This window comes from Chiloscyllium plagiosum, unplaced genomic scaffold, assembly GCF_037043375.1.
Source record: "Chiloscyllium plagiosum isolate Xiang-an unplaced genomic scaffold, Cpla_swu_hap1 HiC_scaffold_23, whole genome shotgun sequence".
NCBI lineage: Eukaryota > Metazoa > Chordata > Chondrichthyes > Orectolobiformes > Hemiscylliidae > Chiloscyllium > Chiloscyllium plagiosum.
This window is the reverse complement of record NW_028270161.1, coordinates 31,735,297-32,019,482: the sequence shown is the minus strand read 5'-3', so window position 1 is coordinate 32,019,482 and position 284,186 is coordinate 31,735,297. Positions and strand designations below refer to the sequence as shown.

The following is a 284,186-nucleotide window of genomic DNA, read 5'->3' as shown; positions in this document are numbered from 1 at the left end:
CCAGGTGAGCTTGCTGTATGCCTGGCAGATGTCCGCAGCTCATGGATTTTATGAACCTTGAGGATCGATTTTGAGAGATTGCCTTAATCTGTTTGGGTGCATGTTCCAGTTGTACTACCCACTGCCCTCCAATCAATCTCTTCCGCAATGTATTAATAAGAAACATTTGTAAATGCATACGATAAAACGTGTTTTCATTTTTTAATTAATGAAATACTAAATAACCTTTAATTCATGAGTACCATGATAAGTTTTCTTTGCATGATTCAATTCACTATTGGACTTTTTAGGCACATTATGATTCAATCAGCGTTGATTCCTTCAAGTATCAAGAAATGAAATTTGCCAATCATTCTTTATTCTGGTTCTGGTGAAAGGTAAATATCAATCCAAAACATTGGTAGGCATCTTCCCAGCCCCTGACTGATGTCGGCCATTGTGAGAAAGTTGCGAAAAATCATGAGAGATAGCAAGGAAGAAGCTTTTCGATGTTAAAAGTCCCATTTTCCAAACAACTGTTGAATGACAAGACAAGATTCTCACTAGAGAGCAGGGAGAAACCTATTTGCATCCTTAGTGTGCATTAACATCTCATTGTAATTAATCTCTCCTCATTAATAAGCAGTTTCCCATTTCAGATCTGTCAGACAGAAACGGTGGCTCAGTTGTTCGCGGTGCTGCCTCATAGCGCCAGGGACCCAGGTTCAATTCCAGCCTCAAGCGACTGTCTGTATGATGTTTGCACATTCTCACCGTGTCTGCATGGGTTTCCTCCGGGTGCTCCAGTTTTTTCCCACAACCCAAAGATGTGCAGGTTAGGTGAATTGGCTGTGCTGAATTGCCCATAGTGATCAGGGATGTGTAGGTTAGGTGCATTAGTCAGGGGTAAATGTAGAGTAATAGGGTAGGGGAATGGATATGGGTGGGTTACTCTTCGAAAGGTTAGTGTGGACTTGTTGGCCAAAGGGCCTGTTTCCACATTGTAGGGATTCTATATAATTCCCAACATGAAAGGCCAAGTGATAACTTGGCAACACCAGCTCATTGTTTCTTCTACAGACCTCTGTCTTGGATATCAATCATGACCGTCCCAAGATACACTCCATGGACAGTGACAACATGCACCTCACACCCACAAATCTTGGCATATGATATGTGCCAATCTCACTGCATCATCATGGCACATATCTAATCCACTCATAGTTAGGTCCTGCACATTGGAATGCATTTGTATCTGTCATTGCAATACTGCTGCAAGGATACTTTGTGCACAATAAAAAGGCACACATCTCATGGATTGGGTCAGGCTGCATCTCAGGAATCCTCACTTGTTCATTCACTTTGCTCCTATGTTGATGCTCACAACATTCCTATCTTAACTTGCCTTTTGGCACTTTACCCCCTCAGCTGCAGCTTATGGGCTCACAGTACTTCTGTCTTGCTCTGTTGCTCAGCACAGCCACAGTGCAGGCAATTTGGCATGTTTGACAGCTGTCATTAGTCATTGGTTGGCATCATGCTGTATGGCACCTTGCCATGTCAATATCATAATGACAGTATGCACCAGCAGTCTGCACGGCTAGTGTACTGCATATACTTCTACCAAATGTCCATCCTCAGTCAGGACGGAGAGGGAGAGGGTTGGGGCTGCAGTCAAGTAGGAATTCCAATTAGCAACTCTCAGTAAACTAAGTCAAGGACATCAAGCAATTACAATCCAGAGGCTTGGGAAGTGGTCAGTCATTTACTTGGGACAGTCACTGTCAGGGAGTCCATTTCAGTATAGAGCGGACAAGGATGGAAAAGTGGGGACATTTGACATATAATGAAGACAATAGTGCATGGGAGAACAATGGATACTGTCAGGTCGGAGTTTTATCAGTGGTCACCACCATTGTGGCCATGACGGGGCTTCTGCGGAGCGTGATGTTTGGCAGGATCAAATTAAAGAGATGGGCTCTGGGATAAGGACGACAGTTGCAAGTGCAATTACTGGTTATGGGTGGGAATATGTTGGGGGTCAGTACTGATGAGCTGTCCAGGAATGAGAGGGTCGTGGAAGCATGGTAGGGGTTTGCTGATTACCAGGCTTAGCCAACATCTCACAGTGCCAATCTTGACCTGCATTGCTTTCCATATTCTCTCCATTCCTAAATGCAACCTTCAAATGTAAAATGGCTGCAACCATACCCAGAGTAGACAGAGTCAGTGTTTTTTTTCTGTCCCAATACATTGGCTCCATTTCTGAGCAATCAGATGCCATCGTAGAGAGCCCATTATATTCTAGTAGTGGTGAGGGACTTCTGCGCACAGTGAGTGGGAGAATCCGAGAAGCAGAGCAACATAATGGCATGGTGCATGGTTAATGAGGTGAATCTGGGACAAAAGCCTAAGAAACCTTACTAGGCATCTCAAAGACTGATAGATAGCCAATTTCAGGTAAGATTCAGCCCATTTACTCATTTCTCTCTACAGATATCACCTGACCGATTGTGAATGTCCAGCACATTTTTGGTTTGATTTCAGATTTTCAGTAATTCCAGTATTTTGCTTTGCCAAAAATTTTTACTTGATATCAAGGATTTTTTTTTTTAAATGCAAACACTATGCACACAACAAAATATCTATTGGTGCATTTGTGAGAGAAGGTCTGGAATTTCCTTCTTTGGTGTAATCCAAGGACCACAAAATATGCTCAATATAGCCCTTACTTTTCCAATGTTAGGTTATATCCAAGTATCTTCCCAAACATAGTAGAACAGACCTGCAGTTAAAATAGGGAGATGTAGGCTTAAATAAGCACAAATGATCAGTGCCCAAGAAAATGACAAACGCAAAAGAATGTGTCATCATTGAGCTTTAAAATATAAGTTCAATTATTGTTCATGAAGAGCAGGCAGAGCAAGTTAAGCAGAGCAAGTTAAGAAGAGCAGGCAGAGCCATTATTCATGAAGAGCAGGAAGAGCAAGTTAAGAACCTGCAATAAAGAGCTTTTCAACTTATAATGTAAAAATATGGCTTAGAAATGCATTCATTGAAACAGAACAGGGCTCAGTGCAGGTCTGTCTTTTAAAGCACTCAAAAAATCTTCAACTTCAAAACAAATATTAGATTACTTACAGTGTGGAAATAGGCCCCTCCACCCAACAAGTCCACACTGACCCTCCAAAGAGCAACCCACCCCACTACACCTAACACTACAGGAAATTTAGCATGGCCAATTCACCTAACTTACACATTTTTGGACTGTGGGAGGAAACCAGAGCAAACCCACACAGACACGGGGAGAATGTGCAAACTTCACAGAGGCAGTTGCCCGAGGTGGGAATTGAACCCGGGTCCCTGGTACTGTAAAGCAGCAGTGCTAACCACTGTGTCACGGTGCCTTCAGAATATGATTATTTTGTTTCCTATTCCACCTGAAAACCTGGTTGCTATGCTGTGAGTTCCTCCTGAACAAGGGCAATCAGATGATGGTCACATTTACAACTTGAGGGAAATGTCAGTTTTATGGCTGAGATTTGGATTGACAGAGGAGTGGAAGGATGGACGTAAAAATATTGACATTTGTGTGTGCCCTATTTACCTGACTAATTTCTTACATCCAAAATTCCCAGACCTTTTAAGACACTTAATTGATTTGCACACAGTTTATAGGAATATTTATAAAATATGTATGTGTAAACTGACTAATGTTTACTTAAAGGCAATCTATGATATCGGAGTAAATTATAATAAATAATTTATCATTAGTATTAGAATTAAAGTATTAAACCTGCCTGCTCATTTTGACAAGGTATCAATTTAATAGACAAAAGGAAACTAATTGTGTTGATGTAAAGACTTGTTGCACATCTCAATTCGTACAGAGACTGATTTGATAAATGGAGTAAATCATTTTTCAATTGACTCTTAAACTGGCTGTAGATTTTCTTTCATAGACTACATAGATTTCTTCCATAAATTTTATTCAGGTAGCATACAAATGGTAAAGAGTGGGCAGTGATTGACAATAAGCAGCATCTTGAAGAAGAATCCAAAATATGTTTGCTATTTATGATACAAATATAACAGATTTTTTTTATCCAGTAATATTTTCAAGGTATTTAAATCATACTTGACAGCACAGGAAATAAAACTATTTTGCTGCAGCAGCTCATGTATATATTTTACACGAGTATAAAGTAGGAGCCACATTTTCTTCAAACTGTATCCTTTTCATTCATTAGTTACATATTATTCCCATGTGCATTTCTATTCCTTAGCACTGTCAATTATTTTTATTTATCAAGTTTGTATATTTGTCCGTTGACTCCTTGTCTTTCATAAATCTCTTTACAACATCTCTTGAGCGAATCACAGGAAAGAATTCATCATAAAATGGAAGTCATGAAAGAGATTTGTGGCTGATAAACATTTGGTCACCAAAGGAGACAACGTTTTTAAAACTTCTTCTAAATTACAGAAGCATATTAACTCCCAGTAACAGAAGATAGCAACTGATTATCTTTTGCTAGCATAGCAATGACCTAGCAAAGTTAAGACAGAATTGAGACAATAGCATGGAAAGAAAACAAAGTTCGGACAATACTTTCCACTTATATTCAGCTCGCTAATAAATATCAATGCCTCAGTCGTAACAGAAATAGCGGTCACAATATTTTTTCCAAATAAAATTTAGTTAAAGGTCCATTAGATTTCTACATTTCGCATTTTTATGAAATAGGCCACAGAAAACAATGTTGCATTTGATCATCTCAAGTAAGAGCGTTGTATGTTTGGCTTACTTGTATACTGCTCTGAAGTCAATTAAATTTCTGTAGTCCTGAAAAAATTGATGTAAAACACACTAAACTAAAAGTTTGAGATCAGGGACATCCTCAGCAAGTTTAAAGAAAGTCTGTTCCAAAAAGGTCAACAATGAATAATGTGACTATAAGATTCAGTTAATTAATTGTAAATCATCAAAAGAAAAATACAGACATAGCTACAGTAATTAAAGTGATGACTAAGCTGCTGACCAAACTTTTAAAAACACTGAACATAAATGCAAAACTCCCATTTTAGATGGCACTTGAGAACATTGAAAAGATGAAGCTTAAAGAAAGCCTTTTATTTTCAAGATAAATAATGAATTAAACAAAGTTGTAAACTAGAAGCAAACAATACTCAATAAGTTTAACAATACATACAACATGGAAATTCTTTGAGAAATGTGATACTGCAACTTAATAAAAAGATAAATCATAAACTATACAATGAACATTTACTAACAAAACAAGACTTTTGCAACAAAGATACCAATTGACATCAAGTTTTATACTGAAATGCGAAACAAACTACTCAAACAAATTAGAACTAGTACATTAAACAAATAAATGGACTGAGCTTTTCATTATAAAAGAGTATCATTATTAATGAGATTATTATCACTAACTGCTGCAATAGGCCAGATTTAAGCTCTGTAAGTGAATGTGGTTTTGAGTGAGTTAAACTCACTTCCGTCACAATCTCAGACATGTAATTAAATAACAGATTTCCTCCCAAAATTGCCACGCTAATGAGTTAAACCCTGAGCAACCTTGTTTCAACTTTATTGAAGTTAATCTGAACATGACAGATGCAGAATACATATAGGAATTTGGGCCTAATTTGATAGTAATAAAAATAAATGGTTGTCCAGAAGACTACAGAAGTGGCCTTACCAACCTAAGGCTGAAAGCAACTATTCCTATTTATTTTTGTAAATCACAAGAATTAGGTCCCCATTATAATGTGTTTAATGAAGTGAAAGTTGCTGTCTTACCTTTATAGAGATTTTGGTCTGTACCCTGTGACAATGGTTCTAGAGATCCTTCCAGTACTGCTTGTTATTTGCCTATCCAGTTAAGTTCAGCAACAGATAATGAAATGGTAACTATTATTCAACAAACAATAATTTTTCAGTTTTACACAGTTGGTATTTTATGAAAGAAAATAATAATAACAGAAAGTTGCGTATAGGTATGTGTTTAATGGTCACCATTGTAAGCTATTCAATGATTGTGCACTTAAAATTGCACTGATATGAAAATAAGGTGGAATGTAAGTTAATCTATTGCATTAACTATCTGTACTTTGTCTTAAATTAGGAACCATTATTAATTCTCAATGTTTATTATTAGCTAAATCTAATTACAAAAATAATAATATTTCTTTACATACATAGACTGTAATTTATTGCCATTTGTATTGGTAAATGTGTCATATCTTATTCTTGGGCCCTTTGAATGTCGATACTGAAACTGTAATATCTATGTGTCAGATTATGTTATTTTGCAGCAATGATAGGCTCTGGCTTTTGCTGAAGGAAACTATATGTAGAGTTTATCAATGCAACAGAGCTAATTCAGGTCATTCTCAACACATGTTTGAGAGTAACAATTTAAGGAAAATATATATGGTTTTCTTTGTTTTTAATTTCCAGTGAATGTGATTAGAAATGTTATACAACTTGAATTAACCAATCAGTAAATAATTTGTATATGTAGATAACAGTTTAGTTATCAACATAATTATAACTTCAGTCGCATGTTAATTAGTATTTACAAATTGCTGATCACGAGTATCAAATGAAGATCACATAAATTTGCTTCGCATCTATATTTTGTCACAAGCCCAGATTAAAATTCTAGAATAGGTGATTTCTGATGAATCTTCTCACATTCCAAAACAAAAATCTCAGCATCAGTACTTTCTTTGACCCTAAACCTTGTTTGCTGCAGTGAAATTATTCTGGTATTGCCAGGAAATGTGTTAATTGGAATCTCCTCTTCCCTATAATGTAACTATATCAATTTTAAATTCTTTGATACTTGATTTCCCAAATAAACGTTGGCCCAAGTTGCAATTGTTTAACCAATGAGATGAAACTTTTTTTTCAGCTTTTCTCATCTTTAAAATACATCATTAGTGAGAAAAGCAAAAGCAGCAAATTATTTGAAATAGAAGTATACTATAGGGAGGATATTAAAATAGGTGACAGAGGTTGTGATTGGAAAATTTAAATTGAAGTTCAAAGGTTTAGCAAAGAATAAGGGAACAGAAAGAATTATGGGATAAAAAAGGTAAAATTGCCATCGTCCTACCAGAATATATGGCTAGTCTCCCATTACAGAGAGAGGTAGTGAGTTTAACCTGAGGGTCACCATGCTTTGAGTGAGGAAAGAGGTTAAGAAGGAGGGTCCTTCATGGCAGCCTCAGCTGGTGTAGATATTAAACCCATGCTCTTGTTGTTAAATCTGCATTGCATTCCAGCGCTCCAGCCAACTGAGCTAACCAACTCCCTCTGAGGGCATGAAGCATGAAGTTAAACTTCAATTTAATATTAGTAGACTTGCCTCAGTATGACAATAATAAAATTATTCCACATCACCTTCTTGTTATAATATTAATGTTAGTGGCCCCGCAGAATAGGAGTTGAAAATTTACTAAATCATATGGCCAGACTGTAGAGTTAAAAACTAACCAGGTACATGGTATTACAATAAACTTCTTTTAATCACATTCCTCTTTGTTACTGGAATACTGTTCTCTTAAGTGGTATTAATAGAGATTCCAGTGGTGATTGATTCCTTAAAATGAAAATCAAAGGACTTTTCTTTCTTAACAAGATGCTTTTCTGTAACTTTTCTAATATACCCTCCACAACTGGATTGATTTTAAATACATTTCAACTTCAGTTTAACCATAACTGATTTGTAGAGATTAAAGCAACCTGAAACAAATCATAGGTATATAAATATATAGAAATCACAAAGCTAAAAGTTTTCTGGACTTCAAAAGCCTTAGTTAAGGCTACGGAAAATGCTTTAGAATTTAGTGCACTGCAGGTTACTGTGAAACTTACTCCATGCTTACATGTTGGGCCAGTGCCTAGCATATGATGTCTGCTGTCTGAGAATGTTTAATTATGTAGCAGAGTTTTTTGACTCCCAACAACGAGAGTATTAATTCAAAGTAAATTGAAAAAAATACTTTGATTAGGCAAAATGTTCCAAATTGCATGAGCAAAAAGCAAAACTACTGAATGACATTAAGAAGAAAGAAAACACCTAATTGGACATCTTACAAACCCATTTTGCACCTTTAACAGTGTGCATGGTTAACAGAAAAAAGGGAAGTTGCTGACTGTCATATCTGCATGATTGGCATAATCTTCTTTCTGCATTCTACCATACTGTAACCTCTAGGACTATTATGCCAAACATCATCATAACCAGTAGAGTTAAAATTAAAGAAGCCAGAAAAAAATTGCAAATAGCTTGAGCATCTAATACTATGAAAAAGCTGTAAAGTTTATATCTTAATATTTTATGCTACCTCTGCTGACCAGTTTAGACAGGAAATGTCTTATAAAGCTTGCAGATTAAATAAAGGTGCATGTCTTCATGTACTTACACTGAACTATAAATACATAAGTGTCATTAATGAATGTCGGAATACAAAAATAATAGTATGGAATTTTAAATAAATATATTATATCAATGTATTAGCACTTTTCAAACTACACATATGTGGAATCACCTTGTCACTAAGGAAAATAATATACATTATTAATACTATAGCATATTATTTTAGTAAAATAATGACCTGCTATGATGCCTTTTAAAAGAATAAACAAAAGATTAAAAAGAAACTGTTTTTTTCTTGTTTAGCGTAATTAATTTAAATAGGTTGCATTTATTTGGTGTGAAATTGCTGACTACGTCATCTGATTTAAGATTTCAGGCTTCAAAACCAGGAGGAATATAATTAAATCCCAAGTAGACTAATTCTCCTATGAACCGAAACCTGCTCCCAGTATTCTACAATGAGTAGAATACTGTTCTGCATAATCTCCAAAGCAGCATAGGTTATCAACAAATATAATTTTTAATCCCAAGACATGCTATTCCATTCACGGACTGCTTGAAGCAAAGCTTTACTTTCATCAAAACCCAAAACTGCTTCTAAAAACTGTCAATGTGCCCTGAGACTAAAATAAGAATGAGCAGAGGAAAACCAGAAATTAGCACCAGCTCGCACAGTTCAACCTTGCACTTGGTTAAGTATCCCTAATTATGGAGGATTGATAGAATATCTTTGTTTGCTAGTTAAAGTGATGGCCAGAAGGAGGCAACTGGTTTGCAAAAGACACCTTCCTGTGCAATTTAGATTGTGCTCTTAGCAGATAACAGCTTGGACTTTTTGATGCCCTTAATAATCTAAGCTAGAACATTCAGTGAACAAAGGAATCTTCTCAGTTCTGATGAAGGATCTCTGGCCTCAAAATGTCAACTCTGCTTTCTCTCCACAGATGCTGCCAGACCTGCTGAATTGCTCCAACTATTTCAGTTTTTGTTTCAATCTTGCCAGCATCAAGGCAAACATTAACAACTCAAACAAAAAGAAACTGCTCATTAGTCACATTGGTGTTTGTGGTTTGGGCTGCAATAATTGTGACCTCTCCCCTCTGGCCTGAAGAACAATGATAACTCCTGACGTTGTTCCTGTACCACCCACTACCTGTTTACATTCCTCTTGATATCCAATGTAGCTCTACTGTTAAGGTGCAGTTAACTTAGTTGACTGTATAGCTGGTTTATAATGCACAGTGATGCTGACATTATGGGCTCAATTCCTATACAGGCTGAAGTTACAAAGAACAAAGACAAAGAAAATGTACAGCCCAGGAACAGGCACTTCAGCCCTCCAAGCCTGAGCCGATCCAAATGTACTGTCTAAATCTGTCGGTCAATTCCTAAGCATCTGTATCCCTCTACTCCCCACCTACTCATTTCTCCAGACGCATCTTAAATGAATCTACTGTGCCTGCCTTGACCACCTCTGCTATGCAACGCATTCCAAATGCCCACCATCCTCTGTGTGAAGTACTTGCCGCAGGTATCCCTCTTAAACTTTCCACCTCTCACCTTGAAAGCGTGACCTCTTGTTATTGTTATTTCCTTCACCCTGGGAAAAAGCTTGTCTCTATTCACCTTGTCTATACACTTCATGATTTTGTAAACCTCAATCAGGTCCCCCCTCAATCTCCTTTTTTCTAGTGAAAATAAACTTAACCTACTCAACCTCTCTTCATAGCTAGCACCCTCCATACCAGGCTACATGAGGGATTCACCTTCACAACCTCTCCTCTCATGTCAGGTATGGTCACCCCCAGGTTAAACTCATCCCTCTCAATTTTACATTAATTCTAATGTTATCTTTGGATGTATATCTGAGCAAGCTAGTTCATTTATCATTTTAAATGCTTTAATTGTTTCCCTGAAGTCTTTGCTTTTTCAAAATAAAGCTCTAAACAGCCATCCTTCAAAATGCTCTTCAACTTGAAATGATTTTAAAGGAGGGTTTGTGAGTTACTAAGCAAAATGGACAATGGATATAAGTGAAGGTACCAGTCCTAGAGGACCATGCTCCCATTAGAGTGAGATGACTAGTGGTGAGTTAAACCTGAGGGTCTGTACACCTCAGGCAAGGGATTAGGTTGAGAAGACAGGAATTGAACACATGCTGTTGACAGTACTCTGTGTCACAAACCAACCATCCATCCAACAGAAAGTCACGGTATCTGCCACTCCAACTACATTTTTTACTTTATTCATTCATGGGATGTAGGTATCCCTGACTAAGCCCATTGCTACTTACCCTGGAGAAGGTGGTGGTGAGTTGTATTTCTGCAGTCCTTTGGTGTTGGCACACCCAGAGTGTATTAGGGAGGGATTTCCAGGATTAATCCAGCAACACAGGAGAAACAGCAGCATAATTCCAAATCAGGATGAGGTCCTTCCTGCTCTCCAGCAGTTACCACACAATACACTTTCCCCACCCCAAGTAGCAGCTGGAATTGTAGCACTCCTTTGAGCCCAGCCAGCAATAGAGGCAAGCCAATGAAACTCCATCTGGACTGGAGCAGCCACACCCTTTGCCCATCCCCTCACTCTGAGTCCAGAAAAGCCCCAGCAGCTCCACTACCCTGCCCACCAACTATGACACAAGCCTAGCTACAATCCCACAGCTTGTTTGCCACCAGGTGGGGAGGAAGACCAAGGCTCCGCAGCCAGTTAAAAGGTGTAGCCCCACCATGTGATGTCCGAGTAGACCCTGGAGGTGAAGATGGCACCAAGAAGATGTCACCAGACAGCAGCCATGAAATAACCATAGACAAGCGATAATTCAGCAGGTGTCCTGGAGCCCAATGAGCAAAATGCCCCAAACCCCCAGTGCAAACCTTGGGCAACATCCCCCATTCTCCATACTTGGAAGGTCCACTATATGAGGTCCAGTAGTAGGACATCATATTTTTGTTTAATGTTTTGAAGTAAAGTGAATTATAGAAATTTGAATACACATGTGGGCACATTCAAGAACAGCTTCTTCTCCCTATTTTCAGACTTTTGAACATTTAATGCTAATCTCTCTCTCTGTCTCTCTCTCTCTCTCTCTCTCTCTCTCTCTCTCTCTCTCTCTGCACCTTCTTTCTGGCTGTAAGACTGTGTTCTACACTCTGTTCTGCTACCCTGATGTATTTGTATGATACGATCTGCCTGCATAGCATACAAAAAAATACTTTTCATTGTATCTCGGTACAGGTGACAAAAATAAATCAAACTCAAACAAACTTAAACACTTACTTCATTTACCAATGTAGAAATGTAACCATTTAAAGTACTGTGCTATAACTTACACCTGTCATCTCAACCTGTTGCAACATGGGATTTTTTGAATTTAAATGCATACCAGGATATACTACAAAGAAAATATAGAATAAGCAGTTTAATTTTAGTGCTTTATAAATCTTAAACCAAGTACATATACTTACTTATTTGTCCTTTACTCACCAATTCTCAGTAACTGCACATTATCTGCTAGTGCCTTGGAAGCCTAGCTTGTGGTTTGAGTGTGCTAGTTGTATACAGTGCATCAGATGGGTTTCTAAGAGGTGGGTGTGATACTTGGACTTGATAGTCATCATTTGGGAGAATGCTATCACACAGAGATGTGTGGTGCCAAAGCAAGTTTTTACTTAATGATAAAAGAAAGTATTTTTCTCTATTTGTGAATCCTCAGAAATCAATGTCTCTTGATTTGACTTCTGGCACAATATCATTTTGCATAGTAACTATCTCCGTATCAACTCCACTGCTTTGTAAATCAATCTCCTGATGGAATTTCCAACCCACCAATGTCTCCTTGAAGGAATGGATTTGAGAAAAACAGATTTATTCCATTAATCTAATTCCTGAAGTTGCCTGTTGAATTCCTCTGCTAACTTCCTGAGGTATGCACAGAAGTTTTCTGGGTAGAACCATCTCTCTTTGTCTTTGCTTCATTTTCTAGTATTTTCTCCAAACTCAAAAAGTGTTATACCATTTTACCTTTTGATTGAAAGGATAACGAACCCAGTTTCACTTTGAATGCATTCATGGCATTGACCATTTGTGCTAAGTCACTATCATTTCCTTGCAGTTCACAGTTCAACTCTTACAGTTTTAACTTTATGTCTATAAGGAACCTAAAGTGAAACAATGACACATTGTCTGACAGCTTACTGCACACTTCAGTCATTGATTTAAGAGAAGTAAGGATGTCCAGCATCAGCAGGACTTTCCCTCAAGTTAGCCACTTCAGATTAGAATGAAGGATTAGTTCACTGTAGATAGCATCAATTTAATTGAGTAAGGATTTAAACAATAATGCTGAAGAGATCTTGCTTGAATTGAGATTACAGTCTTACCAATAACTTTCATTACAAGAGGAAAGTCCGTCATTAATATTTGGTGGTGAATTATACAGTAGTTATTAACAAAAGAGGGGAAATCAGGATTAGTTCTGCAAACTCCAACAAAGTCCAATTTTGTACCAAGCATGGTTGGTGCACCACCAGTTCTGATGGAAACCAGTTTCGAATTGGAATTTTGCTTCTAATAAATGGATTTTTAATTTGTTGAATATATATTCACTCCTTATTCTCTCTTTAAGGAGCAAAAGGATGAGAAGATCATCTTCAGTTGTTGTGTCTTTAAAAACAATGTACACAAAAACAATCAACTATATTTGTCATGTCGATGGATTCATCAAACCACAGTGGGAAGCATTCACAGTCCTTCAGGACCTGCTACAGTTGTCGATAGACAACCTTGGACAAAGATTCCATTCATCTTGCTACTGTACGAAGCATCAAGTGACATGATCTGATTCCCATTATGATTTCTCCTTTGTTCTTAAAGTCTTTGAATACAATCATCTGCAAAATGTCATCAGCAAAAATTTCCATATGCCCTGGATCATGTGACTTGCCAAAGATAATTGTTCATTCTTTCTCATGCAGCAATTCCTATGTTCAGGAACAAACTGGATTTAAAATTGAACTTTATAAGTTTTGTAAATTATTCAAATTATTATTGCACCATCAGCCTCAGTAAAACAAATGAGCTGGAATTAACAGATTGGGATACGTCCTGTATTAAATTACTAACTTTAAAAGATGGCTTGTATCAGCAAGAATCTGCACAGATGCCTTGATCCTCTCATTCAAATGATTCACTGAACACAGGCTATGTTATTAGAGGTAACAGTCCGTTCCATTTGCCACAGATTAATACAGAGTACTTCCACTAAAATAAAAGAGAATAGCATTTCAGATAAACAGATTTACGGTGCATAATTGTTCTGCAATAACTTTTGACTGTGAGTTCATGGGGTCAAAATCTGCCTGTTTTAGTTTAGAATTACTTTAAGACCATAAGGAGAATTTAACATTAAATACAAAATTTACAGTTCAGTAGTACCAGTACCTATACAACCTCAGATGTATTAAGGAGACTTTACAGATCATCAAGGGATGGGTTGATGACAATTGTCGATCCAAAGTCTGTTAGGCCACTGGCACCCTCCAGAGTGAGGTTGTTAATGTTGATGGAACGTGGAATCTCTATATCCTGGTTGATAACTTTGACCGTCCTGATACAGATTGTCAATCCAAATTCTTTGCAGACCCAAAAGAATCAATCTGCAAGTTGCTGTGAGTGAACATCAGGGTGGGATGCTGCCTGGAAGCATCAGTAAACAGTAGCTCACAGACTAGGATATTATCTACTTGGACCCTAGTGTGCAGCCTTATCAAGTTGAACAGCTTGCAATCAGCTCTGGCATGCAAGTAGACACCTCAATCTTAGTCACCAAAAATGTTCGAGAGGATTGTGGAGAAAGAATATGCAAGCGAGACGCCTTTACCTTAAGTCAACAATTACCAGCAATCTGTCAGCATAGAGCCTGAAATCAGCATGAAGATTGCCAAGTCTGCATCTGTCATGTCAAGTTTGGATCAACAGTAAATTAGCTTCCTAAACTAAGTCTCCATGTGTATCAGACTTGTATTCTTATCATCATCTTTTGTTGTAATGAAGCATGATCAAGAGAAACAACTGATCTGCTTCCACCTCCACTGCCTTAGATGAATATCAGACATCTCCTTGCAGGATAAAGTGCTAAACACAGGTGCATGCCTGTGTGCAGGGATCCCCAGCCTGTAGGCTCCCTTGACGTAGCAGTGACTCTGTTGCTGGGTCATGTGAGCCAACTGGATGATGGCTACGACCCATGGACATGCTGCACTTGGTGCTTGCTCTGTGCATGAGGCCAAATGGTCCTCCACTCACCGAGACAAGGATGCACATCGGTGAGACAAGAATGTCTATGCGTGAGACCTCAAATTGACAGGCACTGGAGCTGACCAATGTACCTGGAAACAAGCAGCTAGGAATGGTGTGGACAAAGCAGAGAACAGTCAAATGACCATACATGGAAAAGAGAGCCCAATAGAAGGGACCATTGACTTTAGGCCAAAGCTATTCATTTGGTCTAACTGCAGAGGAGATTGTCAGTCAATATCAGCCACAATAAATGATGTTCAATTCAAAAGTAATATACAACTGATGGAGTATAATTTATATATATGTGGGGTGTTGCATTTTAGAAAGGCAAATCAAAGTAGGACTTATTCACTTAGTGGTAAGGTCCTGGGGAGTGTTGCTGAACAAGGAGAACTTGGAGTGCAGGTTCATAGTTCGTTGAAAGCAGAGTCGCAGGGAGATAGAATAGTGAAGAGGCATTTGGTGTGCTTTCCTTTATTGGTCAGAGCATTGAATATAGGATTTGGATGGTCATTTTGCAGCTGTACAGGACATTGGTTAGGCCATTTTGGAATATTATATGTAATTCTAGTCTCCCTCCTATCGGAACAATGTTGTGAATCTTAAAAGGATTCAGAAAAGATTTACAAGGATGTTACCAGGGTTAGAGGATTTGAACTATAGGGAGAGACTGAATAGGCTGGCGCTGTTTTCCTTGGAGTGTCAGAGGCTGAGGGGTGACTCTATAGTGGTTCATAAAATCATGAGGGGCATGAATAGGGCAAATAAACAAGATATTTTCTCTGGAGTGGGGGAATGCAGAACTAAAGGGCAAAGGTTTAGTGTGAGAGGGGAAACATTTAAAAGAGACCTAAGGGGCAACGCTTTCACACAGAGTGTGGTGCGTGTATGGAATGGGCTGCCAGTGCAAGTTATAGAACCCTACAGTGTAGAAACAGGCCCAACAAATCCATACCAACCCATTCCTCTACCCTAATGCTCTGCATTTCCACTGACTAATACGCCTAACCTAGACATAGCTAAAAGCTATGAACAATTTAGCATGGTCAATTCACCTAACCTGCACATCTTTGGACTATGGGAGGAAACCGGAACATCCAGAGGAAACCCATGCAGACACGGGAAGAATGTATAAACTCCACAGACAGGCACCCGAAGCTGTAATCAAACCCAGTTACCTGGTACTGTGAGGCAGCAGTACTGACCTCTGAGCCACCATGCTGCACTCCACTAAGCCACTGTGGTAGCTGCTGGTAAAATTACAACATTTAAAAGGCATCTGGATGGATATATGAATAGGAAGGATTTAGAGGGATATGGGCCAATTGCTGGCAAGTGGGACTAGATTAGGTTAGGATATGTGGTTGACACGGACAAGTTGGACTAAAGGGTTTGTTTCCATGCTGTACATCGTTATGTCACAATGGCTCTATAAGTGACGGTCCATCCTCTCTGGAGACTGATAGATGCAATCATCTCTATATAAATAACAAGTAACTTATTAGAACTCAGCTATTTTTATAACATGCTTTTTTCATTGTAAGCTTTATATGTCATTGAAAAACATTATAATAGAAGACATCATACTATAGTCAATGTTTTTAAACATTAACTTTAGCTCCTGATAAATAAAAGTTTCTGACAGGATTTTATTTCAACCAAGTGTAGTTGAACTTATTGAAACAACCACCAGAGGGCAATAAAGGCCAAACATCTTTCTGCATTTTATCCATTTGAATGCATCACACATAACTAACAATTACATGTACTGTTAATCGTTTAAAGATTATCACAATCTATACTGGTTATTCTTTGTTAGTATTTAATCAATGTGAGTAAGAAATCTAATAGCATTTTCCATTTTAATTAAGATATTCAGCATCTGAAGTATTTCACTTTTACAATAATTTGAGTTCCTGTCTAAGCAAACACTCCCATGACACTTTCATTTCGATGACCAGAGATTTCTCTCAGTGTCCTTACTAATTTTTAATTCTGAACAAACACCTTAAATGTGCTCTGCACGGTCACGTAACTACTGCCAGTGAGATCTTTCTGTGCGTCACCATTGTGTACATGAAACAACGTTTTGAAAATAATATCAAGGCTAATCAAGGACTTTGTGATATCCACAGTATGGGAAATATATAATGGCAACAATTCCACCTCAGAGATGGTGAGGACAGTGGTGAGCATGTTGGTGAGGATGGTGGTGAGCATGTTGGTGAGGACAGTGGTGAGGATGGTGGTGAGCATTATGGTGAAGATGGTGGTGAGCATGTTGGTGAGGACAGTGGTGAGGATGGTGGTGAGCATTATGGTGAAGATGGTGGTGAGCATGTTGGTGAGGACGATGATGAGCATGTTGGTGAGGATGGTGGTGAGTATGTTGGTGAGGACAGTGGTGAGCATGTTGGTGAGGACAGCGGTGAGCATGTTGGTAAGGATGATGGTGAGCATGTTGGTGAGGATGAAGGTGACAATGTTGGTGAGGAAGATTATGGTGAGCATGTTGGTGAGGATGGTGGTGAGCAGGTTGGTGACGGTGGCGGTGAGCACGTTGGTGAGGACAGACTTGAGCCTGTTAGTGAGGATGGTGGTGAGCATGTTGGTGAGGATGGTGGTGAGACTGTTGGTTAGGACAGTGGTGAGCATGTTGGTGAGAATGGCGGTGAGTATTTTCGTGAGGATGATGATGAGCATGTTAGTGAGGAGAGTGGTGAGCATGTTGGTGAGGGTGGTGGTGAGCATGTTGGTGAGGATTGCAGTGAGCATGGTGGTGAGGATGGTGGTGAGCACATTGGTAAGGATGGTGCATATACGTGAGGATGGTGGTGTGCATGGTGAGGACAGTGGTGAGCATGTTGGTGAGGATGGTGGTGAGCGTGTTGGTGAGGACAGGGGTGAACATCTTGGTAAGGACGATGGTGAGTATGTTGGTGAGGATGGTGGTGAGCATGTTGGTGAGGATGATGGTGAGCATGTAGGTGAGGATGGTGGTGAGGATGTTGGTGAGGATGATGGAGAGCATTTTGGTGAAGATGATGGCGAGCTTGTTGGTGAGGACAGTTGTGAGCATGTTGGTGAGGATGGTGGTGAGCATTTTTGTGAGGATATTGGTGAGCATTTTGGTGAGGATGGTGGTGAGCATGTTGATGAGGACAGTGGTGAGCATGTTGATGAGGATGGTGGTGTGCATGTTGGAGAGGGTGGTGGTGAGCATGTTGGTGAGGGTGGTGAGCATGTTGGTGAGGATGGTGGTGAGCATGTTGGTGAATACAGTGATGAACATGTTGGTGAGGACGGTGGTGAGCATGTTGGTGAGGATGGTGGTGTGCATGTTGGTGGGGATGGTGGTGAGTATGTTGGTGAGGATGGTATTGAGCATGTTGGTGAAAATGGTGGTGAGCATGTTGGTGAGAATGGTGCTGAGCATGTTGGTGAGGATGGTTGTGAGCATGTTGATGAAGATGGTGGTGAGCATTTTGGTGAGGACAGTGGTGAACATGTTGGTGCGGATGGTGGTGAACATGGTGGGGATAGTGGTGAGCATGATGGTGAGGATGGTGGTAAGCATGTTGGTGGGGATCGTGGTCAGCATGTTGGTGAAGATGGTGGCGAGCATGTTGGTGAGGACAGTGGGGAGCATGTTGGTGAGGATGGTGGTGAGCATGTTCGTGAGGACATTGTTGAGCATGTTGGTGAGGATGGTGGTGAGCATGGTGGGGATGGTGGTGAGCATGCTGGTGACGATGGTGGTGAGCGTGTTGGTGAGGACAGGGGTGAACATGTTGGTAAGGACGATGGTGAGTATGTTGGTGAGGATGGTGGTGAGCATGTTGGTGAGGATGATGGTGAGCATGTAGGTGAGGATGGTGGTGAGGATGTTGGTGAGGATGATGGAGAGCATTTTGGTGAAGATGATGGTGAGCTTGTTGGTGAGGACAGTTGTGAGCATGTTGGTGAGGATGGTGGTGAGCATTTTTGTGAGGATATTGGTGAGCATTTTGGTGAGGATGGTGGTGAGCATGTTGGTGAGGACAGTGGTGAGCATGTTGATGAGGATGGTGGTGTGCATGTTGGAGAGGGTGGTGGTGAGCATGTTGGTGAAGGTGGTGAGCATGTTGGTGAGGATGGTGGTGAGCATGTTGGTGAAGACAGTGATGAACATGTTGGTGAGGACAGTGGTGAGCATGTTGGTGAGGATGGTGGTGTGCATGTTGGTGGGGATGGTGGTGAGTATGTTGGTGAGGATGGTATTGAACATGTTGGTGAAAATGGTGGTGAGCATGTTGGTGAGAATGGTGCTGAGCATGTTGGTGAGGCTGGTGGTGAGCATGTTGATGAAGATGGTGGTGTGCATGTTGGAGAGGGTGGTGGTGAGCATGTTGGTGAGGGTGGTGAGCATGTTGGTGAGGATGGTGGTGAGCATGTTGGTGAAGACAGTGATGAACATGTTGGTGAGGACGGTGGTGAGCATGTTGGTGAGGATGGTGGTGTGCATGTTGGTGGGGATGGTGGTGAGTATGATGGTGAGGATGGTGGTAAGCATGTTGGTGGGGATGGTGGTGAGCATGTTGGTGAAGATGGTGGCGAGCATGTTGGTGAGGACAATGGGGAGCATGTTGGTGAGGATGGTGGCGAGCATGTTGGTGAGGACAGTGGGGAGCAACTTGGTGAGGATGGTGGTGAGCATGTTCGTGAGGACAGTGTTGAGCATGTTGGTGAGGATGGTGGTGAACATGGTGGGGATGGTGGTGAGCGAGATGGTGAGGATGGTGGTAAGCATGTTGGTGGGGATGGTGGTGAGCATGTTGGTGAAGATGGTGGTAAGCATGTTGGTGAGGACAGTGGGGAGCATGTTGGTGAGGATGGTGGTGAGCATGTTCGTGAGGACAGTGTTGAGCATGTTGGTGAGGATGGTGGTGAGCATGGTGGGGATGGTGGTGAGCATGTTGGTGAGGATGGTGGTGAGCATGTTGGTGGGGATGGTGGTGAACATGTTGGTGAAGATGTTGGTGAGCATGTTGGTGAGGACAGTGGTGAGCATGTTGGTGGGAACAGTGGTGAGCATGTTGGCGAGGATGGTGGTGAGCATGTTGGTGACGGTAGTGGTGAGCATGTTGGTGAGAACAGTGGTGACCATGAAGGTGAGGCTGGTGGTGTGCATGTTGGTGAAGATGGTGGTGAGCATGTTGGTGAGGACAGTGGTGAGCATGTTGGTGAGGATGGTGGTGAGCATGTTGGTGAGAATGGTGGTGAGCATGTTGGTGAGAATGGTGATGAGCATGATGGTGAGGATGGTGGTGAGCATGTTGGTGAGGACAGTGGTGAGCATGTTGGTGAGGATGGTGGTGAGCAAGGTGAGGACAGTGGTGAGCATGTTGGTGAGGATGGTGCTGAGCATGTTGGTGAGAACAGTGGCGAGCATGTTGATGAGGATGGTGGTGAGCATGTTGGTGACGGTAGTGGTGAGCATGTTGGTGAGAACAGTGGTGACCATGAAGGTGAGGCTGGTGGTGAGCATGTTGGTGAAGATGGTGGTGGGCATGTTGGTGAGGACAGTGGTGAGCATGTTGGTGAGAACAGTGGTGAGCATGTTGATGAGGATGGTGGTGAGCATGTTGCTGACGGTAGTGGTGAGCATGTTGGTGAGAACAGTGGTGACCATGAAGGTGAGGCTGGTGGTGAGCATGTTGGTGAAGATGGTGGTGAGCATGTTGGTGAGGACAGTGGTGAGCATGTTGGTGAGGATGGTGCTGAGCATGTTGGTGAGAATGGTGCTGAGCATGTTGATGAGGACGGTGGTGAGCATATTGGTGACGGTGGCGCTGAGCATGTTGGTGAGGGCAGAATTGAGCCTGTCAGTGAGGATGGTAGTGAGCATGTTGGTGAGAATGGTGCTTAGCATGTTGGTGAGGACGCTGGTGACCATGTTGGTGACGGTGTCAGTGAGCATGTTGGTGAGGATAGAAGTGAGCCTGTTAGTGGGGCGGATGGTGAGCATGTTGTTGAGAATGGTGGTGAGAATATTCATGAGGATCGTGGTGAGTATGTTGGTGAGGACAATGGTGAGCATTTTGGTTAGGACAGTGGTGTGAATGTTGGTGAGGATGGTGGTGAGCACATTGGAAAGGATGGTGGTGAGGATGTTGGTGAGGTCAGTGGTGAGCATATTGGTGAGGATGGTGGTAAGCATATTGGCGAGGATGGTGGTGAGCATGTTGGTGAGAATGATGGTAGTGAGCATGTAGGTGAGAACAGTGGTGAGCATGTTGGTGAGGATTGTGGTGAGCATGTTGGTGAGGATGGTAGTGAGCACGTTGGTAAGGATGGTGGTGGGCACGCTGGTGAGGACTGTGCTGAGCATGCTGGTGAGGATGGTGGTGAGCATGTTGGTGAGGATGGTGATGAGCATGATGGTGAGGATGGTGGTGAGCATGTTGGTGAGGACAGTGGTGAGCATGTTGGTGAAGATGATGGTGAGCAAGGTGAGGACAGTGGTGAGCATGTTGGTGAGGATGGTGCTGAGCATGTTGGTGAGGACAGGGGTGAACATGTTGGTGAGGATGGTGTTGAGCATGATGTTGAAGATGGTGGTGAGCATGTTGGTGAGGGTGGTGGTGAGCATGTTGGTGAGGACAGTTGTGAGGATGTTGGTGAGGACAGTTGTGAGCATGTTGGTGAGGATGGTGGTGAGAAAGTTGGTGAGGGTGGTGGTGAGAATATTGGTGAGGGTGTTGGTGAGGATGGTGGTGAGCATGTTGGTGAGGACAGTGGTGAGCATGTTGGTGAGGATGATGGTGAGCATATTCGTTAGGCTGCTGGTGAGCCTGTTGGTGAGGATAATGTGAGCATGTTGGTGAGGAAGATGTGAGCATGTTGGTTAGGACAGTGGTGAGCATGTTGGTGAGGATGGCGAGACTGTTAGTTACGACAGTTGTGAGCATGTTGGTGAGGATAGTGGTGAGCATGTTGGTGAGGACGATGGTGAGCATTTTGGTGAGGACAGTGGCTAGCATTTTGGTGAGGACAGTGGTGAGCATGTTGGTTGGGATGGTGGTGAGCATTTTGGTGAGGATGGTAGTGAGCATATTTGGGAGGATGTTGGTGAGAATCTTGGTGAGGATGGTGGTGAGAATGTTGGTGAATATGGTGGTGAGCATGTTGGTGAGGATGGAGGAGAGCATGTTGGTGAGGACAGTGGTGAGCATGTTGGTGAGGATGGTGGTGAGCATGTTAGTGAGGACAGTGGTGAGCATGTTGGTGAGAACAGTGGGGACCATGAAGGTGAGGCTGGTGGTGAGCATGTTGGTGAAGATGGTGGTGAGCATGTTGGTGAGGATAAGTGGTGAGCATGTTGGTGAGAACAGTGGTGAGCATGTTGATGAGGATGGTGGTGAGCATGTTGCTGATGGTAGTGGTGAGCATGTTGGTGAGAACAGTGGTGACCATGAAGGTGAGGCTGGTGTTGAGCATGTTGGTGAAGATGGTGGTGAGCATGTTGGTGAGGATGGTGGTGAGCATGTTGGTGAGAATGGTGCTGAGCATGTTGATGAGGACGGTGGTGAGCATATTGGTGACGGTGGCGCTGAGCATGTTGGTGAGGGCAGAATTGAGCCTGTCAGTGAGGATGGTTGTGAGCATGTTGGTGAGAATGGTGCTTAGCATGTTGGTGAGGACGCTGGTGACCATGTTTGTGACGGTGTCAGTGAGCATGTTGGTGAGGATAGAAGTGAGCCTGTTGGTGGGTCGGATGGTGAGCATGTTGTTGAGAATGGTGGTGAGAATATTCATGAGGATCGTGGTGAGTATGTTGGTGAGGACAATGGTGAGCATTTTGGTTAGGACAGTGGTGCGAATGTTGGTGAGGATGGTGGTGAGCACATTGGTGAGGATGTTGGTGAGGTCAGTGGTGAGCATATTGGTGAGGATGGTGGTGAGCATATTGGTGAGGATGGTGGTGAGCACGTTGGTGAGAATGATGGTAGTTAGCATGTTGGTGAGAACAGTGGTGAGCATGTTGGTGAGAATTGTGGTGAGCATGTTGGTGAGGATGGTGGTGAGCATTGTTGGTAAGGATGGTGGTGAGCATGCTGGTGAGGATGATGGTGAGCATGTTGGTGAGGATGGTGATGAGCATGATGGTGAGGATGGTGGTGAGCATGTTGGTGAGGACAGTGGTGAGCATGTTGGTGAGGATGGTGGTGAGCAAGGTGAGGACATTGGTGAGCATGTTGGTGAGGATGGTGCTGAGCATGTTGGTGAGAACAGTGGCGAGCATGTTGATGAGGATGGTGGTGAGCATGTTGGTGACGGTAGTGGTGAGCATGTTGGTGAGAACAGTGGTGACCATGAAGGTGAGGCTGGTGGTGAGCATGTTGGTGAAGATGGTGGTGGGCATGTTGGTGAGGACAGTGGTGAGCATGTTGGTGAGAACAGTGGTGAGCATGTTGATGAGGATGGTGGTGAGCATGTTGCTGACGGTAGTGGTGAGCATGTTGGTGAGAACAGTGGTGACCATGAAGGTGAGGCTGGTGGTGAGCATGTTGGTGAAGATGGTGGTGAGCATGTTGGTGAGGACAGTGGTGAGCATGTTGGTGAGGATGGTGCTGAGCATGTTGGTGAGAATGGTGCTGTGCATGTTGGTGAGGGCAGAATTGAGCCTGTCAGTGAGGATGGTAGTGAGCATGTTGGTGAGAATGGTGCTTAGCATGTTGGTGAGGACGCTGGTGACCATGTTGGTGACGGTGTCAGTGAGCATGTTGGTGAGGATAGAAGTGAGCCTGTTAGTGGGGCGGATGGTGAGCATGTTGTTGAGAATGGTGGTGAGAATATTCATGAGGATCGTGGTGAGTATGTTGGTGAGGACAATGGTGAGCATTTTGGTAAGGACAGTGATGCGAATGTTGGTGAGGATGGTGGTGAGCACATTGGAAAGGATGGTGGTGAGGATGTTGGTGAGGTCAGTGGTGAGCATATTGGTGAGGATGGTGGTAAGCATATTGGCGAGGATGGTGGTGAGCATGTTGGTGAGAATGATGGTAGTGAGCATGTAGGTGAGAACAGTGGTGAGCATGTTGGTGAGGATTGTGGTGAGCATGTTGGTGAGGATGGTAGTGAGCACGTTGGTAAGGATGGTGGTGGGCACGCTGGTGAGGACTGTGCTGAGCATGCTGGTGAGGATGGTGGTGAGCATGTTGGTGAGGATGGTGATGAGCATGATGGTGAGGATGGTGGTGAGCATGTTGGTGAGGACAGTGGTGAGCATGTTGGTGAAGATGATGGTGAGCAAGGTGAGGACAGTGGTGAGCATGTTGGTGAGGATGGTGCTGAGCATGTTGGTGAGGACAGGGGTGAACATGTTGGTGAGGATGGTGTTGAGCATGATGTTGAGGATGGTGGTGAGCATGTTGGTGAGGGTGGTGGTGAGCATGTTGGTGAGGACAGTTGTGAGCATGTTGGTGAGGACAGTTGTGAGCATGTTGGTGAGGATGGTGGTGAGAAAGTTGGTGAGGGTGGTGGTGAGAATATTGGTGAGGGTGTTGGTGAGCATGTTGGTGAGGACGGTGGTGAGCATGTTGGTGAGGATGGTGGTGAGCATGTTGGTGAGGACAGTGGTGAGCATGTTGGTGAGGATGGTGCTGAGCATGTTGGTGAGGACAGGGGTGAACATGTTGGTGAGGATGGTGTTGAGCATGATGTTGAGGATGGTGGTGAGCATGTTGGTGAGGGTGGTGGTGAGCATGTTGGTGAGGACAGTTGTGAGCATGTTGGTGAGGACAGTTGTGAGCATGTTGTTGAGGATGGTGGTGAGAAAGTTGGTGAGGGTGGTGGTGAGAATATTGGTGAGGGTGTTGGTGAGCATGTTGGTGAGGACGGTGGTGAGCATGTTGGTGAGGATGGTGGTGAGCATGTTGGTGAGGACAGTGGTGAGCATGTTGGTGAGGATGATGGTGAGCATATTCGTTAGGCTGCTGGTGAGCCTGTTGGTGAGGATAATGTGAGCATGTTGGTGAGGAAGATGTGAGCATGTTGGTTAGGACAGTGGTGAGCATGTTGGTGAGGATGGCGAGACTGTTAGTTACGACAGTTGTGAGCATGTTGGTGAGGATAGTGGTGAGCATGTTGGTGAGGACGATGGTGAGCATTTTGGTGAGGACAGTGGCTAGCATTTTGGTGAGGACAGTGGTGAGCATGTTGGTTGGGATGGTGGTGAGCATTTTGGTGAGGATGGTAGTGAGCATATTTGGGAGGATGATGGTGAGAATCTTGGTGAGGATGGTGGTGAGAATGTTGGTGAATATGGTGGTGAGCATGTTGGTGAGGATGGAGGAGAGCATGTTGGTGAGGACAGTGGTGAGCATGTTGGTGAGGATGGTGGTGAGCATGTTAGTGAGGACAGTGGTGAGCATGTTGGTGAGAACAGTGGGGACCATGAAGGTGAGGCTGGTGGTGAGCATGTTGGTGAAGATGGTGGTGAGCATGTTGGTGAATATAAGTGGTGAGCATGTTGGTGAGAACAGTGGTGAGCATGTTGATGAGGATGGTGGTGAGCATGTTGCTGATGGTAGTGGTTAGCATGTTGGTGAGAACAGTGGTGACCATGAAGGTGAGGCTGGTGTTGAGCATGTTGGTGAAGATGGTGGTGAGCATGTTGGTGAGGACAGTGGTGAGCATGTTGGTGAGGATGGTGCTGAGCATGTTGGTGAGAATGGTGCTGAGCATGTTGATGAGGACGGTGGTGAGCATATTGGTGACGGTGGCGCTGAGCATGTTGGTGAGGGCAGAATTGAGCCTGTCAGTGAGGATGGTTGTGAGCATGTTGGTGAGAATGGTGCTTAGCATGTTGGTGAGGACGCTGGTGACCATGTTGGTGACGGTGTCAGTGAGCATGTTGGTGAGGATAGAAGTGAGCCTGTTGGTGGGGCGGATGGTGAGCATGTTGTTGAGAATGGTGGTGAGAATATTCATGAGGATCGTGGTGAGTATGTTGGTGAGGACAATGGTGAGCATTTTGGTTAGGACAGTGGTGCGAATGTTGGTGAGGATGGTGGTGAGCACATTGGTAAGGATGGTGGTGAGGATGTTGGTGAGGTCAGTGGTGAGCATATTGGTGAGGATGGTGGTGAGCATATTGGCGAGGATGGTGGTGAGCATGTTGGTGAGAATGATGGTAGTGAGCATGTAGGTGAGAACAGTGGTGAGCATGTTGGTGACGATTGTGGTGAGCATGTTGGTGAGGATGGTGGTGAGCACGTTGGTAAGGATGGTGGTGAGCATGCTGGTGAGGACTGTGCTGAGCATGCTGGTGAGGATGGTGGTGAGCATGTTGGTGAGGATGGTGATGAGCATGATGGTGAGGATGGTGGTGAGCATGTTGGTGAGGACAGTGGTGAGCATGTTGGTGAAGATGATGGTGAGCAAGGTGAGGACAGTGGTGAGCATGTTGGTGAGGATGGTGCTGAGCATGTTGGTGAGGACAGGGGTGAACATGTTGGTGAGGATGGTGTTGAGCATGATGTTGAGGATGGTGGTGAGCATGTTGGTGAGGGTGGTGGTGAGCATGTTGGTGAGGACAGTTGTGAGCATGTTGGTGAGGACAGTTGTGAGCATGTTGGTGAGAAAGTTGGTGAGGGTGGTGGTGAGAATATTGGTGAGGGTGTTGGTGAGGATGGTGGTGAGCATGTTGGTGAGGACAGTGGTGAGCATGTTGGTGAGGATGATGGTGAGCATATTCGTTAGGCTGCTGGTGAGCCTGTTGGTGAGGATAATGTGAGCATGTTGGTGAGGAAGATGTGAGCATGTTGGTTAGGACAGTGGTGAGCATGTTGGCGAGGATGGTGGCGAGACTGTTGGTTACGACAGCTGTGAGCATGTTGGTGAGGATAGTGGTGAGCATATTGGTGAGGATGATGGTGAGCATGTTGGTGAGGACGATGGTGAGCATTTTGGTGAGGACAGTGGCGAGCATTTTGGTGAGGACAGTGGTGAGCATGTTGGTTGGGATGTTGGTGAGCATTTTGGTGAGGATGGTAGTGAGCATATTTGTGAGGATGATGGTGAGAATCTTGGTGAGGATGGTGGTGAGAATGTTGGTGAATATGGTAGTGAGCATGTTGGTGAGGATGGAGGAGAGCATGTTGGTGAGGACAGTGGTGAGCATGTTGGTGAGGATGGTGGTGAGCATGTTCGTGAGGACAGTGGTGAGCATGTTGGTTCGGACAGTGGTGAGCATGTTGGTGGGAATTGTGTTGAGAATATTGGTGAGGATGGTGGTGTGCATGTTGGTGAGGATGATGGTGAGCATGTTGATGAGGGTGGTGGTGACCATGTTGGTGAGGATGGTGATGAGCATGCTGGTGAGGACGGTGGTGAGCATGTTGGTGAGGACAGTGGTGAGCATGTTGTTGAGGACAGTGGTGAGCACGTTGCTGGGCATGGTGGTGAGCAAGTTGGTGAGGACAGTGGTGAGCAAGTTAGTGAGGATGGTGGTTAGCATGTTGGTGGGATGGTGGTGAGCATGTTGGTGAGGACGATGGTGAGCATGTTGGTGAGGACAGTGGTGAGCATGTTGGTAAGAATGGTGGTGAGCATGTTGGTGAGGACAGTGATGAGCATGTTGGTGAGAATGGTGGTGAGCATGTTGGTGAGGATAGTGGTGAGTATTTTGGTGAGGATGGTAGTGAGCATATTTGTGAGGATGATGGTGAGAATCTTGGTGAGAATGGTGGTGAGCATGTTGGTGAGGATGGTGGTGAGCATGCTGGTGAGAATGGAGGAGAGCGTGTTGGTGAGGACAGTGGTGAGCATGTTGGTTCAGACGGTGGTGAGCATGTTGGTGAGAATGGTGGTGAGGATGTTGGTGAGGGTGGTGGTGAGCATGGTGATAAGAACGGGGGTTAGCATGTTAATGACGATGGTGGTGAGCATGTTGGTGAGGACAGTGGTGCGCATGTTCGTGAGGATGCTGGTGAGCATGCTGGTGAGGACAGTAGTGAGAATGATGGTGAGGATGGTGGTGAGCATGTTGGTAAGGATGGTAGTGAGCATGTTGTTGAGGAGAGTGGTGAGCAAGTTGTTGAGAATGGTGGTTAGCATGTTGGTGAAGACAGTGGTGTGCATGTTGGTGAGGATGGTGATGAGCATGTTAGTGAGGATGGTGGTGAGGATGTTGGTGAGGTCACTGGTTAGCAAGTTGGTGAGGATGTTGACGACCATGTTGTTGAGGATGGTGGTGAGCACATTGGTAAGGACAGTGGTGAGCCTGTTGGTGAGGATAGTGGTGAGCATGTTGGTGAGGACAGTGGTGAGCATGCTGGTCAGGACAGTGGTGAGCATGTTGAGGATGGTGGTGAGCATATTCATGAGGATGGTGGTGAGCAAGTTGGTGAGTACAGAGGTGAGCATGTTGGTGACGGTGGTGTTGAGCATGTTGGTGAGGACATTGGTGAGTATGTTGGTGAGGATGGTGGTGAGCATGATGTTGAGGATGGTGGTGAGCATGTTGGTGAGGGTGGTGGTGAGCATGTTGGTGAGGACAGTTGTGAGCATGTTGGTGAGGACAGTTGTGAGCATGTTGGTGAGGATGGTGGTGAGAAAGTTGGTGAGGGTGGTGGTGAGAATATTGGTGAGGGTGTTGGTGAGCATGTTGGTGAGGACGGTGGTGAGCATGTTGGTGAGGATGGTGGTGAGCATGTTGGTGAGGACAGTGGTGAGCATGTTGGTGAGGATGATGGTGAGCATATTCGTTAGGCTGCTGGTGAGCAAGGTGAGGACAGTGGTGAGCATGTTGGTGAGGATGGTGCTGAGCATGTTGGTGAGGACAGGGGTGAACATGTTGGTGAGGATGGTGTTGAGCATGATGTTGAGGATGGTGGTGAGCATGTTGGTGAGGGTGGTGGTGAGCATGTTGGTGAGGACAGTTGTGAGCATGTTGGTGAGGACAGTTGTGAGCATGTTGTTGAGGATGGTGGTGAGAAAGTTGGTGAGGGTGGTGGTGAGAATATTGGTGAGGGTGTTGGTGAGCATGTTGGTGAGGACGGTGGTGAGCATGTTGGTGAGGATGGTGGTGAGCATGTTGGTGAGGACAGTGGTGAGCATGTTGGTGAGGATGATGGTGAGCATATTCGTTAGGCTGCTGGTGAGCCTGTTGGTGAGGATAATGTGAGCATGTTGGTGAGGAAGATGTGAGCATGTTGGTTAGGACAGTGGTGAGCATGTTGGTGAGGATGGCGAGACTGTTAGTTACGACAGTTGTGAGCATGTTGGTGAGGATAGTGGTGAGCATGTTGGTGAGGACGATGGTGAGCATTTTGGTGAGGACAGTGGCTAGCATTTTGGTGAGGACAGTGGTGAGCATGTTGGTTGGGATGGTGGTGAGCATTTTGGTGAGGATGGTAGTGAGCATATTTGGGAGGATGATGGTGAGAATCTTGGTGAGGATGGTGGTGAGAATGTTGGTGAATATGGTAGTGAGCATGTTGGTGAGGATGGAGGAGAGCATGTTGGTGAGGACAGTGGTGAGCATGTTGGTGAGGATGGTGGTGAGCATGTTGGTGAGGACAGTGGTGAGCATGTTGGTGAGGATGATGGTGAGCATATTCGTTAGGCTGCTGGTGAGCCTGTTGGTGAGGATAATGTGAGCATGTTGGTGAGGAAGATGTGAGCATGTTGGTTAGGACAGTGGTGAGCATGTTGGTGAGGATGGCGAGACTGTTAGTTACGACAGTTGTGAGCATGTTGGTGAGGATAGTGGTGAGCATGTTGGTGAGGACGATGGTGAGCATTTTGGTGAGGACAGTGGCTAGCATTTTGGTGAGGACAGTGGTGAGCATGTTGGTTGGGATGGTGGTGAGCATTTTGGTGAGGATGGTAGTGAGCATATTTGGGAGGATGATGGTGAGAATCTTGGTGAGGATGGTGGTGAGAATGTTGGTGAATATGGTGGTGAGCATGTTGGTGAGGATGGAGGAGAGCATGTTGGTGAGGACAGTGGTGAGCATGTTGGTGAGGATGGTGGTGAGCATGTTGGTGAGAATGGTGTTGAGCATGTTGGTGAGGACAGTGGTGAGCATGTTGGTGAGGATGGTTATGAGCATGTTGGTGAGGACAGTGGTGAGCATGTTGGTGAGGATGGTTATGAGCATGTCGGTGAGGATTGAGATGAGCATGTCGGTGAGGATGGAGGTGAGCATGTTGGTGAGGATGGTTATGAGCATGTCGGTGAGGATGCAGGTGAGCATGTCGGTGAGGATGATGGTGAGCATGTTGGTGAGAATGGTGGTGAGCATGTTGGTGAGGACAGTGGTGAGCATGTTGGTTGGGATGGTGGTGAGCATTTTGGTGAGGATGGTAGCGAGCATTTTGGTGAGGATGGTAGCGAGCATATTTGTGACGATGATGGTGAGAATCTTAGTGAGGATGGTGGTGAGCATGTTGGTGAAGATGGCGGTGAGCATGTTGGTGAGGATGGAGGAGAGCCTGTTGGTGAGGACAGTGGTGAGCATGTTGGTGAGGATGGTGGTGAGCATGTTGGTGAGGACAGTGGTGAGCATGTTGGTGAAGATGGTGGTGAGCATATTCATGAGGATGGTGATGAGCATGTTGGTGAGGATGGTGGTGAGCATTTTGGTGAGGACAGAAGTTAGCATGTTGGTAAGGACAATGGTGAGCATTTTGGTGGGGTTGTTGGCGAGCCTGTTGGTTAGGACAGTAATGAGAATGTTGGTGAGGATGGTGCTGAGCATATTCGTGAGGTTGGTGGTGAGCATGTTGGTAAGGACAGTGGTGAGCATTGTGCTGGGGATGGTGGTGAGCCTGTTGGTAAGGACAGTGGTGAGCATGTTGGTGAGGATGTTGCTGAGCATGTTGGTTAGGACAGTGGTGAGGATGTTGGTGAGGATGGTGGTGAGCATGTTGTTGAGGATGACGGTGAGCATGTTGGTGAGGACTGTAGTGAGCATGCTGGTGAGGATGGTGGTGAGTATGTTGGTGAGAATGGTGGTGAGCATGTTGTTGAGGATGCTGGTGAGCATGTTGGTGAAGACAGTGGTGAGCATTATGGTGATAATGGTGAGCCTGTTGGGGAGCATGGTGCTGAGAATGTTGGAGAGGACAGTGTGAGCATGTTGGTGGGGATGGTGGTGAGCATATTCGTGAGGATGCTGGTGATCATGTTGGTGAGGATAATATGAGCATGTTGGTGAGGAAGATGTGAGCATGTTGGTTAGGACAATGGTGAGCATGTTGGTGAGGATGGTGGTGAGACTGTTGGTTAGGACAGTGGTGAGCATGTTCATGAGGATGGTGGTGAGCAATTTGGTGAGGACAGTGGTGAGCATGTTGCTTAGGACAGTGGTGAGCCTGTTGGTGAGGACAATGGTGAGCATGGTGGTGAGGATGTTGCTGAGCATGTTGGTTAGGACAGTGGTGAGGATGTTGGTGAGGATAGTGGTGAGCATGTTGTTGAGGATGACGGTGAGCATGTTGGTGAGGATGGTGGTGAACATGTTGGTGAGGACTGTGGTGAGCATGTTGGTGAGGATGTTGCTGAGCATGATGGTTCGGACAGTGGTGAGCATGTTGGTGAGGATGGGGGTGAGCATGTTGTTGAGGATGACGGTGAGCATGTTGGTGAGGATGGTGGTGAGCATGTTGGTGAGGACTGTGGTGAGCATGCTGGTGAGGATGGTGGTGAGTATGTTGGTGAGGACAATGGTGAGCATATTCATGAGGATGGTGGTGAGCATGCTGGTGAGGACAGTGGTGAGCATGTTGCTAAGGACAGTGGTGAGCATGTTGGTGAGGATGGTGGAGAGCCTGTTGCTGGGGATGGTGCTGAGCATGTTGGTGTGAACAGTGATGTGCATGTTGGTGAGGATGGTGATGAGCTTGTTGGTGAGAATGGTGGTGAGCATGTTGGTGAGGACAATGGTGAGCATGTTGGTGAGAATGGTGGTGAGCATGTTGGTGAGGAAGGTGGTGAGCATGCTGGTGAGGATGGTGGTGGGCATGTTGGTGAGAATGGTGGTGAGCATGCTGGTGAGGACAGTGGTGAGCATGTTGGTTGGGATGGTGGTGAGCATTTTGGTGAGGATGGTGGTGAGCATGGTGGTGAGCATGTTGGTGAGGATGGTGGTGAGCATGTTGGTGAGGACAGTGGTGAGCATGTTGGTTGGGATGGTGGTGAGCATTTTGGTGAGGATGGTAGTGAGCATATTTGTGATGATGATGGTGAGAATCTTGGTGAGGATGGTGGTGAGCATGTTGGTGAAGATGGTGGTGAGCATGTTGGTGAGGATGGAGGAGAGCCTGTTGGTGAGGACAGTGGTGAGCATGTTGGTGAGGATGGTGGTGAGCATGTTGGTGAGGACAGTGGTGAGCATCTTGGTTCGGACAGTGGTAAGCATGTTGTTGAGAATGGTGGTGAGGATGTTGGTAAGGGTGTACTTGAGCATATTGATGAGAACAGGGGTGAGCATGTTGATGACGATGGTGGTGAGCATGCTGGTGAGGACAGTGGTGAGCATGTTGGTGAGGGTGCTAGTGAGCATGTTGGTGAGGACAGTGGTGAGAATGATGGTGAGGATGGTGGTGAGCATGTTAGTGAGGATGGTGGTCAGCATGTTGGTGAGGATGGTGTTGAGCATGTTGATGAGGACGGAGGTGTGTATGCTGGTGAGGGTGGTGGTGAACATGTTGGTAAGGACGGTGGTGACCTTTTTGGTGGGGATGGTGTTGAGCATGATGTTGAGGATGATGGTGAGCATGTTGGTGAGGGTGATGGTGAGCATGTTGGTGAGGGTGATGGTGAGCGTGTTGGTGAGGACGGTGGAAGCATGTTGGTGAGGATGGTGGTGAGCATGTTGGTGAGGATGGTGGTGAGCATGTTGGTGAGGATGATGGTGAGCATATTGGTGAGGATGGTGGTGAGCCTGTTGGTGAGGACGGTGGTGAGCATGTTGGTGAGGATGGTGGTGAGCATGTTGGTGAGGATGGTGGTGAGCATGTTGGTGAGGATGGTGGTGAGCATGTTGGTGAGGACGGTGGTGAGCATGTTGGTGAGGACGGTGGAAGCATGTTGGTGAGGATGGTGGTGAGCATATTTGTGAGGATGCTGGTGAGCATGTTGGTGAGGATAATGTGAGCATGTTGGAAAGGACAGTGGTGAGCATGTTGGTGAGGATGGTGGTGAGACTGTTGGTTAGGACAGCTGTGAGCATGTTAGTAAGGATGGTGGTTAGCATGTTGGTGTGGATGGTGGTGAGCATGTTGGTGAGGATGATGGTGAGCATATTGGTGAGGACGACGGTGAGCATGTTGGTGAGGACAGTGGTGAGCATGTTGGTGAGAATGGTGGTGAACATTTTGGTGAGAACTGTGGCGAGCATTTTGGTGAGGACAGTGGTGAGCATGTTGGTTGGGATGGTGGTGAGCATCTTGGTCATGATGGTAGTGAGCATATTTGTGAGGATGATGGTGAGAATCTTGGTGAGGATGATGGTGAGAATGTTGGTGAAGATGGTGGTGAGCATGTTGGTGAGGATGGAGGAGAGCATGTTGGTGAGAACAGTGGTGAGCATGTTGGTGAGGGTGATGGTGAGCATGTTGGTTCGGACAGTGGTGAGCATGTTGGTGAGAATGGTGGTGAGCATGTTGGTGATGGTGGTGTTGAGAACATTGGTGAGGGTGTTGGTGAGCATGTTGGTGAGGATGGTGGTGTGGATGTTGGTGAGGAGAGCGGTGAGCATGTTGGTGAGGACAGTGGTGAGCATGTTGGTGAGGACTGTGGTGAGCATGTTGGTAAGGATGGTGGTGAGCATGTTGGTAAGGATGGTGGTGAGCATGTTGTTGAGGATGGTGGTGAGAATGTTGTTGAGGACAGTGTTGAGCATGTTGGTCAGGACTGTGGTGAGCATGTTGGTGAGGATGGTGGCGAGCATGTTGGTGAGGACAGTGGTGAGCCTGTTGGTGAGGACTGTGGTGAGCATGTTGGTGAGGATGGTGGCGAGCATGTTGGTGAGGATGTTGGTGAGCATGTTGGTGAGGATGGTGGTGAGCATGTTGATGAGAGCAGTGGTGAGCATTTTGGTGAGGATGGTGCTGAGCATGTTGGTGAGGACAGTGGTGAGGACGGTGGTGAGGATGGTGGTGAGCATGTTGTTAAGGATGGTGGTGAGCATGTTGTTGAGGTCAGTGCTGAGCATGTTGGTGAGGATGGTGGTGAGCATTTTGGTAAGGACAGTGGTGAGAATGATGGTGACAATGGTGAGCCTGTTGGGGAGCATGGTGCTGAGCATGTTGGTGAGGACAGTGGTGAGCATGTTGGTAAGGATAGTGGTGAGCATATTCGTGAGCATGCTGGTGAGCATGTTGGTGAGGATGGTGGTGAGCATGTTGGTGAGGACAGTGGTGTGCATGTTGGTTAGGACAATGGTGAGCATGTTGGTGAGGATGGTGGTGAGACTGTTGGTTAGGACAATGGTCAGCATATTCGTGAGGATGGCGGTGAGCAAGTTGGTGAGGACAGTGGTGAGCATGTTGCTTAGGGCAGTGGTGAGGACAATGGTGAGCATATTCATGAGGATGGTGGTTAGATTGTTAGTTAGGACAGTGGTGAGCATGTTGCTAAGAACAGTGGTGAGCATGTTGGTGAGGATGGAGTTGAGCCTGTTGCTGGGGATGGTGCTGAGCATGTTGGTGAGAACAGTGGTGTGCATGTTGGCGAGGACAGTGATGAGCATGTTGGTGAGGTTGGTGGTGAGCAAGTTGGTGAGGACAGTGGTGAACATGGTGGTGAGGATGGTTGTGAGCATGTTGGTGAGAGCAGTGGTGAGCATGTTGGAGAGGATGATGGTCAGCCTGTTGGTGAGGATGGTGCTGAGCATGTTGGTGAGGATGGTGGTGACGATGTTGGGGAGGTTAGTGGTGAGCATGTTGTTGAGGATGATGGTGAGCATGTTGGTGAGGATGGTGGTGAACATGTAAGAACAGTGGTGAGCATGTTGGTGAGGGTGCTGCTGAGCATGTTGGTAAAGATGGTGGTGAGACTGTTGGTGAGGATTGTGTTGAGCATGTTGGTGAGGATACTGGTGAGCATGTTGGTGAGGACGGTGGTGAGCATGTTGGTGAGGTCAGTGGTGAGCATGTTGGGGAGGATGGTGATGAGCATGTTGGTGAGGCTGGTGGTGAGCATATTCATGAGGATGGTGGTGACCATGTTCGTGAGGACAGTGGTGGGCATGTTGTTGAGGATGGTGGTGAGCATGTTGGTTAGGACACTGGTGAGCATGTTGGTGAGGATAGTGGTGAGCCTGTTGATGAGGATGGTGGTGAGCATGTTGGTGAGGATGGTGGTGAGCATGTTGGTTAGGACACTGGTGAGCATGTTGGTGAGGATAGTGGTGAGCCTGTTGATGAGGATGGTGGTGAGCATGTTGTTGAGGATGGTGGTGAGCATGTTGGTTAGGACAGTGGTGAGCATGTTGGTGAGGATGGTGGTGAGCCTGTTGATGAGGATGGTGGTGAGCATGTTGTTGAGGATGGTGATGCGCATGGTGTTGAGGATGGTGCTGTGCATGTTGGTGAGGAGGGTGGTGTGCATGTTGGCGTAGTATGGTGGTTGAGCATGTTGGTGAAGATGGTAGTGAGCATTTTGGCAAGGGCAGTGGTGACCATGTTTGTGAGGTAGGTGGTGAGCATGTTGGTGAGGATGATGATGAGCATGTTGGTGAGGACAGTGGTGAGCATGTTGGTGAGGATTGTGGTGAGCATGTTGGTGAGGATATTGTTGAGCATGTTGGTGAGGACAGTGAGAGTGTGTTGGGGTGAATGGTGATGAGCATGTTTGTGAGGATGGTGGTGCGCATATTCATGAGGATGGTGGTGAGCATGTTGGTTAGGACAATGATGAGCATATTGGTGAGGATGGTGGTAAGCCTGTTGATGAGGATGGTGGTGAGCATGTTGGTGAGGCTGGTGGTGAGCATATTCATGAGGATGGTGGTGACCATGTTCGTGAGGACGGTGGTGGGCATGTTGTTGAGGATGGTGGTGAGCATGTTGGTTAGGACACTGGTGAGCATGTTGGTGAGGATAGTGGTGAGCCTGTTGATGAGGATGGTGGTGAGCATGTTGGTTAGGACACTGGTGAGCATGTTGGTGAGGATAGTGGTGAGCCTGTTGATAAAGATGGTGGTGAGCATGTTGTTGAGAATGGTGGTGAGCATGTTGGTTAGGACAGTGGTGAGCATGTTGGTGAGGATGGTGGTGAGCCTGTTGATGAGGACAGTGGTGAGCATGTTGTTGAGGATGGTGATGCGCATGGTGGTGAGGATGGTGCTGTGCATGTTGGTGAGGAGGGTGGTGTGCATGTTGGCGTAGTATGGTGGTTGAGCATGTTGGTGAAGATGGTGGTGAGCATTTTGGCAAGGGCAGTGGTGACCATGTTTGTGAGGTAGGTGGTGAGCATGTTGGTGAGGATGATGGTGAGCATGTTGGTGAGGACAGTGGTGAGCATGTTGGTGAGGATTGTGGTGAGCATGTTGGTGAGGATATTGTTGAGCATGTTGGTGAGGACAGTGGTAAGCGTGTTGGGGTGAATGGTGATGAGCATGTTGGTGAGGATGGTGGTGCGCATATTCATGAGGATGGTGGTGAGCATGTTGGTTAGGACAGTGATGAGCATATTGGTGAGGATGGTGGTGAGCCTGTTGATGAGGATGGTGATGAGGATGGTGATGTGCATGTTGGTGAGGATTGTGGTGAGCGTGTTGGTGAGAATTGTGGTGAGCATGTTGGTGAGGATTGTGTTGAGCATGTTGGTGAGCATGTTGGAGTAGTATGGTGGTTGAGCATGTTGGTGAGGACAGTGGTGAGCATGTTGGTGAGGATGGTGGTGAGCATGTTGGCGAGAGCAGTGGTGAGCATGTTGATGCAGTTGGTGGTGAGCATGTTGGTGAGGGTGGTGGTGAGCATGTTGGTGTGGTTGGTGGTGAGCATGTTGGTGAGGATATTGTTGAGCATGTTGGTGAGGACAGTGGTAAGCGTGTTGGGGTGAATGGTGATGAGCATGTTGGTGAGGATGGTGGTGAGCATGTTGGTGAGGGTGGTGGTGAGCATGTTGGTGAGGATCGGGGTGAACATGTTGGTGAGGACAGTAGTGATCATGTTGGTGGGGATTGTGGTGAGCATGTTGGTGAGGACTGTGGTGAGCATGTTGGTGAGGACTTTGGTGAGCATGTTGGTAAGGACAGTGGTGCGCATGTTGGTGAGATGGTGGTGAGCATATTCGTGAGGATGCTGATGACCAAGGTGGTGGTGGTGGTGAATTAGGCAGCAACTGGGATCCTAAGACCAGGGCTCATACATTCTGTCCGATTTTGTTCCTTCTTTTTCTTTTCTCCTTCTTCCTCTCTCTTTTATTTTAAGATGTTTTTTAGTGTTTTTGAAAAACTCACCTTGGAGCAGCGATGCAGAACGGGGTGGAGGCCTGGAGTGGAGTGGGGCTGGAGGCTTGAACAGAGCAGAGACAGACAGTGGGGCTGGAGGTCCGGGGGAGTGGGAATGGACAGTGGGGCTGGAGACCTGGGGTAGCAGGTATGGACAGTGGGGCTGGTGGCCCAGGCAGAGCAGGAATGGACAATGGGGCTGGTGGCCCAAGCAGAGCAGGAGTGGGCAGTGGGGCTGGTGGCTCAGGCGAAGCGAGAATGGGCAATGGATTCTGGTGGCCCAGGCGAAGCAGGAATGGACAATGGGGCTGATGGCCCAGGCAGAGCAGGAATGGACAATGGGGCTGATGGCCCAGGCAGAGCAGGAATGGACAATGGGGCTGATGGCCCAAGCAGAGCAGGAGTGGGCAGTGGTGCTGGTGGCTCAGGCAGAGCAGGAGTGGGCAGTGGGGCTGGTGGCTCAGGCAGAGCAGGAGTGGGCAGTGGGGCTGGTGGCCCAGGCAGGCCGGAGTGGGCATTGGGGCTGGTGGCCCAGGCAGAGCAAGAGTGGGCAGTGGAGCTGGTAGCCCAGGCGAAGCGAGAATGGACAGTGGGGCTGATGGCCCAGGCAAAGCGGGACTGGGCAGTGGAGCTGGTGTCCCGAGGGAGCAAGAGTGGGCTGGAAGCCCAGGGGAAATGGACAGTGGGCTGGAGGCACAGGCAGAGCTGGAATGGACCATGGGGCTGGAGGCCCGGGAGAGCAGGAATGGACCGTGGGGCTGGAGGCCCGAGGGAGCGGGAACGAAACGTGGGGCTGGAGGCACAGGGGAGCGGGAATGGACAGTGGGGCTGGTGGCCCGAGGGAGCAGGAACGAACCGTGGGGCTGGAGGCACAGGGGAGCGGGAATGGACAGTGGGGCTGGTAGCCCAGGCAGAGCAGGAATGGGCAGTGAGCTGGTGGCTCAGGCGAAGAGAGAATGGGCAATGGGTTCTGGTGGCCCAGGCAAGTGGGAATAGGCAGTGGGGCTGGTGGCCCAGGCAGAGCAGGAATGGACAATGGGGCTGGTGGCCCAGGCAGAGCAGGAATGGACAGTGGGACTGGTGGCCCAGGCAGAGCGGGAAGGGACAGGGGGGCTGGTGGCCTGGGGGAGCAGGAAGGGACAAGGGGGCTGGTGGCCCGAGGGAGCAGGAATGAACAGTGGGGCTAATGGCCTGGGGGAGCAGGAATGGACAGTGGGGCTGGTGGCCCGAGGGAGCAGGAATGAATAGTGGGGCTGATGGCCTGGGGGAGCAGGAATGGACAGTGGGGCTGGTGGCCCGAGGGAGCAGGAATGGACAGTGGGACTGGAGGCATGGGGGAGCGGGAATGGACAGTGGGGCTGGAGGCCCAGGGGATCAGGAATGGACAGTGGGGCTGGAGGCCCGAGGGAGCGGGAATGGACAGTGGGGCTGGAGGCATGGGGGACCGGGAATGGACAGTGGGGCTGGAGGCATGGGGGAGCGGGAATGGACAGTGGGGCTGGAGGCATGGGGGAGCGGGAATGGACAGTGGGGCTGGAGGCATGGGGGAGCGGGAATGGACAGTGGGACTGGAGGCATGGGGGAGCGGGAATGGACAGTGGGGCTGGAGGCCCAGGGGATCAGGAATGGACAGTGGGACTGGAGGCCCAGGGGATCAGGAATGGACAGTGGGACTGGAGGCCCAAGGGAGCGGGAATGGACAGTGGGACTGGAGGCCCAAGGGAGCAGGAATGGACAGTGGGACTGGTGGCTGGGAGGAGCGGGAATGGGCGGTGGGGCTGGTGGCTGGGAGGTGCGGGAATGGGCGGTGGGGCTGGTGGCTGGGAGGAGCGGGAATGGGTGGTGGGGCTGGTGGCTGGGAGGAGCGGGAATGGGTGGTGGGGCTGGTGGCTGGGAGGAGCGGGAATGGGTGGTGGGGCTGGTGGCTGGGAGGAGCGGGAATGGGCGGTGGGGCTGGTGGCTGGGAGGAGCGGGAATGGGCGGTGGGGCTGGTAGCCTGGGGGAGCGGGAATGGACAGTGGGGTTGGTGGCCCGGGGAAGCAGGAGTTGAACTGGGGACTGGGGACAGGCAGTCAGTGGTTTGTAAGCCCAGTCAGACCACATGTGGAAGCCACCAGCACTGATCTACTGCAAACCCTTTGTAGAAGGACTATAATATTTATCTCTTTTAACTTTATTTCTTAGTTTTCTAACTTATACTATGAATAACTATAAGGTAGGGTAACATTTTTGCTTTTTTTTCCCTTTATTTCTCCATTTTGTATCTAAGATCTGTACCTAAGATGGTGTCATGTGGGGGCGGCATTGTAAACCTTTCACTGTACTCTTGTACTTCTGTACTTGAGTATACGTGATAATAAAGGATATTCTATTCTAGTCACTAGGTACCTACTTTGATTTCCATCTCACTTGTTTGGCACATTTAGGAAGCTGAATATTAATGAGATGAGGTGTGTCATTAAAAAGGTATTTAACAAGTTTTTTTTTAATTGGCAACCCACCACTACCTCGCAAGAAATTTGGAAAGCCATTCAGCATGGCATAAAAGATAGAGTAGGATGCACTCAGTATCAAGATAGGCCTGACTGGACTCCTTGTTCAATTCTGTCACAAATCTCACTGTAGCCCACATTGCTCAAGCCCCTCAAAGATTTTGGAGTCAATTGCGAAGAAAAATGTTAATATACATCAACTCTGAGAAAACAAACAATGAAATGCAGCATGCAACGTACCCAAAAACATAGATATGAAGTTTAAAAACCTTCTGGTTTAGAACAATAGGGAAGTTTTAAAAATGCTGAAAATGTGTTGCTGGAAAAGCGCAGCAGGTCAGGCAGCATCCAGGGAACAGGAGAATCGACGTTTCGGGCATAAGCCCTTCCTGAAGAAGGGCTTATGCCCGAAACGTCGATTCTCCTGTTCCCTGGATGCTGCCTGACCTGCTGCGCTTTTCCAGCAACACATTTTCAGCTCTGATCTCCAGCATCTGCAGACCTCACTTTCTCCTGAAAGTTTTAAAAATGCACTATTAAAAATATTTGGAGTCTTTGAAGTGTTATACTTGAACCTGAGACCATGACTGTTTAGTTGATGTTATGTATTCTCATTAGCAGTGAAATAGAACATAGAATAGTACAGCACAGTACAGGCCCTTCAGCCCACAATGTTGTGTCGAGCACTTAATTTAAGATCAAACTAACCTACACACCCCTCAATTTCCTGCGGTCCATGTGCTTGTCCAGCAGTTGCTTAAATGTCCCTTATGTCTCTAACTCTGCTACCACTGCTGACAGTACATTCCACACACCCAGCACTCCTCTGAAATCTCCCCTATACTTTCCTTCAATCACTTTAAAATTATGACCCCTCATGACAGCCATTTCTGCCCTGGGGAAAAGTCTCTGGTTATCTACAGAGGAACCACGATTATCTGAATGTGATGAGCGGGCACTATTTCGTTCGGATAATCGATTATTCGGTTAATCGATTAAATGCCTTTCCTCTGGGACTCGGAGTTTTTAAGTCTGCTCCCCGTTCAGGAGACAAGGCAGCAGCACACCGCAAGTGGAACCCATGTTCCCCTCCCCCCCCATCCAACACTGCCACCACCCACCCCCCTACCCTCGTCCAACTCTGCCCCTGCCTGCCCCCTACTCCCATCCAACTCTGCCCCACTCACCCCCAAACCTGTCCATTACCATTCCTTCCCTGTCCAACACCGCCCCCTGCCCTCAACCCCACCCCAGCCAACACCGTCACCCCCACCCGCCCACCCACCCTGTCCAACACTGCTCCCCTCCCATCACCACCCCTCACCCTGTAGGCACCCACCCCCTGTCTGCCCTTGCCCCCTCTCTGGGGCAGCGGACTGGACACCAACAACAAGACTGCTGCTGCTGCCTTCATGCACATGCACGCGCACACACACACACACTTGTGTGTCAAGTGGCCAACTAAGGGCTCAGCAGCCATCTTGTGTGTCCATGTGCCGAATGTCATCCTGACCTGGGCTATCTCCCACGTCACTGTATGTCCAAATCGTCGATTTTCCTACTCCTCGGATGCTGCCTGACTTCTGTGCTTTCCCAGCGCTACCCTAATCTTGACTGGAATCTGCTTCACAGCTCCTCGTGCCCTTGGTGCCTCAATTCCCACTTCAAATCCCAACCTTCGCGTGGGGGCTACCCCTCTTAACAACAGGTTTAGGGCAGGGTCTTTGAGACAGGCACTACCTTGTCCTCTGGCTGTTTCAGCACAAGCAGCAGGTTCTTACAACAGTTAGTACAGTTAACACTTATTCTCCACAGACAAGCACTTAAAAATTTTTTAACTCAGTAGTTTAGCATTTTGACATTATAATCAGTATACCTTTTAAACTGTGTCTTTAGCCCATAGCTTAAAAATGTGTTGCTGGAAAAGCGCAGCAGGTCAGGCAGCATCCAAGGAGCAGGAGAATCGACGTTTCGGGCATAAGCCCTTCTTCAGGAATGAGGAGGGTGTGCCAAGCAGGCTAAGATAAAAGGTCGGGAGGAGGGATTTGGGGGAGAGGCGTTGGGAATGCAATAGGTGGAAGGAGGTTAAGGTGAGGGTGATAGGCCGGAGAGGGGGTGGCGGAGGAGAGGTCAGGAAGAAGATTTCAGGTCAAGAAGGCGGTGCTGTGTCTGAGGGCTGGGACTGAGAAAAGGTGGGGGGGAGGGGAAATGAGGAAACTGAAGAAATCCGCATTCATCCCCTGTGGCTGGAGGGTTCCTAGGCGGAAGATGAGTCGCTCTTCCTCCAGGCGTCGTGTCGCCATGGTCTGGCGATGGAGGAGGCCAAGGACCTGCATGTCCTTGGCAGAGTGGGAGGGGGAGTTAAAGTGTTCAGCCACGGGGTGGTTGGGTTGGTTGGTGTGGGTGACCCAGAGGTGTTCTCTGAAACGTTCCGCAAGTAGGCGGCCTGTCTCCCCAATATAGAGGAGGCCACATCGGGTTCAGCGGATGCAGTAAATGATGTGTGTGGAGGTGCAGGTGAATTTGTGGCGGATATTGAAGGATCCGTTGGGGCCTTGGAGGGAAATGAGGGGGGAGGTGTGGGCGCAAGTTTTGCATTTTTTGCGGTTGCAGGGGAAGTTGCCGGGAGTGGAGGTTGGGTTGGTGGGGGGTGTGGATCTGACAAGGGAGTCGCGGAGGGAGTGATCTTTCCGGAACGCTGATAGGGGTGGGGAGGGAAATATATCCTTGGTGGTATCCAGCAACACATTTTTAAGCTCTGATCTCCAGCATCTGCAGTCCTCACTTTCTCCTGTGTCTTTAGCCCAGTCTGACTCTTCCCGTTTGCAGGTACAAATTGCTCCCTGATAGTGGCCTTCGACCAAGGCACCAGGAATAAGAACCATGCTCGCCACGCCAATTGTTGTGGGGAAAGACACCAGCCTCAGAGTCAGGGTCGGGGTTCAACGACAGAGTTTATTGTACAAGGAAATACCGGACACCAACAGTACACTGGTCAGCTGCGGTTCTTCTCTCAACCTGGAGCACATGTCAAGATACTTTTATACATGTTGTGATATAATAGGTCAGTAATGAGATTATTGCCTTTATAACATAGTTTGTTTGTTGTAAACATTGCAGAATCATTGATAGTTTTGATACAGTCATTGTCAGTTCCAATGTAGCCTTTGTTAATTTTGGCGTGGTCATTGTCAGTTTCAGCGCAGACATCATTAGTTTCAATGTCTGCCCAGAAGTCCATTGCTGTAGTAATGGGCGCTAATCGCTCTTCCTGAGAAGGACATTTACTGCAGCCCTGGCTATTAGCACTTTGTATTGAGTCCGTATCAAACTGTTAGCATTTCTATCAAAGGTGTTGGCTGGATCCAGACCTCTCGGCGGGCAGTATATGCTACTTATGTGTATTCTCAGGTTGTGAGTGCAGTGTGCTGGCATTCTGGTGGCTCGAGGCAACATCTGTGTTTGCTCTGCTATCTCTCTCCACATTATGGTCTGGTGGCCATCTTGTGTGTCAAATGGCCAACTAAGGGCTCAGCGGCCATCTTGTGAGCCCGTGTGCCTCGTGTCACCCTGCACTGTGCCATCTCCCACTTCAGAAATGCCTCACTATCCTTTACTTTCATTGGATCAGATTCTTTAACTCACTTCCTAGCAGCACTGTGTGCGTACCTACACTTGGTAGGTTGCAGCAGTTCAAGAAGGCAGCTCACCATCACATTCATAAGGACAATTAGGAATGGGCAGAAAATGCAGGACTTGCCACCAGTACCCACTTCTCATGACAGAATTTGAAAAGTAAGGTGGACAATAGCATGAGTAGCTGACAATGTGTAGTAGCCTAAATTATAATAGCCATATTAGTCAGAGTTCCAAATATATCCACCACTCTGAATCAACATCTAGGCATGTATAAAAAGGGATGTGCAATCCATATAATGATGATTTATCTTCTTTCCATTCCCTCCTTGCAGAGTGCCTTAGATTGCTGTCTCACACCCCACTCAACTTAGCTAAGATCAGTAACTGCATTTCACAAGAAGGAAGAAATGTACATATATAATCATTCTCCATCATAGTTCAGGAATGATTTACAGCCATCAGGCCACAAATCTGTCCAGAATATTTTCAATGTTGTGACTCAATTCTTAATCAAAGAATTTACATTAATTAAAATAATTCAAAACAATCAAACATTTATTTTGATTAAATTTAGGATCAGCAAAATTTTACATGCTGTTAAAAAATGGATGCATTACAGCATAAAGTAGAGTGAAAAGAAACCATATTACAGAACCCAGAATCACATGGGAATAAAAATTGCAGATAATCACAGTCTTACATCTCATATTTGAATAACACTTGTTTCCATAGTGGAAATGAATTATAAACAAGAATAGAAATCACTAGAAAAGCTCAGCTTCTGAGGAAGGGTCACTGGACCTGAAACATTAACTCTGATTTCTCTCCACAGATGCTGTCATACCTGATGAGCTTTTCCAGCAATTTCTGTTTTTGTTTCTGATTTCCAGCATTTGCAGTTCTTTTGATTTTTCCAAGTACTCATAAGTCACAGTAGCAATTTCTCTACCTAACTACCCACATTTCTCATCATGCATGGTTAGAAGTTGAAATTTCTTACTGCTAAATAACTGAATAATTTTAACATTGGTCCATCACTAAATTTCCCTGTCTAACACATGGTACAGCATCATATTGAAATTTGTGGAACTTTTCTTAGAAAAGTATGTATTATGTTGTAGGAAAGAAATGAAATTCATATTTCCATGCTTTTTGTTTTCCAGTCACTGCCCCAGTGACAAATTAGGTTCTGATGAAACAGAATAAAGTCCTATTCCACTTCAACATTATAAACTAGAGTGATAAATCAGTAATTTGCTTTAAAGCAAAGGATTTTGCAATCAAAAAGTCAGCATCGGTCTTATGGTTCACAAAGTTATACAGTTACAGTGAACATTGTTAAAATAAATCAATCATCTATGTTTAATAAAATAACCAAAGCAATGTTTGTGCTATTTTGTAATAAAAGATCATCTTCAGGCCATATATGGTAACAATAAAAGCCACCTGCAAAGCCCTTGTAGACAGAGAAGGATTTGGCAACCTGTAAATGAGAAGAGCAACCATTAGATAGAGTTGAGAATGATACAGACACAAGACTGGAATTTACATTTTTATCTTTATGATGAATTGGCTTTTGTTTATGCTTTGGGAAGATTCTGATTTGGGCTCAATTGGTAACCTGAGGAAAATTGTGCTCAGAACAGTTTTTCAAAATTAATTTGTTGCTCAAATTTCCAGGTCTGTTCATTTATCATCAACAAACGATTCGGGCGGTGGTTTAGGATGCAACCAACAAAAATTAAAACATTCGTTGATGTATTTAAGGTAACCTAGTGTGATTTCATAAGACAGATTTTGCATGTTGTAATAATGGTGAAACTGTGAATGTTCATCATTACCACATCTGTGAAATTGCACTGTCCAATGTGCACAGTAAAATTGGAAATCAAAAAAATTACTATTAGCGGTTCCCTGTTCCTCCACAGGAAATACTATAAAGCCTCTGTAAACAACAACCTTTAGAAACCATTAACTGACAATGATTATCTTACATTGAAAAGGAAAAACAGCTTCATATGGCTACTCCTGCAAGGAAGATATGAAATTCACACTTCTATAAATGTTTAGATTACAACCATTGCCTCAGTGTAAATTAAATGCTGACCAAACAAGAGAAAAGTCACATTCACTTTAGCATAATGAACTAGACTAACAAAACAGTAACTAAACTCCATACAAAGAATTACATTCTAAAATAATGCATCACTTTCATGATTAGATTACTTACAGTGTGGAAACAGGCCCTTCAGCCCAACAAGTCCACACCGACCCTCCGAAGAGCAACCCACCCAGACCCATTCCCATACACCTAACACTAAGGGCAATTTAGTGTGGCCAGTTCACCTAACCTGCACATTTTTGAACTGTGTAAGGAAACCGGAGCACGCAGAGGAAACCCACGCAGACACTGGGAGAATGTGCAAACTCCATACAGATAGTTGCCTGAGGCGGGAATTGAACCAGGGTCTCTGGCATTGTGAGGCAGCAGTGCTAACCACTGTGCCACCGTGCCATCAAAAGGTGATCCATTTGCAATAAATTATGTCAAAAAAAATCAATTATTCATACTTAAGCAAACAATCAAATCAATTTTTATGCTATGTTCCTCTGTAATATCACTGTTGAAAATCCCTGAAAATGTTATGCATTGCTAATGATATATAATTGAGTTTTAATGATATACTAAGGCATTATCACTGCTGAACTACACCCCAATACATAAAAACTGATGTTATATTTTCAAAATGTTTCATTATAATACAAAAGTCATAGTCTGTTATTATATCATTTTTACGAAAATAAAACTTTCTTAGAAATCTTTATGTCACTCTTTATACAGTTCATAAAACATGGAAGCTAATGCAATTTGCTGTCTGATCTACAGTCTATGAGCATTCTTCAATGTAATTGGCTGTTTAGCCTGTCTGATGATATCACTGTTGCTGGATGTTTGGAGATCCCCTTGACTTGGCACCAGATTCAATTTAACTTTGGGGAAGTGAAATGGGCAGTTTTCTTCAAGGTTGGTTGGAGCACCAGTGCTGACTGGAAAGTCCTGTGAGTAACCCAATCTTAAAGAACTGAACATGACTTTAAAAATCATTACAGAACTACTGGTTGATTCTCTAAAAAGCTATGTTTCCCAAACATTTTCCCTCTGTGACACCATTTTGGAAAGTATTGTGACCCCTCAATGAGAACTGTTAAAGCAGGAGTACAGAGCAATATTTGGTTAGAGTTCCGTGATGGTTATTACTGCCTCAGAGCTCATCACCTCTCACTTTCAGAAGCATTACCATTAAGTATTCTTATTACTTTTTTTGTCGATTGAAATTATAAGATTTTTTTAAAGACTTTTAGTTCCCCTGCAACTAACAACACAGCTTAATTTTATTTTATTGATATTGTGCTTCTTTGCAGGGCACATTTAGAAGAAACTCACAAAAGTCTTTAATCGGATTTAAGTGTCTTGACCAATTTTATGAATGGGAGACGTTTTCTCAATGGTGTGGCTTCGCAATGGTGTGTAATATCTTTTAAGTCAGTGCAATGCATCATTAACTTCATTAAAGATAGTTTTATTCCATTTTCTGACCAACAGTTCAGCTAACAGAGATAGAGATCACCAGGTACACGCTATACCAATTGAAAGGTTCAGGGATTTGTTGTTGGGAAGAAGAGGGGTGTACCATGGAATGCAGCAACAAGGAGGGAGGAACAATTTGTGGGGGTACGGAGATGTTATAATGAGGTAGGGATGAGTTCATTAGAAAGCTTAGGGGAGAACTCATAGTAGGTGAGCACAGGGGAGAGACCATACTTGGAGAGTTTGGATTGCAAGACAGAGATCAAATCATGGAGAGAGAGAGATTGGACTGCAGAACAGAGGTCATGGGAATACGATCAAATTGCAGCAGAAGATAGCAAGAGAGGAAAACAGAATATGGGAGAGAGGTCATAGGGAGAAATCAGATCACAGAGGTGATTGAGGGGGTATTATCAGATTCTGTTGAGAGATTGCAGGGGAGATATCACAATGGGAAAGATTGTGGGAAGACAGGTTGGATTGTGCTGAGGGAAAATCACATTGCAGGAAGAAGATTTTTCCAGGGATAGGGATTATTGCAGGTTAACCTGAAGACCCTGGGATCAAATACTCCTGTTCTTTTGAAACTACATGCAGTGCTGTAAAATCATTTACCTGCTGGATCTGGCTAATACTGTCTCTCTTTAGCTGCTAAACCTTCTAAACCCTGGAAAACCTGTCTTACAGGCATTCAATCGAAATAACAAGTTTTGAGAAGATTTGTAGCTCAGGTTGAGGTAGGTTTGCTCACTGAGCTGGAAGGTTCATTTTCAGACATTTCATCACCATACTAGGTAACATCTTCAGTGAGCCTCTGGATGAAGCACTGGTGGTATAGCCCACTTTCCATTTGTGTGTTTGGGTTTCCTTGGGTTGGTGGTGTCATTTCCTCTGGTTACATCATTTCCTCTGGTGATGTTATTTCCTGTTTTTTTTCTCAGGGGGTGGTAAATGGGACCCCCAAACCTTCCAGCTCATTGAGCAAACCTACATCCATTCAATTGAAATGGTTCCCAGAGTCTTAGGAACAGATTCTCAATAACATATTAATCACTAGTCTGCTAGTCCTTTGGGTTTCATCCTGAAGTAAGTACATTTACAACACAGTTGAGTCTGTTCTCACACTTGGACCAATCTAATCCAATACCCCTTGAGCCAGCCTACTCCTGGCTGGTGTTAGAGAGGGCTGGCAGTAGTAAGGTGTGGTTACAGTTCCTCTCAAGATTCAATGAGAAAGTAAGTGCATGGTTTGCATAATGATCTCCAATTTTTATATTTTCAGACAGTTAAGCAGTTGTTTTTCCAAACTTCCTGACATGAACATCCGAATAACATCCATTCAATATCACCCAGTGTGACATCAAATAGCCAGGCCATTCTGTGACTCAGGCCTCATTAAGGTGGGTTGCAAGCAACAAAGTAACGGGCTGGCTTCTAAAATGAGCCATTCGGCAGCGTGGGCATGGGAAAGTGGACAGGGGAGAAATTCCAGTCTCTGGAGCATCCTTCGGGTTGGTGTAGGACATTTTGTTCCTCCTAAACAAGTTAGAAATGAAAATGAAAGTTTCCTGAGCCTTAATTTTGAGCATATTTCATCAGACCTCTCAAGGCTGCTCAATGCCTGGTGCAAATGACAAGATGGCCAGGGCACAGAAGTCTCAAACTGGTATCCGAAAATTGCATTCTGGGCTCTTGCAATTTACACTGGACTCATTTTTACTTATTTGAACAGTCTCACCCATTTCAGGTGAGCAGAAAGCTTGCCTTCTAGCAGGCCTGCCGAAACACTGCGCCAAGATTGCCTCAGATGTTCATGAGGCAAGTGAAGTGTTTCCCCAAGTACCTGACGGCCCTCTCCCCCACCATAGCCCATATTCTTTAGTTTGTAGCTGCCTCCTTTTTTTAAATGAGAAACTGGTGGTCAATATTTGAAAATCAGTCTCTACAATTTACAGAACATAACGTCTCTATTGTTGTAAGCAGTTTTATTTGTCTCCAGTTAGAAGGGTTCTAAGTGAGTATGTATAGTAATACTAGGGGGAAATCAACCTGATAGCAACTAGTAGCAGAACACAAGCCTGAAGGTAGGTTTCCCACTCAACTTCGTGGTGCACAGGATATGAAGAAAAGAGAAAGATAATTGACAAATAATATAAAAATGAAACATGGAATAATAAATAAGAAAATTTAAACTACAAAAATTCAGAGAACAGAAGTGCAAAATATGTTACCGGAGAAATTCCTGAGTGTTACATTGCTTGTTCCAGTTCTTCTTAATTCCAGCCACATGGCCAATTCCAACCACTCCGACCACAACTGATGGTATAACCTTCTGAGCGTCAGCTGTTAACAGGAACGGTAAGAAAGTTCTTCAATAATTGAAAAGTTTTTTTTTAAAGTAGAGTTTGGTCAATTTACTTCAAAGAATGTACATGTGATGTTCTCAAACCTATACACTAAATGTGACAAGTGTTTTAATAGCACAATCATAGAATCTTAGAATCATTACATTGTGGAAGCAAGCTATTCAGTCCATCGAGTGCACACCAACCCTCCAAATAGTATCGCATCCAGACTTATCACATCCAGACTCCAAATAGTATCGCATCTACCCTATCCCAAAATAATGCTGCATTCCCATGGCCAATCCACCTGACCTACACATCTTTGGACAGTGGGAGGAAACCAGAGTACCCAAAGGAAACCCACACAGACATGGGGAGAATGTGCAATGTCAATTAGTTAAAGTAGGTTTTGTGGTGTCAATGAATAAAAGCACCCACAGAACTGAATCTAGTTTAGTTATCCAGATGACATGGATAGTTTGGACGTTCAAGCTAAAAGATGTAGAGAAGGAGGCGTACAATTGTGTGGAGCCTTCTAAGGGAAACAATGAAGTGTATAGGAGATAGGATGTTAGTGTCACCTTTACGCATACATTAAATTATAATACAGAAGAAAAAATAAAATCCAGAAGAAAAATGAATAATAACTATCATGATCAAGTGCTTTTGATCATAGAAATTCATTCATGGGTTTCTTAAACAATGCATAGCTTCCTCCTTCATATATGGTTTGCCATTTCAATGTATTTTTCACAGGGAAATGCATGCTTTTCTTTCAGTTTAACTTATTAAGGAGGTAGTCTGCTGTTTCTTTTCATATTTGGCTTTCCCCATCGCAGTAAGAAAAGAGTATGCTTGAATTAGACATTTACTTGTGATTCTTTATCATCCAGAGAGACAATAGCATAAGGAATGAATGTCCAAATGAAACACCATTCACATCAAATAATGGGCATGATAGCTGAATGGGAATTAGGAGTTCTTTTGGAGCCAATAGAAAGGACAAAAAATACTATAACTTGATTAATGTATAAGGCCCCGACTTTCGTACATGTCCTTTGAGGCAATTAAAAATCAATGTTTTTAATATAGTAGGTCTGTTGCCCAATTTGCCAAATTTCCTGACAGCTGGGTCCACTGTGAGTCACAGTTCACCCAACAATAACATGTTGCCATATTGTTACTGATTTCCTCCACACAATTGAGCCTTGTCCTAATGGAGGTCCTTCTCAATCAATTGACTTTCAGTTTCCTGTAATTCCAATACTGCACAACAAGATAAACAGTTTTAGAAATTATTTTATGACTTAAGAGGTTCTTTAATATGTTGAGAGATGTATAGAATACAATGAATAACATCTTAGGCAAGTCACGCTCAGACAAGTTTCTGGTCCAGACGTAAATTAGACTCTGTTGAATGATCAGGCCAGTTCAAATCAATGCCATTGAAATTATAAGGGAGATGACTTGTGCCAAAGAAGGATCAAATGTTATCATTGTTTTGCTAGTAACTTAATGGTTTTATATTCAAACTCATAGAGTCAGAGCCTAATGATGAAGAACCAAAATATTCCATAAACTTACATCGTAAAATTTTAGGTAGTACTATAGGCTTTGCTGCTTGCTTCAGTGACTGTGTTAAATAGGCATCCCGTTCTGTTATAAAAACACGATACAACCCAGGAACTTCCTTCATTGTAATTTGGAGTTCTTCCTCCAGCCTATCGTTTTGTTTCAGCTCCTTCATAATTATTTTGCTAAAATACAGGAGCACCTGCAGTTAAAACTTGATTAAATTATAGTTTAATGAAAATGTTACAAAAATAAACAAAGATTTCTTCAAAAATCACCCAGAAAAGATGTTATATATTATAAAGCAACAAATACAATCTATTTCAGACATTCATTGGCTTGGCTTGGCTTGGTTCTTTTTGGATTATGAAATTATATTTGAAAATTATAAGGAATATCTAAATATAAATATCATAGATTAGACTGATGTGTAGTTTGATTATAGGAAATGTCACATTATCAGATTCCTCCAATGAACACTGCATTCATTCATCTCAACACAGTGAACATGTTTAAGAGGCCACAACCAAGACATAGCACTTTTGTATACTTTGCTATTGACATCATTAAGATCACTGATTGTCAGACTGATCACCTGTATTGTTAAATAAATCTTTGTCATATTTGTGACTAATAATGACTGAAATTGTTTTTTTTTCAAAAGCAATTTGTCTTATAAATTGTGCAGGTTTGTAAGTTATTAAAACATAACTCTATCTGGATTCTGAGATTTTATTTTAAAAATTTCTTCCCATTTAAAATTAAGTTCCAGAATGGCTATATGTGACATTGTCCTATTTATCATGGATGTCGTGTTCAATAATTCAATGATAATGCATGTGTAAGCTACCCCCTCCAGAAGAAAATATGTTGTTTACACTCAGGGACAAAGTTCACATGTAAATCACAGAACATTGGAAGAAAACTAGACCCCATCAAACTACATCCGAGCAAGAGGGGACATCTTCAGTTAGGAAGGGAAGAGAAGGGATCAGAAGTGAAAAATTTGGCAATGGTTAAAATGCTTTGAAATCAATTTTTAGAGATTACGTAAATAAGCAATTGACTCTAATGTCCAAGTACTTAGATAGTAAATAAAGATTTTTTATCTTTTTTGTCGCTGGCTCAAAATCATGCTTTATTGTTTATGATATTAATACATGATGTAAATGAGAATGTGCAGGGATGATAAATTTGCAGATGACACAAAGATTGGCTGGGTGGTTGACAGTGAGGAGGAAGGTCTTGGGGTACAGGAGGATATGAATGTATTGGTCAGATGGACAGAACTGTGGCAGATGAAATTTAATGTGAGGTGATGCACTTTGGAAGAAAGAACATGACAGAAGCAAGAATGCTTCCTTTCAATCTATACTGAATGGGAAACAAGATGCTAACTCCTGACAGTAAGTTCAAAAGTTTTACTTGATTTTATTCTAAATATATGCGGAGTGTTGAAATTGCTATTGTCGGTTTTAGGCAGCCAACCTCTTTAGATAACAATGTTTTTTCAATGTTGAGGTGGTGCCGGTGTTGGACTGGGGTGTACAAAGCTAAAAATCACACAACACCACGTTATAATCCAACAGGTTTATTTGGAAGTATTAGCCTTTGGTGTGCTGCTCTTTCATCAGGTAGCAGTGGTCCGAAGGCTAGTACTTCCAAATATACCTGTTGGACTATAATCTGGTGTTGTGTGATTTTTAACTTTTTTTCAATGTGACAGTGTTCCAACAACTAGCTGTAAATAATGTCATTAAAGCTACAGTAACGATTTAATGAAGCAAAGATTTATTCATACCCAACTGGAACAGTATTGTATTTGATGTAAACAAAGCCTATAAATGCCTTCACCAGGTCCCAGAAGGAAAGCACAGCAGCAAGTCTTCGGAAAGTAATGAAGATTGACTGGTCCCCCAAATAAACCTCACAAAATGGTATTTTCTGAGCCTAGACGAGAATATTAAAAATATATGACAGCAATAGCATGGTATTTATTTATTCACTATACAATTAGGTTACAATAAATTTTCTTTGGGATTTTTAACTTTTGATCTTTGGCTGCTAGTTATTGTCTATGAACTTGGGCTGAATTTTCCATTTGGAGATAATGTTCTGACCAATGAGATTGCATGAGATACCATGAATGATATTTCTCATGCAATCTTCTGCTCTTCATCTCTTTAATGATCTTATCTGAGCTCAATGGTGCTCTTCTCACAGAATTGCATTGAAAATTGATGGAGTGAAAGATTTTTCCGTTGACAATCTCTGCAGGTTAGTAATAGGGTCCTCTCAAAAGCAACATGGGTGAAGTCTATAACATCCCGTATTTGGAAGGAGCTAGCAATGGTGGAAAATCCATTGCCTAAGCTACTTGGTTCCTTTTGTCACTGGGAGCAGATATGAACAGATGTGATTTACGGTAAATAGCATCAAATTTCAGGACAGATGTAACCTTGAGAGCCACCAGGATGGGAATGCCATTCACTGCTGACATGACAAAGAGACAATTAGTGCAAATAACATAATGGCCTCGATTGCTTGAAGCCACAATTTGTACTGTGCTTTCTTGGACAATGAATCATATGCCAATGAGTGTAATTTCACAGAATCACAAAATTGTTCTAATACAGACGGAAACCATTAGACTCATCATATTGGCATTGGCTGTCTGAATGGACATTTTGATTTTGTGCCATTCTCCTGCCTTTTCCCCATAACCCTGAATATTATTCCTGTTTCTATCCTTATGGGAGATTTTCTTGAAAAGGTGTAGAATTTAAGTTATAGAGTTAATGGTAAAAGTTAGCGATTCATATTACTTTTGTGTTATTGGTTAAAAAAAAAATAATTATAATTAATAGTGATTTTTCTATTCCTGATAAAAAGCCTGGTGTGCAATTCTTGTAAATTGAATTAAACAGTTAGGTAACATTGGACAACTTTATTTTGTAACATTTTCATAATTGTGATGGTTCTTGGAATAGTAGGGCTTAACTTCTAGTGTACGACTAGGGAACTGTGACACCATGTCGAGACCAAAGTGATCATGACTTGAGAGAAACTCCAGAATCTACAGCCTCCCTTTCCCTCCTATGCACTCTGAAATCCTGCTCTTCTGAATTGAATTGCTCTCTTTTACAATCATTATTCTTTTTAGAACACTGTGCAATGAACCCCAATCCAGACTTGAGCTTCCCACTTTCCCAAGGACTGTGCAGACTAGCCCCCTGATAAACCACTGATCATGAATGCCCCCAGGGCAGACCATGACCAACCCCCAGACTGAATGGGAAAGACTATGCCAGAGTTGCAAACTGGGCAGTAAACTTTACCAACACAGTTGGCTTCCTCAGGTGCAGGATACTGCAGACTGCACAAATTGCATTAACAGCACCATACCATAACATGGCTGACTTCATCAACAGAAAAGGGTTCCATTCCATCACTGAAGAAGATGTCTATGAGCACCAGTATCACATCGTAGAAGACTACTGATACCCTCGAAGCTGTCATGATATCTATGTCCTTGACATCTCCTATGTTCCTCTTTATTGCAAGGGCTGGATGCCATGCAAAATTGATTACTAGGATCAAGGGTTTCCTTCCTCAATCATTATTGCTATTGCGTTATTTATTCCCTGACTGAGGCTAAGCAAAGATACAATGCAATATATTCTTCCACTATGGCCATTGTGGAGCAGTTGATAGGCCTCCTGAAGAGAAGGTTCTTTTGTTTGGATCTGTCTGGAGGGGTTTTGCGGTACCCACTCCAGACAGAATGAGATGAATAATTCATGCTTGCTGTGCCCTCCATAACTGTAGCAGGCAGAGACAGCATGTGATGGATGATGAAAAGCTGGAAAAGAAATAGCACTCTTCTGAGGAGGAAGATGTAAACGTTTTGCAGGAGGAACATCAGTTACTGTGTGATAGCATACATCAGCAATGTACATGACAAGCGTAGGCTTGGGCCAGTACAGCAACTCAGTGGTAAGCACTGCTGCACCGCAGCACCAGGGACCAAGGTTTGATTCCGCCCTGGGGGATCTATTGCGCATTCTCCCCATGTCTGCGTGAGTTTCCTTCGGGTGCTCCAATTTCTTCCCACAGACCAAAGTTATGCAAGTTCAGTGGACTTGCCATACTAAATTACCCATAGTGTCCAGGGGTGTTTAGGTTAGGTGGATTAGCCATGAGGAATGAGGGTTGATAGGGAAAGGATATGGTTTGTGTCTGGGTGGAATGCTCTTCAGAGGGTTGCTATGAAATCAATGGGCTGAATAGACTGCTTCCACACTGTAGGGATTCTACGAAACTGAACAGGCATTAATTGCCACCTGGTTCCAATCAATGTGAATTGGGTGTAGAGTTTTTTAATGACTATAAATTTGTGGTTACTCAAAAGCAAGCAGCACCATTTATTCACAGAAGCAAATGCAGTTTTGTTTCATTTATGTTTTTTTCTTTGCATTGCCTTTTGTTCAATAAAAACTAACATTTTCAATTGCTTGAAGGTTCTCCAACATGTAATACTCTCACATTGAACCACGACAAAATGTTGTGTTGCGTTGGGAGTTAAGGTAAGAATAGCACTCCCTTTCTCAGGATTCGAACATGGTACAGTGTTAAGGACAGGTTACCTGTCCAACTTGATTCTTGTAGCTTTAGTTACAATGACAGTCAGTCAGACAGGTGTTGGTGTAAAATAGCAATACTTTTTTTAGATTAGATTCCCTGCAGTGTAGAAACAAGCCATTTGGCCCAACAAGTCCACATCAAATTCATGAATATGAACTTTTATTTGCAATGCACCATTGCCTCCTAAATGTTGCAGAAACAAGTTCTTTATCATTTCCTTCCACGAGATATACTGAGAAGGACTATTTGTGATTGGCTGCAATTAACCTGCTGTGCAGCCTTGTGTTGCTGGAGGCAGAAAGTCTAGAAGATCCAGACAGTGTCGAGCACTTTTGCCACTGGTTTGCAGACAATAGCGTGAGTGTGACACCATAGAAGTGCGAGGCACACATCATGAGTGGATCAGCACAAAATTGCATGAAATAATTCACTAGAGTTCTTGCTGGAATCCTCCATGAAACTCCCAGAAATCAACACAGCCATTTTTTGCTCAACTTCAGTTCAGTATTTGACAACTGCTTTGAGTGCCATAAATTAGTTGAACATTTATATCATTAATACATAATAAGACATTCAGTAATTGTTGGTATATATACATTTAGCACTCTGATGGATTTGGTTTCGATTTTATCTCAAGTGATTTAATTTTCTGGGATATCACCAATGGCATAATTTCAAGTGCCAACAACATCAGAATTTGTAACAATTAAAATGGAGCATATGTTAAAAACTAGCATTGCAATTTTAATAACCTCGATCAGCTTTGTAATCAGGTTGAAGCAAATATTTTGGTGAAGCCAACTTGTAAGTTATCTACACTTGCAATTTAAAAAAATCAATATTACAGCAGAGTAATGTTGGAATTCTTACCTCTCTGAAAGCTTTCCTGAATTCCCCACCTGGGGCCATGCCTAGCTCCTCAATCAGATAAGCTGAAATTCTCAGAAACAGCATTGACCACAATGTCTGCATCAATCCAAACTACAAGAAGAAAGATACAGATTAGCATCAGACACTGAGGATAACCTTATAGACATTTTTAAATAATGAGGGGGCATGAATAGGGTAAATAGGCAAGGTCTTTTCCCTGGGATGGGGGAGTTCAGAACTAAACGACATAGATTTAGGGTGAGAAGGGAAAGTTTTAAAAGGGATCTAAGGGGCAACATTTTCATTCAAAGGGTGGTGCATATATGGAATGAGCTGCCAGAAGAAGTGATAGAGGCTGGTACAATTACAACATTTAAAAGTCATCTGGATGGGTATTTGGATAGGAAGGGTTAAGAGGGATATGCCAAGTGGTGGCAATGGGACTACATTAATTTAGGAAATCTGGTAGGCATGGACAAGTTGGACTGAAGGGTCTGTTTCTGTGCTGTACATCTCTATGACTCTATGACCAGTTTGAGTGCCGGGAAAAGCAATATAATTGCCTTAAAAAATTAATGATTCCTGTCTAAAATCAGATTCCAAAAAGAAAAGAAATAGAAAAGAGACAGAGACAAGGGCTGGATTTTGGCTTTGGATGTTGGAAACAGGAGTTGGGATTGCTTCTAGCTCCAGAACCCACCACCTCAGGGAAAGAAGCGATTTGAAATAATTCTTCAGATGGTGGTATTTCATCTCCTGACACCTTTTATTTACAAATGCATAGCCTTTGACAATAACACTGACTCTCACTGAGTCAGACATACAGCGTCTCAACCTTCCTGACATTCTTCCTTTGATATCAGACAGGCCTCCCTGGTTGGACCAGATTAACAGCTCCAGTCAGGGAACTCATATTCTATGAGGTCCAAGCTGGCTGACCTTGTTACAATCAGTACAGACTGACCTGGAGTTGAAGCCAATGCACTGATCCAGCTGGCATGAACCAGTTTTTTTGTCCATATAATGAGCAGTGGGTAGGCTCTTAAAGCTGGATGACATATCAGAGACCTTTTGCTTCAGAGGAGCACTCAGCTCCTGCGCAATGTAAGTAAGGGGTGGCATGGTGACTCAGTGGTTAGCACTGCTGCCTCACAGCACCAGGGTCCCAAGTTCGATTCCAACCTCGGGAGACTGCCTGTGTGGAGTTTGCACATTCTCCCCGTGTCTGCGTGGGTTTCCTCCCACAGTCCAAAGATGTGCAGGTCAGGTGAATTGGCCATGCTAAATTGCCCATAATCATAGATGCATTAGTCAGAGGGAAATGAGTCTGGGTGGGTTACTCTTCGGAGGGTCAGTGTGGACTTGTTGGGCTGAAGGGCCTGTTTCCACACTGTAGGGAGTCTAAAAGTGCAGTGCACTGCAACAAAAAGGTACCCTTCTCACCATTTATTTTAAAATATTACAGAAAGCAGCCAGGTTATTACTGCACTCTGATCCAGCCAGGAAGGGAGGGCATCCAAGTCTGTCTTGAGGATTGGCCTGCCATCCTAGCACCAGATGCCATCCTCCAAACAAGTAAATTGCCCCGTCACATCAAGGAAGTAAAAGATGACCAGAAAGTCCAAAGTGGCCTTCTTAAAATTACCCTTAATAAAGGCTCTTAATGCTAGAGCCTGAACCCACATCACCTGAAATATATGTATGATATATTCATGCACATGAATGTAGTGCTACTATTGTCTGCCCATTGCAATTTTTAATGATTAAAAAAACTTTGTTGAGTGGCAAGAGAAACAAAAATAAATGTGGTTTAATTGAGATCAGCAACAAAATGGGGTAAATTAGGTAGGGAAAAGATGAGCATAAGAATAAAATTGAAGAAAAACAGTAAGGATCAGAAATGAGAAAAAAGAAAAAGATAGCAAGAGTATCTACTTAGATATGCTATTGTGACCTACGGACATTATCACTTAAATCAAAATCATTTCTACATACATGAAATAAGGATAAAAAAAACCTTATGTCAGAAATGTCAGGAAGAGCTTCACCAGAAATCTGACGAAAGCCTAATTTAGCCACATCAATGTTACAACTGCAGATACAACCGTAGAGCAGGAGCAAGTTTGAGTAAATTCCCAGCTTTCATTGGGGAAGAGACATATTCAATTTGAAATGTTATTTGTCTGTCCACAGATGCTGTCAGACTAGTTGAATACTTCCAGCACTTTGTTTTCATTTTCAGATTTTCAGCATCTGCAGAATTTTGCTCTTATTTCAAAACACTCTGTTTAACTTTCTTATCATTGATTGTATGTAATATTGAAACCTGGATTTATTACTGGGACTTTCCAACAGGTGATTGGTGAAATCCCCTGAGAAATTCCATTAATGATTCAATATGTCACTTCTCTGGAACTTAAGTTAATATCCTTTTGAAGTTGTGCCAGGTCGTTGACAGAACTGTGGAGATTTAAGCCCTCTGTCTTTTTAACATCAGGGCGGTATGATGACTCAGTGGTCAGCATCGCTGCGTCACAACATCAGAGACCTGGGTTTGATTCCACCCTTGGGTGACTGTGTGGAGTTTGCACATTCTCCTCATGTCTGTGCGTGTTTCCTCTGGGTGGTCCAGTTTCCTCTCACAGTTCAAAGATGTGCAGGTTAGGTAGATTGCCAATGCTAAATTGCCCATTATGTCTAGGGATGTGCAGGCCTGATGGATTAGCCATGGGAAATGCAGGGTTACAAGGATAGGGGAGGGGGTACCTCTGGGTGTGATGCTGTTTAAAGGGTCAGTATGGATCTGATAGGCCAAATGGCCTGCTGCCACACTGTAGGAATTCTATGATGATAAGGAATTGTAATACCAACCCCCTTATCTCCTATAATTAAAAACATAGCTGCCAGGACAGCAGAACTCTAAACACAGGAGTAAACACACTTGCGCTGATTTCTTTTCTGTCAGTAGAGTCTGAGATCCAAGGGGCACAGATAGCAATATAACACAAGCTCTTCGCATTCTATAGTCACAGAGCAATGTTGCAATGTTTTAATGCTCAATTTCTAGAATTCAGTTGTAAAACGTCCAGGCCAGCTGATATCTAGGAACTGAAAATAATGGAAGATTTATTGCAAAAATAACATGGCTATTGCACACATGTATTATTGGTATTATATAATTCCAACTAAAATCACACATTCATAATTTGTATTCTCTGCTATAAAATAAAGCTTGAGTAAAAAAAATCAGAAGACCATAACATATGCAATGCCTACATGTCTGTATCCCATTTTAACGTGTTAGGAAGGAACTTAAACAATGAAAGCAAAATAAGCATTAATGTAACATTAATTAACAACTTAGTTAAAATAACAGTACCTGCTTCATTGATTGCAGCATTGTGCATGTGTCAAATGCTTTGCTTCCATTTAATAATGACTGTTCATCTAGTGTTAAAAGTTGTTCTCTATATTGGCAAACTTCCAACACCACAGCATCTGGTTGCACTTCCTGGATAATCTAGAAAAAAAAACACTCATCATATCAGTTCAACAAACTCTGAAACATTGTGTTATATAGATTCAGACTTGGAGTCAATCACAGCGATATCATTCAAATAAATTTTTAATTGAAACTTACAATGAAATGTTAGACTATACATTTATCACTTTCTTGGTACCATTTGGTCCCCATTTATTAATAGATTTTCAGAAGTTTAGATTCTTGCTTGAAAGATTCTCTCGGATTCTGTTCAGAACTCTTCACCAAACTTTACAGCATTTAATGACAAAATCATTAATCTAAGGGTGGAACTTTAGTATTTCCTTGCGGCCTGAAGTAGAAAGGATGGTTTTTGCACATGAGCTCCTCCAATACTTTTGGAAAGAATAAGAAAGCACTTGCTAAGTTGGGGTCATATCTAATGCATGCAAACACTTACACAATGCTAAACAATTTAACAGTCCATTACCTGTCGGGGTCAGAGACCAACATCAATCACTGTATTGAAAACATATAAAACAAAATTGTACACTTTAATGATATTTGAGGTAGGCAAGTCCTTTAAACTTATGTGTCAAAGGGCTTTTGACTCCACAGTAGGCTTCCCCCAAGATTCACAAACTGACTTACCCATATCTTCAGGAACCTGAACACCTTAAATACCAATGCTATGGAAAATTGGATTTAAATTGCAGCCTCAAGTCACCAGAAGGGGTGATCACTGCTGGGACTGCACCCAGTCTCTATTGAGGATCATTGTTGGAGCCCAGGGGAGAGGTGAGTTGGGCTTAATTCCACAACACCAGGAGAGAAAGGCCTAGTGAAGGGAATGAGGATATGGGGGGGACTTAATGGTCCAAGATGGGGAAGGGAAAATATAGAGCAGCCAGACATTTGGAGGGATCCCTGATGAGCGCAGAGTGCCTGTAAAGGAGATACCTGCCCTTCTCTGCCTACACACACAGGAGTACAACAGGGCTCCAACCAGCCAATCTCCTCTTCCAACCTCATGAAAAAATTACAACAGGGCATAAAAGATCCATGAGTCCATTAATTAGCCTCAATTAGATGAAGGGGTGGTAGGCTGCCAAACACCATTCCCTCTTGAATAAAATTGCAGTGTAGTTGGCTGGGAGGGTGGCACCTCCTGGGAATGGCTGTCACGGCATCATGCGGAATTTTTCAACTCCCTTCCCCTCCTTACCCAGTCTGTCCACCAACCATCCCAATGGGAGTGTAAATTCAGCTCTAAATATTGCAGCTGATTTTGGATTTTCCTCAGATCTTTTGGAAGTGTATTCATCTGTACTGTAAAGCACATTCAACCAGTAGTGTCAGAATGTTTTAACTAGGTCTTCCCAACCTAATCAAATTGTGTTTGTTGCAATTCATGAGCAGAAGTTACCGTTACATCTTCACTCATGTAGGGGACAGCAAAGTAACAACGTTCCTGGAAACTTCCACCCACTTGTCAAAAAGTTAAAATAGTATCATTCAAAAAATAACCCAATGAGATTTTATTTTGTCCAAGATAATGTACTATCATAGAAACATGCTTTCTAAATGAAATTCTGTTTTTTATTTTGCTTTTAATTGGTTTATTTTAAATGTGTTTATCTGTACCATGCAGTACCTTCAACCAGCAGTGGCAGAAAAACTTCACTCAGGCCTTAACAATTCCAACAAGTTAACTTCATGAGTGCAACAAGTTCAATGGGATCCATGCACAATAGAACCATGTGGTACAGCTGCCTGAAGCCCTTACTTCAAAAACCATAACTAATGAGTGAATTTATTTCATAAGGATTTAATTCAGGAACCATTGGTCTCCATTATATGTGTTTGTTTTTCTAATAATGCTTAGAGAGAATTTGTTGTTAATATTAGTTTTACATGTAATACTTTTCTTTGTTGTAAAAGTTGAAGGCAGGAAATACTTCACAGAATATTAGATCATATGAAAAATATGTGTTTGTTGCAGTTTATGAATAGATGTTACCTTTGCATCTTCACTGATGCAGAGGAGCAGCAGACCAGTATTTTAAATTCACCACAGAATTTCTCTATGTCATTTTCATTTTACCTGTTGTACATCTTTGATGCTTTGCTTACTGAAGTGAGTTGTGCCAACCAGGTAGACTTTGCAGCCATCTTCAGTGACAAGCTCACTTATGTTGCTTTTCATTTCTGGGTTCTTCTGACGCTTTGCAATCTTTGACATCAGAGTCATAGTCATTTCTTCGTAAGCTGAAGGTAAATATATTGCAAATAACTTAACAATTTCAAATATATGGAAGACTTATACAATACTTGCTCTATAACAGATGAAATAATAAATGAATTTGATTATTTATTAATGTTTTATCAGCAAAATAGAAATATGCTTCAAAATGAAAAGTCCTCAATAATCAATTTAAAATTCTAAATTATGAACAAGTATGATTAACAAATAATATATCATGGTCTACAATAAGACAATTCTCTTTGAAACAGTTATGAAAGAAGCAAAATTTAAGATTGGGATAGCTCTGAGGTTAGTTAGGACTTCATCTGTACATTGATGGTATCAAAGGGGAAGTCAACCAATGCAAAACAGAGCTATAGGAGGCGAGGTACAAGACACTACATAATTAATGTTATAAAAGGGGATTAATCTTGATGAAAAGGATGTCAGACAAATGTTCTATTAATTATTTATAAACATTTAGTCTAACAACGTGAATCGCTGCATGAATGCATCAGATCACTTGTACACAACATAATCATAATGGAAACAGATGTATTAATGTATTGATACTTTCATTCGGGCTCTCTCTTTTACACCCTTTGCTGTTTCACCAACTCTCCATCTCTATCACCTTTCCCATTCAGCCTGAACGAACAGCTTCCACACACTTTACAAAATAATGATTGGTCCTTTAATTTTTTTTAAACTGTTTTAATTAAAGCTAACAATGAATTAAAGAAAGCATTTTAAGCGATGCCCAGAAATATTTCAAAAAGGGATAAATACTTCTGAAAGTGGGACTCATGGATAATTCATTCAAAATGTGAATTTTCAAAATAGAAAGTGGCAAAGTTAACTGTGAATTATGAGTATATTTAATTAAATGCTCCACTATTCTCCGAAGAGTTTAAGTTGCACATGATACAGATTGTGTTTTGTTCTATTATGACAAAGAAAATGTAATTAAATTTATTTCAGCTTGTGGAATTTAATCAGGGATTATATGAATGCAAAAGTATAAATTAAACAAAGCCTATCTTTCTTTTTGTTGAAGAAAGCTCTCAAGACTCGGACCTTGCGAACTGATTAGTTTATTGCACGATATATCATGGGGAATTCACCATCCTAACTGTGGCTCGATGTTATTCCGAAGTACATCAGGATACTACAGGACTATATAGAGAAAGCAGATAGGAGCTGATTGTTAATTATACAGTTTGGCATGCTTACAAGTTGGTACTAAATTAGGTTAGTCATTAAGTTCAAAACTAAAGCACTATTATGCATTCTACAAGTGGACAGATCAAATGGTATCACCACCTGCTCTAGTTACACAGATTGCTAATACTAAGCAGAGATATCCCTAATTGGCTGAATGACTGTGAAGAGGCAATAACCAGAGACGGAATGGGGACTAATTGGAAAGTCTATGTCAGCTTGACTGGTTCTACAGCCTGCGCTGATCATTCAGCAAAGGGAGGAGACACTATCTTGAGAAGGAAGTTAAGGACAACCTTTCACATTACCTCATAGTAAGGAATGCATAGCCAGCAAAGTTCTGGCTGGGGACACAAAATGGAACTTTCAGCCGAATCAGGAAAATGGCTTCCAGGAAAATAATGTTAACTTTTCCCCAACACTTTTCCACAAGACCTACACCAAATCTTTCCCCAACTTCCTCTTCTCTAAGGAGCAGACCTCCACCCTATATAGTATATCCATACAACTGAAGCCCCTCGTTCTGAGAACCAATTTCGTAAATCTTTTCTGCATCCTTTGTCTATTCTTCACATCGTTCCCAAACTGTAATGCCCTGAATGGACACAATTCTCTTGTTGAACTCAAACCATTGTTTTAAAACAAATTCTTCTTTATTGTACTCAATGTCTCTATTGATAAAGGGCAATTTCCTGTTTGGCCTTTTAACCGCTTTGTCAATCTGCTCTTCACTTACAACAATCTGTATATATATGTGTTCAAGTCATTCTATTTTATCAACTCCTTTATATTTGTGCCTTTTATTTTGCATTGTCACTTTCATTCCTCCTATCAGGATTCATCACATCAAATTTCACCATATTAATTTTCATCTGCCACCGTGTCGTCCCATTCCACCAACTTGTCCATATCTGTTTGAAATCTATCACGATCCTCTTCATAGTTCACAATTCCATGATTTGTGTCATCTGCAAGTTTTGAAATTGTGCCCTGTGCAACCAACTGTTGGTCAGAAATATGTTACAAGAAAAAAAGTGATACTAATACCAGTCCCTCTACATTTATATAGAACTCACATATACTCGACCAATCAAATTTCAGCATCTTTCCAACAAGCGCCTGTAAAAGCAGATACATTTATATTAATATTAAATAACTACTCCCACATATCAATCATTAATAGCACCAAACCTCATTTAACTAGTCAATCAGTACGACTGACAGTACTTAGACTCATGATATCAAATTCCACAATTTTGCCAGAAAAATGAAATGTAATGTCACAACCAGGGAAACTAAGTATCTGGAATGGGAATGAACAAGGCAAGCAATTGTGTATATATTTAATCAATCAAATTGAAAGATTCTTAAATGAGCATCATAAGATCTGAACAAGGAAATATAAGATAGAAAAGTGAATTCACTATCAAAGCAGTACAGAAACAGAAATAGTAAGAGGAAAAGTTAAGATTAGCTAAAGAAACAGAGAAAAAGATTGAAAGAAATAAAAATGTTGAGATTTTTAAAAATCTCTAAACAATGACTAAAAGTGCTGAAGGAATGAGAGCTTAAACTTGTACTTTTTAGACCTTCCTGGGACACCAGGAAGTTGACTGTCAGGAATTAACAATAATCATATTGTTAAAGAATATTTAGAATTGAAATGACTTACCTTATTGTAGAAGGATTATTTTATATCTGCTATGCAAGTACAGGAACTTTATGCTGCTGAAAACATTTCAATAGGGAGCCAGAAAAATGATATTTTCACAAACACCAGAGTTATTCATCTCGAATACAGAAACTTTGTATTTTCACATTTGCTTTCACATCTGCACTGAACTGAAAGCTGATGCGGCATTTGAACTTAAATATCAACAAGGGCTACTAACTCACTGATATTTTGAAAGTAATTTGTCCTCACTTATGCCCTTAAACAGAAAACTTTAAGACACTTTAAAAGAATTTTGAAAAGACATAATAATTTCAAGTCTAAGTGGCCTGTTAATGAGAAGATAAGTGGTAACCACTTACAGCCAACCTCTTAAGCTCTGAAAGTGACCATTGTGCCTATGTTCTTTCTCCACTGCGTTGCAAATGTTTCCACTTCAGGTATTTATTCAATTCCCTTTACAAAGTTATTATTAAGTCCATTGCCACCACCATTTCAGGCAGTGCATTTCAGATTATAAAATCTTGGGCCTGAATTCTCCTCTCCTGATTTTAAGTCAACTCACATTGGGAGACCCAAAGTGGAGGCACTGTAATTTCATTCTTACCAGCTGATTCCCAGCAGACACTGACTTCCTCAGGGTTTGAAGTATAGCTACTTGCACTCCAGTAAAGGGATAACAGGTTTACAATTTCAATGGTTGCTGCAAATTCCATTTACCCTGGCAGTGGAGCTATCACGGTGGCGGGGGGGGGGTTTCTGAAGACTGAGGGTACCATGTCTAGTAAGCCGATACATAAACCCTGGAGAAGTCTACTGAAGAATTGGAAGTGTTTTGACAGTTCAGCTTAAAAGGTTTTGCTAGCTTTGAATGTCTTTGTAGAATGTCATGATTTAGCTATGTTTTCAACAAAGTGATTGATCATTGGAATTTGCCCTTAAAAGGAAAATGACCAATACAATGATCAGCAATGTGTAAGTGTTCACATGTTAGACTGCTTTATCTGGATATGGTTGACTTCTGTATTCAACATGTGATTTTGTCATCATCTGGAAACTGTGTTTTGAGTATTATAATGATTAAAGTCCAAGGATCTTTTCAAGCTTTGAGAAAAACTGAACAATTGCCAAACTTCTCAGATAGAAACTCCACTGAGCATTGGAAAAATCAGTGCAGATGGACTGAACTTCTGTAGGTTTTTTTTTATTCAACTTCATAGCAATTGCATTATGAATGTACCTAACTCCGATAATGGATATAGCACAGAGTTACTTACATGGCTGTGAGAGGATTGTTTATTTGATTGAAAGTTTTATAAGTAGTTAATAGAATTAAATGTTTCGAAGTGGCTTTCGAATGGCTATTTGTATGCTTTCACAGATTAATGAGCATGTGAGAAAAGATTACTTTTTCAAGAAGGTTTCAGTGGCTACATGTTTTGATTAATAATTGTATGAGCTTTTAGGAGGGATGATATTTCAAAAGAGGAAAAATTGCTGGGTGTCTTGAAACGGTTAAAAGTGGATAAATCCCCAGGATTTGATCAGGTGTACCCGAGAACTCTGTAGGAAGCTAGTGAAGTGATTGCTGGGCCTCTTGCTGAGATATTTGTATCATCGATAGTCACAGGTTCCTAGCTTGATGACAAAAATGGATTCTTTTAAATGTTTGAGAGATATGGGCTACAGTGAGATAAGTGGCACAATCACTCGAGAAGCTCTGCAAGGCCTATCTCAACATCAGAAGCATTGTGTTGTAACTCTTATGCATATATTTGGCACTAAGGATAAATTCTTGCTAGGTAGCAGAAATCTATCAATTAAAAGGATTATAGCTTGTTAATAGAGTTTGAAGCATAATGTTGGGACAATTGAGATCTATTGCCTTCAATGCTGATATTATGTGAGACCTCCTGGATATTCTTTGGTTCCAGTCACTTAAAGTGAGCTTGAGCAGCAGTTGCAATTCAATGTTATGAAGATAACAAAAAGATAAAACTGAAGGCCCCTTATCTGAATGCATGAAGCATTCATAATAAAGTAAAGAAATTGATAGTGCACATGGAAGTAAATAAATAGGATCTGATAACCTGTCATGGTTGTAGGATGACAAGGATTGGGTCTCAAGATTGAGGGGTATATTACATTCAAGAAAAGTAGGAGGTTAGGTAAGGGTCAAGGGGCAGCATATTGATCAAGGAAGGAATTTTTGCAATAGTTAGAGATGATCTTGCTTCAAGAAATCAGGCTGTACTATCAATTTGGATAGAGACGAATGGTAAGAAATCACTAGTGTGAGTGGCTTACATGCCTCCAATTAGTAACCACAATGTCAGGCAAAATATACAAGAAGAAACGTTGGGTTCTTGTGATAAGGGGATGGTAAGATTCCTGGATGACTTTAATGTGTATATAAACTGGAAAAATCAGATCAGCAGTAGTAGCCTGGATGAGAAGTTCAAAAAATGCTTTTGAGATTGTTTCCAAGAGTAACATTTCTGAGAATTTTGGAACCGACCTGAGAGCAAGATGTATTAGATTTGGTATTGTGCATTGAGATAGGATTAATTAAAGACCTTACACTGAAGGGAACTCTACATAGCAACGAATACAGCTTGATTGAATTTTACATCCATTTTGAAAGGGAGAACATTGGGTCTCAGACTATTATTTTAACCCTAAATGAGGACAAAGTGCGGATTTGAAAACTGAACTAGCTGAAATAATTGGGCATTTAAGGTAACAGGAAAAAATCGACAGAGGTAGACATTTAAGGGAACATTTCAGAATACACAAAATAAGGGAGGACGCACCATTCAAGGTTAACTGAAGAATTTAGGGAAACCATCAAATGTAAAAGAACATATAAGTAGAGAAAGATGAATGGTACATAGGATGATTGATAAAGAATGGTAGAAAATGACTGAAAGGTTAATTACGAGGAACAAATTGGAGCATGAGAGGAAACCAGCTAAAAATATTTTTAAAATTTTGTCAGAGTTTCCACAGGCATTTAAAAAAGATAAAGGTAAGTAGATTGAAGATTGATCTTCTCGAAAGTAAGAATGTGATTCAAAAAAAGACAATAAGGAGGTGGTGCATTAAGTGAACATATATTTTGTTATTGTCTACACTGGCGAGGATACAAAAACATTCCAGTAATAGCTGTAAATCAGAATGTGGAAATTTAGCAAAATTACAATCACAATGAAAGTGATACTAATGAACCTGATGGAGCTGTAGCCAGGTAAATCCCCAGGGCCAGATGGACTTCTTCCTCAGGTGGTAAATGAGGTAGTAGATCTGTGGGTGTTAAATTTCCAAAATTCCCTCTATTCTGGAGATTCCATCGGACTGGAAAATAGCAAACATAACCCCTCTTTTTAAGATGGGAGGGAGGCAGAAAGCAAGGAATTATTAGCTGTTTAGGTTGACATTTGTTGTGGAGAAGATGTCAGAAAAAAAAATATTCAAAAGATTATAGCTGCACACTTAGAAAAACTCAAGGTAATCAGGAAGAGTCAACCTGGTTTCAGCAAAGGGAAATCATGTTTAATTAATTTATTGGAATTCTTTAAAGGAGTAATATGTACTGTGGATAATGTGCCTGCAGGAGTATTGTGTTTGGATATCCACAAGTGATAAAGTTATTGCGGAAAATAAAAGCTCATGGTCTGGAAGATAATTGACTTTCATGCATAGAAGATTAGCTGGCTAACAGAAAACAGGGAGTATGCATATATGGATCTTTGCCTGGTTGGCAGGATGTAGCAAATGGAATCCCACAAGGATCTGTCATACATCTCTTTTTCTTTTCAATTTAGATCAGTGACCCAGATGAGGGGAATGAAGGCTATGATAGCTAAATTCAAGAACAGAAGAAGAAACAAGACATGAAAGTATGTCTTAGAACATTCCAGACAGATATAGATAGGTGAATAAGTGAGTGAGCAAAAACTCTGGTAGATGGAGCATAACTTATTAAAATGTGAAGTTTTTTTTCACTTTGGCAGGAAGAATAAAGAAAAACAGAATGTTACGTGAATGGAATACAATTGTGGAGCTCCTAATGCATGAGTCACAAAAAGTTAGCATGCAGATACAGCACTTAATCAGAAATGTTACGGCAATGTTATCCTTTAGTATGAGAAGAATTGAACATATAAAAGCAAAGATGTTGTGCTTCAATTATGCAGGGCATTGCGTCTCAATTACTGTGTATCGTTTTGGTCTTTGTATTTAAGGAAAGGTGTAAATTTGGAGGTGAGTCAGATGATGTTTACTAGATTGAAACCTAGAATGAGCATTTTTTTTAATGAGAAAATGTTGGAGAGATTGATCTTGATTCCACTGGAGTTTAGAATAGTGAAGAGTAATTTGATTGAAGTTTTTAAGATCCTGAATAGTCTTGACCAGGTAAATGTAGAAACAACATTTTCTATTTATGGGTTAGTCAAGAACTAGAGGGCACTGTTTTAAAATTAAGGATGGGCCTTTAGAAGAGTTATGAGGAGAATTTATTTCTGAGGGTTGTGTGACTTTGGAACTCTGTATCAGAAGCAGTGGAGACAGGGTTATTGCAGATTTTTAAGATAGATATGGACAGATTTTTGTTAGTCGGGGAATCAAGAGTTATCGGAGGTAAGTAGGAATTCAGAATTTGAAACACAAACAGATCTGCCATTGCAATGTTAATAACCTTCCATTGCAGTACAAACTCATCATAAGCAATAATCCACAAGACCCACATTGTGATCTAGTTGAACTTCAAAGTCAGTTAAAATTATGCAGAATTCTCAGTAGTTCTTTAAAACAAAACCTACTCCGAATTCAAGAGCTTTATCAGTTTTGAGAAAAAGACGAAGTTTAAAAATTAATCTGTGGGAACTCGTAGTCTTAATACTCATTGAACTGCTTAACACATAAACAGACTACAGCAATAATATAAAACAAAGCAGAACAAAGAACTACGAATACTGGAGAGCTGAAACAAAAACTGAAAGTGCTGGAGAGACTCAGCAGGTTTTCCAACATCTATGAGGAGAAAGCAGAGTTAAAGTTTCAAGTCCAGCACCTCTTCATCAGAAGCAACTGTTGATGTTCTGATGAAGTGTCACTGGCCTCGAAACTTTAACTTTGCTTTCGCCCCAAACAGGTTGCCAGATCTGCTGAATTTCTCCAACAATTTCTGTTGTGTACAAGATAATGTCCCATGTAAACAAATCTGTTAAATGAAGCTTGGCTGTCTGGTGTTGATATTTTCCTGTGCGAAGCAGCATGAGTCATATTTTCATTTAAATAATTTAAACCTCTACCCTTTTATATGCACCGCCCTGCTGCAGCTAGAAGATTCGGTTGACTAGATCAAGGCTCTAACATTGCTGATTTTGTTTTGCTATCTATGAGGAGAATAGCAACTCCACACTTTCCCCTTAATTTACACTCCTTTCATTTGTAGAGAAGCTGTCCTTGCATGTTTTGGTCTCTGACTGAACGCAAATGAGAAATGAACAGGATCTACTCCACTCAATTTGTGGAAGAAAAGTTCAATAATCCATTGTGCTTCACCATTTACATAATTTAGAATGTAAACCTCATAATTAAACACAAAATGTCTGCTTTGTTACAGTAAGCATTTAATAGTGAATTAAAATATATTCAAAGACAATGAACAGAAAATCAAGAATTTGCCAGCCTGTAAAAATAGATATTATAATATGGACAGAAAGAAAAGTAGGAAAAAAAGGGAAATAGAGTAAGTAAAATATTCAGAAAATATAATTAAAAAATACGTAAAGGATGGTGCAGGGACAGACTTGAATTGAGAATAATACTCCTGTGATAAACCAGCGGATTTCAAATTCAAGCTCTTATACTTTGGTAACTACATGATTCATTCGTAAAAGTTTCAATCCTGAAAAGTTTGTTAAAAAGATAAATGTTACTCACCATTGTCTTATCCTGAAAAATAGCAAATAAACGGAGCAACAAGTGATCCCTCTGTGACTCTGTACAAAGTGAAACTAAACAAAACGTCCCTTTAAATTTATTGCTTTTGCAGCTCCCTCAAACTTTCTTTCACTTTCAATATTTCCTACAGTACTTCCTTTCCAATGCATCTAACTAATCATTGGTTGGTTTGTTGTTTACTTAGTCTGTATATTGTTTCCTCAAGTTCCTATTGTGAAATTGTTCCCTACCAATTATTTACAAAATGCAGGAATTATTTTTAAGGCAGTTTGGATCCAATTTATTTTTCTTGTGAGCAAAATCCATCATGATGCAAATAGATCTATTGAAGATATTGTTCACATTAGTCTTCCACAACATTATGTTAATAAGGCCAGTGTTTCATAACTATATGGGGAGGTTTCCATGATTATTCTGTATAAGTAGCTTTATTTTCCATTTTTCGGTGAGTTTTTATTAGTTTAGTAACAACAAAATTGAAATTCTGTACCCTCTTTTTCTGTTAAACGTACAGGGGTTGGGAGGTCATGGTGGAGCTGCACAGGACATTGGTTAGGCCACTTTTGGAATACTGTGTGCAATTCTATCAGAAGGATGTTGTGAAACTTGAAAGGGTTCAGAAAAGAATTACAAGGATGTTACCAAGGTTGGAGGATTTGAACTATGGGGAGAAGTTGAATAGGCTGTGGCTGTTTTCTCTGGAGCGTCACAGGCTGAGGGGTGACCTTATAGAGGTTTACAAAATTATGAGGGGCATGGATAGGGTAAATAGGCAAAGTCTTTTCCCTGGGGTTGGGGAGTCCAGAACTAGAAGGCATAGGTTTAGGGTGAGAGGAGAAAGATATAAAAGAGACCTACGGGGCAACTTTTTCACACAGAGGTGGTACATGTATGGAATGAGCTGCCAGAGGAAGTGGTGGAGGCTAGCTGGATGGGTATATGAATAGGAAGGGTTTGGAGGGATATGGACCGGGTGCTGGCAAGTGGGACTAGATTAGGTTGGGATATCTGGTCGACATGGATAAGTTGGACCAAAGGGTCTGTTTCCGTGCTGTACATCTCTATGACTCTATGACATGTTAACAAAGGTATCCCATCATCTTTCATTCCTAACTGTCAAGCTGAAGTAATCGTTTAAGTGATTTACAAATGAAGCATTAGTGATGTGAGAAAAAACTTTCACATGCAACGAATAATTAAAGTATGGAATGCACTATCTGAAAATGTGGTGGAGGCATGTTCAGTTGAGGCATTCAAGAGCTCATTGTGTGATCATTTAGATAGAAATGGTGTGCTAGGATGTGGGAAAATCCAGGGCATTGGGACTAGGTATTATAATTGGTGCAGGCATAATGGACCAAATGACCTCTTTCTGTGCCATAACAATTCTGTGACTCTGGGGTGGCATGCTGGCTCAGTGGTTACACTTCTGCCTCACAGCAACAGGGACCTGGGTTCAATTCCACCCTCAGCCAACTGTCTGTGTGGAGTTTGCACATTCTCCCCATTTCTGCATGGGTTTCCTCCAGATGCTCTGGTTTCTTCCCACAGTCCAAAGATGTGCAGGTTAGGTGGATTCCCATAGTGTCCAGGAAAATGCTGGATTACAGAGATGGGGTAGGTCTGGGTGGGATGGTCTTTGGAGGGTCGATATGGCCTTCTTCCACATTGTAGGATCCTATGATTTCTATGAATATCTTAGCTGACCTTAAAAGTCTCCACACAAATCACAAAGACAAACTAAAATTTCATAGCTGATTCCCTCTCACTTGAACTATGGTGTTCATCAATATACTCATACTCAAGGTAGGAGCAAATTACAACAGATGCAGGAATCTAGAACTGAAAACAAAATATGTTGGAAATCATAATGGGTCAGGTGGCATCCGTGGAGAAATAGCAAGCAAACATTTCTCTGATGAGTCTTCATCAGAGCTGACTTGAAGTGTGGAGGGGGCAGTATTCATGCAATAGTATCGGGGCGGGGGGGGGGGGGGGGGGGGGCGGGGGGGGGGTGCTGGGGGAGAGAGGGTGCTGATCGTGCAGTTTAAGTGTTCAGCATTGCTCTTATGCTCAATGGTGTCTTCCATAGGTGAGGAGGTGAGCAAAGATGAGGGTTCAAGCTATTTGTAATCATATAGTATTGAAAATCTCACTATATTTGTGTGACATGGCTTGTGCAGCACATATCAGAATAGTAGGCTTCCCTATGTCAATGGTCAATGTGAGGTATTTCATGGCAATTCATGTCAGGGTCCTCCATGTCCCACTGTATTCAGGATTATGCTAAACCATCATTGTGAGTGATGCAACTGCTGGCTGCTCACATTGCTACGTAACTGATCTATTTCTGATTATCCCAAACCCAAATGTCATGCATGTGAAATAGCAACAAATCAAATCTAATGAGATTGCAGATGTACCAATATGCATTTAACAACTGAGAATGAAACTAAGTTAATAAAAAAAGCCTACCAATGAAAAATAAACAAACCGTAGCTGATGGTAAATAACAAATCCTTACTTTTTCAGTTATTGCCTTCGATTCTCAGTGAATTGAAGAACTGACTATCGAAAGAACAATTTAGAAAATTTAACAATTCCAAGATATAATGTTGACAATAAAATTATTAAATTTACAAGTTAACAGCATTTCATGTGTTTGAAATACTTTTAAAATGGTTCCTTTAGAATCTTGATCTTCTTTAAAAAGTCTAGAACCATTTTTTTGACATACTTTATAACCAAATTCTCATCTTCACACACAACATATTTGGGCTATGTACAAGCTAAAATATTCAATCAGATTTATTTGCAGGTTTTATGTTGACAGAGTCCAAATAAAAAAATTGTACAACATTCTACTGCACAGTAATGACAAAAATAGTTTGATATACCATTTTATAATGATTTCTTTGATCTGAGAGTCAGCATGACTTTGGATGAAAGAGGTTTGGTTCTTTGAAAATTCCAGGTTGAGATAATTCAGGCCATTTATATTACTTTCAATTTACTCAGAGAAGTTGGATGCAGTTGTCAGAGTTTATTGTCCCAATTTGTGATATATAGCTTGGGACATTTTTCATGTTATGGAACAGAATTACAAATTCATTGAAATGCTGACCAGAGAAATTCTTATGAGTACATTTACAAGATTACTACACATAGTAACTATAGCACACTGCATTACGTGGAAATCATGAGAGACATTGAAGCTCTTCATCAATCTTTGTCTCATCACACTAATTTGTGAACAAAAAGATTTTGAAAACTGTTCCTTTTATTTTGTGCCATACCAGTATTCAGGTTAACTATGTTCAGTGAATCATCATCATTAATCTGACTCTGGATTAGTGGTGCTGGAAGAGCACAGCAGTTCAGGCAGCATCCAAGGAGCTTCAAAATTGACGTTTCGGGCAAAAGCCCTTCATCAGGAATAAAGGCAGTGAGCCTGAAGCGTGGAGAGATAGGCGAGAGGAGGGTGGGGGTGGGAAGAAAGTAGCATAGAGTACAATGGGTGAGTGGGGGAGGGGATGAAAATGATAGGGTCAGGGAGGAGAGGATGGAGTGGATAGGTGGAAAAGGAGATAGGCAGGTAGGACAAGTCCGGACAAGTCATGGGGACAGTGCTGAGCTGGAAGTTTGGAACTACGGTGAGGTGGGGGAAGGGGAAATGAGGAAACTGTTGAAGTCCACATTGATGCCCTGGGGTTGAAGTTTTCCGAGGCGGAAGATGAGGCGTTCTTCCTCCAGGCGTCTGGTGGTGAGGGAGTGGCGGTGAAGGAGGCCCAGGACCTCCATGTCCTCGGCAGAGTGGGAGGGGGAGTTGAAATGTTGGGCCACGGGGCGGTGTGGTGGATTGGTGCGGGAGTCCCGGATATGTTTCCTAAAGCCCTCTTCTAGGAGGCGCCCAGTCTCCCCAATGTAGAGGAGACCGCATCGGGAGCAACGGATACAATAAATGATATTAGTGGATGTGCAAGTAAAACTTTGATGGATGTGGAAGGCTCCTTTAGGGCCTTGGATAGAGGTGAGGGAGGAGGTGTGAGCGCAGGTTTTACAGTTCCTGCGGTGGCAGGGGAAAGTGCCAGGCTGGGAGGGTGGGTTGTAGGGAGGGCGTGGACCTGACCATGTAGTCACGGAGGGAACGGTCTTTGCGGAAGGTGGAAAGGGGTGTGGAGGGAAATATATCCCTGGTGGTGGGGTCTGTTTGGAGGTGGTGGAAATGTCAGCGGATGATTTGGTTTATGCGAAGGTTGGTAGGGGGAAAGGTGAGCACCAGGGCCGTTCTGTCCTTGTTATGGTTTGAGGGGTGGGATCAACGTAGAGCAGTTGATCTTCCGTAATTACACCGGCACCACTCCCCACCTCTTCCTCCGCTACATTGATGACTGCATTGGCGCCACCTCGTGCTCCCGCGAGGAGGTTGAGCAATTCATCAACTTCACCAACACATTCCACCCTGACCTTAAATTTACCTGGACCATCTCTGACACCTCCCTCCCCTTCCTGGACCTCTCCATCTCCATTAATGACAACCGACTTGACACTGACATTTTTTACAAACCCACCGACTCCCACAGCTATCTGGATTACACCTCTTCCCACCCTAACTCTTGCAAAAATGCCATCCCGTATTCCCAATTCCTCCGCCTCTGCCGGATCTGCTCCCAGGAGGACCAGTTCCACCACAGAACACACCAGATGGCCTCCTTCTTTAGAGACCGCAATTTCCCTTCCCACGTGGTTAAAGATGCCCTCCAACGCATCTCATCTACATCCCGCACCTCCGCCCTCAGACCCCACCCCTCCAACCGTAACAAGGACAGAACGCCCCTTGTGCTCACCTTCCACCCTACCAACCTTCGCATAAACCAAATCATCCGCCGACATTTCCGCCACCTCCAAACAGACCCCACCACCAGGGATATATTTCCCTCCACACCCCTTTCCGCCTTCCGCAAAGACCGTTCCCTCCGTGACTACCTGGTCAGGTCCACGCCCCTCTACAACTCATCCTCCCAGCCTTGCACTTTCCCCTGCCACCGCAGGAACTGTAAAACCTGCGCCCACACCTCCTCCCTCACCTCTATCCAAGGACCGAAAGGAGCCTTCCACATCCATCAAAGTTTTACTTGCACATCCACTAATATCTTTTATTGTATCCGTTGCTCCCGATGCAGTCTCCTCTACATTGGGGAGACTGGGCGCCTCCTAGCAGAGGGCTTTAGGAAACATATCCGGGACACCCGCACCAATCAACCACACCGCCCCGTGGCCCAACATTTCAACTCCCCCTCCCACTCTGCCGAGGACATGGAGGTCCTGGGCCTCCTTCACCGCCGCTCCCTCACCACCAGACGCCTGGAGGAAGAACGCCTCATCTTCCGCCTCGGAACACTTCAACCCCAGGGCATCAATGTGGACTTCAACAGTTTCCTCATTTCCCCTTCCCCCACCTCACCGTAGTTCCAAACTTCCAGCTCAGCACTGTCCCCATGACTTGTCCGGACTTGTCCTCCTGCCTATCTCCTTTTCCACCTATCCACTCCACCCTCTCCTCCCTGACCTATCACCTTCATCCCCTCCCCCATTGTACTCTATGCTACTTTCCGCCCACCCCCACCCACTACCTTTATTCCTGATGAAGGGCTTTTGCCCGAAATGTCGATTTCGAAGCTCCTTGGATGCTTCCTGAACCGCTGTGCTCTTCCAGCACCACTAATCCAGAGTCTGGTTTCCAGCATCTGCAGTCATTATTTTTACATCATTAATCTGACCTCGGGTTTATACAACAAACATTAGAAGCAGAGCTCTGAGTGCAAATTAACATGTTGCCTCTAAAGATGTATATAATATTTTGTCTTCATTTTTGTTTAAGTATATTATTATTTTCTTTGTATCCATTTCTGTGTACTATTATTCTAGAAATATCAATATAAATGGTGAACAGAAATATATCACTAAAACATATTAAAAACTCATTGGAAAGTAATAGGAGTGAGATTTATGATCAACTACAGTAATTCCAACAGCAAATTCCTTTAAAGTTATTTATTTTATCATTTGTAGGGTAAAATGTGCAAATTCAATTAAATTCTTAATCCATAATAAATATCTATCCCTCCCAATACCAAGACTACACTAATAACGTGTGTTTGTGATATATTTATTGCCTGTTACATATATATGTGTCATTCTTTGATTAATAAAAATGGCCTCAAAATCAATTTGTGAAAAATAATCAAATTTTCTTTACTTTCTTTCAAAAATAGTTGAAACAATTTAACTTTTCAAACTTAACACAAAATACATTAGAAATCAAGTCTGTTTCATTTCAAATCAAGAACATATATTTACCATATTCAGCAAATTCATTTATAAGATGTTTTTTTAAAAATTGGTGGATCTCAATAAATATCCTACTGACAATACTTAGGACTCTAAACATAAATGCCTTTCTTGAAATATTCATTATACCATTGCAAGTGTGATTTTTCTCTGTAATTTCACTTCCATTTTGCAAAGATAACAAAATAAATTACATACATTCAAGTTGGATGGTCAATCTGAGGTTTTGGTGTGATCTTAAAAATGCAAATTAATTATTTATGAGATTTAATTTAAGAAGCATGGGGCTGGCTTATTTGATGGGTCAGTGTGCCACACTTTATGGAATAATCTATATAAAACTGGAAAGCCCCAATCTCCCTTCGTCACTTAATGAGGGCTGGAATGTCATTGCAGTAATTACAAATTAGATTCACTGGACCAGGAGGGAAACAAAGCAACTAGGAAACGACCTCCTTGTCACTATCTTATGAATCATGGTGGGAATTTTATATGGATGCAGATGAAGATGAGGACATGGTCTCATCTATGATTCAGTACCATGATTGAAGTTAATTGATTAAGCTCACACCTGAAGAATGATTACGTGGGATGGGTATTGGAAGTCTGCCATTGCTTTTAGAACAGGAATGAGAAAATAGGATACATGTGGAGACAAATTGTTGGGAATATTTGGAAAAAGATGTAAACAGATGGTGTTAACCAGTTGTCTCAATTGAAAAGGACGAAATATTGCATTGTTGAGTGGTACTACTATCATAACCTGAATGTTTCCTATTTTCTGGTAATTATGTAAAGGTAAATGGCACCAAGAGTCTATTTTACAAGTACGTATTATACAGTGGTGACTGTAGGAAGGTTGAATCTCTTGTGTTAAAAAAACACTTGTGTGACTAAAGACAATTTAGCTTTTGGATAATTATTAGAACTAATTCTGGCTTTGTGTGCTAATGTTAATTACTCCTTTAATTTTCACATTTGATGTTATCCTTTTACCTGCAGATGTCTCATTTTATTTACGTGACATGTATCAAATGGACTGCAGTATTTCAAGAAAGCAACTCACCACCATCTTCTCAAGGGTACCTATTCTCAAGGTCAATATTTGCAGGCCCAGATGGCAAAGCCACTTTCCATGAATGAATAAAAAAAATTACTCGTTGTTAATTGGCTGACAATATGTGGCTTTAAGATTCATGTTAAAAGTAGAGAAAATGTGCAGGAATTCTGGGAATGTCATAACGTTATATTAGAAAGTTTTTTGGCTCTATAAAATTACATAAGTGTATGATGTATAGCAATCATTATGTTTGAAACTACAATTTTCTTCTCCTAATATAATGACCTGCTTCTGACACAGTGAAGGATGTTTAGATTAATCTGAACTATGAACCAATTAGAAGTCTTAAAATAATTTCTGTAACTATCTATCATCTGCAAATCTATTTCCCGAAGTTATAAAATGGACAATATATTACAAATGCAACTGGACAGTTATATACTCCTGAAATATTAAATATTATTAGCCCCACTCTTATTGATTATGGTTGTTCCTGCATTGTGCCATATTTATTTTAATATTAAATTTTCACATTGTTACTATCTTGTGGCACAGAAAATATTTTACTTCATGATAATGTAACCTATGGACTCACTAAAGACCACTATTTGGGGTATCGTCGGTCTGCAATTTTTCAGTAGATAATAGAGAACTTTTTACAAGGTCTACCCCAGTCGATATTTATCTATATGATGTGTTAATAACAGGGAAGACCAATAAAGAGCACTTAGAGATCTTGAACATGCCCCTTAGATATTTCTCTCAGGCAAGTGTATGCCTTAGAAGGGAAAAATGTATGTTCCAGGCATCTCAAGTGACCTGCTTGGGCTATAGAATCAACAAGACTAGGTTATAGCATTTGGAAGACAAAGGGAGGACCATTAAAGATGATCCAGCTCCCATTTCTGTAACGGAGCTTAGACTTTTCCTTGGATTGGTGAATTAAATCAGAATGTTCATAACCTGGCCTCCATCCTGGCACCTTTGTATCAACTCCTAAAAAAGGTTCAACTTTGGAAATACTTACATAGATTTCAGGGAAGTGAACAAACAGCTCTCATCCTCTAAGATGTTGGCATTCTATGATCCCAAGCAAGATCTGCTTTTGACATACGATGCCATCTTGTATGGCATCAGGGTCATATTAGCCCAATGGAGAGAAACACCCAATGGCATATGCATCCATGACTTTGGCTAATGCAGAGCTTAAGTACACCCAGATAGAGAAGGAAGGTTTGACTGTCATATTGGAGTCAGTAAGTTACACTGATACCACTACAGATATAAATTTGTAATAATAATGGACCACAAATCCCAGCTAGGTCTACTTAAAGTGGAAAAGGCAGTGCCATCCATAGCTTCAGGCCAAATTCAGCTTTGGGCTCTAATACTAAGTGCATATAATTACGAATTGGAACATCATCTGAGAGGTCAGGTAGCAAATGCGTAGCACAGCCACTGGAAGAGTCCTGGCAAACCTGAAACAGATGGTGGTGATGGGGGAAACCAAAGGGCCTTCACAACCAGAATTGAAATATTTTGGACCCAGAGAGGTCAGATCACAGTTGTTATGACAGGGGTTAAACTCTCCTGCTTAATTTAAAACCAGCAACAGAGAAAAGATTTATCCTGTTCAGTAATCTATAAAAATTCGAATGGCTAAAACTATTTAAATTAAAAATTAACAACTTTATTTCTTAAAGAATAACAGAGAATAATTAACTAACAACTATTTACAATTCCTTACTCTAACCTATCTGATACCTTCCCTTCTATAAGACTAGTCTGATAAAACTCCTGATTATGATTTACAGGAAAGTTCCAAATTTTAAAACCAGCCAGCGGTCGAGTCTTCTCTTTATCTTCATCAGTAGATTGGCTCTCCAGGTCAGTGTGGAGGATTTTCTCTATGCAAACTCCTTCATTAAACAGGTATCTCTCAGACAGTTCTCACTAGCAGTCTACATCTGTTGGTCAGCTAGCAGTTCTCCTCCCAACTGTTCAATCTTCCTCAGTCTTATACCCCATGGCATCGGATTGTGTCATCGGCTTTTAAGATTGTCAATATACTCAATTCAAACTTGATTGGAATTTGGTGTTTTTCAGGGCATTATTTAAACTGATTGGCCGAATTCCAATCTGTATTGTTTTTACCCCAGTAGCAGGAACATATGTTACATTGCGTCTTATTGAGAACACTTGACGCTGTTGCTGCAAGCTTTTAACTCTCTTAAAGGTACAGTACACTCACATCTTCATAACACAGTAGAGGATGGCATATCATTATAGGGAGCAAGAGTGAGTTATCCAGAGCAAAAAGATCAGTGCCAGATACTGGCCAGTATTGAATGAAGACATAGCTGTGTTGGCCGGGCATTGCCCAGAGAGCCAACAAAGACATATATATCCTCTAGCAGCTACCCCACATTCGTGGGAATGGCCAGGTAAATTCTGGATTCACTTACATATTGACTATGCAGGTCCTTTCATCCGCTCAATGTTCTTTGTCATTGTGGACAACCAACCAAACTGGCTGGACATGCATAGAAATCATTCGTCAAACAGGGGGACGACAAAAGAAAGACTGCACGCATCCTTTGTAATACACGGACTCCAGGAATTGTTGGTCACAGATATCGGGTCATCATGTACCAGAAAGGAGTTTGAGTATTTCCTAAATTTGAACGGTATTCAACATATAAAGATAGATCCATAACATCCATTATCCAATGGTCTGGCAGAAAGAACAGTCCAAAGTTTAAAACCCGGCTTAAAAAGCAGTGTTCAGCTTCATTAGATACCAAACTGCTCTGGTTCCTCGGAAAAAGTGAGGACTGCAGATGCTAGAGACCAGAGTTGAAAAGTGTGGTGCTGGAAAAACACAGCAGGCCAGGCAGCATCCGAGGAGCAGGAGAATTGACGTTTCGGCCCCAAAATATTGATTGTCCTACTCCTCGGATTCTGCCTGGCCTGCTGTGTTTTTCCAGCACCACACTTTTCAACTCTGCTCTGGTTCCTTTTTGATTATCGACCACCCCTCACACAACTACAGAGATAGCTCCAGTAGAGTTGATAACAGGAAGTAGACTCTGCATCAGGTTAAAGCTGATCTTCTTGGACCTGGAAGAGAGGGTGAAATCACATTAGCAAAACCAATGCCAGGCATAAGACTCTGCTAAGTGAGAGAGACAGTTTACTTCAGGGGACAAAGTTTGGTCTAGAAATCATAGGAATGGCCCTGCATGGGTAAGAGGCAGGGTCAACACCAGGTCAGGTCCAGTCACATATAAAGTTCGGGTAGGTTGTGATAGACCTGAACAAGCACATGGACCACATGAAAGCTATAAACCTGCTAGTGGTGTAGAAGCAAAATATGCCCAGCTCCTTGATAGTCTTTCAGACTATCCTGGAACCTATAGGATCTCCCTGTCTGTCAGGCATTGAGAGTGCCTTGGAATTTGAGATGGACATGGCAGATGTCACTGACTTGACACCTTCGCAACCTGAAGAAGAGAAGGAATTTCTTTAGAGACACTGCAGACACAAGAGGTAAACTATCATGCATTACATGCTGCCTTTATCAGAGGCAGAGTTGGAGAGAACCTGGCCTGGTGATAAAATGCCCCAGGAGGAGTTACAAAAGAAAAAGAGGATGAGGCTGTAGTGATTGTAATGAGGTCAGTCAGGTGGACCATATCAGGGAGCCCTGGCTGACAGATAAAAACGGGGGTGTCAGACATGCTGTTCCCTCTGACGGTTGGCTCTGCGGGAGCTGGATCAGTCTCAAGGACATCTTCATGTATAAATAAAGGATGACTTGGTTGGTGGGATGCTGGCATCTTTGGAGTTATTTCAATACTAAGCCTATCAAAGATTTCTACTGCAAACTTTCAGGTCCAGCTTCAGATTTTGGTTCAAGTCCATCTGTTCATTTGTTCCTTCATTAAACAAGGAATTTGATATACTAGAATCAAATATTCAATATTTTTCCAAGGAGATCTAACAAATTATTTAGCTTAAATGTTTTATCACAGGATAAAACTTTAGAACATACATTTCTTACTAAATATAAATGTAAAACTCTTAATTCTTTAAATAAAGAACCATGGTTTTGTGTGCAATGTCTTTTTTTCTGAGATGTCAAAACAAAATTCAAAGGATGTAAGTCATAATTTGTGAGAGGAATAAGGGTACAGTTTTCAGCAACACCATTATTAAGGGATAAATCAAGAGCAAATTATTTGATCTGTATCTGTACAGTTAAACGCAAGAATTAGAATTTGCTGTCGGAAGTGTCCTTTTTATGATATTAATAAAATATGAACTATCAATATTTAACTTGTATCATCCAGTTTCAATACCCAGAAACTTCATGGACAAAAATGGATTTTAAAAAGGGAAAGAACACTGATTTAATAATGCTTCAACAGTCAGTTTGCAACATGCTGAACCAGTGTATAAAACCATCAACACGCAAGAACTAATCTGAACTGGTTTCTTTTTCAAAAGACTTGGAAATTCAGATCTACATTTCCTGCTTGATTGACATTTTATTGATAAACTTCATACATTGGGGAATGGAACACATACCTGCAAATTATCCAGCTTGGAAAAACAATGAAGTAGACACCAAAATAAACAAATGAACTGTATTTCAAACAGCTGCTCTGGCAAAGCAACAGAGAGAAAAATGGGTTTGTAACAGCATGACTGGAAGACTTTTTCTCTTTCTCTATTTTCTCTCAGAAAAAGATAATGCCCAGTGAGAAAGCAAGTTGAGAAACATCCATTGACCAAGAATTCAAGGATTCTACATGTTGCAACAACTAAGGAAACAAAACCTCAACAAGACAATTGTGAACTTATAACTTCTCAGGAACTCTAAGAACCTTTTCAACAATGTATTCTTTTCTTCCAAATGACACTGGACATTTTCCATCTTAATTTTTATATCTGTGTTCATGTGTTTGATATTGTATTTTACTTTTGAGGGAGTTAGTAAGGAATAAGGATTCTCTTTCACACAAACCTTGTAATTAGCTCCTTCACTCTGAACTAGTGAATTATGTTTTACTTGAAGTGTAATATAGCTGAGTGCTAAAAAGTAACTTTTTTGCTGCCAACTGTGGGGTTTAAAAAGAGGACAGCTCAATTCAACCCTCCTCATCTGATGATAACACCTTGCCGTTCCACAAGCTTTGCTACACCTTGCCAAATAGAGGCATAGATGCTCGTGAAGGGTATGAAACTGTGATACTTGCCCACTAGATTAGATTAGATTAGATTACTTACAGTGTGGAAACAGGCCCTTCGGCCCAACAAGTCCACACCGACCCGCCGAAGCGCAACCCACCCATACCCCTACATTACCCCTTATTACCTAACACTAAGGGCAATTTAGCATGGCCAATTCACCTAACCTGCACATCTTTGGACTGTGGGAGGAAACCGGAGCACCCGGAGGAAACCCACGCAGACACGGGGAGAACGTGCAAACTCCACACAGTCAGTCGCCTGAGTCGGGAATTGAACCCGGGTCTCTGGCGCTGTGAGGCAGTAGTGCTAACCACTGTGCCACCGTGCCGCCCACTACCACCGTGCCGCCCACAAAGTGTAATATAGCTGAGTGCTAAAACATACCAGATGTACCAAAACATAGATATGCATTAAACATACCAGAAATTGTTAGGGCATAGCTAATCAAGTGTAAATAAATTATTAACAGTGTTAACAAGTCTTAATTCTAAGTGACAGCTCTAGTACTGAAAATTTACTTTCACAAATATTGAGTTTCATTTCTTCAGAATAAAATTATTGGCTAAGATTTTAAAAATTAAAAGAATTTTTAAAAGTTAGTGTGCTAGCTATGGCTAGCTATGGCTCACTTCTGAATTCAGAAGTGAGCCATCACCTCTGATTCAAAAGTTTCTGGTTCTAGGAAGTTTCTGCATAAAGATTGACTGACACTCTAATGCAGCACTGAAACAGTGCTGAACAATCAGAGTTACTGTCTTGCGGTTTAGATGCTAAACCAAAGACCCATCAAGACCCAAAAAAATCCAAGGCACTATTTTGAAGAGCAGCAGGGGTGTTGTCCCCAGTGAAGAGATTGATAATTACTTCTCAATCAACATCACAAAGAGATTATCTGGTCATTAACTCATTGTTGTTTGTGGGAAATCGCTGTGTGAAGTTTGACTGCTGTAATTCCTACATTACAACAATGTGGTCTGGCAAAACCTTGTTCATCTTCAGAGCAAGGAGTTGACCCTGACCAATTGTTACAGAGTGGCACATTCCAAAATTCAGGACTATGTGCTGAGGGACGCACTACAGCTTGAGGCAGCTGCCGCCAAGGTGCAGTGGGGAAAGACTGCTAACTGAAATCTTTCTGCTGAAGTTAAGTGGGGTCTATTCAGGTGTCAGGAGAACGTGAGGACTGCAGATGCTGGAGATCAGAGTTGAGAGTGTGGTGCTGGAAATCCACCGCAGGTCAGGCAGGCAGCAACCAAGGTGCAGGAGAATTGATGTTTTGGGCAGATTCTTGATGAAGGGCTTATGTCCAAAATGTCGACTCTCCTGCTCCTCAGATACTGCATGACTGGCTCTACTTTTCCAGCACCACACTCTCAACTGTATTCAGCTGTCAGACCCTTTGAGTATTTCAATTATATGTAAATATAATCTTGTGCAAATAAGAGGTGCCTTTGGTTTGTTTATTGGATAGAGTCAAACTCCACTGTTTGTGTTTTTGCCATATGCAACTGTACAGAACCTGTACTGTACATTATGAACTACATATGTCTATATATTTTTTTATGAATAAAGTACTTTTTTTGAAATTTTAGAAATTACATTTTAAAAGCAATAAAGCACTTCGACACAGCAAGTGTCCAAATGTTTTATATAAATGTAATTCCTTCATTTTTCTTCCAGTCTCTTTTACTTTTCTCCATTTCAATATTTTCTTTGATCTCCCGCTCTTTTTACATTGAATTACATATTACATTGAATTACATATTATTATCAGGTTTAGATTCTATGTGCCACAAAAAGGAATTTTCAATCAAATTACTTGTTCAAAGAAATTTCATTTCAGTTCTGAAGACTGAACTGGACTTCAAATGTTAACTGTTTTATCTCCACCTCTGAGTTTCTCCAGTAAATTTTGTTTTGTTTCAGATTTAATGTCATTTTTATAGAATGCTGCACTGTTTAGATATCCCGATATCTGTAATCTGTCACTCAACAGTTCACAAAGTCTGTGGGTAGGTGTAAGTGTAATGAACTGCAAATGCTTGTTATATAATGTTAGCAAAGGGAAATAATTAGAATGCTTCCATTCTCAACTGACGTCAGTAGCGTTTTATGCAATTAAGATTTGAAACAAAATAAAACCACCAAGACGTTTTTCCTGCAATAACATATTTTTCAATATTTTAGTTACAATAGTTAAATTTTGCAATGGGTGAGTAACGTATGCAATACTTCTGTTCATCCAGACTACAATGACTTAACATCCATGATATCACGTTGCACATTTTATTTTATAAATCTGTGAAAAAAATAACACAACTTAATAATGATCCTTCACAGCTGATAGTATATTGTATGCATCCAATATTTTATACAGTTCTTCCCAAATATTTTCCCATTATGACCCAAATTTGATGCTCGAACCTCGTAAGGGGAAAGGATGTGAGGAGATCTTTACGAGCAAGAAGGCAGGCTTATAAGCGCGCCATTGTCTGATACAGCTGTTATAAGTCAGTCAGTACTCCACAGCCGCCATTTGAGCTCATGACCGCAACATTTAAATTCACAGCCGCACTTGGGGTATCGACCTTGGGAAGCTCTGATTTAATAGGATCTGATTAATTCCTCCCAACGCTACTTGTTGCACTCAGATAACTCACGTAACTTTTTTTTTGGTTGGAGACATGGAATTAAATGACAGGGTTTCGTTCAAACTCAAAATCTGAATGGAGCAATTCCCCTAAATAACGAAACGGCCAAAATAACTTACAGTGTGTGAGAGGTAATTTCGGTTTAAACTTTAAGATGTGCCTGCACCACAGACTGATCTATAATAAAAGACAAAACTTTTGTTTCTTTTCTAACAACCATTTTATATACTCAAAAGTAGAATAGTTTAAATTGTGCAGAATGCTGACAATTTGTGAGCGATAGTAAAAACAAGCAGGCTCTTGATTGATGAAGCCATTCACACAGCAGGGAAGGATAAGTCCTTGACTGATAAGACTGCTAGCACAGACAGAGAAGAATAAGTCTTTGACTGATAAGACTACAGGGTGAGAAAAACAACAACTTTAGAGACTCTGAAGACATTTGTTGCAGACTTTGTGATAAAAATAATGATGTTTTTAAGAATGTGAACCTCATGGCTTGTTGGAGCCAAGGAGAGGAGGGACTTGTGCTGTTTATAATGGGAGACTTTGTAAGCCTCAGCGCGCCTTTTCTTTAAGGGTGCCCGACTCTGCAGACTTGACTTGTTAATAAAACTTTGTTTTCCTGAATTTGTCTAGAGCAATTATTGAGAAGCGATTTTCGTTTCTAACACAGTGTAAACTGTAAAACAAGTGGAACTTTAATGTTAATAATTTTTAAATGGATTGCATATTAGGAATGTGTAATTACCTAGATAGTTAAGAGTTTTGCTTATTTGAGACGTCATACCTCTGTTACACCTTGGACGACTCATTAAATGAAAGGCGCTATATGAACGGATTTGTTTTTATGGTTGATGCTTTTGTTTTGGTGGCCCTGCCTTTTGATGTGGTTTTAACAGCTGACTTCCACTAGCCGTGCCTGAAAATAAGTTCTCGTTTTAAAATCATAGTTACTTTTGACTTTATAGTTTCTGTTCCCAGTTGAAAACTGATTATTTGATGTCCCTCCAAAGCCACACGCGGGAGATTTTGGGATGGTCGAATGTTGTACATTGGCCATGTTGTCGGATAATTGCTCACGACGCACAACCCCCTCCTGAATAAATTCCGTCTAATTTTTACCAAATTTTTACCTTTGGGAAACATTCCGACTTTCCAATAGATGGCTTGTTGCAGCCTTTAGTGTAGTGCAGCAAATTTTGTTGGTTAATTATGCAAAAAAAATTATTTTAAATCCTTAAAATATAGATTTTTAAGTACTGTTTAAACAACCCTCTATTTCTTAAGAAGTCCTGGGAACATTTAACATGAACACTTGAAACGCCGTACGTGACTGCTGGAAAATGGGAATAGAATCGATCTATGTTTGATGATGTGCTGTAACTGCATAACTCCACTTCATTGACGACATAGCCATCCAAGTTGCAAATTTCTAAAAGTTGGCAAAATATTCAGCTATGCTAATGATAGATTGTGCCCCAATTTCTTCAGAACAAGGGAGCTGTGGAAATCCTGCCCGGGGCTTTGTGAGCCACAGGCGACCTCTCAGAGCGGGGCACCTCTTGTTTTTATTGAAGTTCGGACTCAGGAATTCTTGAAGGCGATAGACAACACCACGCCGAGCACTTGGACAGCCGCCAGTCCCTAACGCCCCGGCCGGCCTCTGAAACACGGTGTCCGTGACAAAACCATGAATGGGCTTGAAGCAGCCGCCCTTAGAGATGCCCCGGGCGTGGACGGTGCTGGCGATCTCTCTGCACAGTGTAGCAGCTCGGGGGGGGGGGGGGGGGGCAGACTTATTGCTGAGCTGCTGCCCAGCCCAGGGCGAGTAGCGCCAGTTCCTTGTAACTCCTTCCCCCTCGGCTGGCCAGCAGCATGGGCTATAGCGGTTTGTGACCAGTGACGGCTTTTGCCCAGATGCCGAGTATGAACATGCTGAGGCCAGCCCCCCTGAGGATGAAGCTGAAAACCATCAGTGACATCGCTCCCCTCCCCCCCCCCTTGTTTTTTTTTTTAACATCTGACCTGCTCCCCACCCTTCTCCGGGTGGGGGGATCCTGCTCTTCCTCCCTGTCTCTGGACAAGAATCCCACTGGCTGGTCACTGGTTTCGCTGTAGTCTGGTAATCCACTCAATCTGTGGAGAGGGATAAAGCTTGGGATGTCACCCTGGGTTCTCCTGGAGGCGACAGTCTCCACAGCCCAGCTCCAGCGGATCCTGTATTCGTCGTTGGAGATGGATCAGTGCATGCTACACGCCGTCTAAATCATATTTCAAAATATTCATCACATACTTTCTGTATTCAGAGCAGTTATTGGAGTTCAGGTTGGATACACCTCGCGGTGAATAGCTGCCGCATGCTGATTCTGAAATAATTATTCATCACAGTGGTCCCCTCATCCAGCCTTTCCAAAATTCCTCATTCCCGAAAGATGCGCATGCGGGAATTAAGATAACCAAATCTCCAGGGCACCAGTCGGTGGTGTTGGCTTTGACAACCTAAACTGAAGTTAGTCAAATGTTAATCTGTAAATCAAACATACGCCCAGTAACATATATGATTTAAAACATTATGCATACTCGTAATAATAACCAAATAGTTTAGCAGAGATAAAAACAGAGGATAGTTTAAAATTCATAACATGATATAATGAGAGATTTAGGATCTAACAGGGAGGAATACAAACATTGATTAGATTCTTGGCTTTTTTTTTAGATTAGATTACTTACAGTGTGGAAACAGGCCCTTCGGCCCAACAAGTCCACACCGACCCGCCGAAGCGTATAGCACCCAGACCCATACTCCTACATTTACCTCTTCACCTAACACTACGGACAATTTAGCATGGTCAATTCACCTAACCTGCACATTTTTGGATTGTGGGAGGAAACCGGAGCACCCGGAGGAAACCCACGCAGACACAGGGAGAATGTGCAAACTCCACACAGAGAGTCGCCTGAGGCGGGAAGTGAACCCGGGTCTCTGGCGCTGTGAGGCAGCAGTGCTAACCACTGTGCCACCGTGCCGCCCACTTTTATATTAGAGTCATCAAGATCTACATCTTGGGAAAAAAAATCCCTTCAGCCACACCAGTCAAAAACAACCACCTAACTATTCTATTTCCATTTTCTGGCACTTGGCCCATAGCCTTAAACAAGGGCACATTCAATTTGTTCTGAAATATTATGAGGTTTTCTGCCTCTTTCACCCTTACAGACTGAATTCCAGAGTCCTGGAGATACTGAGGACTGCAGATGCTGGAAAGTCAGAGGCGATAAAGTGTGGAGCTGGAAAGAGCACAGTAGGTCAAACAGCATCAAAGGAGCAGGGGAGTTGATGTTTCAGGTCGGAACCTTTCACCAGGACTCGTGATGACAGGTTCTTACCTGAAACATCGACTCCCCTGCTCCTCCAATGCCGCCTGACCTGCTGTGCATTTGCAACCATCTTTAGCCAGAAGTGCTGAGTCGATGATCAATCTTGACCTCATCCTTAAATCCCCACCAGATGCCAGTCTTCACACAATTTGATTCAAGCCATGTGATAACAAAAAAATGGTTGAAGGTAGTAGATACTTTCAAGGCTGTACACCATGACAATTCTGGTATTGGTTATGAAGACATATGTTTCCAAAACTGCCACAGCTCAAAACCCAGCTATTCCAGTATGACTATGACACTGGCGCCTATGCAACAATTACTCAGGTATGCCACAAAAAGCCAATTGCCACCACATCAGTTTGTTTTTAACCATTGGAATCATGGAATTCTCACAATGCAGAAGGAGGCCATTTGGCCCATTGTGTCCATACCAACTCTCTGAGCATTTTAATCTTGTGCCAGTTTCCCTGCCATAATCTTGCATGTTGTTTCCATTTAAATAATACAAACAAAGGACATAATTAAAAGGTGAAATGCATGAGGGTTAGAAGTGATGAGGTAAAATACCTTTTCACACAGGGGTGGGGATCTGGAATGCACTGGAATGGAGGGTAATTAAGTTGGGAAACCCCACAAACTTTAAAAAGTGGTTGGATGAGTACCATAAGTATCATATATGGGTCAAGTGCTGGAAAGTGGGACTATTTTGCTGCGAGAAAGTAGTGAAATTTTGGCAGTACAGACTTGATGGGCCAAAAGGTTCTTCTAGGAGGAAATGAGGACTGCAGATGCCGGAGATCAGAGTCAAAGAGTGGGGTGCTGGAAGAGTACAGCCGGTCGGGCAGCATCCAAGGAACAGCAGAGTTGACGTTTCGGGCATAAGCCCTTCATCAGGAATGAGGCCTCATAATTCTATGAAATTTCTAGATCATTAATGTATTTGAACTAAGGATATTAAATCTTAACATAACATCTTGGAAGTATTCAATGGATCAGTGCCATCTGTGAAAAATAGCTAGAATTTCAAATTAATAGACTTGCATGAAAGGTGGAAAAAGTTTTAAGCAAGTGCAAAGAGTAAAAAAGGGTGGGAAGTGAAGCATTAAAAAATTAACACAAGGTTAACTTTTTACTTTAACTGTCTCTCTCACTAAATTATTCTCTTACACAGTGTTTTCAGCATATTCTGTTTAAAACTTTCATTCACTCATCCTGTTGCTGACTCAGCCAGGTTTTATTGCCTACCACCAGATCGTAGAATCCCTACAGTGTGGAAGAAGACCATTCAGCCCATTGCATCCACACCAACCCTTCAAAGAGCATTTCACTCAGACAGACCCTCTTATCCCTGAAACCCTGCATTTCCCATGGCCAATTTACCTAACCTACATGTCTTTGGACTATGGGAGGAAACCGGAGTACCCAGAGGGAATGGGGAGAACATGCAAACTCTACACAAGCAGTTACCCAAGGGTGGAGTTGAATCCAAGTCCCTGGTGCTATGAGGAGAAAGTGAGGTCTGCAGATGCTGGAGATCAAAGTTGAAACTTTATTGCTGGAACAGCACAGCAGGTCAGGCAGCATCCAGGGAACAGGAGATTCGACGTTTCGGGCACAGGCCCTTCCTGAAGAAGGGCCTGTGCCCGAAACGTCGAATCTCCTGTTCCCTGGATGCTGCCTGACCTGCTGTGCTGTTCCAGCAATAAAGTTTCAACTTTGATCTCCAGCATCTGCAGACCTCACTTTCTCCTGGTGCTATGAGGCAGCAGGTCTAACCACTAATATACAGGGCCGAACTTTAGAAGATGGTGGTAATGAGTTCCCTTCTTTGCCGTCTATTTGATGTAGGATTCCCACAAAACTTAGAGGGGAAAGATATAAAAGAGACCTACGGGGCAACTTTTTCACACAGAGAATGAAAATGTTCTCCTGTACATATTTTAGATAGTAGTGGTTATGCATTTGGGAGGTGTTATCAAAGGTGCTTGGGTGAATTTCTTCAGTGCATCATTTAGATGGTACAAATTGGTGCTGCTGAATGTCGGTTGTAGAGGAAGTAAATGTTCATGAATGTTGTGCCAAGCAAGTGTGCTGATTTGTCATGGATGATGTCAACCTTTTTGCTTAATTGGTCAGGTCAGATTTGTCCTTTTTTTTGTGTAAGGGACATACATGGATAATTTTTCATATTGTCGGGCAGGTGCCAAAGTTGTAGCTACACTGCAACATCTTGGCTAGGTGTACAGCAAGTTCTGAAGCACAAGGCATCAGTACTGGAATTTTGTCAGGACATCGAGCCCCAATGCCCTCCAACTGTTTCTTCGTGGAAACCAGCAGGAGATTTCATTGTCCATGTTTGACCTCATGTCATGAGGCTTCATTGGTATGGAGTCAATGTTGATGACTCCGAGGTCAACTCCCTGTTGCCTGGAAACCATTATGCTACTATGTCTGTTGGGTCCAACCTACCGATGCAGTGGTGATAGTGTTATCTAGAACATTGTCTGTAAGGTATGACCATGAGTATGACTACGTCAGACTATTTCTTGGCTCATCTGCAAATTTGGCTTCATTTCCCAGGTGTTTAATGAGAATGAATTAGGTGCATATGAGGGAGACATTGCTAAGGATGTCATTTTCAGTGCCTTAATGCCCAAAGTACCTTAATGTCCAGTTTCATTCCTTCTCTTAAACTTTCTAGAGTAGATGCAACTGAGCTTGTTAGCTGTTTCAAAGAGCAGATTCAAAGTAGACTGCAACTTTCTCTAATACTCCTGGCTCATGGATTCTTCATTGAATCAGGATTAATCATTGTTAAACCCCTGGCTTGATGCTAACGGTGGAGTGGGGGTGTACATATATCACTTTACCATCAATTGCAGATTTTCTTTGAATTGAAATTCCAACCTCTGCCATAGTAGAATTTGAACCCACACCCCCAGAACAACACAGCAGCCTCTGGATTACTCGTCCAAAAATATATCCACTAGGCAATCACCTCCCATTGCAGATTTAACATGAAAGCAGGAAAAAATGTAAACCCTCACCCAGTCAGACAGCATTCTCTGGAGACAGAAAAGGAGTAAAACATTTCAAGATTCTCAGAATAATATTTGATTACTGCTTATGTTGGCACAGTAAATAATTAATCCAACTCAAACGATTTGGATTAAATTACTTTTTCTAAAGAAAGATCCCAATCAGCCAGCTTGAGGTGAAACCTTGGCATTGGGGACTGGGAAAGCCAAGACCAACTTTCGTCGACAGCTGGGCTGTTTGTGGCTCTGGGTGACGTCACGGCCTAGCGGGTTCGCGCCGCGGCCAGCTGGCAGGGGGCGCGCTCCCGCTCTCGGACCCAACACTGTCACCGCCGTCGGACACCGGCATCAGCACTCTGCCCGGCGCCTGAGCTTCCATTGAGGATTTAATCGGTGGATGTTTGAGAGGTAAACTTCTCTCTTGATAGGTGTTTTCTCTCTCTCTCTCTGTCTCTGCAGATATACACAGAGATCTTTGTCGCGACGGGTGAAGCGGGACGGACGGAGGGAGGGATACTGAGGCCTAGGTTGACGGAGGTGAGCGCCAAGCATTGCGCATGTGCGGGGGCCGCAGTGCGGTCTGGGAGTTGTAGTCTCCATGACGTTAGTGACGATGGGTGACAGTTTGGGAAAGGGCGATTGAAACTCCATTTCCCAGGGTGCAGCGGTCGGCCGGACTCTCCGCCCATCATGGTCAGCACTGCTGGCTGGCCGGGTTGCAGTTGGAGTTTCTTTGTGACTCTGAGTCTTTTCAATCCGTTTGGGTATCCTAACAGGCGAGGGTGAGTTGCTGTTTGGGTTGGTTTATTGCCGTGATTTTTGTGGTGGAATCAATAAGTTCACCGTCAGTTTAGTTTACAAGGAGCATCCCTGCCATATGGTGGGAGGCAGTTTTGATTCAAGCCTCCGCTGCCACGAATTCCGTAAGTAACCGAACAATCTAAGTTTGTTTTATTGACTTAGGATGATGCTTCACCTTTTGTCGATAACTTGATGTGCCACCACATTTGTGAAACTTTTTAGCGAACTTTAAAAATATTTAAAATCGACGCAAGCCCAACAACATTAAGAGCTTATTGTCACAGCCGCAGGTAACGTTAAGCGCAGTTTTTCGGGTTAAGGTATATCATCTGTAACCAAAAGAGAAATGAGTTAAACATGTAGTGTTATTGCAAGGTTAAGTTCGTAATCCAGAAAATGTGTTTAGATCTTGATCCTGTGTGTTTTTTTTTCCACTCGTTATCTCTCTCACGTATGCAATGATCACAGCAAGTCAGTTTCATGAAAGTTCTCATAGTATTTACTAGGTAGAAATACTCGGTTATAATGATTTCTTATTCCAAAAACAAGTTTTTTTTTAATTTTACGTGCAATTAAGCTTATTGTGTTTCCTTGTATGATGCATTTTATTTTCTTTCAATGTGGCATTCTTGCGCCATAATTGATACACAACAGTCAACTTCTCAATTATAGAGCAAATTGTGCAATAAATATGTGACTTGTGCATAACAAACTTGTGAAACTGACTTGTATATAACAAACAGTCCAACTACCTAATATTTAAATCTTTTTATTATAATAATAAGAGCAGAACTTTAGAGAAATTGTACCTGCGTGCTTTGATCCAATACTTATCAGTACTCTGACAATTGTAAACAGGGTACAATCACTGGTATCCTCATTTCAATGGAACTATTTTTGTGATACATCTCTGGTATAAGTCAAATAAAACATCTCAGGAAGCCTGAATGCATGTATCCTATTTTAAGCAATTTGACTGGCTTGTGTCTGTAAAAGCTATTTCTATATCATTTATAGTACAAGTGAATAATCAAACAGACCCATACATTTCAAAAGCAAAATGTGCCACACTCTTTATTTTACCATTTCAGTAGGAGACCAGTATACAATAAATTGGTGATTGTGCATACATTTACTGAAATACATTTTTCTGGTGGGTATGATGCCTGACAGGAGCTAGTGAAATTCAAATAAAGATAAATAAGTTTGAGTCAATTTTTTTAAACGATTTTCCCATGACAGAATTTGGAATTGCCTTCATTCTGTCATGGGAAAATCAAAACATGGGGATTATAAAAAATAATCAAGTGCAGAGAATGACCCAGATTATTTGACTTGGCTTGGATTTTGACTCAGTGATAAATAAATGGCACTAGGTGTTCATTAGGTTTGCACTTGCTCAAATTCTTTTGTACTGGAACGTGTAGTGCTTAAAAATTCATTTCACCGTGGCACAGTCAACAGGTGATCTGGGACTTGTCCAAACAGGATAAGCAGATGTGATTGTTTAAAGACTATCACATTTGAAGAATTTTTAATGAATAGTGTAGATCTAATCCAGCAAATGTTAGGATAGTTAATTTTAATGTTTGACTAAGTATACAAAGAAAAATAAAAAGGGTTGGAAAAATTGAATGAAGCGAGACAGATAAAATGTTTTTAAAATTTATTTCCATTTAAAACCTTAAGAATATGATTGCACACTTCTAAAACTGAATATTCACTGCTAAAATACTTGTTTGTCAATAATTAATACTTATTGCATTGTTAAAGTTTGACCTACACTCGAGGGGATAAGTCAAAACCTTTTCTTGCAAAGTTACTCTATATCTTCATTGTAACTGCAATGTAGAGTCACAGAGGTGTACAGCATGGAAACAGACCCTTCAGTCCAACCTGTCCATGCCAACCAGATATCCCAATCCAATCTAGTCCCACCTGTCAGCACCCGGCCCATATCCCTCCAAACCCTTCCTGTTCATATACCCATCCAAATGCCTGTTAAATGTTGCAATTGTACCAGCCTCCACCACTTACTCTGGCAGCTCATTCCATACACTGAATGACTATGAAAACTGACATTCAACAAATATAAAATTATTCTTTCAGGGTCACTTTGGCAGTGATCACAATCGTTGGATACCGCTGAGAACTGATCACATCTCATTCACCAAGACGTAACATTTTCATTCTCTGTGTGAAAAAGTTGTCCCGTAGGTCTCTTTTATATCTTTCCCCTCTCATCCTAAACCCTTGCCCTCTAGTTCTGGACTCCCCGACCCCAGGGAAAAGACTTTGCCTATTTACCTTATGCATGCCCCTCATGATTTTGTAAACCTCTATAGGTCACTTCTCAGCCTCTAACGCTCCAAAGAAAACAGCCCCAGCCTGTTCACCTCTCCCTATAGCTCAAATCCTCCAACATCCTTGTAAATCTTTTCTGAACCCTTTCAAGTTTCACAACATCTTTCCGCTGGGAAGGAGACAAGAATTGCAAGCAATATTCCAACAGTGGCCTAACCAATGTACTGTACAGCCGCAACATGACCTCCCAACTCCTGTACTCAATACTCTGACCAATAAAGAAAAGCATACCAAACGCCTTCTTCACTATCCTATCTACCTGCGACTCCACTTTCAAGGAGCTATGAACCTGCACTCCAAGGTCTCTTTGTTTAGCAACACTCCCTTACCATTAAGTGTATAAGCTCTGCTAAGATTTGCTTTCCCAAATGCAGCACCTCGCATATATCTGAATTAAACTCCATCTGCCACTTCTCAGCCCATTGGCCCATCTGGTCAAGATCCTATTGTAATCTGAGGTAACCCTCTTTGCTGTCCACTACACCTCCAATTTTGGTGTAATCTGCCAACTTACTAACTGTACCTCTTATGCTTGCATTAAAATCATTTATGTAAATGACAAAAAGTAGAGGACCCAGCACTGATCCTTATGGCATTCCACTGGTCACAGGCCTCCAGTCTGAAAAACAACCCTTCACCACCACCCTCTGTCTTCTATCTTTGAGCCAGTTCTGTATCCAAATGGCTAGTTTTCCCTGTATTGCTAATCATTCTCCCATGGGGAACCTTGTTGAACGCCTTACTGAAGTCCATATAGATCACATCTACTGCTCTGCCCTCATCAATCCTCTTTGTAATTTCAAACTGCTCCAAATATTTAAATGGCAAAATTACAGTCAGCATTCGCCATTATAACTCCTCTGAAACTGGCAGCAAATTCATGTATCCCCTGTGTGTACGCAGTTAGATACGAAACCCAGATTAGATATGAAACCCAGAAGCTGTTATCAGTGATTCAACACTTGGATGCACAGTTGAGGTCTTCCCACGATGTCATTAATTATAAATCATTTATGAAGTGAGAGCTTCCGCTCTTAGGCTCGTAACCCTGCTGTAAAAAATACTTGAAAATATTGCATCTTGTTGAATGAGATGTGATTGGTTCTCAGGGGTATCCAAAGTTTGAGATCACTGTCAAAGTGACCCTGAAGGAGTAATTTAATATTTGTTGAATGTCGGTTTTCATCACTTTGATCAAATTTGTATTTTTTAAAGTCTTATATTTTCACCCCATTCATATATCCCAATCACTTATTTTGCCAGCTGTAACATGTAAGAATTAAAGGTGAAGTGTTTTTGCTTCTTGCTTTTCTATCTGTTGGAATACTTGTGTAAGACTGAACTCCTTGTTAATGCCATTGTGGCCAGACACCTGGAGCGTCCCATGATGGCACACAAGATTCAAACCGATGTTGGAAAATAAGAAATCTGCATCACAGAGATGGCTAAAGGTTTGGAAGTACCTTTCTTCAGAGATTAGAAATGATCATCATTGCTTTACCTCCACCTTTTGGAGCTGCTGAAGGAATAGAGCAACTCAAACTGCACCTTTTGGATTTCTGCATTTAATGGTGCATGTTTGGTCATCCTTTAAGTAGTGTAAAGTGCTGTCAGCATTGATAGCCTAAAACTTTAACTCAGAATATTCTTGTGTCTGGCCAGGTGTCTTAGAGTTGCTGAATCATTCATTTCTCTGACACAAACATCTTTTGGTATATTTGCATATTTGAGTTTGACAACTCATTGAAATATGTATTTAAATTTTGCTTGGCAGTCATTAAGATATTCCTGTTTTGTTCAAATTGGCTAATCTGTTTGATACTAATGGAGTGAGCTCAGATAGCATTCTGATGCTAACTCTTCAGAGTCTATGTAATGGTTGATGTTTGGATATCTTCTGTTCAGTTAAATTCTTCTGTGTACTCTTGAGTATAAAAAACTAAAAGTTTGCTATTGTGGAGCTAAGACTGTCATTTAGAATTCACTTTTAGTGCCAAAAGTGTCCTTGTGCTCAACACTTATCTCTCTTATTTTGGTGTCAATTGCAGTGCAATAGTAACATTCCTGTAAATAAGATAGATGATGAGAAGTCCAAGCTTCATTTGACAGTGTTGAACATGGTATCTAGACTAACATAAAAGCAGTTCTGAGGAAGTGCTACACTGTTAGAGTTGCCATATTTCATTTGTGATATTAAAATGAAATGGGTGTATGTATATAATGCCATTTAAGAAAGAGCAGTGACATTCACCCACAGGCTAAGCCAATACTAACCCTTCAGTTTATGTCACTGAGAGACATAAGCAATTATCTCATTGCATTTGTGAGATGTTGCTGGGAATAAATTGACTGCGATGTTTGCCCAATAACAATTGCCACTTCAAAAGTACTTCCATTAGTTTTGATTTGTTTTTAAACATCCTCAGTTTGGAAAAAGCAGTGTGCAAATGCGAGTTTGTTCTAGTATTTGGAGGCAACTTGCTCCATAGCATTCCTTTTATTTTGTGGGATAGTGAACCAGAGAAAACACATAGTAATTTTCAGATTGGATAGTGGGAGATTTCAAACACGTCTGTGAGCATTATACTTAATGGAAGTGAGTCGGCGGTCCTCTAAAGTAAAGTTGTTGTGAGCTTAAACAATAATCTTATTTATAAAGCTTGGAATTTTATTGAACTGTTTTATTTGCAGAATAACACTGATGGTGGTTCCCAAGGTGATGAAGCTCCAGCATCTCATTGCAATTGGTGTTTATCTTTTCCTGTGGCATCAGTGCAGCACCTGAAGAGGACCACGTGTTCTAGGAGCAGTATGTTGTATTTTCATAGATAATTTTACTTTTCTTACTAAATACCACTGACTGAAATGAATAGTTATAAATGTATAATAAGCTATTTACAGATCCAAGTGTCTGAACATTTTTTGCTTCGAAGAGTTTGAGCTTTGGAGTCTCTATTGTATAAAGCAATGAATAGCTGCAAACTTCAGTAAGTCTGCTGCAGAAATTTGATTAAAGCTTATTTGGCCTGAGTTCTGCAGGGAATATCTGAACGTCCATTTCCACATGTTTAGCTTTAGTACCCTGAACCTTTCTGTAAAGATTTAGTGTTGCTGCCTGCTTTGCATTCTCTTAAACTCAGAATGAATAATGTGCTCCATACTCATAGCTTATCTTAATATTTGCACAAAGCAAAACAGATATTCTACCACCTGTGATGGTAGAACTGAGCAATGCAGTCAATCATTGCTACTTGTTGCACAAACAAGCATCCTGACCCCAGACTTATTTTTTAGTACTGTCTGCTGCAAATCCTTCATCTTGTCTCTTGCACAAATCATTAATGTGAAGTGAAGACAAGCCTTTGAGTGAAGTTGCTTGCACCATTGTAGAAGCCTATTCCAGTCCTAGAATCATACAGCATAGAAATAGACCTTTTGGTCCAACACATCTGCACCGACCTGACATCGCATTTGTCAGAATGTGGCCCATATCCCTCTAAAGCCTTCCTACTCATAGGCAATCCTACTCAAAAGCCATCCAGATGCCTTTTAAATGTTGTAATTGTACCCACCTCTACCACTCACTGCAGTTCATTCCATACTTAAACTGACCTGCACGTGAAAATGTTACCCCTTAGATCTTCTTTTAAATCTTTTCCCTCTCACCTTAAACCTGTACCCTTTAGCTTTGGACTACCCACACCCTAGGGTTATTCGCCCTATCCATGCCCTTCAAGATTTTAATAAACCTCTATAAGGTCATGTCCTCAGCCTCTGATACTCCAAGAAAAAACGACCTCAGCCTATTCAGCCTCCCTCTGTAACTAGGATCCTGCAGTCCTGGCAACACCCTTGTAAACCTTTTCTGCACCCTCTCAAGTTTAACAACTATGTGGAGGTGCTGGTGTTGAACTGGGGTGGACAAAGATAAACATCACACAGCTTCCCTATTCAGCACTGTTGGCGCTTTATATGTTGGCTTGTTTTTTTTTATGGTTTTTGTTGTATATAATCTTTGACAGCTTTGCAAGTTTGTTAACTGTAGTGGTTTTAATTTATGTAGTTTTTATGTTCGATGGATCTTACAACACTAGTACTCAGCAATTTGTGTTTCGAGCTCCTCCTCTCTCGAATCTAAATGTTACTGCAGAACATTATGGCTAATGACTTAATTAAATGGTGTACCTGGAACATCAAGGCGAGTCAATCACCAATTAAGAGGAAGAAGGTACTTTCAAATCTTAGAACGGAAAAGGTGGATATGGCTTTGTTACAGGAGAGACACTCTTGGATGATAGAGAGCATTTGAAACTACAGCAGAATGTCTTTGATCGGGTTTACTTTTCATCTTTTAGAACCAGAAGGAGGGGAGTGGCTATATTGGTTAGGAGGAATCTCCCATTTAAGTTACTAGAGTTGTTGTGATTCCGTTTGCCGAGCTGGGAATTTGTGTTGCAGACGTTTCGTCCCCTGTCTAGGTGACATCTTCAGTGCTTGGGAGCCTCCTGTGAAGCGCTTCTGTGATGTTTCCTCCGGCATTTATAGTAATTTGTATCTGCCGCTTCCGGTTGTCAGTTCCAGCTGTCCGCTGCAGTGGCTGGTATATTGGGTCCCAATATACCAGCCACTGCAGCGGACAGTTGGAACTGACAACCGGAAGCGGCAGATACAAATTACTATAAATGCTGGAGGAAACATCACAGAAGCGCTTCACAGGAGGCTCCCAAGCACTGAAGATGTCACCTAGACAGGGGACGAAACGTCTGCAACACAAATTCCCAGCTCGGCGAACAGAACTACAACAACGAGCACCCGCGCTACAAATCTTCTCACAAACTTTGAAGTTACTAGAGTGTGTTAAAGACACACATGGGAGGTTTGTAATTCTCAGAGCCCCTGATAAACAGGGACGAATATGGTATTTTAAATGTTTATTGCCCTCCAGCCCATCCCCTCAAATTTATGATAGAAGCATTCTCTAAATTGATCAGTGTGTAGCCCCGGCATATCATTATAGGGGGAGATTTTAACTGTCTTATGGATCCCAAAGTAGATAAGTTGCCCAAAGGCTCCCCACCCCCTCCCGATACCCTCTGTACAAACTGAACAGTTAGTGGATGTGTGTGTGGAGTTAGGTTGGTGGACATCTGAGGGTGTCCACCCTACAGACAGGGATTGTACAATTTTTTCCAATCCACACAGATGTCACACCAGGATTGATTTTTTTTTTCTGACCCCTGTGGCAGTCCTGGACTTGGTGGCATCTTGTACGATTGGTAACATTACCATCTCCGATCACGCTCCAGTGTACCTATTGGTTAAGATTTAGGACATTACGGTGGTCCCGATGCAGTGGCGAATGGACCCCTTTATCCTTAAGGATAATTTTGTGGAGTACTTCTCTAGGGAATTTCGGGTATTCCTAGACATTAACTCAGGCTCGGTTAGTAGCCCATCTGTCCTTTGCGAAACTGCTAAAGCCTATGCCATGTTAGTTATTTCCTACTCTGCCAGAAGCGGCAGAAGGGCGAACAGCAACGTCTTGTCGAAGCACAGTTGAAGGCAGCCAAAAAGACTTATTTTGACAGGCCCTCAGTCAAGTTACAGAGGTTTACGGTGCTATGGTCTGCATTGAATTCCATGCTCTCGCAGACAGCAAAGAAGGAGCTTACTTTTGCAAAGCAAAGGTTATATGAGCATGGTGACAAGCCAGCCAAGTACCTAGCATATCTCGCCAAGAAAGGGAGCACCCTTCAAGCCATTATGTCGATTAGGGAAGAGTCTGGGAACCTAATGTGTTTCCAAAAAGATTAATGTGGCATTCCTGAGATTTTACTGATTTATACCAATCTGAGGGTTGTGAGGAGGGATGGGCCAAGATGGCCCACCCCTCCTCACAACCCTCAGATTGTTTTTTAACAATCTAGAGCTCCCAGGCATGATCCCAAACAATAGTCTTTTCTCAATGCCCCTTTATCAGAGCAAGAGGTTCAGGAGGCTGTGAAGCAACTTCAGAGTGGAAAGGGGCCCGGTACTGATGGACTTCCTAGCGAATTCTATAAAGAACTTATAAACATATTGTCAGGCCTGATGCTCAACATGTTCAATGACTCATACAGTCATGATCGTCTTCCACCATCTCTGAGAGAGGCCAGTATTTCGCTTATTCTTAAAAAAGGGAATGTCCTGGAGGACTGTGCTTCATACAGGGCCATTTCACTCTTAAATGTAGACTTCAAAATCCTCCCTAAGACTCTTGCATTAAGGCTGGAGACTGTGTTACCTTCTATTGTTAAGAGGACCAGATTGGCTTCAAAAGGGGCTACAGATCCTCCAATAATGTTAGGAGGCTGCTTTATGTAATTCAAGTGTGTCAACAACAGTCAATACAGGGATTGGTGATTTCTCTAGATGCAGAGAAGGCATTTGACTGATTTGAGTGGCCATACCTCTCTTATACTCTGGAGCAGTTTGACTTGGGCGAAACCTTTTAAGATGGGTAAAAGTTCTTTTTAGTGACTCTCTCGCTGCAGTCATCACCAATGGGGTACGATCAAACAATTTTAACATTTTTAGGGGCAGCAGCAGGGCTGTCCCTTTTGCCATTGCTTTTTACATTGGTGGTTGAACCATTGGCGGAGTCCATTCATAGAGATCCTAACATATCGGCTATAGAAGTGGGGTCAAAATTACTTAAGATTTTGTTGTACGCGGGCGATGTCCTAATTTGTTTGTCAAATCCAGCAGTTTCGGTGCCTCGCCTGATACAATGCATCAGCTCGTTTGGCACCTTTTTTGGTACAAGAGTAATCTTGCAAAATCAGAGACTATGCCTATGAGTGGTCTTACGAAGGTGCTAGGACTTGAAGGCGAATATCGATTCCCATTTAAGTGACCGCAGGGCGGTTTTGTGTACTTAGGCATATTCATCACTCAGTTCTTGATCAGTTGTTCAAAGCTAAGTTTTCTCATCTCTGCAGGGTGTGGGGGAGAGAGCTAGACGTTGAGGTCTCCTCAGAGGCATGGGAAGATATTTGGGAAAACGCAAGAAAGATATCAATTTGCAGTAGAACCCATGCTTTACAGTTGATTCTCCACAGAGTCCACTTGGCTCTGGATCACTTTTCAAAATTTAACCTAGGGGTATCTTCAACATGTCTCAAGTGTAAGGTTTGTATGGGCACTCTTGCCCATTGTCTTTGGTCCTGTCATTGGCTTCAAACATACTGAAGTGCTGTGGTGGGTGCAATGGAGGGGATTTTGGGTGTAAGGGTGAAGAAGGACCCGATCTCTCCTCCTCTTGGCCTGCCCAGTGTGTTTCCTCGAGATGCACATAAGAAAAAAACTTTTCAACGTCTTCACTTTCTGTGCAAGAAAGAATTTCATGTTAGGTTGGGTATCCAAAAATCCCCCGGGTTGGCGGAAGATTGTTATGGAGCATATCCCCTTGGATTTTCTTACAAATATGTTACACCACAAGATTGAGAATTTCTATAAGGTATGGCAGCTTTCTTTGGAATACCTGGACACAGATTTGTCTGCCACACTAATAAGGGCTTTTATATAGCCTTAACGATTGTGCTTTACAAGTCCAGTATCCAGAGAGGGGGAGCTGCAAATGTATGAATATGTGAAAATTAATGCTCTCGATATTCGAGAGTGAGTGTTTTGTTTGGCTGAGCTGAGGTATTATTATTTATTAGTTTGTTGGTTATTATTTATTTTGTTAAGTAGTTAGTTGGAGTTTTTTATATATATATTTTTCTATACATGTTTATACATTTGTACATGAGGGTGGTTTGGGTTTTTACATTTTTTTGGTGTTCTTTCTTTGTATTTTTAATTGTATTTTGTATTTGTTGTAATATTAAAAGATCTATTTTTCAATAAAAATATATTTACAAAAAAAATCACACAACACCAGGTTACAGTCCAACAGGTTTATTTGGAAGTACAAGCTTTCAGTGCGCTGCTGCTTCGTCAGGCAGCTAGTGGAGCATGATCATGGAACACAGAATTTATAGTAAAAGATCAAAATGTCATACAATTGATGAAATGTATTGAACAAACCGAGATTGCTGTTAAGTCTTTAATCAATTGGAATGGGGTTGCAGGTTTCAATTCATCAATATGTAAATCCCAGAACTTCATTCAAGTCATATCCCTGAGATAACTTAAGATTTTATATAAAAAATGGTGACTGAGTCTGTATACTATGATTCTACTCCACTAGTTACCTTACAACGGAGTAGCGCTCCAAAGGCTTGTACTTTCAAATAAACCTGTTGGACAATAACCTGGTATTGTGTAAATTTTTAAGTTTAACAACATCCTTCATATAGTTGTTATTTCACCAGACATGCTGTGAAAACCCCATTTACTTGTGTGCAGGATTTCCTCCTCACTTTGAGAAAGGTGATGCTGTTGAGGCATCCAAGAAAATTAATCCAAGAAAGTCCTCAACCTCTGAATTCCAATGATAAGATTGCACTTGATATTAAAAGCTCAAAGTGTAAGAGGACAGATTTTGAACAGCTAAAGTGCCAAAATTGTTGTTGCTGTAGCTATTTGTAGATGCTTTATAATCGGTCAGTTTAAGGGTGTTTTTACACATCTCTGGAGCAGATGGCACCTCAACCCCGATACTCCTAGCTCCAAGGTAGTGACACTATACTGCAACAAGACCATTTTTTAAAATCCACTGTACACTCAGGTTAATCATGCAATAATTATGTTTATTGCAGTGAGGGGAGCTGTTTAGGACACAAGCCTGTCAAATGTGACTCAGCAAAAATGACTGAATCTTCTCCTGTTCTGAGACCAAAGCCACGTTTTGTTAGAAATGCTTGTATATCGTAACTTCATTTTATAAACTTCAATCTAATGAATGTTTGGTAATAATTAATTACAGGTAGTTGTCAGTCCCAACCTTTTGCTTTCGATGTTTACAATTCTGTATAAATTTCTAAGTTGGGTTTTGTTGGTGGGTAAAGCATAGTCAGTCTTTCAAGACCAATGCAGTTGTGAATTTCCTGTAATTGATTAATAATGTTCTTATAATGTTTTATGATATTCAGTTCAAAGTTTCCTACTGGAATATTCATACTGGAATATTTTCACTTGTAAGGGTTTTATAAGGGTTCTCTTTAGATAGAATATCTGTTTTATTGCAGTAAGGAAATCAATGCTTAAACAGAAATTCTCTTTTATTATGAATACTGAGATACCAGTAAATAAATAGTCCAGTCATGAGAGTTCTGATGACTCTCACATCAAAGACTTGATTTTGCTGTTATGCCTTATTATCTTCTGTTATTTGGGAACTTTTGTATTCTGTTTGTGCTTTGTATTTGAATTTGAAGCACAAAACAGCACATCGAAGATAGAACTTGTAACATGTAGTATTTAAGCAATTTGTACTTTGGCTGTTTTAATTTTTATCACTTGCATTTAGGGATTTTATTTTCAAATGTAATCATATTTTAACAACAAAGTTCTTCTGTAAGAATTCCAATCCCTATTCAATACTTTATTCTTTTTTAGGATGGGTGAGTTCAGTGTGTTCCGGTTCCCTTCTAGCTATGTTGTTGTATCGTACTTAAGTTTAAGTGCCTAACTACTTTTAGTTGGATACCAGATAGCCAAATAAGTTTATTGGTGTTATACAATGAAAAGGTTTGATGTTTCAAAAACTACCAGTTACTTGTTCTGAATTGAAATAATAGAACATGTTTTTAAATTTCTTAATATTGAACATTTCCCAATATTTACAAGCAAAGTATTTGAAAAGCCAAATTTTCCTACATGATTGAATTAAATTATTGCAATTACACATATCAGTTGAAAAATTGTCTCTGAGATTTCCATAATGTTCAGCTACAAGGCTATTTCTCATGGCTTGAGAACTAAATGGCATGCTCTCAAGCTAGCACTGCCTTTTCAGACTGAAATGAGAAATATTTTTGCTGTGGCTTGTGAATCCATGAAATTCTCTGGCACAAAGAATGGTGGGTGTTTAGTCATTGAGTGTCCTCAAGGCTGTGATTAATAGATTTTTGAATTCTAGGAGAGTGCAGGGATCTGGGGATCAGGTGGGAAAGTAGTGGAGCAAATTCAAGGAGTTATATAACCCATTTCACATTCTATTTGTCAAGTTCTAATAAGCTATAACTACTTGACTTTTGTTGTCTCGACCAACAGATTCTTTGCTAACTGCCTTTGAAGAATAATTTGGGAATGGAGGAAGACCAAAGGGAGGTGAGTTGGTTGAATTTTGTGCTAGAATTTTTTTTTTCCATTATTCGTGGGATGTGGGCTTTGCTGGCTGGGTCAGTGTTTATTTTCTATCCCTAGTTGCCCTTGAGAAAGTGGTGGTGAACCATCTTCTTGAGCTGCAACAGACCATTTGGTTTAGGTACACCCACAATGCCGCTGGAGAAGGAGTTCCAGGATTAACAGAAATAAATAATTTTGCATAGAAGCTGGTTAATAATTTTAAGATACCTACCATCCAGGATTTCACAGGAACAGAAGTAAGCCATTCAGCCCCATGAGGGTGTTCTACTATTCGATTTACTTTTTAAATTAAAAAAAAATTCATTTGTGGGATGTGAGCTTCGCTGGCTGGCTGGCATTTGTTGCCTGTCCCGAATCACCCTTGAGAAGGTGGTAGTTAGCTTGAAACCATGTCTGATCTGTGCCTAAAACCATATACTGCCTTTGGCTCATATCCCTTAAAACCTTTGCTTAACACAAAGCTATCTATCTCAGATATAAAATTCAACAACTGATCCAGAATCCACTGCCATTTGTGGAAAAGTTCCAATCATCTACCATCGTTGGATTGTAGAAGTGCTTCCTATCATCTGAATGATCTGATTCTAATTCTCAGACTATACCTGCTAGTCCTAGAATCACAACCAGTGGAAATAATTTAAGTTTATCAATCCTATCTGCTCCTGTTCACATCTTAAAGACTTCCATCAGATCACTCCTTAACTTTCTAAATTCTACAGAGAAGAGGCCTAATTTGTGTAATCTGTCCTCCATAACAACCTAAAAAGCTCAGATATCATTCTTGTAAACCTATGTTTTACTTGCTTCAAGGCTAACTTATCTTTTTCAAGGTGTGGTGCCCAAATCTGTTCACAGTACTCCAAGTGGGGTCCAACCAGAGTTTTGCATAATTGCAGCATTTCTATGAAAGTTAGAACATTCACTAGGAAATTGGTATAGGACAGACAAAATGCAATGTTTCTTGATCATAATGGGGGAGAAGTGGATATATTGTTCTGTTATATCTTGTTTTGTGTTATAGTCACTGACGGCTGAAAGATTCCCTGTTACCAACTGAACCGTAGCATCCAGGACATTATCCTTTTTTTTATTAGTTGATCTCAGCCAAGCAGAGGCAGAGGTATTAAAGTTGACACTCAGCAAGTAGAAAATTAATGATAAGATAAAAAAGGAGCAGGAGTAGGCCATTTGTCCCATTAAGCCAGATCTGCTATTCAATAAGATCATGGCTGATCTGATTGTAGCTTTAAGATCACTCTCCTGATGTCCCATTTGCCACCACCAGACCTTCGATTCCATTGTAAGTCAAAGATCTGTCCAACTCTGCTTTGAATATATTCAGTGTCCCAGCCTCAATTAATTTGTAGTGAAATGGAATTCCAAAATAAAAACCCACCTCAGAAATTACATTCTTCATCAGCTGCATCTTCGTCAGCTGGGAGATCCTTTATTTTTAAACTGTGTCCTCCAGTTTCTAGATTTACCGTTAAGGATAAACAGCAAACCCCCTTCTAAGTTTCAGTAAGATCACCTCCATTCTTTTTAACAAATCGATAACTAAGAGAAAAGATAGGGCTGTATGTAGCCTTTCCATACCCCTGTGATGTTCAAACGTCTGTGGTGTCCATGTTGTTTTGACGCAGCAGTTGGAATCACAGTTTAAGGTTTTGAAGATATACCCCTCTGGTATGTTGTCCTATCTTGTGAGACATCATTGTGATTGTCAATGGATGCTATCAAAAGCTTCCTTGAAGTTCATGAAGTTGGTAACAAATGGCATCTGATACTCCAGACACTGCTGTATGATCTTGAGCATAAAGGCATGCTCACGGGATAGTCTGTCAGAAGCCAGACTTTTCTACACCGAGAGTACTGTCTACTTCTGATATCAATCTTTTGAGCGGTGCTATGCTGAAGACCTTCAGTACCAACTACATCTCTACAGTCTAGATCTTGTTGACTACCTCCACAAGTTCTCATACATTTCATCCCATTTTTCATAAGTTCCTTTGGCATCTTGTCTTGCCTTTCAGGCTTCTAATGGCTCTTTAGATCTCTGATCTTGCAGTTTCTCCCAGGTTGACATTCAGCTGTTGGCTCACAATGGTGTAATTGAGCTGAAGCCTTGAGCTTGACATCCTGGTGAAATACAGCAGATGAACCAAGGACAAATCAGCAGTGAAGGAACAATAATCCTGTACTTTGGGCAAAAAGTAAACACAGCCATGGAGTTAGCCTCATACTCAACAGATGTTTAGAACAAGTATTAATTGGGTGGAAGCCAGTAGACCATTACAGCATCGCTGTCACATTCCATACCAGACATATCAAAATCAATGTCCTGCAATTTTACCCATCAACATAAACCGACACAGGGAAGGAGAAAGATTAATTATTGTGCTGATTAGCAGGATATACTGAGAGAAATTCTGAGCTATGATATAAATTCACTGATATTATTGCGAAGCTTAGGAACAATCAGCTGACCAGTACTATTCAGCCCTGTGGGTCAACAAGCATGGTCAATGGAAGAGTGAGGGTCTCCTGATTTTCTGCAACAACAATGGGTTCAGTATTCGGTGTAACTTCTTCAAGAACAAGTATAAAGACATTGAGATCTCTAGATGCTAAAGTCTTGAATTAGATTGATTTATACGTGCATCAGCAGCAGATCGAGGATGATATGATAATGTATTGGGACTGTTGAGGTGCGGATATTCGATATGAACTTGTTTTGTGCACAATCCACTTGAAGCGACAGAAAGTAATAACCACTAAGTCACTACAGCCTTTGCAACAGTGAAACTAAAGAGCAAGAAACGTCAGACAATTTCCAGCTGGCCTCCTGACAAATTTGAAATACTAGTGAGTTTAGACAATGTTGAGAAGCAATGAAAGATCTTCAAAATAAAATAATGTATAGAAGATTTGGAGTAGGAGGAAAGCAAAAAAGAGTGATGGATCACAGACCTAATTGTGAAAATTGATTAAAGAAAGCTGGCAAATAGCAAGAAGGATGAGAAAGAGTATTAAGCAAAAACAAGAAGTAGAGAAGATAATGCAGTGACTGATGAATTTGAAATACATTTGAAATATGAATGACCTGGAAATGTTCAGAAATTGGATACTGCTGCCTTTGACATTGGGCTCAGTCATTTGTCAGTATTTAAATCAATACTAAAACAACAACAAAACATTGCAATTGCTAAGTCTAATATTGTTTGATTCTAGCATGGCGTTGATTTGAAAACATCTGTTGGATTCAACAAGACTGAAAGTTATGAACTGCTTTCAGAACTGTACAAAATTTAAAATAGCTTTGTTTTTGTCCTTAGGCAGTGGCAAGTCTGACACCTTTGGCAGTATCTGCTGATGATCCACAGAGCATGTCAGATGTTCAGCAAAACCTATGTAAGTCTTTCATATTTACTTACCAAACAATAAGTACAATAAAATTAAGGTAACAGCAATGTCACTTGGGTTAGTGTTTGGTCATTTCATCAATAGTACCATTTCCATGAGGATATTTCAGTGTCTTAAAAACAGTATGTTGTTAAATTATGCCCCTTTTTGTACTTCTGTTCCAGTTACTATTTCCATATTTACTTGAGCCCTTATAGTCTTTTCAATGTTGATGATTTCTATGGATTTTAGCCTTCACATGATGTTTCAATTTTGCATCTCTCTCTCTCTCTCACTCTCACTCTCACTCTCTCTCTCTCTCTCTCTCTCTCTCTGGCGGCGGCAGCAGCAGTCTTGTTGTTGACATTCAGTCCGGATGCCCCAGAGAGTGGGCGGGGGTGGCAGGGGGTTGAGTTCTGGGGTGGTGTTGGATGGGGATGGGGGGGGAGACTGCGTTGGAAGGGGTTGTGGGCGGATAGGGTGCGGTGTTGGATAGGGTTGGCAGGTGGGGGAGGAGGCAGACGGGGTGTGTGTTGGCTGGAGCTGGGATGGGCAGGGGTCAGGGCGGACGGTGGGGGCGTGTTGGATGGAGTTGGGGGCAGATGGGAGCGGTGTTGGACGGGTTTGGGGGCATGTTGGATGGGGTTGAGGGAGGGGAGGACGGAGGCTCATGCATGGTGTGCTGCTGCCTAGTTTCCTGAACAGGGAGTGGACGAAGCAGAAAACTCCAAGCCCTAGAGGAAATGCATTGAATCAATTAACCAAATAATCAATTATCCGAATGAAATAGTGCCTGCCCATCTCATTCGGATAATCGAGGTTCCTCTATACAACGGAAAAAATATTCCCTTTATTATCCCATTTTCTCTCTGGAGGTGAAAGGTGAATAGAATTTGAGATTTCTGTTTACGAGCAAATTTTAAATAACTACAATTGACTTGATAGTCTTTAAGTTTATTACATTTACCAGAAAGGTAATATTAAAATTTGGTGAGGAGTTACTCCGCTCTAGGACCCACTAGCAAGTACTTGATGAGATTTCCCTCTTCAGCATGCAAACTTTAACAGGAGAAATGAAGAAGTGCAATTAATAGTCACGTTAATTTACAAAGAAGTTGAAAAGATTTTTCTTAAATGGGTCCTTAAAGGGCATGGAAATTAAGGTTTGTGCAGAATTGTTCCAGTCATTAGTTCTTGTAGTGCCCATTGCAGCCAGTATAGTGGCTCCGTGGTTAGCATTGCTGCCTCTCAGTGCCAAGCAGCCAGGTTTGATCCAGCCTTAGGTGGCTACTGGGGTGCTCCATTTTCCTCCCACAGTTGAAAGATTAGGTGAATTGGCTAAGCTAAATTGGCCATAGGGTCCAGGGATGTGCAGACTAAGTGGATTAGCCATGGTAAATGTGGGGTTATGTGGATATGGTGAGGGTCTGGGTCTGCGTGGAATGTTCTTTAGGCGTTCAGTGCAGCCTTGATGGGCCGATGCTGAAAAATGTGTTCCTGGAAAAGCGCAGCAGGTCAGGCAGCATCCAAGGAGCAGGAGAATCGACGTTTTGGCATAAGCCCTTCTTCAGGAATGAGGAGGGTGTGCCAAGCAGGCTAAGATAATAGGTAGGGAGGAGGGACTTGGGGGAGGGGCGTTGGGAATGCGATAGGTGGAAGGAGGTTAAGGTGAGGGTGATAGGCTGGAGTGGGGGTGGGGGCAGAGAGGTCAGGAAGAAGATTGCAGGTCAAGAAGGCGGTGCTGAGTCCGAGGGTAGGGACTGAGATAAAGTGGGGGGAGGGGAAATGAAGCTGGAGAAATCTGCATTCATCCCTTGTGGCTGGAGAGTTCCTTGGCAGAAGATGAGGCACTCTTCCTCCAGGCGTCGTGTTATCATGGTCTGGCGATGGAGGAGGCCAAGGACCTGCATGTCTTTGGTGGAGTGGGAGGGGGAATTAAAGTGTTCAGCCACGGGGCGGTTGGGTTGGTTGGTACGGGTGTCCCAGAGGTGTTCTCTGAAATGTTCCGCAAGTGGGTGGCCTGTCTCCCCAATGTAGAGGAGGCCACATCGGGTGCAGCGGATGCAGTAAATGATGTGTGTGGAGGTGCAGGTGAATTTGTGATGGATATGGAAGGATCCCTTGGGGCCTTGAGGGAAGTGAGGGGGGAGGTGTGCGCGCAAGTTTTGCATTTCTTGCAGTTGCAGGGGAAGGTGCCGGGAGTGGAGGTTGGGTTGGTGGGGGTGTGGATCTGACGAGGGAGTCGCGGACGGAGTGGTCTTTCCAGAACGCTGGTAGGGGAGGGGAGGGAAATATATCCTTGGTGGTGGGGTCTGTTTGGAGGTAGCGGAAATGACGAAGGATGAAACGATGTATCTGGACGTTGGTGGGGTGGTAGGTGAGGACCGGTGGGGTTGTGTCCTGGTGGCGATTGGAGGGCCGGAGTTCAAGGGCGGAGTGGCGGGAAGTGGAGGAGATGCAGTGGAGAGCATCGTCAATCACGTCTGAGGGGAAATTGCAGTCTTTGAAGAAGGGGGCCATCTGGGTTGTTTGGTATTGGAATTGGTCCTCCTGGGAGCACATGCGGCGGAGGCGAAGGAATTGGGAATATGGGATGGCGTTTTTACAGGCGGCAGGGTGGGAGGAGTTGTAATTTAGGTAGCTGTTGGAGTCGGTCGGTCGGTTTATAGTAAATGCCCATGTTGAGTCGGTCGCCCAAGATAGAAATGGAGAGGTCTAGGAAGGGGACGGAGGAGTCTGAGACGGTCCAGGTAAATTTGAGGTGGGGTTGGAAGGTGTTAGTAAAGTGGATGAACTGTTCAACTTTCTCGTGGGAGCACAAGGTATCGCCGATACAGTCATCGATGTAGCGGAGGAAAAGGTGGGGGGGTGGTGCCAGTGTAGCTGCGGAAGATGGACTGTTCCACATATCCGACAAAGAGGCAGGCATAGCTGGGGCCCATGCGGGTGCCTATGGCTACTCCTTTGTATTGGAGGAAGTGGGAGGATTGAAAAGAGAAGTTGTTCAGAGTGAGGGCCAGTTCAGTCAGTGGAAGGGTACATAGAACATAGAACATAGAACAATACAGCACAGAACAGGCCCTTCGGCCCACGATGTTGTGCCGAACTTCTAACCTAGATTAAGTACCCATCCATGTACCTATCCAAATGCCGCTTAAAGGTCGCCAATGATTCCGACTCTACCACTCCCACGGGCAGCGCATTCCATGCCCCCACCACTCTCTGGGTAAAGAACCCACCCCTGACATCTCCCCTATACCTTCCACCCTTCACCTTAAATTTATGTCCCCTTGTAACACTCTGTTGTACCCGGGGAAAAAGTTTCTGACTGTCTACTCTATCTATTCCTCTGATCATCTTATAAGGGTACTGGTTGGGTAGGCGGGAAAGGAAGAAGCGGAAGGCTTTGAGGCCTTCGTGATGGGGGATGGAGGTGTACAGGGACTGGATGTCCGTGGTGAAGATAAGGCGTTGGGGGCTGGGGAAGTGAAAATTATGGAGGTAGAGGGCGTGGGTGGTGTCCCAAACGTATGTGAGGAGTTCTTGGACTAGTTGATGGGCCGATGGCCTCTTTCTGCACTGTAGGGATTCTATGATTCAATAAAATGTATTTTGGGTTATATTTCTATTTATTTCCGTATGCTCAGGAATGGTGTAAGCCAGGGAATTGTGCTTAGAGTTCCAATTGACACTTTGCAAATATGTAATGGAGAAAACTGAATTAATAAGCCACTTGAACATTGTATTGTATTGAAGTTTAGTGTCCTCTGTTGTGTTACTCATGTACCTCACATATGTCACAGTTGCTTGGATTTAAAACTTCTGTCTTAGACTAGCAAAAATTCCTTTCTTGGAAAAGTATTATTTTGATAACCTGTGTGTCATCATTTTTTTTTAGTGCAATGACTGGAATGCAAACACCTTAATTGGAAATTGTAAAAACTTTCTATGTCTCAAATATGTAGTTCTGAGTTTAATTAGTATATTAAACTGGATTTACTATATCATCAAGAGTTCATATGCTGCTGCTGAAAAAAATATTGCCTAGGTTTGTTACACGTGACAACAGATATCCCTTTCTATAAATGTGCTGTGGCTTTCAAGGTCAATTAATAATACATTGCAAAAATAACATATAAATGTGAAAAATTACTCAACTTTACACATTATTATGAACCTGGCTTCTAGTCCCAGGTGTGTCATTCTTTTTGTAGGAACGTTTTTAAGAAGACTTATACAGCTTCTGACAATTGGCAGTTTGAAGTTGCAGTACTTTTTAACGTGGATCCAAGCTACAATTTTGCTGTCATTTGGCAGTGTGATGGATAAATTACTTTAACATATTTGTTTATTTACAGCAGATGAAGATGCTTTTAAACTTCTGTGGGAGATGAAGATGCGAAAAAGACAAGGGAAACCAAATCTACCAGATACTGTTACTGAACTTGGCACAGAAGATGGCTGTAAAGTCTATCTAGTTGGCACAGCCCATTTCAGTGAGAGTAGCCGAAAAGATGTTGTGAAGGTAATAATGAGAAAAGTTTAATTTTTTTAAAAATATTGAATTTAAACAAAGCATAAATGCTGAAGCAATGGAATCTTGACCCTCGTAGGACCACAACATGCATTGTGAATGTTCAAATTTAATCTGAAATAAGGTTGATCCCCAAAGCCAGTGTTAAGATCAGGATTATTTTATTTGGGCTGGAGAGGTTGCAGTATGTTTCAGTACCCACATTCATCATTCCTCAGTGAAATTCCAGTTAGTGACATAAAAACCAAAAGAACTGCGGACACTGTAAATCAGGAACAAAAACAGAAGTTTCTGGAAATGCTCAGCAGGTCTGGCAGCATCTGTGAAGAAAAATCAGTTAACGTTTCAGGTCTGGTAACCCTTCCTCAGAACCAGACCTGAAATGTTAACTCTGATTTTTCTTCACAGATGCTGCCAGACCTACTGAGCTTTTCCAGCAAATTCTGTTTTTTTTGTCCCAGTTAGTGATGTAATTGATAAAATGTAACTTATTTGCAAAAAATTGCCATAGTTGGTTCAGAAATTTGGCCAAATCTTAAAATCCTTTCTTTGATATTGATGATTATTTCAGAAATATAATCTGTATGTCACTACAATATTTGTGACAACTTTTTAAAATGAATTCTTTGTAATGAAGAATCAATTAGGCCAGAAAGAGTGCAGTTTTATTAATGGTTTGTATACATGATTAATGCTTTTTTTATTTATTAAACTGAATGAAACCTATGTGCTCTTGTGGCTCACTGTGTTTTCCATACTATTACTGTAATTATTTTATCCTGTTGTACAGAGTACAACCTATAATTTAGTTTGTTAGTACTCTTGCATCAGAAATAGTACATTGATCAGAATGGCCCAAAGTTATTCGAGCAGTTATGTATTTTGACCATTTTGGATGAGTGGGATTCTGCTGTGTTTGTATTATCACTACACAAATCAACTTTTGTAAAATGTAATTTGAGAATACATCAACTAAATACTTCTGTTGAGTTAGTGATCTCAGCTGATGGAGTTTTGCACCATTAGACAGCTTCAGATAAAAAGTTGCACTTGTCCTTCTGAATAGAAGAAATACACAATGATGTAAGATAGGACAGGAAAAAGTCTGGATTCCTTGCTGTTTACTGTTGTGGAGCCACACCTGCATGAAGTAGAAGCTGGCTGAGTGCAGGATTAGGAATGCACAAAGATGGGAATGGGATTTTTACATTGAGCACCTGTAAGGATAAATCAAATTATTTTGAACATTTATATTACTACAATTGTGAGTTGTCCAGATATATAGATTGAGGTGCAATTGAGTGTAGTCCTAGTACAGGTTGCTGACTAAGCTGATACAGTGCTATCACCAGTAAGTATGTTATTTCTATGCAATGAGTTCACATTAGACAGTTTACAACACCTGATGATTAATGATGTTGCAAAAAATTGACAGGAACTGTATACGGATGTAAATTTCTTACTGTGAGTAGTCAATCAATCAGAATATCTGAGTATGTTACACACACTTTATCGTGACTGCTCATGTTGGCAAATTCATTAGCTGTTCCGTTAACTTCTTTCATGCAGAGGAGCTAATGGAATCCATTTGGATAACCTTCAAAATAGTGACCGCACATTAATAACCTCAACCTGATATAAGCACGTTTCTAATGGCATGTTGCATTTATCATTTTGTACTTTTGTTCCAGACTATTCAAGAGGTACAGCCAGATGTGGTGGTTGTGGAACTATGTCAGTACAGAGTCTCCATGCTCAAAATGGATGAAAAAACATTATTAAAGGAAGCCAGAGAAATCAATCTAGACAAGTTGCAACAAGCTATAAAACAGGTAGTCTGATTAGTCTGATTTATCTACTACGCTTAGTACATAAAAGGTTGGTTTGTAGCAATGTTGCTGTTCACTTTGGTGTTGAACATCAATGTTAGTTGTGTCGAAACTAGTAAACCATCACTACATCTCTGTAAAATTACACATTGGATGAGGTACCAAGCTATGATATAATATACTTTATCAGTGAACTCAATGCTTGGCTTGTTTGCCAACTCTAATAGTGAAATGTCTATTAAAATCGGTTTTTCATAATTTATCTTCATGCAATATCTTCCTTGGCCTGATATTTCTATGGCCCCTATTATCCAGCTGATGTTTGTTAGAGTGTTTGCTCATCTTTATTCCTTCTCATCCTAAATCTGTTTTTCAATCCTAACGAGATGTTTGTCCAGCTTTTTTAGAACGTACTTATGGGACAGTGTTTGAGGATAAGTAGTCCTTTCTGACTTCAAGTCTTGCCTAAAATGTGCCAAACATCCATATTATCCATTGTTCTCTATATTTTAATGATCTGGATCTTGTGTCTTGACTATCTTTACACAAATCATTTCAATCCCAATTTAAATATGTTCTAAATTCCAGATGTACTTTTCATATTTTTGCAGGTTAAAATATTTTCAAATCCTCAAATCTATATTTTTAAAAAATAAAGGTTCAATAGCATTTATTTGATTTTAACGTTATTATCTTTGCATTTTTTAAAAGTTAAATAATACCTCCGTTTGATAACATTTTCTTTTTCGAATTTCACTATGTGGTAATTGACTTAGCTATTTGATTCCTTTTGAAGATGAACATGCTGAAAGCAGGCAGTATCAAAATAATTTGTAAATAAGTTAAACTAATGATGTGACTTGTAGGTTTTAATTTTGAAATTGGACTTTATTGTCCTACTGGGTAATGCTTTTAATAAATCTACAGCATGCCACAGTGCAGTCTGAATTGTCATTTCATTGACTTAAGTACCAGACACACATGCCAGAAGTGTGCTGTGATAAATTGTCCATTCCCATCAATCCTTTGTCAAACCTATCTCCTTGATGACACACTGAGCTCTTGAATTGGAGGTTTGCAGGGTTTATGCCTCATTTCATCCTATGGGTACATAATCACTGTGTATACAGTTTAAGGTGTTTTCCTTTGGATGGAACAGGACATTCCTTAAAAGGTGCCTTTGCACTGTTAACAGAAGGGAAGGATATTTCACTCCAGGTCATATCAGTATTGCCAAAGCCAAGTTAACAGATTTTTCATTTTTTTGTTGTTTGTAGATTATGTTGCCTATGCACTTCAGACATTGTGACTATTTGAATGACGCTAAATACATCCTGTGTGTTTTTATTGAAGGCCCTCTCTCTCTCTCCACCGTGTATTTTCCTTTACCCTTTCTCTCTCTCTCCTTTCTCTCTATTGCCTCTTCCCAGTAAGCACTTAATGATACCTCTGTGCTTTTTAGATGCACAGATTTACTATCTTTCAATGCAGTTCCAATGACAATTTTTTCAAATAGCCCAGATATATTCCCCAGTAAACCTGTCAAAAAAATATCTTTTTCTTGTTGAATGAATAAATGAGTTCTTAAATAAAGATTTTACAAATTGTTCAAATGAGGACAGTTATCTATAGATCTTGGCATTATAAGCAATCTATATAAATAAATAAGCAAGGATCATTATCATACTATTTAACAACTTTTTACTGAGTCACGTGATTCTTTTGCTTTTGAATGTAGTTGTTTGTATCTGGAGCTTTTTTTCATGGTTTGATTAGCTTTTTTTATGCATCTTTGTTTTAATAGAATGGAGTAATGTCTGGATTAATGCAAATGCTGCTATTGAAGGTCTCTGCACACATCACTGAACAGCTGGGCATGGCCCCAGGTGGTGAATTCAGGGAGGCCTTTAAGGAGGTATGCTTTCAAATTGTCAGCTATTGTGTCCTTTGAAATTAGAAAGGACTCGTACACCCTGACTGTGCAATGACACTGAAATGGAATAAATTGACATTTACTTTGAGGAATATATTTTAACATTTATGATAAAATAACCTGTGTTTGAGATGAATATTAATTTCTTAGAAATGTGAGTTCTGTACATGGGGTGCCTATAATAAATATCCTGTAAGTCATACCTTGATGGTATATTTTGTGGGTGTTTAGTGAGTAAGAAAAACTTTGGGAGAATTCAGTGCTTTCCTTGAATACTGTATTGAATATTTTTAATTAATTCTTTGAATTTGAACATCACTGGCAAAATCAGTATTTCATGCTTCCTTAATTGGCCTGAAATAGCAGAGATATGTTCGCCTTTTTTTTAACTACTCCAATGTGATTTGAAAAAAGTGAATAGGCCTCTTTTGAGGGTGTGCTCAACACTGCTAATGTGAGTTCAGCCACATATATAGAACATACTGGACAAGGATAGTAGAATTAACTCCTTGAAAGGCATTAGATTTATGACAACAGTTTCTTGGCTATTTTCTCAATAAAAGTTTTCTATATGGGCGGCATGGTGGCACAGTGGTTAGCACTGCTGCCTCACAGCACCAGAGACCCGAGTTCAATTCCCACCTCCGGCAACTGTCTGTGTGGAGTTTGCACATTCTCCCCGTGTCTGGTGGGTTTCCTCCAGGTGCTCTGGTTTCCTACCGCAGTCACAAAGATGTGCAGGTTAGGTGAATTGGCCATGCTAAATTGCCCATAGTATTAGGTGAAGGGGTAAATGTAGGGGAATGGGTCTGGGTGGGTTGCGCTTCAGTGGGTCGGTGTGCACTTGTTGGGCCAAAGGGCCTGTTTCCACACTGTAAGTAATCTAATCAATCTAATATAATCATAATTTTTAAAGCAAATTCAAATTCTTGAGCTGCCACAATTAGATTTGAACTTGAATTCTCTGCCATTAGTCCAAGATTCTAGATTACTCTATATAACCTCTGTATCCCTACGTCAGTCCTCAACATCTCATATGAAAGATCAACACCTTCAACAATATTCCCTCCATGCTGTCATTGCCAGTCGAGATGATGTTCTCAAGTCCTGAGATGAAGCATGAACATTTTGAGTTGAAAATATTCTCATTGAACCAAACCTGCAAGAAAATGACTGGCATCCTTTTGATTATCATGTCTGTAATTGTAAGCCTCATTGAAAAGATTTTGTGTCAGCTTCGGAAAATATAATAATTTGAACATTTTAAGAGTTATTGCTGAAGTTGCATTTACACGACTATATGCACAGTATTCTAAGTAGATACATTGATTATGATTTTTAAAAAAAATTGATTTCTTGACCTATTTGAATTTTAACTTCTGAAAATTGCCAAAAATGCTGCATTATCAAATGGTATATGGTTGAATAAAGGTTTTTGGGTACAGGATGATATATTGAAATGCAAATATTCAAGAAGTGGGTGTTTTAAAAACCTGTTCAATCTTCTATGTTTCAGGCTGGAAAAGTGCCTTTTTGTAAGTTTCACCTTGGGGATAGGCCCATCCCCATCACTTTTAAAAGGGCCATTGCTGCACTTACCATCTGGCAAAAGGTTAAATTAGCCTGGGGTCTCTGTTTCCTCTCTGATCCTATCAGGTATGAATAAATACTTCATAATTTCATGGAACTGTAGGCTTCAATCCTGTTATTAATAACTAAATGGATATTATAAATTGTATTGTTCTACTGAAATATGAGGCATAATAATGTTTAATATCTGAAAAAAATGGTAAGCTTACGATATTCTGTAAACATCGATGGAGAGGTCTTTATTGGAAGTGGTCGAGTCATACTTTATATTTAGTGATTAACTTAACACATATTTTTATCCCTTGAATCAAATCATGGGATTAATTCCTGACATAACTGTGAGGTCGAGAGATTATTGGTGAATTCCATCTCCTCACAAATATATAGCAAAATAACATTACATCAGTGTTGTAAAGATAACTGTATTCTAGTTCAGTGATTTTTCGAATTTGGTAGGAAAATGTTCATAATTTTTTTTAACTAATCTACCTCTTTCAGTAAAGATGACGTAGAAAAGTGCAAGCAAAAAGATCTTCTCGAACAGATGATGTCAGAAATGATTGGAGAGTTTCCTGACCTTCATCGTACAATTGTTGCTGAACGGGATGTTTATCTAGCCTACATGCTGAAGCAAGCAGCAAAGCCATTAGAACTACCTCTGGCTTTAGGACGTAAGCCTATATTGAAACTTTATTACTTACTGTGAATGAGTACGGTCATTGTGATTTTGTTTAACACTTCACTGCCAAGGGGGAGATTTGTATATTTAGATGTGCTGCTAACGATTGCATTCCAAGAACATTCCATGTTTGATTTAGTTGATATTAGTCAAAGCAAGAGTAGAATACTAAACTTTGCTTCATCCAGGATTAGATTAGATTACTTAGTGTGGAAACAGGCCCTTCGGCCCAACAAGCCCACACCGACCCACCGAAGCGCAACCCACCCATACCCCTACATTTACCCCTTTAACCTAACACTATGGGCAATTTAGCATGGCCAATTCACCTGACCCGCACATCTTTGGACTGTGGGAGGAAACCGGAGCACCCGGAGGAAACCCACGCAGACACGGGGAGATGTGCAAACTCCACACAGTCAGTCGCCTGAGTCAGGCATTGAACCCGGGTCTCTGGCGCTGTGAGGCAGCAGTGCTAACCACTGTGCCACCGTGTCTCCCAAACAATTGTACGATCTCGTCTATTGATTAATTTAGTCACTTCCGCCAAAAGTACATATATGGACTGGAGAGAGGCAAATGTAATTCCTCTCTTCAAGAAAGGAAATAGGGAAATCCCCAGCAATTACAGACCAGTAAGTCTCACGTCTGCAAGGTGTTAGAAAGGATTCTGAGGGATAGGATTTATGACCATCTGGAAGAGCATGGCTTGATTAAATGCAGTCAACACGGCTTTGTGAGGGGCAGTTCATGCCTCACAAACCTTATCAAGTTCTTTGAGGATGTGACTAGAAAAGTTGATGAGGGTCGAGCTGTGGATGTGGTGTGTATGGACTTCAGCAAGGCATTTGATAAGGTTCCCCATGGTAGGCTCATTCAGAAGGTCAGGAGGAATGGGATACAGGGGAACTTAACTGTCTGGATACGGAATTGGCTGGCCAACAGAAGACAGCGAGTGGTAGTAGAAGGAAAATATTCTGTCTGGAAGTCAGTGGTGAGTGGTGTTCCACAGGGCTCTGTCCTTGGGCCTCTACTGTTTGTAATTTTTATTAATGACTTGGATGAGGGGATTGAAGGATGGGTCAGCAAGTTTGCAGATGACACTAAGGTTGGAGGTGTCGTTGACAGTATAGAGGGCTGTTATAGGCTGCAGCGGGACATTGACAGGATGCAGAGATGGGCTGAGAGGTGGCAGATGGAGTTCAACCTGGATAAATGCGAGGTGATGCATTTTGGAAGGTCAAATTTGAAAGCTGAGTACAGGATTAAGGATAGGATTCTTGGCAGTGTAGAGGAACAGAGGGATCTTGGTGTGCAGGTACATAGATCCCTTAAAATGACCACCCAAGTGGACAGGGTTGTTAAGAAAGCATATGGTGTTTTGGCTTTCATTAACAGGGGAATTGAGTTTAAGAGTCGTGAGATCTTGTTGCAGCTCTATAAAACTTTGGTTAGACCACACTTGGAATACTGCGTCCAGTTCTGGTCGCCCTATTATAGGAAAGATGTAGATGCTTTGGAGAGGGTTCAGAGGAGGTTTACCAGGATGCTGCCTGGATTGGAGGGCTTATCTTATGAAGAGAGGTTGACTGAGCTCGGAACTTTTTCATTGGAGAAAAGGAGGAGGAGAGGGGACCTAATTGAGGTATACGAGATAATCAGAGGCATAGATAGAGTCGATAGCCAGAGACTATTTCCCAGGGCAGAAATGGCTAACACGAGGGGTCATAGTTTTAAGCTGGTTGGAGAAAAATATAGAGGGGATGTCAGAGGCGGATTCTTTACAGAGTTGTGAGAGCATGGAATGTGTTGACAGCAGCAGTTGTGGAAGCAAGGTCATTGGGGACATTTAAGAGACTACTGGACATGCATTTGGTCACAGAAATTTGAGGGTGCATACTTGAGGATCAGTAGTCAGCACAACATTGTGGGCTGAAGGGCCTGTTCTGTGCTGTACTGTTCTATGTTCTATGTGAAGAGAGTGCTTGATGGTGATTCTTTTGCACTTAGTATGCTAATATTCAACTAAAGGTTAAAAAGAGTTGTTTGAGACTTGGACTAGAGATTAACTGATTGTTATTACCCAAAAAATTGTACTGAAGCACAAGTCCACATCTTTAGGGAAATAAGCACTGAAGAAATATTCTTAAATCTTCAAACTCCTAGGAAAGCTGTCAGATTATTCCACAGTTTTCAAATCTTGCTGAATAGCCGAAGCTGGTTTTCTCTTGCAATGTGCTGACATTTTTTTGTTCTCCCTAGTATATAGATCATGTAAAGTGGAATTGCTGATGGGGAGAGTTTGGGTGGCAAAGATGCTCAGTCCAAAAATAATACCGAAGTAATTCTCCCAGAATGTTTTTCAGTTGTTACAAAGAATGTAGGAAAACTTCAAGTATAAGAGTGAAAAACTTAGGGTACCTCCAATGAGTCCCAGATCAAGACCAAAATTCTCAACAAGCAATTATATTTTTCAAAGTCCCTTTGATGAAGTATTTCCACTTCAAAGAATAGGTTTGAGGGGCTGAATGACTTGCTCCTTTTGCTATCACCTGGCAGTAGTTGACATGAAGATAAAAACCCTAACATTTAGGCTGGGTAAAACCATCGCAAGTTGAACCATGTTAGCATAAATGTACTTATCAACATGTTTTTCATGTTTATCAAAATGCTAAGGCCACCTAGGGATGCTATTGTGACAGCTGTGTAAAACAGCAGATATAATTGTTAGAACTAAAGTGTATGCATTACAATTCTTATTGTGTAGTCTAAACTATGACTGGATGTCTAAATATATTATTTGTTACAGTCAGTATTTTTAATGGTATGTTCTACATGATCTTGTTAATCAAGTAATTTAATATAGTTTTCTATCATCTAGGATATACCTAAAGGATTGTATTATTGTACCACACTACAATTATCACTGTTGAACCTGATAATTATTTTTCTGCTCTTTCTGCAGCTGAACCCAGTCAGCAAATACCATCTGTTGTGGTAGGAGTCGTTGGAATGGGTCACATACCTGGAATTGAAAAGAACTGGAATAATCTACTAAATATTCAAGAATTGATGAGGTAATATTATCCATAACTTTTCAGAAGCAATTTTGTTTTAAATCTCTGTTGTACTGAAGCAAATTTATACTTACTGCACAGTAATAATTCACCAACTATGTTCATGTATTGCTTCTCTTTTTAACTCAAAACCTGATAGATGATTTGATGAGATGATTCTTTTCTCAAAGCAGAAATATTAATCAGGTCCATGATTGCAAAACATAAAATTCTGTTTGAAAGTTACCAATAATCAACTATTGTTTGTTCAATATATAATGAATATTTTACTGGAAAATCACATCTTGGAATTGAATACAGAAATGTTCTCAGAAAAGCTGATTTTTATTTTAAAAATGCATGTCTGTCTTGGTTTGTTGCTAATTATTAAGTTGCCCAAGGTGTTTTATGAAAAGTCCATTGGAGACCCAAATGCAGCAAGCCACATCACAAGACAGTGGTGGGGGGGACGCGGAAAACATGGAACTCAGAGCCAGCACAGACTGAATGACTGTTTACCAGGCAATGCATGTCAGTAGAGATGGTGAAATGAGTTCAAATCCACCATAACAGCTGGGAGAATTTCAATTCAATGAATAAAAATGAATGCTGCCATTCGCCAGTTTGTCGTTAAAGACCACTGGTTCCTTCACGTCATTTATATATGATTCACTCATTTGCATAAATTGTTTGAGGCATGATTAGTAAGTTTCGGATGACACAAAAATTGGCAGTAGTTAACCATGAAGAAGGTTATCTGAGCTTACAAAAGGATCTTGATCAATTGGGCCAACAGAATGGCAGATGGAGTTTAATTTGGATAATTGCATAAGACCATAAGACATAGGAGTGGCCCATCAAGTCCACTCCGCCATTGAATCATGGCTGATGGGCATTTTAACACCACTTCCCCACACTCTCCCTTTATCCCTTAATTCCTTGCGAGATTAAGAATTTATCAATCTCTGCCTTGAAGACATTTAACAGGCCTCCACTGCACTCCATGACAATGAATTCCACAGGCCCACCACTTTCTGGTTGAAGAAATGTCTCCTTATTCCCTTTTTAAAATGACCCCCTCTAATTCTAAGGCTGTGCCCACAGGTCCTAGTATCCCCACCTGACAGAAACAAATTCCCAGTGTCCACTGTTTCTATTTCTATTAGATCCCCCCGCAACCATCCAAACTGTAATGAATATGATCCTAGGATCCTCAGCTGTTCGTCAGAGGTTAGGCCTACCATTCCAGGGATCATCTGTGTGAATCTCCACTGGACAAGCTCCAGTGCCAGTATGTCCTCCCTGAGGTGTAGGGCCCAAAACTGGACAGAATATTCTAAATGGGGCCTAACCAGAGCTTTATAAAGTCTCAGTAGCACATCGCTGGTTTTACATTCTAACCCTCTTGAATTAAACGACAACAGTCTCATTTGCTTTCTTAACCATGGACTCAGCCTGCAAGCCAATCTTTAGAGAATCATGGTCTAGCACTCCGAGATCCCTTTGTACTTTGGCTTTATGAATTTTCTCACAGTTTAGAAAATAGTCCATGTCTGTGTTCTTTTTTTCCAAAGTGCAAGACCTCGCATTTGCTCACAATGTATTGCATTTTCGTAAAATGAACAAGGGCTGGACTTGTACAATTAATGGTCGTGCCCTGGTCACTTTTGTCAAACAGAGAAACCTAGGGGTTCAGATATATAGTTTTTGAAAGTTGTGTCATGGGTAGATCAGATGTTCAAGAAGGCATTTAGTATGTTTTCTTTCATTGCTCAGACCATTGTATACAGGAGTAGGGATGTCATGTTGAGGCTGTACAGGACATTAGTAAGGCCACTTTTGGAGCACTGTGAACTGTTCTGGTTGCCCTGCTATAGGAAGGATATTATTAAATTGGAGAGGGTTCAGAAAAAAAAATTACCAGGATGTTTCCAGGACTGGAACCCTTGAGTTATAAAGAGACACTAGATTGATTGGGGCAATTTTCACTGGAGCATAGAAGGTTGAGGGGTGACCTTCCAGAGGTTTACAAAACCATGATGGGCATAGATAAGGTGAATAGCCAAGATCTTTTCCCTAGGATGGGGAAGTTCAAAACTAGGGGACATATTCTTAAGGTGAGAGAAAAAAGATTGAAAAGAGACCTGAGGGCAACTTTTTCACACTATTTTTGGACAAGTCTGTTGTCAGGTATTGTGGTGGAAAGGCAGTACTTTTCAGTTTATTTAGTATACACATCTAATAATTAGGACGAAGGCCCAATAAAATTAATTTACTGTGCCACTATAAAGAAAAGAAAATTTCTGATTTAGCCAGGGTCATCTACTAACTGTAATTCTGGTTGATCTTGTCATCCTGTGAAACAGAAGCCCATAGTCTGCCTGTCACGTTTGTACTCTCTTTATGCAATGTACAGTTTATTAAACTGTACTTCTAAAGCAGTAAAATTCTTCTCAGCTCAGTTTCGAATTTGCAGTTTGACTTTTGTGATTTTCTTTGCTTCCCCAACTAACTATTTTGTCTTTGTTTTAACAGTGTTCCACCGCCATCATTAGCTACTAGAGTGATCAAGTTTGCTGTTAAAGCAAGTCTTATGGGACTCGTTGGTTATGGCTGCTACCGTGTAGGAAAAGGGACCATTCATTTAATATTGTCAAGGCCATTTATACAGAGTTACCTCCACAAATTTACAAATTAAATATTCTAACTGAGAGCAAAACAGTCGGAAGATGACCTTTTACTTGGTGATTAAAAGAAGTGCTGAAGGCAAATATGCAGGAGATTTTCCAATGTTTGTATTAATTCTTTGAAGTCAATAACGTGAATGATACATGACATGATGGATGAACTTTAGAAGCTGCACCATCTGGGACAAGATGTAATCAGTCAGAAAATTTATCAATGCCATTCTGCGTAAAAGCACCTCCGTTCTAACTTTGAGGACTCCTGTAACATGAATGGCTTTATTTCAGTCATCAAATTAATGTATTTTTAATTCCCATCAGTTTTGGGGGTGGTGGGGAAATTAACTTTGCCAATGTGCATATTTTGAAATATTGCAATAGTAATATCTATTTTAATTTAAAACAACATTAAGAGACCCATGGTTCAACTGTTGCTTTAAAATCATGTTCAATGCCACTGAGAAAATCATGTGATTATCTCAGATCTTCTTTATAAACCATTAACGTGGACAGAACTGTTTAGTAACTTTACAGACTTTGATACAAACATTTTGTCATAATGTCCATATAGTAATAGCTGTCTGGTTTACAACACAAGTTGTTTTTAGATCTCTTAAAATATTTGTTATTTTTTTCATTAGAATCTATTCGTTCACAAACCTTTTATTTGGATAGGTGATGGAATTCTATTAAAACAAATAACTATTTAAAATTATTTATGATTCACTTGTTGAAACTAACATGCATTCACAATCGTTGTTTGCCCTTTTTTCGTAAAATATTTCAAGCATGGCTAAAATTTGATTTTTTTTCCCTTGATAATCTATACCCTTCTCCCATCTCTTAATAGGCAGTGTTAAACAGGTGTTGGGTATCTCCAGTACATTAGTTAGTTTTCCACAATTCACATAGGATGAGTTGTAATGAGTTATTTCACAATGAGGGATATTGCAGACATACCATGGCCTTGTTAAATATGTATGTTTCCACTTGAGTATGATATTGTCTAGTGCATTGAGAAACTATTTCTGCTCCTCACCAAAATCACAACCAACTTGCTGAGCCATGAAATTAAAAAGATACATAGCAGCAAGAAGGTATGAACTGTGCTTTTGTAGCTTCTTTGCCCCACAAACTCCCATCCCTATCCCACCCTTAGCACGTAAAGTAATGCTTACAGGATTCATCATAGCCAAAAAATGCTGCCTATGAATAGAAAGCAACAACTGTGAGGCTTGTATCTGAAGCATAAGGTTTTAGGCTTTTGTGAATTCTATCATGTTATGCCATTTCTACTCATGCTACCACATAGTCATTTGCCATTGTCACGGTCTGTAAACTTTACTTAATCTTATAGGTTACTTTAATTCAGAATTTGTATCTGTGTTAAGTGTCTATTTTCAAGTCATCAAGGAATGTAGAAAGTGTTACCTAAACAATATAAACTATGTGCACTTTTTGTGAATCTGCATTGCCTTGATAGTGCTTGCTTGACTACTTATATTCTCTATTTGTAGGACCAGTGTTACCTTCAGCAAGGAAGCATTATCCTCAGGTTAAATTCTGTAATGCAGAATGTGCAGGAAAGTGTTGAGTAAAAAGCAGTAATTTATTACTTCATATTGGGGATTTAATTGCACATTTTTCATTTTGAATAGTAGAATTGTGTGTAACATATTTGTGTATGACCATACAATTCTCAAAGAGAAAAAGGGTCAATAATTAGTTTTCTGTTAGCTTTGGGTGTTAGGGAAACAAGAAATGCATCTTGGTGCCTTCTGTAGATGGGTGTGATGAGTACTACAAAGCATCTCCATTTGTATCTCTGGTGCAACTAAGTTTTAACTTCTTAATAAAATTATCATGGAAATGGGAGGGAGTGAAAAGGTGCAATGAAAAATAATGTTTGCATCAGGAAACTGTAATGTCTCCTGCATTAAACTACCAGAGTGCTACATTTACATTTCCTCTTTATTGATTTGAATCAGTTTCAAATATCTTTACTGAAGGGAGAAACTGCATGTTAAACAGTAACATATTAGATTTGGAGCCGAATGCAATGACCGATCCAAATGTAAAATTATGGATTACAAAAGCCTTTGAGATGGTATATATAGTTAGATTTCTAATATTTTAAGTATTTTGTGATTTTAGACACCACTTATGATTATTGTCATGCTAATGGAGTGAAGCTACATTCTCTAAGCTTTTGATAGCATTTTAGAGCAAGTGGAATAGTCTTTCCTTTTTGCTTTGCTCTGGTATTACAGTAAACTTTTTATTAACTGGCACTTATGAGATCAGGTGTGTTGTCAGTTGATGAAATATTCCGGATAATCAAGAGGTATGCATAACCGCAGTAGACACTGACCAAGCAAAGCTTCGAGACATCAATACCCCTCAAAAAAAAATCCATGTAAAAATACCACACACCTCCTAAAATAAACAAACATAAAGACACACAGTAAGTAATATAAATGTAATGCAGGGGTACATACATCACATGTATACATTTACAGCATAAAAACTCAAACATCAGAGCAGATTGCAGTAATTGAGTTATATAATTTCTGCTGGTTTAATCAACAGTGCCAGTTAAAGGAAAGTTTGCTGTGTTCAATTTTCTTAATACAATTAAACTCAGATAAATGGGATGTAATTTAAAATGGATAAATTGTCAATCCCACAAAAATGTCCTTGCTGTTCCAACTCCAGGTTCTACAGACTAAATTGTATGTTAAATGGCTGGCGACATAGCCATGCTGTGTTTTTCAATTTGTTTTCCCCATAAAGACAAAACATATCCATTGAATTCCTTCACAATTGAAATAATTTAAAATGAAATTAGATGTTTCGTAGTGCTTGTGGACTACAAATAATCACACCCTTCTGCTTTACATATAACTGCAAGGAAAATTTCCCATGGTAGTGTTTCTTAATAGAAACAGTTTGGGGTTTCCTTATTTTTGAAGCTTTTTACACACAATATACACTCTGTTTTTATTACAGTGTACTGCAATTCAGATTCACCCTGAAAACTTACAAACTCTGCCTTACATGAAAACTTGTTCAAATAAAACTATTACTGAGCATTTTTTTTGTGATAACATGAGTTGCACACATAAGTGTGAAAGTTTGAAAGGCACGTTATTAATTTAACACAAATTTGTGTATTACCTGTCATAGTAATCTTGTAAAACAATGTTTTCCAGTTAAAAATAAATCTGCATTTTATTAAATGAAATGTAAAGATAAAATGGGTTTATTAAGACTACTTATAATCATCCTCGGTTGTGACGAAGATCAGTGGATGTAGTCCATGTACGTAATATACGTGTGAGTTAATGAAATTCAAACCATATTTGGGGAATATCCAAATCGAACAAACACATGGATACAACAGTATTTTGGCCTGCACTTTCCAGAACATAAATGCTTAACACTACCTATGAATACCATATATACTCGTGTAAAAGTCGAATTTTTAAGACTTTAAGGTTAAAGTTATGGGGTTGACTATTACATGGATACTACTTTTGAGAGGCTGAAATTCTTGCTATAATCCAAAATTCTGTATCATTAGCGGAAGTCTAATTGATCTCTAAACAAAAAAAAATTATGGTAATTGCTGCTCCACAGTTATTCGTCGTCTTTGCAATTTCAACAATTTTCAGTTTAAATGCTGGTGTATTTCTTTTGCTTTTTCTGGAGGGCATTTTTACACAAAATGAAGAGATTTTAAAACCTCAACTGGGTATATGACTATATTCCATGAGTGTTACAAGGGAACTGAGCTCAGATGAGCTACACGCACCTGACTCTGACCTGATGCGTCTTAAAGTTTCCCACCAATTTCTTCCATTTCCCTCCGTTTTCTCTCGCCTGCAGTTGTTTTAGTTTTTCAAACTAACATTTTAAGCTTTATTTCTCATAAAAACGTTACCTGGTATTTGACTCTCATACAGTCTGACTGATTATTGTAGCTGTAACATTTATGTACAGGATATACATTGGCTCATAAATGTTGACCTGTTACCTGCAAAGAATTACGGTTGACTTTTACACGGGATATATGGAAAATTCCAGATTTTTTTGACCAAAAATGGGGGGTCAAATTTTACATGAGATCAACCTTTTCTTGAGTATGTACGATAATTGAAAATGTGGCGGTTTGATGAGGTACAGCAAATCATTGTTGAGATCTTAAGTTCTAGTGCAGCCATTCCTGTTTCTCAGACTGTTTGCTGAAATGCTTTTTGATTTTGAGGTTACATTCTCTGAAAAGGAGGCTGTTTTCAAAATTTGTACCAAAAATTGATAATTAAAGAGTGTTATCTACTGTATGATGCCTTGTTGGGCTTCAATTCAGCTTCTCAGGTACTGTATTTTCATTTTTAAAAATATCAGTGATTGCAACTTCTCCTTGGTTGGATCTTGAAATGTAAAAAGCCATGTTTTCCAGAGATCCTGCTGTGGGGTATGTTTTCTGTGTCATGTATCTCTCCTGTAATGTAGATATCAAAATTGAGCCTTTCTTCAGATTCTGTAGGATTGTGCCTTTTAACTGCAACATGTTCTGGGATATTGAAAATCATAATGAAAACACAAGTGTAGAAATAAAGTTTTACAGAGATTTTAAATGTTTGTTTTTAATTTTGTTAAATAGCCTGCATCTCACCAGATGTTTATAGAATCCTAATTCATTAAGGAAAAGTTTACAGATTTGCTGTAAGTTTGTTTCTTGCAATTCAAGTATTCTTGTTTGCAAAATAGCCTAGATACACACAAATATACTGCATTGTCACTTGATTATTTTTGCAATTTTAAGTATTTTGATTATTTTAGTTCTGGGAAGAGGGGAGATCTTTAAACAAAATTGTCACATATAAACACTGAAACCTGTCAAAAGCATTTCAGATCAACCCTAAATGTTTTGAAAACAATTCTCATAACTCCAGGCAGTTGATCACTCAGCATTGGGAAAGGTTTGGAATTTAACCTGCTAAAGTAGTGGTCTCAAAGGGATTGTGAAATTTGATGGTCTTGCTTTTAGTGATTTCAACCCTGATCTCTACAAGTTCCTAAAATTTTCTGCCTCCACCTACTTAGAAAAGCCTCATTAAAACTTATACATTCAAGCATGCATCTCATTGTCTCTCCAAACGTTCTTAACTAATGCCTGGTATCTATTTTCTTTTGTGAAGTGCTTTACATGTGTTTGTATTTTGCATTAAAAGTAGTTTAGCAATGCAAGGTGTTGAACATCAGAGTTCTTTTACAGCTGAAAACAGATTCTGATCGTATTGCAGATCAGGAAACATATTTGATTCAGTTATTTGTTGATATTAACCTGGAAATTAGGTACAAATTCACATATCAATCGCTTAATGTCCATTGTGATTTGAAGATGCAAGCAACTGCTACTAAAGTTCTTCCAATTTTTGGAAGCATTGTTTGATGGGATATAACATTGGTCTGTGATGTGGGCAGGAGGTTATGGCAATACATTCATATTTTATGCTGATTTTATAAAGATTTCCTATTTCCTGTATGTCTAACATGCTAAAAACATCCCTAACAGCTTTAATGAGCAATGTGTTCTCTTTGGGTCACCATAATTTGCATGTGATCTGCCTGCTGGGGAAACTCAATAAAGGCTTCAAAAATATTATCACACACTCACCTGTCCTACAAGCCTTATTCAAATTCCTTCAGCCTTTATTCCACCTTTTCCATAGAGCATAGGTGTTTTAGCACAATCAATAGTGACATACCTTACAACTACAGCATTCTTATGATTCTCAGCTTGCATCACTGCAAGCCTTATCACTAAGGGGTGGAATTCTTTCAAATCCACTCCCAATAACCCTATAAACAAATCACATTTGCTGGATGAGCAGTCAGTTTAGCAGAGCTTTGTGCCAGCAACTTACATGGTCCTGGTTGATTAAAATTCCAGAACTGAATAACACCTTGACTCATTGCATCAGTACATCAGATGTCTGGAGAAAAACGTTTGTCTCACTAGGGAAGAAATACATTCTCGTTACTGTGCAATAAGAAGTTCTACCTATTTGAAGTAACTTGGTTTGGCAACATGAGCATGGTATTGGGTTTTACCAAATGACTAAAAATGTAGAAGCTTTTGAAAGGAACAATAAGTTTTAGGCAGTTATATCCATAAAGTTTAATACTATCATCAGCTCAATAAAATGTTAACATGTTAACGTTAATATTTAAAGTAAGGGCAAGTCTTTATTTTTATTTTGTTTGTATGCATACTAAATATTGTAAACTCTTCAATCATCTCATATCAGTTTACTGAAAAGAATTTCTATTATTCACTAACTTCACTGTCAGCTATAAGTAGATGAGTTGAAGTTCAAATTTCATGTAAGATTTTAAGATTTATTTCACAATGAGAAAGTTGATGACACAACTAGCTTCGTTGCATTTTTTAGTTGAATTTAATAGTACCAACTATGTTTAAAGACTCCAAAATTCTACTTTTATCGAACACTCAGACATTTTTGTGAATTTCAGTAAGTTGTTCTTGCATAAATACTGCAAAATGCACTCCATTCACTAAATCCTTCAGTCTAAAAAATCTTCATCTGTTAAACCATAGTTCTTTTTATTCTTCTTAAATATTTAAGAATTTGTTCACATATCTGCTTTTCTCATAGAAGCCTACAGTGTGGAAACAGGCCACTTGGCCCAAGAAGTCCACACTGATCCTCCAAAGAGTATCCCACCCAGATCCATTCCCCTACCCTATAACTCTACATTTCCTATGACTAATGCACTTTACCTACACACCCCTGAACACTGGGCAATTTAGTATGGCCAATTCACTAATCTGCTCATTTTTGGACTCTGGGAGGAAAGCGGAGCACCCAGAGGAAACCCACGCAGACATGGGGAGAATGTGCAAACTCCATACAAACAGTCACCCGAGGCTGGAATCGAATGCAGGTCCCTGGCCCTGTGCAGCAGCAGTGCTAACCACTGAGCCACCATGCAGCCCTTTATAACTAGCTCTGTGTGACTAGTACTGAATTAATGGTTTCATGGCACTTGCAAACAAACCTTAGGCTTGTTTTAGACCAAATCACAAATTTGGAACATTCATCTACCTTGACTGACTTTACGGTGGCTGTCTCTAGGACAGTAGACAATAGGTGCAGGAGTAGGCCATTCTGCCCTTCGAGCCTGCACCACCATTCAATATGATCATGGCTGATCATCCTTAATCAGTATCTTGTTCCTGCCTTATCTCCATAACCCTTGATTCCACTATCCAACTCTTTCTTAAATGAATCCAGAGACTGGGCCTCCACTGCCCTCTGGGGCAGAGCATTCCAGACAGCCACCACTCTCTGGGTGAAGAAGTTTCTCCTCATCTCTGTCCTGAATGGTCTGCCCCATATTTTTAAGCTGTGTCCTCTGGTTCGGCACTCACCCATCAGCAGAAACATGTTTCCTACCTCCAGAGTGTCCAATCCTTTAAAAATCTTATATGTCTCAATCAGATCCCCTCTCAGTCTTCTAAACTCAAGGGTATGCAAGCCCAGTCGCTCCAGTCTTTCAGTGTAAGGTAGTCCCGCCATTCCAGGAATTGACCTTGTGAACCTATGCTGCACTCCCTAAATAGCCAAAATGTCTTTCCTCAAATTTGGAGACCAGAACTGCACACAATACTCCAGGTGTGGTCTCACCAGGGCCCTGTACAGCTGCAGAAGAACCTCTTTGCTTCTATACTCAATCCCTCTTGTTATGAAGGCCAGCATGCTATTAGCCTTCTTCACTACCTGCTGTACCTGCATGCTTACCTTCATTGACTGGTGTACAAGAACACCCAGATCTCTTTGTACTGCCCCTTTACCTAAATGGAATCAATTTAGGTAGTAATCTGCCTTCCTGTTCTTGCCACCAAAGTGGATAACCATACATTTATCCACATTAAACTGCATCTGCCATGCATCTGACCACTCACCTAACCTGTCCACCCTGTCACCCTGTAATCTCCTAACATCCTCCTCGCATTTCACCCTGCCACCCAGCTTACTATCATCAGCAAATTTGCTAATGTTATTACTAATACCATCTTCTATATCATTAATATATATTGTAAAAAGCTGCGGTGCCAGCACTGATCCCTGCGGTACCGCACTGGTCACTGCCTGCCATTCTGAAATTGAGCCATTTATCACTACTCTTTGTTTCCTGTCAGCCAACAACTTTCAATTCAAGTTAGTACTTTACCCCCAATACCATGCGCCCTAATTTTGCTTACTAACCTCCTAAGTGGGACTTTATCAAAAGCTTTCTGAAAGTCCAAGTACACTACATCTACTGGATCTCCCTCGTCCATCTTCAGAGTTACATCCTCAAAAAAATTCCAGAAGATTAGTCAAGCATGATTTCCCCTTCATAAATCCATGCTGACTCTGACCTATCCTGTTACTACTATCCAGATATGTCATAATTTCATCCTTTATAATAGACTCCAACATCATGGATACGTTGGTGATTATTTTCCAGAGTTCGATAGATTCGGGATCAGTTCCTGCGGATTGGAGGGTGGCTAATGTACCACTGAGGTCAGACTAACTGGTCTATAATTTCCTGCTTTCTCTCTCCCACCTTTCTTAAAAAGTGGTACAACATTAGCTACCCTCCAATCCGCAGGAACTGATCCCGAATCTATCGAACTCTCCAATCACCAACGCATCCATGATTTCTCGAGCCACCTCCTTCAGTACCCTGGGATGTAGACCATCAAGCCCCGGGGACTTATCAACCTTCAGACCTAACAGTCTCTCCAACACCAACTCCTGGTAAATATAAATTCCCTTATGTTCAGGTCCTTCAGCCACTGTTACTTCAGGGAGATTGCTTGTGTCTTCTCCAGTGAACACAGATCTGAAGTACCAATTCAATTCTTCTGCCATTTCTTTGTTCCCCGTAATATATTCCCCTGTTTCTGTCTTCAAGGTTTTCAAATGACTGTTTTTGTCCACAAACCAATGCCAGTGGAGATCAACTATTACACATGATCAAACAATAACACGTAGAGGACAGATGACTTACAATTTGATTCTGGTGATTGCTGAAGGCAGAGAAAGACTTTAACAAGTCATACTGGAGTCCCAGAAATAGGTTAAGATTACCAGGAAAGGATTTTTTACAAATAGAAATGTGGAACTTGGTCTCTGAGAAACTTCTAGGAGAAAGTGAGGACTGCAGATGCTGGAGATCAGAGCTGAAAATGTGTTGCTGGAAAAGCGCAGCAGGTCAGGCAGCATCCAAGGAGCAGGAGAATCGACGTTTCGGGCATGAGCCCCTCTTCAGGAAACCCTTCTTCCTGAAGAAGGGCTCGTGCCCGAAACGTCAGTTCTCCTGCTCCTTGGATGCTGCCTGACCTGCTGCACTTTTCCAGCAACACATTTTCAGCTCTGAGAACCTTGCTTTAAAGAATGATACTGTTACTGCTGACACTCCTGTGCTTTTTCACAGCCTTCTGAATGCAAAATGATGTTAGTAGATTCAGCCGTCTGGTTTCAGAAATCTCTTCTGGACAGCCAGCAATGGTTTTGACCTGGCGAATTCCTTGAGTAATTCATATGCCAGAAGGAAATAATCCTGTAGATGAATTAACTACTCTGAATAACCAACACAGTTTATGTTCTTAAAATATGGTCAAAGCTTCCTTTCAAAAGATGGATTTCCTTTCAAAAGATTGATAATTGTTAATCATGAAGAATAGGACCAAAAGCAAAATCTTACCATTGTTACCATTGTAGAATAAAGCAGAAGTTTGCTACCATGCTTCTCTTGTAGCTGTTTATGGTTTTTTAAAAAAGATTTTATGTCAAAAATGCTTCATGTTTTACATTTGTGTGACATCAATGAACAGTTAATCTGCCAGTGGTTTAGTGCCACACTACTTTAACCATTCTCAAATGGCTCAAAAGTTTAGGGAAGCCTGCAACCAGTTAACAAATTTCATCAGTTAAAATTTTTGCCCTAGATTTTTTTCTAATTCAACATGTTCAGACATTTTATTACACACTTCTGAAGCAGTTGTGATTTGAACCCAGGTCTCCTGGCTCAGAGACAGGGATATTAACATTGTACTACAATTGACTTCAATATCTTAGGGAGAATTGAAAAGTTACAGCAGTCCTCATTTCTAGCCAGTGATTTTGTTGTTTGAATTTGTCCTGCTAATTTTTGTTTTACATAGTAAGTTAGGAGGTGATGATTCTCAGAGCTCATAAGTTTAAGTTGCTATTTGAACAGGATATCATAGCACTGCTTGTGGAATTATGCCTTCTAAAAGTATGTAATCTTTTTATTTCTATGGGTTGTTGGTTAAGTGAGTTTTTTAAAGTAAGATTTTGTATTTCTAATTTGGGTTTATTCACTATTTTCTCCCTTATTACCATCAGGGTATGATAGTATATTAGTTAAAATAGATCCTATCTACAAACCATTGAGGGAAAAGCAAATATAAACTTAGTGATCAAGTGTTGATAGCAACTCTGTAAATGTCTATTTCTTTGTTGTATAAAGACAAATAGTGCAAAGTGGTTCATTATTGAATTAGGTGCATATAGGTATAGTAAAATCATATAACAATCATACTTCTCATTTGCTCATTTACTCCTAACCAGGCTTTACGAATAATTTATCAAACACCAAACTTATTCACGTATCTTTAGCAGAACACCAATCCCCGTCACAGACATACGCAGTTAAGGGATAAAGTGAAAATAAAGAATTGTGATTTGTCAGTTCAATGGTTTCACAATGGATAACAGGTCTTCAGAAATTCTTGAATGATGTGTTGTGTTCCAAGCACATCAGAATTCAAGCAAGATACAATCCTAAGTCACCAATTCATGAAAACAACTTTCACAGACCACTGCAGATGTTTACCTGGCTTACAGGTTGGGGTTCTGCCCTCAAAACTTTCAATGATGTTTTTAACTGTATAAAGTGAAGAGAGCAACTAAAACCTTAACTGCAGCTTTCATGCCGCACTGCCTTCTGCCAATAAAAGTCAAAACTAGTTCAGTCTTAAATTTATCTTTTGTTCAATGTTTTTTTTCTTTGACTAGCCATCACCAGCCTCTGTTTAATTGACCCTTTTAATATCTAAACATTTGCTGGTCCTTGAGCATAATACATTTCAGGGCCAAATTGCTTGTGGTGTTCTTAAATAATAATCAACCTGTGGATAACTTCCCACGTCAGTTCCTATAAACAAATGGCTGCTCACCATTCCAACCAAATTTTAGAAATGAAAAGAAAAGCAGTGATGGTCTCACCATTATTTTCTATCTGGTTAGAGTCAATCAATTGTGGATCTGAGGTCATGGGCAGGCTATGCCAGGTAAGGATGGCACATTTCCTCCCTTGATGTACTTTGGTGAATGAGATGGGTTTTTACAACATTTGATGGTGCTGACCAAAACAGATGCTTTGGTCCAACTCATCCATTATGACCAGATATCCTAAATTAATCTAGCCCCATTTGCCAGCACTTGACCCATATCCATCCAAACACTTCCTATTAATCTACCCACCCAGATGCCTTTTAAATGTTGTAATTGTACCAGTCTCCAATACTTCCTCTGGCAGCTCGTTCCATGCACGCACCATATTTTGCATGAAAATGCCCCTTAGGTCCCTTTTAAATCTTTCATCTCACACACATGGTTGCCATGAATCTAGCTTTTTATTGTTTTTAGTTTCAACTTTCACCAATAGACATGGTAGTGTTGACTCAAAGAAACTCTCAGACCACACAAAAATTTCAATATTAAAACTTACTTTATTTCAATTAAGCCAGTGAGAGACCAATAGTCTATAGTCCAGAGTATCAATCAAGATATCCCTGGAACTAATGAGAGATCTCTGATTTTTAGCAAAAAGGCAACATATTTTATAGCCCTTATACATGTTAAAAATTCATTTTTTTTTTCAGTTCCCCCAATATAATGTTTCCACCTCTAAGTTCCCATAATTAAAATTAGATGATCATATATTTTAGTCTTGTTCTTATAGATCAAAAACAAAGCTATCGATTTAAAATGTTTCTTCATCTTCTTGCGTCAAAGCAGATAAAGCTAAACATTTGCTTTGCCTGGGAAAGCAGAACTACAAAGTTATGCCAAGGGTCTCATATTCCTTATTTAATTTTCATGGTCACTGTGACTTCCACTTTAAACTTGTAAGACAAATTGTTATTGCAAGATGGAGATTTAAAATTAAGGTTTTCAATCGTTGATTCCCTAATACTTTGTCAGTCGGATTCAAACTCATGATAGCCTAGTCCATGACCACACACCACCACCTCTCCATGTTATAAACAAACCATACAATTGAATTAGTATCAATTGATTAGATTATTCAGAGAATTCTCTTCAGTTATAAAAATTGACAAACTTTTTGACTTAAGAACCATTACCCCCAACAAATTAAAAACAATTGCACTTAAGATGGTTTACTCAAAGACGAGGAGCTAATTTTTTTTTAATAGAGGGTGATTCATGTGCAGAATGAACTTTCTGAGGGATTGGTGGATGTCGTTTACAAGACTTAAATAAGTACATGAATTGGAAAGGTTTGGAGAGATATGGGCTGGACGTAGGCAGGCGCTCAAATTTATTTGGGGATTATGTTCGGCATGAACTAGTCTGACTAAGGAGTCTGTTTCCATGCTATGTGAGCAAATTGTCTAACTGAGTATTTTTTCAATGGTGACTGGCCTGCCTCAATGGCTCCTCTGTGTCTCAGAGCGAAGCAGGGATGGCCAACAACTCAGAACAAGGAAGGCAACTGCTTGGGAACCAGTGGAGCCCAGTCAGATTGTCTCGAAGTCTTCTAGAAAAACTTCAATGTCTATCTTTTTAGCTATTTATTTTCCTAATTTATACTTACACTATAATACAAATATATATAGTATAAGTTTTTTTCATTTTCTCTACTTTTGCACCTAAGATGGAGTCGTGTGTTTGTGACATTGTCATTTTCATTGTACTATTCTTTTGTGACTTGAGTACATGTGACAATAATTCTAATTCTGTGAGAAAGTGCAGGTGCTGGAGAGCAGCGTATAAAATTGTGGCGCTGGAAAAGCACAACAGGTCAGGCAGCATCCGAGGAGCAGGAGAGTCGACGTTTCGGGCATAACCCCTTCATTAGGAATGGCCATATCTGAAACGTCGACTCTCCTGCTCCGAGGATGCTGCCTGACCTGCTGTGCTTTTCCAGCGGCACACTTTTTGACTCTTAATTGTAATTCACACAGGTAGAAGAAAAGCCTGCAAAAACACACATCGTAAAAGTTTTGTATATTTTAAATATTGATTTCAAATGTTATTGCTTGCCACGCTGCACAAAAAATTGAATATACTCTGCAAAATACTCCAGTGTAATCGTGCTATACTGTCACATATGCTATCTCTCAAGTCGAAAGGTGTCATCAGTATAGTACAATACAGTACAGTATAGCGCATACAGTAGTAGATAATATATGGCACTATTTTGAAGTGAGTTATTCCCGTGTCCAAATTGTGTCACTTTGCTGTTTGTGGTAGCTTGGAAGTGTGCACATTAGTGGCTGCAACGTTTCAGAACAGTAACCGCACTTGAAAGTACTTCGTTGAAAAGTGCCACATAAATGCATGATTCGGAAATGCCGGTGTTGGACTGGGGTGTACAAAGTTAAAAATCACACAACACCAGGTTATAGTCCAACAGGTTTCATTGGAAGCACGCTAGCTTTCGGAGCGACGCTCCTTCATCAGGTGATTGTGGAGGGCTCGATCGTAACACAGAATTTATAGCAAAAATTTGCAGTGTGATGTAACTGAAATTATACATTGAAGAATTGATTGTCTGTTAAGCCATTCATCTGTTAGAATACAGTGATAGTTTCACTTTTTTCATGTGTAAATCACAAAACCCTTTTTTTTAAAAGTTGCATTCTCGGGTTAGCTGTTAACAATGGTGATAGCTAGACAATGTGTTGAAGGTGTTAGCCCCCTGTGTTCTCTATCTATGACCTGATGTTTAGATTGATTCCAATGTAAAAAGTGAAATAACAGAGTTTTACATAAATTCATGCAGTTTTTGAGCTCAGAGTTCGACATGAATCTATGTGGTTTTTGAGCAAAGTGCAATGTAACTTTGTACCAAAAAAAATCACCACACACAATATATATGTGTGCATGTGGGTCTTTGTCTGTCTGTCTGGGATGGGGGTTGTGAGTGTGAGAAAGTGTGTGTGTGTGGTGAGTGCAGAGTGTCAATTAAACCTGTTGGACTATAACCTGGTGTTGTGTGATTTTTTAACCACATAAATGCAAGCTTTCCTCCTCCTTCTCCCCTTCCCCCCACCTTGACTGAGTGGGAAACCTCAGCGAGAGGATTGTTTCTTTGGGAAGCGTGGGTTCAGTTGGGCGCAGAGAGCGCCAACTCCATTAATCAGGAACGAAGCGAAAAAAAAACAAATGGCTCAAAACTTCCCCCCAACGTGACGAAGCAGCACACTGATACAGAGCAACAGGGAAGGAGGAGCTGCTCCACCGCTTGGCGAGTTTGTAATAGTGCAGGAGTGAGGTTACCTCGGAAGGGAATGTATCCGGGGTTGTTTCTGATGGCATTAAGCCCAGCCCCGAGGTTACTTTGTTGCTGTGTATGGCAGGGAGTGTAACTCGCTGTCTCACTGTTACTGCTGGCCTTTCCTTTCAGTCTGCACAGCGCGGCAGGGGGCTGACAGTGGCGGCAGCCCAGGCTATGGCTCTGGGGGGCAGCGGCAGAGTGAGCCTGGGGAGCCTGCCTTTCGACAACCTGGCTCTGCGCTCGCTGCCCCTGGACCCGTCCCAGGAGGGCGGCTCCCGCCAGGTACCGGCCGCCTGCTTCTCCAGGGTCCGCCCGGCGCCCGTCCAGCGACCCCGGCTCGTCGCCTGCTCGCTGCCGGCCCTGGGGCTCCTGGGGCTGCAGGGGGACGAGCTGCAGAGCTCGGAGCAGGAGCAGGAGCTGGCCGACTACTTCAGCGGCAACCGGGAGCTGCCGGGCTCCGAGCCCGCCGCCCACTGCTACTGCGGCCACCAGTTCGGCAACTTCGCCGGGCAGCTGGGGGATGGAGCAGCGATGTACCTGGGCGAGGTGGTTAGCAGCCAAGGACAGAGGTGGGAGCTACAGATCAAAGGAGCTGGACCTACCCCTTACTCCAGGTCAGGAACACAAGCCGCCCGCCTGCTTCACAACCTGGAATCGCTCTGAAAGGCCGGCTCTGCTCTCTCTCAGGCCTTTTTACTGACTCTTGGAGGCCTATTGCAAAGATCTATTGGGGCTTGTAGCCCCCAGTGTAAGGAGCGACTCTGAGCTTCACTCAAAACTAAATTCCTTCCTTTTTCTTCCTCCATACCTATTTTCCACTTTTTTAAAAAAAAGTACAATACCAATTTTTTTTAATGCTTTGAATACTTTGTTAATGTTTGTGACACCCTGGTAAAATTTTAACTTCTCCTGGTGAGTAATTATCCTGCCGCATTCCTGATGAAGGGCTTTTGACCGAAAGGTCGATTTTCCTGCTCAGATGCTGCCTGACCTGCTGTGCTTTTCCAGCACCACACTCTTGACTCTAATCTCCAGCATCTGCAGTCCTCCCTTTCGCCTAGTAATTATCCTGTAGTCGAGTTTCTATTCCAGACAAGTGTACAGAGTTTAGGGCACAATGTATTATTCTACCGTTAAACCCTGACCACCCTGCGTTTCTGGGCCTTTAATTTAAAATGCTTGCTTTCCTTGCATTGGCATTACTGCTGCCTGCTCCAGCTCTATTGGGGAAGCCACAGGGGACTACACTGGTCTTTGAGCTAGAAGCTTCAGAGCTTGATGGCTGCCGGGAAGGTGCATTCATATTAATGAACCTAATCCTTCCAACACACACCAATGGGAGGAATTAAGAGCAGGAGTGATTCCAGGTTAACCCTGTTTTGGAAACAAAGTTGGAGCTTCTACCATCACCATCTATAGCTTCAGACTACAACATGCATGTAAAAGTGCACGGTGCAATAGAAATACAGAATCCATGAGTGATGTGTAATACCAAACCTGACAGCCCCTCTTCACCTTTCATCGTGAACGTGTTCTAGATTTTGGCAGAATTGCATCACCTCTCACCCCAGTAACATCACTTGTGTGTCTTCTGATGCCATTATGTTCCACCACCTAGCACTCTGGGATTCTGTGCTGAAGCACTTCAGCCTGTCCACTTCCTCTTCCATGAAAACCCACGGCATTAACTCAACTCTTGAACCAACCTTTAAAACATTGCCATTTGACTTCATTTAATTCGGGTTTTGTCCAGGTATGTTTTGCTTTGTTAAAATGATATATAAATCGTTGGCACACAATGCATTTGTTTAAAGCACAAACATATTATAAATTTGTGTGGCCATATGACACCATAATTACAATTTACATAGTAATTTTGCATTTGAATGTTGTGCAGTTCATTGTATGGATTATGTGCAAATTTATTTTTGACAGGCAATCAGATGGTCGAAAGGTGCTTCGCTCCAGTGTAAGAGAATTTCTTTGTAGTGAGGCCATGTTCCATCTGGGAATTCCAACAACACGAGGGGGAACTTGTGTTACATCAGATTCTAAAGTCGTCAGGGATGTGTTCTATGATGGACATCCAAAATATGAAAAATGCACTGTTGTTCTTCGTATTGCTCCTACATTTTTACGGTAATGGGGATTTTTGTTTTTGGTCTGATACATGTATATTAGAATCTGTCAAATATTAAAGTTTCTCTTGATTCCATAACTACAAGTAAATATATTTTGTTTACTCTTTAAAATCAGATTTGGATCCTTTGAGATCTTTAAGCCTACAGATGAGTATACAGGTAGAAAGGGACCTAGTTGTGGTAGAAATGATATTCGAATTCAAATGCTCGACTATGTCGTTGGGACGTTTTACCCAGAAATTCAGAGTGCGCATTTCCAAAACTCGGTGCTGCGAAATGCTGCTTTCTTCAGAGAGGTAAGAACATCTGAAACAAATAACTGGATGTTCACAAATTGCTTTTTACCACCGTGTATCATACTGCCAATTCGGTGCAAGCTACCGCTATCCAGAGTAGATCTGAATTTTTTTTTTACCCTTTTGTAGGTTTTGTTATTTCTAACTGTATATGAGTATGCACTATAATGCACATTGCAAATTGGAATTAAACGGTTCAGGAATGTTTCAAGTTTGATTGATGGTCTCGTTAGTTAACTGATCTCTCAGCTGGATATCATTATGGGAATGTCTGTGCCTTTGCATTAAGAAGGGCAACATCCATCCAGGTTCCATTCAATATGCGTGATATAAAGGTCAAAGGTTTCTGAAAAGACCAGAAAGAAGGAAAAAAATAACATTTAGGAAAGATAGAACAGTCAGCCCTGAATGTTTGTTTTTATTTCTGGAGGTGATCCAATAATGTAGAATTATGCATGTCATGACAGTTGAGCCTGAAATCTATAACACTACTTTGTCAATTCCAATCATTATTGCGCTAAATGAAAAGATAGCATATAATAATACTTGCCAATAACTAGTGCATTGATAAACCCAAATTCACGCCTCCATTGCAATGAAGATCAATTATTTTGTCTATAGCAGCAGCATCTTTCTATCTTGACAAACGTCTACACATCTAGAACACCACAATACACGTTCAAAATATTTCATACACGTCTTGAATGACCTTGATTCTTCCCTGCAAGTTACTTACTGCCAGGTCCTTCAATTTTATTGTTTTTTAAAGTATTTGTGGCTTCAATACTAATTAAAATTGCTTATATTTAGGATGCAATTATGATTTGAGTTCATCATTTATATCAATATAACATTTTAAATGTGCTAATGTAAAGCAATTAATGTAAACTCAAGGTGTCCCATTGTTACTTTGACCCTTCATTTTACACATGATTATTTCAGTTAAAATTGATTTTGCTAAGTATGAAACATTATTCATAGTGAATGAAAGCGAAAACAAATGTTGTCTTCGTTTGCTTTCCCAAGGTTTATGTTACATCTTGAACACAAACGGAAAATATAATTATGTTCATTGAATTTACAGAACTTGGGTACATTTAAAAATGTATTTATTATGCAACAACATATCTGAAAATCATTTTTATTCATCTAAAAGAGACACTTTTTTTATCAAACCTACAGCTAACCAAGAGGACAGCCAGACTAGTTGCTGAGTGGCAATGTGTTGGATTTTGTCATGGTGTACTAAATACAGACAACATGAGCGTTGTAGGGCTCACCATTGACTATGGTCCATTTGGCTTCATGGACAGGTATCTGGAGTTTGAATGCAACAAATCATTTATAATTTTACAGGGTTAAAACTTTGTCTCAAATAGAGTTGCCAAATAGATATTGTCAACAGACCTGGTAATGGTTCAGTGTTGTACAACGTGTCATGTTGGGGTAGCCCAGTGATTCTGTTGTAACCTTCAGAGGGGTGGTGTGGACTTGATGGGCCAAATGGCCTACATCCACACTGTAGGGGATTTTGTATTAACCTTGGCAATGAGTATTGCATTAGAAAATACTTTATTTTACAGTTCTTATCTTCTGTTTCTGCCTTTGTGCTGCACTGTCAGCTGAGATGAAAATGTTTCTGCTGTGGTCTCTTCTCGGCTGATGTTTGTGCTGTTAGTCAGACAGATTGATGGACATTTCGACACTGTTTACATATCTGTCTTTTTGTCTTTGTTTTGAAAAATCTTTTTCTTCCTTTGTGAATTTCAACATCTTGCGATTCGACACATGCCCACTCTAGACTGCGTCACCAGCTCATCACTTCAAGAATTTTACATAGGACTACAGAAAATACTAAATAGCTATCATTTACTTTGTTCCACTGAATCTGAATTCCTGTTGAGTATGACAATGTTAGGTATTGTATGTACCGGTTTTAGACCTAGTAAAAACGAAAACACTCAGACTTCCTTTGGACTTTCACAAAACTTTTATTAAACCGAGCTGCTCAACCTCTTTTTTTAAGAAAAAGAAAATAGTAGTTGGAGCATATTCACTTTGTAATGTTCATAGTAGCTCCTTATTTAAATGGTACAGTATATTGGAGTATCAATGTACAGTGTTATAGAAGACTGAACATAGGTACTATAACTCAGTCCATGTGTCCAGTACATAAGACAGTCTTCAGAAGCAATTGTGCATTTTCTATGAACAAAATTTCCATCTTCTGCATCAAGTATCTAGGCCTCCAGCCTAACAATTAACCATCTTGTCTTATTGAATTATGGACTATCGAGTGTGGAATTCCCTATGCATTGTTGAACTTCCAACTAATGGTTAGCACCACTCTGACAGGCAGTCATCTCTGATTAAAGCCCGAACATCAACTTAATTGGGCTGCCACAACAAGAAAAAAACACATTGAGATACATTGCAGGATTTTATTTATATTTAATAATCTATTTATCTGTTTTCAAAAAAATTCTCTCGTCAGTTGGACCAGTGCAGTTGTAATTATCAGTTTTGGTTTTGCTGAATTTGTGTGGACAATCATACCATTTCTCAGTAAATATAGCGGAACAGCAAAGAGTGAAAATATTGAAGAACTTGACAGCTAGGTGGAAATATAATTCCCTACCATTTTGTACTCTTATCTCATACTACTGAATGCCCTGTCTGTAACATGTTTATTTAGTACCCCTATTTCTTGGTTATGGACCTAGGGCACAATATTTCCCAAAGTTAGTACAGCTTCAGAGGAAGAAGTTTGTTATGGAGCTGTTTCTGTATTGAGGACATGGTCGAACTGCTAATTTACTATTTCACCTTGGTCTTTACAATAGAAAGTGAGGATTCTATTACAGGATTAGGAAATTGACTCATTGAATCTGTTCTTTTTCTCCATGTGCACCACATAACCTAGTTCAAATTTAGATTAGATTAGATTACTTACAGGGTGGAAACAGGCCCTTCGGCCCAACAAGTCCACACTGACCCGCCGAAGCGCAACCCACCCATACCCCTACCCCTACCCCTACATTTACCCCTTTAACCTAACACTATGGGCAATTTAGCGTGGCCAATTCACCTAACCCTGCACATCTTTGGACTGTGGGAGGAAACTGGAGCACCCGGAGGAAATTATCCTGTTCACTCTCTGCAATTTTTAATACTTTGTCTTAATGGTACTTCAGCAGTGGTATGTGGCAGTGTTGCACATTCTAATTGCATTCTTTTTGAGATCATGTAAAATTTGTATTCATTTGTTGCCATCTAAGTATCATCACTTACATTAAACTTAGTATTGTAAACTTTTATCAGATTGTCTATTGACCTCCTTTGCATTATTGAGAAAACAGTTCTAAGGTTTGTTTTCATAACTTGCTGCTTAGTTGGAGTAACTGAACCCAATTCCTGATAGACATGGGTCCTGTAATTTGACACTAAGTTGACGAGTTCATTCAATGAAGAAGGTAGGTAATAATTTTGGAAACATTGTATATCCTCATGTCAATGTCAACCCCAAGATTTTCAGCATAAAAAGTGTAATTTTACACATACCTTGTGGAAAAGTTGATCCTAGGTTTTCTGTAATCAAAACTCAAAAATTTCAGAACAAATGATTGAAATTTATTGTAGATGTATGGTACAAATGAAAATGAATACAAAAATGGCATACATTTGGTTGTTCAACATTCTTCTTCTCCTCTCTCTTCTCCTCTCTCTTCTCCTCTCTCTTCTCTTCTCTCTCTTCTCCTCTCTCTCTTTTTTTTCTCTCTCTCTCTCGCTCTCGCCCCTCCCTCTCTTATGGGGATTGTTGCAGGGATTTCAACCAGCATCATAACTTGCAATTGAGACAACTGGGTTTTTAAATACTCAACTTATTCCATATTCTGTTTTTACTGTTTCATTTCTTACAAATAAACTGTTTTGTTTAAAACAAAGTGATTGAGCCAGTTGCATCACTCCTAGAATATCCACTGTACACCTGCTTAAAACTACTAGTACAGTTAGGATCCGGGCTATATATCTTGAAATGTTTTGAGGGGGTCTGGCCTGGTCCATAACAATAGGCATTTGTGCATCTATTTAAAACTTTTTATACATGAAGCGTTATTACTTTTCAATGTGCAAGTTACCTTGGTATGTTAATAGTTTAATTTAGTGAAATATTGCACTCTCAGTTTAACATTAAATGCTCCCAACATTTCCTGTGTAACGACCCATTTCTCCTTCCAACCATTAAAGGTTTGATCCAGATTATATATGTAATGGTTCTGATAATAGAGGCCGTTATGCATACAACCGTCAACCTGAAATCTGTAAGTGGAATCTAAGTAAACTGGCTGAGGCTTTGGTTCCTGAGCTGCCCCTGGAGGACAGTCAGTCTATCATAGAAGAGGAATATAACATGGTGTTTGAGCAACACTATCTGCAAAAAATGAGAAAGAAATTGGGACTTCTGCGATGTGAGAAGGCAGAGGATAAAGAATTAGCTTCTGAGCTGTTGCATGTTTTCCAGACAACGGGTTAGTATGAAAGTTGGAAGCTTTCTCTGGTCTTTTTAAGAATTAACTATGCTCTAAGTTTTGGTATAATTTCAAATTTTGAAAGCATTACCACTAAGCCTATATCAAAATCATTCCTTATACACAAAATACTGTACTTGATACTCACTTTTCTCAATCTAAACAATTCTTAATCCAGTCTGTAATTTCAAAACATTATTGCAAACCCATCATTCTATCTTTAATAGTCTCCTACCTTGAAGGAGAACTGCAGAAAAATACAGAAAGGAGGCTTGAAATAATTCAAAACAGAGAGTGAGTGAATACAGAAACAGAATGCTTGGCATTCAGTCATAAGAGCCAGAAATTTCATGTCTTGTTTGTGCCATTGAGAAATCCTCCTCAATCCCTAATGCCACTATATATGATCATATGTAAATTGTCTGGTCTCCTAACTGTAACCAGGTTAATGTAATAATTGGATTTTTTTCACGTTTATTGTGATATTTGCATAGAGAATGAGAATTCAATGAACTAAAACCACACATTCAATGACTTAATTTCTTTCTGTTCAGGTGCCGATTTTACAAACACTTTCCGTTTGTTGAGTGAATTTCCAGTTCCTGGTGTTTCCACCCATTTTACGTTGGAAGAATTTCTTGAGAAGCTGATTGCTCAATGTGCGTCGCTGGAAGAGCTAAAACTGGCTTCCAAACCAAGAATGGATCCACGGTAAGAATATTTAATGCATTATTTAATGGGTGGTGGGTGTTTGGAACGCGTTGCCAGCAGAGGTGGTAGGGGAGGCACGGTAGATTCATTTAAGATGCGTCTGGACAGATTCATGAGTAGATGGGGAGCAGAGGAATACAGATGCTTAGGAATTAACCGACAGGTTTAGACAGTGTATTTGGATTGGCTCAGGCTTGGAGTGCCGAAGGGCCTGTTCCTGGGCTGTAAATTTTCTTTGTTCTATGTTTCAAAAACTAAACTATGAAATGAGCTTTAGATTTCTAGAAGGTTTATTTATAAAATGCTAATTTTAAAAACTCTTCCTATCTTAGTCATAAGTAGTTTGCAGATTAAAGCTATCTTGTGTCCCACAACTAAAGCAGATTCCATGAGTGAGTTTTGATGATGGTGAAGTTGGCAAATTAGTGACTTCATCCAATAGCACCTTTTTATTTTACCGCAGTGAATGAACATATCTTTCATAAGATGAAACAAGCTGCCATGTTTCCCCTCTGCTCGTCCTCCTAACTCATTGCTTTCCCCACCTTGCTACCACTTCGTCACACTCCTGCTGTGTAAGATAAGGTGGATAGGGTGTGGGTGATAAGTGAGTTGGGAAGTAGTTAGGTCACATTGGGAGGGTAGTCTGATTGGGTAGTAATCTGGTCTGGTCAGGTCCAGCCGGGCAGTGGGATCACTCAGGAGTCTGATTGGTGGGGGAGCAGTGTGATTACATTGTTGGGAGGGATTGGTAGTTCTATAGTTACCAAGGTGTTGGTCTAGGTTTTAATCTGTCCAGTGTTTCCTGGTATCTATCGATGTTAGTATTTTGGATCTGTACAGAAACTCCAACCTTAATTCCAAGTTGGGTACTTCGAGATAATTCCAGGGAGCAGGGAAATTACCTATTGCACGTTGAAACTTCCCAGACAATTCCCATCTTGGTCAGAACATCTTTAGTTACATATCCAGTCTCCAACAACCTGGAGACTGAATGCATTAGCCCAGCATTTATTTTGACAGTGGTTTTGTTTAACACGTTTTCATTTAGCTGCTTTTTATTTAGGAATAATACATTGAAGGATTGCTATATTTTTGTTGCCATTTGTCAAGTATGACCTAAGTAATAAAAGCTATTTCATGCAAATGACTTTTCTTGATCTAATAAATAAGTTGCAGAATAGTAGTGAAAGGTGACAGTGAATGATAAATTGCAACACTGAAATATTCTCAATACTTGTATACATTGGAGTATCGGGTTTAAGTGGGCAGCAACTATCCATCGGTGTTCTATCTGCAGTGGTCTGCTGACATTTGTCCACAATTACACAAACGTCCATTTTAGGAGCCTTTGTGACCTATGTTATAACCTCAAAATGTTTTGAAGTTTAAGAATGGTTTTATGTACTATAAATATTAAGTTTTTGCAATTTGCCATACATAAACAGTTTATTAATTCTAATGTATTAATTGTTTTAATTCATTTGTGCCCAGCTAAGTGAAGACTGTAGCAGCCATGTCTCCATTGAAAATAATTCTGGTAATAGTGCACTGCGGTCACTCCCCTGTGGCGTGTTTCATCGGCCTTTTTTATTAGTTATGAGCTAGATTTTATTTATTCAGATTATGACATTACACACTCATCCTGTACAGGCAGCTGTCCATGTTGCTGGCACTGTCCCAGTCCAGCTCGCAGCTCTTTGATTTGCTTGGCAACAAAGAAGAAATTACTAGAGAGTTGAATCGCATAGAACTATTCTCTGAGTTGGAAGAGATGACCAATGAAGAACTACTAAGTAAACACAGGAAAGCATGGACAGACTGGCTACAAAAGTACAGGTTAGAAATTGCAATTTGTGGAAAATAACTTTTATGGATTTCTCCCAACTCTTACTTGAAGACACTACCTAGAATGGCACTAAGCTGCACACTGCAGAATAGTGATTTCTGTTTTTATGTGTTTGATGGAATGATATAGAATACTGCTGTTGGTCTCAAGCGGTTTGGGGAGGAAATTAACTTGGTTGTTGGCTTGTTTCCTATTGAGACACACCGGTGGTAAATTGTTCATTCATTGATTCAGAACACGATTGAATTGTCAGATTCCCTGCTGTTACTCACTAGAGATTAGAGAAAGACCAGTTGGGGAAAGTGCCCAGATCTCTCGGCATCCACAGAACTGAACTCCAGATCAAGTCAGAACTGAAAAGAAAGACGAATATTGAGTATAAAAATACAGCAACTGTATGTATTCCTGCAGATGTATGTTTTGTAAATTCTTGGTGTTGGTGATCTTTTGAGTAAATTATCATTTGTGTCTCATGTATTTGTTATTTGTGTGGTACATTCTGTACAAATAAAAATAAAATATGCTTAATGTTTACCAAGCTCAAAAGATGACACTGAAACAAATTATAAGTTTTTCATTTTGTAATCAGCACAGTGGCCCAGTGCTTTGCACTGCTGCCTGACAGCACCAGGGTCCCAGGTTCGATTCCATCCTCGGGCGACTGTCTGGGTGGAGTTTGCACATTCTCCCCGTGACTGCATGGGTTTGCTCAGGTTTCCTCCCACAGTCCAATGATGTGCAGGTCAGATGAATTGGCCATGGTAAATTGCCCATAGTGTTAGGTGCATTAGTCAGAGGGAAATGGGTCTGGGTGGGTTACTTTTTGGAGGGACAGTGTGGACTGGTTGGGCCAAAGAGCCTGTCTCCACACTGTAGGGAATCTAATCTAATAGAAACTTAAATTCCCATGAATGTTCATTTTTTGTATTTTTTAAAAATTTCTCCTGTTTGTTTGTATAATGTTGAGCATTACAATGAGATATTATTTCCATATTAACACTCCTGTGCTGGTGACAGATGGTCCCCTTTCTGACCAGTTTGAAAGATCAAGATACTGAGTTTGTATTTAAAGAATATTCAGCTTTGGTCTTTGTGTGATGATATGCTTGAAAAAAGTCACATATTTGTTTCCTTTCAGGTCTCGTTTGGAGGATGAAGCAAAAGATGTTGATGTTGCTGACCTAAATACTGAACGTGTGAAGGTGATGAATTCAAACAACCCTAAATTTATTCTGAGAAATTACATTGCACAGAATGCAATCACTGCTGCAGAGAATGGCGATTTCTCAGAGGTGGGTGAATTTATGTGCCACAATTGTGTGTGTGTGTGTGTGTGTGTGTGTGTGTGTGTGTATATATTGGAGGGAGGCAAGTGGAAGTGAGAAAACTCTTTGCAAATGAATGGCTGAGGAAGAATCACATTCTTACTTTAAATTTCTATTAAGACCCATTCGATTTAATTTTAATTAAGTCCCTTTTTCATGAAACACTTAGAATATCTTGCAAGATATTTACAGCTCAGAAGCAAGTCCTTCAGTAAATTCCTCTGGGGACCAAAAACATCATTCATGAAAGATGAATGCTCTGAAATATTAATTATTTCTTGTATTTAAATTTCTGCCTTTTTCATCACTTGCTTACAGGAACAATAAGGATCAATTTGACCTGCCCAAAGGTCATAGACTCCGTGTTCCACTTTATCCTTTATAAGCTTCAATACTTCATTTGCTATGTTACAACAATGATTACATTTCAAAGGTATTTCATGTGCTATAAAGCATATTGAGATATCCTCAACTCTAATGCATAAGTCTTTCTTGAAATTCTAATTGTGGATAATCATGTTACTTTCTTGAAACTTGGAAGGATCCTTTCGGTAGAATATTCCCCTAAAGTTATGTTCCATATTAACTGATTACTCAAATGTTAACACACTTCAGGAAAAAAACATGTTCTGGGTGAGCTTATCTATTACCTTTCGATCTTAAACACTTCAATATAATCAGCTCTAAGTTGCTTTCTTTTTTCAGTTGTCATTGTTGTTATGTACCTTTTGTCCTTCATTAGCGAGATCACCAATCCCCTCATTTGCATTACCTCTAAAGGAAACTTAGAAACCTAGACATAGCAAATAGAAACATGAATAGGCCACCAAGTCCTTCAACTTAGTATCCCATACCTGCTTTCACCCCATTCCCTTTGATCCCTTTAGCCCTAGGAACTATGTCTTATCTCCTCTTTGAAAACATCCAATATTTTGCCCTCAACTGCTTTCTGTGGCAGAGATTTCCACAGCCTCACCACTCTGAGTGAAGAAATTTCTCCTCATCTCAGTCATAAATAGCTTATCCTATATTCTTAGATTGTGACCCCAGGTTCTAGGCTCCCCAGTCATCAGGAACATCTTATTGAATTTACCCTGTCTGGTCCTGTTAAAACTTTGAGGGCTTTTGAGTTCCACTACTCATTCTTCTAAACTCCAATGAATATAATGCAAGTGTTTTCGAACTCCGATTTGTCCATAATACGCAAGATATTAATCGGTACTTTATACAAACCAGGTTGTCCTTCCTGACTCCCCTTCATGCCTTCTAATCGATCTATGATAGCTCCCTTTCTGAGATTCTACAAAGATGCCAAAATCCAAGTTATGCACAGGTAGTCTGCATCTCCCAAACGTTTACTATACAATCTTTTGTCCATCTTTTTAAGTTGTAGTGGAACTCTGAATTCAATTAAAGCTGTTTTTTATACTGATATAATTTTTTTTCCCCCAAAATATGCATTTCCTGCAGCCAGCAATGATTCCAATTAATAACTCACAAATTTGCTAAGGCTTTATATTGGGCTTTCTTTGATTGCATGCTACTTGTGTGTTCAGGAACTGATTCCATTAACTCTCTTTAATAGTCATATTTCTTACCTGATTTCCTTTTAATTTTGTGACTGAGTCAGTCACTGTCTAAGAATCCTGGTCAGACGTGTTGAGATTCCAAAAGATTTTCAGGAAAATGGTCTTTATCTGCTGAGGAATCTCTACGTTTAGATAAGTTGTCATGCTAATGGAAGAAGAATGAAAATATTTGCCGCTGAAAAATATTGTACGCAAACTTTTCTGCAACTACCTCCTTATCCCTCATATAAAAGAATATGTCAAAAGGTTTCTTGAACCTGCATTGACATCTAACAAGACCCTGGCTGATTAGGTTGTGGGCTGAGTTTCACATTCTTTCCCTGCCTCCCCATAAATTGAAACTTTTTAAAAAATCCAAAATATGAGTCCTGTTTGTAGATTACTGGGATCAACACTTTCCATTTTTGTTGGGCTATATTTAAACAGTCACCAACAAATATTCAGACTCTAAGATTGTCTTTCCTTTTGATTTGATTTATATGATGCAAATAAATAATTCTCCCACCTTGCACTTTAGCTGTTACAAACTGTTACTTCGGCTAATTCAGTTGCTAAGTGACAGCAGCACAAAACTCCGATGGATAGCTTAAATTTACTAATCAGACATAGTGATTAGGATTATTGCCATTTTTAAATTGTTCAATAATCTCTATCTTATTCGCTTAGGTTAGACAGGTTCTAAAGCTCTTGGAGCATCCATACAATGAAGAACCCTGTGTGGATAACGTAGTACAAGAAGCACCAGCAGAGGCTACAACAACAACTTGTGGTTCATTAAGCAATGAGAGAATGCCTTACCACAGTAAACCACCTGACTGGGCAAGGAAGCTTTTAGTTACCTGATCTTCATAAACACCTTGTTTGGGCTTCTGCTTAAATGAAGCCAAACCAAGGTAAATGATGAGTGCTATTATTTCCTCACAACAGATGTTATTTGGAGATCTACCTTTGTGAAGAGCAGGACTGAGTATTCTGAGTTCCCTACACCCCATTGTGATATGATGAAATTATGAATTAAGGTTCTAAAACAATAGCTAAATGGTGCAAAAAGAGAAACTGTGCAATTAATTTTGTATAACAGCAAATGCTTGCCTGATTGTTACTTTTACACTTTAAAACATTGTTAAAGAGAGATGTTGGGATTTAGTACTAATTATTGTGGAATTATCTTTACTGCGAGCTAAAGCAACGAAAGTTTAAGGAAGGATACAAAAACAGAAATTGCTGAAAAAGCTCAACAGGTCTGGCAGCATCATTGCAGAGAAATCAAGGTTAACGTTCGAGTGACCCTCTTTAACAAGGGTCACCACACACAAAAATGTCAGCTCTGATTTCTCTTCAGTGGTGCTACTAAACCTTCTGAGCTTTTTCAGTAACTTTTGTTTTTGTTTCTGATTTACAGCTTCTGCAGTTCTTTTGGTTTTTAAGGAAGGGTATACTACTTAAACAACATGCCTAAAAGTGGCAATGCTAATACAGGTAGACCTGCATTATATCCCTTTTATAAAAATAGGTTACTTTAATGATATTAACAGATCATGTCTTGAATGGACAATTTCATTTTGTGCAGCTGGCAGAAAATAGACCATCACTTTTGCTGTGTCTGATGCAGTCTTTAAGTACAAAGGCAGCTGACATATATATTTATACAAAAAAGTGTGACATTATAAAAATAGGTGAACAAGCACAAGTGGTTGACAGTGCATTTGTAAACAAGTGTAGCTTAGTAGTGCTGCTGGTGTAAGTGACATTGACCCACTCAAGTGTATATTGTAAGATTTAGTTTACCACAGGTGAATTGTGGTAAATGGTGAATTTGCAATGGCAACATATTCATGAGAAGGCTGTTTTATTTACTGGAACTGTGCTAGTAGTTTCTTGAAAGTTAGTTCTTAATTTAAAGTAATTCCATGTTAATGTTGTTTCAATAATGAAACAGTGCTCTGATGGATTTTCGGACTATTGATTACCAGGCAGTGGTGCTGCTCTGTGAAGTTTGAAACGTAAGATCTCCAGATAAAATCTGTTAAAATGAATACAAAAATATCAACTCTAATGTATTGAGCTATTTTTGTATGATGTGGAAACTGTTGCACGAAATGTTAACGCACAGTTTAAGCTTTTATTCTTTGAATAATCATTTGCACTACACTTTCTTGAGGAATAATTTTATATATTCATTGTTTTGATCATGTTTTTTAATAGTAAAAAATTGAATGCAAATCTGATGAATTTTAAAATGTATACACATTGGCAGTGTATTCTGTTTCTTGCAATATAATAATAAAGTCATTAAGATGAATGGTAAAAGGAGATGATTTTATATGTTTAGGTGCATCTACACACAATCACCTTTTACATAGCTCTGAACATTCCGAACTGCTGTCCATCCTCAACGAAGTACTTTAGAAGTGTAATCACTGTTGTGACAGAAGAAGAAGCTTCAGCCAATCTGTATTTTCATGGTATTCTTTGACAGATGAATGTTTGTAATGTATTCTTCTGGATACAGCCAAAAAAGAGAGGGGTTATCTCAGCTGAAATATGGCATCTTGGACAATGCAATATTCTCCCGATATTATATTATATTAACTTAAGTGATACTGTCAGTGGCCTTGAACTTGAGCTTAGATGACACCAATTCAGCTGAAGTTGCTAGCCATAGCCTGACACATGCGGCACGACGCAAGTACACCAGTTATGCTTAAGTAGATGTTGACGCTGACATACCAAGGAATTAGGAGCAGACATAGACCAATCAGCCCTTTGAGCCTGCTCTGCCATTCAATAAGATCATAGCTGATCTGCAATCTAAAATCTACATTCCTGTCTAACCCTGATAACCTCCTCATCCTTTACATAACAAGAATGTGTTACCTCTCTCTTCAAAGTATCCAAGGGCTTACCTTCAGTCACCTTTTCAGGAGAGCATTCCAAAGCCCCTCAGAGGGGGGAAAGAAAGCTTCATTTCTTTATAGGTGACCCCTGGTTTTAATTAGGTAATCCATAGTTCTAAATTCTCCCATGAAAAGCAATATCTTCTCTATCCTGTCAAGACTCCTCAGGACCTTGTATGTCTTTGGGGTGTAGTAATGTATGGGTGGAGAATAGGGAGCCAAGGATAGCACCTTGGAAGACACCACAGGTGATGGTGTAGAGATGGGAAAGAAAAGACTTACCTAGCTGGACAACAGAGAGGCATCAGAATACCTCCATGTGTGGTTGACTTAGGCAAAGTTTGTGGACAGGTTGAGAAAAATGAGGAAGGATGGCTTATGATGGCTTCTGGCAAATCTGTGAAATTTGTACTTTTGTTGCAGCCCTTTCACTGCTATGGTCAGGATGATTAACATGAGAGAAATTCGAAACATAGAGCTGTGGGAAAGATGTGCAGAATAGAATGGCAGCAATTTTTTTTTGTGGTATTCTGGTGAAAGGCCATTAACCTGAAGTGTTAACTCAGTTTTTCTTGGAATAGAGGTTGCCAAACTTGTTGCACATGCTCAAATAATTCTGTTTTTTAATTTAAGCACCTACAGTGTTTTGCTTTTGTGATATTTCCAAGGTCGTTGATGATAGTGGTATTTCGCAATGACAGTGATTATCAAGCATGGGTTGGCGAAAAGGCAGTGGTGGTAGGATGATGAGGAGAGATTGTGAACTGTGAAGAAATTGGTGACAATCATCTGCTAGTGTTTGGATTGTGAAGGGAAGAAGGATGGTCAGCAGTTTGATTCAAGGGAGCAGAAGTGGATCCCATTGGAAAATTATGCACTGAGACACCAATAGGAGAGAAATAAGAGAACAATAAAAGGTCTGTTTTCAAATTGCTTTTCTTTCAAAAGGAAAATATTATAAGTTACAACTGAAAGTGCTCTACTTTGATACAGTAATTGAGACTATAATCAAAATTCACGCAATTTATTCCACATACTTGAGTTTATGAATTTCAATTCCTGTACTTTCCACATTCATGCACTTTTTCAGGTTTCATTCTATGCAGAACTTCTCTGCTTTCTACAAATTTGAAGGTCAAAGAAATTGAGTCAACTTGTTAAAAATGTTGATACATTGCCAGATGAAGTTATTTTACTTATTCTGTTTAAAGATTAAAGAGAGGTGACATATTATTGCTGGACTGTTAATCCAGATACTCAGGTAATGTTCTGGGGACCTGGGTTTGAATCCTATCAGAGCAGATGGTGAAATTTGAATTCAATAAAACAGTCTCGATTAATGATGGCCATTGTTGATTGTCAGAAAAATCTCCTCTGGTTTATTGTTGTGCTTTAAGGAAAGAAATTGCCAACATTCCCTGGTCTGGCCGACATGAAACTCCAGACACACAGCAATGTAGTTAACTCTTAACTGTCCTCTGGACAACTAGGGATGTGCAATAAATGCTGGCTTAGCCAGTGAGGCCCTTATCCTGTGAATGAATTTTTAAAAATTAGAATATACTGCAATAAGCAAAGCAAGAGTCAGAAGTAATGGAGTTAATGATTGAAAGTATTAATTTGGAATTATTTAGATAAAATTTTAACAGTCTGGAAGTATATTTGACAGGAATATGACATTGAATGGTAGGATAGTTTCTGAGAACCTGTGTAATATTGCCTGATGCAATGCATGTATATAATGTAAAGCATTTTATGTTCTGGAGAAGGCTGAACCTTCTTCGTATGTGACTAATAAAATGTGACTGGGACAACATGAAGCATGTTACAAAAATCACCAGAATTCAGGATGGATGTCAAGAATAAAGCTTAACAGTATAATTGGTCCTTTCGTGTGGAGTGCTCCACCATTCAGTACAGTAGGTAGGACCCAGGATTTGATTGATGTCCCTCTGCTGCGCTCAGTTGGTTTGAAATCACAATGTTCCTTTCATTGAGATTTTAAAGGCTGGGCATAGATGTACCAAGAACGATTGTATCAGTTTCCAGCTTCACGATGATTAAAGAGACAATTGTATTCTCCTGTGATGGGTAGGAGCCTCAGTCATTCTTCTACAAGTGTTAATTTCAACAGACTGGAGTCTCCTAATTCTATGCTTGAGTGAAGCTGGAGATGATGCAAAACAAATAAATTATCTTCTGGTTTAAGCTTTCTCTTCAAGCCAAGCGTGAGTGAAAAAATTTATGATTATATCCTTGGGAGTCTGCAACAACACTGAATCCACGATATATTTTGTAAATTATTAGAGTTTGTAGTGCTTCAACTTATTTTGTTGTTCTCAGTATATCTTGACACCCATTTAATTGTATGGATTGAAATGTAATTGAAAGGTCAAGTAAACACCAAGCTATGTTAATGTTCATTGTTTTCAATGCAGAAAATAAACATTGTCTATTTTCATAACTATAGTAGTGACCTTTGTGGACTTTAGATTAAATGCTCAATTAGTAATTTCTGTATCACTTAAGAATGAGAAAGGTCTCTTGTGTTATATTACTTTGAGAGGGATATGCTAATGACCAAGTCACCAGGATATAGAACCCATGACTAGCAGCTATTGCGCAGACTATTTTACAGCATAGGGCTTCAAATATAATTTCAGAATAATACTTGATGCATCTCTACAGTGAGTCTGCTAAGCATCTTGTATTATATCTTCCAATAGACTAAAGAAATTTCCATTCTATTCGGCTAAGTGTAAGTTTGGATTTAATAAAAATAAAACTGCAACTTGTTTTGTTTGAAATGATTTTGTAAGATTATAGACAGAGACAGTCGGCATTTCAAGTGAATTTTAAACATGAAATCAAATAATTAGGGTTCATCAGAGTCAAATTAACAGATAAGCAACCCATACAAAGATTACATCAGATGTTGCTGCAGAAGAATGAACAGACTAGCAAGTTGAACTTAGCCCCTATCTTTCTTTTGCTTCCTTTATTTGATTTCATCCAAATTCTGCTTAAAATATCATCCACAAGCATATACATGCCATAATCTCGCGATACAGACTTGTACCGGTTGCTTACAAGTTATCCAAGACCACAGCAAAAACTTATTTTCTCAAATCTATTGTGTCAAGACTAATAAACTGGTGTTTTGGATTTGGAAAGCTTAAAAGTATTATTATGGTTGATTATGGATAAATTAAAAACTAAAGTAAACAATGTATGGCCCAACCGAGAAAGCAAGCTCCTCTGACCTCAGAAGAGAAAATGCCAGTCTATTTGTAATCTTTTAATTCTAAGCTTTAAACTATAGGGTTAATATAAGATGAAACCAAGTTTAAATGCATTATTTTGGTATCAGTGATGTTGCTGACAGTCTCTTGGTTTACAATTTGTTGGATTATATTGACTGATGCATAATCAGATTTGATTTTCTTGAAGTAAATGAGCACTTTAAATAGTTACAATTCTAAATTGGTAGGTTGATGTTTGGGTGAATAGATGAAGCTCCTGAAAAATATTGATACCCTATTCATTTAACTAATCCCATTTTTATGAAGGAACTTGGTCAGCTGGAGCATATATTGAGTTGCATGCACGTTCTCCCTAATCTTGTCGAAGAAGTATGAGCGAAGCCTGCAGAACCTTAACTCCAGAGAGAGTTGCTGATAATTGAAAAATGTCAAAAATGGTGCCAAAGTATTTTTGTAACAGTCAGAAATTCTCTCCAAGCCCAACATTTTAAAACATCTCTGGCAGCTCATTTATATGTGACATGGAAACTTTGTGTGGAACTTGATTATCTCATGGGGCTCTTAGATTAATTCATTTTAGGTTAAAATATCCATTTCTAGGACTGAGTGCAAGAAGGTTATTAACATTTTTAACTGAGACTATAGTTACAAGAGTGATTAAAGATCAGTCAACACAGTGGTAGATCTCATTTCACAAATAGACTGAAATTTTAAAGGATATGGTTAAGTTGATTCGTTCTTGTGGTGCAGTGATAGTCTTTCTAGCTCTGGGCAAGGAGATCTGGGTTCAAGTTCTACTTGCTGTAGAGATGTGTCACAACATCCCTGAACAGGTTGAGTAAAAGTATCTATAATCGAGTCGGTAAACAAGTAGCTCTAATTTAGTAGATTTTAACGATTTTTTGAAAAATAAATTACAAAAGCAGAAAGGAATGGGTTTGGACTTCTTGTAATTAGTAGCTAACTAAATGAACTTACGAATGCAACAAGTAGTTAAAAAAGGAGTGACATATACTCTAAGAATTGACTTACAGGGAAATTAGTTTTAGTGAAATTTATTGCAGCACAGAAATCAAACTTCTACCCTGACTACGTTTAAACTTTCTTCATAGCAAAACAACTGGCAACACGTTTTCTTTTGTTCTGTGGAGAAATTCTTCCCTCTCTCTATATTACTCAAGGCTAGCTTCCCATTCTGTCTAGATACCAATATGTTTGCAAAGATCATCCAGTAACGACATAACTTTATAATATTACAACCACCTGTGAGAACATAAAAGACCTCACTTTAAAAATTCAGCCAAATTGCTGAAGCTCTGACATTCTTTCAGTACTGCACTGAAACACCAACCACAATTACAAGCTCCTAACTCCGGAATAGGGACTGAATGTAAAATCTTGTTTCAGAGAACATTATGCTACCATTGAGTTAAGTCTCTATCTTGGAACAGACATAATGTTCTCTGTAACAATGCAACTAAATTGCCTTTGAAGAGTCAGTTTCCCATTACCAAACTACTTTTGGACATAGTAGTGTAGAAGTTACATTTTAAGCTTTGAGACAGATCTCTATTACTCTTAGAAAGTAAGGAAGTTAATTCAGTTGATCCTGGCCAAAGAAGGAAATAAATCTTTAAACTTTGAAGAAAACCACTAGGAATCTTGTTTCTCTAATACCATTTTGCATGCTTGTATGCTTCTATTCAGAAATGGTGTGCTTAGCTTTGAACTAACAAAGCATTTTTGAAGTGGTGCTCAAATACTTTGCTCTATCTGACAACTAATTATGTTTTCTTATTGTGCGTCAACAAAGAACAATGTACCCGTTGATGCAGCCAGAAGCCATCTTCCTAAACATTGCAATATTCCTGAGTCCTTACTTCCAATCAGTTTACTCCAGGGTAAGAATTCCAAGTGTTCTGGCAGTTGATTGCACTCATTCATTTGAAGTATTGTTCTTTTTTAAGTAAGTGAATAATCTATTTAAATAACATCAAACTGATAAAAGTTAGAATAGTTTATTAGTAGATCAGTGATTTTTAAACCAAATAATTTGATAAAATTTGGAAGAAAATTGGAGCATTAGTGAAATTATGGAATAGAGCTACTAAATGTGGGTAATATATTTAGATAGAGTAAATATTACAGACTAAGATTAATTATATAGTTGCTTTGTAGTGACAATATGATTCCACCTTTCCTTTTGTACTAATCTGATTTTTAAGAACTTTGCAAAGGTAGGTCAAATATTGGAATTGGCTTCTTGTGTGCATTAACCCAAGCACTGAGGGATGGGGTAGGATATCAGAAAAATGCAAAGCAATGTCCAAGATAATTTACAGGGCTACAGAGAAGGTCTGGAAAATGGCACTAACAAGGTAGCTGTTTCGGGAGCGAGTGCAGGCATGATGGGTCGATAACCTTTTCCACTGCAAAATTCTGATTCTATTTTTAAAAGGTTTGTTACAGAATGGCACAGCATCTGCTTGATGGCTACTGAACTGAATATTGTTATGGACTAGGCCAGCCCACACAAAACATTCTTAAGCAGGCAGACCAGACCATAACTTTGCAATTTGTTTCACTAAATATACAGTGAAAATTACCCGAAGTAAGTTAGCGAGGTTGACTACCCGTTTTTAAAACTGACAAAAATGTATTCACAAAATTACACAATTAAACACAAAGAACAGAATAAAGAATTCCTACACAGCTCAGTCTATCCAAACTAGACTTAATTATGCTGTTCTGAATATGCAGTCCCAATAAGCAACAGTCCCAATAAGCAAACACCCCTAAAACACAGTACAAAAAAAGGAATAGATGCATAAAGGTTGAAGTTAGAAGGACAGGAGAGAGAGAGAGTTTGTTTCCATACAGCTAACTTGTTTTGGCCCGAACTGAACTGCTCAGCTAGAGAGCTGACCACTCCCCTTTCATTATACAGGTCACTTCTAAAATATGACCACTTTTGCCTGAGGTCTCATCTTTTTACATGTAAACACAAAAGCCTCTTAATACTCTTTAATCTCTGTACCAAACAAGCCTAATTGGCACCGAGAACAGTTTATGATCCCTCTCAAAAAAATCAAGGACACAGTATCCTTGAGAAAAGGAATAGCTTTTAGAAAAAAGGGACCAGCTTTGTGACACCTTCCCTCTCTAAAAAACTGGACCATCAATATCAAAAGATGGCTTAATTTTTAAAACCCTTCAAAAACCCAGTTAGTAGTCCAAACACACATATACTCTATACTAACTGTAAACAAACAAAAATGCACAACCACATGCAAATTCAGGCTCTGGCATACTCGCCACCAAACTCTCCTGTATCTCATTTGATCCTCGATAACCCATCGGCAATCACATTTTCGCGACCTGCTACATGCACAATTGTCAAATTGAATGACTGCAACAACAGTCTGGCATTTCTGTCCGTAAATTTTTCCACAAATGTCAATGGGTTATGATCAGTGTATACGATTGTCTCAGATGCATTGCTTGTAATACAAACACTGAAATGTTATCATGCCAACACCAAATTTAAATTTCTCTCTCAACCATTGAGCATTTCTGTTGATGAACGTTCAACTGTCCAGAGAAATACTTGATGGGTCTTTCTATTCCTTCGTCATCCTCCTGCAGGAGCACTGCACCAACACCCACATCACTCTCATTGATAGCCACCTTGAAAGCTTCATGTAATCCAGGGTGGTTAATACTGGGGCAGTGGTTAACACAGTTTTTAGGCTTTCAAATGTCTTTTAACAGTTTGCTGTCCACTGAAACTTCTTGCCATTTTGTAACAATATGATAAGTGGAGCAGCCACACTGCTAAAGTTCGGCACAAACTTTTGGTAAAATCCACTCAATGCCAGGAACCGTAGTACTGCCTTTCTCATTGACGATGTGAGAAATTCCCCAATTATTTTTGTTTTTGCATCATGTGGGGCCATTTGTCCATGTCTCATAACATGGCCCAGGAAGGTGACTGGGGCTTTGGCAAATTCACTTTTAGCTAGGTTTATCACAGCCTGCATTCCAAAGTTTGATTAGATTAGATGATTAGATTCCCTACAGTGTGGAAACAGGCCCTTTGGCCCAACAAGTCTATACCGACCCTCTGAAGAGCCACCCAGATCCATTCCTCTAAATTCACCCCCTGACTAATGCACCTAACACTGCGGGCAATTTAGCATGGCCAATTCACCGAACCTGCACATCTTTGGACTATGGGAGAAAACCGGAGCACCCGGAGGAAACCCACACAGACACTGGGAGAATGTGCAAGCTCCACACAGTCACCCAAGGCAGGATTCGAACCCGGATCCCTAATGCTGTGAGGCAGCAGTGCTAACCACTGTTTAGTATAAATAAAATCCCCATAATTAATATAAAATCAAGTATGTATTAAAAGTCTCATCTGCATTTAAAGCTTCTTTACCTATGGAACATTCCCAATTTTCATTTCAGAAGACACAAAAGCAACAAAAGGATAAATTCAATCAGAGTTTGCAGAATTCTGCAATATGATTCATGAAACCTTTGCCAACATAAAGTAAAGTAAATGCAAGCCCTTAGTATGGATACAAGTGCAGTCTTTTGGACAGAGACAAAAAATAAACTGCAGATGATGAAATCCAAGGTAGACACGCAGGAGGCTGGAAGAACACAGCAAGCCAGGCAGCATCAGGAGATGGAGAAGTCAGTATCCAGGTTAAACCACCACCAGAGAGCAACCCTATGGTCCAGTCGGACTCCGGCAACTTTACCTTTGCCTATGATACAATGATCAAGTCCTGGGCTAGTGATCATATTAGAGAGTAAGGGAAACAAAAAGACGACCAGAAAAGTTTATTATCTTTTAAAGCTTGAACTAATAATGATGAGCAGCAACTAGAATGTTTCACATAGTCCAGTGGTTAAAAACTTGGAGTCCTGTTTAATGAACTGAATGAAAATCCAGCTCTTAAATTTCACAGACACAGCCATTCCATACCAATGCACATAGCCACATTAGAGTGTTGTATGAATATGTGATGCCATCTGTAGCCAGTTAGGTAAATAGGTGCCAACAATCTCTTTCTCTGACCAGATCTACAGGGCTTACTTGATCTAAAATGTCAGAGGAAAATCACTGGGTAATCTGATGAGAAGAAGCTCTTATCTTCAACAAGATGTAGTTTACTGCAAGATAGCAATTAGATACAGGTTACCTTAGTGGGATAAGCATTGGGAAAGACTGTTGGGAAACATAGCACAACAGGTCTGTCCTCTTCAATATCCTGAAGTGTTTTCTGTATTTTCCCCACTCAAGTCAGTATGTTATAGTCAGATTTGGTGAAGCTTAGTGCACCCTTAAATAACTTTTTCAGAACCTTATACAACAGAGAGATGTAGGAAGGCAATTTGCTTCAACATTGTGAGTTAAGTAGCATCACAGTAATTGCTTGTGCTTTAGTCAGATCTGTACCTTCACACAAGAGTCATCTAAGCATTTTTCAGTTACTTTACCTGAGCACTAATGTCATATTTGCGCACAGTCAGCATGCTAAGGCTGAGAAAGCATCTCACACGGACGATCATACATGGGGAACCGTGGGTTCTGAAAATGTCAGCACCTAGAGTACTTTCTTCTTGTATAATCTTCCCTTTCAGGTTCTCCAAGTTTTTTTTGCTCCTCCTAGGCTGTCATTAACACCCAAGTGGTAGAGTCAAAACTCAGTCCTAAATATCCTTGCTTCAAAACTCTCCATTGACAGTTGTTGCACTAATATGAGTTTGAAGGGAATTTTATTATATTCTAAAGAATAATATAATAAAGAATAAAATAAAATTCCCTTCAAACTCATATTAATTGAAGGATCAATGCATTTCCCTTCAAAATTAAGACCTATTTTGATATTTCATGGTCGAGTACTGTGCATCTATTGTAAGGGTCCGATTAAAGTTCTGTCACAAAGGGCGGCAACTGCATGAAATTAGCTAGAAAATAAACAACAGCCAAATCCTGGAAGAACAAAACAGGCAATGTTACTATCCAAAAAAGACAGTTTAAACATTTTAGCTCTGGACATTTTCTCTGAACACACACACACACACATGACAATGAGCCTACTTAATGTTTTATCCTATTCTGTTGTAGTTCAGATAATCTGATTATGAGAAACGTGCAGATTACCTAAATACTGCAATGTTAGTTATCAATACAGTAGGATAAACACTTGTGTCTATGTCAGACTTCTTTTTAAACAATTCCATTTTCTTTTAGGAACATCAAACTCCTAAAGATTGCGCAAGTGATGAATGCAAGGTGGAAGGTATTTAAGCAAAATTTCTCATACTGAAAACTCATTTGTTTTAGAGATAGTTAAAAATGCATTATATAAACAAAATCTTAATCTTCCTGATCTCTACAGGTTTTGTTTAAAGAAATGTTTTGCAGTTAAAAGCAGAAGAAACAAATTACCATCTAGCTACCTACCTGCTCAGAATTTTTTCTAACAATATTTCTTTGCTTTTCTGGTTGTGTGACCGCTTTGTAGAACATCTACGTTCTGCCTGCAAAAAAGACCCCTGAGCTTCCAGTTGCCTGCCACTTTAACACACCATCCTGTTCCCTGGCCAACATCTCTGTCTCATAAATCTATACATAAAAACAAAGAGAGCAATAAACTGTAATAACAGGTTTCATTACCAATTTTTATTGGTAAGTTCTCACGTATGTAGACTTACAGTAAAAATACATGATTGACAGCTATGTGCCATATCTCAATTGCTTTAACATCTTACACTTTTTAAGCTCCGACTGTGTTTCTTTGCATTTTACACTCTCTGACCTTCAATTATAATGCTCATAATCTTATCTCTTATTATGTTTTTAGAAAATAATGACATAGAAGGAAGCCATTCATCCCATTGTCAAAAGAGAGCTTTCCAACTTAATCCACTTCTTGGTCAGTGAGACGATAGGTTATAGCACTTCAAGTGCATATCCAACTTTTTAAAAATGTCACTACCATTCTTTCATGCAGTGACTTCCAGTCATCCATACCATCTGGATGAAAATGGTCTCAACTGCCTTTAACCTTATGTTCTGGTCATTCTTCTCTCTACTGAGGGAAACTGAACTTTCCATCCACTGTATCCAGGCACTTCATAATTTTGTACATCTCAGTTAAATCTCCTTTCAAACCTCCCCTGTTCCAAAGCAAACAAATCCAACCTGGGCAATCTTTTCTCATAGCTAAAATCCTCCCTTCCTAGCAACATCCTCATTAATCTCAAACAAAAACAGAAGTTGCTGGAAAAACTCAGCATTTCTGTCAGCATCTGTGAAGAGAAATTAGAGTTAACAATTCAGATCCCCTGACCCTCCCTCAGAACTGATGGTGGCTAGGAAAATGTTAGTTTATATGCAAAAGGTAGGGTGAGGGGGGGGGTAAGAAGTAAACAATAGGTGGGGGGATAGATCCATAGAGATAGAACAGTTGGACCGAGTGGATAATGATGTGGGTAGGAGGATGATTGGCTGTTAATGGAGACTGTTATGGCTAACAATAGGCAGTGTGTAATGGCAGACTATGTGATAACAAGGCCTGCGGGTGTGTGGTGGACGGGGCTAGGACATTGGAGAGTTCAGGCCCTAAAATTATTGAACTCGATATTGAGTCTGGAGGGCTGCAGGGTGCCCAAACAGAAAATGAGATGTTGTTCTTGCATCTTCTGCACAGCTTTGGTGAAACACTGCAGCAAGCCTGAGACAGAGATGTTGGCCAGGGAACAGGGTGGTGTGTTAAAGTGGCAGGCAACTGGAAGCTCAGGGGTCTTTTTTGCAGGCAGAACGTAGATGTTCTACAAAGTGGTCACACAATCTGCGCTTCATTTCCCCAATGTAGAGGCTACATTGTGGGCAGCGAATGCAATAGACTAGATTGTGAAAAATGCAGGTAAAGTGCTGCTTCACCTGAAAGGTATGTTTGGACCTTTGGATATTAAAGAGGGAGGAGGTAAATGGGCAGATGTTCCACCTTCAGCGGTTTCAGGGTAAGGTGCCATGGGGCTGTGGGGGATGCTCAGAGTATAGGAAGAGTGAACAAGGTAGGCCCGGAGGGAATGGTCCCTGTGGAAGGCACACAAGGGAAGGGAAGCAGAGGGGGGAGGGAATGTGTATCTGGTGGTGGCATCTCGCTGGTGGTGGCAGAAATGGTGGCTGAGGATCTTCTGGATGTGGATAAGGGGAGCCCTATTTGCTGTTGGGGTAGGAAAGGGCAGAAGGGTTGGACTCCATTAACCTTTCCTCATTAATCTCCTTTGTACCCTTGCCAGTGCAATCACATCTGTCCTACATTAGTGACCAGCACTGTATGAAGTAATTTACCTTCAGCTACTAAGTGTTTTATACAACTCTAACGTAACATTTCCATTCTTATATTCTATGCTGTACTAACAAGGTAACTCAATCTTGTCTTATTGTCATCTACCTATCCTTCTACCTTTTGAGATCTGTGGACATTCACTTCAAAGTTTTTCTACAATTATCAATATCATGCCATTCATTGTGTATTTCCCTGTCTGACCTCACACTAACTCTTACTTCCCAAATTGGATTCTATTTACCATTTTCCTACTCAGTACTGAAGCAACAGACTGTGTATTTGGATTTTTAAAATGATTTAAATAAGGTGTCACTTAAAAAGTCACTGTACAAAACAAGTTATATTAGCATGGATAAAGGATTTAAGAAGAAATGGAAATTGGGACAAATTAGTAATTTTAAGGTTGACAAACTATAACTTGCCAAGTACCGTAGGAATCAATGTTGTGACGACAACTATTACTAATCTGTGATTTGCATGCAGGAACAAATTCTCATGGAGCAAAGTTTGCTGATGATACAAAGATAAGCCAGAAAGCAATATGTGAGGAGGATACAAAGAGTCTGAATAGAGATATAAAGATAGGTTATGTGAGTGAGTAGACATTTGGCAAATGCAGTATAATATGTAAAAATGTGATGTTGTCTACTTTAGCTGGAAGAATGCTTGTACACAAATCAAAAAAAAAGTTAGCTCCCAAGTAAAGCAAGAAATTAACAAGGCAAATGAAATATTGGCCTTTCCTGCAATGAGTACTAGAGTATGAAAGCAAGGAAGTCGTGTTACAATGGTTCAGAGCGTTAGTGAAACTACATCTGGTGTATTGTGCACAGCCTGTCTTCTTTCTTAAGGAGAGAATATACTTACATTGGAAACAGATTAGAGATGGTTCACTGGGCTGATTCCTGGGAATGAAAGGGTTATCTTACAAGGAGAGGTTGAACAAGTTGAGCCTATACACATTGGAGTTAAGAAGAATGAGTGCTGGTCTTCAAACATAAGATTCTGAAAGGGGTTGACAGGTTAGATGCGAGGAGGCTGTTTCCTCCCATGGTAGAATTGACAGCTAGAGGGTGGAGTTTCAAAATAAGTGATTACTCATTTTGACAAAGATGAGGAGGATTGTTAACATTTGGAATGCTCTTCCACATTGAGATATGGAGGCTGGGTAATTAAATATATTCAATGCTAAGTTGGAGAGATTTTTGATCAGCAAAGGAGTGAATGGTTATGGCACTTGGGATGGAAAATGGAGATCAGGTTATAATCATATCATCCATGACCTTATTGAATGATGGAGCAGGTTCAATGGGCTGAATGGCCAACACCTGTTCCTATTTCTTACATTTAAATTAACTTTTACTACTCACCAGGGATATGTAATAACATCTCTGAATCGGTGGATTCTAAAAATAGATGAACATTTTAAAAACTTGTACTACTTGAATGAACTTTAGGGTAGCACAGTGGTTATCACTGCTGCCTCACAGTACCAGAGACCTGGGTTCAATTCCCACCTTGGGCAACTGTCTGTGAAGTTTGCACATTTTCCCTGTGTCTGCATGGGTTTGCTCCAGTTTCCTCCCACAGTCCAAAGAATTGGTGAATTGGCTATGCTAAATTGCCCGTAGTGTTAGGTGAATGGGTAAATGTAGGGGAATGGGTCTGGGTGGGTTGCTCTTTGGAGAGTCGGTGTGGACTTGTTGTGCCAAAGGGCCTGTTTTCGCCCTGTAAGTAATTTAAACTGTGAAATGCATGCAACACCTTTCCTGTTTTTGTAAAATAAATCCATAAACAGCTGAATAGTGATTAGGAAAGCTTCTTTTGATACATCGTTGTAATCTTTTATCAAACTATTGGAGTACATTTTATATATGTGAGTACATGTGGGTAACATGATGTAATGCTGGAATATTAACTGGAGAGACAAAGGATTGCTCTGGTGTCAGTGCTGAATTATCTGATTCTAGCTGTTGCTAGTATAGAACAATGCACCTGAGCACCCTGGCTGGATGGAAAATGTTCCCATCAAATGCCGATAAGAACAGCTGCAATGCACTGTTCTTGGGCAATTCACTCATGTAACCTCATAGGTGAAGAATCGCCAATTGTTGGTAAAAGATAAGAGAGATGATATTTGTGGAATGATGCAAAAGGCACAACATTTAGGGACAGAGGAAAGGAAATTAGAGAATAAAACATTTCACATCTCTACTTTGTGCTTTTTAAAGATCTGTTTTCCTTGATGCCGGGGCATATAGGGTTATGGGCCAATTACCCCCTTGCTGGAAAATGGGCTTATAATACAAAGGTGGTTGTTTTTGACTGGCACTGCTTCAATGCGTCTTCTTCTGTGCTGTTAACTGCTATGACTATGTTGTAAGTACAAACTCTGCTGAAAACACTGATGTAACATTGCATCTTAAAAATAAGTTTTTCTTTAAAACTGAAGACATCTTGTAATTTATATATGGTGTACAATGACATTTTTCTTTACCATAACTTGTATGGTGCTCGACCATGATCTGTATCAAATTTAGCATAGTAAATTTTCTATTGAAAATATTCTTCACAGACCTGATCACAATAGTTGAACTTTAAAAATCTCCAAATCTTATTTTGAAGGAATTGATTGTACACATATCAAGGAACTAGTTCCCAAAGCTTCAAATGGTGTATATATGATTCAGCCAGTAAGAACATCCAAGCCATTTAAGGTATTTAATAATTGTTATCAATGTGATTTAATTTAGATATTAATGTTTAAGATAGTGATCTGGCAATACCGATGCATTTCATTGTTTCCTAGTGTATCTGAAAACTGTTCCTTTTTTTTTCAGGCTAATTATTTATACAGTTCAAACCAGATTTTCCAAAATCAGAACACAATGCAGATTGACTTTGAAAAAAAATTGTAAAATGGAAACTATTCACCCTGGATCAACTAGATCATAAATGAGATCATGAATTTGTTTCTATGATTAAAGTTATTTGACAGATAAATTGAAAGCTGTCTACTCACCCTAATGTAAATTAAAATGCTAAGTTTAGAAGGGAAGTAAATTTAATTGACAAACCTCCCAATCATAGAGCTAACACCCACAATGGAGCAGGTTTCCAGATATCTACATACTTCAGAGCTGTCTGGGATATCTAGTTATACAGATTTTTTTTCCCCCAAGTGGAATGGTTTATTTAAAAATGTTGCTTTGATAATGACATGATCTGAAACAAACTGAAAACATTATGTAGGTTTTGTTAATGGTATTGTTGATTTGAAATGTTTTTAGGTGTCAAAGCTAGTTAAACCATAAAAGTCTCTCTTAATGTTGTTTGCTTTTGATTTAAATACAACAGAAAACTGTTGAGAAACTGATTTTAACACTGACAAGAATTTGCAAAGTATTCAAAGATATCAAACAAGTATTTTATATTTTATCTTAATTATTCATCAATAACCATTCAGGGCTTATCATCTCATTTACGTCTATGAGTTAATGATGCTTAAATCTGGTTTATATACGGATTCTATTTTGAAGAGACACTGAAGGTAATTCTTGGGACATTTCTCCTACGACATATTGTAGAATTTATATTGTTGTAATATGTTATAGGTATTTTGTGACATGAAGGATGGGGGTTGGACCATATTCCAGATTAGAAATGGTTTAGATTCCCTGAATTTTCAAAAAGGTTGGGCTGAGTACAAGAAAGGATTTGGACATCCTAGCTGTAAGTATTCTCAACTTCTGGAATAGTTACTACTTCTCAGGTTCACTGTTCTAATGGTCACATGACTGTCTTTCTATTACCTGCTAGAACTTTCAGCTCATCTCAGTTTTGCTACCTATCACCTGATATTTCATCGTCATCCTTGTGTATGGATCTTTCCATGACATTCTCCTTGTCAAATCTCCATAGCTTTTACTAACTGTACAGCCCCTACCAATTCTCATGGGAGGGGAAGGGGTAGATTTTGATTAAATATTTTATGAACGACAAAGGTCACCAACATAGGCTCTTAAACTGCAACGATCTTGGGAAAGAAGTTGAAGGACATGCAAGGAGTTGCTATCCAAGGGGGATTGAACAACATTTTAGTGAGATGTCATCTACCATCAAACTCAAATACTCATGCCACCTGACAAACTTACAAGTTGGAACATGTCCTCCAACTAACAGCTTTTTCCACCTCTTGCACCTTATCCTACTCTATACACATAGCTTGTCTTTGTTTCCAGTCCTACATATTTCCAAGAGGAAGACTTATAGGCTACTAATGTACAAGATAAACTTGATTTTGCACAAATCTTTAAAACATCACAAAATCACTTCTGCACAAGGCAGATGACTTTCTGCACACTACTGTTGATGCAACGATGAAAAAGGTCTTAAATTAATATAACTGCAACAATAGCCAGATGTGAACCAGAGGGAAGATATGCTGATTTTGCAATTAATAGAAATAAAAATCTTATAGGGTCTGAAATAGTTTCACTGGAGACTAGATCAGAAAAAAAAACTCATTTCCTTTGCATATCATTTCATAACTTGCAGAACTCCCCATCATTTCTATGAAATGTCAAAAACCCATTATAAAAATGCATTAAAAAATGTTTTCTGTGTAACATTTTGGAGTTTCTTCATTTATAAAGGTGAACATTGGCTGGGATTGGAAAACATTTACTTACTGACTAACCAGGCAAATAAGAAATTTAAACTTCGTGTAGAATTAAAAGACTTTGAAGACAACAGTGCACATGCAGAATATTCTGAATTCTGGATTGACAGTGAAACAGAATTTTACAGACTTCATCTGGGAAATTACTCAGGAAATGCAGGTAGAAACATATTTGTTTTGTCATAGAAGATTGTGGATTCATTTCCCAGTTTAGAACTTAAGCACTTGATCTATGCTGATACTCCCTTGGTACCTCAAAGGCCTATTAGAGGTGTTACCTCGAGCATGAACTATAGCAAATCACATGGTAAAATTCAGAGCTGTAGACCCAGTCATCATTTCCCCTCAGTAAACATCAAAATATTTCATCATGATAGCACCATGATTTTCAAGCAACAAGTGACATTACAAGTTCCTAAATGGGTTTTGAAGTGCTATGGGATATCCTGAGGAAATGATGACATTGGCACAAATGTATTATTTGCAACTATTTGAAAAGGCCAATTCCAGAGTGCTATCTATTCAGTGGAAATATTGGTAATATCATAAAGTTCTTAACTATTCTTTTTATAAAGCATCAATTCTTGGAATGCTGGCTAGCCAAATTTCTTACAAAATTACAAAGGAAAAATATGCTTTATATTTCTACAAGCTAAATAATGTAAACTAGTGCACTGTTCTGGAATCAAGTTGGGTTTTAAGAAGAAACCCACAGATTCCAAGTGGTTATGCTTCATTCTTGCTACAAAAGCAATTTTAAATATCCAATAATTTTATTTGTTTTAAATGTAATCCTTGTGATAGTCATTATTACACTACAGGAGTGGAGATGTCAATGACTGCATAAAGGTTGACAGCAATATCACTTGTTTTTGGGCTCAGGTGATGCTTTCAGAGGACCAGGACCCCCAGAAGATGACCAAAATAGTCATATGTTCAGTACTTATGACCAGGATAATGATGATTGCAAACCCTGCATCTTTGGTGACACTGCAATTGAAAGTTGCAGTGCTATGTTTGGTAGTGGATGGTGGTTCAGTCAATGTGGAATGGCAGATTTAAATGGAGACTGGCATTCAAAAGATAATAACATTGGCTGGTTGTCTGGAATACACTGGAAAACTTGGAAAGAGGTACCATATTCATTCCAAGTCAGTCAGTTAAAAGTTCAATCAGTGTAAGTTTGTTAATACAACTAGTGTAAGACTAATATAAACAGTAAACTTACATCTTTCAATATGTCACAACTTTTATCTAATTCTTGCTACCTAAGCAGATTAAAAACTGTTACAAATAAACATTGTAAACTTACTCAATATTAAAAATGTGCAATTTAACTTGTTTTACAATAAATCAAAACACTTGATAAACAAGAGAGGAAATGCTGCAATACTCAGCAGGTAGGGCAACATCTATGAAGAAATAAACGTTAATGGTTCAGCTTAGTGGCTTTTCATCGAAAGTTCTGAATATAGGTCATCAACCTGAAACGTTAACTGTGTTTTTACACATCTTATTTGATCTGTTGGGCATTTCCAAAATTGTGTTTTTTTTAATATCTAGTATCTGCAATGTTTTGCTTTAATGTTTGTATTTTGTTGCATAATCTCACAGATATAATTTGGTGATCAAATAAGAACAACTGTGGCTAACAGTTGCGAATATCAGTACTTTCTCAAAAATAAAGTGATACAGAAATCAGATCATGAATTCTGGTTTGAGTACAAATTATTCTCATCTCTCCTCCATTTGATTTAGATTTGTCAACGATAGCTCCAAGGTGGGTATAAACTGAACCTGTTTTGGTAAAATTATATGACAGATGCAGGAGTGGAAGTGATAATATTTTTCAAGGTACTTTTCTACTCTTTTTCTTGAGCAACTGCACGTCTGTAGTGCTACAGTAAGGGGTGGGCAACTATCTCCTCATGACATTCAATGGTATGACCAATCAAACATATAAATACTGTGGTTACAAAAGCAAGTCAGGGGATCTGAATTGTGTAGTGAGTAACTCACATCCTGTCTCTGAAGTTGTCCACTGGTCTGCCAGGTATAGTGAGGAATGGCCTGGATGAGTGTAGTTCCAACAACACTCAAGAATCCCATTTGATCCAGGAAAAAACAGCTCTCTCAGTTAACACGACAACCACAACATTAAACACTCATTCCTTCCATCACCCGACATTGTGACAGCAGTGAGTAGCATCTACATGATGCACTGTAGCAACGCACCAAGGCTCCTTCGACAACACCTTTGAAACCCATGATGTCTACACCTGAAAGGACATGGAAACCTGCATATTAAATGGTGAAGTGGTTAAATGCCAACACTGGCAGAGAAAGCATCCAAATGTGCATTACTTTCTCATTTAAGAACCAACATTGGCACTGGTAGGCTGGCTGCACAACACAATTGATAACTATGACAGTTGACAGATAGGTGGGCAGTGGGCAAACATCCTACTGGATTTAACATTGCCCAAGACCTTCAAACTAGTCAGCAGAGGAGTGTTAAATCCAACTCTAGGAAACATTTGGAACTGGTTGGATTTCCTTAAGAAGTTTGAAATGGTGCTTATCTAAAGAATGCAAATTTTAAAGATTCTTTGTAGAATCTATTTTTGTTCATTTAAGTGAAGCAAAGGCAAATTGGTTACAATTAAATTCTGTTTGGTGCATAAACTAATTAAAGTCTATTTTATGACGATTAAGCCACACTTTGTGCACAAGTCTGCAATTAGTTGATTTCATAAACAAGAGTTTCTCTGATCCAAACAAATCCAAAATTGATTGGGCAATGGATCCATTACGGTTTGGGGTGTGATGCCCTTTTTATTTTACAAGTATTCAACATGACAAAGATTTAAGCTCATGTGAAGAAATGCAGCCTCAAAAGACACTGTTTTAATTGTAAACATCGCTGACCATTAAATGAGAGCATAGTGTTTCATCCACTTTAGAGTACATACAAATGCTGAACAGTAAAATATTAAACATTCTTGTATAAGCATAACTATAGCATAAAGTTGTCTGTAACACTGATTTTTTTAATATGGCACAGATATACAAATATCTACATGAATACAAATAGACAATGCAGAATTTTAAAATTGCTAATAATTGAAATTTAACAGGCATTAATAATTTACTTCAAATTAGATTGATTTTAATTTAAACTTGACTTTCAGTTACATAAAAGATGAATACTTGAGAGCCATGTAACAGTTAAACATCCAAATAATAATTATTGAAATTAATTCTCAACAGGAAATCTTCAAGATGTGGCTGATATCCCCGATTGACGAGTTTAGTCACAACTGGAGAAAGAGAAAAAAAATCAGTTTAAGGAAATCAGAAAACTCTTTGGTAGATAAATTGTGAAATTGTAGTCATGCTTTGGAGATGCCGGTGTTGGGCTGGGGTGTACAAAGTTAAAAATCACAACACCAGGTTATAGTCCAACAGGTTTATTTGGAAGCACTAGCTTTTGGAGCGCTCTGAAAGCTAGTACTTCCAAATAAACCTGTTGGACTATAACCTGGTGTTGTATGATTTTTAACTGTGAAATTGTTCTTTTCTAACTAGAACAGGTTGAAGCCCTTAATAATTATTTTTAAAAAACAAAAAGATCTTACATTTATGGAAATGTAAGATCTAGCAACCTTGGGTTAAGAGTCACAAATGCAACTTCGACACTGGCTGGCAGACATACAATGAAAAAGATTCCAAAAGTAATACATCACACGAACACTGGATCTTCCAACACTTCATATACAGGAATTGACTTCAGATAGTATCTACAAATTAGCTTGCTGTAATCAAATAAGTTATTACACTATGGGTGGCACAATGGTTAGCACTGCTGTCTCACAGCGCCAGAGACCCGGGTTCAATTTCCATCTCAAGCAGTTGTCTGTGTGGAGTTTGCACATTCTCTCAGTGTCTGCATGGGTTTACTCCGGGAGCTCCGGTTTCCTCCCACAGTCCAAAAATGTGCAGGTTAGGTGAATTGGCCATGCTAAATTGCCCGTAGTGTTAGGTGAAGGAGTGGGTGTAGGGGAATGGGCATGCACCTGGGTGGGTTTGCTCTTCGGAGGGTCGGTGTGGACATGTTGGGCCGAAGGGCCTGTTTCCACACTGTAAGTAATCTAATCTATTCTAAAAAAAAAAGAGTATGTAATTCAGTAAACGAATAGCTTTGAAAATATACCAACTCATCACAAAAAGTTATGGAAGATATAAAAATAATGCTATTGCATCTATTGTATTCACTGTCACAGAACCACTAATTGTCATGACAATGGTTCCTGCTCCAAATATCTTGACAATGTTGATCATTTAAAAAAAAAATCATGGTTATGTATCTACAAAGAACAGAAAACAAATATACATGCAATACAAGTAGTCCCACAATTGGTTTTGGATTTGACTTGTGATTCTACCAACTTTTGGGCACAATGATGCCGATGAATCAGTATTCCTCCATGTTGAGCAACTCTTGGAGGAAACACTAAGGGTGGTAGGGGCACAAAATGTACTCTGGATGAGGGATTTCAATGTCCACCACCATAAATAGATTAGCTGCAGCACCACTGATCAAGCTGTTTGGGTCCCAGAAGACCTAGCTGCTCGACTATATCTGTGGCAGGTGGGTGAGGGAATCAAGAGGAAAAGCATATGTGACCTCATCCTTACCAATCTACTGCCTGCACAGACATCTGTCCATGACAGTTTCAGTAAGAGTGACCCATGCACAGTCCTTGTGAAGATGAAGTCCTCCCTTCACCTCGGGAATAATCTCCATTGGGCTGTGTGGCACTATCACCATACGAATGAGACAGACTTCAAACAGACTTACCAACTCAAGACTGGACATCCATGAGTGCCGTGGGCCATCAACAGCAGTAGAATTGTACTCCAGCAAAATCTTCAATGCCATGGCCTGGTATATCCTACACTCAACCATTACCATAAACCAAGGTATCAATCCTGGTTCAATAGAGAGTGCAGGAGGGCATGCCAGCAGCAGCACGAGATATAGCTACAACCTGGTGAAACTACCAAACAGGACTACTTGTGTGCCAAACAATGTAAGCAGCAAGTGATAGAGTTAAGTGATCCCACAACCTCTGCAATCCTGCCACATCCATTTGGGAATAGTGGTGAACAAAGAATTCACAGGATGAGGCGGTTCCACAAATATTCCCATCCGAAACAATGGAAGAGCCCAACACATCAGTGCAAAAAAATAAGACCGAAGCTTCTGCAGCAATCTTCAGTTAGAAGTGCCAAGTGGATGATCCATCACAGCCTCCTCTAATGGTCCCCATGAGATCAACAAAACAGTTGAAGGCACGGCATACTGCAAAGATTATGGGCCCTGGCAACATTCCAGCAATAGTACTGAAATCTTGTGCTCCAGATCTAGCTGCTCACTTAGCCAAGCCCTTCCAGTACAATTACAATACAGTCAGTTCTGCTATAACGCGGTAGTTCCATTCTCGTGCAATCCTATGTTATAAGAAAATCACGTAATAGCAGCACCATTTAAACTAATGGAGCCAGAATCACATAATAACCAAAAAACGCTTTAAAAGTTTGCGCTATAGAAACGTTGCCCCAGTTTGTCAATCGTGTTATAGCAAATTCATATTAACGAAACGCACATTATAGCAGAACGACCTGTATTGGCATCCACCTGATGATCTAGAAAATTGGTATGTCCTGGAAAAACAGGTATGTCCAGTTAATAAAAAGAAATCCAACTTAGCCAATAACATGCTCCATCAATCGACTTTCAATCATCAGTCAGGTGATGGAAGGTGTCATCAAGAATGCTATCAACCAGCAACTGCTCAGTGGCACCCAGTTGGGTTCCACCATGTCACTCAGCTCCTGACTTCATTACAACCTTGGTTCAAACATGGACAGAAGAGCTGAACTGCAAAGGTGAAGTGGGAGTAACAGCCCTTAACGTCGAGGTTGCATTCGACCAAGTGCGGCATCAAAGTGCCCTAGCAAAACTAGAATTAATGTTTATCATGAGTATTGCCATCGGTTGGAGTAATACCTGGCACGTAGGGAGATAGTAATGGTTACTGAAGGTCAGTCATCCCAGTTCCAAGAAAACGCTGTAGGAGTTCCTAGGTCCAACTATCTTCAGCTGCTTCATCAATGGCCTTCCCTTCATCATAAGGTTGGAAGTGGGGACGTTTGCCAATGATTGCACAATGTTCAGCACCATTTGTGACTCCTCAGATACTGAAGCAGTCCATGATCAAATGCAACAAGATCGAATCAATATCCAGGCTTGAGCAGACAAGCCACAAGTAACATTCACATCACATAAACACCAGACCATGACCATTACCAGTAAGAGCTAATGTAACTATCACCTCTCCACATTCAACGGTGTTATCATCACTGAATCAGCCACTAATAACATCCTTGGGGTTACCATTGAGAAACTCTACTGGAACTACCACATAAACACAGACTTCAAGAGCACATCAGAGGTTAGGAATCCTATGGAGAGTAACTCACCTCAGCATGTTATCAACTGCAAGGCACAAGTCAGGAGTGTGGTGGAATATTCCCCAATTACCTGGAAGCATGCTCCAACAACACAAGAAGCTTGACACCATACAGGGCGAAACATCCCACTTGTTTGATCACATCCACAAACATCCACTCCTTCCATCACTGATGCACAGTAGGAGCATTTCTACACAGCAAAACTTCAAAAGATCCTCAGCCAACACCTTCCAAACCTATGAACACTTCCATCAAGAAGGACAAGGACAAGAACGCCGCCACCTGCACGTTTCCTGCAAGCCACTCACCATTCTGATTTGGAAATACATCATTGTTCCTTACTACTACTGGATCAAGATCCTGGAATTTATTCTTGAATGGCATCATGGGTCAACCCACAACAGGTGGATTACAGCAGTTCAAAATGGCAGCTCAACACTACCCTCTCAAGAGCAACTAGAGACAGGTAATACATACTGGCCAGCCAGCGATGCTCACATCCCACTAATGTATTTTTTAAAAATTTACACATGACAGTTGTTATTTTTGCAGGTACAGTTTCACTTACAGATTTAACAAAATATTTTTCATCAGTAATATCAGTAATGTTACATCTGACTTAAAGGGAAATGGAACTGTTGATGGATGAACCTGCATACCCTACCTTTGAAAAGGAAGTGTGAGTAATGTTTAAATGTTTTGTAGGATTGCTGCATCACAGTAAAGTTGGGATGTATTGTCATTTGCTTTTCAGCATCATACTGCCAGGCTTCAGAGATCAATTGACTACGGAATTTCAGAATCAGACTGAAAATATTGTGTATGATATTCATCACTGGAGCAGCTTTCTCGGTTAATAATCCCCTATAAAAATAAAAGAACATTAGTTCCAAATATTTTGCTTTTATTATCAACTACAAGCCATATTTTCTGTGAATAGACATCGCTTTAAGTCCAAAAATAAAAATATTTGATTTAAGTATGCTTTATGATGTAATGGAATAAGAGTTAGAGCCACTAAAGCCACTTTTGGCCCTTACAAAGTACAAGTATGTGGCATGCAGGCAACTCATTTTCTATTCTGTTCAATCTTCTCATCAGAAGTATTCTTCTTTTCCCTTCTACCAGGAAATACTTTAGAATGGCTGCAGACAAAAATAAACAATTCTTGCCTGAAAATGCCTTTGTTGAGGTATTCTGCATGTGTTCTGTGGAGTTCATCCAGGTTTCCAACTGATGACAACTTGTGTCCAAATTCACACCAGGTCACATGCAAGATCTGATTAGCAATATAACCTTGAATGACTTTGACAAAATGCTGCATTTCATGCCGATAGAGTTGAAGTTGATGAAATTGAACTGAATTTGAAGAACGATTTACTAAAGCTAAAAGAAAAAAATAAATTATAAATTTCATAATGCTAGAAAAATAGGTGAAGGCTTACGCTTATAAGGCACAAGACTTCTCAAGATCAGTTGGTCAGAAGCAAGAGATGATAAATACTCTGCAATTGTACTGCTATTGAATTAATTAATTATTCTTATGCCACAATGTTAACAGAATTAGCTAATTTTAGCTAATGCTGAGAGTAGTATATTTTCAGTACATATAGAGTCATAGAGAGGTACAGCATGGAAACAGACCCTTCGGTCCAACCCGTCCATGCCGACCAGATATTCCAACCCAATCTAGTCCCACTTGCCAGCACCCGGCCCATATCCCTCCAAACCCTTCCTATTCATATACCCATCCAAATGCCTCTTAAATGTTGCAATTGTACCAGCCTCCACCACATCCTCTGGCAGCTCACTCCATACACGTACCACCCTCTGCGTGAAAAAGTTGCCCCTTAGGTCTCTTTTATATCTTTCCCCTCTCACCCTAAACCTATGCCCTCTAGTTCTGGACTCCCCGACCCCAGGGAAAAGACTTTATCTATTTATCCTATCCACGCCCCTCATAATTTTGTAAACCTCTATAAGGTCACCCCTCAGCCTCCGACACTCCAGGGAAAACAGCCCCAGCCTGTTCAGCCTCTCCCTGTAGCTCAGATCCTCCAACCCTGGCAACATCCTTGTAAATCTTTTCTGAACCCTTTCAAGTTTCATAACATCTTTCCGATAGGAAGGAGACCAGAGTTGCATGCAATATTGCAACAGTGGCTTAACCAATGTCCTGTACAGCCGCAACATGACCTCCCAACTCCTGTACTCAATACTCTGACCAATAAAGGAAAGCATACCAAACGCCTTAGACATAAGGCATTATGTATGATACATAGCACCTCAATATATAGTGTCTTCCCAAATTCAATTACCCTATCAACAAAGGAGGGCTTTATTATCTTTAGGTACAATAATAGGAAACATTTTTATAATTTGATCAAAATTCCCAATTTAAAGAAGTCACAATTTCACCAATTACAGATAACAGATTGATACATAAATGTTCTGGATCAAAAGATCACTGATTCATCGAGATTAGCACTTTCATATTGTGATTCTACAAAGAGCATTATGTTCCTAATAAGCATTCATTCAATTCCTTTTAAATAAACAACCAAATGTTTCGATTACTTCAGCCCCATATTCTCTATATCTGCAAAAATTCACGTTAAATCTACTTTCAACCACTTCTGCAGAGACTGAAGTCTCAGGATAAGCAATTTCTTTCTTTAATCCTCATTTTCAGAAAAATAATCCTGAGGTGGCCTCTTGACTACTTTCAATAATTATACATTGTCAGTTATACATCAAGGAAGAAAGTGGTACCCAGGAAATGCTCAGCAATTACAGACCAATTAGTTTAACTTCTGTGGTGGCGTAAATTCTAGGAACAATAATTCAGGATAGAATAAATAATCACATGGACCAATGTTAATTAAAGTGAACCAGCATGAATGTCTTAAGGGAAATTTGTTTAATTAACGTGCCAGAGCTTTCTGAAGAGATAAAAGAAAAGTTCAATGAGGGTAATGCGATTGATGTGGTGAATATGGACATATGTAAGATGTTCTATACAGTATCACACATAGACATGTGATAAATGTTAGAACTTGTGAAACAAAAGTGGTAGTAACAACATGGATCCAAAATTAGGTAAGTGGTAGTGAAACAGAAAGCAATGGTCAATGGATATTTTTCAGGCTGGTTGAAAATTTGTAGTGGAGTTCCCTGTAATTTAGACTTCAGCCCCTTGCTTTTCCTGATATATTTAAATGAACTAGACTTTGGCATGCAGGGGACAACTTCAAAGATTGCAGACAATACAAACTTTGCAACCATTGTAAACTGTGAAGAGGACAGTATAGAACTTCAAAAGGACACTGACAAGTTGAGGGAATAAGCAGATGGGGCAGATGAAGTTCGGTGGGGACAGGTGAGGTAATAGTCTTGGTAGAAAGAATATGCAGAGTAAGCATAAAATAAAAGCAAGCACTCTAACCAGTATACAAGAGCAGAGTTTATATGTAAACTAGTCTAGTTTACATCCAGACTTTACACTGGATGTAAATGTGCATAGTCATTAAAAGGTGGCAGGACAAATGCAGAGCATAATTAATAAAGAATACAGTATATTAGGCTTACTTAACAGAGATATAGAGTAAAAGAGCTGGAAGGTTTTGCTGAACCTATTTAAGACACTAGCTAGATCTCAGCTGGAGTATTGTGTACAGTTTTGGATGCCAGAATTTAGGAAGGTTTTAAATGCATTGCAGCAAGCTTTTTTTTTTAAACATTTACTCATGGACTATGGGCAGCTTTGGCTGGGTCAGCATTTATTATTTATCCATACCTGCCCTTTGAAAGGTGGTGGCGACTGAAAAAGAGGTTTATGAGAATCATCCAAGAACGAAGAAATTTCAGGTATGAAGACAGATTGGAGAAGTTGATCTGTTTTCTTTGGAGTGGAAAACATAGGAACAGGAGTAGGCCATTTAGCCCACTGAGTCTGTTCTGCCATTTAATAATCATGGCTGATCGAACACTTCAGTATCTATTATCCGTGATATCACCATAACCCTTTACATCATTGGTAATCAGAAATCTATCAATCTCTACTTTAAACATACTCAAAGATTTAGCTTACATGGCTCTCTGGGGAAAAGAATTCTGAAGATTTGCAACCCTGTGAGCAAAAAAAGACTTCTCTTGATCCTAATCTCCCTTCTTTTTAAAATTGTGCCTCCTGGTTCTAGGCACCCAATCCAGGGGAAACATCTTACCAGCACCTTGCCGGTCTGCCTAACTCTAAGTATTTTGTATGTTTCAATAAGATCATGTTTCATTGTTCAAAACTATAGAGAATACAGGTCCTGTTTTGTCCTCTCTCCATTGGACAGTTCCACCATCTTGAGAACAAGTTTGGTGAACCTTCATTGCCATGCTCTCTATGGCATTTTCTTCCAGAAGCAAGATGATCAAAACTGCACACAGCATCCAGGTGTGTCTAACTAAGCTTCTATATAACTAAAGCAATACTCCTTTACTCAAATACCAGGACTATTATCTTTCAGCACCACGGCACGATGGCTCAGTGGTTAGCACTGCTGCCTCACACCACCAGGGACCCAGGTTCGATTCTTGCCTCGGCGACTGTGTGGAGTTTGCACATTCTCCCAGTGTCTGCGCGGGTTTTGTCCGGGTGCTCCCATTTCCTCCCACATCCAAAGATGTGTAGGTTATATGAATTGGCTGAATTAAATTGCCAATAGTGTTCAGGGATGTGTAGATTATGTGCATTAGTCAGGGGCAAATGTAGAGGAATGGGTTTCTCTTCGGACGGTTGGTGTGGATTTATTGGACAGAAGGGCCTGTTTCCACACTGCAGGGATTCAAATTCTAATTCTTGCTATTAATAATTTCCTTCAAGTCCTAATTCTACCGAGTTACTTTGTTCCCTAATTCTGCTAGATTTCTTGTATCTTCCTCAATGAAAACAAACATAAATTAAGCATATATAGTTTCTTTGCCATTTCTCTATTGTGCATTTTAAATTCTCTTGACTCTGCCTGTAACCGACACATGTTTGAATGATCCAAACATTTCCTTCTTTACACGTCTATCGAAGTCAGTTTTCAATCAAAATTGCATTCCTATTCGATTTTCCCTTTCTACATCAGCTAAAACCAAATATAACCTCCAAAACAAATCATTAGTGCAAGGCATCTTTAGCTATACAACCAATATTTTATTCATTTGAAGTGACAATCTAATAATATGTTGATCACACAGTCTATTTTCCTACTTCGCTTTGCACAGTTATATGATAATTAATTCACGTCCTCTTTTCAAGCTAATCTTGTCTTTAATTATTGCCAAATAAAATTAACTAATAAATCCATATAAATACAACCTTACATACTACTTCTTGCAAAAATTCAATGATTCTCAACATAAGTTAATCAAAAAAGGAATATTTTTGTACCTGTACGTTTTAAATGGAACCAAACATCTTTTAATGTCCAGAACATATGCTTTAACTGCAGCAGAAAAGAAAAGATCTTGTTGTACTTGCTCATGCAGCTTTCTGTGATTACAATGTTGAGGGGCCAATTCACCTATAAAACCATACAGGAAAAAAAATATAATGCTCATTATTGAGACTGGGTAATTATATATACAGTCTGATATCAATTTCAAAACAAGCATATTTACACTCTATTCTTCTCTAATCCTAAAATAATTTCCTGGCATCTCTCAAAAGTTGTCTGGTAATTTTGGTAACTTACAACTCATTATGAAGCATAATAAATTTATGTTCTGGTATTCAGTTCATATACAACTGAAGTGAGACATCACATTTTTGAATATCACCATACTTTAAATAAAGCAAAGCCCCATTATTGAGAGGATTCATCACCATAATGGTGAGTTTAACTTAGTGTCGTGCTTAGCTGTATATTTATATCAATTGTTTTTGAATGCATAACATTTTCATTCTGCATAAGATATAATAACTTGTTTAGAATAGCTCACTTTTGCTTAAGGTTTGTTTGAAAGGATCTGTAAATTTGTTCAATATTCATAAAAAGTTTTAGGAACAAAAAAGTGTCAAAAACCAACAGGTTTTTTGTTTAAACTCAATCCCATTTTTCTGCATTTTCATCAAGCCAACCTATTCCTTCTTTCTTGAAGAATACATGTAAGGTCCATTCAATTCACTTATACCAATAGTTCCAAGTGATTTAGGTAGAGACATATTTCATATACTTTGCAATATTTTTGGATGACATAATTAGTCAAATTTCCCCAATTACTCATGTCAAAATAACTGATCGCTTTTATTTGAAACTTTCGTCAGCATGATCAATGTGTTTTATCAATCTCTTTAAAACTCGGAAACATTACTAATAATTTTGATAAAACACACAAAATCATTTGACTTTCTTTCAGAATAAATTCAGACCCTTAAAAACATAATTTCTTCTTGGTGTCCTATGCAATATTTGTCCAAAGATAATAATATTGTATTTATTGCCAAGTGATCAGTGCAAAGCACAATTATACTGAATCTGTATGTAAAAAAAACTTTCCATTTGCAAGTCCAACCTGTTACCAATGAACATGGGTTCATTAAGTTTTCTTTCTCCTGTTAATGCAAGATGACATATTCCCACAATATTTTCATACTATTCCTCCAAACTCTGTTGACTAGTACGCTATGTGACTATTGCATTCAATAAGTACTGTTAGTTTTGTTCACATTGAACTGCACCTTCCACCACTAGCTGTTTCTCTAAAGATCCAAATCCTTTTGAAAATATTGTATCGTGTCTCATTATTTGTTCTGCAAGTTAGATTGAAACAGGGTTCAATTCTCACACCCGCCTGAGGTTATCATTAAGGACTATCCTTCTCAACCTTTCCCCTCACACAAGGTATGATGCAAAAACCACCAGCAGTCATACAGTCATTGCTGCACTGCACAGAAACAGATCCTTCAGTCCAAATTATCCAGGCTGACCAGATTTCCCACTTTAACTTAGTCTCATTTGCCCCAGTCATTTCTCTCTAATGAAAGAGCAACCCTATGATCTGTTAAGACTATGCTGATTTTTACTCTTATTTATCCTCTCTCCAATTCATTGTAACTCAATTTTATAAGTGCACTATAACCTCTTGTTCCCAAACATTCTGGGCTGGAAAGGTTAGATTGCACTGCCAAACTTAATTGTTTGATCTTCACTTGGCACTAATTCTGTTAGAAACTTAGTCTATAAATGAATACTTTTGTCATTTTTGTATTTGTTTATTAATGCTCAAATTGCCTGAATTAAAGCACATTCAAACAAATTATTAGAAATGAAAGATATTTAAATCTCTAAGAAAACATTCTGACCTTGTATCTTAGTTCCAAACAGTTCAAGGCATCAGATGCATTGGGCTTGAACACTTCTGGCAGATATTTAAGAGCAAACGTCAGATTAGAGGCGAGCTTGGAATCTCCATGAAGACTATACTGTAAAGCTTTGTTCAAGATTGAATTCAGAACTAAAGGATTCAGAAGTTCTCCAGGGGTTTGTCCAGATCCAAGCTATTTAAATAATAATAATAATTTCAGCCCATTTCGCAATTAGTCTACAAAACTCAAGGGAATTAAGTTATGAGCATTTATTAAATTAAAACATAAGCATAAATATCAGTGCTATACTAATCAATCTCAATTTCACAAGTTTAGCTTTTAAACAACTGCTATCTGTTTGAATTCTACTGAAACATAAATAAAAATTATTTTTTAAACAAAGCATGCATTACTGTGATATACTGGGTTAGATAGTGGCCTTTCAGTTCACTTGCTCTGCCTGCTGGCAATAAGATTAGAGTGTGTAAATGAGAAAGTTTATAGTCTTAAAACTTGTCCTTAACATTTAGACTAAAATGTAATTTTGAATTATAGAACACATTTGCTGCACACTAGAAAACAGACAGGCAGGGAGGGCAAGACAATTAAAAACATTTGCCTTAACATCAGTGAATCTGTATAAATAGGACACAGAGTGATAATATTCCCAGCTGTTCCTTTGTGAAATTAATAACAATATTCGATTCTGACCTTGAAACAAAACTCGGTATCAATTAACTTCACTCCTGAATTACTGTCCTTCACTATTATCCGTTATCTGTCTAGTTCAGAACATGCAGTCCTTTTATTAACTCTTTGTGTTTGTGACAGCACAGCTCATGTAAACTGATGTATAAAGGTTGTCTGTTTGTGATAGTACAACAGCGTAGCCTGCCAGGGCACTTGAAGGAAGAGTGATGTCCTACTCTCCTGGGTTATTAGAATCCAGTTAGCTTGGCTAGTAGGTATCAGAGTTATGTTGTAACAATGATTCTATTAGTAAATGAAGAGGATAATCAAACTAAACTGTAAGAGTTTTTTTAATTCCAGACTACCAAAGATACGATTGCCGGGACGAACCAAGAGAAACTTACAGGTTGAGTTCGTAAGGAAATCCCTGGACCGTCTCAAACCTGTACTTTATCATAATAAGTTTGCCCTTTTCCATTCAGCTGCTAGTGGGATTTCGATTTGGCTTTAAACAAGCACTCTCAGTCAGAGAAGCCGGAGGATGAATAATGTATCAAAAAGGAAAATGTCACACTGGTTCAGTATGGCTGCTCCCTGAGGACTGGGCTAAGATACATGGTAGGCTGCAATTACCTATATTAAACATATGTTGCATTCCAGTCCTAATGAAGGAAACAAAATCCAGAACATTTTGTGATAATGATTTTAAATTTGTACAGTGTACTCAGTTTGTAAACAAACAAGTTACAACAGAGTAGAGAAATTTGTGAACTTTATTTCATTGTTTCAAAGTTAGGGCTACTGAAGGTACTTGGATGAGTTCAGTGACAACAGATAGTCCATCTTTCTTCTGTACTTGACACCAAGTGTATCTACTTATGCAATAACACACTGGGTGTTCTAAAAATGGCTCCCTCTTGTGGCTTGAACCAAGTACTGCCTGTTACACGTGTTTCTTCAAACACTCAGACAAGCCAAGCAGACAAATAAAAAGATGAGGCCTTTTCAGAATCATAAGCTACTTTTTCCCAGAGACGTGAAACTACTGAATGACAGGAATGGAAGAAGAAGTTTAGATGTTAGACAATAATTCCCACAATTTTATCTTTAATCGTGTGAAGATTGCAAGCTTTTTGCTTCAAATACTTCAGAGACATGCACTCTATTCTCAAGATTGCAACTATATCAAGTAACAAATCTTCAAAGCTAGGTCACATATTAAGAGAACAAAAACAAATGATGAAAAGCACTGGTTTAAACAATTGTTAGTCAATCCAAAATCAAGTAAAATTGATAATTATCCCCAAATATTCAAATTTACCTTTTCAAAGAGCATATCACTAAGTGATTGGGCAAACTCTCCATCTTCCATCAAAAGGAAATGTCTTAGTGCTTCAAAGTTCTGTTCAATGTTCAGTTCCACAAACAAATAATCTATTATGGCTTTATTTACCAGTGAAGCCCTAGAAAATTTGGAAGGAGGGAATGAAAATAGTTCATTTTAATAAAATTAATTTAACAAGTAAAAATGCAGAAGAAAACTGTCTATAATTTTCTCAGCATGCGTATTTGTTTCAGTGGCCAGTCTGACAAATGTAAAATATTTATTCAGTGTGTGAAGTTCATTAATTTCAATCGATTTTTAATGCAGTTACTAGCCTCCCATATTCTAACTTCCTAAACTTGGAATCATCCAAAATTCACAAGTCAACATTGTACCTCACACTAAATTCTATTCATCTGATTTTCTGTGCTTACTGATCTTCATTGACTGTCAGTTAAGCAATATTTTGGTTTAAGCATTCAGCCACATGCACATGCCATCTTGTGGCCACAGAAGGGTCTGCACATGGACCAGAGACATCATTACATGCTGTAGGTGGTGATGTCGGCAGCACAGCAAACTCAGATGGCCCCTAACATGGCCACACATAGCGCAGTATAGGCCTTTCAACTGTCAATGTTGCGCCAACCTGTGATACTGATCTGAAGCCCATCTAACCTACACTATTCCGTTTTCATCCATATATCTATCCAATGACCATTTAAATGCCCTAATGTTGGCGAGTCTACTACTATTGCAGGCAGGGCATTCCACGCCCTTATTACTCTCGAAGTAAAGAGGCTACCTCTGTCCTATATTTATCACCCCTCAATTTAAAACTATGTTGCCTCATGCGAGCCATCACTATCCAAGAAAATACCTCTATCTATTCCTCTGATCATCTTGTATGTCTCTATTAAGTCACCTCTTAAACTTCTTCTCTCTAACAAGAACAGCCTCAAGTGCCTCAGCCTTTCTTCATAAGACCTTCCCTCCACACCAGACAACATCCTGGTAAATCTCCTCTGCACCCTTTCCAATGCTTCCACGTCCTTCCTTTAATACAGTGACCAGAACTGTAAATCGTACTCCTAGTGCGGCCGCACCAGAGTTTTGCACTGCTGCAACAGGACCTCATGGCTTTAAAACTCAATCCCTCTACCAATAAACACTAACACACTGTACACCTTCTTAACAACTCTATCAACCTGGGTGGCAACTTGCAGGGATATATGCACATGGACACAGATCTCTCTGCTCTTCCACACTAGCAAGAATCTTACCATTAGCTCAAAGTGGATCACTTCACGCTTTTCCGCATTAAACTCACTGGCCACCTCTCAGCCCAGCTCTGCAGCATGTCTATGTCCCTCTGTAACCTGCAACATCCTTCCACACTGTCCACAACTCCACTGACTTTAGTGTCATCCGCAAATTTACGAATGCATTCTTCTATGCCCTCATCCAGGTCATTTATAAAAATGACAAACAACAGTGGCCCCAAAGCAGATCCTTGTGGTACACCACTTGTAGCTGAGCTCCAGGATGAACATCTCCAGTCAACCACCACCCCCTGTCTTCTTAAAACTAGCCAATTTCTGATCCAACCGCTAAATCACCTTCAATCCCATGCCTCCATATTTTCTGCATTAGCCTATCGTAGGGGAACCTTATCAAACACTTCACTGAAATCCATATACAATACATTAACCACTTTATCCTCATCAACTTGTTCCGTCACTTTCTTAAAGAAATCAGTCAAGGTTTGTGAGGCACGACCTACCCTTCACAAAACCATGTTGACTATCCCAAAACAAATTATTCATTTCTAGATGATTATAAATCCTCTCTCTTATAATCCTATCCAATACTTTACCCACAACTGAAGTAAGGCTCATTAGTCTATAATTACCAGGGTTGTCTCTACTCCCCTTCTTGAACAGGGCGACAACATTTGCTATCCTCCAGTCTTCTGGCACTATTCCTGTAGACAATGGCAATATAAAAGATCAAAGCCAAAGGCTCTGTATACCTCTCCCTAGTTTCCCAGAGAATCTTAGCATAAGTCCCATTTAGCCCAGGGGACTTAGCCATTTTTACACTTTCCAGAATTGCTAACACCTCCTCCTTCTGAATCGCAATCCTGTCTGGTCGAATAGACTGCATCTCAGTATTCTTCTCGATAACATTGATGACAAATATTTATTTGGTGCCTCTCCTTTCTCTTCAGATTCCACGCACAACTTCCCACTACTGTCCTTGACTGGCATTAGTCTTATTCTAGTCATTCTTTTATTCCTGATATCCCTATAGAAAGCTTTAGGGTTTTCCTTCCTAACAAAGACTTCTCATGTCCCTTCCAGACATGTCCCTTCTTAGCTTTCTCCTTAGGTCCTTCCTGGCTAACTTGCAACTCTCAAGCCTTCACGTCTCATTTTTACATAAGCCTTCTTCCTCCTCTTGACAGGAGATTCAACTTTTCTAGTAAACCACAGTTCCCTCGCTCGACTACTTCCACTCTGCCTGATGGTGCATACTTATCAAGGACACGCAGTAGCTGTTCCTTAAATAAGTTCCACATTTCAATTGTGCTCATCCCCTGCAGTTTCCTTTCCCACCCTATGCATCCTAAATCTTGCCTAATCGCCTTTACCCCAGCTATTTAACTCTTTACCCCTTTCCATCGCTAAAGTAAACTTAACCGAATTTTGGTCATTCAGGAATTGATTCCTGAAGAAGGGCTCATGCCCGAAACGTCGATTCTCCTGCTCCTTGGATGCTGCCTGACCTGCTGCGCTTTTCCAGCAACACATTTTCACCCCATAATTACTACCCTGTTACTTTCACAACTATCTAAAATCATCTTTGCAATCCTTTCCTCCACATCTCTGGAACTTTTCAGAGACCTATAGAAAACTCTCAACAGGGTGACCTCTCCTTTCCAGTTTCTAACATCAGCCCAAACTATCTCAGTAGAGGAGTCCTCATCAAACATCCTTTCTGCCATCATAATACTGTCCATGACTAACAATGCCACACCCCTCCCTCTTCTACCACCTTCCCTGTTCTTACTGAAACATCTAAACCCCAGAACCTGCAATAACCATTCCTGTCCCTGCTCTATCCATGTCCCAAAATGGCCACAGCATCAAAGTCGCAGGTACCAAGCCATGCTGCAAGTTCACCCACCTTTATTCCGGATGCTCCTGGCGTTGAAGTAGACACACTTCAAACCACGTTCTTGCCTGCCGGTACACTCCTGTGACCTTGAAACCTTATTCATGACCTCACGACTCTTAACCTCCTGTACACTGGAGCTACAATTCAGGTTTCCATCCCCCTGATGAATTATTTTAAATTCTCCCGAACAGCATTAGCAAACCTCCCTCCCAGGATAATGGTACCCCTCTGGTTCAGGTGTAGACCATCCCGTTTGTCAAGGTCCCACCTACTCCAGAATAAGCCCCAATTATCCAGGCATCTGAATCCCTCCCTCGTGCACCATCCCTGTAGCCACTTGTTCAACTGCTCTCTCTCCCTATTCCTTGTTTCGCTTGCAGGTGGCACGGGTAACAAACCAGAGATAACAATTCTTTGTTCTAGCTCCAAGCTTCCACCCTAGGTCCTTGAATTTCTGCATTACACCCCATCCCTTTTCCTACCTATGCCTTCGGTGCCTATGTGGACCACGACTTGGTGTCGCTTCCCCCTATCCCACTTACGGATCCCGAAAACACAATCCAAGACATAGAGTCATAGAGATGTACAGCATGGAAACAGACCCTGCGGTCCAACCTGTCCATGCCGACCAGATATCCCAACCATCACGGACGCTGATACTGGAGAGGCATCACACCAACTGAGAGTCTCTCGTTCCCACAGAATCTCCCATCTGTCCCACTAACTATGGAGTCCTCAATGACTAATGCTCTACTCATTTCCCTGTTCCCTTCTGAGCAACAGGGACTGACTCTGTGCCAGAGACCTGTACCCCATGACTTACTCCTGGTAAGTCCATCTCCCCCCCCCCGCCCCCAACAAGAATATCCAAAATGATATACTTGTTATTGTTACATGCCCAGGTGCTGGGTCAGCAGGAGGTGAAGTGAAGGTGCAGCGGACACTAACTAGGAAGAGAAGGGTCATTGAAACTGTGCTTTTTTTAAAGAGTAATTTAATGACACAACCACATGGTCCATGTAAAATATTAAAATAGCATTGTTTTCTGCCAAGTGAGAAGTCCCTTGTGTCGTAAAATACAATCTAGCAATTATAACTCCTGGTGTGAAGCGGCTGGAAGAGCAGAGTGATTATCTTGGGTGTCCCAGAGGACACACAACCTCTAGCTGAAAATGTTAGCTCAGAATTTCCAACAGCACCATCTTTGAGACTGGTTGCTGCTTTTGGTTATTTAAGATGAATGCAGATTGCCTCTTAATAAACATGCGCTCTTTCCACTATCAAATAGCAGCATTTAAAATTCATAGTAATTTTAAAACGCACATGTCTGTAAATCCCTGAATGGGCTTGCAACTCCCTATCTTTGTAATTTCCTCTAATTCTATTCATTCATCTAAGATTATTTGTGCTTCTCAAATTCTAGAGTTTTCATCATTCCCAGTTGTCACCATGCCACTGTTGCAGCCATGCCTTTGTTTGCCAAGAACTAAGCTCTGGAATTCAATCTTCCCACTTCTCTTTCCTCCTTTTGGATGCTCTTTAAAATATTCCTCATTGACCATCAGCCCTTATAGTTCCTTGTGTGGTTAGTTGATGCTCCTGTGAAGTGCCTTGTGATGCTTTACTAAAAACAACTATGTACATACATGTTCCTCTAAACATATTTTGTTCCTCCACAGCTGCTGCCAGACAGGTTTCTCAAGCAGATTTCAGATTTCCAATATCTGCAGTATTTTGATTTTATATATATGTACACATGTTGTTTCAATTAGTATCCTATTATTGTCAAATTTACTTTGAAACCTACATCTGTCCAACCCAAAACTTGTAAATTGAAGTGGTGATATAATATAATTAAAGATTTAAATTTTAACTGTCATTTTCCTTCTCAAATTATCTTTCCTGGCCTATTCTTTTCCAGATTTTCAGTATATGAAATGTGGTTCTGAGTCAGAGCTCTTAAAATTACCATGCTGATCTGCATCACTAACTTAAAGAAATTGCTACTGTGACAATAGCCATTTCAGTCAAAAATACTTACTGTGCTATAAGCGGAGCTGTGATGGAATGCTTCATTAGTACTGGAAGTGAGATGAGACTACTTGCTTGCACTGCTGTTGCATCTGTTGCTCTACGAACTGAAGGATCCAAGGGCAATAAATCGGGTTCACTTATCACATTCTGAAGTAGATGAGTGATAGGTGGCTCAGCTGAAACAACAATAATGTACGCAAACTTAAAATCAAGTCCGAAGAATTAAAAGATGAATTCAGTAATCACGTGTTGCCAGAGTGAAACTTTATTCAAAAGGAACATGGGTTAGAGAATTGGTGCAACAATCTTGTAACTCCAGTTTTAGCTCAACGACCTTTTGAATAAAACTCCACATTGGCAGCAGGGATTCACTGAACTTATCTAGAAATTTCTACCAGTCATCCAGGCAAGAGATGACGCCCCTTACAATCCTAGGGAAATAAGGTTTAGAAATATCAGGCAAATCAAAAATCGTTATGCATTTGAAAAGATTTTAAAACAGCTATGCTTCAATATGTATATTAATTCATTATAAACAAAATGAAGTGATCCCTTCAAGGGCATCTGTGTTTTATCATTAATACTAGTGATACAAATCCATTTTCTAATTTCAGGTTGTATTCCTCCTTTCTCAGATCCATTAAATTCTTATTTGCTTTTCAACGGAAGAGATATCACTTCGCATTTTCCTAAAAGCTACTGGTATAGATATTTCCTAACCAACCTGTTCAGAGATGATATTACACACCTCTTGAGCAAGTGGGAATTGAATCCAGGCTTCCTGAACCAGAGGATAAGACACTACCACTGTGCTACAACAGCCCCTAAGCAATTATATACTGTTACTGATTAAAATCATTATTTTTGAAAAAGAACTCATTTCACATTAATATCGGATAAATAGATAATTCAGAAAACCAGTAGAATTCAAATTTGTCGTCAATCACAGGGGCTTGCTTACATGCATTTATGACAGCAATCATGAGCCAGTAACCCTATTTCAACACTCAGCAAGTGATTCAAAGATTTCTCTATGTCTAAAAGAGCAAGAAAAACGTCTTCAGTAATTTTCTTTAACAGCACAAAGAAATACAGCCATTTTAATATTAAATTTTATAATGCTTTCAGTGACAAGTATCAAAATAGTACATTTGGAATATATTCTTCAAACAGTACATACTCACACATCAATTCATAATTATCCCGGTAATGTTCTACACAATACTGGTCTGCCAAGCTTTTGAGATAGGCCTGTTCTTTCTCCCATGTTGAATTCTCAATAGCTGCTTCTTGGATAGGTTCTGTTGCAAAGGTCACATGGTCACTTGCTGTATCCATTAGAACTTGCTCTGTAGATTCCGAATCACACTCATTGCTTTCTTGAGGACAAACGCTATGCAGTTCTAATGAGTTTTTATTCTGAAAGATAAAAATAATAATTCCCCTTCTAGAACTCAATTTTTGTCAACTATACATATGGGCATTGACATTTTTAAAGAAATATTTAGCTAAGAAAATTCAATATACTAACCACATGCATAAAATCTACACTGATTAAAAATGTACTTACATTGATTTTGAAATCCTTTCAAGTAAGATCTTGTGGTTGCAGAAATAACAATTTGGTATAAAATGCAAGTAAAATGACAAACCATAAGCAGCCATAATCATACAAAAAGGATACAATGTGTAGCAATTATGTTTTGAAGCTAGCAACCCAAGGAATCGGATGATTATTTGGACAATACAAATTCAAATTCTCCTACAGCAGTCTGTTCTTTGGTGGTTGGCCTGCTACTAAACTATTTTAAGAAGGCTGGGTGCCTGCATTTGAACTTAGCATTTTCTTTCCACTCTCACTCACCCATTGCCAGGCTCCTGAGTAACCTGGACAGACAAACTGAGGCACAGAGGACTGACCCTGTCAAATGCCTTTATCGTTCTGCTTTTGTGCCAGAAGGAGATCGTTCCTGGTCTACTAACCTAACATCCATCCCATCCTGAAAGCCAATGAAGATTTTGAGGACTTTCTGACTGCTATCCCAGCCAGCCTATTAATCTCACTAACTTCTGTCTGGGAAACCAATTGGAAGGAAATTTGAAACATGTGACAGAACTCGAGGGAAACTCTTACAGATTTCTTATCTCCAAAGCTTTCCAGTGTAGCATCCCCGCTGCCCCACAACTTTTTCCATGCCCTGGAATTTTCACTGGTCATTATTTCACTTCGTCAGGAAGCACATTAGGGTCAAGTGTTCTCCACAATAACCGGCGACAAAAATATCGACTGAATTCCATATCAAAGACAAAATACCTCATCTTGAGAGCACGTAGTTTGAAGAGGCTGGAGAGATGCTGCGTTTTCTGAACTACCATTTTTGGGATTTTCACAGTTACCTGCAAATGATAATAAAGGGGCAAATATGAACACATTTCATCAACTTCACACTAATATTGAGAATCTAAATCATTTGCATAGTACTATAAAGCAACTTGTAATTTATATGCTAATCAATATATGAATGCCAAGATATGAATAGTTTAACTAGCTGTAACATGTATAGGTTTTTGTCTATTTTTACTTTACAGATAACAGTAGAGAATAAAATTTCAGTTGTTATGAAAATGGTTGCACTGTTGAAGCTGTGAATCCCAGCAATGGCCTTGCATTTCCTACCTTGTGATTCATTTTTTACTTCATTTTGATTTTCATTTAGGTCAAGTTCAGGACTCTGAAGAGTTGTGCCCAGTTTGGATTTGACAGTGTTTTCGACTTTTTCTTCAGGGCTAATAGTGTGTATAACATTTGCATTTTGTATTTCATCCGATTTATTTGACACCATTCTTCCTACTTGTATTTCTTTGTTATACAATATTTCTTGCATTGTAGAACCAGTTGAAGGACCAACACAAGCCTTTTGTCTTGGGATCAAATTTGCTTCCACATCTGGTGACCATTCTCCTATCCTGATATTTGAATAAGAAGGATGCTGAAAAGATGCGCAACCAAATACAGGCGTTTCTACATTAGGTGCAGGTTGTCCAATGTTAATTGGAGGTTGTGCTGATCCACTGCAAATATTCCATTGTGCTTCAGATGGTGCACTACCAGACACACTCATGCCAAGCTGAATGTTGCTTTGTGACACATGGCCATGGATGTTCCATCTCGCTCGATATGGCTCTACATTAGAAACATACTCACCAACTTGTATGTTGGCTTGTGATGCATGCCCATGGATATTTGCCTGTGGCCAAGACTGTTCAATATTTGAAACATGCTCACCAACTTGTATATTGCTTTTTGATACATGCCCATGAATATTCCATCGTGGTCGAGATGGCTCAACATTACTCATATGATCAGCAACCCGTATGTTAGATTCTGAAACATGCCCATGAACATTCCATTGTGGTCTGGCTGGTTCAACACTGGCTATGTATTCACTTGTATTTAGGTTTGAATGAGGCGCAGAACCATGAATATTGGTGTGCGGGCCTGAAGGCATATGATCTGTTGCATATCCTGCAGCTGTGATGTGTGAAGCGGAATGATGTCCATGAACTTGCCACTGGGGCATTTCTAAATCCACCTCTGAAGGTTTTTTGCCCTGTAACATTTTATGAGAAGCTGCAGAAGCCGTTGAAGAAATACTGACATCATATTTATCTTTGTCAATTGCAATGTCTTTTTTCTCATCTGATAGTTCTGAACCTATTTCCTTCAGAGCCAGATCAAGTATTGGGTCTTGTTTAACTGTTTCAAGGATAGTTCCAGGTTGCTGTTGCTCACTTGGAAGAAAATCCTCAAAACTTATATCAAGTAAGCTTACTTCTTTCTGATTAGGATTACTACAAACAGGCTGATCTTGTGAATCAGAGTCCAGGGAAGCTTCATGTTGGGGTTCAACCTTATAAAGATGGACCCTTGATTGTAGGGGCACTTCTTGGAAGAGAAGTAAATCAGTCTGTGCAGCTACAGTTGAGGCTGCTTCATTCACTGGTGCATATAGATTTTCCTTATTGTTGAGTATTCTGTTTTCATATGATGTGGCCTGAAACAAAGTTGAACAATGGCATTTAAAACATTGCAAAAAACTTATTCAATATGGGTCCAAAATTCCTATCCTCACTAATTTTAGCAACAAGTCAAAAATAGAAATGATCAATACTATTTACTAAAAATAAGGGACAAGTTTTGTTCCCACAGTGCCATGTTTTCCAAGAATTATCAGCTTGTGTATCAAAAACAATAGAAAAAGCAAATATTTGGAGATGAAATGCAGCTGCAGTACTATACCTCAAAGCTCAACTCTGGAGAATCAGAACCTTTATTCAATGGTTCATGGTGCCGCAGATCCAATTCAGCAATTACATCCAATTTCTCCCTCTGATCTCCAAATGGCAACCTCTCTAGCAATGCCTGAGAGGTTAAAAAAGTTAAGGATAAGCAATAAATGGAAAATGTTTATTTTGAAAAATCATATTACAAGTCATACAATTTGAACATACAATCAAGTACTTGCCCAGCTACCTGAAGCTTTTTTTGATCATTGTGGAAAAAGTCAGTACGTGCAGTTTCTAACTTGTGCCTCTGAATTTTCCACAAGGCTCTCTGTTCTCGCTTTGCTGCTTCCTCTGATAAGTTGCTGTAATGTTCAATTAACTGTTGTCTGAAATAAAGTAAATTTAAATTTTATCTTAAAACTGCAAAGATCCCCAAATGAGAATCTCCTTAGTCAACAATAGACTCAAGTATATAGACAAACATTGGAGTTTTGATGAAATGCCACCAACTTGACATTTTAACTGCCTATCGCTCTCCATTGGTGTTGCCTGACAGTATTGTCAGCACTTTTTTTTAAACTTCAGTCTTGGAAATTAAAAAGTACTGAATTTGATGTTCACTACCATGTTAAAAACTTCACAAAATTAAACTTGGGGTGAATGGTATAAACTACAGTATTTATTAGAGGGTCAATGTCAGATAACCTAGTAGAATCTTTTTAAGGTCACTAAAAATATGGACAATAATATGACAATGCATATTGCCTGCACTGGCTTTTGAAAGAGCTTATGAGGTTCTGCCTAAGATGAGCACTGCGATTTTGAAGCAAATCAGTGACATAGCTTTTCAGATGGCACAATTAAGTTCAAGAAGCTAGACAGATACCTGGGAAGATAGGCAAGTAGACAAAATTATCACAAATGATATGGGCAAGGCCAACATCAATCGCTTTGAATATAAGAGAATTACAACTGAATATTTGTTTCTGGGTGAGAGACTAAAAATGTGACGAACAAAAGAATTAGGCACATGTCTACTAAAAGCTAGATTAGAAAATAAATCAAAAGGGCTAAGGGCTTATGCCTGAAACGTCGATTCTCCTGCTCCTTGGATGCTGCCTGACCTGCTGCGCTTTTCCAGCAACACATTTTCAGCTCTGATCTCCAGCATCTGCAGACCTCACTTTCTCCTAACTGATACTCGTCCTGACTGAACTGGAATACAAAGATTAGGAAGGAAAGCTTCAGATTTACAGAGCCTTGGTAAGCTCATAGGTCCTTACGGTGACTGCACCTCAGGAAAGGTACATGGTTTTGGAGGGGTTTTAGTGTAGATTCATCAGAATTATGCCAAGGTTTCAAGATAAAATTATGAGCATGGCCTTCAAAAACTTGGCTTTTATTCAGTGAAGCACACACTGCTGAAGAGTTTATCAAATGTGGTCTTTAAAATAATTCAACAGAGCCGACAGAAAATTTATTTTCTCAAGAGGGGAAATAAAGAACAATAGGGACAATGTTAAAAATTAGACAATTTCACCACGTATGGAGGCATTTTTTCGATACATGTTGCAGAAATATAGACTTCTTCAAAAGTCTGTGGAAGCTGGTTCAATTGAAATTTAAAAAGTTAATAACGACTGCATTTTATTAGATTAGCTTGTTATGATCTACAGATCAATTATGGGTAAACAGAGTTGAGGTACAAATCAGCATGAACTAAATGAATCGTTCAACAGGTTCATGGAGCTGAATAATCTATTCCTGTTTCTATGGGAGCTGGGGGCACTACCATTTCAAATCAACAACAATGGTGTTAAGATTCTGGAACTCTGAATTTGTAACATACTAAGAACACAAGATATGAGAAATCAGAAGGAGCAGTTCAAAATGTACAGAATGGGTTGAACATCAATCACTAACAGTAGTGCATATCAGTGTAAATTACAAAACATTGTAACAGAAAATAGATGATGTGTATATTATATTAACAGTTTTGAATCAGCCTAACCCAAAACCAAAATAGGTCTTGGCTGACCTGGTTCCCAAGATGTCCAGTTAACATTGAGTTACAATCAGCACTAGCAATACAGTACTGAACCATAAAATCAAAGCAAGTAAACAGAATTCGTGATCAAACAGTACAAGAGTCATCAGATTTTAAGTATTGCGTTCAGCTTTAAGTAGATAGCTTAACAACAGAATTATGAACACAAGAAGTATAATCCACTGACTACAGAAACAACCTATGAAGTAAACTGAATTGTGAGATCCTATTTGAGTTGGGAATAACATTGCAAAACAAATTATGCAGTGAAGTTGCATCGTAAATAGATAAAAACAATATAGCTTGACTTTAATCTTCTCTCTCTGTCCCATCTTCTAATAGCATAGTGCACATATTTTCAAGAATGTTATTACCTTGCCCTTTTCTCCAATTCTTCCTTTTTTATTTCCTGGTCTCTAAATGCCTGCAGCTGCATTAAGTCTTTTTCCATTTCTTGACGTTTAGCTGCATTTCGACGCTAAGCAAAATAAAAATTAAACTATTAGATGGTTTCAACTTGGGCACTGTTTTTACAGTAACAGATAAGCACTAACTTTTCAAAACTGTGTATATAACTATTGTTATACAAATTATGAGTCAATAGGTGAGATGTTACTGTTACGTCATGGGGTAAAACTTTCCTGCTTAATTTAAACCAGCGACACAGAAAAGATTTATCCCATGCAATAATCTGTGAAAATTCGAGAGGCCAAGAACCATTTAAAAGTAAAAATTAACAACTTTATTCCTTAAAGTCTAACAGAGAATAATTAACTAACAACTCCTTCCTCGAACTTATCTTTTACTTTCGCTTCTATAATACCAGTTCGATAAACCCCCCGATTAAAATTTACTGAAAAATTCAAGTTTCAAGACCACCCAGTGGTCGAATCTTCTCTATATCGTCCTCTGTAGATTTGCTCTCCAGGTCGGTGTTGATGTTTTTCTCTATGCAAGCTCCTTCTATAGACAGGTACCTCTCAGAGTTCTGACTAGCAGCCTACATCTGTTGGTTTTTTGGCAGTTCTCTCCCAACTGTTCATTTTTTCCTGGTCTTATACCCCCAAAAGCACTGGATTGTGTCATTAGCTTTTAATATCGTCAATATACTATTCAAACTTGATTGGAGTTTGGTATTTTGGGGGTGGGGTTATAATTTAAACTGATTGGCCTAATTCAAATCTGTTTTTGCTTCCAAGCAACCAGCTACACTAGCTGTTGGACCAAAAGGTTACATTATATCTTGTTCAGAACACTTGGTGCTGTCAGGTAGTTCTGCTAGCTTTTAACTTTCTTAAAAAGGTACAGTACACTCACAGCTTCATAACATTACTACATTCACTTTACAGGCAACTAACTGTATTTTGCTCAGTATTGTGTACTCAAATGGAGCAAATAAGCCAAGGCCAACTGTAGTTTTTCCATTACCTTTCACCTGATAATCAGTTTTTACTTGATGTTGCGTATTTCCTAACTGCAATATTTAATTATTTTAAAACACAATAGAATCTATCTCAAAGGTTTTCTTCTAGACAGACATTATTTGCACAAATAATTAAACAAACAATTTCTATTTCCTACTTTTTGAAGGCATTTGAATCTATTACAATTGAAAATGAGTACCTCTATGTCTTTCTCAAGTTGTTCTTTGAGCTCCAGGAATTGCTCTCGCTTCTTTACGTCAGAAGCCTTCCTTTCTGCTATCTGATTAGCTACAGATCAAAAGTACAAAAATTAGTGTACCATTTAAGTTATTGTCTGTGACTGAAAACCTTAAAGTTATGATACCAGTAGTTTACAATGAACTCAGGGATTTATAGTATATTTACAAGAGAATGAAGCACAGCAATTTTATTTCACATTGTAGATTCATAATCTACAATAATAAAAACAGTTCCGTATAATTTAAGTGCTTAGCAACAGAAATATGTCCTTCAATATTCAACCCAACTTTTACTGAATACAGCAGTTAATACAATTCTTATTGTAACTGAATTATATTTCATTTTTTCATTGAATAAAACATCTCAATATTCATACTTTTAACTGATAAGTAGATACCCCATAATTTATCTTTACTATAATGTAAATAAAGATTCATATTTATATACTGTTGATCATGATTACCAAATGTCTCAAAACACTTTAAAGGTAGAGGAATGTTTGAAGTGTGGCCTCTAGTGTAATTTAGGAATTACAGTAAATAGTAAAGTAGGTTTATGTTACTAAGTTACAAATGTTAACCACACTGGATTGTCAATAAGAGTCTCATTTCCAAATCCTAGACTTAGTGGCAATTTTTGTGGTCTGTAGTCATTACGAAAGAATTATTCCACTTTGAGAGATCAACTAGATAATCATAATGACATCCTACAAATTACTGTTTTTTTTCATACAAAGAATACTGTGATTCAGAAAAAGAGTCTTATGTTACTTCAAATCAAGACATACTTCTAAATGCAGCCATGGCTCTTGTAGCTGTCCGTTGAGCTTGGACAATCAATTCCTGCTGAGCAATTTCCTTTCTCAGATTCTGAAAGGTTAAATTATTGCTTTATCAGTAAAGACAAAGCAAAGGCAACATATTCCTAAGAGGTGCATCACAAATGTTTTGAAATTCAAATTTCAATTTTTAAGAATGACAAACAAACAGCTCAATGTTTTAAAGTAATAGCATGTTACAAGATTCAATTTTTTAAAAATGGGAGAATGAAATTTACACTCTTTCCTCTGGAGGACTAATTCATATATCGTACAATTAATCCAGTCTGTGACTACAAGCAGCAATATCTTCAGTCCAAAAACCTATTGTTCAGAAACACTAGTTGTCTGGAAATTTTCTGAACACACCCAAGCAACTCTCAGCACTATTCTATTACAGTAATCTGGGACAGAGAATGTAGACGACATTGCATCTGGATAAATAAAACAACTTATATTACTGCTTTGTAATGTTTTATTACTGCTTTATGTTTCAGATCAATATTTATATCCATAGTGGGTTCCGATTCACACACTGTAGTTAGACAAAGTAAACCCATTCTATAACTCTAAAATTACTTAGTCCAAAGTGTTTTTGATTTGAGAGATTACAATGTAGTGTTAGTGTCTCTCTTCAGATTAGGTGTAGTAAAAGATACAACATACTAAACTCTACTGCATCTTTCTTTTTTTTTGGATGTGGAAGAAATTGGCAGAAAGGTCTAACTGAGACTGCTCATACTTGAAAGTATATCAAAAAGGGGTACAAAGAGCACAGCATTATTTCAAACTATTTATAATAAAAGAAATCCAGACATCCAAGAAGAAAATATTACATGTATCATTACAGTATCTTTCCCCACAAAACATTTTCAATATGGAGAGAGAAAAATTATATTGCAGTGAATTTGTATTACAATTTAAATCAAATGCTGTGATGAAGCATTTACTAAATTTTCGTATGAACACTCCCAAAATTAAGTAGATTGATAATTCTAATTTTAAAAACCAAAAAAGATATAAACTTTACAAGGGCAATATGCACAGACATTTGGCACCCACTGTAGGAACTACAAAATTCATCTTAAAATCAAGGTAGAAAATTCTACTTTTAATTGACTTAAGATTTACAATCTCTGGTGAGGTGGCCCTTTTCTTTAGTTTACCTCTGCCTCTCTGCTGATGGAGTTGTAACGAGCTATTCTCTCCATTTGACTGACATAAAGAGCAGAGTCTCTTTCAATCTCCTCCAGTTCCTCCAGGGAAAATGTGACAGAGATGGAGGGAACAGGAATATCAGACCAACAGATGTAATGCTTTAAAAAAAAAAGCAAATAAATTAGTAAGACCGAAGAGCAAGGACATATGTTTTATCACAATTTAGTAGTTATACTTCTATTACTTCTGAAATACAAAAGCACTAAACGAGATAACCACAAGACCCCCTCCTTTGTTTCATGAGTAAAGTAGCCACTTAATATATGTTTATACACAGAGGGAGGTCTGTCAGCTCAGCTGGCAGGACAGCCGGTTTGCAATGCAGTGATGCCAGAAACAGGATGTAATTCCTGCACTAGTTGAGGTTACCACAAAGGCCTCTCCTTCTCAACCTTTTCACTTGCGTGAGGCATGGTGACCTCGCAAGTTAAAACCAGTCGTGCTTCTCTAATAAGAGAGCAGCCCTGTTATCCAAAAGGACACTGGTGACTTTTTCATGCCATACAGAAGTTCCCACTTTAAGTAATGGATCATAATCAGGGTACCAACTGAGATGCTGCAAATTACTCCCTGCTAATAGCGCAAAAAAACCCATAAAAGTCTGCTTAAGCATAGAGGTCACAAGGAAGGGAAGAATGTGGTCTACTGGTTAAGTTAAGTTGCTCTCTTACTGAGAAGCATGACATTTCAACAGTGCTCATAACTAAGCATGATGCATGGAAGAAATAAGCAGAACTTCACTGAAGCCTGAGAGGTAGGAGTGAATACAATGATGCTTTTCTTTCTCTTTTTCTAAGCAAATTTACTGATCTACTAGTTTACTTTCAATGGCATGAATCGACTGGCAAATGTTGACTGACTCATACCATGGATCTTTTAAACATGTCTAAGCACACTAAGTGATTTGTTTACACCACCCACAAATGCTAGCGTGCACTCAATAAAAGGAAGCAAGATAAACATTCTGATTAAGGGATTTTAAAGAGGAATTCCATGCAACTTATTTAGCAAGTGAGCTGGCTCTAACATTTGTTGGCCAATCCTTTCTTTGTAAATAGCAAAATAAAAACATTTTTACTTCCAATGTTAAAAAAATCTTTCAGTTATTATAGAAAAACAATCACATTACTAGTAAAAACATTGTTAAAGAAATGTAATGTTCTGTTGTCAAAACTTTTCAGTCCTTTTGTTAATGTAGTGTGATTTGTGAACTTACTCATAGCAGCTTCAGAATTGTAGTGTATAACTACTTATATGTGACAAAGCTCACCAACATATATCAAACATATTTAGAGAGGGCTGATTAACCTCAGGCGCATGGACCTGAGAGTGGGTCACGGAGACAATGGTCTCTCTGAAACACAGGGGTAGGGAGGGCAATACATATCTGTTGGTGGGTCTATTTGTAGGTGGAAGAAATAGCAGAGCATGATGCGGCATATTTAGAGGTTGGTGGGGTGGAAGGTGAGGACCGGGCGGTGGGGTGGGGGGGGTGTTCTGTCCTTGTTGCAATTAGAGGAGTGGGGTTCAAGGGCAGAGGTGCAGGAAGTGGAAGAGATGTGTTGAAGGGCATCGTTGACTCATGGGGGGGAAGATGCAGTCTTTGAAGAAGGAGGCCATCTGGAATGTTCTATGATGGAATTGGTCCTCCTGGGAGCAGATGCGCCAAAGGTAGAGGAATTGGGAATGAGGGATAGAAGTTTTACAGGAGGCAGAGTGGGAGGAGATGTAGTCCAAGTAGCTGTGGGACTCAGAGGGTTTATAGTGGATGTCCACATTGAGTCGGTCACCGGAAATGGATAGGTCCAGGAAGGGGAGGGATGTGCCTGAGCTGGTCCAGGTGAACTTGAGGCCGGGTGGAAGGTGTTTGTGAAGTTGATGAACTGTTCAACCCCCTCGTGGGAGCACGAGATGGTGCCGATACAGTCATCAACGTAGCGGAGAAAAAGGTGGGGAATGGTGCCAGTGTAGCTGCGGAAGATAGACTTTCCATGTATTCAGTGAAGAGGCAGGCATAGCGGAGGCCCATGCGGGTGCCCATGGCTACCCCTTTAGTCTGGAGGAAGTGGGAGCATTGAAGGAAGTTGTTGAGGGTGAGGACCAATTCATCCAGTTGAATGAGAGTGTCAGTGGAAGGGTACTGGTTGGGTCAGCATGAGAGGAAGAAACAGAGGGCTTGGAGCCTTCATCATGGCGGACAGATGTGTATAGTGACTGGACGTCCATGGTGAGGATAAGCCGTTGGAGGCCAGAGAAATGAAAGTCTTGAAGGAGCTGTAGGGCGTGGGTGGTCCCCTGAGTGTAGGTGGGGAGTTCCTGGACTAAAGGGGACAGGACATAGGCTCGGTGGGGCAGGAGCAGGCTGAGACAATCTCTGCATAACTTGACAATGGGTCAACCAGGGCAGTCAGGTTTGTGGATTTTGGGTATAAGGTAGAATCAGGTGGTGAGAGGTTCCCAGACTATGAGGTTGGAGGCTGTGGATGGGAGATCCCCAGAGGTGATGAGGTTGTGAAAGGTCTGGGAGAAGATGGTTTGGTGATGGTAGGTGAGGCAGTGGTCGAAGTGACAGTTGGTGGTGGTGTCCACGAGTTGGTGCCTGGCTTCAGCACAATAAAGATCGGTGCACCAAACTACTACAGCGCACCCCCGTGTCTGCTGGGTTGATGGTGATGTTGGTGTTAGAGCGGTGGGAATGGAGGGCTGCACATTGCAAGGATGAGAGGTGGGGACAGGTTGAGGCAGTCACTGTGGCAGTTGGAAATGAAGAGACTGAGGGCAGGTAACAGACCATCACGGGGTGTCCAGGTGGACGGAATGTGTTGGAGGCGGGAGAAGGGACCCTCCAAGGATGGGTGGGAGTCTTGATGGAAAAAGTAAACCTGGAAGCGGAGATGACAGAAAAAATGTTCAATGTCACAACGCATGTCGAACACACAATCTGGGAGTAGTGGGACGAAGGTAAGGCCTAAGAGGGCAGTGCCGTGTTGTAAGGTTGGGACTAGGATAAGTGGTGGGGGGGAAGAAATGGGGAAAACTAGTGAAATCCACATTGATCTAGTGTGGTTGGAGGTTCCCAAGGTTGAAGGTGAGGTATTCTTCCTCCAGGCATCGGGCAGTTAGGGTTTGGCGATGGAAGAGGCCAGGACCTAAAAGACCTTGGCAGAGTGGGAAGGGGAGTTAAAGTGTTCAGCCACAGGGCGGTGGGGTTGGTTAGTGCAGGCGTCCCAGAGATGTTCACTGAAACAATGGGGTTGGTTAGTGCGGGTGTCCCAAAGATGTTCTGAAACGTTCTCTTCAGCCTTCTTTACCTTAAAATCACGGCTGATTTCCTATCTCAACACGTTGCTGCACTACACTGACAATGTTTGATGTCTTTGTTATCTTCAAATCTCTCGTTCTTGAACATAGTTCAATGACTGAGTCTCCACAGCCATTGAGGTTCAGAATTCAAAAGATTCACCACCCTTCAAGGTGCTAAATGGCCTTCTTTTTATTCTGAGGCTGTGTCCTCTAGCACTAAACACCCCAGGCATGAAGAATTTCTTCCTCTATCCAATCTGCATCAAACCGTGGAAGAATCTTTCTGTTTAAAAACTGGTGCTAAAGATTGGGAAATTTTGACACCAACTTAGATTAGATTACTTTGATTAGATTAGATTACTTACAGTGTGGAAACAGGCTCTTTGGCCCAACAAGTCCACACCGACGCTCCGAAGAGCAACCCTCCCAGACCCATTCCCCTACATTTACCCCTTCACTTAATACTACTGGCAATTTAGCATGGCCAATTCACCTAACCTGCACATTTTTGGACTGTGGCAGGAAACCCACGCAGACACGGGGAAAATGTGCAAACCCCAATATTAAATGCAATTCAAGTTTCTGTGATCTTTCGTATTAAGTTTAAAAGGAAATGTTAAAAGCAGGCTCCACCAAGCACACTGGGGATTTTGCCGCCAGGGAGTTAACTACTGGGAGTTTCCAGGAATTATTTCTATGAAGGTCATCAATAGGGGTCCAAAAATAATGTATAATCTTTCAAATGCTGATGAGAACACTAATAGATGCGTTTTCAAATGGTTGAATTTTAAAAAAATTAATCCTTTCAAACTGGCACAAAATTTCCTAGAATCAGTAATTTGGCAAACAGTGCAAACTGCATCTCCTACTCGTTTAGCTTATGTGCCTACCCCAACCTTCACTACTATATAGACACTTTGTAAACAGGCTAAAAGGGTTAGAAATAAAACAGTTTCTGGAATTACTGACCTGCACTTCACATATCAAAAAGAGGTGAATTCTGAAAAACACAATGATGTAGGGCATAACTGGCTGGCTATTTATCTGGTAATAGTTTTGAGAAAGGGATCAGTTTAACATCTTTATAATGGGATGGATCTTCAGGGTTCAGTGACTCTGGCTGCCTAATCAGTAAGTGGAGGTCGCATCCAGCTCAATTTCCAGCTAAAGGGGAAACTGCCCAGAAAATATTAAAAACAAAGACCAACAGTAGGAAGGCTGAAACTAGGATAGTAAACTAGAAGGTGGCAATTGGGAGTGAAATGCTAAGCAAGTTGCAAGACAGTTTCAATAATAACATCTATAATATTCATTAAACAGTGATAGATGCATAAATTCAGCTATAGCAAGTCATAATTATAAACACAAAGTATCGATCAGACACAATAATTTCCGTTTAATAGAATATTTTCTAAACCGAAAGTCATACCATTGGACAGCACAGTTTCAACAAGTTAATAGTTTTTCCACAGATGTAGATGTCATAGACCACATGAGCAAGGAAAAGAGGGACACACTCTTCAACCTCTTTAGAAGCAAGGACATATCCATTGGTCCAATAATGTTTATCTGGTAAATAAATTTTAAAATAATGGTTGAAAAAAATATATATTCAATCCATGTTCCCTTTCTTCATTAGGTTTCCACTTGGACCACCACAAATTTTATAAAGTACTGTTAGGAAATGAACTTCTAGAATCAGAAAGCCACCCACACACAATCAACATAGAAAGAGAAATGGATTTACATGCCCACATGCCTTATCAAAGGGTATACAGGATAGAAAATAGATTCTAGATTAGAGTGGTGCTGGAAAAGCACAGCAGGATTAAAAATACCCAACCCAAGGAATCCAAAACTTGTTATTTTGAACAATATTAACTTCAGAAAATTATTAAACAGCAAAGTCAAAAATGAGTCAAAGTATAGGAAGACGCAGTTCAAACAGTCATTTTCAAGGTGGGTTATCCTTGTCGTTGCTCATCTCTTTACTTATGTATCTACCTCCTTGGTGCCCTCCTGGTTGAATCATGTGATCGCAGAGGCAAATTTCTGATCAGTGCTGACACGTTTTGGCAATGGGTGGCACGGTAGCACAGTGGCTAGCACTGCTTCCTCACAGCGCCAGCGTCCCAAGTTCAATTCCAGCTTCAGGCACAGTGTGTGGAGTTTGCACATTCTGCCCATCTCTGTGTGGGTTTCCTCCATGTGTTCTGGTTTCCTCCCACAGTTTAAAGATGTGCAGGTTAGGTGGATTGGTCATGGAAAATGTAAGGTTACAGGGATAGGATAGGGTAGGGTAGAGGGGTGGGTCCAGGTGGGATGCTCTTCAGAGGTTTGATGTAGACTCGATGGGCTGAATGGCCTGCTTCCACATAGTAGGGATTCCATAATGCCACAAGTACCTGAAACCTCAGTTGCTCACCAGTTCAAGTTTTGCCATTCCAAATCTGTTGCTCAACCATTATTATAGAGGAAATGACCAAGACAGGCAAGCTGGCACTCTGCTTCACAGTCCGTAACCTGGACATCCTGGTTGACAGGATGATGGAGGAGAGGAGCCCAGTTTTCTTCAACCATCAAAAGGAGGCCAATGAATTGCTGCTATCTGCAAAGCTGTGTACCACCTCTCCCTCTGTTACCTCACACTTATTGTAACTGCTGTTGCAGAGACCTCCCACCAAGAATAATGGGGTATTACTATCATTACAGTATGCAATTCTTCACTCAACGGTTCTCACCCACCTCATCCTCCCAAAGAAGAAAGCAGTCATGTCCTCTGCTTCCTTCTCTCTCACTCAGAGTGCCTCAACACCTTTTCTGCTCTTCCACCGCCACTAACAACTCTTACAGCTACATTTCTCTCACTCAGGACCTGCTTTCACCAGGATGGTGGTGAAGATTTGCAAAACCCTTTCCTGTGGTACCCCACTTCCTTCCATGCTATTTTAGGGCCATTCTCAACATCCCAGCATTTTGGTTTCAATCCACATATTTGAGTTTCTCACTAACATGGACTGCCATGACACCTACTAATCAAAACTCTAGGAATGACTGTGGCCAACCTTCTAGACAGTGGTGGCCTTCCACTAACCACAGTATCCCTTCATTCAACTAAGAAGCATTCCCCTTAAGACATGCCAGTTAATTGAAGTACATGCAATGTGGTTGCCTTGTAAGCTACGCAAAACACAATATAATCAAGAGACAAAGCACTGAAACAGACACTTCAGTCCAACCAGTCCATGCTGAACGTAATCCCAAAACTAAAACTAGTCCTACCTGTATGCACTTGGCTCTTATCAGCCCTTTGACTGCTCTGTGTTGGCAACCATAACAAGCTGCCTGGCTTTCTGTCTGTGCTAAGAAGTACGGCAAGACAGAGATGCTGTGAGCCTCAAAGTAAATAGAAATCATTCTTAATGAACAATCATTAAGAAAGCAAGCTAAGATCCCAGAGGTGTATCCTGTGCAGATATTTGAGATAGTTGTGTATTCTCGAGCAAACAGCAACCTGGCAGAAGCAAGGCAATTTAAGATTTCAGTGAGGTCCAAAGTGCAGCAGTGAAGTGTTGATGTGGCTTTTGAGTTAGGTGAGATCGGCCACAATGATGTGGTGCGGTTCAGGTTTAGTCGATGCCAATTTTTGAGTATAAAGGATGCAATTGCTCCTGTCCATGGAGTGTTCAGATGTTGGACAATGAAGGTGAAAATGGAGGCCCTGAGAAGCAACTGGTGAGCTTCATCTGCCGGGTAACTACTTAAATTTACAAATTGGAAACTGGTGCTGTCTGGCTTCTCACCAGCACCTGGGAGAATCACAAATAATATAAAAATTAGTTGAGATTAGCTAGTATTAGAAGCAAATCCATGAAAATAGGATCCTCATCACTAACTTGTGAGATTCTCATCTAGCTGTTAAAACCTTAAGGGGAAAATGAGACTTTTTTCCTTGCTCAATATCAAGAATCTCTTTTTTTTTTAAATCAGGGTATGCTCCATAATCTCTCATTAGTCTCATGCCTCTCCAGGATTGGGAAAATTCTACTGGTAGATCCAGTGAAACAATAAAAAAAGTTTATATACGTTCTATTTGAAAGCAGCATGGAAGAAATATAAAGGAACATCATCCCCTAAAATAGAGAGCTCAGCAAATATAAATTCTACTGTTGCTCCTTATCTTGTCTTCACTTCTAGAATGGCAGTTTGGACAGTGGACTGTAGAATTACAAACACCATGTGGCACTTCACTTATTTTCTCCAAAACAGTGAAAAGAAAATCATATTTCTCAATTCAAAATTACAATTACAGATGGCTTCACAAAAAAACAGCAATAAGGAAACAATTGCCACTGAACTGTTCCAAGATCTGGAATACACTGACTAAAAGAAATGTGATGGTAGCAGATTCAACAATAACTTTTAAAAGGCAAATCAGAGAAATACTTGAAATGCTGGTGTGCTGGGAAGCAACAGGGCAGTGAGACAGTTTGAAATGGCCAGTGCAAATTTGATGCAATATACTTTTACGTTGCATATTATTCTGGCAAAAGCTAGCACAGGAGCACTAGGCCAAATGGTTTCCTTCTGTGTTGTAAGAAAGAAAATTGAAACCCAAAATAATAATGCTGCCTTTAGCTGCTGAAAACGCGAAATCCTGTAGCAGACTTCAACCATCACAGTACAGGAATGCTCCTAAAAATCATGATGTAATAGAAGTAATTAAACTTTATTTTAAAGAAAGTTGCAATCATATTTTTTTGGTGTGTACATTTTAACTTGCACTGCCATACCTCTGAAGTTAAGGTAGTCCTCATTCACCTGGATCATGAATTCTCCATATGCATCTCTGCAAATGCCACTGTAAACCCAGTCATAGACAAACCTAAAAATAAAACATTCTTTAAACAAAGCAATAACAAATTACACTGCAAAATGCATTAACTGAGGTAAAACAGCAGAAGTTCAATTATTTTTGTTACCTTGTATATGGTTCACAGCTGCTTTTCAACAGAGAGAGCAGCACTGGATAGTGCTCATTGCTACAGTTATTCAAAGCTTCCTTATACAAGTAAGACAACAATTTTACTCCCTGATTAAACAAGACAAGAAATAACGAAGTGTTAGAAAACTATTTATTGAAATGAGAAGTGAACCAAAGGTGGCTGTTGATCCAAGACTGAGGTAATGTACAGCAATCAGATATAAAGACAAGACACACTGGTTTTATCTTAAACTCAGGATACCCCCAAAGTGCTTGACTGGCAAAGCAGTCTGCCAACATGATCCAACTATATTATTCTTCAAAAATCAATCTGAATGATCTACTTAAGCTTGTGTTGGTCAAGAGATGAACATTACTGTGGTTCTGTTCGCTGAGCTGGAAGTTTTTGTTGCAAACGTTTCGTCCCCTGGCTAGGCGACATCATCAGTGCTTGGAAGCCTCCTGCGAAGCGCTTCTTTGATGTTTCCTCCGGTGTTTATAGTGGTCTGTCCCTGCCGCTTCCGGTTGTCAGTTTCAGCTGTCCGCTGTAGTGGTTGGTATATTGGGTCCAGGTCGATGTGTTTGTTGATGGAGTTTGTGGATGAATGCCATGCCTCTAGGAATTCCCTGGCTGTTCTCTGTCTGGCTTGCCCTATGATAGTAGTGTTGTCCCAGTCGAATTCATGTTGCTTGTTGTCTGCGTGTGTGGCTACTAAGGATAGCTGGTCGTGTCGTTTCGTGGCTAGTTGATGTTCATGTATGCGGATTGTTAGCTGTCTTCCTGTTTGTCCTATATAGTGTTTAGTGCAGTCCTTGCATGGTATTTTGTACACTACATTCGTCTTGCTCATGTTGGGTATCGGGTCCTTCGTTCTGGTGAGTTGTTGTCTGAGCGTGGCTGTTGGTTTGTGTGCCGTTATGAGTCCTAGGGGTCTCAGTAGTCTGGCAGTCAGTTCAGAGATGCTCCTGATGTATGGTAGTGTGGCTAGTCCTTTTGGTTGTGGTATGTCCTCGTTCCGTGGTCTTTCTCTTAGGCATCTGCTGATGAAGTTGCGCGGGTATCCGTTTTTGGCAAATACCTTGTATAGGTGTTCCTCTTCTTCTTTTTGCAGTCCTGGTGTACTGCAGTGTGTTGTGGCCCTTTTGAATAGTGTCCTGATGCAGCTTCGTTTGTGTGTGTTGGGGTGGTTACTTTCATAGTTTAGGACTTGGTCTGTGTGTGTGGCTTTCCTGTATACTCTTGCAGTGAATTCTCCGTCTGGTGTTCTCTGTACCATCACGCCTAGGAATGGGAGTTGGCTATTAGAATTAGATTAGATTACTTACAGTGTGGAAACAGGCCCTTCGGCCCAACAAGTCCACGCCGACCCGCCGAAGCGCAACCCACCCATACCCCTACATTTACCCCTTACCTAACACTACGGGCAATTTAGCAGGGCCAATTCATCTGACCTGCACATCTTTGGACTGTGGGAGGAAACCGGAGCACCCAGAGGAAACCCACGCAGACACGGGGAGAATGTGCAAACTCCACAGAGTCAGTCGCCTGAGGCGGGAATTGAACCCAGGTCTCGGGCGCTGTGAGGCAGCAGTACTAACCACTGTGCCACCGTGCCGCCCACAAATCCTTTTCTTCTTCTCTCGTGAATTGGATTCCTGTGAGTGTGGCGTTGATGATCCGGTGTGTTTTTTCTATTTCCGTGTTTTTAATGATTACAAACATGTCATCGACATATCTGACCCAGAGTTTGGGTTGAATTTGTGGTAGGACTGTTTGTTCTAACCTTTGCATAACTGCCTCTGCTATGAGTCCCGAGATTGGTGATCCCATGGGTGTTCCGTTGATTTGTTCGTATATCTGGTTGTTGAATGTGAAGTGTGTTGTGAGGCACAAGTCCGGAAAGCAACAACACCCCCAGATTCTATGGATTACCTAAACTACACAAACCAGACATCCCACTCAGACCCATAGTATCACTACCAGGGACACCATCATACAAACTGGCCAAAGAACTACAACAGAAACTGAAACACCTGGTCAGCGGATCCAAACACTCTATACAATCAACACAGGAATTCTTGGACATCATCAGAAATATACACATAGACAAAGAAGAAACCATGATATCATTCGACGTGACGGCACTGTTCACTTCGATTGACAAAACCCTAGCCAGAGAAACAATAGCCAACCTACTGGACATACAGAACAGAAAACAGGACGCTGAACCAATCAACAAAGACGGCATACTTAAACTACTGGACTTGTGCCTCACAACACACTTCACATTCAACAACCAGATATACGAACAAATCAACGGAACACCCATGGGATCACCAATCTCGGGACTCATAGCAGAGGCAGTTATGCAAAGGTTAGAACAAACAGTCCTACCACAAATTCAACCCAAACTCTGGGTCAGATATGTCGATGACACGTTTGTAATCATTAAAAACACGGAAATAGAAAAAACACACCGGATCATCAACGCCAACTCACAGGAATCCGATTCACGAGAGAAGAAGAAAAGGATAGCCAACTCCCATTCCTAGACGTGATGGTACAGAGAACACCAGACGGAGAATTCACTACAAGAGTATACAGGAAAGCCACACACACAGACCAAGTCCTAAACTATGAAAGTAACCACCCCAACACACACAAACGAAGCTGCATCAGGACACTATTCAAAAGGGCCACAACACACTGCAGTACACCAGGACTGCAAAAAGAAGAAGAGGAACACCTATACAAGGTATTTGCCAAAAACGGATACCCGCGCAACTTCATCAGCAGATGCCTAAGAGAAAGACCACGGAACGAGGACATACCACAACCAAAAGGACTAGCCACACTACCATACATCAGGAGCATCTCTGAACTGACTGCCAGACTACTGAGACCCCTAGGACTCATAACGGCACACAAACCAACAGCCACGCTCAGACAACAACTCACCAGAACGAAGGACCCGATACCCAACATGAGCAAGACGAATGTAGTGTACAAAATACCATGCAAGGACTGCACTAAACACTATATAGGACAAACAGGAAGACAGCTAACAATCCGCATACATGAACATCAACTAGCCACGAAACGACACGACCAGCTATCCTTAGTAGCCACACACGCAGACAACAGGCAACATGAATTCGACTGGGACAACACTAGATTAGATTACCTTACAGTGTGGAAACAGGCCCTTCGGCCCAACAAGTCCACACCGACCCGCCGAAGCGTAACCCACCCATACCCCTACATTTACCCCTTACCTAACACTACGGGCAATTTAGCATGGCCAATTCACCTGACCTGCACATCTTTGGACTGTGGGAGGAAACCGGAGCACCCGGAGGAAACCCACGCAGACACGGGGAGAACGTGCAAACTCCACACAGTCAGTCGCCTGAGGCGGGAAATGAACCCGGGTCTCTGGCACTGCGAGGCAGCAGTGCTAATCACTGTGCCACCGTGCCGCCCACTACTATCATAGGGCAAGCCAGACAGAGAACAGCCAGGGAATTCCTAGAGGCATGGCATTCATCCACAAACTCCATCAACAAACACATCGACCTGGACCCAATATACCAACCACTACAGCGGACAGCTGAAACTGACAACCTGAAGCGGCAGGGACAGACCACTATAAACACCGGAGGAAACATCAAAGAAGCGCTTCACAGGAGGCTCCCAAGCACTGATGATGTCGCCTAGCCAGGGGACGAAACGTTTGCAACAAAAACTTCCAGCTCGGCGAACAGAACCACAGCAACGAGCACCCGAGCTACAAATCTTCGCACAAACTTTGAAGATGAACATTAGCTATGAAACCTATTGAATACCTGGGGGAGGGGAGGGAGAAGAGAAGGGGGGGGGGGGGGGGGGGGAAAGAACTGGTTTGTGCATTCCACAACATGTACAGTCATTTCTCCAAGATCCTTTGGGCAGGCAAAGGATGAATATTAATTGTCTGCACATCCAAAAGTATAACTTAGTCTCTCAAATTTCAGATGTAACTAGGTTAGATGCAAGTGAATGCAGTTTGGACCTCAGCCAACAGCATAACCTGTGCATTGGGAATGGACACTAGGATCCATTTGCTCAATTGCTTTTTTTTATGCTGCCAATTTTAACTCCGGATTCAATTCTGTTTTCCCACCTTTAAAAGAAACAAAAATATTCCAAGAAAATCACTAATTAATCTCTTTGTGGAGTTCAGTGAATAACAGCTCCTGTCATAACAGGCAAACGCCAGCCCAGTTGGTACTTATCATCAGAGCCCTTCATAAACAAAAACAATAAAATAAAGCAGACCCACATCAGTCAAAAAAAAGTCACAGTGATTTGGTAATGTGTGTGTAAGAGCACTTCTGACTTATAATATAAAGAAAGCAGACGCAGAGATAGAGGTCTTCAGAACTGTCTGTTGCAGGCTGGGACTATCTATTTTAGGATTTAACAATAAATGATGCTTCTTTCCAGAACGGGTTTCCTAAGTTTTTGAAGGTTTAATTAGGAACTTTTCCTGCAAGATCAATCATGGTCTTCAGGACCAATCATTATGGTGAATACAAAGCCTGCCTTAAGCACGTGGAGAGAGAAAAAAAACTGTCTTTCCACCTAAATCTAGACAAAGTACTGGCTCCAGAACCTGTTAATATGCTTCAAGCTTTAACACGAATTGACACTCTTGGAATATTTCCTCCAAACACCATTTTTTTGTTTCCTCAAATCCCCTCTAAACCTCATGCCTTTCACCTTAAAATTATGCACCCTTATTATTGAACCTTCAAATCAGAAACAACTGCTTTCTATCAACGCTGTCCATGCCCCTCAATCTTATTCACCTCTCTCAACTCTAAAGAAAATAACCAGCTTCCCATCATAGCTATGATGCTCCATACCAGGCAACATCCTAGTGAATCTCCTCTGTCCCACCTCCAATGCAATGATATCCTTCCTATAGTGTAGTGACAGTAAACACAGCAGTCCAGCTGTGGCCTAACCAATGTCCTATACAACCCTGATATAAGCTCCCTGCTCCTATGTTAAAACTGATAAAGGCAAGTGTCTTGTATGCCACCTTTACTCTATCAACCTGTCCTGTTGTCTTTAGAAATCTGTGGACCAATACCCAAAGATCTCTCAATTCCCTTGAACTTGTTAGTGTCATGTTAGTGTTAAGTTTCTACTCTGTGCACTCCTCTTATCTCCATAATCAAAAACTTAACAAAGTTTCAAGGTTATTTAGGAACTCAATGGTGTCAACATTAAAGAAGTAGGAATAGCAAGAAGTACAGCCTCGCCCAAAACACCATCACTTTCAGCAAAATACTGGAAGACCAATTCAAAATTGCACATGACATGTTCTACCATGAGCTCCTGCATTCTGAGCATCAGTTAAAGACACTGGCAAAAAACAATATTGGTCTTGGGAGACTGGTTAGCAAGGTTGGATCTCATGGAATACAGGGAGAACTCGCCATTTGGATACAGAACTGGCTCAAAGGTAAAAGACAGAGGGTGGTGGTGAGAGGGTTGTTTTTCAGACTGGAAGTCTGTGACCAGTGGAGTGCCACAAGGGTCGATGCAGGGTCCACTACTTTTCATCATTTATATAAATGACCTGGATGTGAGCAGAAGAGGTAAAGTTAGTTTGCAGATGGCACCAAAATTGGAGGTGTAGTGGACAGCAAAGAAGGTTACCTCAGAATACAACGGGATCTTGATCAGATGGGCCAATGGACTGAGAAGTGGCAGATGGAATTTAATTCAGATAAATGCAGAGTGCTGCATTTTGGAAAAGCAAATCTTAGCAGGACTTATACACTTAATGGTAAGGTCCTGGGAAGTATTGCTGAACAAAGAGATCTTGGAGTGCAGGTTCATAGGTCCTTGAAAATGGAGTAGCAGGTAGATAGGATAGTGAAAAAGGCATTTGGTATGCTTTCCTTTATTGGTCAGAGTATTGAGTACAGGGTTTGGGAGGTCATGCTGCAGCTGTCCAGGACATTGGTTAAGCCACTGTTGGAATATTGCGTGCAATCCTGGTCTCGTTCCTGTTGGAAAGATGTTGTGAAACTTGAAAGGGTTCAGAAAAGATTTACAGGGATGTTGCCGGGGTGGAGGATTTGAGCTATGGGGAGAGGTTGAAATAGGCTAGGTCTGTTTTCCCTGGAGCATTGGAGGCTGAGGGGTGAACTTATGGAAGTTTATAAAATCATGAGGAGCATAGATAGAATAAATAGACAAAGTCTTTTCCCTGAGGTGAGGGAGTTCAGAACTAGAGGGCATGGGTTTAAGGTGAGAGGGGAAAGACATAAAAGAGACCTAAAGGGCAATTTTTTCACACAGAGGGTGGTACAAGTATGGAATGAGCTGCCAGAGGAAATGGTGGAGGCTAGTACAATTGCAACATTTAAAAGGGTTTGGAGGAATATGGGCCAGGTGCTAGCAGATGGGACTAGATTGGGTTGGGATATCGGCATGGACAAGTTGGACTGAAGGGTCTGTTTCCATGCTGTAAATCTCTTTGACACTCTAACTCTATGACCCTGCCTCAGAACTGGGAATTCTGTTCTTAGGAAGGATCACATAACCTGAAACGTTAACTCTTATTTCTCTCCACAGATGCTGCCAGACCCATTGAGCTCTCCCAGCAACTTCTGTTTGTGTCTGATTTACAGATCCACAGTTCGTTCGGTTTCATCTAACTTTGCATTTGCTCACCTACTCACTGAAGAAATATGTTTCCCCACAATGGGCAGGGTAGTATGATGTTTGCTGCCAGTTGCAGAACCACCCATCTTTCACCATTGGAGTGCAGCTCAACAATGATAAAATCATATCTGAAACATCTGTCAATGGGCAATGGGTGGCCTCTGCATAGAACTGGGAAAACACCACATTCTAAGTATCCTATTGTTGCAGATGGACACATCACAAATAATGCCCTAGTGTAGTAGTCTGTTTGCTGGCCATGGGACCACAAACTCCACCAACAGAACGAACAACAGGATACCTCTGAATCTGGAGTAAAACAATTTGACTCCAATTGTTCCGAGAGTAAGCAGCTTCATGATTTCTTCACAATAAGTTTCTTTTATATTTAAAGAGCGACTACACTTCAGATACACGCAATTAGTCACGTGGTGCTTGGTAACTCGAGTTCTTTCTGCTTTCTTCCAAGCTGCCATTGTCAGTGTGCAGCAACTTCAGAAACCATTAAACAGAATCTTCTTATTCATCACAAAGAGTACTATTAACTGTCAGATATTACCAGTGTAAAATTTATCTGATTATAAGTGGCAACAGCAGAACAAATCTTGTGTTAAATTTCATGAAAATGACCAAGGTGGAAATGAATAGTTAGTATGTATCCCGAGGTGATGAAAGGAAAACAAAAAGGGGTCACTGTTTCCAATCATTCGCAAGTAAACTCCTACTGGAATTGCATGCATGCTTTTTGCAGGAGGGCAGAATTAGGCTAACTTTTGTTTACATTTATTTAAATGGCCAGCCAGTGCTCACAGGCCTAATAGGGAAAATATACAGAGGAAAACGTGGAAAATTACCACAACCAAGAAGGCAACATCTACATCAGTAAAAATAAGAATCAGAGTGAAACAAAAACAATAAGAACTTACAGTGGGGAAAGGTGATGAATTTCCTCCCAGCGCACCGGATCCTATACAACATAATTCAGACAAATACCTGCAAAGCACATATTTACTATTCACTATTATTCCCAGCAATTGTCATAACTGCTACTAAGCAAATGAAAGTCAAATTAAAAATAAATTGTTTAATATCCACAGAATATTGCAAACATCCAAACGCCTACAAAATTATTTTTAAAATTAGGTACACCCCTCAGTAGTAATCAAATCATTTACGTTTGGCATCTTTTTTCATTATACTGATCTTACATATTAATTACTGCCTTTCTAAATATTATAGTATCATATTCATCACTAATATACATAATAGTAGGAATTGGTAATTCAATTCTTCCAGTTTGCTCTCCCATACAATGAAATCATGGTTAACATGTACTTCAACTGTCTTCAACCTTCTTCCTGAAGAAGGGCTCATGCCCGAAACATCAATTCTCCTGCTCCTTGGATGCTGCCTGACCTGCTGCGCTTTTCCAGCAACATATTTCAGCTTCAACTGTCTTTGCCATTTTAAATTCATAAACCTGGACACGTTTGGAGGGATATGGCCAAGTACCAGCAGGTGGGACTAGTTTAGTTTGGGATTATGGTCAGCGTAGATTTGTTGGACAAAAGAGTCTGTTTCCGTGCTGTATGACTCTATGACTCCCTATCATTCCCTAACAAAAATCCATCGAATGACAGTTTTTGAAACCTTTAATTTTTTTTCATTTATTCATGGGATGTGGACTTCACAGGCTGGATCAGCATTTAATCCCAGCAGCCTTCTTGAACTGCTGCAGTCTATGACCCACAATGCCATGAGCAAGGGAGTTAGAGGACTTTGAACAAGCGACACTGAAGGAATAGTGATACATCCCCAGGTCAGGCTGGTGAGTGGCTTGGATGGGAACTTGTTGGTGGCATTGTTCCCATGTACAGTCTGTTCTATTATAATGCAATAGTTCTGTTCCTGTGTGGTCACGTGTTATAAGAAAGTTGTATAATAGCAGCATCATTTAAACCAATGGAATCAGAATAGCGTTATAGCCAATACAGACAAGGAAAGTTCATGTACTACAAATAATAATCTAAATTCTTCATGTTATAGCCAATTCGCATTGAAGAAACACACTTTATATCAGAACAGACTGTACCTGCTGCCTTTGTCTTTCTGGATGGCAGTGGTTGTCAATTTGAAAGATGCTGCCTAAGTAGCTTTGGCAAATTTCTGTAGTGCTGCCGCTGAGTGTTCGTTTGTGATATGGTATGGTGTCGTACCAATAAGTGGGCTGATTTGTCCTGGATGGTATCAAGCTTCTTTATTGGTTTTTCAGGTGCACTCAACCAGGCTAGCGAGATGCATTCCATCACATTCTGGACTTGTGCCTTGTAACTGGTGGACAGCGTTTGAGGAGTCAGGTGAGTTACTTGCTGCAGGATACCGAGTGTCTGATCTGCTCTTTCAGCCACCATATTTAAATTGCTAGTCCAGTTCAGTTTTTGGTAAACCCCAGGATATTGACAATATGAGATACAATTATTGTAATGCCATTGAATGACTGGGCAATGATTACATTCTATCTTGTCGGAGATAGTCATTGCCTAGCACTTGTGTGATCCAAATATTGCTTGCCACTTTTCAGTCAAACCTGGATATTGTCCAGATCATGCTGCATTTGGACACTGACTACTTCGGAAACTGAGTCACCGTGAATGATGCTGAACATTGTGCAAACATTCCCACTTCATGATAGAGGGAAGGTAAATAAAGAAGCTGAAGACAGTTGGGCCTAGGATACTAACCTGAGGAACTCCTGCAGAGATGCCCTAAAACGAAATGACTGACCTCCAAAAACTACAACTGCCTTCCTTTGTGCTAGGTATGACATCAACCAATGGGGAAAGTTTTTCTTCTAATTCCCACTGTCAGTGAGACGTTATTGCTCAGCAAGTGCCAATTGATAGCACTGTTGATGACTCCCTTCATCACTTCACTGGTGGTCAAGAATAGACTGTTAGGGCCTGAATATACAACTCTTGAAAATCTGAGCCAACCATTCAGATCACTGTATGAGACCATTCGCACATTCCACAAGTAAGAAAATGTTCCGTTCCCTCTCCAATATACAAGTCAACTAATAAGTCATGTCACAAGATTATCTCCAATTCTATGTGCTTTCGCATTGTAATAGAATCCCACAGGATTCTTTAGCCAATTATCTCATTAAAGATTCAACTAGATTAATTAGACAACGCACCCGATACAAACTCATGCATTTAAACAAGTCTACACTCATCACAAGGAGTATGCACATTTTCTCCAAAAGTGAAATACACATTAATTTCTGCTGTTTCTTTCAAATTATAAATGTTTCAACATACTAGGGGTTACTTATCTAGATGGCTGAAATGTTATTATTATCTCCTAATCTGTTTAATTTCTTTGAATAATCACAAGTGAATTTCATATGATTTTTTCAGCATTAGTTCACAAGTGTTACTCCTTTGGCCTGCCCATTCCGGTGCTCCAATAAAATTCCTAAAATGATCTACTGGTGGCCAAAATAAAATGGCGAAATTCAAAGTGTTCCATTCCCCTTACAGCAAATACTTATTAAAGTAGTTCAAAGAGAGAGGAACTGAAACCTCATGATTGTCAGAAATTAGAAAATCAAATCAAACTTTTAGTTAGATTAATGATCACATTTAGATCTCTATATACAAGTGAAAAATTTGGGGTTGATATGGCACAATAGTAATGTCCCTACCTTGAAGCCAGAAGGCCCTGTTTCAAGTTCTACCTGCTTCGGAACAGGCTTTAGAATTAAAATTAGAATCTCGACAGTGTGGAAACAGGCCCTTCGACCCAACATGTCCACATGGACCCTCTGAACAGTAACCCACCCAGACCCATTCCCCTACCCGATATTTACCCCTGACGTACACAACTAGCCTATACATCCCTGAACACTATAGGCAATTTTGCATGGCCAATTCACCTAACCTGCCCATTTTTAGATCACGGGAAGAAACCGAAGCACCTGGAGGAAACCCACGCAGACATGGGGAGAACGTGCAAACTCCACACAGTCACCCGAGGCTGGAATCAATCCTGGGTCCCTGGCGCTGTGAGGCAGCAGTGCTAACTACTGAGCCACCGTGCCGCTCTGATTAAAATATCTGTGGCTGGAAGGGTTGCAGATTGCAGGGGTATAGATCACTTTACAAATTAATCATTGGTCTCATAATAAGATATCACTTAGAAGTATGTTTAGCCAAAGTGGATCTTTAGTATTAAATCTAGTAAACAGAGTATGCTTTCGGTATTTGGAATTGATGGGCAAGACATATATAAAAAAATTAACAACATGTTAACCGAAAATATTAAATGAGTTATTCAAAATGAAATAATACTTTTCGATTCAAAGTAATAAACAGAAAATTGAATCATTCGTGTTTTCAGCCTGACCTATGATAGCAAATTTTAATATTTTAAGACTACCTTTAATGTACACACTGTACAAAATGAATTACACTGACCTTAATTGACGTCCCAGTTTCCTGAACAGAAAGACAATTGGTAGAAGGCTCAGTGATGGAGGTGTTGATAATACACATGCTCTATAATATTGTAGATATTTCCTCAATCCACTTGTAAAAGCCTAGTAAAATATAAGTATAACTTGTTCAATTTGTTTTGCAGGTTCATTCTTGTGTACTAACACTGGTATATTACAAAGTTCAACTTTTGCTGTGCTCTGAAAACTAGTATCAGAGTAATATACTTCTACAGTTGTAAATTGTAGGACCTGACGTTTCATGAGCAGTTTTGCCTCTAAATCCTAAGCATTGCAACTGAACCTAACATCCCAAGCCTGATGTCTGACAATGGGAAATATGTGCAAATTTTTCTATCAAACTCAATAAAACGTTTCAAAATGTTTCGAAAGAAAGGACAAAGGAGAACTACAAACCTGCGTATACAGAAAACCGACAAACACTGACCAAATACTTAACTACACCAGCAACCATCCCAAGACACACAAACGAAGCTGTATCAGAACACTATTCCAACGAGCCACCACACACTGCAGCACAGACGAACTTCGGAAAACAGAGGAGAACCACCTATACAACGTATTCAAGAAGAACAGATACTCAAATAATAGTGTGCAGATTCCTCAAGAACAAACCACGACAAGCAGACCAAACACAGCCAGAAACCCTAACCATCTTACCATACATCAAAAAAGTTTCAGAAATGACAGCCAGACTACTAGTAGCACACAAACCCACCAACACTCTCAAACAAAAACTAACAAACTTAAAAGACCGAGTACAACCCATGGACAAAACCAACGTCATCTACAAAATTCTAAGCAAGGATTGCCAAAAACACTACGTAGGACAAACAGGAAGAAAGTTAGCCACCAGGATACACGAACACCAGCTAGCCACAAAAAGACACCACCCTCTCTCCCTTGTAGCCCTACACACAGATGAAAAAAAAACACCATTTCGACTGGGACAACACATCTATCCTGGGACAGGCTAAAGAAAGACATGCCAGAGAATTCCTAGAGGCCTGGCACTCCAACCACAACGCCATAAACAAATGCATAGATCTGGATGCCATCTATCAACCCCTCAGAAAACGAACAGGAAATGACATCACCACAAACCCCAGGAATCCCATCCAGGAGAAAGATATAAATAGAAAGCAGGAGACAATAGCTTCGCTTCACTGGGAGGTCGCCACTGATGATGTTACCTAGCCAGGTAATGAAACGTCTGGATATCAAACCTACTGCTCAGCGAGCAAACCTACACCCTACACCCTAAATTTCAAAATGTATTTTACGCCTTTCCCTATTGAACAAACACGTGTCTTGATACTAAAAATTGCAAAGGTTATTCGGATACATAGAATTCTTAAGCATCATGCATTAAGAACATAACTTATTTTTAACTAGGTAATTAAATGTTCTGCCAAAAAGCAGACTAATAAGCATGTGAACTTTACCGTGGAGTTCAGGTGTTGGTTAAAGCAACAACAAAGTAGTGCTTTACTATTGTGATCAAATTTCCTAATAATCAAAGTTATGATAAAAAAACTAATTTGTTGCAGAGCCTTATAAAAAAGAATCCAATTACAAAACTGACTAAAACCTGGAAAACAAGGCCTTTATTGTATGTAGAGTCAAGAATTGGCTGAAGCGAGAAGTGACTGAGCCGGGTGTAGTACGTTCCATTTTCAGCCAATTCAGAGAGGAGGTTATACATACTCTCAGGGGATGTTCCAGAGACATACACTCCTTGTTTAACTACAAATGCCTGGAGAGACTGAAGAGACATAAAATAAAAAGCAAATCACTTAAATATTGGTTGAAACATACAGTTGAATCAGTTTTCCACAATTTATGATTAAATTACTGCATAGTTATTACACTGCTGTTTTGTAACCAAACACCAGTAACGTTTAAAACAATTCCAGTTGTTTGATGACTTTGGCACTTTCAGTATTTATAAAAGAGTTCAATTATTTTAATACAGCAAGAGATAATAAGTACTTTGTGTACACTGTGATTAGTGCTAGCATCAAGCAAATGTCTCAAGTTTTCCTATATTTAACTCATTAGAACTATCATAAAAAGATGAGCTTTCACCCCTTTCAAGATATTCTCAACCTTGTTAAATAGAATAATGCTGTAACCTTTGGATTTAGAGATCCAGGATGATCAATAATTCCTTATTTGTATAATTCATAACATCAAATGTGCGAATGATATATATGTGTCTGTGTATATATATGTATATGTGTGTGTATGTGTGTCTGTTTGCTTGTTTGTTTTGGAAAAGAGACCAAAAGTTATAGTCATATCTAATGGGAACTTCAAAAGAACTATATTTTTTTGAGAATGGTGAGGATGCTGAATCCACTGTTGTATGGAGTGGTTGCAGTTAAGAACACAGATGCGTTTAAGAGCAATCTAGATAAATAAGTCGAAGCAAGAAATAGGGGATGAATGTGACATTACAGTGATATGGAGGAGGGTTTTGGGGAGGCCGAACTGAAATATGATCATCTGCAGAGACTAGGTTCTATGAAATTCAATGTGAAGGTTAAAAACTAGAACCTCATTCTATTTATTTAGATTTATTACTATCCAACTGAAAAACTAGTTTACAAGTACTGTAGTACACTATAAAAGCCTCAAATGTAAAAATCAAATGTCATGCTCATTAACTACAGTTATAATACAAATCCTCTACCTGATTCAGAGAAAAAGTCATTGATGCTACACCAATGAGGACATTCAGGACATCTTTAACTAACTCAGATTCTTTTTGAAGTATAGCTGGTGTTGGCTGCAGCAGCGTACCCCCAATGAGCTGTAGCTCACTTTTACGTAATTGGTAGAACCTGTCAAAAGCTTCTCGACCTGCTTCAGTAAGATACGGTTCCTCTTTTTTACCTGGAGGACTAAAACAAAAATACATCTGATTTTACTATAAATTAAATCACCTTAATTAAATTGCTTCAGGGATTAAAGATAAGCTAAAAATACTGCTGAATGAAAAGATAAAATTCGAATGAAGTAAATGTTTTTCTTTTTCTTATAAATTTGCAGGTTGGGGTGCAGGTTTTACATTATAAAAATAAAACTAACTTTTGCATTCTATACCATTAATCACTTACACTATTAAATGTTATTCAATAAAAGGTCTGATACATACAGTTACATATAAAAATGAATGGAAAAACTGCACTTCCAGCTTTAGGGCAAAAAAGTGACCATTATGCCCAAGAGAGCTCTTAATGTCAGTAACTTCATGTAAAGATAAAATGAATACAATGCTCCAGTAAGAGAAGAAAACATTTACACTTTTATGACCTATTACAGAATAGCTTTGGGTGAGGTCAGATAGGAGATTGTCTGCTCCCTCCCTCACCATTGAAGACTATTGCATTGTATGTGGAGTTGAGGGAATGATGTACATTAAAATAAAAACTTTGCTGCATTTAAAGCAATCCCTTTATCTGGTTAAAAATTAGAATCAAATAATTAACGAGCAGAAATTATTAGAATAATTTGAAATACATTTAAGATATACACTTCAGATGGAAACTACAGCTAAGTTACCATAAGTCAAAGTGTGGGGGGTCCACTCATAAATTTAATATGTTAAGTGGAGTTTCAAGTCAGCAAGGAAGCCCCATGTAACCAGTTTTGTCTTTAAAAAGCATCATATCAAAACATGGAAATGGTGATACAGCAAATGTGAAAAAATTCTATATCTTTCAGTTCGTTGACCTGGTACATTAAAAAGCACTGAAAAATGTTCATATATTTTGTTCACTTTTCTGATCGACACCTGAAAAATGCCAGTGGTATTCTAGGCAATTTTGTTAACTTTGTCCTGGACAAGTAGGATCTTGAAAATCACAAAGTAACATGCATTCTTAGACTTGCCTATCACAAAAAGTGCCAACTTTTTTGGCCATCCATTTCTACGCAAGTCATAGCAGAAACACATTCCTTGCTTCACTTTCTACAATTACACATTTCGTCTTTTAAATACTGGGAGTGAATGAACTGAAGAAGAGTCTGATTTTACTTGCGAGCTCTTGGTCGTTGCTCATTCAGGACACGGTCAAGAATATTCTGCAGTTGTGCTGCAGGCTTGCCAGTGATTTCACACTTTTGAGTGGCTTAATGCCATAAGTGTGATTGGTGTAGTCATTATGAAGTGTGCACAACTTCAGGCTAACCAGTTACCAGCACAGTTGTGCAACTTAACACAGGCATCCTTTTATTGGATTCCCTATTCTGCCAGCAGGAATGAGTGACAATTTCACCAAAACTGGAGTTTTGAATTATCCAATTGTGACTTATCAAGATTTTACTGTATTAAACAGTAGATTCTCTCATAAACTCACAAATTACAAATGGCCTGAATTAATGGTTTTCACATGAAATGATTGTGTCAAATGAGTTCGGTAACTTAAATGCCTAACCATTCTGAAAAATGGGCCTGTTTTGTATTAATGTGACGATGTATAACCATCGAACGGTATTAGAGGCTTTAATTCCTGGTTTGAGACAGAGTCTCAAGGCTCTGTGCAAAGTAAATATCAACATAAAAGCAACTTATTATAGAAATGGGGAGAAACTCAGGAGCACTTCAGTGCAAAGGCATCTGCATGTCCTTATGCATGAATCATAGAAAACTATGATACAGGCACAGCAGGTAATAAGGAAGACGAGTGGAATTTTATTAAAGCATAAAAGAAGAGAAGAGAAGAGTCACGTCATCTTGAGATAGCATCTCGATTATTGCTTAGAATTTTGGTCCCCTTAAGGAGAGATGCAATTGCACTGAGGCAGTTCAGAGGAGTTTCACTAGATTGATTCTAGAGCTGAGGTGTTTGTCTTATGAAGAGAGATTGAACAGTTTAGATCTAAACTCAAGGGGCTGAATTGCCTACTTCCGTTCCGAGTTCTTAGGTTACATTATAATTTAAAAGCCTTTGCAAAAGCATTTAATGTATAACATAAATCAATTACTGTCCAACTGAGTGCCTTGCTGCACTGCTCTGCTTCTGTGTAATTATCTTACTTCTGAACAATTCTATTATTATTTTAACTTAAACATTTATGACTGAGCTTTTATTGAGTACTCAGACAAAAGTAGTGGTCATCATAAGAGTCTCCTGTTCATTGCTGAATGATAACGGTGAATCCTACAACACACTCTCTCACTCTTGGTAGGCAAAACCTTGCAGGTCTCAGTTCAAACTAGACTTAATCTCCTTATGGAGTCTGCGTTTTTGGTTGACTACTGAGAAAGTTGAAAATGATTTGACATAATTGAGCACTATTTTGTATCTTAGCAAGCAGAAAACTATACTTAAACATATAGAGGTGCATCTGTGTATGAGTCAGTAGCCTGAATTGTACTTATAAATGAATCATTTCAATCAAATCACAAAAAAACTGCCTCTATGTTGTGAGCAGGAAATTGTAAGCTGTCTCTTTGTTGTTAAAGATATGTATTATTAATTGTAGGATAATCAAACATAGAAACAGCTAACATTAAAAATCCATTTTCCACTTACCAGCCAATTAGTTCCCAACATCTATACTTGCTAGGTTCATAAGTCAGCACTGCACTCCATATATCAATGTCCGGAGATGTACTGGGTTCTGACTGGGAATCTGGAGTAAGGTTGGATGCTGACTGAAATCCTTCATCTTCTGACTGGTCAATGCTTTGTGGAACCTGTGCACATGCAGATTTTAATCTTCATCTCACAATATAAATATTGATAGATTAGAAAAATTGTTGTTTATAATAATACGTTATGCATCAAGACAAAATTCAGTTCTCCCACAAACCTAATCCCAAAGACCACAAACTGAAAATTTATTAACTAGTTAAATGGAACTCATTTCTTTTGAAGATCTCATTTAAATATTACACTGAAATAATTATTATTTAAATAAGGTTATAAATATAAAAATATTTATTTTTCCTCGTCTGCCAACCCTTCTTATTCTTCTTCACTATGGCCAGCACAGTCTGTTCACTATCCTTCCTCTCTATTTCTGTCTTTCTTTCTCCCACTTACAGGATTTTCTTTGTATTTTCTCTTTCGCTGTTGCTGCCTTGTTTTTTTTCCTCTCTCTCATTTCAAATAAATATTTTTTTAAAAAGACCATTAAATAATTTGTACTTGATGATTACATTAAATTCCCTACAGTATGGAAACAGGCCCTTTGGCCCAACAAGTCCACACTGACTCTCCAAAGAGTAACCCACCCAGACTCATTCCCCACATTTACCCCAGACTAATGCACCCAACACTAAGGCAATTTAGTATGGCCAATTCACCTGACCCACACATCTTTGGCTTGTGGGAAGAAACTGGAGCACCCGGAGGAAACCCACGCAGACACGGCAGAACGTGCAAACTCCACACAGTCACCAGAGGCTGGAATCGAACCCGGGTCCCTGGCGCTGTGAGGCAGCAGTGCTTACCCCCAACAATTAATAGAAAAATTTGAATTTGGCACAAGACACATCTGATAATTCATTGATTAACAAATCATCAATATGGAGAATGACTTTGTCAAGTATTGACAAGTTAGTAATATCAGTAGGCAGTATCAGTAAAAGATACATAATGTATGAAACTGAACCAATCAACTCATTAAAATTCATGCATTTCATTTGCACAATAAATATAGAACAAGGAACATTTCAGCACAGTACAGGCCCCCAATGTTGCGCTTAAAGTTGGCAAGTCTACTACTGTTGCAGGCAGTGCTTTCCACACTCTTACTACACTGAGTACAGAAACTACATCCTATATCTATTACCCCTCAATTTAAAGCTATGTCCCCTCGTGCTTGCCATCACCATCTGAGGAAAAAAGCTCTCACTGTCCACTCTATCTAACCCTCTGATTATCTTATATGTCTCAATTAGGTCACCACTCAATCTTCTTCTCTCTAATGAAAATAGCCTCAAGTATCCCAGCCTTCCCTCATAAGACCTTCCCTCCATACCAAATAACATCCTAGTAAATCTCCTCTGCACCCTTTCAAAGCTTCCACATCCTTCCTATAATGCAGTGACCAGAACTGTATGCAATACTCCAAGTGCTGCCACAACAGAGTTTTGTACAGCTGCAGCATGACCTCGTGGTTCCAAAACTCAATCCCTCCACAATTAAAGCTAACACACCATATGCCTATCATCCTGGCTGACAACTTTCAGGGATCTATGTACATGGACACAGAGATCTCTCTGCTCATCTACATTACCAAGAATCTTACCTTTAACCTAGCACTCTTTATTCTGTTGCTCCTTCCAGAGTGAATCACCTCACACTTTTTCGCATTAAACTCCATTTGTCACCTCTTAGCCCAGCACTGCTGCTTATCTATGTCCCCCTGTAACCTGCAATATCTTTCAGCACTATCCACAACTCACCAACCTTAGAGCCATCCACAAATTTCTAACCCATCCTCCTACGCCCTCATCTAGGTCATTTATAAAAATGACAAACAGCAGTGGCCCTAAAACAGTTCTTCGCAGCACACCACTAGTAACTCAACTACAGGATGAACATTTCCCATCAACCACCATTTTTCAGCTTCTTTCAGCTAGCCAATTTCTGATCCAAACTGCTAAATCACCCTCAATCTCATGCTGGGGAACTTTATCAAATGCATTACTGAAATCCATATCCACCACATTAACCACTTTACCCTCATCCGTCTGTTTCATCACCATCTCAAAGAACTCAATAAGGTTTGTGAGGCATGACTTACACTTCACAAAACAGTGTTGCCTATCCCTAATCAATTTATTGCTCTCTAGATGATGATCAATCCTATCTCTTATAACCTTTTCCAACACTTTACCCACAATCGAAGTAAGGCTCACTGGTCTATGATTACCAGGGTTCTCTCTACTCCCTTTCTTGAACAAGAGGACAACATTTGCTATCCTCCAGTCCTCTGGCTCTATTCCTGTAGACAATGACGACAGAAATATCAAAGCCAAAGGCTCTGCAACCTCTTCTCTGGCTTCCCAGAGAATCCTATCCAGCCCGGTGGACTTATCTGTTTTCACACTTTCCAGAATTGCTAACACCTCCTCTTTGTGAACCTCAAACCCATCTAGTCTAGTAGCCTGTGTTTCAGTATTCTCCTCGACAACATTGTCTTTTTCCTGTGTGAACACTGACGAAAAGTTTTCATTTCGCACCTCCTCTATCTCCTTGGACTCCATGCACAGCTTCCCAATACTATCCTTGATTGGCTCTCATCTTTCTCTCGTCATTCTTTTATTCCTTTAGAAAGATTTAAGGTTTTCCTTGATCCTATCTTCCAACAACTTCTCATATTCCTTCCTGGGTCTTCTTCGCTTCGCTCTCTCTTTAGGTCTTTCCTGGCCAACTTGGAACTCTCAACACCCTGAGCCTTTATGTCTCATGCTAACACAAGTCACCTTCTTCTTCTTGACAAGAGATTCAGCTTCTTTAATAAACCACGGCAGCAGCTGTTCCTCAAAGAAGTTCCACATTTCAATTGTGCCCATATTTCAATTGTGCTAGTTAATCTTGCTCCCTTGCTAGATACCTCATAGATATATACAAAAATTCAATTCAATGATTTAATTACATTATCAAATTTTTTGCCTCTACCTTCACTTAGTTTCCTATTCTATTTGAATGTCATATGTCCACCCATATTCAGGACCCAATCCTTATCAACCTCAAACCCTGTCTTTAACAGTTATCAAATGCAATTTATTTACTTCAGTGGGAGCTACCAATTTATTTATTTTGTTATAAATACAACGTGTATACAGACACAGAAATTTTGTTTCCTTTGTACTATCTAGTCTTCATTGGTGTATTCTTAGATTTTAGACCTGACTCTTTCCAGTCCTTCTCTGGCCCTCATTTCCCCTATAACTATTTTCCTCTCTTGACTTGTTTCTAGACCTTGAAACAAGTCTTTTCACATTTGATCCCTTGCCCCCATTATTTCATTTATAATCCTCTTTGCTTCCCTAGTTATGCAGTTCTCAAGAAGACAAACTGCAGCACAGCTCAGGTGTTCACAGTCCCAATGGTACAGCACTGACTCTCAGTAGTCCACACACTAGATTCCACTTCTCTCACACCAATCTTTGAGCCATATAACTGCAGATTGAGAGGAGCAGAAGAGGGTGAGTAACAAACTGAGAACTTCAAAACATAGCTGACTTCTCACCAACTATTTTAATTAAATAAAATTAAAAATCTCTGAAGAACAGGCCATCACTTCACATCAAATTGCACTTGGTTCAGGTGATAATCCAAAGATTATAACCTTTGAGGTTCTCCTTTCTAATTCAGTGCCTAATTCCTAGGCAGAAATAGGAAACTATGTTGACTAATTGAGGTATACAAAATGCTAAAAAGATTAACAAAGTCTCTGGAGTGGGGGAGTCCAAAATTAGAGGGAATAGATTTAAGGTGAGAGGGAAAAGATTTAAAAGGGACCTAAGGGGCAACTTTTTCACACAGTGGGTGCTGCCTGTATGGAATGAACTGCCAGAGGAAGTGATGGAGGCTGGTACAATTAGAACATTTAAAAGGAATCGGAATGGGTACATGAATAGGAAGGGTTTACAGGGATATAGTCCAAATGCTGGCAAAGGGGACTAGATTTATTTAGGATATCTGATCAGCATGGTTGAGTTGGACCAAAGGGTCTGTGTCAGTGCTGTACATCTCTATGATTCAATGCGTAGACAGAATGTTTCCTCATGTGCAGTAATCTAAACTGAGAGCTCATAGTTTTATTAGATTTATTATTAGATTCCCTACAGTGTGGCAACAGGCCCTTCACTACGGGCAATTTAGATGGCCAATTCACCTGACCCGCATATCTGTGGATTGCGGGAGGAAACCCACGCAGGCCCAGGGAGAATGTCTGTGTGGAGTTTGCAAAGTTGCCTGAGGCAGGAATCGAACCCGGGTGCCTGGCGCTAAGCAGCAGCAGTGTTAACCACTGAGCAACCATGCCGCCCCGAATAGAATAAAAGGCAGCAGATTTAAAACAGAGATGGGGACAAATTATTTCTCTCAAAAGGGTCATGAATCTATTAAATTCACTCCACCAGAATGCTGTGGATGCTTGGACATTGAATGAATTTAAAAGGAGGAGATGGAGAGATTTTTAATTAATAATAGGTTGAAAGGGGCTGAATTGTCTATTCTTGCTCCTAATTGTTCTGTTGGTACCTACATTGACAAAGACCACTGGATCCTCCTACTGCAACTGCATGTTCATTATTACTTTGTATATTTGGAAAAAAGGGAAACCTGTTGGCAGTAACTGCTGAATGTAAAGAGGAATGCAACTAAAACCAAAATACTATCTTGTGATGTCAGCAGTACATAAAGGAAAGAGTTGGTAAAGGAACCATTTGGTCATAGGTCCACTTATGTAGACTGGATCACCCTTTTCCAGTTTAAGTTCACTCTTGCTGCATTTCCAATTTGGTGTGAACAGATGAATAAAACTAAAAAGTCTTAACAGGTATAACATTCTACCACACAACCTGGCTTTTTTTTTTCCCAATGCACTTTTATGACTTTTGTATGAGTCACATTAAAATTTAAACCATTTCCAAGATTGTTTGCTCAGGAATACAGGGGAACCTTGATTATATGAACAAAATGGGCGGGCACTATTTCATTCGGATAATCGATTATTTGGTTAATTGGTTGACTGCCTTTCCGCTGGGGCTCGGAGTTTTTAAAGTCTGCTCCTCATTCAGGAGACACACAGTATGCGAGCCCCGCCCCCGGCCCTGTGCAACACCGCCCCAAACCCATTCAACATCACCAACCACCCCCCGCACCCTCTCCGGGGCAGCTGGACTGGACACCAACGACAAGACTGCTGCTGCTGCAGTTGTGGGGTATGCCTCCAAATAGCGTGCACACACACTCAGCCCCACACACAATCTTCTACTGCAACTTTGTGACAGGTTCCATCTCTGTCATGTACAGGACAATGTTGGAGAGATTATTTGAGGAAGGGGTTTTTAGGGTATATGGCTGTGTAGAACTCTAAGGAATTTGTGGGGAGAGAGAGAGGGCAGTCAATCAATCAATCAGTCATTTGGAGACATGCCTGTTTAATCACTGTAAACAAAAGACGTGATCACTGTTGGAAACGTGTTTGATGTAATGTTTCTATTGGGACCTCCAGATCCCCTTCGGATAATCTGATTTTTGGATAATTGGTATTCAGATAATCGAGATTCCTCTATATATTGAGTAAGTTGCCATGATTGATGTTCGGATGGCTTAAAACTTTAATTTTTAATCTTAGAAAGGCAATAGACAGTTTGAGTTACACTCCAGATTGCATCAAGATTTCCTGTGCTTCTTTTAACTTGTTTACACAGGATTTCATATTCAAGTGTATGTGAAATGAAATTTGTAGGTAATGTACAAATAAATTGATAGTAGCAAGTTGGGTGCACAAATCAGCCTAACTCCAGGAGTAACTTCTGAATTATGCTCACACAGGAACCTTCATCCTATATTTCAAATGTTATATTTGCTCTTTCACTTACCCGAATTTTAAGCCCAGTGACATCTATGTTATCTGGCACAGCAGGCAAATCCAACTTAATTTCCATTTCACAAGTACGACTACGTACAAGCGCACCAAATAGCGATACTCGTGTTTCTTTCTCATATTTGTCCCCAGCTAAGTAATTATGGGAAAATAATCCAATGCCAGGTAATCCAGTGCCAGGTTTTGCATCCATTAATTGAAGAGTACGTTGTACATCATGAAATTGAAAGTCCTCATTGGAACTGAAGGATAACAGCCCTGATTCAAACAGGCTAACATCATAGTGATCATAGCCCTGAAGTTTTACATTTCTTCCAACATTTTTATTGTTCAAGAAATAATCCCTTTTCTGTGGCTGAAGTTGATATGGTCCAGTTCCTGCAAGCTCAATCAGAAGTTCCAGGACAGAATTCAGATCAGATTGTGACATGCATACTGATTTTTCTAATTGATCTGCAAGGTCTTCTAAGCGATCAGCTTCCATTCCCAAACCAGCCACCCTCAAATTGAAGGACAGCATCAAGATTTTGTTTCTCACAGGCAGTTTACTGATATCAGACTGATATTTTGGAGAGGCTTCTTCTCGGAAAAGGTTTATAAATAACGTATTGTAAACAACCCTTTTTAATTTTTCTTTGAATTGTCTTCGGTTGAGTCTTCTTTTGCCCAAGTAACATTTCCATGACAGGCCTGTCATCTGGGCTTCACAGAGGTCTCCAAATAATTGCGTAATGCTTGCTGTTGTTGTTTCAGAAATAGTAGACATGTTAAGGCTTAACAACTTTGGTCCTTAGGTTCAGCAATTCTTTATCCATTGAGTCTCAGGCAAAAAGGAAAAGTTCTTAAAACACAAAACAAAAATATTAACTACATGACATCAATGCATTCAGGTACAATTGTTTTAACAACTGATAAAGAATTTTCTTGTTTCTATTTACTTATCATATTCCAACATGGGCAGCAAACATAATGATGATATATAGTATTAGTTTTGATTTCTAATTCAAGATGGAAGCTCAGGACCAATTGTAAAGTCTTAACATGTGTTTTCTCCAACCACTCTACTGCAGCAATTACAAACAAACTACAACTATATAATTGTACTAACAAAAATAATGGGTGTCAGAAGTCATAATCAAACTTTACACAGCTCGACTTGAATCACACCTTAATACCCAGTCCAGTTGTGATCACCAATGTACAAGTGACTAGCTCACACACTGGACACATTCAAATTACAGAATCATGTTCAGAATTGGATGAAAGACTTGAAAAGCAAAAAGGTTTTAGCTAGCTCACTTAGCTGAATGACAGATTTACAATGCAGAGTGACACCAACAACATGGGCTCAATTCCCACACCAGTTGGGGACACTGTGAAAGTCCTGATTTTTCACCTTCGACCCTCACCTGACGTGTGGTGACTGTCAGGTTAATTCATTACCAGTCAAATCTCTCCAGAGAGCAGCACTATGGTAACTCAATGTTATGCATTCATAGCATTGAAAATAAGCACACTGTAATATCTTCAGTCCAACAATCTACTGTCCAAAATCACTAGTTGCCAGTAATGTTTGAGCTGGGCAAGCAATTCATTCTAATGTATTACTTTGGAGGAAATATAATGATCCAAATGCTGGCTGTTGTAAAGTTTTTTTTTCTTATGGCTTATGATGCTTATCACTTTTATGTTCCAGGTCAATATTTATTTCAATGCCATTTTCTTCTTCACAAACTTTAATTAGACATTATGCAGGCACCTATAATCCTACAAATTCCAACATTTAGAACCAACTTGATGTTTCAGACTGGTGAAATCAGTTAACAAAACACAAGTTTCCTCCTCTGGTCGTACAAAGAACATGGTTCCTGACATGCAGTCCAAGAGGCTTCAGTACTAACTCCAAGAACAGCTGTGCTGGTCACATATCCAAAATACTTGTAAAAACATATGGCCAATTTTTGCATATGTGATAGTGGCAGAGATGGTGATGGCAGTGGTGGAGTTGGAGATTTCCCACATGTTCACATTGTCATCTAGATGTCTGTTCTTTCTGATGGCAATGACCTTATCCACATTTCTTCTCCTTAATGTTCTAACAAAGAGGGATTTCGTTGGACAAAATGACAGATAGCTATCATTTGCCCTGGGAGTAACAAAAAGTGTGAGAGATGGAGTCATAGAGATGAACATGAAGAAAAAACTTAGTATTCCAATCAAGAATCAGCACAACATACAAAATCCACAGATGCAGGTTACTTAAATTATGTACACCAAATTCCCAATAAGAACAACATTCTATATTATTACCAGTAAAATCACAATTTCAGAAGTATTTCATTTTAGGGTTCATCATTCCTAAGAAAATATATAGCCAACACAAATAAGAAACAGAAAGGTAGAAAACAGAGAAAAGAGGAGTGAACCATTCAGCCTTTCCACCATTCAATATGACCATGGCTGATCATCCGACTCAGTACCTTGCTCCCCCTTTCTCCTTCTACCCCTTGATCCCTAATAACTATATCAACACTTTCTTGAAAACATTCAACATTTTAGCCTCAAACTGCTTTCTGTGCGAGAATTCTACATGTTCACCACTCTCTGGGCCAACAAATTTCCCATCTCAGTCCTAAGTGGCCTACCCGTATCCTGAGACCGTGTCGCTTGGTTTTGAACTCCCCAGTTATTGGGAACATCCTTCATACGTTTGTCCTATTTAGTCCTGTTAGAGATTTACAGGTTTTAATGAGATCCCTGCTCATTCTCCTAAACTTGAGTGAATATAGTCCTAACCCACAAGTCTGTCTTCATACATCCATCCTGCAGTCCCAGAAATCAGTTTAGTAAATTGAAATAAAGAGCTGCAAACGGAGATCTGAAACAAAAATAGAAATTGCTTGCAAAACTCAGCAGGTCTGGCAGCATCTTAAAGAGCCACTAAACTTAAAACATTAACTCTTTTTTCACACGGACACAATCAGTCAGGTAAACCTGCATTGCAGTCCCTCCATCAGAATACCCTTCCTCAGATGAGGGCAAAACTGCACACCATACTCCACGTGTGGTCCTACCGTCCCTGTGCAATTGCATTAAGGCATCTCTGCTCCTGGTAAAAGCTTGTATTGCAGTTTGCAACCCCTCAGCTCCTTATTAAGGTTATGGATTACATTACACATTGACAAAATGCTGACAGCACTGCCATCTGTGTCCTGTGCACATCTGCCTTGCCATAGAGAGAAGGGTAATATATACCTGCGCACAGTACTCGTAAAGGGCACATTACAGGAGTAAGGCTAGACACAGCATCACTCCATACATTACGAAGCAGTTGGTTCTTATAAAGAGTCGTCGGAGTCGAAGCGTTTAACTCTGCTGTCTCTCCACGCAGATGCTCCTAGAGTCTCGCCAGCAACCTGTGAGCTTGTAACCGACGGTGGGATCCGGCGCGGAAGGAGGCCAGAAGAACGAGTAGAAAACGCTGGAAGCGTTCAGCAGGTCAGGCAGCCCTCTCCCTCTGGAGAGTGACGGGAGTTTCAGTATGGGTTCACGAATAGACCCTCCCCCTCACACCTATCCGGAGAGCAGGGCCATTGTATAAAACGCCATCCCAGGAGCACGGTACCATCCAACCGCCAAACGTCAGGCGCGCGACCCGCCCCGTAACCGCCAAACATCAGGCGCGCGACCCGCCCCCTCAACCACCACTGTCCCCGCCTCCTTCGCAGCCGCAACCAATCGAGCAACACTACCCTTGGCGCGCTATCTCACTATTTGGAAGCTGGCTCAAGACCCCGCTTTCCATTGGTTGTACCTGCTGCCAATCAGATGTCACTTCCGTTGGGGGCACGGTTGACCTGCGGAAGTATTGAACCCTGTGATCATCAGGAGAAGGTTGGTTGCAGGTTGTTGTCATTTTTCTCTAGATAATGTACTGTGTATGAGTAAAGTGTCCTATGTGTTACAATTGGAGAGTGGTAACTAACAATGCACCATGTTGAATGGAGCAGGGTTGTATTTCTTTGAAATGTTTTGTAACGCTACTCTGAGAAGTTTTTGTCTGAAGTACACAGTATTTATAGAAAAAAGTGTAGATAAGTCTGAGACAGGAACGATGGAAATTCCTCCGAGGAAAAGTCATGTTAGATTCGAAATTCGAGTTTTTCTCTCCACAAATGTTAGCCATGAGATGGAGGTGCTGGTATTGGACTGAAGTAGACAAAGACAGAAGTCACAACACCAGGTTAAAGTCCAACTTTACAAGCTTTCAAGGCGCTGCTGCTTCGTCTTCACCTGATTGAAGGAGCAGCGTTTCAAATGCCTGTGATTTCAAATAAACCTATTGGACTCTAACCTGTTGTCGTGTGACTTTTGACTTTGTCCACAAATGTTGTCAGATCTGCTGAATTTCTCCAGCACTTTGTTTTTATTTCAGATTACCAGCACCTGGAGTATCTTGCTTTTATTTTAGTGGAAACTTCAGCCTTTTCTCTTGCCTTATCCACATTTCAATATACAGTACATGTATTAGGATTTGGTTTTGTCACGTGTGTTCCAAGTTCAAAAGTACAATGAAAACTGTACTATGTTGCCACATAGTGCCAGTTTAGGTACAAGGTAGTGTTCCAACTTAACTAGCAACATGAGATTTATCCTGTACAGTAATGTGAAAATTTGAGGCCAAGAACTATTTAAAGTAAAAATTAAAACTTTGTTAAATTAGAAGAGAATAATCAGCTCACAACTATTTACACCTTTTTACTCTATCCTTACCTTTCTTTCTATAATAGACTGATAAAACTGTCAATTAAGATTTACAGGAAAATTCAAATTTTAAAACTAGCCAGCGGTCAAATCATCTTTCTCTGTACAAACTCCTTCTCTAGACAGGTACCTCTCAAGAGAATTCTGATTAGCAGTCTACAGCTGTTGGCAGTTCTCCAAACTGTTCAATTTTCCCCAGTCTTATATCCCAAAGTATCAGATTGTATTGTTGACTTTTAAGATTATCAATGTACTCAATTCAACCTTGATTGGAATTTAGTATTTTTTTGTGGGGGTATAATTTAAACTGGGCTGAATTCAAATCTGTTATGTCGTTCCCAGGCAACTAGCTACCCCAGTTACCTTGTGTCTTATTGAGAACACTTGGTGCAGTCACTGCTCGCTTTTACTCTCTTGAAGGTATAGCATACCCACATATTCATACCAGGAGCTAGTTCCCAATCTTAGATACAGGCCATTCTCCTATAATGCATGTTTTGTCAATGTGATTTGGCTGTAATGCGATTGGTGAATTGGGGAATGGTTTTTTTAAAAACACAAACTCCTGTTGGCTATCTCACAATTCTGTTGAGATCGCGAACAAAGGAACTTGAGGAGATGGAGTGTGTGTGTGTGTGTGTGTGTGGACCCAGAATGAATCCCAAGGTGCTGTCAAAGTCTGAGGAAAGGAGGCCAGGATTCGTGCCTCCCAACTGGCATCCCACAATACAGCAGGACCAGAGAATGGCTAATCACTTTGCTGCTGTTGTTGTTGTTATTATATGTATTCGACTATATATGTTTTCTTTTTGCAAAGTGTAGTTGCCAAAATGTTAAAAGTATATAAGTTAGGATAAGAATTGTGTGATTCTCTTTGAAAGGTCTCAGTAGAATCAACCCCGCACCGCCCGTTTCTACCTCCTGCCCAAAATCCACAAACCTGACTGCCCCGGACGACCCATCATCTCAGCCTGCTCCTGCCCCACCGAACTCATCTCGGCATACCTCGACACAGTCCTGTCCCCATTAGTCCAAGAACTCCCCACCTACGTTCGTGACACCACCCACGCCCTCCACCTCCTCCAGGATTTCCGCTTCCCCGGTCCCCAACGCCTCATCTTCACCATGGACATCCAGTCCCTGTACACCTCCATCCCCCATCACGAAGGACTCAAAGCACTCCGCTTCTTCCTTTCCCACCGTACCACCCAGTACCCTTCCACTGACACCCTCCTTCGACTGACCGAACTGGTCCTCACCCTGAACAACTTTTCTTTCCAATCCTCCCACTTTCTCCAAACAAAAGGAATAGCCATGGGCACCCGCATGGGCCCCAGCTATGCCTGCCTCTTCGTAGGGTATGTGGAACAATCCATCTTCCGCAACTACACTGGCCCCACCCCCATCTTTTCCTTCGCTACATTGATGACTGTATCGGCGCTACCTCGTGCTCCCACGAGGAGGTTGAACAGTTCATCCACTACACTAACACCTTCCACCCCAACCTCAAATTCACCTGGACAGTCTCGGACTCCTCCCTCCCCTTCCTAGACCTTTCTGTTTCTATCTCAGGTGACCGAATCAACACGGACATCTACTACAAACCAACCGACTCCCACAGCTACCTGGACTACACCTCCTCCCATCCTGCCCCCTGTAAAAACGCCATCCCATTCTCCCAATTCCTTCGTCTCCGCCGCATCTGCTCCCAGGAGGACCAGTTCAAAATACGTACAACACAGATGGCCTCCTTCTTCAAGGACCGCAATTTCCCCCGACGTGGTCGACGGTGCCCTCCACCGCATCTCCTCCACTTCCCGCTCCTCCGCCCTTGAGCCCCGCCCCTCCAACCGCCACCAGGACGGAACCCCACTGGTCTTCACCTACCACCCCACCAATCACCATGTACAGCGCATCATCCGCCGTCACTTCCGCCACCTCCAAACAGACCCCAGCACCAAGGATATATTTCCCTCCCCTCCCCTATCAGCTTTCCGTAGAGACCACTCCCTCCGCGACTCCCTTGTCAGATCCACACCCCCCACCGACCCAACCTCCACTCCCGGCACCTTCCCTTGCAACCGCAGGAGGTGCAACACTTGCGCCCACACCTCCCCCCTCACTTCTCTCCAAGGCCCCAAAGGAAACTTCTATATCCGCCACAGATTCACCTGCACCTCCACCCACATCATCTACTGCATCCGCTGCAGCCGGTGTGGCCGCCTCTATATTGGGGAGACAGGCCGCCTACTTGCGGAGCGATTCAGAGAGCACCTCTGGGCCACCCGGACGAACCAACCCAACCAACCTGTAGCACAGCATTTCAACTCCCCCTCCCACTCCACCAAGGATATGCAGGTCATTGGACTCATCCACCGCCAAACCACAACAACCCGACGGTCGGAGGAGGAGCGTCTTATCTTCCGACTGGGAACCCTCCAACCGCAGGGGATGAACTTGGACTTCACCAGTTTCTTCATCCCCCCTCCCCCCACCTTGTCTCAGCCGGATCCCTCCAGCCCGGCACCGCCTTCCTGACCTGCAGTCGTCTTCTTGACCTCTCCGCCTCCATCCTACTCCGACCTATCACCCTCACCCTGACCTCTTTCCACCTATCACATTTCCAACGCCCCTCCTCCAAGTCCCTCCTCCCTACCTTTTATCTTCTCCTGCTGAACACTCTCTGCTCATTCCTGAAGAAGGGCCTGTGCCCGAAACGTCGAATCTCCTGTTCCCTGGATGCTGCCTGACCTGCTGTGCTGTTCCAGCAATAAAGTTTCAACTTTGATCTCCAGCATCTGCAGACCTCACTTTCTCCTCAGTAGAATCAAAAAAGGCGACTGTGAGATATTGTTATAGGTTATCTTTATTAACTCACTCACCAGCTTGCTATGTTTTACTGCATTTTCACACCTTATCAGCCCTTGTTACAAGCAGCGTTTACCCCTGAATAAGTGTAGTGTATAGAACAATACCATCCCCATCAGGTCTCCACGAAACATAATATTAATCAACCAGCCATCTCTTGGACCTGAATAGATTCCCCAATTAGTAAGTACCAGTTAAATACCTTTTAACTGGGCCATTATCCCTTTAAGAAACTAACTGACAAAACCAATTTCATGAAATTGCATGAGTGAATGAATGACTCATACAGGCAATTAGTAAATAAATCTCTCAACCCAGCTGCAGTAATCAGTTTAATATACTTTTATTAAGTCCAGGTGCAATTTCTAATTTATTTAGATCATTAAAGGCCTAGTATTTTTGCTAACATTTACTAATTTAAAAGACAAAAACATGAGCACCTTAATTATGCAAGCAGACTGGACAGACACTCTTAATCCCATCCAAAATAGCAGTCAGCATTTAGCATGTTTTAACCTATCTCCTGTCTCCCAGGATGGAAGCCCTTCAAACCTTTGTGTACTATAGATAAAAAATGTAACACCATAATAATGGAATTTTAATATGTAAGAACTATATTTTAGGATTCTATTGCCATCTCGAACTTGTGCTGTGATTGCTGAATAAAATAAGTTATTTTCACTATTCACCGATTCTGGTTATTATTTGAACTCGATCATAAAAAGATCAATTTTAGAAAGTGATCTGGGACTACCTTTCTCACCATAAAACAGAAAGCGTTATCAATTTGAGGATCTAAGGAAAAAAAACCTGAAAATCCTGCAGTTCTGCCTGCATTCAGTGCTAGTTTGCTGGATTTAAGAACCGCTTAGCTTTTCTAAATTATGTGGTAGATCTGCCAGTGCAAGTGAGGAATGTGCACCGTCACTTCCTCCTGTGGTGAAAAAATTGATTGAGGAAGAAGGCTACACCTTAGATCAAATCTTCAATTTGGATGAGACCAGTTTATACCAGAATTGAATGCCATCCAGAACCGACATTTCTAAGAATGAAGCACACGCTCAAGGCTTAAGGTTGCAAAGGATCATGTAACTGTATTGCTGGGTGCCAACGCTACTAAAAACTTAAAACTTAGGCCACTCTGCCAACCCACGAGTCTGGAAAAGTTACCTTTAGTCCACTCTCTCTGTTTCCTTTAGGGCAAGCAAGAGAGGTTGGATATCAGGGCAAATTTTTTTCTGATCTTGATGTTTTTAGAAATTATTGCAGAAGAAAAAATTTTGGATTTCAAGGTTCTCCTCATTCTGGTCAATGCACCAAGTGAAGACTGATTTACAACAACTTGTTACTGTGGGAGAAATTGAAGTTCAAGATGAAGATGAAAAAGTCCAGAATGCTACACCCCCAGAACTTCTCACTTCTCTTTTGTCTTCTATCCTGAGGGAAGTTGAGAAGCGGTTGCAGCTCTTAGAAGATGATTACCACAATGCAGAATGCAGCAGGATAGCAGTTTGTGGCATAAAGTCTTATGTAACATCCTAGGACCAGCTTCTTCGTGATAGAAGAAAGATGGAAAAGCAGCAAAAACTGGAAGCCTTTTTTAAGCCAACTTCCAAGAAATAATCTGAGGACAATAAACCACAGCCATCTACTTCTTGACTAAGGGCAGTACATTGGCACAGTGGTTATCACTGCTGCTTCACAGCACCAGAGACCTGGGTTTAATTCCTGCCTCGGGCAACTGCCTGCGTGGGCTAAATTGCCTGTAGTGTTAGGCGAAGGGGTAAATATAGGGGAATGGGTCTGGGTGGGTTGCTCTTGGGAGGATCAGTGTGGACTTGTTGGGCCGAAGGGCCTGTTTCCACACTAAGTAATCTAATCTAAATATTAACTGTTATTTTGTTTCGATTTTTACTGATATTATTGGTGGTCTGTCCGTAACCCTGTTTTCCCATGAGCCACCTTATTTCTATTGTGCAATTTTCTAATATATTAGATCACACGGAACTCAAGTGTTATAACGGAATAGAGTGTGCTAAAATAGATTAGGTACAAAATAGAGCAATAAAGAAAAAGAAAAAATTCTACGTTCCAGTTCTTCATAGTATAAATGAGGAAAGTAAAGTTCAAAGAAGGGCGGCACGGTGATTCAGTGGTTAGCGCTGTTGCCTCACAGAACCAGGGTCGATTCCTGCCTCAGGCGACTGTCTGTGTGGAGTTTGCACTTCCTCTCAGTGTCTGTGTGGGTTTCCTCCGGGTGCTCCGGTTTCCTCCCACAGTCCAAAGATGTGCGGGTCAGGTGAATTGGCCATGCTAAATTGCAAAGGGAATTGGGTCTGGGTGGGTTACTCTTTGGAGGGTCGGTGTGGACTGGTTTGGTCAAAGGGCCTGTTTCCATACTGTAGGGAATCTAATCTAATCTAATAACATTACAGCCCTTTCCACATGCAGTCACGCTGGGGTTGACTCCAACCGGGCTTACACGATGTTGACATCGATCTGTAACAGACTGACCTCCCCACCAGCCAACCTGTTCGAGCCCGCTGGCCGTCCAACTCTGGGACTTTGACCGCCAACCTGCTGGCTGTCTGTTTTGCTCCATTGATCATCCTTTTCTGCACTGGTCCACTGGCTGTCCCAATCTGGGCCCGTAACTGCTGCAACGCTCCGTCTCCGATACCGTCACCGCTGTTCAAGGTCTAGCTTTATAAAAATAAACTGCACCACCGTTTTATATATTTGTAAGATCTATTTGGGAGCTTAGTGATTTTGTTTTTAAAAGCACGATTTCCATATAATTATGCAGATTTCACAATTATGCTTTTTTGGATCACAAACTTCATCTCGGGAAATCCACAAATACTATACACACACTTTCCTTTTACAGAATTGGAAAATAACGTTCAATTCTCTCATGTTGGTTCTGCTATTTAATCTTATTTTCTGTTATGAAAATGATATTTTCTAAAGTAAATATTGAATTATTGTTTTGCATTTATTAATGCGTGTTTGACAACCATATTAACAGTTTTCAATCATAATGTAGCTTTTGATAACTGGACGATGTTGATTTGAATGTAATATTATAACTAATCCTTAGTCGTGAATTCCACTTCACTCTTTCAGGATAAAATTCACGTATTGGTGTTCTACAGTAGCGTTCTGTACCCACAAGTTTTTCTCGACAAATCTTGGCTGACTTTGTCCATTTCGTCCTGTTCGTCTTCCAACGCCAACAGAGGTGAAGGTTGAAATATCCATCATTTTTGCACTCTTGGACCCACTAGAAATTCTGATATTTTGCACGTGTGTAGTTATTACCTGGGAAGTTTAAATTTGAAATGGGTTGGTTTCTTCTTTGCAAGCTAGAAACACAAAAATTATCAAAGCATATTATGCCATAATTTAATTTCTGGTGTAAATGAGTTATTCCCAGTGTAATTCAACCCAAACGACTCACTTACCGCTCCTGACTCCACCCAACCACAAATACCCGACCTAAATCAGACGAGGGACTGTCATTACCGACACCAGCTAGTCACCCACCCGATTTTCCCACTTCCCCCGACCTGCATATTCAGCCAGACTTGCCCCCGAGCTGCTTATTTACCCAGCCCTCTCTCCGCACCTTACTACGCACCAAGTCCCACTCTTCCACCCCCCCCTCCCTGTTACTCGACCACCCTCTCCTCTTCCAACCCCTTGACCAGCTGCTCACCCACACCCTATTTCATCCCCAATCTTCCCCCCCCCCCCCCTTCCTCAGCCAGGCGACCCTCATCCATTCTCACCTTCCCCATCATCCATTCCCAGCCCCCTTATGTCCATCTACTCCTACTGCGTGTATTGAACCCCCACTCCGGCCAGCTATGCATAACTTCTATCCATCCATCTCGCATGCCCCCATCTAATTTTACCCCAATCTAATCCCCTCGGATATTGTTGGTCTCCTGAAACCTTTTCAAAAACTTTAAATAAAGCTAATTGCAGCTGAAGCTATGAAAACAGTAGGAGGAGAGTGACCTGTGATTCGCTGGGTGGCTGCTTCGAGAGATCGCCAAATTTTATTTCAGAGGAGCATGGTGCTGAATAACAATGAGCATGTTTCATTAACGCGCCTGGTGGAGAGATTTGAGCGGAATTGGTCTCGAAGTTGGTGAGAAGTTTATGAGAACTTGTGCTGCAAAGAGATCGAGGTTTTGGAGGGAATGTTTTCGTAGTTTTCTGTATGTTAGTTCACCGGGAGGTATTGTTTAAAAACGTTTGGAGTTGTTAACGGGACAGCGTTTACCACACCAGACCAGAGATTGAGATTTAGTCAAAGAAATTAAGAATTCGAGTGACAAGAAAAGGTCAATGTTAAACAATTAAAGTGAAACCGTGTGGGAAGCGTGACCTTTCACAGTTCTTCCCCGTCTCATTCCTAAACAGCTTTGTTTGAGACACGACGTGGAGGTGCCGGTATTGGACTGGGGTGGGCAAGGTTAAAAATCTCACAATACCAGGTGATAGGAGAAAGCGGGGACTGCAGATGCTGGAGATCAGAGTCCAGAGTGCGTTGCTGGAAAAGCACAGCAGGTCAAGCAGCATCCGAGGAGGACGAGAGTCGACGTTTCCATCATAAGCCTGATGAAGGGCTGATTCTGTTCCGAGGCTACTGCCTGATCTCCTGTGCTTTTCCAGCACCCTACACTCAAACACCAGGTTATCGTCCAGCAGGTTCATTTGGAAGTACCTGTACTAGCTTTTGGAGCAGATGTGGACAGGTTGTTTTCTCCTTGTGGGAGAATCTGGGACTAAAGGGTGTAAGATCTGAATAAGGGGTCACCCATTCAAAATGAAGATGAGGAGAGACTTCTTCTGAGGGTTGTGAATCTGTGGAATTCTTTACCAAAGTGGACTGTCAAGGCTGGGTCATTTAGTATATTCAAGGTTGCATTGTTGAGTATTGAGTATATTCAAGGCTGAGAGAGTTTTTTTTATTAGTAGAGGAGTGGAGGGCATTGGGGAAAAGGGGTTGAGGATTTTCATATCAGACACGATTTCATTGAATGGTGGAACATTCAATGTGGAACCTACTTCTGCTTCCACATCTTCTGATCTTAAGCTCTTAACATAAATTGATTTATTTTGGATTGAGTGACAATGTATTTTTATTTCTTCAGTCATGGCTTTGAGAACCGGTTTGGTCTACAATGAACAAATGGAGAATTACAGCCTGCTGTGGGATTTGTAAGTGGTGTAATATGTTTTATATTTCTAAAGCAATTAATTCTTTTGCTTTAAAGTTTTTATGAAGCACTGTAAATAGGTAAATCTTGAAACATCAGCAATTCTTGACTTCACACAAAGCAATTTTAAACTTAAGCAGTTCAGCACACCATTTTCCTACAAATCTCTCCAGTGTGATGAGGTTGGGTGGGACGATGTTTTGCCTCCTAATTCTAATTTTGTCTACTTAATGCAAATCACTTTCAAAGCATAGTAATCCAGTGACATCTGTTAATGACCCTGAGACAGAAGCTCAATTTCACTTTGGCAGTGGGCAGAACTGGAGCTAATATTATGAACTACAACTGGAATTGAAAGCCCCGCTGCATAATGGTAATTTTGTAAAAATCCAATTTGATTCACCAATACCCTTTAGGGAAGGACATCTTTGCTCAATTTGACCTACAAGTAACTCCAGATCCACAGTTATGTGGTTGACACTTAACTGCCCTCTGAAATTGTTTTGCAAGCCGTTTAATTCAAGGATATTTAGGATGAGCAGCAATTGCTGATCCTGCAAGCGATGCACATGTGCTATCTTCCCACTCTTATCATTATCCCTGATATTCCTTGAGAACCTGACTTTGATCCCTCTGTTTTTCATCTACATTCTGCTTCACAACAATATTACCTGAAAGCTCAGCATGTAATCTGACAATTGGCTGTATCTTACCACCACCTTTCATGACTTGTCAATTGTTGCTAAATTATCAGCCTGTTTATCTAACATCTGGAACTAGATAATTAAATATTGGGAAGACTGAAATAATTGTATATAATCTAGTTAGGTTCTAAGGAAGGTTAATTATTATATACCTGAAACCCAACAAGTCTGATTTTCTTCCTAAGTACTTCACTCTTTTTATACTTGGGTGTCAAACAGGTTCAGAAAAGATTTACGAGCATGTTGCCGGGACTGGAGGATTTGAGTTATAAGGGGGGTCTGGATAGGCTGGAACCTTTTGCACTAGAGTGTAGGAGGTTAAGGGTTAAGCTTGAAGAGGTTTATAAAAATCGTGAGGGACATAGATAAAGTGAATAGCAGAAGTCTTTTCCCAAAGGTGGGAGTGTTCAAAATTAGGGAGCATATTTTGAACACTCCAACACTCTTTCAAGCAAGAAGGGACAAATTTTTAAAGGACCCGTGGAGCAATGTTTTTCACACAGAGTGGTTCATATGTGAAATAAACTGCCAGAGAAAGTGGTGAATGTGGGTACAGTCGCACAATTAGGAAAGCTTTAGATAAATATGGTCTAAATGCAGGCAACTGGGACTAGTTTAGTTTGGGAAACTTAATTGGCAAAGATGAGTTGGACAGAAGGGTCTGTTTCTGTGCTGTATGACTCTATCGTTCAACATACTCAGATCAGGTACAGCCTATCAGTAGAAATTTATGCTGACCATTATCATATGTGTTAGCCAAAAAAAGGTATGATAGCACAATAGATGTGTTTTCTTGATGCTATTTGTCATGGCAACTCTGAATAAAATATTGAAGCTCTCTAACTAACTTTCAAACTAATTAAATACCATCCTTTTCCTAATTGCCATTGGTTCTGTAGAAAGATCACTGGACCCAAGACATGAACTGTGACTTCCCTCTACAGAAGTTGCCAGATCTGTTGAGACTTTGCAGCAATTTCTGATTTTTGTTTCAGATTTCCAGCATCCAGAGTTTTTTGGTTCTTTGAACTTTCATCTGGCAAGTAAAAAATTGCTTATGACACATTATATTAATCTTGGTAACAGTCCTACTTTTGGCTACATTTTAGCCCAGTTTGCAGTATCGAAAAGCCAGAGCGACTGTCTGCTTCTCATGAAAAACTGAAATATTATGGTCTTCTGGAAAGATGCATCCCACTATCTGTTCGAGAAGCCACTGAAGAAGAACTTCTGTTGGTTCACAGGTTGTACCTGCATTTAAACTTATATTGTCAAGTATATTTATATGTTTATCCCCTTTGACTTAAAGGTTGGACAGCAGACTGTCACCCTTCTGTGTTTTTCCTACTATTATTCCGAAGAATATCAAGTGATCTTGACATGTAATTGTTTCTCCCATTTGTTTTGGTGATAAACAGCCAATTTCTTATTTGCATTTCTCAGTGGGGACACATGCTCTGTCTTTTTCCACTGATTTTTGTGTTTGTTTTTAAACAATATGGCAAATTAAAAATTTAGTGCTTAAGAAAGATCATAAAGGTAAGATAGGTAGAGAAGCCAAGTACTAAATCAGGCCAATGAACAAGAGAATTTGAATATTGCAGGAAAAAAAAACAACATTTTGTTGAAGCTTTTGTTTTACACTCATCAGGACAATTTGCAAGAATACCAGTGTAAAAGGAAACAATATTTATACTCTTTAAGAGGAAAGTACTGATTGGTTGGCTACTGGATTCTGATTCATAGAGGCATTGCCATTGAAAAACGCATCAGGTAAATGATGATTGAAACAGATCAGCAAGAGGGTGAGGTAGTGTTGTCGTGGTAATGTCACTGGACTAGCAATCTAGAACTCCAGGCCAATGTTCTGTGGTCATGGGTTTGAATCCATGATAGATGGTGAGATTTAAGTCAATTTAAAAAGAACTTGGAATAAAGAGTTGGCCTGATGGTTACTAATGTCAGTTGTAATAAACATCCATCTGGCTCACAAATGCTCTTCAGGAAAGGAAACTTGCCATCCTCGCAGCGATGTGGTTGACTCCAAACTGCCCTCTGAAATGGTCTATCAAACCCAATCAATTGTATTAATCGCTAGTTGTGGACTGCAACAGTTCAAGAAGGCAGCTCAACACCACCTTCTCAGGGGCAACTAGGGATGGGCAATAAATGCTGGCCAGCCAGCGAGACCCATGTTACACAAGGGAATAAAACAAAACGAATGTGTGTACCTCTGTACATAACCTGCTGCATGATGCAAATGTGTATAAATTACAAATTGTTTTTATTGACCAAAAATTGCATAAATTTGGGGAATGAGGTAAGGCTTCAGAAATTGACTTTATTAAATCATTTTCTTATGTAATTACATTTGTTTAAATGGAAATTTTAATCATTTTCAATAAGTGAGTACAACAAATACTAATTTTATATCTGCAATACTTGAGCTTTGAAAAACTGAACCGGTCCAGCCAGACCACCTAGATTTCCAGTTTTGCCATTGCCACTTTTGAAGGTTTTCCGAGGACATGTCTATCTTGTTGACACAAGCATGGAAGTATAGGAACAGGGGTAGGCTTGTGAAGCTGGATTCATGATTTCATTAGATCATGGACTGATTAATTCAATGAAAAAGCTAATCACTTCAATCCATGATCAGAAACTATAATACATATCCTCTCATTCTGATATGGACCATTGCTAAATCTACATACTGTATTGCAAAATGCAATTAATTTCGCTAAACTAGTGATTTGAGTTAGTTCATATTGAAGTGTTTTCTTTCTTTAGCTTGGATTACATAGAAGATGTGAAATCTACTGTATCTATGAATGTTGAAGAGCTGAAGACATTTTCCTATAATTATAATGATGTGTACTTCCATCCTGTAAGTAAAATCTACTTGTATCAAAAAAATCATAATTAATATTCAGGAGAAAAATCATGTTTCTATTTCTTTTACTGTGCCAACTCTCTTGCATTGGCAGCACTTTCACTTGCATTGGACTTGGTGACTTCAAGACTCCATCCCAGGACTGGTCACATAAATTAGGCCAGGTGTCTCCTATCTGTGGATTAGGAATCCATAGGAATCTCCTATGGATTAAATCTGGGCAAATGGGCCCTCTTGTGGCACAGTGGTGGTGTCCCTACTCCTGGACTAGGCGGCCCAGGTTCATGTTCCATCCGCTCCAGCGGTGTGTATTAACATCTCTGAACAAGTTGATTAGAAAAATAGGTCAAATATGGATAAATGAGCCCTTTTGTGGCATAGTGATAGTGTCTGTACCCCTGGACCGAGAGACTTGGGTTAAAGTTCCATCGACTCCAGAGCAATGAAATCTCTGATCAGGTTGTTTCTGAAAAATAGATTAAATTAAACATTAAATCTGAGCAATTAACTCTGGTGATCAACCAACAGGGCTCCACCTCCTTATTGAAGAGCTTTGGCTGCTTTAGTTTTAGATTTTTAAATGTAGGACGAATGGTTTGATGTAAATTGCTAAGGGACATCTTATGACTAACAAAAATGGAGTATCTAAGGTCCCGGTTGTAAGCTGTTACTCTATAACCCTTTTTATGTGCTGATGAGTGAGAACAGTGTTAGAGATGTCATTTCTCCCAATTGCGGTAAAATATCTTACTGATGTTAGAGTCCAGGCAAGAAACGTAACTACCAGTCTGAGATGGTGGACAAGTTATTGGGTATGTATCCATATTGAGAGCATGAAAGAAGAAAATTTGCAAAATGAGGGCCCTCTTGTGGCACAGTGGTAGTGTGCCTGCCCTTGGACAGGGAGGCCTTGTTCAAGTCCCACCTGCTCCAGAGATGTACAATAACATCTCTAAACAGGTTGACTTAAAAAAATAATTTTCTTTAAAAAAATCAATTGAAAGACTTGATGCAGCAGGAAGTCAGGCAGCATGTTGTGACACAATCGATCTGTATGAGAGTAATCCAATACTAAGTTTGCTAAAGTAATTAATCAGCACTTAAAACATGTCTCATAACCCAAGCCACAAAAATAAGTACAGACAAGAAAGTAAACCTGAGGCAAGTTTTTTGCCTGCTGGAGAGTATTTTGAGATTTTATCAACTAGGTAAACTGTTAAAAAATAATGGTTGAATTTATTGCTGGCAACTATTTTGTGTGTTAGTTGGCAACTAAGTTTTTCAGCATGTTAATTCAATTATGTGACTTTATTGATAGTTTTATCAAAATCTCATTTTGTTTTAGAATTCTTACCTCTGTGCCAAAGTAGCTCTGGGAGCAACTCTGCAGCTTATTGATGCAGTTATGTTGGGTAAAGTAAGAAATGGGATGGCATTGGTCAGGTACTGGATAAATTCATATTTATATATTTCATTTGATTTTGTGAAATGTGTTTGCATGATAAGACTTTTTTAAAATTCATTTTCCCAGACCTCCAGGTCATCATAGCCAGAAGAGTAAAGCCTGTGGATTTTGTATCTTTAATAATGTAGCAATAGCAGCCAAATATGCAAAAGAAAAATATGGAGCAAAGAGGTGAAGATCTTTTTTTAATTATAAAACTTGGTTTATTTTGATGATATCATTTATAATTTACACCGTTCATCTCTTCCAGGATTCTGATTGTTGATTGGGATGTGCATCATGGCCAAGGAACTCAGTACACATTTGAGGAGGATCCCAGGTTAGTACAATTTCATTTGTGCTTTTACAAAAACAAAATTGATATTACAGGGGAGAAATCTATCTTGGACCAGTGGTTTTGTTATAGTTTCTGTCATGAGAAAGTCATCTAAATTTCCAAGCAAACTTGGCTCTTCCAATAGCTGTGTTGATGAGTGCTAAATTGATTTTTAAAAAAAAATATCCTTTCTTTCTAATCAACATGTTCAGAGATGTTATTACACATCTCTGGAGAGGGTGGGACCCGAACCCAACATGTTCAGGCATTAGGGACACTATGCTGCACCACAGGGGGTCTACTGATAAATTGGTAAAGTCCCTGATTTAATTGACTTCACCTGGATGGCCATTGGCATACTGAGGTTTAACTGGGTTCCCAGGAGGCTAGTTATTTTAATGTGATTTATGTACACGCAAGCAATTTTGTATCTTAATGACTTTGGTTTCTTTTAGTGTTCTATATTTCTCATGGCATCGTTATGAAAACCAGCAGTTCTGGCCCAATTTAAAGGACTCTGACTACAGTGCTATTGGAAAAGGCAAAGGGGCAGGATTCAATGTAAACGTTCCATGGAACAAGGTGTTTTTATTTCTAAAAAATAAAGTTTTTATTTTGATTTGAACTATCAAGCTGTTTGCATCTTATAAAACTAACAGTGCAGTTGGGGAGTGGTGCTGCCTGTCATATATGTGCTGGTGCAAGCTTTTGAACTGGTTGTTTCTTCCTTACCCACTTTCTTTGCATCCTTTTAATTTATTTCTGGTCTTGCTGACATAATCAACAACAATAGCTTCTCTTTCTACTGCACTGTTACCTGAGAGATTTCCCAAGGATCTAACTTGGAACCATGGGTATTTCTTAACTGCATCTCTCACTGGCAATCATCTATAAGCATAGCGTTAAATTCGACACTTCATAAATTAAATAAAAATAACTTTTTCTTTTATAACAGACTGAAATGGAAAATGTTGACTATCTGGCAGCTTTCTTCTACGTTTTACTTCCGATGGCTTATGAGGTAATTATTGTTACGTTTAACTATTTTAATACTTGTGCATCCATAGGATTGTACTCCTTTGTATTTGTAATTTGTTAATAAATGACTTATTGTCATTACAGTTTAATCCAGAATTGATTCTGGTTTCAGCTGGATTTGACACTGCAATTGGAGATCCAGAGGTATTTTTTAAATTTGTGTCTGTACTACTTCAAACATAGACATGATTTGATCGAGATGAAGTTATTTGTATACGAACATGCTGACTACTTTCGATTTACTTTTTTATATTACTAATATATGACTAATAAGCTGTTTCTTCTATTGATCTTCCTTACTTGCACACAGCACTATTTATGTGCAACATAAAATTATTGACCTAACTGGAATAAATTGTTTTCTTTTGTTTCAAAAAGTTGTTAATATTTTTAACTGAGCCATATTTTAAAATAGATGCAATTTAAATGGCATATCATTTCAAATTATAGCACCACTCGGCATGAACAATTTATAAAAGTTGAATCAACTTGCATAGATAACTTCTCCCCAGTAAAACATTTCTTATTTCTAGAAAGTTACTTCAAGATGTCCAAGTGTTTTGGCCCTAGGAACACAATTTGACAATTTCCCCTGTCATCCTCCAGGGTGAAATGTGTGCTACACCTGAGTGTTTTGCTCATCTGACTCACTTGCTGATGCCACTAGCTAATGGGAAACTATGTATTGTGTTAGAGGTATGAACATTTTTCTCTCAAATTATGCATGCTACCACAGAGCATTTTATCAAATTGCTTATGATAAAGGATTATGTATGAAAATTCACTGGTTTATCTTTTATATGGGTAACTTTGAACCTATTAAATATACATTAAAATCAGGTACATGTTTGCTAGTTAATATGTAGATAATGTAATATTTGTGAAGATGCAATTTATTCAAGTTTTGCAGCAGATTGGAATGTCGTGGAGAGATTATTTCTGATATCACACTGGATGATTTTACCTTTTTTAATTACAAGTGTTAAACTGGTCTAAATATGTAGTTTCTCTCCGGTATTACAAGTGGAATTCAGAAAAACATAAATGTACATCAAGTTTTATCCCATTTCTTTGTTTCTCTTTCAATTCTGAGAGGAATTATCATTCATTTAAGGTTTAGTCATTTGTCATAACCTATGCCATTTTGATATTAGTAGTTTCTTGTCTTTTGGGGTGGTGATTCAAAGCCCCACATTGATATTTCATTCTTAATCTAATCCATTGGAGAGCTGAGGTTTTGCCTTTCAGCTGAGGTACAATCTGCCTGTTTAGGTGAATGTTAAAGAAAACTGATGATGGCAAACACAACATTGTTCTATTAGAAGCATAGACTGCTTGAATTAGTGAGACAGGAATAGACACCCAATTGTATTTTTGCTGGCTGTTGCTGATTGTCCAGCTCTGTTCTTGGCGAGTGTCTAATGGAGAATTGTTTTCAGTGGAAATATAAATGGTAGGGCTGGAAACCCAGTGTAGTGCCATTTTATTAAAGCTATCCCTGTGTTGTTGAAGTATCTTAGAATTAATGGAGTGAGGAATGGAGACTGCATGGTTGAATGGCAAGATATACATTTGAGCTTGTGGCACATAGTTTCCTTCCTTTCCCTATTCTGTCCGTCTGGCAGCTGGTGTCAGGTCTTGTTTGGTTACTGCACAATAGCAGCTTCTTGACCCGGGATTGTGACTAATGTGGACAAGTCAAATCATTAGCAGGAGATAGATAAGGATTTCTCAGAAATAGAAGGGTTTTGAAATAATCTTTGAGTCTTTATGTTCAACTGATAAAAGCAATAGGTGAAAGTAGCTTTGATTGGCTTTAGAGAATGAATGTTGAAGGCACACAAGACATTGCAAACCACAGTGATGTGATTTGACAAGTTGTGTATTTTTTTTATTATATTTTATCTTTATATCCTCTCAATTGGGGAATGAGAATAGTATTATGTATACCTATGTTATCTATTATAACTTGTATTATATAATGTTATCTACATTTTGTTTCAAAATCTTACGATTTCATGACCCTTTGTACACAATTATTGTTTATCCTAGAAAGGCTTTATCCATAAGCTAGATACTATTCCTGAATTAATTTATAGTAGAAAATTTTTAACTATAAGAAATAAAACAATGGTGACTTGAATTTCAAAATTATATTTTCAGCTTAATAAAATTAAATAAAGTTTACTTGATTAATATTAAAGTGGTTTGATGCACATGTTAATGGACTTTGAGAGAATTTCCTCTTCATGTCAATTGTGTCATGTCCATATCTATTCTCCATGAGACCCTGTAACCATAAGGATTTTTCTTTTAGGGAGGATACAATTTACGTTCCCTTTCAGAATCTGTCTGTATGACTGTCCGAGCATTACTAGGAGACCCTATGCCTCCGCTGGTTGGGGAAATTGTGCCATGCATAAGGTATTTAATCAATTAGCGTGGTTTTGTTTCTTTTATTTTACCACAGTACTCAGTTTGTGTCTGACTTTAACAATGTGTAGATATCACAGAAGGACAAACAAATTGCTGGAGAAAGCTCTTCAAGGGTCACTGGACTTGAAATGGTAACTCTGTTTTCTCTTCTCAGGTGCTGCCAGACCTGCTGAGTTTTTCCGCAATTTGTTTGTTGCAAGTCTCCAGCATCTGCAATTCTTTGTTTTATTCAAAGATTAAGCAAATTTTACAATTTGTTTAAGTTTCTAGTGCTTACTTTATTTGCATAGCAGCTATTTGCGTACTTACTACAAATCATTGTTCTTAGTTTATATTTAATTCTTCACCCTAAGGTTTTTCGCTCAATTCCAGTAAAAGGTGGAGTGTATTTTCTTTAACAAAATTTTCTAAAGTTTGTTGTTACATTAGCATTTTGGTATTAATGAAATTGAGTATTTTTAATTGCTGCACGTGAAGAGTTTTTCAAGATAAGACTGATCACCAGATCAGGATGCTGCAAATGTTAGTGGAATCTGAGAAATAGCTGCCAGTGTAGTGGGTAGTTACATAAATTTCAGGGCTAGGAGCCTAGTGATAATATTACATAGTGATGTGATGGCAATCCGCAAATGCAGACCATTTCAATTTTATACATTAACAACTGAATAAATTATTTTTAAAAATTGTGTCCCAACAGTGCCATAGAATCTGTTCAGAATGTGAGAGCTGTACACCAGCCATACTGGAAGTTTTTAAAATATCAAGGTAAAATATTTCGTAACCTTGTGAAAGATTATTTGTGCCATAATTTGACTCTTTAGGGTTGTAGAAGCAAGGTAAAGGATTTGACATTCATGCCACTGAAGAGCTTCAGTGTCCCAGAAAGAAACATTGAAAATGCATATATGTCTTCGGTCACTCTGTGTGGCAAGTACAGTGGCCAGATGCAGAATAAAACTGTTCACTGTGGGGAGAGTCAAAATGTTGGGGCAAGATGGATTTCTACCCCCTCCACCTCCAGCCACCCCTAAGAAAAATAGTTAGCACAAAGCAGGTAAAATATCTAGAACCTTTTAAATTTGGATCTGGAAGCTCTGGAATCGAGATGAAGATTACTAAGGGAATAGGTGCGAAAGGATCACAGCAGGCAGGGCATTCTCCTACTGTGTCGGGCACACCTGCAGCTGCTGCTTCGACTCCCGTGGTGACGTCTTTGAACCCGGTGGAGCAGCAGCATCTACTCTGCGTTTGCAAAATTCCGACAAAAAAATTGAACCAATGCTGGAGCCGATCTCTACCATGCTGAAAAAGCATGAGCAGGAGATTCAGTCATTGGGTCAAGGTGTGGAGGCAGTCGAGTAAAGGACCTGATGAAGGAGCATCGCTCCGAAAGCTAGTGTGCTTCCAATTAAACCTGTTGGACTATAACCTGGTGTTGTGTGATTTTTAACTGAGTAAAGGACAGTGGCGTCGGAGACCACGACGGGGGCAGATCTGAACTCTGGAAGGCCAGGTTTAGGTCGTGCTGGACCAGGTCGATGACCTTGATGATCGAGGTCGGAGGATAACTTACAGGTTGCAGGTCTTCCGGACCGTGGTGAGGAGGACAAGGGTCTGGTTGGGTTCCTGGAGAAGTGGCTCCCGAAGTTGCTGGGGCTGGGGATCGAATCGGGCCGGTTGACTATGGAGCGGGCCCACCGGATCACGATGCACCAGGTCTGGGTCAGGTCAGCGCCTGGTCCTCGTGCGTCTCCAGCACTACAAAGACAAGCAGATAATAATAGAAACTTCCAGAAGATTGGGAAGAGATCTATTTTAAGGTTCAAGAATAATGTTTTTTCAAGACTTTTCTGGGGCCATAATAAGTGGAAATCTTTTGATGTTCAGAAAAATTGAAAATTTAATATGCAATATTTTGAGGTATCCGGCAGTACTGTGTTTTAATCATGGGGAATCTGTTCATAATTTCGACTTGGTGGAAAAAACAAAATAATTTGTGAACTCTGAAATAATTAACTTTGGTCGAGGCAGGAAGTGAAAAATAAGTTTGTGGACAATGGTCTAATACGTTTTCTTTGTTCTTTTCCCTTTCATGGTTTTTAGTCCTATAAGCTTGGCATTGCTTTGGTATAAAATTTGGAATGTTTAATATTTTATCTGTTATTTCACTTTTTTCTTGGTGAGGGGTGGTTACTACTTTTGTGTAAAGATGTATGGGGTTGAGATATGGAGGGGAGGGTGTCCATTGGGTGTCCATTGTTAACTTTCATGAGTGAAAATAACATGTTTTTTTTTCTGTCTGTGTCTTGCCTGGGTTTGGGGTGCAGTCTTAGCTGGAAGGAACCAGGAGGGCAGTAAGGTTTGGAGTGAATGTCCCAATGGGCAAGGTGGGGAGATCTCTTGTGATTCGTCATTTATATGTTTGTTCATTCAAGTTAGGAGTAGTGATTAGTTTTTTTTAGTTTTAGTAGTTTTAGTAGTGTTTTGTAGGGTTAGTTGTTAGATTTTATAAAGGTCTGTGTCTTTTCCAGTCGCTGCATATTGAATGGGCTTTTTCCTCTTGGGGGACTATGGCCTGCGGTGGGTGGCCATGGCTAGTGATGGTGCACCTGGAATATAAAAGGGTGCCATTCTCTCCCCCCTCCCCCCACATTAAAAGAAAGAATGTGCTCTCCAACCGTAGGAACAAAAGGGTTGACATTGCTCTGCTGCAAGAGATGCACTTAACTGATAGGGAACATTTGAAGTTATAGCAGAGAGGGATACTATAGGGTATTCTTCTCTTCCTTCAACTCTAAAAGTAGCAGAGTAGCCATACTTGAATGGAGGAACCTCCCATTTTGGATGATAGATCAAATCAAGGATGAGCATGGATGGTTCATCATTCTCAAGGCTCAAGTACATTGAGAAGAGTATGGCATCCTGAATGTTTATTGTCCCCTGACGCACCCCCTCAAATTTTTAGTTGTTGCAGTCTATAAACTAACAGCTCTTGAGGAGACTTTAATCATCTCACAGACTCTGGGGTCGGCAGCCAAGGGGTCTGTCGGGTACACCTCTGCAATCTAGATAGCTAGGAGCTGGGGCTAGTGGATGTATGGAGGTGGCTCCACCCAAATGGGAGGGATTTTACCTTCTCCAACCTGCACAAATGCAACATGAGAATTGATACATTCTTTATTCCATCTGTTGTTTGGACTTGGTGTTGGCCTGCGAGTTTGGGAACATAACTATTTCAGACCATGTGGGAGTGTACTTGGTTGTCATGATTAAGGGTAGTGGAACAGGCATGTGGCACTGGCGCGTGGATCCCTTTCTGTTGAGGGATGGCAACTTTATACATTACAAGAGAGTTCAGGGCCTTCTGGGATGTCAATTCGGGTAAGGCCAGTAATCCTTTGGTGCTTTGGGAGACCACCAAGATGTATTTAAGGGGTCTGATTATCTCATATTCAACAACTAGAAAGAGTAGCAGCAACGGGCACTTGAGGCCTGACTGAAAGCAGATGAGTCCGCGTGTTGTAACAGACCATCTGTGGTTAAGTTACATTGGATAACAGTTCTCCGAGATGCTCTGGACTCAGTGCTCACACAGGTGATAAAAGGGAGCAGTCTCCTTTGCAAAGCACAGATTGTTCAAATATGGGGATAGGAAGAAAAGTGCTCCGCAGTCCATTGTATCTTTGGGAGAGAGCTGGGACCATCATCCACGAGTTGAATAAGATTAATGACAGATTTTGGTAATTCTATGCAGGGTTATACCAGTCGGAGGGCTGTGAGGATGGAGTAGCGAGAATGGAATCCTTTTTCAAAAATCCTGGCCTCTGGTATAAATGCAGAGCAGGCCTCTCTTTTGAATGCATCCCTGACAATACAAGAGGTGCGAGAGGCAGTAAAGCAGCTCCAAAATGGCAAAGCACCAGGCCCAGATGGGTTCCCAAGTGAGTTTTACAAGGAGTTTATACACCTGTTGGCTGATCCACTTCTGGGGATATATAGTCTCTCGTGTAGCCAGGACTGCCTTTCGTCCTCTCGTGGGATGGCCAATATCCCCTTCATTTTAAAGAAAGGGAAAGACACCGAGGATTATGCCTCACACAGACCCTATCTCATTGTTGAATGTAGACTTCAAAATAGACATCAAAGGTGCTGGCCCTGAGGTTGGAAATGGTACTGCCCGTTATTATAAAAGACTTTATCAAGGGCCGTAGCTCTTCCGATAGTATCAGGAGACTATTGAATATAGTGGAAGTATGTCAATAGAGATTAATTCCAGGCTTGGTGGTCTCCCTGGATGCGGAAAAGGCATTTGATCGGGTGGAGTGGTGTTCTAGATTGTTTTGGTCTTCGCTAGGTGAGTTGCAGTGCTATGTAGTGACCCCAAGGCAGCAGTTATCACGAACAGTGTTAAATCAGATAATTTTAGAATTGGGAGATCCAGCTTTCTTGCCGCTGCTATTTATCTTGGTAATTGAGATGTTGGCGAAGGCCATCCAGAAGGACAGCGAAATAGTAGCACCAAAGGTAGGAATTGAGGAGTACAAAATTACTCTTTATGCAGATGATACAGAAGAAGACCATGCTCTTGGCTCAACCCTACAAGTCAGACAGAGAGAGAAGAATGCTTCGATGTGGGGGCGCTTTCTGTCAGTACCATATATCATTTACAGAGAGGGAGCACCTTGGAAGATATGGAGAGACTCCATGGGTTCTGGAATCGGGAACTAGGAAAAAAAATTTAATTGGAAACATGGGGGAATAAATGGGAGAATGTGAAGAAAATTTCAATATGCAATAAAGCACAAACTATGTAATTGAAGAACCTTCACAGAGCCCATATGGCACCAGAGAGGTTAGCAAAGGTCTTCTGCAGGATGTCCCAATTGTAAAGTAAGCACAGGCACCTGTACACATTTGCTTTTGGTCCTGCTAAAAGATTTGTGGACACTGGGGTGCCATAGTGAATGAGCTGGAGAAGATCCTGGGAGTTGAAGTTCAGGTGGGCCCAATATCCCTTCTTTTGGGACTGCCGAATCTGCCCTTTCTGGGTGAACACGGGAAGAGTTTATTTAACATTCTTACGCGCTGTACAAGGAAGAACATTCTAATGAACTGAATATCAGAAACACCCCCTCCCCCAAGTCTTTCGGGGTGATAGTCTTGGGGTATGTGCTTTATCTTACAAATATGGTGCGCCATGGAACAGACCAATTTTATAAGATATGGTGGACCTTTCTAAGTTGCACAGGCACTGATCTATTGGTGATACTGATTAGGGCCTATTATCTCGTCATGAGGACCCTGGGGGGAGGAGGCATAGTAAATATACGTATAATAACTGTTGCTCCTGTGGACGGGAGCTTCAGTGAAGGTGCGGTGAGTGGAGTAATGTAATGTAACTTAATTTAATTTCACTTCGTTTTAATTTAATTTTAATTTAGTTTAAGTTAATTAGGCAGGAAACTTTGCACCCTGTAGAGTAGTAGATATTTTATTGTTAATATTATTGTAATAATAATGTTGTATTATCTCTTCTGGATCTTAATTTTTTTGTAAAAGAGTAAAAATGTTTTCAATTTTAAAAAAACTGCTCACTGTGCTGCAAAAAGTATGCAGTAATTCTAATATAGTATAGTACATTTCATTATAGTATTTTCTTTCTAGGTTTAGGAATTTTTCAAATCTGAAAGCCATATTTTCCACCTGTTTAGAATTTTTAAAAAAGGGCAAAAACCCACCATTAGATTTGCGTAATCCATTGTGTTCTACATTTTGGCAATTTTATGCCATGAACCAGTGTTTTTCAGAACTGGATTGCTTCCACGTGGCATTCAATGTAGAGGCTATGAAAATTTCAATCATTTACATTAGATTCAAATCTGCAATATTTGGTTAGAAAAGGGACTTGCCAATTACAGAAAAGAACAATAGGAAACTAAAATGTGAGTAAGCATTCTAGTTATCTTTATAACTCATTCAAATGAGTGTCAAGGGCACACTGAGTCATTCGTTTTACTAAATCATCCATTTTTCAGTTCAAATCATGCCTTTTGCCCAAAGCTGTCTATGTACCATGTATTCAAATACAAAATTGATTAAATTCATACTTTTTCTCATCAGTAAAGTTGCACTTTATGCATTTAACTTTGAAATGATATTTCAGCAACATTTCTTGTGTCAATTCTTAATGGTACACTGTTGGATTTGCTCACTTTTTTACGAACAAGGAGCAGGAATAGGCCATTTGGCCCCTCAAGCATGCTTTACTATTAAGATCACAGCTGGTTTGACTGCAGCCACACATCTACTTTCTTGTACATCCCCAATAACTTTTCACCCCTTCCTTGCCAAGAATCTGTCCACCTTTGCCTTTCAAATATTTCAAGACTTTGCTTCCTCACTTCCTCTTTTCAGAAAGAGGACACCAATGAGTCATGACCCTCCATAAGAAACATGTTTTGTTTCATCTCTCTCAATTTTAAACAGGAGACTCTAATTTTTAAACAATGTGACCCCTCGTTCTTGATTCTCCCACGAGAGAGCATAATTTCCACATTTACTTCTTTAAGACCCGTCACTTAAAGCTCCTGTTGCTACTTACCTTTCTAAACTCCTGCAAGTACAAACCCAGCCTGTTCCTCATAACACAACGCACCCAGTCTAGGTAACAGAATTAAAAGCAATGAAGATCTGAAACAAACATGGAATGTTTGAGATGGGTATTGAAATGTTTCTGTTCCTCTCTCCACAGATGCTCCTAGACCTGAGTTTCTCCAGCATCCTCTGTTTGTTCCAGGTCACACAAAACCTGACTTCTCCTCTTTGCTTATGGAGTGGTTTTGTTTTGTTTTTCCAGGTGCTTGAAGCAGTAATTTAGCTTTATAATTAAACTGTATTCAGAAGATTGGTTGAATTGAGTTCTGATACATAGGACAGGCAGGATCATCTCCTATATTGATGGTAGGAAAGTTTGTCTTATGTTGCAAGTATACCGCTGCTTCGTTTATGAAATAATATCTCATTTCCTTTAGTCTGTAAACAATAAGAAAGTGGGCTAAATACAGACAAATTAATTTGTGCTGTTAACTAGTCTTTTACTTTTTACAATTTCTTCAGATGTACTTATTAATGAGACACAACCGAAGAAACAGAACTTTGGGTTTGACGAAAGTGATTCTGAATCAAGTACAGTTACAAGTACAGAAGAGAAGAAAGTCCCTACAGGCTCTGATGTGAATCAAGACTTTGAGGAGTTTATGGATTCCCACATGAAGAAAGTTCTAATATCAGCCCCTGCCATAAGAACTGCATTTGCTGGTTGTGTAGAAAAGCTAACCAAATTGGATCAATGCCTCAAAGTAGAAGAGAGGAAAATCACCATAGAAGAAGCTGGAATTCTCTGCAGGTTAGCTTGAATTGCATAAACTTAATTTTTTGGAGGCACAGTTCATGGGTAATCTGGAGTGATTTGTTTTTTAAAAAAACAGGAAATGCAGTAAGAACTTGAAAGCAAGGTAATCACAGAATTGCCCAGTAAAGGAGGCCATATGGCTCATTGTGTTTGCACTGGTTCTATCATCTAGTCCCTTCAGTAGAAATGTATTGGTTTCCTAATTCTCATGGTTAAAGTGAAGATTAATCTAAATTGTTGGAATAAAAACAATTTAAACAGAATAGGCTGCAAATTTTGCAAGTTAACTTGTAACCACAATGTTTCAGAAAGTCAGGAAACAGTGTAAGAAATGCATATCTCTTAATTTGACATCTTCAGTTGACAAGAGTGAACAACTTTTTTTTTCCATTTGTTCAGGATGTATTATCCACCCGTATTACCGTGAATGTGGAGCTATCTTCCTGAGCCACTGCATTTCTTAAATGTAGGAATACTAGACTGCTGTTAGGGAGGGAGTTCCAGGGTTTTGACCCAATGACAGTGAAGGAATGCTAATATAGTTCCAAATCTGAATGTTGTGTGACTTAGAGGGGAGCTTGCAGGTGATGTGGGTTCCATGTGATGACTGTCAATTACTTTTCTATGTAGTAGAGGTCTTGGGTTTTGAAGGTGCTTTTGAAGGAGCCTTGGTGAGTTATTCCTTTGTGACTTGTCGATGGAGCATTCTTCTCCATTCAGAATTCCTAGCCTCTGACCTGCTCTTGTAACAACAGTTTTTATATGACTCGTGCAGTTCAGTTTCTAGTCAATGGTAACCCCCAAGATGTTGATTTGGGGGTTCAGGGTTCAATGATGGTAATACCATTTGATCATAGCAGTGTAATGGTTAGGTTCTGTCTTGTTTGAGATGGGCACTCGTGTTGCTTGCCACTTACCAGCCCATTCTTGAACATTGTCGAGGTCTTTCTGCATATGATGAGGAAGTGCTGGTGTTGGACTGGGTTGGAAAAACTTAAAAAATCACCCACACCTGATTATAGTTCAACAGGTTTATTTGGAAGTACTAGCTTTCAGCACCCTGCTGCTTGGTCAGGTAGTATTATTTAATTATCAGTGAATATTCCCACTTCTGACTTTATGACATCAGGAAGGTCATAGATGAAGCAGCTGAAGATGGTTGGAACCAGGACACTGTCCTGAGGAATTCCTGCAAGTGATATCCGAGGACTGAGATAACTGACCTCCAGCAACCACAGCTACTTTCCTTTCTGCTAGGTACAACTCCAACCAGCAAAGAGCATTCCTCCTGATTCCCATTGGTTTCCTTCTGCTAGGGTTCCTTATTGCTAAATTTTGTCACAGATTAAGGGTAGCCGCTCTCAACTCACTTCTAGAATTCAGCTGTTTGACCATGTTTGGACCAAGGCTGTTATGAGATCAGGAGCTGAATGGCCCAGGCAGAACCCAAACTGGGCATCAATGAGCAGTTTATTCCTGAACAAGTGCTTTTCAATAGATAGCATAACTGACTACCCCTTACAATGCTTTATCGATGATTGAGAATAGACTGGCTGGTTTAGATTTCTCCGATATTGGAAAAGAAACATTTTGAGAATGTTTGTTTAAAAGTGTGTTAATCGCTGGGGAAGAATCCTATTACTAACTTGAAATAAAACTAAGTTTTTTAACGTGTGCAGAGGAATTCCAATTTCTTCTTGGGTCTACAGAGAAACCTGTATGATGTGTCTATGTGGAAAAAAAACTAATTCGGAGAGATATGTGATGATGGTACGTTTGTACTTATTTCATTTTGTCAGCTTGAGATTAACCTTCTTTGTGAAATCATTTTCCAAATTTCTCCACAGTGCCGGTGACTATACACACCCAATGGTTGAACATCTTTTACTCTCCCTGGGAAAAATATTTCCACTGATTGACAAAATCATGCAAAGGGAGGTAGGTGAAATTTGAGTTCCTAATGATGTACACTCACTGTGGCAAGATTAGAAATTGCAAATGATTTGTGGGTAGATTAAATGATGCATTATTGTTCAGAATCTAAAGTAACAAACTTTACTGAGTTTAGTACCAACAGTTCCAAATCAGAAAATGGAACTGCATTTTGTCTGTTAGGTGCTTCTGTGCTTGCCTGGCGTTAATGATAAATTTCTTGTTTTGCACTGAAGAGGGTATAGATAGTGAAATTCTAGTAAACGTTGGCATTGTAGGAAGAAAATTGGGAGATGGAACACAAATTTCCCTAAGTATCTGCAGTCCTTGAAGTATAACAGTTAGAAAGGGATATATTTTCTATACTCTTCAGTAAAAGAGCCGAACTGAACTCCAAATCCGTGAGAACAGTTGCTTGTTCAGAATTACAGATTAAATGTCATTATGAAATTAAGTATTTAGCATGTAACATAATTCATTTTGTTTTTAAAAGATGTTATTATGCAGCAAAAGCTACAAAATAAGGGGCACCATACAGGTGTGTTATCTCATTGTGGCATGTGGCAGTTTTCATTGTGATGGTCAGCTTTCTTTCAAACATTACCTGGTGTGGTTCAGGGGCCGCATTCTGTCAATGGCAATCTCTGCCACATTTACTGTGAAGGAAGACGATGGAATAAGAAAATGGTCAAGGAATCATACATGGTTTTCTTTGAGCGCTCTTCTTGACCAGCTGAGTATTTTGTTTCTGATCGCCCTCTACTGGTATATCTATCCCGTAATAGGTAGCCATAAACCTAAGTTAGGGTATTGCAATGGGAACAGATGATGTCCCTAATAATTATATTCAGACTAAATGGGATAGAAATACCAGTGGAGGGTTAGTAAATAGCTATCAGTATCTTTAAGACATATCATTTATATTTCGTGGACTTAATAAATTAGTAACAAAAATATCTTTGTTAAATTTAATTCTGAGGAACATGTTCAAGGTTGCACATATAGATCAATCATCAGCTTACTTGTGCTCACATCTGTACTGAAACCATATAGAACAGAATTGGCATTCTGCTTGATGTTGATTCTGGAAATGTACTCTTTTATGAATTATGAAGTCAGGTCACATTGTCTACAGACTTTACCAATATCTCTGATGTTCAAGCTAATGATATGGTTATAAACAACATTAGCTAGCATTTTTAGTGTGCTATAAAAATATTTTTTAGTTTCTTTATCAGAATTCTAGTACCTGTAAATTTAAAATTCCTATCCTTCTGTTCAAATCTCACTGCGATCCCTTTCTGTAACTTGCAACTAGCACCATCCCAGCGCAGTCAGTTTTTTTTTCCACTCTGCCTTTGGTGCTTCCTCATTTTTGCTGCATTTCACTATTGGTGGCTCCACTTTCAACAATCTAGGCTTGAAGGACTTTTCTCCAACTGTGTACCTATCCCACCTCCTTCAAAATGCTGCTTTAATGCTACTTTTTGACCATAGCTTTGGTCATCCGTCCTCAAATTCTCTAACTGGCTCAGTGTCAACTATTGGCTGATGATGACTTTGTGAAACACCTCGGAAAGCTTTGCTATAGTAAGGGCACAAAAATGCAGGTTATAACAACAAATAAAAATTGTTCTGTGATTTTTGAGAATAGTCATGCAGTGTATCCACATCCATTTAGGTGATCACTACGTTCTTTGCTGAAGCAAGTTCCAGTGAACGTTTAATTGTATAACCTTTGTTTACTGTTACATAGGCTAGAAATGGCATTGTGGTATCTTCAACACAATTAGCTGGTGTCTCTGCAGCACGTTATGCTCTCCGAGTTGGAGCAAACAGGTAAATAAATGTTAAACTTTTTTTCGTTTCTTTTCCAATTTTCAGCACTTGCTGCCTGCTGTCCTTAAAGTAACCAGTACAATGTGTTTGCTGGACAGATGTTAATGTGATCTCGGTAGCAATTAGTACTTCCAACAGGGAATTTTGGATATCAATCTGGAGCACAACCAGGGCTATTTGCCCCTGCCTAATTTAGTGCCACCTGCAAACTCTCTTGTTGATAAGAAGCTGATCATTTAGCACTGAATAAGGAGAGTTTGTGTCTCAGATTGTGATCCAGAATTCCAAACGATTCACAGAGTGTTGACTACTGCATAATTGAATACATTTATTCAATGGAAATGGAAAGAATTTTGGCTTCTCAGGTTACTGAGGTATTTGAGGAGCAGGTGAGAAAATGGAGTTGATGCATGAAATCAGCCAGGATTGTACTGAATGATAGAACAAGCTTGATGTGCCAAATGGTGTACCCCTTCTATTTCTTATGCATCTGTAGTTCCCTGGTACTGGCCATCCCACCCCTGCTGAGAGCAGCTAAATGAGTCCAAACTCGAGATCTAACTTGACTATCGCCATTCATTATAAAAGTCAAAATATTGGCAAAGGAGACTGTGATTGTGCACTTTTAAACTGGCAGAGTCACTTGTTTGCTAATCATTGATTTTACTGCTGGAGCTCAACGAAAGAGGACCAAACAGTCTCAAAGGGTAAAAGTGATTTATTTAGGTCCAAAGCTCCCCTGTCATTGCCTAAGTCTTTATTTAGAATGCACCCGATGCTTTTGGAAAATGTTTGCGAGTAAGTTGATTGAGGTAAACATTTGTCACCCGTTAAATTAGAAAACTTATGTTCAAAGTTTACTTATGCACCTCTTTAAGTCTGCTCTGGTTTTTTTTTCCTTTCTTCTAAATTGGATAAATATAAGGTGAATCATTTAATGTCCTAATAGATTTTAAACCTTACATTTCTCTGCTCTTTAATGTTCTATTTATCTTGGTGAACAGTCTTAGTGCATGTGTTTGTTTATATGTCATGGTGTTAAAATGAATATAGGTTCATAATGTGACTTGGAGAGTTCATGGCATGTAGCCGTAACATACCTTTACATCTATGGTCTCATGTATTTATTGGCATTTTGGTTACTGTTTAAACATTGACTTGTCTACTAATGTTGTAAATTATGTTTTATTTTTCTCTTTTTAAGAATTTTTCTTCTGCTGCTTGGAGAAGCTAATATTCCAATTGATATTCAAGAGGATGAGTATGTCCCCTCCATTTATCTGCAAACCATGTATAAAATCTTATTACTTTAAAATGTTCATGTTGTTTAAGAATCTGGTTCTTAAAACCAAGAATGAACGTTTCCTACCTTGGGACTTTCAAGTATTTTTAAAAGTCGATTGGTGCTCCTTTTTGACCCAGAGAACTTCATTGATAGCCATGCAGCTAAGGAAGGCTTCTTCACCGGTTTTTGAAATAGCTGATGAGAGTCTTGACAGCAGCATGATAACCATATATAAATTAGCTTTAGTACAATATTGGAGAGGATAAAGTAGATGGTTTTCTTCCTTGACTAACTGTTCAGAGAACTTTGCTAAAAATGCAAATTCACCAGGAACTAAAGATGGTCTTGACTGTCACGATCAAGCAACCATTGATCGTCAGAATAATGGACAGGGGGAAAGGACAGAATGAAAGCTAGTGCCAGTCAACGAAAGTCCCTCCAATCTCTTAGCAGAGCAGTGATGTTGGGGTTGGAAAATAAATTAAACAAAGATATTTTCAAACAAGCACTACAAAATGAAGTTCATTTGTTGAGCTAATTATCACAGATGTTCATTGCTGACTTTTATTTACTTTGCCAAAATGTCCTCCCTCAAAGGAATCTTATGGTATTTCAGCTTAATGGTTGTTGGCAATCTGTGAGCTTCAGTAATGGCAGGCAGTATGACTGTCAGAGGCAGTGCTCATGGAGCGGGACTGCGAGTTCTTACTTGAAAGTGTTCCATTGCTCAGGAAAACTTTGTTCGTCCCCTAATTATCAGAAGAAAACCTTCCTTTGTACATCAAACTCCAGAAATTTTGAATTCCGATCACGTTGCTTCTTTCCTTTCCTTTCTTTCAATACAAACAGGCACTTTCTAGTACAAGAGTGTTATAAAGAGCAGAAGACATAGGAGCAGAAATTAGGCCATTCAGCCCATTGAGTCTGCTCTGCCATTAAATCATGGCTGATAAGTTTCTCAAACTCATTTTCCTGCTTTCTCCCTGTAACCTTTGATCTCCTTGATACTCAAGAACCTATCTATCTCAGTCTTAAATATACTCAATGACCTGGTCGCCATGGTCTTCTGTGGCAATTAATTCCACAGATAAATACAATCAGGAGCCAAGAATTACATCTTTTTTTCTCATACCTATTTTGGCTATTTCTGTCCTAACGTCATTTGGAACCTTGTTTCTATGGATGAACATTTTAACAATTGGTGTGTTTATTCTCAAAAAGGATCCATAGAGGACAGAGTTTAAAAATTTGATTCCACCTACCCAACAATAAAAAGAATAGAAGTATCTCTAAGAGACTTGGATATTCAGGTGGCTGCTATGCAATTAGGTTTGGATACTATCATGTCTGCGTGGCTAACAGAGGTACATTGCCAATCCTTGCAATGCCCTGTCCAGTTTTCTCAAAGTAAATCCGATGAATTGAAAGGTTGTAAAATTAAAAATCTGACTAGCTAGGTTGTTTAATGTTGAAAAAAAAAGCAATATCTTAACATCTTTTGAAATGTAATTTTCAGAAAAATTCTGGTGCTGCAGATAAATGGTAAACAGTATGAGAAGAAGCTCAGCAAGTACTACATTCCAGTCTGCTGGAAGGAGGTGTGTACAGAAGCCACTATTAGGTGTAGAGTGTCTAGTATATGGACGCATAGTCTATTCTGGAAAATGTTTTATTCTCCAGTAACTGGATCATTTAGAATGATTTAATGTGTTTGGTAAGTTTACTTACGCTCACCAGATTCAGGTTCAGGGTTTCAGGAATAATGTGGACCTAACCAGGATGACCATGCCCTGAAGACCATGTCAATACCAGAGAAACTACTTAGTCCTTACACAAAAGTATTTGTGTTCCCATCATATACCCCCATTATAGTGTGTACACTCTATATCATAGTCTACATCACTTTTGATTTCATTGGGTGCTTATTTATTGGATATATGCAGACTCTCTCTTCAGTAAGATCCAGGAAAATGGAAGTAAATCTCTTTCTTGGATAATATGTAAATAATCACAGAGGACCCTACAGGATTCAGGTCTAAGTTGGACATTTGGGGTGATGAAATCAGTTCAAAACTATAATTTGTGTCATGAAACAGACTGGAATATTATAATTTTTAGAGATAGAAGGGTTCACTCTACAGTGTTCCCATACAGGAAATTGGTAACAGGAGTCTTCATAAGAGTGAAGATGACCAGGAAGATGATAACAGGTTGTCTATTTTATATTATTGGACAAAATCCATACAGAAATGATGAATGGAAGCCCCTGAAAGACTACTGTATTGCTTCCCATTATTACTCAAACAAGAAATTAATATCCTATTATTTTACCTGTTACTTCGCAACTCTAATCTCTATCATTGATTCCATTGTCTGCTTTGATATCTCCTAAATTATTACATCTTATGTGAGATAACTGAAGCAGTTTCAGTGGGAATTAATGGAGTTATTTGTTTGTTATAGCAAGGATCCAAAAAAATCTAATTATGTACTGATGTTTTCTAATTAAGAAGCATAGTTAGCAAGATGTATAACTGTATCCATTAATCATCTTCCATTCAATCACATACTTGAGTCTGCTATTGCAAAACCTTCACAGTATTTAGGAGTTTTGTTCTAGATTTAATACTATTTCATTTTAGCACACTGAACCTGCTAGCTTATTAGACCACAACTGTTTGATATATCCTTATGTGTGGAAGATATAGAATGCTGCTGAAATATGATTATTTATCTGGGCAGTTTCATTGCTCCTCACCAGAACATAATCCCATCTTTAAGGTTTGCGTAAAGATTTGTAGTTAGAGTGCTGGCTGTCGTAGTTGTGGGTATGTTCACTGAGCTGGGAAATTGCTTTGCAGGCGTCTTGTCCGCTGTCAGGGTGACATCTTCAGTGCAATGGAGCCTCCTGTGAAGTGCTGCTGTACTGTCTTCTGGAATTTATTTGGTTCCATTTCTGCTGTTCCTGTTGGTTGGTTGTTGTAGTGGCCAATATATTGGGTCTAGACCTGTGTTTGTTGATAGAGTGGATGAGTGCCGTACTTCTAGAAATTCTCTAGCTGTCCTCTGTTTAGCTTGTCCTATGATCGGTGTGTTTGCCCAGTCAAATTTATGGTCCTGTCATCTGTGTGTACGGCTACTGGGGACAACTGGTTGTGGCGTTTAGTGGCAAGTTGGTGTTCATGGATGTGAATTGCTAGTTGTCTGCCTGCTTGACGTATGTAGTGTTTTGTGCAGCCTTTGTATGGTATCTTGTAAATTATGTTTGTCTTGCACATGATGGGTATAGGGTCTTTTGTTCTGGTGAGTTGTTGTCTGCACATGGCTGTGAATTTGTGGGCTGTCATGAATCGGAGTGGTCAGAAAAGTCTGGTTGTCAGTTCCAAGATGTTTTTATATAAGATAGCGTGGCTCAAGAGTTAGGTTGTGGCTTGTCCTCATTGCATTGTTTGTCTGTTCAGCACCGATGGATGAAGTTGTAGGGATATCTGTGCTTGAAGACTCTGTAGAGGTATTCTTCAAGGTCTCCATGGTGTCTTTGCCAAGAACGGATATCCCAAAACTTCAAGTGCAGATGCCTAACAGATAAACAACATAACAAGGACATGCCACTACCTAACTCACTAGCCATGCTACTTTACATAAAAAAAGTCTCTGAACTAACAGCCAGAATTCTCTGATTACTCGGATTCATGACAGCCCGCAAACCGATAGCTCACCAGAACAAAAGACCCTATACCGATCATGTGAAATATGAACATAATTTACAAGATACCATGCAAAGACCGCACAAAATGCTGTATAGGACAGACAGGCAGACAACTCGCAATCCGCATCCATGAACTCGACTAGCCACTAAATGCCTCAACTAGCTGTTCTTGTTAGCCGTACATACAGATGACAAGGTCCACAAATTCAACTGGATCAACACAACAATCATAGGACAAGCGAAACAGGGACAGCCAGAAAACTCTTTCGAAGCATGACACTCATCCACAGGCTCCATCAACAAGCATATAGACCTGGACTCAATATACCGGCCACTACAACCGGAAGCAGCAGAAACGGAACCAAATAAGTACCAGAAGACTCAGTACAGCAGCACTTCACAGGAGGCTCCAAAGCACTGAAGATGTTCACCTCGACAGGGGACAAAATATCTGCAAACCAACTTCCCAGCTCGGCGAACATACTCATACGCTTGTAGGGATTTAGGGCCAAAACAAATGGGCATACATTGCAGGGACTGAATCTTTGCCTGGAGAAGGAGCCGCGGTGCCATACTATCTATTGGAAAAGTCACGATGGTTTGATATGCATACTTATCTAACATTGTGTAAGAAGGATATATGTCATTCAAAGAATCAAGTTCGTAATGGATAGACAATTTAACTTTGAGAAATGTTAATTTATCAAAATGAAAATGCACTTGTACTAGATTTTGAAATACTTTGGTGCAGTTGTGAAAACCAAAATGAGTGAAATATATATAATATGCATCACATGTACATTTATTTATTTTCTTCATAAGTAGGATAATCCAAACAATCCAAATTTGAGGACTAACATATTAGACTACTTCACTACTTCAGTTTTTGCTGTCAGCAGCCAAGTGTTGTTGTGATTCTTGACAAATCATGTGTGAAATATGTAAATCTTATGTTTGGCACTGTTATGTGGATTTAAATTGTTAGTTTTTCTACTACAACAAATGCACATTTAGAATCTTTACAATTTGCTCAAACATAACTCAATCTTCATTTGATGTATACTTTGCCACCAACAAAGATCTAACTTTGCATTTTGGAAGTCAATTTCCGATGTTTCCATCACTAGTGGTAACATCACAGGCACTGCACTGCACAGCTCTAACTGCACCCCGTGCAGTTGCAGCGGCATCAAATAAAGCTGGCGTGAGGCCGGAAATCCTTACTGCAGTGTATCCCAAGGCTTTTTCCACTATGACCCCATTCCGAGGCTTGAAAACTGTCACAACCTTTCAGTAAGAATTGAGTGTTGGATAGTTGAAGGGGGAGCTATTAAAGAGGGAATCTGTTGGGGAGTACACTGTTTTCACTCGGCTGGAACTCGACAGTTGCCTTGTGACCCCCAGGGTATTCTGAATCTTATTGAGGAGCTATCCTTTACAGGTTAGGAAAATATTTTTAAAAATTGGGTTGGACTGTTGCCAAGTAGTACAGTAATAGTCTCTGTTACAGTTTGATTATTTGCATATCATGGTTACTGCTGGAACTCTCCTTCCTCATGCAGAGATCCAACAGTCTTGTATAGAGGAAGCTTTTAGTTTTACATTAAGGTCACAAAACTTCATTTACAAATTCTTTTGAAAAAGCACTTTATTTTCCTCTATTTTGCAGGATAATGAATGGGATGGGGATCTTCTTTATTCACTCTGTGAGGTTATTCTACCTTTGACATATGGATACAGACCTGAACTGGTGATCTTGGTAGTGGGATCTAACATTGGAATTCAAGCAAATACAATAGCTCATGTGACACATTTACTCCAAGTGCTTGCTCAGGGTCGGATCCTTGTAATAAGCCAGGTATGGATAAATTAATTGATCCTTTAGGCTTCAGGCTTTTTTTCAGAGGTTTAGAATATATATTTAATGTAGTTTTGTGTGAGTGTGTGTGTTGATTGGAAAACGGCAAAATTTGTCTGTGATAGATATGCATTGCTGTTTCAATTAATACTAGACACACAGCGCAATATACACTCTGAGCCACTCCCAATAGATCAGGCAATTAATTTGATCCTTAAAAAAAAGTCCAATCGTATGATTCCCGCATGTGCTCATTAACTAATCACAGCTATGATAGAAGAAAAGAAAACAATTGTGCTCAAAATTTCAAGCTGGGAAAGGTGGTTAAAAGGTTTGTATTCCCACTGCTGATCATTCCAGTGACCTCTGCTGTAGATTCAGCAGTTATGCTAACACTTTCACTCTATTCACATATAAATGTCCTTTTCTGCCAAGGTGCTGCAAGTTCAATACCCATGAAATTGTGGAACAAAACCAGTAAGCGCATTGAGAGAGGGAATATAGAAACATGGGGAAAGGGAATTAAAAGAGAAATTTAGAGATTTGAAAGTGATGTATACTTACATGAGTTGAACTACCCTGGTTGGTCTCAAAATAATTGCAAATAATATTTTTACAAGTTTCTGTTGTGGGTAACTCCACAAGTTACCTTTAATTCAGCTACTTATTAAGAAATCTCACAGACAATCAAATACTGAAATAATAAGTCAAACATTATTGCATGTAGCAACCAAATATTAGACACCTAAAGCAAGTATATGCCTGCGACCCACCTTAGCTATTACCGGATTCATGGTGAAATCTGGTCAAGACTTCAATTAACAGTAATCTCTCTCTGGAAGTTTCCAGGGTTCAGACCTTGTGCAGTGTCATTCTTTGAAGTTCTGCCGTTGAGTTGTTCTGGTGTTTGATTCTTATACAGGTTTTTGTCCTTTGGTCTCTGAGGTTATATATTGATAATTTCTTCGGAGTCTTTCATATAAGTTACTGCAAGACTGCAGCTGACCATAACAATGTGGAAACAGGTCATTTGGCCCAACACTTCCACACCGACCCTCTGAAGAGTATCCCATCCTGACCCATTTGCCTACCCTATTACTCTACCCTTCACCCAACTAATGCACCTAGCTTACACATCCTTCAATGCGATGGGCGATTTAGCACTGCCAATTCACCTAAACTTGCACATCTTTGGACTGTGGGAGGAAACCAGAGCACCCAGAGGAAACCCACGCAGATGCTGGGAGAAGTTGCAAACTCCACTCAGACAGACAATTGCCCAAGGATCGAACCAGAGTCCCTGGCGCTGTGAGGCAGCAGTGCTAACCACTTAGCCACCGTGCTGCCCTAATCAAAAGTAATTTCTTTGTTTCTTGTTATATTTTGCATTGATTGTTCAAAGACACTACTTTCCTGTGATTAATTCTTTAAATTCTTCTTCAGGGCAATTGGTTGTCCTTGTGGCTATAAGACATCAAGTTTATGTAAACTTGCTAAGACATGGCTAATTCCTTTAGTCTCTGTGTAATAGCCTGTCTTTGGAATAAACTATTAAGGAACAGAATTATTACTGTGTTTAACAGTTTGTTGGTTTATTCGGTGCACGAACAGTAATTGAAGTTCTGAAGTCTATAATGTCACATTTCTAATCGGTCATAAGATAGATTTTCATACTACTTTTATTCAGGCTTATGATGTCGTGGAGACTTTGCTGAACTCTTTAATTGGTGATGCATTATCTGCAATGAGTTCTCTTGACATGAAACAAGAAAACACCCAAGTATTGGTAAAACTTCGACAAGAATTGAAAAAACACTGGAGGTTGCTTTAAACCAGAGGTATGCAAATAAATTCAAACATTAAAGCAGACATTAAAAATTAAATAGTGCAATGCATTGCATGATTAATATGTTGTACCCTGATAAATGCCATACAGCAAACTTCTAATCTCAAGCTCGCTGTCCAGTGGGATAATGGAGAGCAGTGTCAAAAACAGGCATTGATATTTTTCATCAACCTGTTCAGACATTGTATCAAATATATCTGGAGCAGGTGGGACTTGGATGTGGGCCTTCTGATACACAGGACTCCCTTTCAAAAGCAAACATATCCTTAGAAAGGGAGAGAAAAATGGAATACAATTATGCTGGTCAATTAAGGAAAAACTGACATGAAACAAGAAAATTGGGCTTGTTTAAACCTACCTTCTGAACAGACCTGAAATTATCAGCTCTAATTAAAGGCGAAGCTCCCAAGAAATGTGTAATTTTAAAACCTCAAATATAATGATCGAAAAGAGAATGCAATTCTGCCCATGATTTTCGATGCTGACCAATTGAACTCCAAAGGTGGTCTCTGCTTGACAATGTGGTTCAGTTACATACTTCATTATGTCTATACTTGCTCTGCCAACTATTAGCGTCCTAAATTACTATTTATCCAACTTTTTTTTGAGTATATTAATCAGCATTAGAATTGGAGTCATAGTGATATACAGCATGGAAACAGACCCTTTGGTCCAACTAAAGCATACTGACCTGATATCCTAAATAAATCTAGTCCCATTTGCCAGCATTTGGCCCATATCACTCTAAGCCCTTCCTATTCATATACCCATTCAGGTGCCTTTTAAATGTTGTAATTGTACCAGCCTCCACCACTTCCTCTGGTAGCTTACTCCATGTATACACCACCCTCTGTGTGGAAAAAGTTGCACCTTAGGTTCCTTTTAAAGCTTTCCCCTCTCACCTTAAACCTATGCCCTCTAGATTTGGCTCCCCCCACACCTAATGATTTTATAAACCTCTATAAGGTTACCCCTTATCCTCAGATGCTCCAGGGAAAATAGCCCCAGTCTATTCAGCTTTCCCGATAGCTCAAATCCACCAACCCTGGCAACATCCTTAAATCTTTTCTGAACCCTTTCAAATTTCATGGCATCCTTCCTACAGCAGGTAGACCAAAATTGCACACAGTTGTTTTTAAATATAGTTTACTCAATTATCTACTGATACTATTAATTTCTAATCTTGCTTCTGGTCCTTAAATTTGAATCCATGTTGTTAGTTTTGAATTTGCAGCAAAACTTGTATGATCCGTTTGGCCTCATATTTTCTATAACTAGCATTTTTAGGCCCCAGGCCTTTTCTCCCCCTTCAGTCTACCCCTGGTAACAATAAGTGTTGTTGCTCACAAAATGGCTCAACACGTTCCTGTAGCGATTCCAAGAGCCATATAAGCTAATCTGTATTCCTTTTGCTTCTTTCAGAAAAGAGATGCAAATGTATTTTTTTTTATTCAAAGAACTTCAGAAAATTTTGTTTACCATGCCTGCTATGGAATGACCATGCTACCTCTGTATTTTGAATGGAAATTAGTTGGAATTGCTGATATCACTTTAAAATCCCCAATTTCCTTTAGTAATCATTAGCTACTAATGGATCATCTGAATGTCGATCCTTCATTTTTTTTTTCTGTAAGTGACCATAGCTAGTACCTGTTAAGTATTTCCAAAGTTGGATACTCAGTTCTTAACACTGAGTTATTGATTCTGATGCACTACAAGGTTACGTAAATTAGTCATTTCAAAAGGCAAGGAAATTCAGAAATCCTTTGCCCCTCCTAGCAACTTTGAAGAAAGGTTTGTAGCAGATTACTCAGTCCATCCTTTCTAGCAAGGAAGGTACATGATAACAAATGCTGCAAAAGCAGTACAAAAAGAAAAATAATTACACATAGCAATTCCTATTTGTCCTTTGTTACAAACAGGGAAGTGAGAGAACTAAAACATTAATTCCCTTCCTTGACTGTTTGTAAATAATGTGTTTTCAAAAAGGATAATGTCTATTTCTTTGCCATTGACACTTATCAATGAACTAGGTGAAAGTGAGGACTGCTGATGCTGGAGGTCAGATTCGATTATGTGGTGTTGGAAAAGCACAGCACGTCAGGCAGCATCTGAGGAGCAGGAAAATCGAAGTATCAGGCAAAAGGCATCCTGATGAAGGGCTTTTATCCAAAATGTTGATTTTCCTGCTCTTCGAATGTTGTCTGACTTGCTGTGCTTTTCCAGCACCACACTCTTGACTTGCTTATAAGTGAACAGCAGGCCTTCATGAGTTTAAATGAAGAGGAGTATTTATTCTCTTATTCATCCAAAGGAGTGGCTAACACATCATGTGCTCAGGAAACATCCACATAGAGAATATTGTTGTAAAGTTTGTAATATTAGCTCTAACATAAAGCTAAACATAGTTACACCTAATACTGTGATTCTGTAACAAAGCTAGCAATTTCAGGCACAGCATTCCTCTTACCTGACTTTAACCCTAGCCAACTGATGAAGGAGCAGTGCTCCAAAAGCTTGTATTTCCAAATAAGCCTGTTAGACTAACTCCTGGAGTTGTGTAATTTTTAGCTTTGTCCACTCCAGTCCAACACTGGCTTCTCCACATCCTGACTTTGAAAGGTCAAACAAACATTGTCTAGCATCTGCCATTTACTGCTACTTCTGTTTGTATGTTGCAAGATGGTTTAAAACAGAAATTTGATAACAGGATGAACTTTATTGTCAATACTTTACTTTAAATACTTTTAATATAGCACCTATTCAAATCCCATCAATAGGAAAGAAATTAAAGCACTTTCATAGCTCTGTCAAGTTCTTAAAAGAAGCTTTCTTGGATTCTTTAGACAGCCTGTCAGAGTGCAAAGCGGCGTTTTTTTAAAATTCTATCGAGGTCATAATGACCCTATCTCACAATTGTTTCAGCTCCCCCCCCCCCCCCCCCCCCGGTTATGTTACTTGTGTCTTGGTATGTTACGAGATTATCTTGTTTATACCTTTTTTGTTCTAATCTTTCTGCTGATGGAGGAGAAGGTTCTCCAAGGGTGTTTAGCGAAACCAGTCTCTGCATCCAAGGCTGACTGTCTATAGAAATCTAATTTAAGTTTCCAGTGTCTAAAACATTAAAACTACTATTATTGTGCAAATGTATTTACTCCAATATGTAATTATAATTATTTAAGAGGCCTCAACAAAGGCGAGTCAAGCTTTCCCTTTTTATTTCGTAGAGAGTAAAAACTGGAAATTTCAAATCAGATGGTTTTCATCTGAGCTGCCTTATCTGAGTGTTACAGTAAACAGGAGAAAGTGAGGTCTGCAGAGTGGAGCCCCCACCTTGTCTCAGTCAAATCCATCGAATTCAGCACCACCTTCCTGACCTGCAATCTTCTTCCTGACCTCTCCGCCCCCAACCCAGTCTGACCTATCACCCTCACCTTGATCTCTTTCCACCAATCACATTTCCGACGCCCCTCCCCCAAGTCCCTCCTCCCTACCTTTTATCTTAGCCTGCTGGACAAACTTTCCTCATTCCTGAAGAAGGGCTTATGCTCGAACGTCGATTCTCCTGTTCCCTGGATGCTGCCTGACCTGCTGCGCTTTTCCAGCAACACATTTTCAGCTGTTACAGTAAACATTTCTAGCCCCATCTTACTAAGACTCAGGCATTTTGTTGTCTGTCTGTGAAGGCCAGGAATTGAGCTATATAAAATGCTGCATCTGCTGCAATTTTCCTTGAACATCTTGGATCAGTTTTTAAAAACAAATCACAAGCAGCCATTTTGTCACATTTAGCCATGGACAGCTACAACATCAGGTGAATCTATGATCAGTAATTCTATTGTCCATCCAGAATGATTTGAAATTTGACACCAGTGCTATACAACTTGGAATGGATGGTGGCCATGCACACACCTTCATGATTAATTCATTTATGCGGTTATCTTTTGGTAAGTGTCAAGCTCTGAGATCGTGGGTCTTGGAATCCATAGATAAGTAAGTCACAAAACATAGGAGGTGTGAATTGCCCAATTTCTTTATAGATATATTCTTTCGAGGGAGACACTTTAACCCTGATCTTTCAGTTGTCCCTGGAGAGTTGAAATGGTTCAGTGTAGATGCAGAAATTGCAAAAGTCACCTTACCAACAGCAGCTAAATTAGAGATATTTAATATCCACTTTTATAAGCAAAGTCCATTCCAGAAACTCTATATTGAATATAGTCCATCATTAAAATTATGGATATGATATGCTTTACTGAGCACGATACTGAGTTCTTTCCTCCTGAACAACTGATGATTGTGTTTTGTTGGTCAACAGGAGCCCTGTGGGACTCTTATCCATTGGCATTCTTCATATCTAACCTGAGCAGTGAAAGTAAATTCACTATTCAACTGGAGCAATATTGCATCTGCTTCAATCAAAGCATTCCAGACATGATCGTCCAAGCCGCTTTAAATAGGCCAAAGAGAGAACCTGAACCATTCCTGACATGCTATGTCTACAATTTTCATTTTTGTAATGTACTGTATTATGCATTGATCCATTGCAAAAGTACAACTTCATATTTTATTCTTATGAACTCATATTGGTTTGTGGCTTCAATTGTGCTTTTCTCAACTGATGCAAGGTTGAGACTTTGCATACAACATTCATAAGTAATAAATGTAATTTTTCCTCTTTCCAAAATGTATTAAATTAGGCACTTGAGTTTGTTTTTTGAAGTTGGAAATTGGAATAACTTGAATTCATACTTTGGAAGCATTATTGGCAATGCATATATAAGCAGTTGTGTTATTACCTTTGAATTTAAATAGTCATAGATTCTGACAACACATAAAAAGACCCTTTGGTCCAACTTGTCGACACCGACCAGATATACCAATCAAATCTAGTCCCACTTGCCAGCACCCGGCCCATACCCTCCAAACCCTTCCTATTCAAATACCCATCCAAATGCCTTTCAAATGTTGCAAACCTATGCCCTCTAGTTCTGGACTCCACCCCTCTCCAACCCAGGGAAAATACCTTGTTCCGTTTATTCTATCTATGCCCTCATGATTTCATAAACCTCTATACGGTTCCCCCCTCAGGCTCCGACACTCCAGGAAAAAAAGCCCCAGCCTATTCAACCTCTCCCTATAGCTCAAGTCCTCCAACTGTGGCAATGTTCTTGTCAATCTTTTCTGAACCCTTTCAAGTTTCACAACATCCTTCCAATAGGAAGGAGACCAGACTTGCACACAGTATTCCAAAAGTGACCTAACTAATGTCCTGTCATGTACAGCCACAACATGACCTCCCAACTCCTGTACTCAATACTCTGACCAATAAAGGAAAGCATAGCCTTCACTATCCTATCGACCTGCGACTCCACTTTCAAGGAGTTATGAAACTACTCCAAGGTCTCTTTGTTCATCAACACTCCCTAGGATCTTACCATTAAGTGTATAAGTCCTACTAAGATTTGCAGCACCTTGCATTTATCTGAATTAAATTCCATCTGGCACTCCTCAACCCATTGACCCATCTGATCAAGATCCTGTTATAATCTGAGGTAACCTTCTTTGCTGTCCATTCCACCTCCAATTTTGGTGTCATCTGCAAACTTACTAATTATACCTCTTATGCTCACATCCAAATCATTTATATTAATGATGAAAAGCAGAGGGCCCAGCACTAATCTTTGTGGCACTCCACTGGCCACAGACCTCCAGTCTGAAAAACAGTCCCCCACTACCATCCTCTGTCTTCTATCTTTGAGCCAGTTCTTTATCCAAATGGCTAGTTCTCCTTGTATTCCATGAGATCTAACCTTGCTGACCAGTCTCCCTTGGGGAACCTTGTTGAACGCCTTACTGAAGTCCATATAGATCACATCTACCGCTCTGCCCTCATTAATCCTCTTTGTTACTTCTTCAAAAAACTAAATCGCTTTGTGAGACATGATTTCCCACGTACAAGGCCATGTTGACTATCCCGAATCAGTCCTTGCCTTTCCAAATACATGTACATCCTGACCCTCAGGATTCCCTCCAACAACTTGCCCACCACCGACATCCGGCTCACCGGTCTATTGTCCCCTGGCTTGTCCTTACCACCTTTCTTAAATAGTGGCACCACGTTAGCCAACCTCCAATCTTCCAGCACCTCACTTGTGACTATTGCTAATACAAATATCCTGACAAGAGGCCCAGCAATCACTTCCCTAGCTTCCCACACAGAGTTCTAGGGTACACCTGATCAGGCCCTGGGGATTTATCCACTTTCAAGATATCCAGCACTTCCTTCTCTGTAATATGGACATTTTTCAAGAAGTCACCATCTATTTCCATACATTCTGTATCTTCCCTGTCCTTTTCCACAGTAGACACCGATGCAAAATACTCGTTTAGTATCTTTTCCCCCATCTCATGCAGCTCCACACAAAGGCCGCCTTGCTGATCTTTGAGGGGCCCCATTCTCTCCTTAGTTCCCCTTTTGTCCTTAACGTATTTGTAAAAACCCTTTGGATTCTCCTTAACTCTATTTGCCAAAGCTATCTCATGTCCCCTTTTTACCCTCCTGATTTCCCTTTTAAGTATACTCCTACCGCCTTTCTATTCATCTAAGGATTCTCTCAATCTCACCTGTGGATACCTGACATATGTTTCCTTCTTTTTCTTAAACAAACCCTCAATTTCTTTAGTCATCTAGCATTCCCTACACCTACCAGCCTTTCCTTTCACCTTAACAGGAATATACTGTCTCTGTATTTGTAGCATACCTTTAATCTTGACAGCTATGCAACTTGGACCATTAAAGTTTCATCTGTCATCTGTAACTTCTGTTTTATTTTTAGCCATGGCATTTGATCAGATAAAATGTTAACACTTATCCTGTATTAAGCTTAAAATTAATGAGATCTTTATCGATATGAAGAAGTTCTGTCAAGTTTGATTTGGTTGGATCACCAGTTTCACCTTTGTTAATGCTGATGATACTATTGCTTTAAGTCTTTGTAACGGTAAGCATTTGACTTGTTCTGTAAGCTACCTCTAAACATACTCATGAAAAAAACCTAACATTTTACAGATATGGTATTCTTTCTTAATAGCTAGTTACTGCTTGTGCCTGTGCAGCTTTGTTATTCCACAGTATTTAGCTTTTCACTGGTCTATATTTTCTATACTTTATAAACAGAATGGAATTTTTTGCTCATGTGATACATTTTTCCTTCTCTCAGGATTTCTGTAACTCCGCTAATTTCTACCTCCAGCACATTTTGAATAACTTTGTCCAATATCAAATCTTCTTTTGACTGTAATAAATCTGACAAAGGCTCATCAATAAGTCCAACAATTTGTCTAATATACATTTTAAATTCAAAACTCCATGGTTCATTCTTCCCCGACCCCAACTATTTTGTAAAGATCATTAGTGAAATTATCTGTAGACTCCAAGGATGCTCAGCTATTCTGTTAAATCTTGCTCTTTCATGATTTTTTTTATATAATGTGGCGCCATTGGTGTTGGACTGGAATAGACTTCTGGCTTTGATTTTTTATATGGTCTCAGATTAAAGTAATTGTCAAAAGTTTGTAGAACTTAACCAAAATATTTTTACAAAACTTATTTTATGTCATTATCTGTAGATACAATTAAATATGACAATGTTCATATAAATATTCTTGTTCAGCTTGTGATTTAGCATTTAATCATGAAGCAAATCTGTATCTTCATAACTGGTTTGTCCAATTTTGTGTTCTATTTGGCCTATCTATGATATTAAAGCTTGCAGCTAGCATTTTTGTCAAAATGTCTTTCTATTGTCCTGATTTACCACCTTACTTATTCTATGCAGAACTTAAATGCTTTAAGGTATCATAATGTTTTTGTAATGTTTGTCCTTTGAAGGTCAAGTGATTTTATCTTTCTTATCTTAAAGCTCTTAAACTGTGCAGTAAAGCAATGCTGTACTATTTCCATTCTTTAAAACTTTTAAATCTGTTAATAGTAATGTTATGTATCTGCATTGCTTACAAGGAGTTGTTTCTGTATTTTTGCAGTCACAGTGGAGACTCCATCCCTTTTGTGGATATAATGGAGGTTTCCTGCCATCACGTAGGCAAAATGGATAGCTTTCCACCTTTCTTTGCCCAATAACCGAAGTCCTTTTTTTTTTCCATGACTTTCCAAGTAAAACTCTGTGTCTGTGGTCTTCATTTGTTCCCACTGAAAGTCTGGTTTACAGATTTAGGATACTTATTGTG

At 40.2% G+C, this 284,186-nt stretch overlaps 6 protein-coding genes across 12 annotated transcripts; 4 read left to right on the top strand and 2 right to left on the bottom strand.

Annotated features, from left to right (window-relative positions):
* Positions 1 to 42,571: 42,571 nt before the first annotated feature.
* Positions 42,572 to 70,936, bottom strand: LOC122561707 (traB domain-containing protein-like). Of its 2 annotated transcripts, none has more exons than XM_043713739.2 (9): positions 70,864 to 70,936; positions 64,319 to 64,361; positions 61,881 to 62,044; positions 59,675 to 59,815; positions 56,296 to 56,406; positions 52,583 to 52,731; positions 50,794 to 50,966; positions 49,096 to 49,207; positions 42,572 to 44,758 (listed from the first exon to the last, which is right to left on the bottom strand). In XM_043713739.2, exons 1-9 carry the CDS (start codon positions 70,864 to 70,866, stop codon positions 44,638 to 44,640), a joined length of 1,017 nt encoding a protein of 338 aa, XP_043569674.1. In that variant the 5' UTR covers positions 70,867 to 70,936; the 3' UTR covers positions 42,572 to 44,637. The 2 variants fall into 2 exon arrangements, with proteins under 2 accessions (XP_043569674.1, XP_087855662.1); XM_087999536.1 differs by lacking the exon at positions 70,864 to 70,936 and adding an exon at positions 68,143 to 68,268.
* A 21,969-nt stretch (positions 70,937 to 92,905) lies between these two features.
* trabd (TraB domain containing) lies at positions 92,906 to 130,432 on the top strand. 2 transcript variants are annotated; one of them, XM_043713743.2, is made up of 11 exons: positions 92,906 to 93,032; positions 98,481 to 98,598; positions 105,990 to 106,046; positions 109,421 to 109,496; positions 113,849 to 114,012; positions 115,713 to 115,853; positions 117,655 to 117,765; positions 119,300 to 119,439; positions 119,872 to 120,044; positions 123,018 to 123,129; positions 125,644 to 130,432. In XM_043713743.2, exons 3-11 carry the CDS (start codon positions 106,026 to 106,028, stop codon positions 125,804 to 125,806), a joined length of 1,101 nt encoding a protein of 366 aa, XP_043569678.1. In that variant the 5' UTR covers positions 92,906 to 93,032; positions 98,481 to 98,598; positions 105,990 to 106,025; the 3' UTR covers positions 125,807 to 130,432. The 2 variants fall into 2 exon arrangements, with proteins under 2 accessions (XP_043569678.1, XP_043569675.1); XM_043713740.2 differs by having other exon boundaries at positions 113,846 to 114,012.
* A 9,996-nt stretch (positions 130,433 to 140,428) lies between these two features.
* On the top strand, positions 140,429 to 155,190 carry selenoo1 (selenoprotein O1). The gene is made up of 9 exons (XM_043713751.2): positions 140,429 to 141,043; positions 142,365 to 142,568; positions 142,686 to 142,866; positions 144,049 to 144,179; positions 147,115 to 147,395; positions 147,950 to 148,106; positions 149,760 to 149,945; positions 151,094 to 151,247; positions 153,536 to 155,190. Exons 1-9 carry the CDS (start codon positions 140,505 to 140,507, stop codon positions 153,719 to 153,721), a joined length of 2,019 nt encoding a protein of 672 aa, XP_043569686.1. The 5' UTR covers positions 140,429 to 140,504; the 3' UTR covers positions 153,722 to 155,190.
* A 293-nt stretch (positions 155,191 to 155,483) lies between these two features.
* On the top strand, positions 155,484 to 173,325 carry angptl5 (angiopoietin like 5). The gene is made up of 7 exons (XM_043713202.2): positions 155,484 to 157,994; positions 160,843 to 160,930; positions 165,301 to 165,349; positions 170,033 to 170,124; positions 171,022 to 171,139; positions 172,063 to 172,248; positions 172,971 to 173,325. Exons 2-7 carry the CDS (start codon positions 160,847 to 160,849, stop codon positions 173,267 to 173,269), a joined length of 828 nt encoding a protein of 275 aa, XP_043569137.1. The 5' UTR covers positions 155,484 to 157,994; positions 160,843 to 160,846; the 3' UTR covers positions 173,270 to 173,325.
* Positions 173,326 to 174,893: 1,568 nt separating this feature from the next.
* tubgcp6 (tubulin gamma complex component 6) lies at positions 174,894 to 237,986 on the bottom strand. Its single transcript, XM_043713746.2, has 26 exons — positions 237,597 to 237,986; positions 234,337 to 235,182; positions 228,302 to 228,465; positions 225,454 to 225,664; positions 224,350 to 224,523; positions 222,721 to 222,842; positions 219,169 to 219,235; positions 211,517 to 211,626; positions 211,328 to 211,419; positions 207,964 to 208,103; positions 203,180 to 203,329; positions 201,984 to 202,065; positions 201,156 to 201,244; positions 199,907 to 200,010; positions 197,733 to 197,871; positions 197,499 to 197,621; positions 195,876 to 197,253; positions 195,513 to 195,595; positions 194,383 to 194,617; positions 193,206 to 193,374; positions 187,982 to 188,123; positions 185,968 to 186,162; positions 184,054 to 184,186; positions 179,798 to 180,011; positions 179,290 to 179,489; positions 174,894 to 175,408 (listed from the first exon to the last, which is right to left on the bottom strand). Exons 2-26 carry the CDS (start codon positions 235,105 to 235,107, stop codon positions 175,317 to 175,319), a joined length of 5,379 nt encoding a protein of 1,792 aa, XP_043569681.2. The 5' UTR covers positions 235,108 to 235,182; positions 237,597 to 237,986; the 3' UTR covers positions 174,894 to 175,316.
* A 6,426-nt stretch (positions 237,987 to 244,412) lies between these two features.
* Positions 244,413 to 283,732, top strand: hdac10 (histone deacetylase 10). Of its 5 annotated transcripts, XM_043713747.2 has the most exons (21): positions 245,114 to 245,214; positions 247,139 to 247,205; positions 249,018 to 249,152; positions 250,699 to 250,795; positions 252,147 to 252,244; positions 252,333 to 252,437; positions 252,517 to 252,585; positions 253,038 to 253,164; positions 253,538 to 253,603; positions 253,705 to 253,764; positions 254,227 to 254,316; positions 255,938 to 256,044; positions 256,754 to 256,821; positions 263,173 to 263,461; positions 265,315 to 265,405; positions 267,156 to 267,238; positions 268,443 to 268,499; positions 270,040 to 270,121; positions 273,902 to 274,090; positions 275,778 to 275,928; positions 280,255 to 283,732. In XM_043713747.2, exons 2-20 carry the CDS (start codon positions 247,141 to 247,143, stop codon positions 275,919 to 275,921), a joined length of 2,022 nt encoding a protein of 673 aa, XP_043569682.2. In that variant the 5' UTR covers positions 245,114 to 245,214; positions 247,139 to 247,140; the 3' UTR covers positions 275,922 to 275,928; positions 280,255 to 283,732. The 5 variants fall into 5 exon arrangements, with proteins under 5 accessions (XP_087855660.1, XP_087855659.1, XP_043569682.2 ...); XM_087999534.1 differs by lacking the exons at positions 245,114 to 245,214; positions 275,778 to 275,928; positions 280,255 to 283,732 and adding exons at positions 244,413 to 244,670; positions 275,013 to 275,643; XM_087999533.1 differs by lacking the exons at positions 275,778 to 275,928; positions 280,255 to 283,732 and adding an exon at positions 275,013 to 275,643 and having other exon boundaries at positions 245,105 to 245,220.
* Positions 283,733 to 284,186: the final 454 nt, after the last annotated feature.

Bases quoted from the DNA above. Each gene is read 5' to 3' on its own strand.
- LOC122561707 (XM_043713739.2), bottom strand. The intron at 52,732-56,295 runs GTAAGAATTCCA...ATTCTCGTCTAG, and splicing joins TCAGGAAAGCTTTCAGAGAG to GCTCAGAAAATACCATTTTG. The intron at 44,759-49,095 runs GTAACATATTTT...TCTCATTTACAG, and splicing joins AACACTCAGGAATTTCTCCG to GTTGCCAAATCCTTCTCTGT.
- tubgcp6 (XM_043713746.2), bottom strand. From the start codon at position 235,107: ATGTCTACTATTTCTGAAACAACAACAGCAAGCATTACGCAATTATTT. The intron at 228,466-234,336 runs GTAAGTGAAAGA...GCATGTGCACAG, and splicing joins TCACTGGGCTTAAAATTCGG to GTTCCACAAAGCATTGACCA. The intron at 186,163-187,981 runs GTAAATTTGAAT...TTATTTAAATAG, and splicing joins GTGATATGCTCTTTGAAAAG to CTTGGATCTGGACAAACCCC.
- hdac10 (XM_087999534.1), top strand. From the start codon at position 247,141: ATGGCTTTGAGAACCGGTTTGGTCTACAATGAACAAATGGAGAATTAC. The intron at 247,206-249,017 runs GTAAGTGGTGTA...GCTACATTTTAG, and splicing joins TACAGCCTGCTGTGGGATTT to CCCAGTTTGCAGTATCGAAA. The intron at 253,604-253,704 runs GTAATTATTGTT...TTGTCATTACAG, and splicing joins TACTTCCGATGGCTTATGAG to TTTAATCCAGAATTGATTCT.
- trabd (XM_043713740.2), top strand. From the start codon at position 106,026: ATGGAGGAAGACCAAAGGGAG. The intron at 115,854-117,654 runs GTAGTCTGATTA...TTGTTTTAATAG, and splicing joins TGCAACAAGCTATAAAACAG to AATGGAGTAATGTCTGGATT. The intron at 123,130-125,643 runs GTAATATTATCC...TTGTTTTAACAG, and splicing joins AATATTCAAGAATTGATGAG to TGTTCCACCGCCATCATTAG.
- angptl5 (XM_043713202.2), top strand. From the start codon at position 160,847: ATGTACCCGTTGATGCAGCCAGAAGCCATCTTCCTAAACATTGCAATA. The intron at 160,931-165,300 runs GTAAGAATTCCA...ATTTTCTTTTAG, and splicing joins TCCAATCAGTTTACTCCAGG to GAACATCAAACTCCTAAAGA. The intron at 172,249-172,970 runs GTAGAAACATAT...TTTTGGGCTCAG, and splicing joins AAATTACTCAGGAAATGCAG to GTGATGCTTTCAGAGGACCA.